At 44.0% G+C, this 281,070-nt stretch overlaps 1 protein-coding gene, 1 long non-coding RNA gene and 1 other non-coding gene across 7 annotated transcripts; 1 reads left to right on the top strand and 2 right to left on the bottom strand.

Moving 5' to 3' along the window:
• Positions 1 to 17,201: 17,201 nt before the first annotated feature.
• LOC124983369 (uncharacterized) lies at positions 17,202 to 20,179 on the bottom strand. Of its 2 annotated transcripts, none has more exons than XR_007108409.1 (4): positions 20,059 to 20,179; positions 19,420 to 19,566; positions 18,130 to 18,225; positions 17,202 to 17,603 (listed from the first exon to the last, which is right to left on the bottom strand). It is a non-coding gene; the product is annotated as an uncharacterized LOC124983369 (long non-coding RNA). The 2 variants fall into 2 exon arrangements; XR_007108408.1 differs by having other exon boundaries at positions 19,420 to 19,620; positions 20,059 to 20,174.
• A 60,257-nt stretch (positions 20,180 to 80,436) lies between these two features.
• On the bottom strand, positions 80,437 to 239,931 carry Kcnn3 (potassium calcium-activated channel subfamily N member 3). 4 transcript variants are annotated; one of them, XM_047558544.1, is made up of 9 exons: positions 238,723 to 239,931; positions 190,347 to 190,442; positions 138,122 to 138,540; positions 108,162 to 108,206; positions 103,923 to 104,064; positions 96,524 to 96,634; positions 86,742 to 86,869; positions 86,025 to 86,094; positions 80,437 to 81,612 (listed from the first exon to the last, which is right to left on the bottom strand). In XM_047558544.1, the coding sequence occupies exons 1-9, from the start codon at positions 239,623 to 239,625 to the stop codon at positions 81,316 to 81,318; spliced, it is 2,211 nt and encodes a 736-aa protein (XP_047414500.1). In that variant the 5' UTR covers positions 239,626 to 239,931; the 3' UTR covers positions 80,437 to 81,315. The 4 variants fall into 4 exon arrangements, with proteins under 4 accessions (XP_047414500.1, XP_047414484.1, XP_047414477.1 ...); XM_047558528.1 differs by lacking the exon at positions 108,162 to 108,206 and having other exon boundaries at positions 80,437 to 81,120; positions 81,367 to 81,612; XM_047558521.1 differs by lacking the exon at positions 108,162 to 108,206.
• On the top strand, positions 199,526 to 199,632 carry LOC124968949 (U6 spliceosomal RNA). The gene has a single exon (XR_007105896.1). It is a non-coding gene; the product is annotated as a U6 spliceosomal RNA (small nuclear RNA).
• Positions 239,932 to 281,070: the final 41,139 nt, after the last annotated feature.

Raw genomic sequence — 281,070 nt, 5'->3', positions numbered from 1 at the left:
GTGTTAAACTGAGGCTTAGCTATGGTCATGCTGCCGCTAAACTGGATCTGACTTCAAAAAAAAAGCTCACACTTTTTTTTTTTTTAACTCACTGAAGTTACACCATTACCTTTGTTGTCTAGAAGGAGAAAAACAATGGATTTCATGGTCCAACTTATCTAATTACTTGATTTTGTATCTAACTCCAAAGATCTCTAGATCCTTTCCAATGCTCAACAGCTCTCTTTCCCCCCCACCCCCACTCCGTGAGAAATTCCCGTTTTTCTTTCTCTTTTAAAAATTTATTGTTTTATTTTTTGGTACCAGGAATTGAACCCAGAGGTTCTTAATCGCTAAGCCATATCCCCAGCCCCCAAAATTCCCTTTTCTGTGTTTAATCTGTTTTATCCCCACTGCTTGAAATTCATGTCCCTTCCAGCTGATGCCCTGTCACCACTGTCCTCTAATTCATCCAACCTGTCAGTCACTCCAAATTTCATTCTCTTGTAAGGCAATGCTCTTTCTTCCTTCTTTGTCTTTGCACATTCTGTTCCTTGATCTAGAATGCACTTCTGTTGAAGCAGTTTTTCAAAATCTGCTCCAAATATTGCCTTCTAGGGAGGTCCTCCACTCCAGGAGGAGGATGGGCAATGAGGCAGCTGGTTCACTTCTTGGTTCCTGGTTCTGTGCTTGTCCATTATTTAGCACTTAGGCCTAAAAGAGCACTTTCACATTCCTCTGAAAATTCCTTAGTCATTTAACAAAACTTTACTACCTAATGTGTGCCAGTGTGTAAAGCACAAATAAGAGCCCCTTCCTGCAGTTGTCAGTCAGTGGGGAGGTGTGGGGAGGTGATGGGTGCCTCAACAATGGTCCCAATATTATGCACTACTTGTTAATATATCCGCCTTTACAGTGTCAGATCTTCCGGGTGCAGGGAACATATTTTATACATCCCTATATTGCATGGTGACCCCTAGAGGGCTGGTTAGTTGAAATGAATGACAGAGCACTCAGTAGGTAAAATAATGGGCAAGAACACTGGGAAACTTCGCAGGAGAAAATTAGAAGTATTAATAAATATATGAAAAGGTGCTCAATCTCATTACATCAGGGAAATGCTCAGTAAAGCCACAGTGAGTTACTGCCCATCTACCCAATAGGCATCATTAACCATTGGGTCAGACTAGGTAGGAATTAAGGACAAAGAGCGACTTGTCACTGCAGGAAGCCAGTTTGCTTTCATCTAGGAAAGAGGTGAATATACACACTCCACAATTGAGCCACTCCACTCCTAGAGGAGGACACACATATAAGAAATCCATAGTTGCATTATTTGTAATAGCCCCCAAACTGCTGGAAACAACTCAAATGTCCATCAAAAGTAAAATGGATAAATGGTGGTATATGCCTATGATGGAATATTGTATAGCAGCACAAGTGAAATAACCACAGCTACAAACAATAAGAGGGTAATTATCTAAATGCTATTGAGAGGAACCATAGACTCATTATATAAGATTCCATTTAAGTAAAGTCCCAAATCAAGCAAAACTAAACTGTGATATGCACTGCACAAAGACAGGATGGTTTACCTGTAGGGAGGAAAAAGGGAGTTTTGACTGGGAAGGAATATTCTGGGTGCTGGGTATGTTCTAGATTTTGAATTGGGTAGTAATTAGCTATGCTTGCTTTCCAGTAATTCATTGTTATATATTTATATTTTATTGATATTCGTGTGTGTGCATGTGTGTATTTCACAATTTTAAAAGGTAAAAAACAAACAAACAAAAAAAACCCCAAATCTTCCTGAAGCGATTCCAGCTCATTTCCCCATGTTCTTTTTTCCACTGAAATAACATGAGTTAGGTCTTACCTGCTTTCTTGTCTTCTGGTTAAATAATCTGAAAGTCTTTAACCCTTTTTCAGGAATGATCCAGAAGTGCTTCCATCCCAACTGTACTGCTGCTTCCCATACTTTTTAATCTAACATAGAATAGAGCACTGAAGCTGAAAGGAGAGATTTCTTTTCTAAAAGATGGTCAGTTTATGCCTTGAAAGAACTGCTATTGTCATTTAATCTGAGCAGCTCAGGTAACTGCCAAGAGTCTTATTCATAAACTTTTCATCTCCTCCTCCTTAGTAATTGTTTTAATTCCCCTAGGGCTGGGAGGTGGTGACTGAAATCTTTGTACTGTTCTATTGTAAGGAGATGGAACTGGAGGAGTTGGATGAAGCTCTTTTAAAAATTAACCAAAAGTAATATCTAATTTTTGCACAAGTTTTCAGAAAATATAGACAAGTAAACACAATGAAAATCACCTTTACTCCTCCATTTTTAATTCACTGGTGTCTACCCTTCCAGGGTTTTCCCTTTGTATGAAGACAACCAGGGACACACAGGTGAATGGTCCTCTCCCAAGGTAGGTATCTTCCTATGCAGGACGGCTAACCTCCCCTGGGGCCGTGAAGCGACCCCAAATACAACGCCTCTAGTACATACCACTTAGGTCTACTTATTAACGATGGCCTAAATGATCTAGAGTTATGTATCATAAAAAAGTGTTTCGGGAGGCCCCTCACTTAGCATCCTTGCAGCTGCAACTCCATATGCGTCTCCAGGGGGCTGGACTTGCCCCATCAGGGGGAAGGACACTTTATCATTGCTTGCTGTTTTAACTGTAAATAATGGTTAGTCTGGTTATGTAATTATTAATTTGATTTGTTGTGGATTTTTCTGTTTAACCTCACTGTGTGCAGGGACGCGTATTTACAACAACAGTTTTTGAGTCTGTAATTTCCTATAAACAGGCTCTAGTACACATACGGGCTACATCCAATTAGATCGTTCATCTCCTTACATAAAGTGAAATGTCTGCAAATTCCAGCAATAGATACGTACTGCCTGTGCTTGTTGTGCTCCTTAGACAACTCGTAACATATTATCAGAGAAAGTAATAAAGTGCTAAGTTATTTTTAAGTCCTAGTGCATTATTTTTGAAGAGGATATGTATATAAATAGATATGTTTTTATCCTGCCTCTTAGAAAACTAAGCAATTCATAGAGTCGGTAGGCATAAATTTACTGGCTGCTTGTGTGTGTGTGTGTGTGGAGGAGGTATTTTTCTTTCTTTCTTTTTTTTTGTAGTACAAGGGATTGAACCCAGGGACACACTACTACTGAGCTACATTAATTTTTGGAATTGAGGGGTCTTCCCATGTTATCCTACTTGCTTTGATAACCTATTAGGGTTTCAGGAGACAGAATAGTGGCGCTATCCAACTGGCTGAATGGTGTTCCGCAGCTATATTTATGCTGATATATATTCTATTGATGTTGGTGACCAGAACTGGCTTTTGAAGTTCCAAGAAAGTAAGAAATGCCTCAGGTGGCCCCAAAAGAAAGAGAGCTCCGAGAAAGTGGTTAAGTGCTCAGACCCAAAGTTATTCAGTAAATGAAAGAAAAGAAGTTGTATTTTTCAATTATCTGTATAGTCTGGGCACTGTGTTAGTAGATGCTATTATACATAAAACTACAATACCAGTAATAATGTAAAAACAATACCAACAACAATGGTTACCAGACCTGTGTAGAATATTCTACATGTATAACCAGTTCCTGTACATTTAATCTCATAATCACTCTGCAAGGTGACTCCTATACAACCTGTGATTTTGTGTATTAAATCCTGACCCTTAAGCTACCTGTACTCTGCTAGCTCAGTCTTGAGTGCAGCACCTGATTGTTGCTAGCGTGGCTCTGGTCAGCACAGTGGCTCAGCTACTAGCTTGCTTTGGGATTCCACTGAGTTGGGACCCAGAGAGGGGCCCTCAGGTTCACTCTCACTCTTTCTTCCTATATGAGTGGCTAGGCTTAGTTCCAGTTTCCTGTAAGAACTATGTCCCAGTCATTACAGCTTGTAGAAAACAGAGGGCACAAGTGCAGTCCCATCCTGGATAGGCTTGAAGGCAGCCTGGGTCTGAGTTCTGCAGTGTTTTCTGGAGAAGCAGGTTGAGGTTGATTTCCTAACAGCCAATTTGCAGAAAGCCAATTTGCCAAATGGCCAATTCACTGAACAACCAATTTACAAAACAACCAATAAGCCCAATTTACTTTTTTCCCCCTGGGTCTTAATTGACCAGTGTTTATTCTGTCTTCATAATAGAATTTGAAGGAAATGTACTTTGCTGTCTCTCTGCTGACCTGGAGCTAGAGACTGAGGAGAAACTAGAAGGGCAAAGGGCTGAGATCCAGCAGCTTTTGTAGAACTTTCTGCAAGGTGACTTTCTGGGAATTGACAGAGGGTCCTTTCTAAGTGCCTACAATCTTCTTTCCAAAGGAAATTAGTATAGCTTTGCCATTTAGTTTTTTTTCTTTCTTTCTTTTCTTTTTTGAACCCCAGGGCTCTGCCACTGAGCTACATCCTCAACCCTTTATAAGGTTAAGTCAGAGTCTTGCTAAATTGTCCAGGTTGGCCTTGAACTTGAGATCCTCCTGCCTCAGTCTCCTAAACTGCTGGGATTACAGGCATGTGCTACTACATCCAGCTAGTTTTGCCATTTCTAACTTGTCTACATACACGCAGGAGAAAGCCCTGTGCTGTCAGATGGGACAGATTTGGAGATGCTGGCCTTAAAGATTAGAGGGATGTGGTGTCAAGTCAAGCCGTGCCAGTGGCCACCAGGAGCTGGGAGGTTCAAGGAGCAGTTTCAACACCAGAACCTCTGGAGGGAAAGCAGCCCTGGCCACACCTTAATTTCAGTCCAGTGACACCGATTTCAGATTTCTGGCCTCCAAAGAGAGTAAACTTTTGCTGTTTTAAGCCACCAGTTGGGGTAATTTGTTATACCAGCTGTAGGAAAACCAATACAGATTTTTGCCAGCAGGGCAAACTAGGGAGCTAAGTTGGGGACAGCCGTAGGCCTTGCTGGGCCACAGCCAGCATATGGGGTATCGGAGGGAAAGGCAGAAACAGACTGTCAGACATCATGAGCACAAGCCACAGATTTACTTTTTAATTAAACTCAAATAATGTAGCCTTCTCATTCCTATCTAACAAAATTACTGTTTTCTGTTTTATCTGATTTTGTTTTTTTCCAAGAAGGTATCATTCATTATTTAACTATTTATTGTGGTTCTGGGGACTAAACCCAGGGTCTCATGCATGCTAGGCAATTACATCCCCAGCCCAATTTATATTTTTGAAATGAAGGCCCCGTGTGGTGGTAGTTCCAACTATTCTGGGATGTTAAGGCTGGAGGCTCACTTGAGCCCAGGAGTTCCAGGCCAGCCTGGGTAACATAGCATGACTCTGGGTCAAAGAGGAAAGATAAATTTTTTGTAAAGATGAAAATGAATCCCATGTGAAAGATAAAAATCCAAGACAATAATATAAAATGTAGGCAAACTTTTGATGTTATTGTGTGATTTTGTTTTTTGGTACTAGGAATTGAGCCCAGGGGCGCCCAACCACTGAGCCACATCCCCAGCCCTTTTTTGTATTTTATTTAGAGACAGGGTCTCACTGAGTTGCTTATGGCCTTTGCTGATGCCAGCTTTGAACTCGTGATCCTCCTGCCTCAGCCTCCCGAGCCACTGGGATTATAGGCATGTGCCATGGTGCCCGGCTGTGATTGTGTTTTATGCAAGTATAATCCCCTCCCTGCATGCACTCTGTCCAGTCTTGCCTACGAGCCAGAGTGATTTGTGATCTGATCATGTCATGAAATTCAAGAAAATTATAAACTATCAGTTAATGGAGAAGAGAGACAGGAAATAGGATCCAGGAAGAGGCAAAGGAGGCTTCAGTCATTCAGATAGGGCTCAGGTTAAGGAAGCATATTGGATTCATGAGTGCCACGGCTTAGATCTGGAATGTCGCCCAAAGTTTCATATTGAAAGCATGATTCCCAATGCAGCAAGTTTCAGAGGTGAGACTTTTAGGCAATGATTGTATCATGAGGGTTTGATCTCATCAGTGATTTATCCATCAGATGGTATCATCAAATCAATAGCATATTTGCAATTCCAGCGAGGCATGAAGACTTGAAGTTTGAGACCAGCTTCAGCAACCCAGCAATGCCCTAAACAACCTAGCAAGGCACTGTCTCAAAATAAAAATAAAAACTTTTAAAAAAGGGCTGGATGGAGCTCAATGGTAAAGCGCCCCCGGGTTCAATCCTTAGTACTAAAAAATAAAAATAAAAAACTAAAAAATAAATAAATTGATAGCTGAATGGACTATTGGGAGATAGGACCTCTCTCTCTGTCCCCAAGCTGCCATGATCTGAGCCACTTTCCTCCACCAAGCCCTTCCACGAAGATGCTTCTGCATTGGAAATAGCCAATCATGGACTGAAAACTCTGAAACCAGGAGCCAAAATAAACTTTTCCTCCTCCAAGTTGTCCATGTCAGGTATTTTGGTCACAGTGAGGAAAAGCTGACTAAAGCAATGAATATTTAGTTTATTGGTGTATTTCCATGACTTACACGTATGTTGCATACATATGCTTTTATACATATCAAATATTTACATTATCAACAACAAAACAACTTGATGGCTTCCCAGTGTTCTTAAGGTAAGGCAAAAATCTTTGTGTGATGGCTCAGCGGCCTAGCCTGGCTTGTACCTACTGTCTTCCTGTCTTCTCTCCTGTCGCCCCCAGTGTCCCACTCCCAGCCACCCGAGCCTCCACTTCCCCTCCTCCAGAATGCCAGGCTGCCTCCTGGCACTTGTTTTTGCCTCTCTGTTTCTCCTCTTTTCACCTGAGTTATGATCCACCCTTCAGACCATAGCTTAGGCAATACTTCTTCAGGAAGTACCAGACAACTGCTCCTGCCCACCCTAGGCTTGGCAACCCCTGAACCTCTCCTTTGGAGCAAGTTCACCCTTGTGATTTTACATTTCTTTGTGTGGTTTCTGGGTTAATGTCAATCTCTCTTACCAAAAGTTCCATGAGGCCAGAGCTACACTCATGTTTTGCTCAATAGAGTGTTACTGGCACTTCATAGAACGTGGTAGGTGATCAAAAGTATTTACTGAAAAACTAAACATGTACATTTTCCTTGAAAGACAGTCCATAGCTGTGTGACTCCCAGAGAGATCATAGTACCCCAAATGAAAGTTACAAGTCTGCTCTAAAGACGTTGTTCTTTCCCCTTGTGCACTTCAACTCTGATTTATGACTTCTTGACCCCTCCCACTGCCCTCTCTGCCTCTTCTCTCTGGAGTTCCAGTGGACAGTGGGGATCCTAGAAGAGGACTGAAGTTCCCAATATGGAGCACTCGAATGCATTAACCTACAAAGCAACAAATTCCAACACAGCGCCTAGGTTGCACTACCCAGACACTATGTCCTGACACACACAAAGCAAGAGCCTACTTATCAGAGGCCTCCATGAACTTCCTGTCCTGCTCACTGCTTAGACAATACCCAACTGGGTAACACCAGCCAGAAAGTGATATTTGGAGACAGAGGCTGTGTGTAGGTTTTTAAAAACTACCTCATCAAAACTTAGCTCCCACAGCCTAGATTCTACCCTGGACTGGTTTTGCCTTTGCTAGGCAGGAAAACTCCCACTGCAGCACTCAGTCTTTGATGGCAGAATCGGTATTTTCTCAACAAAGAAAGCTCAAGGAAGACAGGACTTCAGGCAGAGGTGAGAAATTGCAAGCAAGAGGCTGACCCTTTGAGTTTCCTTTCACCCCTGCTGGCCCAAGCAGACGAAGCCTTTTCTTATCAGGTACTGCACACCTGAATTAGTCTCATTGTTTGGGAAGTTCCAGGCTTGTGGGGCAGCTGTGGGGATGCTTGGAGGGAAAAGGATTCTTCTTTAACATAACAAAGACTAACTACCATCAATCAACAGTCAACATCACACTTTGAAATAGTTAGTCATTACCATTAAAATGAGAAATAAAGAGGGTCACAGTTACCATTTTTATCTTATTAAATCTAAGGGGCACTATTTCTCATATCCTAATGTTTCTGATATTGGAACATGAATTGCATTATAAGTGAAACTCAATATAGTGCCTCCATTTGTTATTAAATCAATAGCATGTTCTTATGCTTAATGATCTTAGAAAAAAATTCATATCCCTGCACATATGGATATTTTGGCATATTCTACAACACAAAAGAGAAATAAGCAATAAACTATTGTTTTTGTTTAGATATGAGGTGTTCCCCAAAAGTTCATGTGTGAGATAATGCAAGAATATTCAGGGGTGGAATGATCAGATTAAGAGAGCTATAATATTATCAGTGGGTTAACCCACTAATGTGAATTAACTGGGTGGGAACTGTAGGCAGGTAGTTTGTAGCTAAAGGAAGGACTAGGAGTGTGCCTTTGAGGGTTATATTTTGTCCTTGGTGAGCGGAGCTCTCTCTCTCTCTCTGCTTGTTGGTTGCCATGTCCTGAGCTGCCATACCTTTCCGTCATGAGGTTCATCACAGGCCTAGAGCAATGGAGTCAGCTGGCCATGAACTGAACCTCTGAAACCATGAGGCAAAATAGACTTTTCCTCTTCTAAGTCGTTCTTGTCAGGTCTTTTGGTCACAGCAACACAAAGCTAACTAAAATAACTATTGAAAAAGAAAGAACATGGATTATGTGCAGATGATATCACAACCCTAGCTGATCCAGGAGGTTCAACGGAAAAACTCTTAGAACAAACACCAGTAAAGGAATATGGCTAGATATAAGAAAAATATACAAAACACAACAATTTCTTTATACTTAGGGGAACTACTCTATTTTTAAATAGCAAACAAAGCATTTATAAAAAGAAATATCTAGGAATAATTTTAAGAAATATGAAAAACTTACATGCAGAAAATTATAAAAATTTGTATATGCCCCAAATAGAAAGATATACTAACTCCTATGAATGCTAATTCCCGCCAAATTTTAAAACAATTTACTACAAACTCTACGAGGTTGTAGAGTATGGAGTGGATACCACATTCCCCCAAACAAACCCTAGTGTGTGTAGGATTCCTACTGTGTGTAGGAATCCAACGTATGATAAAGATCCAAAAGCAGTACCACTGGGAAGAAGGATTATTCAATAGATAGAGCTGGGCCAACTGGTTGGCTATTCGAAAGAAAAAAAAAAAAGCCTAGAGTCTTGCTTTATATTAATAGATCCAATTTCAATTGTAACAAAGGATAAAATATAGAAAAAAAACCTCAAGTAAAAACAATTTAAAAAGGCAGTGTGTATTACTTGATTTATTTCACAAAGGAGAAGACTGATATTGGTTCACTGCAGATAAGTTTTTGTATTTTAAAAAAGCAACATAATGTTTGAAAATGTTCACAGTAAAAAAAGTTTAAAAATATATAAACCAATAAAGAAATGAAAACATAGGAATTACCATCCCCACACATTCGCAAGATAGTTAATATGCACACATGTAAGTGTGAAGCTCATGCACCTGGATAAGAAAGCACATGTCCAGCAGCACTTAAGATGGACCAGCACTATGGTTTATCTTTTGATTCTCACAGCCATCTTATGAGAGAGGCACACTGTCATTGCCCCCATTTTATAGAAGAGGAAAATGAAGTAGAACAAAGTCATAGAAGTTGTCCAAGATTGCCCAGCCAGTAACTGGCAGAGCCAGCTTTCAGACCAGGCATTTTGGCTCCAGAGTGGATGCTTTGGTCCAGAAGCTATGTTATCCCCACTAAAACAAAGGAAGCGCAAATGCTTGTCAAACACTCAGGAAAATATTCAGTCAAACTAACAATTACAGACATGAAAATGAATTAGCAATTAACAACTGAGGTTACTTAGTGCTGGTTGGGGAACCCATGGCTACCTTCACCATCTAATCTTGGATTCTACGAATTCATTTTGGCCTCTTTCAGAAGTTCTCAAATCTGGTTTAGGTCCCTGCTACCTCTCTCCAATAAGCTCTTCTATAAACCTATTCCTCTTAGGAAAAAGGCCCAAGTCTGAAATAAGGTCTGCACCATGTCCCCACCTGCTGGTCTAGCCCACTCTCAAAAGACTTCAAGAAAAGCATGTTCTATCCTATTTTCCCAATAGCCACATAACTCTCTTGCAGCCTTGAAAAAGCCAAATCACAAACTTTTCTCTTCTACTCCTGTTCTGATATCAGAGGGCATATAAAGTTTGTAGTATCCAGAGTCCTAGGTGGCTTTCTTTATAATCGTATCATCATTATAGTTCTACATTCATGTGATCATTTGATTAATCACATCTGTCTTTCCTGAGTAGTAAGTCTTGTGCTTCCATGATCCACCAGTGCTTTGTCTATAGATGGTGCTCAAAAATATTTCCCAAGTGAATATCCATTAGTGATCAAATGAAAGAAATAGAGGGTGAAAAGAAAAAAAATGAAGAAAGGGAGGAAATTCAGGTACTTTCCTATGCCGATAGTAAGGCTAACCTGATAGGTTCAACTTCTTTACCAAGCAATTGATCGCGATGTGTGTTCAAAGCCTTCAATGTTTATAACTTCTGTTAATAATGATTATGAGTGATGTAATCATATTAGTTCATCATTATTCATTAAACAATGTCATTAATTCATAATTGATTGAGTCCATCTCAAGGAATACAATTTGGAACTTCGTATGGACATCTATGTTAACATGAACAAACAGCATTGTGTAAAATAGCAAAAAACTGAAAGGAGCTTTAATGCTCGAAACTGGAGACCTGCTCAAGTGGAGGCTAGTATGGTCATAATAAAAGTGATATTTACAGTCAATGGGAGAGGTTAATTTCCTAGATAGAACACAAAATTATAAATCTAGAACAATTACAGCTTTGAAAAATAATATGCCCAAGCATGCAGCCTTCCTTTCTGAGATCCCTGATTCTGTCCACCTCCCTCTGAGAGGATCAGCTCCCTCCCAGACCCAGAGGGAGGATCTTGATGAGCCTTGGCATTCCACTCCTTTGGATGGGCAGTGATACATGTGATAACTGTAACCAGCAAACCACAGAAAGAAGGTTGTTGGGAGGGGGTTTCTGGGGCAAGGGTCCCTGTGAGTAGGTGACATCCTGAAGATGGTGGAGTGAAGGCCTGGAACACTGTTGAGTTACTGAATCAACCAGCACAGCAATGTGTGAAAGATCCCCAAATATTAATGATGATGTCTGAGACATGGGGCTTAATACAACTCATAAAAATCATAAACAATTGTCTTGCATCCATTACACTTAGGATGTGGTCTTATTTACATTTTAATAGCTTTCTATAATTTTCAAGTTTTGTCTTGTTTTTAATAAAATAAAAAACAAAATAAATAAAAAATAAAAAGTGTGTCTCACCCTCAAAATAAGGGGGAAAAGTTGAATTAGCATGTGTGGGGGCCTGAGTTCAATACCCAGCGCATTCACAAAAAAAGTTAAAAACAAAAAGATAACTATTGACAAAGCTCACAGCCTAGTAATGGGGATACCCATGTAAATAAATAAATGATTAAAATATGAGACAAAAGCAGAGTGAAATACCTTTCTGCAGCTACCAGAATGGTTAAAATAAAAAGACTCACAATACCTAATGTTGGGAAGCAACTAGAATCCTGTTGGTGGGAATGTAAAATGGTACAACCCTGGAAAAACTGGTAGGCAGTTTCTTTTTAAGCTAAACCCCAGTGATTGTACTCCTGGTACTTACTCCCCACAAAATGAAAGAAATGTCTACAAAAAGGCTTGTACAAGAATGCTCATGAACCAAGGGCTGGTGGAAAGGGAAAGGAGTTATGTTCAATGGGAACAGTTTTCAATTTGCAAGATGAAAGTGTTCTGGAATTGTGTTGCAAAACAATGTAAATATACTTAACATTACTGAACTATACCCTTAACAATGACTTAAGATGGTAAATTTTCACCTTGTTTTTTTTTCAACCCCAATAGAAAATGTGAAAAAATGTTTATAGAGTTTTATTCTTAGCTCCAAACTGGAACAACCCAAATGTCTATAAACAACTTGATGTATATTCATATAGTGGATAAAGACATATGCAACTTTGTTGCACCACACTGAAAGAAGCCACAGGCAAAAACACATATTGCATAATTCCATTCATATGAAATGTAAATGGCAAAACTAATCTATGGTCATAGATATCAGAATAGTAGTGGCCTTTGGGAGTAGTGGTGACTACAAAAGGGGTACAGGAGCTGGGTGTGGTGGTCCATGCCTGTAATCACAGAGACTCAGGAGGCTGAGGCAGGAGGATCACAAGTTCAAGGCCAGCCTGGGCAACTTAATGAGACTGTTTCAAAATAAAAAGTAAAAATGGCTATAGAGGTAGCTCAGTGGTACAACATCCCTGGGTTCAAACCACAGTACCACCCACCCCAAAAAGAAAGAGGTACAGGGGAGCTTTCTAGGGTAATGGAGATGTTTTAGTTCTTGATTTAGATGGAAATTAAATGGGCATCTATTTTTGTCAAAATATATGAAAAGTACACATAGGGTATACACAATTGCATCCCAATAAAAAGGTCTTTGGAAAAAGTGAGGAAGGGGAATTGGAAGAGGCTCCTCTTCCATCATCACCTCATTCATCATCACCTCCTCTGAGAAGCTGCTTGCTGAATGCAAGTGCCTCTTTAAACCCGATAGCTCCCAATAAGTACCATTTCCTACAGCAATTTATGGAAATGCTAAGCACACTAAAATTACGAGAAATAGTACCCCTTGACTTATGATGGGGCTACATCCCAGTAAACCATCACAAGTTGCAAACAGCGTAAGGAGAGAAAACACTCATACATCTAACCTACACTACTTACAACAGTAACTGGAGTGCGCTAGTTTCCCCTCCTCTTTGCGTGGCTGACCTGGAACTGCATCTGCTCCTGCCCAGCATCCTTACAGCACGGAGCTGCAAATTGCTAGCCCAGGAAAAGATCACAAGTCTAAATTTTTTTTGCAGTGTGGGGATTGAACCCAGGGCCTTGTGCTTGAAAGGCAAGCACTGTACCAACTGAGTTACATCCCCAGCCCCGAACAGGAGCACAAGTCTAAATTCAAAGTATGTTTCTACTGAATGTGTATGGCTTTAGAGCCATTATAAAATTGAAAAGTCATAAGTTGGATCATTCTAAGTTGGAAACCACCTGTATTTGAATCTGTTTGTTGGAACAAGCTTTGCTATTCTGATAAATTATTTTAAAAAGGAAAAATATAAGTATGGTAATGTAAACATCTTTAAAATAAAACATAGACCTTTATCTAATCAAAACTGCTTTTATTTAAAATGTCACACATTTTCATCAAGTATCTTCCTAAAATTGGAAATAAAACTGAATATTAGCTTTTGAAAGTCATATCAAAACTAGAATACAGAATGAACAAGAAACTTTTAAACTTACAAGCAAAGAAATCAAAAAGGATTATTAAAATCTGTCTACATAAGAATGAAAAAAATAGGTTTTATATGTTTAACAATAAAGCCAAAATTAAATGAGAAATGTTAAAGTGGGAAAATGTTCACAGTAAGTCAAGCTTTTTTCTATTGCAATGAGCAAATACTCACGTTTTTGGAGCATTTGTATAATTTATTTTAAAACCACTTGAGCACAATAAATGAATAGACAAAATATTAGCTGAGAATTTTGAAAATAGAAATAAAAGTAGTTAATAAGCAAAGAAGTTTCACTTAATTATAAGAAAAATGCAAATTAAAATGAAATAACATTTTCAATTGAGCTTAGATTTTCCTTTCCTCAGTTAAAATACCCAGTTCTGGTGAGGGCAGGTGAGAGAGGTGCACATCCAGTGCTCAGGCATTGCTGATGGCAGAGGGAACTGGTACAGGGTGAGCATCCTTCATCTGAACATCTGAAATCCAACATGCTCCAAAATATAAAAGGTTTAAGCTCCAACACGATGCCACAAATGGAAAATTCCGTACCATGAAATGCTGTTCCATGTACAAAATTATTTTTTTAAATTGTATATAAGTACATTTGGGCCATGTTATGGTTTGGATGTGAAGTGTCCCCCGAAAGCTTGCATGAGACAATGCAAGAGGATTCAGAGGGGAAATGATCCGGTGTGAGAACCTTAACCTAATCAGTGAATTAACCGCCCCCCCATGGGATTAACTGAGAGGTAATTGGAGGCAGGTAGGGTGTGGCTGGATGAGGTGGGTCATTGGGGGCATGGCTTTGGGTATATATTTGTATTTAACAAGTGGAGATCTCTCTCCCTCTGCTTCCTGATCATCACATGAGCTGCTTCCCTCCACCATACTCTTCCACCAGGATGTCCTGCCTCACCTTGAACCCTGAGGAATGGAGCCTGCTGTCTATGGACTGAGACCTCTGAAACTGTAAGCCCCCAAATAAATGTTTCCTCCTGTACAATTGTGCTGGTTAGGTCTGTTAGTCACAGTTGGGGGGCGGGAAGCTGATGAAAACAGAAGACAGGGCATGTGTATATAAGGCATATATGAAATGTAAATAAAATATTATGTTTAGTCTTGGGTTCTATTCCCAAGATATGTCATTACGTATATGCATATATTTCAAAATCTGATATCTGAAACACTTCTGCTCCCACACATTTTGGATTAGGGACACTTAATCTGTATTTGCTTTTTAGGAAGCAAATCAGGACTAAGTACTTTAATAGAACTGGAACTTGGAGATACAGGTTAAGTGTGGAGTTAAACAACAATCCTCTCACCTTAAAGTCTGTGTTTGTATGAGAATTACTTTTCTGTTAGTGTTAAAAGAAAGAAAAGGGTATTTTCCCTTTGTTGTGGTGGTCTTGGGAGGTGGGCATGGATTGGGTAGGATTCCTCCAAGTTAAAACATACACGAACCCAGGCAGATGGATGTGGAGAGGAGCCAGGGTGTAGATTTGGGTCTTCCCTAAGAGAGGGCTGAAGTTATATGCTTGAGCAGCCACTGTTTTGAAGAGTCACTGGTCCCTCAGCTCTGCCACGCATCCCGGGGTAAGGAGGCTCTGCCCTGGACAATGGCAGTGGGTGCCACTAATGTCACCCTGATGTCAGCTATGGAAAAGGTCAGGTGCAAGTCAGCATGCATGTCAATGATGCAGTAAGTTGTTATTTACTAGCTATGAGTGTAAAAACCTAAGGAAAGGGCAGGAGACACACTAGGCTGCTATTGGTAGCTCTACACTGGAGGATAGGATCAACCAGATGGAGAAATCTTGTTTCTTTTGTAATTTTAAAATGGGAACTTTTTACTTCCTTTTGTCCTGCTTTTCATATCTTAATATTTAAAAAGAAAACAAGATTTCAAGTTCATAACTGTTAATCCCAAAACTTCGGTCTAAGGATGCTATTTATAAAGTTGCTATTTATAAAGAACTTAGAACAGTGCCTGGCTCATTTAAGTGCCCAAGGAAATGTTTTAAAAATAAATACTTCTGATGGGTACAGTGACACAAGCCTGCAATCCCAGCTACTTGGGAGGCTGAGGCAGAAGGATCACAAGTTTGAGGCCAGCCTCAGCATTTAGAAAGACTCCTGGGGATGTAGTACCATGGTAGAGTGCCCTGGGCTCAATCCCTAGCACTGAAAAAATAAGTTAATACTCCAAGGAAAAAGCCTTATGATATGGAAAAACCCTTAATATGCAACTTATCAAAGTTCAGAAAGGCACTAGGTGTGGTGGCACATGTGTACAGTCTCAGCTACTTGGGAGGCTGCAACAGAAGGATCATCACTTGAGCCCAAAAGTTCAAGGCCAGCACAAGCAACACAGGGAGACCTCACCTCAAAAACAAAACAAAAACACCAAAAAAGGAGAGATTCAGAAGCATTTGAGCAGAGTGAAGCAGCACACAGGGCAGAATTCCCAGTGGACTTCTCCTTGGGCCTGATCTCTGCAGGTTCAAGCCACATGGGAGCAAGGTTCTACCTTCCTGGGATGACCTGCAGAACTCAAATGTCAGGCCTTTACAGGGAGACTCCATCTATCATGGTCTATCAGGCAGACTGGAATCCTCATTAATAGGATGCTGGCACTGTCTTCCTCTGGGCAAATTTTCATTCATTTGTTTATTAAACAGTAACTAAATACCTACTATGTGCTGGGCACCTTCCTAGGCGCTAGAGATAGCAAACAAGGCAGAATTCCTTTCCTCATGGTTCTCATGAAGTTGTTCCAAAGAAGAGAGAAAAACAATAAAAAAAAAAATATACAAAGCCAGGTGATTGTATGCACTATGAAGAAAAATAATGCTAGAAAGGGTGGGAGGTAAGGAATACAAAAAAGTGCACCTCTGTCCTTCAGGGGTTTTGCCTAGTGGAATGGTTTACAGAGCAGTAAACAATTTCCAAACAAATAAAAATCTATTATAGGGTGTGCTCAGGTGTTCATAGAACAGAGAGAAGGGGTGTCTACCTCAATGAAAGAGGTCTAGAAGGTTTCTGGAAGAAATAGGACTTGATCCAAAAAGATTAGCCAGAGGAAGTAGAGGGAACCAGCAACCCAAAGAGCAGATGCAAAGGCGTGGAGGGGATCTAGAGCACATGATGGGTGCTCTGCCACCACAGAAAAACAGTGTGTAATGGACAAACAAAACCAGGTGAATTCATTCCAGTTAGAAGGCTCTGGAAAGGCCTTGAAGAAGTGAGATATAAGCACACATGCAAGCACATGTGCCTGTGCCTATACACACCTGAAGTAGTCATCTGATACCTCTACCTGCCTAATACTCCTGACTTTCCCATCCCATGTGGTTAAGGAGGGGCTGGGGCTGTAGCTCAGTGGTAGAGTGCTTGCTGAGCATGCTCAAGGCATGAGTTTGATCCCTAGCAGTGTGTGTGTGGTGGGGAAGTTCATGTGTTTATGGAGGGACAGTTTACCTCTTCATCCCAGGAAGGGGCCTGAGACATAGACCTGATCAATTGTGAAATGCCTAGCCCTAATCCTTTGTCACAATGATTAGTTTATAATGTGAGAAGGTCACAGATTTGGCGCTGCCAAGAATCAGCTTTTTCAGCACTAGAAAAAGCAATAAACCAAAAAGGAGCAGAGAAAGACAGGGCCAAGAGAGCCTTCATGGCATAATTTTAGCCCCAGAACCTAGTCATGCCTGAAGCTCACCTTTGGACGTTCGAGTTAAATGATTGAAGGGGGAAAACCTTTTTTTTTTTTTTTTTTTTTTTAAAGTTGGTTTATATTGGGTTTCTTCCATTTGCAACTAGATCAATACACCTTTTTTTTTTTGGCGGGGACTGGGGAAGAACACTTTTTGTGTGTGGTAGGGGATGGTACAAAGGGGAAAAAAAAGAAAGATGTCAGAGGGTCTCACTCATTGAGTCTGATAAAAATGATGAAACAAGTGGCTTCAAGGTATCTGTCAGATTATAGAAACAGAATCAGAGCTTCTTGGGCAGAGGAACTACAAGGATGTGTGTGTAGAGCAGTTCATGTGGATGAGTTATATAAACCTTGCATGTTCCTAATAGTTCACTATATGGACTTAAGTCATCTTTAAAGAGAGAAATGACACAGAATAGAGAAATGACACAAAAACACCATGAATGCCATCTGTTTAAAACTAGTTTACTGGATTGAAGAAGTAGCTCAGTGGTAGAGCGCTTGCCGGGCATGCATGAGGCCCCTGGGTTCAATCCCCAGTACTGCAAAATAAGTAAATAAATAAATAAATGAACAAATGAATACAACTAGTTTACTATTCCCACATTAATCCACATCAGTCACAGATCTTTCTCAAAAACTTAAATTTGAGAAAAACTGAATATATGAACTCTTTATCCTGGATGCCAAACAATCATCTGGTGCTCTCCAGAAAACTTAACTCAAACAGCTGTACCCATTAAAGTCCAAGTTGAACAGATGTTAGAGCAAAACAAATTGGTATATCTCAAGAGATCACTACAAAAGCCCAAAAGCTCAGATTCCATTGTTCACATATTTAAAAACTCTATAATCAGTTAGTCACAGATAATAATACCAATCTTGGTCTGAAAGAATTTCAGATCTTTAAATCTATGAATCAGAAAGATGCTTATGTTACAATGTGTTGTAGTATAAAAATAGCTAGCTTAAGGAGCCTTGGTGGAATTAAGCATAGGGCCGCCTCCTGGCAAGAATGATAATGCCTCAAGATTTGTTCTTTCCAACAAGCATTTACCAAATACCTACTGTGTGCCCACGATCTCAGCACTGTGTGCCCATGCCCATGAGCCTTCCCTTTTCTCTTGGTGAAAAGGCCAAATCTTGGTTCACATCTGGACAATGCTGGGTAAAATGTAAAATAAAAGATAATGTATCATTGGAACAATATGAGATGCTATTTTTGCAGCAAATGCTGGCTCTCTAAACTCTGCTATGCCTCCCTTCCCCCACATACCACCTTCACATTGTAGGAACACTAGAAAGAATAAGACCCAAACCATACAGCCTGATGGCCTGGCTCAAGTTCCAGTTCTGCCATTAACTAGTGTTAGGAACCAGGCCAAGACTCACCTTCTGCATCAGTAAAATGGGGCTGATATTAACTTCTTGTTCTAAGTTGCTGGAGGGATTAAATAAATTAGTATATGTGACGTTTTTGACAAGGTGACAGGCATGAAATAAAGAGAAGCCATAATTAATAAAGTGAGATCTTAACCTCTTTCCACATCTAGCATTTTATGTGGTCTACAGTAGAGAGATTATGGGTTTTAAGAACCACCACCCACCCCCCCAACCAAACACACACACACACACACACACACACACACACACACACACCAGTCTGCTTTATATCTGGCAGAATAGCAAACATCCAAAAGAGCAAAAAGATACCCTGTCTCTCAAGCAGCTGTACCAGTAAGAAACCTTCAATTTTGGAAAGTTCAAGTGCCTGGGTACTAGGCCCTTACTAATAATAGCTAAACGCTTCAAATTCTGACAACCCTGCAAGGTAGGTACAATTATCTGCATTTTGTAGATAAGCCCTAGTAGGAGTAGAGGTTAAATAACTCACTCAATGTCACACTGCTGCTAAGTGGCAGGCCTGATTCCACAGTTTATGCCCCCTTTCCACTCCATTTCTCTGCCTCCCATACAGCAAGCACTCAACTCTTTGTAAATAATAAACAAGGTATTTCAGGATCTTTAAAACAACAGGAACGAGCCCTTTGGTAGAGAAAGAAGTTGGTATTATCACTCAGCACTTGGCGACATTTTGATGCTCCGTGTGTTCTCTGTCCCCAATGACCTGCTCTAGCATCTCTGCCTCCCACTCCAGCAACCGGCCACCAGCCACGGTGTAGGCCTCTATGTGTGTGTCCTCCCGCTGCAGCTTAGACTCTGCGCCCTGGGCTAACTGCGCGCTTACAGTGCCCCCGCCCTCCCTATGACACTCAAAATCCCATGACAGGTATCCCTTTTGGGCAGGCAAGTTTCCCAAACGCTGACACTAACACGGAACACCTCGGGCCGGCTTACCCTCTAGTGGGGCCCAGGAATCAAGCCAAACAGATGAAGGAAAGGGAGGTGACGCAACTAGGCCTCCTGCACCAGAGCCAGACGGAGGCTGAGCGCAGCGGCCGTGACCCCGCAGTGGGCTCTCCACGGTGGCGTCCTACGCAGTCACTGTGCAAGACACGCAAGGGCAGCGGATATTATTCCCAGGATGTGCTGCTGGTCCTATGCAGTTTGGGAGAGAAGGCGCTGAAAGGCGCGTATCAGGACCAGTCTCAGGCGCCGCGCTCTCCAGTCATTCTCCGAGGCGGGGGAATCAGCGAGAGAGAAACCAGGGCCTTTGGTACCCAGCTGTTCGGCTCCGGCTGGCACGAGCGTCAGAGCATCCGTGCGCAGCCTCTGCCGCCCACACCCGCGTGCATACGGGTGCACACACACGCACACAAGCACACCGGCCCGGGCGCCCGCCTCCCGGAAGGCTGCAGAGCCCAGCCGCGGCCCCCCACCAGCCGCATCGCCACCCGGCCCTGCGGCCACCTTCAGCGCCCCCCCCCCACGACATCCCCCGCGTTTCCCCTTCCATCAGCACCCGGGACTGGAGAGGTCACGCAAGCCGGGCTTGGGCACGGGAAGGTGACGGCGGAGAAGGGGAGAGCCACTTACCGCGTCTTGTAATTCCTCGGGACGCAGCCGCGCAGCGGAGGTCGCCACTGCCGCCGGGACCCTCCCCCCGCCCTCCCCCACCACGTAGTCCTCTCTACCTTCAGTCGGGAATCAATGGCCGGGTCGCGGATTGGTGACATCATTGGCGCGCCGGGCGTGGGAGGGAGTCCCACGTGATTTCTCCCTCTTTTGTTTGTGCCATAGGAAAGCTATTTTTTTGTTGTTCTGTCTTAGTTTTTATGATCTGTTAATGGTGGTGGTGTGGACACGGTGGGGAGTAGGTACTTGGGTTAAGGATACTGCGTTTTTGCTCTTGGCCTTGTTAAAATTCTCAGTCATCCATAACGTGGTTAGGCCAGAAGACTTGAGAAAATATATAGGTACAATCTTCTCTTAAAAAAAAAAAAAAATGGACCTTAACTCCACAGAATTAGTTTATAATGCACTTGAATCAGCAGTCCTTGGATGGGTATAGTGTAAATTAAACTAATTTTTAAAACAATACAATGAACACATTTTGTGACACCTTACACAAGAACTAAAGTATTACCAATGAGGGCTAGGATGCTAACTCAGTGATAAAGCGCTTGCCTAGCTTGCTCAAGGCCCTGGGTTTGATCCCCAGAACCTCAAAATGAATGAATGAATGAATAAATGAATGAATGAAATGTTACCAATGAACTTAATATCAGCTTTTAAGTGTCCCCAACTTCTGCTTTCCCTGCAGAAGTAAGCAGCATCCTAAACTTGCATTTACACAACTATTGCATTGCTTTAATTTCTTTTCACATTTATACGTATTATTAAGCAATGTATTTTGATTAGTGTTGTGTGTGTTTTCAAACTTTGTAAGGGAAATCCCAGGGAACCACGCAGGACACGGGAAATCACATAAGGGAGTTTATTAAGCAAATAGGAGTGTCTCACTGCAGGGTAAGAGAGAAAATGAGAGGAAAAGAGGAAAGAGAAAGGGCAGCTGGAGAGAGTGGAAAGCCAGGAGGATAGAGAAAAATGAGGAGGACTGACAGAAGGATGGGAAAAGATGTTGGGGAAGCTATAGTAAACAGTTGAATTCCACCAGGCTAACAGGGGACCAATAGGGGAGAAGGATACTTGCAAGCTGACTGATGAACCAATAGCTAGCGAGGATGTTCACAGATTGACAAGTGGTTGGGAGGCAGGGGAAAATGACTGCATGGAATGGTAGGGGGAGCAGCTTTATACATTACATTGATCTAGGGTTCTAGGACTTTTATTTTCACAGACATATTAAGATTCATTCTTGGGCCTGGGGTTGTGGCTCCATGGTAGAGCACTTGCCTAGCACCACATAAATATAAATAAGCAAAATGAAGATATTGTGTCCTTCTGCAACTAAATATATATATGTGTATATATAATATATATATATTCATCCTTGATGAGTAAAATTGCATTTTGCTCATTTCTACTGCTACTATTCATGAACCATCCAAAAGGGAAGGAGGGTAAGGATACATAATAATCCATTGTGCACCATTATTTATCCATTCTCCAGTTGCCAAACACTAACACAATTTCTAGTCTTTTGCTACTTCCAGTAGTGCTGTTATGAGCATTACCTTCTGATGCCCTTGTACAAAAATTTATGTTGGGTATATTTACCTAGGAATAGAAATGATAGGTTTTTAGAATGCCAGTATTTCATTTTATATGACGGTGCCAAATTTTTTATCCAAAGTGTTTGTACCTACTGCCTTGGAGGGGGTCCAAGGAAGTCCCACAGAGGAAGACCTCAACTCAGGACATCAGGATCTTTGACAACTTTATGGAGAGGAATTTCAAGATGTGTCAGAACACAAACAGATTTATTTAGGAAAGCAGTGAGTGGGCATTCAAAGGAGAATATGGGTTATTTCAAGAGTGAGACTTACTTTTGGGGTTCTCAAGCTCTCCTTTAAAAGGAAACTGGGTGGGGCTGGGGCTGTAGCTCAGTGGTACATCACTTGTCTTGCATGCATGAGGCACTGGGTTCAATCCTCAGCACCACAAAAATAAATAAAATGAAGGTATTGTGTCCATCTACAACTAAAAACAAAAAATTTTAGAAAGGAAACTTGGTAAGGGGTGGGCACAGGAAGGTATGTGGGGATGATATTAGTCTGATGATCATGAGATGGTTTAGTTTGGCAATTCTCAGGATCCTTAGGTGGTTGTCTTCTCCATTATCTGATCAATAGATAACTTTGGGAAATTACCCTATATTATAGATTTTCTATCTTCCTTTGCTCAATCTGTTCTAAAAATACATATATTAGTGGGCTAATTAACAGGGCATGGGCAATTTTTGTAACTGGATGAATTTCTAGTAACTTTCAAATTGTAAGTAAAGATTTGTGGATTTCCCAGAAATTTGAGAGTGACAGGCCTGAGAGAGAAAACTGGCTCTGAAGTGATGGTGGGTAGACAATAGGAGGAACTTCAGTACAAAATTTTGAGATTAAAGTTATAGTCTCCTTTTCCTTCCTCTTGTCTCCTTTTTTTTGCCTATCTTTTTAACATTTCTTCTATCCTACCTTACCACAAGCATTTATATCTTCTCGAACATCTAAAATTTCTTGATTTCTGTCAGGGAGATGAGAGTTTAGTGACATCTCATCCTGGCTTTATTTTCCTATCTCTTGGGTTAAGCATCTCTTTTACATACATTTTGACCATCTTAGTTCCTCTGCTGAGAAATGTCAGTCTAGGGGGCTTATGGAATTTCAGGGCTGAACAATGAAAAAAATAAGACTGGGAGATAAAAGTAGCCCACACAGGCTGTCCTCGGGCCAGCATTGACAGGTTGGCATGCAGGGAAATTCTTCACAACAAATGAAGATCTAGAGACTAAGGGAAAGGGAGGAACTCTCCAAGAGGGAAGGGAAGGAAACTTCGAAAGGAGAGGGAGCTTACTGTGCTGTTGTTCAGCCTGTGGAAAGTCTCTGGATCAGAAAGCTCCCAAGGGCAGCAGCCAGTCAGGGACTTAATAACTAGAGTGTTTATCTTATCTATGACTACCAGATGGTGGGCACAGTTTCATAAGCTTCAGGCAAGCATCTTCAAGTAGCTAAACGATCTTCTTTGATGATGTTTAAAACACTTGGATGTGTACTTGAGAGGTGGAGGTAAGAGGATTGCTTGAGCCCAGGAGTTCAGGGCCAGCCTGGGCAACACAGCAAGACCCCCTTCCCTAAGAAAATGACAACAAAACCCTCTTGGATGTGTAAATATTTGAGTTTGGTGCTACTGACAGGTTTTTGAGATAATACATCCCATCCTGCTGTGCAGAAATGAACAAGTTAGGGGTCAGTCTATCAAGGCTATCCTTGTCTCATTTATGGAATGGTCGTTTAGTGTCTTTTGCCCATTGATTTAGTGGATTATTTGCCAAATTCTTTATATACTTTGGACACTAGTCCTTTGTCAGTTACAGGCGTTGCAAATTTATTCCATTTGTGGCTTGTCTTTTGATTTTCTATTTTGATAAATAGATGTTCTTAACTTTGAATTTGTAAATATCTTGTTTTCCCCCAATATCAATTCATCTACTCTTCTTCTAAAAATATTTAGTTTTGCTTTTGATATTTACAACTGACTTTCCTCTCTTGGCTTTGTTTATTAACTAGCCCTACCTTTGCCAACTTTGTCATATACTAACTTTCCAGTTATAAATAGATATATTTTTCAGTTTTCTATTCTGCTGTACCAGACATTTTGTCTACCTTGATGTCAAATGCCACACTGTTTAATTATCATTGCTTTATAAAAAGTCTTAATATTTAGTAGTGCAAAATCTTCCTTATTTTTTCTTCTTCATCTTATATCATGGCTATTCTCAGTCTTTTGTTTTTCCATATTTTAAAACAAGCTTCTCAGGTTGGGCATGCACACACACACACACACACACACACACACACACACACAAACACCCAAACAACAACAACCTGTTAGCATTGCATGTAATATACAGGTAAATTTGGAGAGTATTGATTGATATTTCATAATTCTGAGTCTTCCAATAGAGAATAACTCTCTTTTTTAATTAGGTTTCTTTAATGTCTTTCAATAAAGTTTGTTATTCTCAGTGCTCAGATTTTGCACATCTTTTGTTGGGCTTATTCCTAGATACTTTGTCGTGTGTGTTGCTATTATAAATGACATCCTTTAAAATTATATTTTTTGGTCATTTGATGCTGATATAGAAATAAATTTGATTTTTGTATATTGATATTGCATACAGCCATTTTGTTAAACTTTTCTTTCTGATAATTTGTCTATTGATTCTTGTGGATTTGATAAGTATACAGTTATCTGAAAATGAGGCCAGTTTTCCCCCTCCTGCCCAGTACTATTGCTTTCTTTTTTTTTTTATTGTAAACAAATGGGATACATGTTGTTTCTCTGTTTGTACATGGAATAAAGGCATACCATTTGTGTAATCATACATTTACATAGGGTAATGTTGTTTGATTCATTCTGTTATTTTTTCCCTTCCCCCCACCCCTCCCACCCCTCTTTTCCCTCTATACAGTCCTTCCTTCCCCCATTCTTGCCCCCCTCCCTAACTCTTCTATTGCTTTTTATTTATCTTAAAGTATTACATTGGTTAGAACTAATACAGAGCTCATGGGAATGGTGATAATGGGCATCCTCCTAATAGGAAGACTTCAAAGTGCTGTTTTGATTCCTTTAATAGTTATGGTACTATCCAGATATTTTATTTCTCTTACGGTCAGTTTAATAAATAAATAATAAATTTCTTGTAATTCTCAATTTCACCTAAGGATTTAAGGTCATTGGTATAGACTTAATGATAGTATTCTCAATCTCTGCCATTTTCAGTCATTTCTCTTTTCTTCACTTGCAATATTACTTGTGGTAGATTGTGTTATTGTACCTCAAATATTTGCTTCCTTTCTCATAAGGGGACTATACATTCCCACCTACTGCCACGTGCCTCTTCTGGGTGAGAATGCATGCCCACCCAGTTGTCAATGCCAGATCACAATGACATCATATCTGACCAGATACTTTAAAAGATGTTGTATGAATTTCCAACAGCTTTCTTTTTATTTTCTCCTTCCATGAGAATGGCATATCCTTAATTGGGGATCCTACAATGAAGAAGACCCCAGAGGAAAGACCGGCAGAGTCACAGTGGCCATACACAACAAGCAAAAAGTAAACACTGAGATTGGGGTTTTTTTAGTTACCAAAGTATATTATAATGAAAATTGAGAAATTATTTATCTATGCCTTCTTCCCTGTCCCTCAGATAAATTTTTTTAGAGAATTGTCTATTTTGTTGGTCTTTTCAAAGAACCAAACTTTAGCCTTGTAGATTCTATAGTTTCTTTGTTTTTTTTTTTTTGTTGTTGTTTGTTTGTTTGGTATTGGGTGTTGAACCCAGGGGGCACTTAACCACTGAGCCACATCTCTAGCCCTTATTTAAAAAATATTTCGAGACAGGGCCTCACTGAGTTACTTATGGCCTCACTAATTTGCTGAGGTTGGCTTTGAACTTGTCATCCTCCTGCCTCAGTCTCCTGAACCACTGGGATTTCAGGCATGCACTATTGTGCCCAACCTGCTTTTATTTCTTAAGTTTTGTGCTTAGTTCATTCATTTTCAACCATTTTTTCTCTTTTATAAAAAGCATTAAGGCGATAATTGCCTTGAAGCACTGCTTTTTTGTAACCCACAAATTTTGATATATGCCATTTTTATTATCATTCATGTCTAAAATATTTAAATTTTTATTATGGTTTCTTTGTTAACTCACGAGTTGTTTTAAAAGCATGTTCAGTGCTGGGGTCGCAGCTCAGTGGTTAGTGCACTTGCCTAGTATGTACAAGGCCCTGAGTTTGATCTCCAGCACAGCAAAAAATAAAAATAATGATCACATCAATTATTCCCCAATCAATGGAGATTTTAAATTAACTTCTCATATATAGGCATTGTTATCATAGCATAATTTTAATATTATTTTTCTTTGAAATTTGTTGATATCTGCTTTATACCCTAATTCCTTATCTAGTCTTGTAAATGGAAATATATACTTGAGAGAAATTTGTATTCTCTCATTGTTGGATGCAAAATTGATGTATGTCCACAAATGCAAGCTTGTTAATTTTGTTGTTCAACTATCCTGTATCTTTGCTGATTTTGTCCTGTTTGAATCAGCAGTCACAGAGAAAGGCCTGTTGAAAATCTCCCAATGTGACAGTAGATAGTCAGCCTCTTCAGTTTTTATCAATTTATGCTTTATATAGCTTACATGTGTTTTATTAGGTACTTATATGTTTAGAATTATGTTATCATTTCTGGTGAATTAAATTAATTTTTTCACATTTTTTATCAGTACATTATAATTGTACATAATGATGAGGTTGTTACATATCCGTACATGCACACAATATAACAATATAATTTGGCCAATCCTTCCCGGCACTTCCCCCACTCTCTTCTTTATTCCCCCTGATCCCTTTTATCTACTGATCTTCTTTTGATTTTCATGAGATCTGCACCCCACCACACCTTTTTTTTCTTTTTCCTCTCTAGCTTCCACTTAATGAGAGAAAACATATGGCCCTTGACCTTCTGAGTTTGGCTTATTTCCCTTAACATAATGGTTTCAAGTTCCATCCATTTTCCTACATGACATAATTTCATTTTTCTCTATGGCTAAATGTAAAACTCCATTGTGTATATAATACCATATTTTCTTTATCCATTCATTCTCTGATAGACACCTGGACTGGTTCCAGTTTGTCTATCAAGAATTGTGCTGCTATAAACACATATATATGGTGAATTAAATTTAATATCACGACACATCTATCCCATTCTATCCCTGTAATTCTCCTTGTCTTAAAGTCTGTTTTGTCTAAAATTAACATAGTCAAGCCATCTTTATTTTAATGAGTATTTGCCTGTAGTATTTTCAGTCCTTTTACTTTCAACCTAAGTTTTTGGCTTTATATGTACTCCTGTGTTCAGTCAGATTTTTCAAAATCCTCACTGATAATCACTATCTTTTTGGGGGAATACTGGGAATTGAACTCAGGGGCACTCGACGACTGAGCCACATCCCCAGTCCTATTATTCGTATTTCATTTAGAGACAGGATCTCACTGAGTTTTTTAGCACCTCGCTTTTGCTGAGGCTGACTACAAACTCCAGATCCTCCTGCCTCAGCCCTCTGAGCAACTGGAATTACAGGCAGGCACCACTGTGCCCAGCATTCACTATCTTTTTTTTTTTTTTCATTTTCTTAGTCATAGATGAACACAACACCTTTATTTTATTTATTTATTTTTATGTGGCACTGAGGATCAAACTCAGTGCCTCACAAATGCTAGGCAAGTGCTCTATCACTGAGCCACAACCTCAATCCCGATAATCACTATCTTGCAACTATCAATTTTGGTTCATGTACATTATGACTTTAGACATTTTGGAATTTTGTTTCTTTTTTTACTTTTTGATTCATATTTGTCCTACATTTTCTATGTATCTGCCTTTTTTCTTTTCTTTCTTGCTTTCATTTTGTTTGTTTGTGTTGGAGGTGGGAGGAGAGAGAGAGAGGAACAGAGACAGATTAACAAGTTCATTTTTTCCTTTTTATAACTTCCATGTTTTTGTCTCTAAAGATTTGGAATTATACTTTTTTTTAAGTGCTTACCCCTGAAACACATCATGCATTTTAATTTGACAAGAGCTACAGTTTCTCTTCTAGATAGTACTAGACATTAGAGTATTTTAGCTCTTTTCTTATCCCATCTGACTTATATAGTACAATTGTCTGATTTTTTTACTGCCTTTTCTTTTTGACTCCACAATTTAGTCATGCCATTTTATTGTGCACAATGTGTGTTTCAATTTATATACAGGGAAGCAAGAAAAGCCAGTATGGGAATGCTTTTGCATCCTAGCTTCAACTAAGTGCAACTGGTACAGATTAATCTTATAAGGTTGTCCTTCAAAAAACTGTATGAAGTGTGTCTCAGGAAAGACAGAATATTTTAAAGATACCTTCAATCATTCAACAAAGTTCCTTGGGAAAAGGAGTGGAATTCCTCTACTGACTGTTCTCTTCCCTCTGTCATGAGGATTAACTCCCCTGACATTCTGTGTTATGTATGTCCCTTGGGATTTGATGACTCAGTATCAATAGAAGGAAAGGAAAGAGGTATGTGGTGTTGCTATGGAGTGAGACCTGGTGGTGTGTGCCTAGCAGATACAGTCCATGTAGAGTTTGTCCCATCAGTAGTTACTGGAGCTGGAACTAAATGTCCTCAAGACAGGTGAGGCCAAGGAAATCTGAAATGGAACATATGATAAGAGATAAATAAAGAGAATATTGTCAGAATAATGTTCAGCAATCTACAGGCACAGAAAACAATCTGGGAGACAGTAATATTCCTGGGGAAGTTATATGAATAGTGATTCATCTCCAGCTGGGGATTCCTGTTATATGAACTTTTATGAATGTATTTTTATTTCTATGAGCTTTTTCTGTAATCTCCAGAATTTAAAGTTGGATATACATAAATTTGAATTCCTACCATTGGGAATAATTAGAAATAGAATGAACAAAAACTACTAGGAAAAGATGAAGAGCATTGGTAGGTATGAATATTTACTTGATAACTTGAGAGAGATAAAGAAAGCTAAGGCAAAGAAAAGTTTTTAGAATAGTCTATCTCAGCCTTCCTGCCATAAGCGGTGCTGAATTATGTCAAGATGTCCAAGAGATTCAGACTCAAGTGTCCTGTTATGTTCTGATAGGTTCTCAAAGTTACTATTGGCAGAATTTTATCCTTAAGAGGAAGTTTGAGAAATACTTCTGGATGTTGTTAAAATCTTACCTTTTCAGTACACTGAGCTGGGTAGAATAAAATAAAGACACTGCAAACCAGATCCCATCATATGCAGCCTTTCATCAAGACAGTTAGACAGCTTGATAAATATTTTTAAATATCTATTTAAAAACATTAGAGAACTACCAAGACAATGAAATACTTGTGGGTCAAGATGCTGAAGAGGGAGTCCTACAGAGGGATTTGACACCAGCAAAGGTACTTGTTACTTCTAAAGTTGAAGTTGAGAGGATGAGAAACTGAGCAGAGCTTTTAGAAGTTTCATGGGGCAGTGGAGACAATAACTGGAGGTCAGAGCTAATCAATGAGAAGGGGTCCTGATAAACATTCTGGGCTCTCAGCTGGAATCCTTAAAGGACTCTTCCCTACGAGTAAGGATTAACCAAAATTGTCCAGTTCTCACAAAGACTGAAATTCAGCCTAAATCAAATCCATCTTAGATTTATTCAGGTATATGCCCCAACTCTAACCTCTCCCCAAAATAAGTCCTCTCTGAGTGAAGTCAATATCATCCAGCACCTCAAACTATCTTTTTAATTTTCCACACATGCCTAATTTAATAAAATATAGGCATGCAAAAAAGATAAGACTTTTATTCAGAGATAAGACAGACAATAGAAAGAGAGCTACAGGAGATTCAGATATTGGAGGAATCATACACATATTCTAAGAGAACTATGATTAATGTGTTTCAGAAATTAAATGACAACATGGAGAATTTCAAGGAAGAACTGAAGACTATATAAAAAGAATCAAATAAAAATACTAGAACTGAATAGTACAATAACTGAAATTAACTTAAAAGATGAGTTTAATAGCAGATTAGATGAGTTTAATAGTTAAAGAGAGAATAAAAGAAATGGAAGATTGGTCAGAAGAAAAGACCTAAAGTATGGTGAGACAACAGATGTAGCGTATGGAGGGGGAAAGCATACATTTTTGAAGTAACTTGCAAAGATATAACACATGTAATTAGAATCTCAGAATGAGAAGACAGAGAATAGAGCAGAAACTCAAAGAATGTTTAAATAGATAATAGCTGAGAATTTCCCCCAGTCCGTCAAAAGGCATAGATTCAAGAAGTGCTAGGTTTAGTATCAACAGGGACAAAAACAAAGGAATCCATATGCAGGCACATCATAGTAAAGCTGCTAAAAACCAAAGTGACAACACGACTGAGTTAAATTTTTTTAAAAGGAAAAAGAAAAAGAAATGAAAGAAGGAAGAAAAACAAACAAACAAAAAAACCATTGGAAACTAGAAGACAATTGAATCTCTTAAAAGTACATACAGAAAATAATTATCAACCAAGGATCCTACACCTAGTGATAAATCCTTCAACAATGAGAGAAGAATGACAGTTTCAGTAAAGGAAATACTGAATGGAGTTATTTAGAAGGAAAATGACTTTAGATGCAAGCATAGTAATTCAAGAAGGAAGAGGCAGCAATGGAAAGGATAAAAATCCAATATTTTATGTGTTAAAACCAAGAGAGAGAGGTGGGGGAATGAGAATTACATATATACATATATATGATAAGTAGACAAAAGAGGAGGAGTTTGATTGATGGATATAAAGTTCTAAAGTACTTGCATTCTCCAGAAAGTGGTAAAAATACTAATTTTAGTATACTTTTAAAAGTTAAGTATGAATGCAGTAATCTTTAGAATAACCACTGAAAGAATGATAAAAAGAATATATAACTGAAAAACTGATAGATGAAGAAAATAGAATAGTAAAAATAATTCAAAAGAAGGCAGGATGAAGAGAAAAAAAAACTATAGAATAGGAAGGTCAAAGAGAAAACAACAAGTAAGATAACAGATATTGAACCCAACTATGTCGGTAATTATATTAAATGTAGTTGGACTAAATAGTTCAATTAGAAATGAAGACTGAGCTGGGCACAGTGGCACTCACTTTTAATTCCAGTGACAAAAGAGGCAGAGGCATGAGGACTCTCAAGTTCAAGTCCAACCTGAGCTCAAAACTAAAACATGAAAAAGGCTGGGGATGTAGCTCAGTGTTAGAACACCACTGTGTTTGACTCCCAGTACTCTCCCCATAACACACACACACACAAAGAGAGGTGAAGATTCGATTGAAATTTAAAAAACATATAGAGGTATGTTGACTATAAAAAAACATAGCTTAAACATAAAGACACAGAAGGATTGAAATTAAGAGGATAAATATGTGTGTACCTTTCTATATATACACATATATATGAATGTATGTCACAAATGAAAAACAAAACAGATGTAACAAGACTAATATTACATAAAGAAGGCTTTAAATATAAGGAGCAAGATAAGAAGCAAATAAAGAATAGTTTCTAATAGTAATGAGGTCAGTCCACCAAGAAGATATAACAATATAAAATTTGTATGTACCTAATAACAAATGGTCAAAATATATATACAAAAAAAAATACATCACAAAATAAGAAAAAGAGAAATCCTCCATTATATAGTAGATTTCAATATACCTTTCTTATTAAGTAGAAAACCATGTAGACAAAAACCAGTAGGGATATAAAATATTTGAACAATGCAGTAAATGCATGCTATAATCTCTAGAATAAATCTCTAAATGTTACATTCAGAATGTGGAAACAATCTTTGAATATACATTCTTTTTCAAGTGCACATGGATCATTTACCAAAATTGACTATATATTTAAGCCATAAAGCAACTCCATATATTTCAAAAATTGAAATCAAACAAAGCACTCTCTGGTCACAGAATTAATCCAGAAATCAATAATAAAAAAGATAACTAGAATATCCCCAAATGTTGGGAAATTAGCAAGGGCTCCTAAATACCTGATTAAAGAAATGACAATGAAAATGAAAAGATAATTTGAACTAAATGTTGAGAATATCTAAATTTATAGTATGCAGCAAAAGCTGTATTTAGAGGAAAATATATAACCTTAAAATTGGTAATTTATCAATTGAACTATATAATATATGTAGAAATAATAATATAGAAGAAGCCTGAAAAATCAGTGATCTACGTATCCATCTCAAGGAGTTAGGAAAAGAGCAACAAATTAAACACAGAGAATGTAAGAAGAAAAGAAATACTAAATAAACACAAATGAAATAGCAAACAAATTTTCGGTAGAAGGACTTGATAAGAGCACAAGTTGGTTGGTTGAAAGACTGATAAAATGGAAAAATAAAAAGCCCTGGTAAGACTGATCAAGAATGAAAAAGAGGAGGCACAAATAAAGTCAGGAAAGAGGACATAGAGATATGTCCCATTGAAGAGTAGTAAAAATCATAGATGCCTGGGTCCTATTCCCAGGGTTGCACTGGGGCTTTTAAAAGATCCCTGGAAATCTTACATGCCTCTGAATGTGGGAATATTAACTGTGGGGCGATTTGGTGGGGCCATTGGTGTATTTGCTGTGTTGGTATATGTGTGTCCCATGACCCCCACCCTTTAAGTTGCTCAGACTCCTGGATGAGAAATCTCCCCGTTTCCTGCCTGAAGGGACTAAGACTAGTTAATAGCTTTCTGGGAATCAATCAGGCTAAGAGGGCTGCAGGATCTTAATATTCAGTAAATAAGTTTTCCTTTTATCCTTCTGTTTTCAGCTGGACCTGGTGACCCAAACTAGATGCCTAAAGTTTGGCTGTCTTTGAGGAATAGGTCTAAGTGTTTCCCTGGAGCAGACACAGGCCGCACAGGATTGAAAAGGTGGACTGTTTCTTAAGCAGAATTTCAATTGATTTTCCCATTTTTAACCCTGATTTTACCTTCTCTTCTAGAGTTACTTGGTGCCAAAAGTGACTGAACTTGGGGACTTCTGCGGTGCTTTTCAATTTCCTTCTCACATGTAAATATGTCTGTTGCTTACTTTTTTTGGGGGTGGTACTGGGGATTGAACTCAGGGGCACTCAACCACTGAGTCACATCTCCAACCCTATTTTGTATTTTATTTAGAGACAGGGTCTCACTGAGTTGCTTAGCGCCTCACTTTTGCTGAGGCTGGCTTTGGACTGGAGATCCTCCTGCCTCAGCCTCCTGAGCCGTGCCTGGCTCTGTCACTTACTTTTAACTTTGCCCGGGGTGTCATTCATTGTTCAGAAGTTTTTAGTTATAATGAGGTCAAACCTTCAATCTTTTCCTTTTCATTTGTTGTATTTGATCACAGTTTATTGAATGAGTCATCATTTCCTTACTAATTATAATGGTCACACTCATCTGCCATAAACTATTATCAACTGAATATCCATATGGACACAGTTCTCAGACTCCATTAAGTTCCATTGATTTTTGTAGATTCTTGAACCAACTCCCTACTGCTTAATTGCTGTAGATTTATGCTATTTTTTAATAAGCCCCTTTACTCCTTCTGCCATTGTCCTTTTTCAGAATGTTCCTGGCATCCTTGCAGTTTTTACTTAATATGAACATTAGAATTACTTTGTCAAAACCCATAATAAATGCTACTAAGATATAGTTAGGATTGCATTGATTTTGCATATTCAGGGAGAATCAATACATTTATGTAGACTCTTGTCATTTAAGAACATAAGGTGCTTAGTTCAGGCTGCCTGTGTTCAAATCCTGTCTCTTACTTTTGTTCATATATATATAAACTTTAGCAATCTTATTAATCTCCCACCCCAGTTTCTTTTTCTACAAAACTGGGGATAAACTGGGACTGTAGCTCAGTGGTAGAGTGTGTACTTAGCATGTGCAAGGCCTGGGTCCAATCCCCAGCACCAAACAAGCAAACAATGATAACGAAAGAGTAGGCAAAATGATAATAGTTCCTCTCTCAAAATAATTAAAATAATCCTCATAAAGCACCTCACAAGATACCTGGCACATGGTAGGGATTCATTAAATGTTTGCAATTATTATTATAACATACCTTTTAGTTTAGTCCTTTCTCCTCTTTCTTCTCCTTTACAGTGTTTATTTTTTTGGGCAGTTTTTGGTTTCTGGAAAAACTGAGCAAAATTCCCATATATCCTCTGCTCCTGCCCCATTATCAATGTCCCCCATCAAAGTGCTACATTTGTTACAATTGACATATCTTTATCACCTGAAGTCCACAGTTTACATTAAGATTCACTCATGGTATTGTATAGGCTATGGGTTTGGACAAATGGCGTGTATTCACCATTGTATCATCATGTAGAGTAGTTTCACTGCCCTAGAAATCCTTTATTTTCATACCTCCCTCTGCAGCAACTTCTGGAAACTATTGATCTTTTTCCTGTCTCCACAGTTTTGCCTTTTCCATGATGTCATATGATTTGCAATTGTAGGTATGTGAACATTTCTGATTGACTTTTTTCACTTAGTAATATGCATTTAAGTTTCCTTCATGTCTTTTCATTACTTGTTAGCTTACATTTATTTTTAGCATTGAATAATACTGTCTGAGTGCACCAAGTTTATTCATTCACATACCGAAGGACATATTGATTGAGTACAAGTTTGGGCAGTTATGAATAAAGCTGCTGTGAGTGTGTACTGGTTTTTGTGTGAACATAAGTTTGAGGTTTATTTGGTTAAATACCAAGGTGTATGATAACTAGATCATATGGTTGGGGTATGTTTAATTTTGTAAGAAATCACCAAACTTCTTTGCAAAATGGCTGCACCATTTTGCATTCCCATCAGCAGTGAATGACAATTCCCGTTGCTTTACATCCTTCACATTTGGTTGTGTCAATCTTCTGGATTTTGGTCATCTTAACAGGTGTGTAGTGGCATCCCATTATTCTAATTTGTATTTGCCTGTTTACATATGTTGAGGATGCTTATTTACATACATTCATATGCTTATTTGTCACTTTTATGTCTTCTTTGATGAGGTAGATCTGTTAAGGTCATTATCCGTTTTAAATTGGTGTTAGTATTCTTATTGTTTGGTTTTTTTGAGAATCTCTATCTCTTTGTTGAAATGATCTTTTGCTTCCTGCAGGTGCTCTTTCGGCTTATTGGTATTATCATTCATTGCCTGCATTTGCTCTCTTATCTCATCCTTTGCTTCGTGAATCATCTTAATCATGTATAATCTGAAGTCCTTTTCTGACATTTCTTCTAACATACTGTCATTGGATTCTATTAATATAGAATCTAGATTTGTTTGGATCATTTTCTTCCCTTGTTTTTTCATGTTGTTCATGTATCTTCCCCTCTAGCAGTGCAGATCTGGGGTATTGCAGATTTCCCCCTATAGGCTTATAGTGGCCCTATAGGTTTCTGAAACGCTTTCTTTAAGGGGAAATCAATATTAGCAGTGCCCAAATCAGACACTATGCAATCCTAGACCAAATAGCCCCTATGGGGACAATAACAAAATTGTCATAGTAAACAAAATGAGTTCAAATATTATCTTTGGTAAAACAAACAGGTTTGCAATAAGGTCTGCAGTTTCTAATGGAGGACAAAGAGGATGCAGAGGGATGTAGAATGTGGCTGTTAATGGGATAAGAAAAGAATATACAGAAGTTCTAGAAAATAGAAAGGGTGAGAGTGTAATCAAAAGAAATCGGATGTTAGCATGCAAAAAAGGGAGAAAGAGACTCTGAGGGAACAGGTAAACAAAAGGAAAAGAGAGCAAGAAAAGTAAAGAAATAAAAACTTAAATTTTTTAAAAAGGAGAAAAAATCTACTGTATAACAGTCATATACTAATGAAACCTCCCAGTATTCAGTAGCCTGATGCATGAGAGGTACCTGACAATGAGCTTCAAGCCTCCAGCAGGCGTCGCAGGAAGTATTCTTATTGTTAAGTTTCAAGATTTCTTTGTATATTTTGAATCATAGTCTCTTATCAGATATGACTTTTGCAAGTATTTTCTCCCAGTCTGTTGCTTTTCTTTTTATTCTCTTGACAGAGTCTTTCACACAGCAAAAAAGTTTAATTTTAACAAAGTCCATCTTATCAATTCTTCCTTTCATGGATTATACCTTTGGTGTCATATCTAAAGTGTCATCACTAGATCCAACATTACCAAACATTTCTCCTATATTATCTTCTAGAAATTTTATAGTTTTGCATATTACATTTAGGTCTGTGGTTCATTTTGAATTAATTTTGGGGATAGGTATAGAATGTGCTTTGTTTATGGATTTGTTTCTTTTTTGTATGTGGAAGTCCAGTTGTTTCAATATCATTTGTTAAAAAAAAAAAAAACTTTCTTCACTGTCTTTGTTCCTTTGTTAAAAATCAGTTGAAAAATACATACACACACACCCATATACATACATACTTGGGTCTATTTCTGGGCTTTCTTGTTTCATTAATCTGTTTGTTCTTTTCTGTTCTTTCTTTCTTTTTGCCAGTACCACACTGTCTTAATTATTGTAGTTTTGTAGTAAGTCTCAAAGTCTGGTAATGTCAGTCCTACAACTTTGTACTTCTCTTTCAATATTGTTTTGGCTATTCTGATTCTTTTGCCTCTATACATTTTAGAATTAATTTGTCAATATTCACAAACTAACTTGCTAAGATTTGGGCTGGCATTTCATTTAACCTATAAATCAAGGTTGCCTTTGTTTTTGATTCTTACTCAGCTACCTTATTTAATTTTCTTACCATTGTGGTTTTCAATGGATTCTCTTGGTGTTTCTGTGTAGACAGTATTGTATGGAAGTAGTGATTATTTTGTCTTTCCTATTTTCTCTTTACCTCTCATTCTTTCTTGGTTTCATAGTGTGGCCCACTTGTGGGGCACAACTTAAGAACAGACCCATCACCACTGAGAAGTCCAAATTTGAGAGTCTGTATTAGCCAACCAAACTGTCTCACACGACGCCCAAAATGGCTATTGGGAGAACAGCCCCGAGCGTGGGGTTGCAGGGAATTTTATACCATAAATCAGTACATCAATCATAAGTGTCTGTTGCTCTGATTCAAAACTATAAACTAACATCATGAGATCTAAAATCATAAGCAGAAGGGGAAGTGGGTCAAAACGACCTTAGTTGGGTACAAGTTAAAGAATGGTTACTAACCAATTGCTGTTGACATTGTCTAAGAAAAAAAGGAATCAAAAAGAGAACAATTTTACATTACATAAGAATTGCCATTTTGTGTTGCCAAACCTGCTATGCTAAGCACTTTTGATGGGTACAGAGGCGGGGTGTTCCCATAGGAGAAGCATTTCCTACATAACATTGAGTGGCAGGATAAAATGGAGTCTGTTTAGTCATTGCCCATAGAGCCTGGCCTATAACATTTCCATGGAGTCAAATATGTCAACCTGTCACAGCCCAGGATCAATAGTACAACTTAATAGTGACGTCCTTGCCTTCTTTACTCATTCATTTCAAAACACACTGATCTCCCATTATATCGTATGTACAACTCTATCTGCTGGGGATATAGATGTGAAAAAAATAGCCAAAGTACCTGCCCTGATGAAAATTACACTTTGGTTTGGGTGGAAAAATACAGAAAAGAAATAAATGAACATATAATGTTAGGTAGAGTAATGAAGAAACATGAAGCAGAAGAAGAAGGATGTAAAGTTCTTTTTTTTTTAAAGCAGCTTTATTGAGTATGGTTTATATCCCACAAAAATCACTAGTTTATAATATACAATTTAATAATTTTAAAGTATATACACAGTTATGCAACCATCACCCATAATCTAATTTCAGAACACTTATATCAACCCCAAAGGAAGCTCCCTACTTTTAGTGTCATTTCTATTCCCACCAAACCAACCCTTTCCTTGTCTTTGGTGGCCACTAATATATTTCTGTCCTTATGGATTTGTTGATTCTTAATATTTCAAATAAATGGAGTCATATAAGATGAAGTCTTTTATGATGGTTTCTTTGATATAATATGATATGTTTGTTTCAATCATGTTGTAGTATATGTCAGTATTTCATTTCTTTGTATTCCTTAACAGTATTCCATTGTGCAGATATGCCACGTTTTGTTTATCCATTCATCTGTTCATGGAAATTTTAGGTGTTTCCACTTTTTGGTAATTATGTATAATCCTTCTATGAACATTTGTGTACAAGTTTTTGCATGGAAATGTCTTCATTTATTTCCATGGAAAGGATTTCATAGCTCTGGGGGGGGGGCAGAAATCTAGGAATAGAATTTCTGAGATATATGATAATCCTGTGTTTAAAATTTTGAAGAACTGTCAAAGTATTTCCCAAAGTATTGCAACATTTTACATTCCTACCAGCAACATACAAGTGTACCAGTTTCTCCACATCCTTGGCAACACTTGGTATTGTCTTTTTTATTGTAACCATCTGTTCCTAGAAAATCTAGTGCTGGTGTACGAGAATTAGCTGCAAGGTGCCATGAGTTTGAAGAAAGAAGCAGACAGATCCAGCATTGCAAAAAGCACAATTTATTGGAGACTTACTGACAGAATGGACAAGGGTTATAGCAAGACCAGTGGATCCTTATGAATTGAGTCAGAGAAAGGGGACTTACGTAGTAGTCAGGACAAAAGCAACTTTCATCCAAGCCAGAATGTACAGCTATGACCAGGGTCTGGTCATGAAACTCCACATACTACACTAATCGTTTTGTTACATTTATAGTCTGCTGGAAACCATGTGGAGTGTGTGTGTATGTGGGGGGACAACCAGGGTTCCTCAGGGGCAGTCATGATGGTCACAACTCAAGATGGCTGCAGTCAGGTCAAGATGAATCTCTACACCATCCTAATGGATGTAAAGTGGTACCTTACTGTGTGATTTGCATTTTTCTAATGACTATTGGACATTTATAGTTCTTTGGAGAAATGTCTTCAAATCCTTTGCCCGATATTTTATAACAGTGCTATTTTTAAACTTTATTGTTAAACTTTAAGAGTTCTTTAATATTATAGATACAAATCCCTTATGAGATAAATGATTTGCTAATATTATCTCCTTATTTGTGAACTGTCTTTTCACTTTCTTGAGCTCAAAAGATTTAAATTTTGATGATGCCTAATTTATTAAAAGAAACTTTTCCTTTTGTCACTTTTATTTTGGCTGTCACAGCTAAGAAACCATTGCCTAAACAAAGACCTTGGGTTCTGTAATTTCTTTCAAAAGTTTTATAGGTTTAGCTCTTACATTAGGTCTCTGATTCAGTTTGAGTTAGCTTTTGTGTTTGATGTTGTGAGAAATAAAAAGTTTGGTGGTCCATTTTCCAAATACAGTATTTAGCCCTAAAAGTAAAATTACTTGGGATGCAAGAAAGGCAACTGGAGGGGACAGCAGAATGCAAAGTTAAAAGCAGTTACCATTGGAGTGTGACAAATTCACAGCCCCTTGATGAACAGAGGTGAAGAGGAAGAGGCTGGCCTAACCAACAAAGATAAACTGCAGTATGTGCTAAAGTGCACCCCCTACTCCACACACACAAGGCCTTCCCAACACAAGAGAACAAAGGGAGGTGGGGACAATTAAAGGTCCCTTTCTTTAAATAACCCAATAGGAGACAATAAAACCTAGGCAACCTGTGGGAAGACTGTGCACCCCATGATACTCAGTCAATGAGGAACCAGGGGAGGGACCTTGCACACTAGGGAATAAAATGCTGATTGTAACTGCTCTGGGTGTGCCTGTTCACCTAGACACCCAATCTTGCAAGACTGTCATTAAAAGTCTTGCTTTCTCAATCTTTGCCAAGCATACTTCAGATAGAGCACTAATCTCCAGAATCTATAAAGAACTCAAAAAACTCTACACCAAGGATGCAAATAATCCAATCGACAAGTGGGCTAAGGAAATGAATAGACACTTCACAGAAGAAGATCTACAAGCAATCAACAAACATATGGAAAAGTGTTCAACATCTCTAGTAATAAGAGAAATGCAAATCAAAACTACCTTAAGATTCCATCTCACTCCAATTAGAATGGCGATTATCAAGAATACAAGCAACAACAGGTGTTGGCGAGGATGTGGGGAGAAAGGTACACTCATACATTGCTAGTGGGGCTGCAAATTAGTGCAGACACTCTGGAAAGCAGTGTGGAGACTCCTTAGAAAACTTGGAATGGAACCACCATTTGACCCAGCTATCCCACTCCTTGGCCTATACCCAAAGGACTTAAAATCAGCATATTACAGAGATACAGCCACATCAATGTTCATAGCTGCTCAGTTCACAATAGCCAGATTGTGGAACCAACCTAGATGTCCTTCAATTGAGAAACTGTGGTATATATATATATATATATATATATATATATATATATATATACCACATATATATATATACACATATATATATATATACCACATATATATATATATATATATATATATATACACACACAATGGAATATTACTCAGCCATAAAGAATGATAAAATCATGACATTTGCAGGCAAATGGATGAAACTGGAGAATATCATGCTAAGTGAGATAAGCCAATCTCAAAAAACCAAAGGACGAATGATATCGCTAATAAGTGGATGATGACACATAATGGGGGGTGGGAGGGGTTAGTGTTAGGGTTAGAGTTAGGGTTAGGGAGGGGGGCAAGAATGGAGGAAGGAAGGACTGTATAGAGGGAAAAGAGGGGTGGGAGGGGTGGGGGGGAAGGGAAAAAATAACAGAATGAATCAAACCACATTACCCTATGTAAATTTATGATTACACAAATGGTATGTCTTTACACCATGTACAAACAGAGAAACAACATGTATCCCATTTGTTTACAATAAAAAAAAAAAAGAAAAAAAAAAGTCTTGCTTTCTCTGTAACTTTGTCTCTCAGGCCATTCTTTGGGTTTAGACAGTGGGAAGTAGGGAGTCCAGCTTTGTTCTTTTGCATGTTATTATCCATTCATCTCAGCACCAGTTGTTGAAAAGACTATTTTTCTTCACTGAATTGTCTCAGCACCTTTGTCAAAAACCAGCCAGCTCAGGGCTGGGGAGATAGCTGAGTTGATAGAGTGCTTGCCTTGCAAGCATAAGGCCCTTGGTTCAATCCCCTAACCCAGTCAGGAGAGGCTGATACAAAACAACTAAAAAAAGTTTACTTCTCTCTCATGCAACATGTCCATACCACATTTTCATCATCCTCACAGTGGGACTCAGGCTGAAAAGGAAATAACTAGACATTGCTGGTTGTGTGGCAGAGGAGAAAGATGACATGGGGACGCACGCACTGACTCATCTTAGCTTCTGGCTAGAAGTTTGTCACTTCTCATTTTTTACTGGCTAAAGCAAGTCACATGATCACCTCGTCTCTTTTTCTTTCTCTCAGAAAAGTTTTCCCAGAAGCCTATCAACTTTCAACTTTAGCTTTGCTGATCAGTTTTCAATCTCGTTCCTTGCTATATTCATGGTTATTATTTTCTTCCTACTATTTTCCTCATGGTTTTTCTGTTGTTATTTTTCTATTTCTTCAGTTGGAAATTTATCACACTATTTTTAACCCAACTATTTTTCTAACAAAAAGCATTTAAAGCTATTAATTTCCAGTCTTTTAGGTTTTTAAAATTTTAACTCCAGGGATTTTAGTTTTTATTTCTAGAACCTCTGTGAAGTACTTTTTCCAATCAAGATCATTTTTAGAGTCTTTTGTTCCTTTCTTATGTTTTTAAGCCTTTTAAAAAACATATCTATCATATATATTTTTTAATTTGGTCATTTCAATGCTGAAGTCTTTCTGAGTTTGATTTTGAAGTTATTTTTTCTAATGCCTTTTTTCTTGTGTATCCTGTGATTTTAATTGTGATCTCATGTTGTTGACACTGTACCTGTGAGTAAATAGTTGAACCTATAATAAAGGCATTTGCCTTTGAAAAGGATTTAGTTTTGTACATCAGAACACTCCAAACTTACATTGATTGTACAAATTAATGGATTTCACTGTGACATTTCCATATAAGCATGTATCATGTGTTGATCAGGTCCACCCTCCCTTCTACCTTCTCCTGCCCTCCTTGCCTCCTCCCTCTCTCCAGTCACTAAAAGTCCCTCTTCTACTTTCACGTCTTTTTTATTTTTATTATTTTGTTTTTTAGTTTCCTCATAGGAGAGAAAACACATGATATTTGTCTTTCTGTGTCTGCCTTATTTTACTTAACATGAAGGCCTCCTGTTCCATCCATTTTCATTTTCCTGCAAATGACAGAATTTCTTCTTTATGGCTGAATAAACATACTATTATGTATATACACTGCATTTTCTTTTTTAAAAAATATTTTTTAGTCATCAGTGGGCCTTTATTTTACTTATTTATATGTGGTGCTGAGGATCAAACCCAGTGCTTCACACATGCTAGGCAAGTGCTTTACCACTGAGCCACAACCCCAACCCACACTGTATTTTCTTTATTCATTCATTTGTTGATGGGCACCTCGGGCAATTCCATACCTGGCCTCTTGTGGACAGTGCTGCAATAAATGTGGGTATGCAGGTAGCTCTTTACTATGCAGACTTTATTTCCTTTGGGTATACACGTAGGAGAGGTATAGCTGGCTCATAAAGTAGTTCTATTTTCAGTTTTTTTGAGGCAGTTCCATACTGTTTTCCATTGGCTGTACTAATTTACACTCCTACTAACTGTGTTTAAGGATTCCTTTTTTCCACATCCTTGGCAGCATTTCTTGTTGTTGTTGTTGTTGTTATTTTATTTTTGTTAATAGCCATTCTAACTGAGTTGAGATGAACTCTCATTGTCATTTCAATTTGCATTTCCCTGACAGAGAAAGATAATGAGTTTTTTTTCTTATATTTATTAGCTATTGTACTAATTTTGAGAAGTGTCTATTGAAGTCATTTGCCCCATGATTTGGATTTTTGTCTTTTTGTTGTTAAGATTTTTCTTAGTTCTTTATGTATTGTGGATATGAATCCTCTGTCAAGTAGCTGGCAAAGATTTTTCTCTCATTCTGTAATGTCTCTTCACTTCATTGTGCAGAATGAAGTGTGCAGAAGCTTTTTAATTTGATGGGATCCCATTTTTGAATTCTTGCTTTTGTTTCCTGAGCTTTTGGAGTTCTAGCCAGGAAATATTTGCCTGTGCCAATATCATAAAGTGTTTCCCCTGTTTCCTTCTACTAGTTTGAGAGTTTCAGCCTTGCAGTATTTCAGTCTTTGATCTATTTTGGGTTGATTTTTGCACAGGATGAGAGCTAGGGGGTCTAGTTTCAGTCTTCTACCTGTGAATATCCAGTTTTACCAGCACCATTTCTTGAAGAAATATATATTGGTCTTGTCCAATGTACATTTTTGGCACCTTTGTTGAGCATCAGTTGGCTGAAGATTCATGAATTCTCTATTTTGTTCTATTGGTCTGTGTGTCTATTTTTATGCCAATACCAGGCTGTTTTTGTTAATATTGCTCTGTAGTATATTTTGAAATCAGGCCTTGTGATACCTCCAGCCTTGTTCTTTTTTGCTCAGGATTGCTTTCAATATTCAGGGCTTTTTTCAGAATTTTATAATTGCCTTTTCTAGTTCTGTGAAGAATATCATTGTCATTTTGATGGGATTGCACTGAATCAGTAGAGTGCACTGGGTAGTACAGCAATATTTTAATTCTCCCAATCCGTGAACATGGGAGGTCTTTCCACCTTTTAGTATCTTCTTTAATTTCTTTCTTCAGTGTTTTGTAATTTTCATTGTAGGGCTATTTCACATCCTTGGTTAGGTTTATTCCTAAGTATTTCATAATATTTTTGTGGCTATTGTGAATGGGATTATTTTCCTAATTTCTTTCTCAGTGAGTTCATTATTGGTGTAAAGAAAAGGTACTGATTTTCATTATGGCGGTACCTCAAAAGACTAGAAATGGAACCATCATGTAACCCAGCTATATAGCACTCCTTGATATTTATCCTAAAGAATTAAAGTCAGCCTATCATAGTGATACATGCATACCCATGTTTATAGGAGCACAATTCACAATAGCCAAATTATGGAATCAGCCTAGGTGTCCATCAATGGGTGAATGAATAAAGAAAATGTGATATATATATATATATATATATATATATATATATAAATGTGATATATGTATAAGTATAAATCACACACACACACACACACACACACACACCACGGAGCTTTACTTCAAAAAGAATGAAGTTATGTCATTTTCTGGTAAATGGATGGAACTAGAGAATACCTTGCTAAGTGAAATAAGCCAAACTCAGAGAGCCAAGGTTCATATATTTTATATGTAGGGGAGAGAGAGAAAGAGAGAGAGAGAGAGAGAGATGTGTGTAGTGGGGAATCTCATGGAAAAAAAAGGGAAACCAGTGTAGTGGAACGGGGGAAGGAGGAGGGGAGGGAAAGGGGAGTTACTGGGGAATGAAATTGATCAAATTATACTGTTACATTGTGTGCATGTATGAATATGTAACAAAGAATCTCACTTTTATGTATGATTATAATGCCCCTATAAAAATGAAAATTAAATTTAATTAAAAAAAGAAAAACTACTGGTTTTTGTATGTTGATTTTGTATCCTGCTACTTTACTGAATTTATTAGTTCTGAAAGTTTTTCAGTAGAGTCTTTAGGATTTTCTGTGTATAGAAGCATATTGTCAGCAAGCAGAGAGGATTTCACCTTCTCCTTTCCTGCTTGTATGCCTTTTATTTCTTTCTCTTGCCTAATTGCTCTGGATAAAATTTTTAGTACTACACTGAATACGAGTGGTGAGAGTAGACACTCGTGTCTTGTCCATGATCTTAGAGATGTTTTCAATATCCCCCCAACTCAGTATGATGTTGGTTGCAGGTATGCCATATATAGCCTTTATTATGTGAGTATCCTTCTATAATTAATTTACTCAGGGCTTTTATCAAGAAGTACTGTTGAATTTTATTAAAGGTATGTCTCCATCTATGGCAATGATTCATGGCATGGTTAATGAAACCAAAGTTGTAGCTTACTTCCTCTAGTAAGGTCCCCAGAGGAAAGCTCTGAACTAAATGCTCATTCACCCTCTGAACTTGTGCTTTTGATTTATTTTGGCTTCTGAGGAATTTGCTTACTTTCCTGCCATCTTAGCTATGCATATTAAGAGATTTTATTCAGTATTTTAAGGAAATATATTGACTAGGAAGATATTTTGTTGTATTTGTTTGATTATTATTTTGTGGATCTGGGGATTGAACCCAGAGGCACTTTGTCACTGAGATATATCACCAGCCCCTTAAATTTTTTTTTTTTTTTTAAATTTTGAGACAGAATCCTGCTAAGTTACTGAGACGAGCCCCCAACTTGTAATCCTTCTTCCTCAACCTCCTGAGTCTCTGGGATTACAGGTGTATACCACTTCGCCTGACTGGTTATGTTTTTAATGATAACTTATCTTCTTTTTGGCCAGAATGGAAGTCCCATTCATTCTGCAATGGAAGCTAGTTTCTATCTCTACTACTTCACCACAACTACTCTTGTTGAAGCCATCAATCACGTTCATGCTGCCATATCCAACCAACCTTTTGGTGTTCTTGTCTAACTTGTCCTAACAGCAGTATTCAGCATATTTTATCACATGCCCTTCCTTAAAACACTCAAAAAGTAGATTCAAATGATACTAAAATTCTCTTTGTGGCTTCTGAACTTATTATTTCTGCTACTACATCATGGTACCTCGATCCTGGAACCGAAATATATAATTTGATATCAAGCACTGGAATGAACATAATTCATGGTAAAAGCATTTTCAAAATCTTTGGGCTCCTTATGTGACAAATGATGTTTACTCAAAAAAAAATGAAATCAAGGCAATATGTTGAGATCAGAATAAACATATGACCAATTTTCAGTTTTATATGAGAATATTATTTGTGCATTATAAGGTAATACTTTTCCTTGCAGGCACAATCAACCCAGAGCCAACAGTAAATCACAATAAGGCAAGAATAAGTTTTTGGTGAGACTATCGAATAAATATGGCTAGCCATTGCAGAGAATAAACATAAAATTCCCCAGTTTGGCATTCAGTTCCTAACTTATCCCTACAGTTTCATTTCTCCCCAAGAAAAGCTTACCTTCCCCAACTATCCTACCCTGAATATGCTTATTTACTTTCTACCTATGTACCTTCTTTATTTCTGTGCTTCTCTTTGCATTTCCTTCTACTTTTCTCTCATTTTGCCAAATTTTTCATTCTTTCAAGTTGTACCTGTTAAGATCCTTCTTCTCCTCCAGGAAACTTTGTAGGCTATTCTAGGGTTCATAGGAAGCTTCTGACTTGGCTCCTAATGGTCCTCAGTTCTGGTATTAACGTCTTTGTACAATTCTGTGCCCCTGAGTGTGGGCTGGACCTAGTGATCTGCTTCTTAAAAAAATGCACCATGACTTCTGTCTTGCTGAGACTCTTTTGCCCCTTCAGTTGCTCACTCCAGATTACCATCTGCTTTACTAAGGGGCTGAAGGAGACCTTGGTATAACAACAGATGAGGAACTAAATCTTGCCCCCACCATGTGGATGAGTTTGAAAACAGATCCTTTCCAGTTGAATTTTCAGATGAGATTATAGCACCACACAATGCCCTACTTCACAGCATAGTGAACTACTCTGTAGCAGAGGCCCCAGTCAAGTCAAGCCTGAATTCCTGACGCGTAGAAACAGCAGGTAATAAGTATGCATTATTTTTAGTCAATAAGTTGTGGGGCAGGGAGGATTTCAAGATGGTGGAATAGAGAAGGATGTTTTCCTGGCTGCTACTTGGTGTGAAACCAAGAAAACAGATAGGTAGTTTCTCGCAAAATGGGTGAACAAAAAAGTCGTGGGTCAATTTGTTACACAGCAATAGATAACTAAAACACCAACCTATACTGATCCTCCCTTCCTTTGAATTCCATGTACTTAATATGCATACTGTTTGTTATTTAATATAAAAGATATACATATGCATGGTGAGAAATTCAAACGACATAAATGATCTAAAATGAAAAAATTCTACTCTCACCTTCTTTCTGCCCACCCTCTAGGGTAGACATTATCAATTATACCAAAAAGTGCTATAACACTTTTTGATAAAAGTAAAATTCATGGCTGTTTTTTCTATTGAAAAAAACAACAAAACCAGTATGTGTTCAGATTGGGCTTCCTCTCCAGGGTGGTCCCATGACCTTGCTCTAGCCAATCAGAACCTTCCTCCATTCTTCTGCCACCCAGATTGGTTCAGGGCATGTATCATGAACCAATCAGAGTCCTACCTAGCTTTTGACTGCCAAAGCTAATGGAAAAGACCGCTTCTGTCTCCTTTGTTCAATGAAGGTACATTATAGGCCGGCCAGAAGCCATCTCACCATTCTTTGAGGAGTGGATTTTCAGAGAATGAAACCAAGGAGGAGTAAATAAAACTACAAGAAGAGAGCAAGTCCTGAGGACATCACTGATCCACGCCTGATCTGCTGGGACCCATAGGCATCTTTGGCTTCTAAATTTGGGGAATCAGGATATTCTCTTTTACTCCTGAAGTGTACCTAAGGGAACCTTAGCTAATACAAGCATTATATTGAACTTTATTTAAATCTAATAGAAATAAAGTCAATTGAAATGAAAGTGAAAGAATGGTGTACGTGAGATAAAACTTCCTTTGAAACAATTTCTTGTTTCTGAAAGACCCCTTAAAGAAAACAATATGAAAAACCTTTAGAGGTTGAAGTAATTACGTTCCGTAGTTTGATTTGAAGTTTGTCAATGAACATAAGTTTTAAGTTTCTAGAGAAATTTAGTGGAAACAGTTTCTACTAGTCTCCAAAACTAAAAACCATCTCTGATGTGTACCTATTTGACCAACCAACCAAACACATCCCTTAACATTTTTTAAAAGGAAATAGACATCTTTTAACATGTAAACCCCAAGCCTACATTTAGATTCATTCTTTAAATTATTAGGGGAAGAATTAAGAGGGAAGATTGATCTGTAACCAAAGTATTCCTTTTGTGAAATAACCCCACAAAACACTTTTTAGAAAAAAATGAAATCTTCACCCAAAACAGGAAAAATAATGATAAATAAAAGAGTTGACATAAACTCACTTAGTCCAATGCATCATTCAAGTTATCCCTTGTTTGTATTTAGCCAGTGTAGAAGAAAATCAGTTACTACTGTGTTCTTAGTTTCCTCTTACTTTTGATGTTCCAAGTGGGGTGGGACAATTCTTCTCATAGAATCTTTAGAATTTTTGGAAAAAAAATAAACTAATTTGGTTGCTAGCACCAATTATTTTCCAGTACATTTTATTCCAGGAAGAATCATCAGTCTATATTCTATTAGAAGTAATGTACTTTTCACAGGGAAAGAAGTGATTTATCTAATGGCATATTTAATAAAAGTAAAACATGCTTTGTGTAACTGTCTTCCCATTCTAAAAAACAAAAAAGAAGGATGCTTTACTATAGTGATACATGCATAACCATGTTTATAGCAGCACAGTTCACAATAGCCAAACTATGGAACCAGCCTAGGTGTTCATTAGTGGATGAATGAAAAGAATGTGGTGCACATATGTGATGGAGTTTTACTCAGCCACAAGGAAGAATGAGATGATGTCATTTGCAGGAAAATGAATGGAACTTTAGAACATTATGTTAAGCAAAATAAACCAAACTCAGAAAGTCAAAGGGTCATGTTTTCTCTCACGTGTGGAAGCTAGAGACGAAAAAGAAAAAGAAAGGTGGATGTGTGGGGAGCTCATGAAAATCAAAGGGAGATCAGTAGAGTAGCAGAAAGGGGCCAAGGAGAGGGAAGGGAAAAGGGTAATACTGGAAAATGATATTAGTAAAATTATACTGTTGGGCTGTGGATATAGCTCATTTGGTTGAGTGCTTTCCTTGAAAGCACAAGGCCCTGGGTTCAATCCCCAGCACTGTGAAAAAAAAAATCATATTGTTATATGCATGTACAAATATGTACATAAAGAATCTCACCATTGTGCATCATTATAATACACTAGTAAAAATGCGGAAAAGAAAGAAAGATGCTTTAGTGGAAGTTTGACTTGTTTACAGTTCCATGAACTTAGAAAAGATCAACTCCAACATGGGTTTGGGGATGCCAGCCAAGTCCCTGCATTGCCAATGTCACTGGTAATCAAAAATTCCAGGAAAGCCAACAACAGGTCTGTAATTTCAGCTTCTTGGAAAGCTGAGACAGGAGAATCTCAAGGTTCAAGGCCAACTTGGGCAATTTAGCAAGATTCTGTCTCAAACTAAAAAATAAAAGGGCTGGGATGAAGCTCAGTGTTAGAGTGCCCCTGGTTCGATTTTCAGTACTGGGGGGAAAATGAAGGCCAGGAGAGGGAAACTTTGCTCATGTTTGCCCCGCTCCTGGCAGATTAACTATCCTGAGAATCATTTTCACCATAAAAGCTTCCATGACTTTGTAATAAATGGATAAAACATTTGATTATATTAGCATAAAAATTATAGTAAGTTTTTCAGTTTGTCTTTTAGTTTATTTCTTATCTTTGCCTACTCTACCCTGGCAAATATTTATATTCAATTTCTAAACTGGCAAGAGGACCCTGAATATCTGAGAATGTGTATCTAACTAGCAAGCAATTTAAAGGGGGACTGTGGAGCTGCCAAGGGCCTGGCGACCTCACATCAGGTCTTTGCATTCCCTCTCTCCTTTGTGGCAGCTCTATGATCCTTCTGGATCAAGTCCTGAAACCACCTGAGCCTCCATTTCCACATTTATAAACGGGGCCAGTAATAGCCTTCCTGCTTACTCTATAGAATCTTGAAGATCAAATGAAGTGGATAGAAAAGGGTTTTAGAAAGAAACGGGATGCAGCATTAAATGAAGTGGATAGAAAAGGGTTTTAGACAGAAACGGGATGCGGCAAAAAGGTTCCTTATTGTCCACATAGTATTCTGAATCACTTCTGAAAATTTCCTTCATTTCTTAGAAGGGATACACTTATTTACCAGCACACCATTTGTCCAAGCCTCAATCGCTTCTATGCAAATTTCATTGGACAGTTTCCTTATTTAGCTCCTAAGAAACCAACAGCAGCATTTAGTAGGGTGTAAAAAGGTGCAATTTTAGATATCTAAGGGTAATGAGTTTCCTACATGCATTTGAAACTTGGTTATAAGCCAAAGGCTCCCCAATTGTCTGCTAACAAGAAGTTGCATTTTAACAAACGGCAGTCCACATCCTGGACAGAAATCTCTCAGGGGTCTGCTCTTTGGCACTTTTTCTCTGTCCACCTGGAAGGTTGGTCGTGCTCAGGGTGCCCGCTTGCAGTCGATTACAGCTTTGGCGTTGGTGGGGGCTGGCGCCGTGGTCTCACTGTCTTTGAAGAAAGGAGACAGGGCTGCCACCCTAGATGGTGCGGTTTTTCTTTAAATGCTGGAGTCCCAAAGTGGCTGGGCATTTGGCCCAGGGATAAAATGGGGCATTTTGTTAATAGCTACCCATCAGTTTGAGAAGGAGGATCAAGGTTTTAAGATACATACCACTTATAATAGCAAACTAATATTAGTTATGTATAGGAATAAAGAAATCTCACTCCTGTACTAAGAAATTTATAGCACTTTATTGAATGACAATTTAAAAACAAGACCTTTTTCTTTTAAAGGTTGAAATATGTTCATGGACAGGATAACTCACTCTCAGGTCAGTTGCAATTCCAATAAAATTCCCTTCTCCTTCTCCTCTTGCCCCTCTACTTCCTACTCAAAATCCTAAGTTCTGTAGGTTCTGCTTCCTTCTCTTCCATATGCCCACTTGTGTTTTTACCGATTCTTACCTATTTCAAGTCAACCTTATTTCTCTCTGAATTCCCAGTTATTGCTCTATCCCAATCCATCTTCTCATAACTGCAGCTAAGTTTAATTTTCAAAAATGACCACCCTCCAGTGACTTGCTTTTACTCTTGATAAAGAGCCCAAACTTCATAGCTAAGTGTCATTAGCTCTTCCTTTTTTCTTTTGTTACCTGACGGGCTCCTACTAACTATTCAGAACTGAACTTGGCTCCTTTGGGAGGTTTTCCTTGATTTGTCAAAGCTCAATTAGGTATTTTTCCTAAATGCCACAAGCCTCAAAGATGGAGTTAATAATACCCATACTAATGACTTTAGCATCTTTAGCACCTGCCTAGTGGTAGGGAGGAGATAACCACACATACTGATTCATGCCTATTGTGCCTAACTTGCATCTGGTGAGTGTCTGCTGAAAATGGACTCTCTAAGGCCACAAACTATAGTAAGATTAAGAACCAAGACTGCATTAACATGACTTGCTTTCCCAGGAAGGTGAAGTTGCAAAAGGCTTTGTAGTTTCAGGAACTTCTAGAAACTCCGTTTGTCTGAAAATAGGAAGACTCAGCTAGCCCTCATCAGATGACTAGCCCCTTCTCAGAGCTGGAGACCATTTAACTAACTGGCATATCAAATGGTTGCTTACTCCCCAAGATTGGCTTCAAAACCTTCTCCTCCCTGTATCCACCAATCCTAAAGTAGATATTATTTCATGAAGTTTGCACAATCCTAATTATCCCTCTGCCAGGTCCCTGCATTGAAAGACCTTAAAGATCCAATTCAAACCATGCCCTCCCAGCTTTATGCTATGATCTCCACCTGTGACCTCCTCCTTCTGAGACACTACCAAGGTCATGGTCTTCCTTGCTACATTAAGCAATAGATTGAGTTTTGCTGATAAGCATCTTTTTTAGTTGTAGATGGACACAATACCTTTATCTTATTTATTTATTTTTATGTGGTGCTGAGGATCTAACCCAGTGCCTCACAGGTGCTAGGCAAGTGCTCCACCACTGAGCCGCAACCCCAGCCCCAGGCAGGTTGTTTTGAGAACTCCTTTGGGGAGTTAGCAATCAACTGACACCCTTTGAATTCTCAAACGTATCCCAGTTTGGATGATAAATTAAAGCATTCCTATTATTGTAAATTATAGTCACCCTGCTGATATGTAACATTTATTGTTCTTATTTAGTCCTCACAATAACCCTATGAAGCAGGTAGTCTACTAATGTTGGGGCTCAGAAAACAACACTCCAAAGACTGGCACTTGGACTTGCTGACACACTTACAAACCTCCCTTGAGGTCTTGTTTTCCCCCGTCAAGTGCAGGGAGAGGCTCTGGAATATCATGTCTGCATTAAGACCAGACCATATGCTGGCTTCTGTTCCCACCCATGTGGATGGACTTCCTTTAGAAGATATCTATCCCTTGGGTTTATTCAGATTCCAAAGAGAATCATTTTACAAGCTAAGTTCTGTCTTCAGGACCATTAATTCCCTTAATACTCATTTATGATCCCTTAAAGTTGGCTGAATTCCTGATTCCCCCATCTCCTACAGAAAAAGGATTTTATAATTTCTGAATCATATTGGGCTAGTGGGTAATCACAATCCTGTGATTTCCCCTCTTTGAATGTTATTAAATTTGTATGTTTTTTCTCCTATTTAGTCTGTCAAGCGTCAGTGCATCCTCTTCGGACGCTGGAGAGGAGGTTTCACATTGTCCCTACACAACCATTGTACAGATATAAAAATGAAGGTAGAAGTCAAGTAACTAGTCCAAGATCATACGGCTACCAAGGGGAAGAGACTGGATGGTAATACAAAGAAGCTGACTTTGGAGATGGTACTCTTTTTTGAACACTTAGTTTTATTATTACTTTTAAAATCACAAATTTATAGAAAAGTTACAAAGATCACCCCCATTCCATGGGAGAATAAGTTGTCACCTGAGGCCCCATCACCCCCCAATATTGTAATGTGTAATTCCTACAAAGAAGGACATTCTCCTACATATGAAATCATCCACGTCAGGACACTAATATTGAGGCGCAACTACCATATTGAAGCATCGCCAGCTGTCCCGCTCATGATCTTTAGATACAAGAATCCAGTTCATGCGTGGCCTGAGTTCTCAGGTTTTCTCTCCTTCAGGCTGGAACAAACAGTTCTTCAGGTTTTCCTTGACTTATGATTTTGGCACTTTTAAAGAAAACAGGTTATTTTACAAATTATCCCTCATTCCAAGTTCCTGCTGTTTCCTTGTGAGTAGATTCAACTCATGTGTCTTTGGGAGGAGCATCATGTTGTACCCCATTGCACCTTATCAGATGGAACTAGATTCGAACTTGTTCTCTTATTAGTAATGTTCACTTTGATCACTTGTTTTAGATGGTGTCTGCCAGGTCATTTCACTATAAAGTTACTTTCCTCCTTTGTAATTAGCATCTTGTGGAGCAGTATTTTAAAATTATGTAAAGATAACATTCCTTAAAGAAAATGTGGTATATATACACAATGGAATATTACTAAGCCATAAAGAAGAATGTAATTATGGCATTTGCTAGTAAATGGCTGGAACTGGGGACTATCATGCTAAGTGAAATAAGCCCATCTCAAAGAAACAAAAACCAAAATTTCTGTCTGATAAGCGGATGCTTACACACAATAAGGAGGAGGGGAGGGAAGAATAGAAGTTCATTGGATTAGACAAAGGGGAATTGAGGGAAGGAAGGGGAATGGGAACAGGAGAGATAGTGGAATGAATGAATGGGACTTAACTTTCCTATGTTCATGTATGAATTTACAATCAGTATAACTTGACATCATGTTCTACCACAAGAATGGAATCCTAATTAAAATAAGTTATAATCCATGTATGTATAAATGTCAAAATCCATTCCACTATCAGGTGTATCTAAAAAGAGCAAGTAAAAAAAATTTAAAGAATTATTTATTCATCAAACTTCCTATTTAGTCAAAGTGCATCCGGTTTAGACTCATGTTTCCTGTTTTATTCAAAGGCTTGTACTCTTCATTATTTATTCTTATTAATTTTTAATATTTTAAACTTTTTGATTAGTGCATCACAATCATATATATTAACAGGATTCATTGTGACATATTCATACATACACATAATTTGGTTAATTTCCTTCTTGGTATTTATGTTGATGCCCTAATTGTTCTAGATTTAGCTGTTGGGAGTGCCTTTATGCTGGCTTTCCTACCTTTTTCAAATGATCTTCATTGACTGTATTTCCAAGTCTACAATTGGACAATATTCATTCCATAGAATAGAAATATTCCCTGTAGCTTCTTGACATGCTCCATTATTTACCAACTTCTTGTTTTGGTAGATGGGTAAATAGTGTTTACTTTTCTGAAAGGTTGAATTAGGTGTAGAATGTAGTTAATTTCATTTGCTTGAAGGATGATATTTTCTGTTAAAATGAAGTTTCCTCCCAGAATATTAAATAACGGGCATGAACAGATATAGATGAGAACACCAATTTATCAATGGGAGCTCTCACAGAGCGTCTGTTACATCAAGAGAAATGAATCTGTTCCATGTTTTATCCATTAGGAGACTATAATTAGAAATTGAGCCTTTGCATAGCATTTTTTAGTCACTCTTAATTTTCAGTTTCTCATTAAAAATAATCTGTATTTTTGTTGTTCTGTGAGGTTTTATTACTAGTTCTGTAAATTCTCTGCTGTCCACCAGGAACAGATTGTATATTTAGATAGTCTTTGCAGCCCTGGAGCCTCAGAGCTCTCCACTTGGCACATACTGACCTGCGAACAAGGTCCTCTCCACTCTTGCCCCGCAGGGCACTCCTACAACATCTGCACAGCTGTAGCTGTCTGGCCCCATCTCAGGTTCCTGTGCTACAGAGGCCCAGGCAGCCTTGGTTGGAGGGCCCAGGTGGTCATGCGCTGTGTCTCGCTTCTGCCCACAGGATGGCAGCATTTAGTCAAGGCTCCGGCCCTACTAGGGACCCGGCTCTGTTTGGAAATTGGGAAGACTGGTTTCTTGCTAAAATGAAAACAATGCTTCAGGTCCCCTCCTCTGAGCACACAGTGTTATCTTCCCACCCTGTCTTGAATGTGTTGCATGGAAGATGACACCTTTGGGGGTGAACTAGGTGATGTGAATGGACTGCAGGTATCCATCCTGGGCTCTCTAGGTCCAGATTTGCAGTACTTTTAATTGAACAATCAGGCTGAACTCACCTGCTCATTTGATACCCGATTCATTAAATGCAAAGGGTAACTAGCATTATTTAAAGAGAAGAGAGCCGGGTGCAGTGGCACACACTGTATTTCCAGCAGCTAGGGAGGCCGAGGCAGGAGGATCATGAGTTCAAAGCCAGCCTCAGCAACTTAGTGAGGCCCTCAACAATTCAGTGAGACCCTGTCTCTAAATAAAATATGAAAAAGGACTGGGGATGTGGCTTAGTGGTTAAGTGCCCCTGGGTTCAATCCCTGGTACCAAAAAATAAAATAAAATAAAAATAAGTAAAGAGAACAGAGGAAGAAGGAACGATTGAGGACCTGGTGTTTGCTATGTGCTTTAGACAGAGGTATTCAAACTTGAGCATGCATCAGAATCGCCAGAAGGACTGTTTAAAATACAGATTGCTGGGCCCCAGTCCTAAAGTTTATGGGCCTGGGTTAGTGCCTGTTCATTTGTATAAGTTTTTAGATGTTGCTGATGCTGCTTGTCTAGGGACTCATTGCTTCAAACAATCACATTTAATCCTGAGCAGTGCTTTGACACAGGTATGATTGTCCCCTCTCTAGATGAGAAAGCTAAGTTCCAGAAACTTAAAATAACTTGGGGCTGGGGTGTATCACAGTAGTAAAGCAATTGCCTAGCACACATGAGGCCCTGAATTCAAGCCCCAGCATTGCAAAAACGAAACAGAACCAAAACAAATAAACAAAAAACCTAAATAACTCTGGTCATTCTGATTCCAAACCTTTCCTCCACCTAATGTGCCCTTCTGTAAGAAAAAGGGAACAAATTTGTACTTCGAAGGATTCTTTGAATCATGTGGTTTCAAAACACATGAAACAATTCCCAACACCAGTATGATGCTTTTAATTTTTAAGGGCTTAGTAATAATGATTCATCTTTAATTTCTTTGGTTTGAAAGTAATGAAAACTGCAGAACTGGAATAAACAGGTATGCTGTGTATGAGGGGACATGATGGTCTGTACTATTCGTTTAAAATTGAAATGTCTTTGGAAATGAAATATTGATGTTATAGGTATTTCAGTCACCAAACTCCAAATTTGAAACTGAAATACGATGTGAAAATAAAGTTGAAATAAGCAATTACAAAATCCATTAGCTTGCCCATGAAGAAAGGACACAGTTTGTCTGTGGAAATAAATAAGGAAATCAAAGCTGGTGGGCTTTCACTAGCAGTGAATCAGCAAATTAATGACTTGGCTGTAGTTTCCAGCAATTGCTGAGCCCCTGATACAGAAGCCTGGGATGCACTGAGAATCTGTTCTGAATTTACTATCTGGGCACAACTCTCCTCCAACACAACCTCCATGCTCATTTGATATTAAAAACCTGATCTCTTAGATGCATGGATAGATTTTATTCTAATTATTTGTGGAGATGGTGTGGTACCCGGAGGAGAATGAAAAGACGGAGACAACCTCAGCTAAAGCTCTGGCTTCCAGTCTGGCTGAACTAAATGGTCTCCTCCCTTTGGCCAGGCTCCAGCTTGCTCCTGTTTCTCCTTTCTATAACCATCTCACCTGGTTGGTCCCAGCGGAACAGGTTTATTCATACTGAGCTTTAAAATGTAGCCATTAAGGCCTTCTGAAGGGACAGAGGCAGGCAAGCTGGAAGGACTTTGCATTTAGAGAAGATCCCAGCTGTGCTGGCCAATTCCAGGCCCAGATGGTCTCATCTGCTATCTAGAGTGGTCATCTCCAAAGAAAAACTTGGTCACTACAACCTATTTGATCTGAACTTCCAGAGCCTGACCTAGAACTGAGGGTTCTTGAACATTACTTCTTACCTTTTTCCTCGAAAGTGATTATAATCAAGCACTTAGAAAAGAGAAGTACCAGTGTTTCTGGGGCAGGGTGGTTCCCTGAACAGTGGTCTTACTGGCAGGGCACTGGAAATAAGGAGTCACGCTGTGCACCAGAGAAGTTTAGGACCTGAGGAACATCACCTACCTGCCCAGCCTGTCTTCTGCTGTCCCAGCTCACTAGAAGCTCTGTAGAGCAAGGGCTGGGATTTAGCCTCTTCACTCTTAGAATGTGTACATTCCACTTCCCAGGGGGCAGGTGCTCACAGGGAAAAACAGAGGCTTTGCGGGAATAGAATACTATCAAAGACCTGAAACTGAAAAGTTTACAGCAGATGTGCTAGTCAGCTCTATATCACTGTGACAAAATACCTGAGATAAATCAACTTAAAAGGAGGAAAAGTTTATTTTGGCTCACAATTTCAGAGGTTTCAGACCATGGTCACTTGGCTCTGTTGCTTTTGGAGTTTCAGTACATCTGGGCAGGGACACATGGTGGAGGAGGCCTATTTACCTCAAGGCAGCCATGAAACAAAGAAACAAGAAGGAGACAGGGTCTCAATATCCCCTTCAAGGGTATACCCCCAATGACCTAATTTCCTCCCACTAAAGGTTCTACCATTTCCCAATAGCACCATGAACTGGAGACCATGCCTTCAACACACGAGTCTTTGGGGGATAGTCCTGATCCAAACTATAGCACTAGATAAAGCAAAAGTAAATTTTAAAAAATGTGATGTGATGGTATGTAAGTTGGAGGTTTGATAGTAGGTGACCTTGGCCTCTGGGCTTTCACCTTCACCAGCAGCTGAGTGATAACAGATTTATTCAGTACAGAGTATGCTGGGGCTAGTTAGGACAGGGGTCATGGGCTCTGTTTCTAGCCCAGGTGGAGGCCACTGCTGCTGTCCCAGACAGCTGGAGTGACATTCACCTGAATTCCACCCTCCAGAGAATCAGTCTTCATTAATTGAGTTTTTGTTGCCACTGCTACCTTGGTCAGCTACTCAGCCCCCTGGAAGGGAAAAGTGCCCATGACTCACCCATGTGCCTTCTCCTTTGGATACACGAGCTTTTAAACAAACAAACAAACAAACAAGCAACAAACAAGCATAGACTCCAAGGTATATATATTATAAATTTCTATTAAATAGAAAGCATCAGCAAATAAGAATTTCAGTGTTCTACCAAGAAGGTAAACTGGAATAAAAACAAGCCCAATAACAAACTTGGTTTAGTGATCTGTCTATTCTCTGCTATGAACTGAATAATTGTGTTCCCTCCCAACTCACATGTTGAAGCTATGATCCCAGTGGGACGGTAGTGGGACATGGGGTCTTTGGGAGGGAATTAGATCCAAGGGTGAACCCCTCATGAATGGGATTAGTACCCTTTTAAGAAGAGATATGGGGGCTGGGGAGATAGCAAGCACAAGGCCCTGAGTTCGATCCCCAGTACCGCAAAAAAAAAAAAAAAAAAAAGAAGAGATATGGGAGAGAGAATCTCCTTCTCTCTCGATTCTCCATCTTTTTCTCTACCATGTCAGGATAAAACAAAAATGAGGTTATCTGCAAACCAGGAAGAAGGCCTAATCTTGGACTTGTCAGCCTCCAAAATCATGAGAAATAAACTTCTGTTGTTTAAGCCATCCATTCTTTTTTCTTTAATTTTTAATTTGTTCTTTTCAGTTATTCATGACAGTAGAAAGTATTTTGACATATTATACGTACAAGGAGTATCACTTCCCATTCTTGTGGTTGTACATGATGTGGAGTTACACTGGTCGCGTATTCATATATGAACATATCAAATTGGTGCAATCAGTCTGGAAAGCAGTATGGAGGTTTCTCAGAAAACCTGAAATGGAACCACCATTTGATCCAGTTATCCCACTCCTCAGTATATACCCAAAGGACTTAAAATCAGCAACTATAATGACACGGCCACATCAATGTTTACAGAAGCTTAATTCACAATAGATAGACTATGGAACCAACCTAGGTGCCCTTCGACTGATGAATGGATAAAGAAAATGTGGTACATATACACAATGGAATATTACTCAGTCATAAATAAAAGTGAAAATATGGCATTTGCCAGTAAATGGATGGAACTGGAGTCTATCATGTTAAGTGGAATAAGCCAATCCCCAAAATCCAAAGGCTGAATGTTCTCTCTGATAAGTAGGTGCTAACATGTAATAAAGGGAGCAGGGAAGAATAGAAGTACTCTGGATCAGACAAAGCGGAATGAAGGGAAGGGAGGGGGATAGGAATAGGAAAGACAGTAGAATGAATGGGACTTTACTTTCCTATGTTCACTTATGGTATTCTTGTTATAGGAGCCTGAACTAAGACACTATCTATTTCCATAGATGATGGTTTTGAAGTGACTTATACACTAAAAGACACATAGAATGGATATATAGATATATATATAGAATATAAAATAAAAATAAGAAAGATCAAGCAATTAATGAACCATAACCATTCTCTGCTGTCATTTTCTTATCTTTACAATAGGGATAATAGTATCCTTTCACATGATTCTAGTGGAGTGTGAAGGAGGTACCATTTTTTTTTCCTTTGGTATTGGGATTGAATTTCAGGGCACTCTACTACTGAGCTATACCCCCAATCCTTATTTTATTTTATTTTTTAAATTTTGAGACAGGGTCTTGCTAAATTGTTCAGGCTAGCCTTGAACTTGTGATCCAAGTTCAGGCTTGGGCCATCATGCCTGACTAGGAGATAACATTTGTGAAGACTTCTCCAAAGATGGTGTATGGTACAGTTCCTGACCACAGGAGCAGTTCATGGACTCTTGAGGCACTGTTACTTAATTGATTCCTTCTCTTCTTCTCTTTATTTATGCATATTTCAGCATAAATACTAGAGCCTACTAGATGACATTTATTGTGCTACGTGTTCAGGATACAAACATGTCCAGGACATGGATCCTACCTATCATTGGGTGTCAAGTGACCCACCCAAAAGATAAAGTCATCTCAGTGTGTTTCACCACCATGAATATAAAGCACAACATGGTTTAGTGGAATGGACGTAGGCTCTCAGGTCAGGCAGACCTGGGGTGAATCCAAATTGCTTTATGGCTCTGAGTCTCAGTCTCCTCCTTGTAAAATCTGATGACTAATAGCTGTCTTTTGGCATTGTGGTGAAGATCATTGGACATGAGTGCTAGAAAGACAGAATAACAGCATTTATTGAGCACTTGGCCTGTGTCAGGCACTCTTCCTATTTCAATTTGTTTAAAACTTTGGAAATATCCCTTTGAGTAGATACTTTCATCCTCACCTCATCTTTACTTACAGAGAAGCACAGAGAGGTAGAGTGACTGGCTCAAAGTCAGGTGAACAGATGGTTGGTGGCAGAGCTGGGCTTCAAACCCAGAGTGTCTGGCTCCCAAGCCTGCCATCTCAGTTGCTACCCTAGCTGGCACAGCTTCTCAGCCATGGCCGTCCGTGAGAATCACCTGTGAGCCTTGGAACAAGATAAGTGCTTCATTCCCACCTTGCAAGATTCTGACTCAGTCCATGTGGGACGAGACCAGGAATATGGATTTTTAAAGGGTTCCCAGGCTATCCTGTTGTGCAGGTGGAGATCCAGTGGGTGTTGGAATAACTGGGAACTGTTACCATCAGAGTGGGGGTGCTGGGAAGGGTTTCGTGTACGTGGGTCTTGAAGGATGCAGTAGAATTTTCTAGGCCAAATGTAGCTAAGAGCCAACCAGGCAGGGGGAACAGCATGTGCAAAGCCACAAGCAGCAAAAATAAGCAAATGAAACAGGTTTATGAAATCCAGTTGTGAGCATGTGTGATACAGGTACCCAAAGAGGAAGAGAGGAATGAGGAAAGGAAGACAGCAGGGGGCGTGGGGGCGGGGGAGGAACAAGTTGGGGCCACTGTGGACAGGTTTAGAGAGGATGCTGAGAAATTTGAACTTTATCCTAAAGACAGGGAGAGCCCCTGAAGTATTTTCATGGCATATTAGAACATAATTTGAGTTCTCGATGGTCATCTTTTTTATTCCAAGAATTTTGACATATCAAAGATTTAAAAATGAACATAGCAGGGAAAGGAAGACCATGATTTAGAATTAGTTTAGCCAGAAGCATCGTAGTACTTTCAGTGAGAGAGGAGACTGTTGAAAGTCAGATGCACTCTGAAGTGGCTGTTGTTCCACCAACTTATCTTATTTGGGATGAAAAAGGAAGAAAGAATATTTTTCACAGCACTAGATATAAAGGCACAATTAGGGGAGAATAGGTCTCTGCTTTATGGCAGAAGGTAGCAAAGGAGCCTAATCAACTATGGGTTAGTGGAGGCAGCCAGGTGCCTGCCTGGGGTTATCAGTGTGTGGTGATCCACAGGGATGCACTGGGAATGAGAGGGAGCAGGGACAGGCTTCCCCGCATCCTCTGCAGGAACAAGGGGCTGCTGCCTTCCCGGGGGGCCCTATAGTTTTCTGGAGTGTTCTGTGTTTCCCCTTCGCGTGCTGTTCTTTAAGAAATGCAGATCTCTGTAAAATTAGATTGGGAGAAAATATTTGTCAATTCTAAGGAGTTCTTGGTGATTGAGAGGATTGTCAAGCTTGTACTTTGGAGGCAGTAAAGCCTCTTTTTAATCACAGTGCACGATGTGCTAGACTCCCAGGGTGTAATATAAGCCAGGCCAGATGCATTCTTGATGTGCAGCCCTTGGGACACTATGTTGGGATTTCCAGTCCTTTTCATTTTTTGCTGGTAGAGTCAGTTGAAGCTAAGTGTGGAACAGACCAGAGAGCATGATATCAGATGAGAAGAGGCAATGGTACGTGAGTTCCCTCTGGGTAAAACATGAAGCCCGACCATAAGCCGAGCTACACAAACAGCAGCAGGCTGGGCTAGCCATGTTCCGGGGGCAGGTGACCTCACATATCAGGTCCTATTTAATCTTCACAGCCAAAGAACTCTTATTATTTCACTTTTACAGATGGTGAAACTGAAGTTCAGAATTTAAGTGACTTTCTCATAGACGGTTACTAGCTAGTGGGTACCTAAGTCAGGATAAGAATCTGGATTTGGTGGACTAAAAATCCGGGAATTGAATACTTAGGCTGCTCTTCATTTAGTAAGATCTTAGCTGGGATTTTTTTCCTCCAGTGCTGGGGATCAAACCCACGGCCTTGTGCATGCTAGGCAAACACTCTCCATTGAGCTACATTCCCAGCCCCAGGGTTCGTTTCTCTGTGAAAATGTGTAAGGACCATGTTCTGTGTGTTTTCACCTCAGTTTTCAGAATGTTCTATCATATGCTCTAGGTCAAAGATTTTTGGAGATAAACTCTGCTCCCACCTGAAAATGTGTCATTTATGGGCACTGCTTTTGTATCTTAAAGTCCAAAAATGGTGTCAAAGTGGTGGCCTTTCAGTTCTGCCCTGCTTCCCCACATGTCATCTCTCCTACTTCCCTTAGATGATCCTGTTGTATGCTAGGCTAACCAGCTGCACTAGACCAAAGAGAAAACTTTGCATTTTGGGGGTGTTGCATTATTAAGAACTTTTTCAAACTATAAAGTACAGTAGGCATACAAAAGAGTGCATAAGCACATCTTTATACAGGTTGAAGAATAAAATGAACATTATCTACTTGAATTGAGACCTAGAACATTGTCAGGAGTTTAGAATTCTCCTGAAACTTCCTCCTTCCTGACATACCATTGTATGCATCTTTAAGAAATATGTTATTTAGTTTTGCCTGTTTTTGAATTTCATCTAACTGGAACATACAGCATGTATTCTTCTTTGGCTTATTTCTTTCCTCAACACTATGTGACTGAGAGTCATTCCTGCTAATGCACATGACTGTGGTCTATTCATTTCATTTTCAGTGCTACATAAGATTTAATTGTGGGACTGTCCATACCTTATCTATCTATCTATCTATCTATCTATCTATCTATCTATCTATCTATATTTTTTTGTACCAGGGATTGGACCAGGTATTTGCAACCACTGACCTACAGCCCCAGCCTTTTTTGTAAAAATTTTTTAAATTTTGTGACAGGGTCTTGCTAAGTTGCTCAGGGTCTCATGAAGTTGTTGAGGCTGGCTTTGAAGTTGTGATCCTCCTACTTCTGCCTCCCAAACTGATTACAGGTGTGTGCCACCATGCATGTCCTACCCATTCTATTTTTGAATTGGATTCATTCAGATGGTTTTTGTTTTTTATATAATAATACTGGAACTTTGGATATGCACATATGTAACACATCTAAATAATGCCAAATTGTTTTCCAAGGAACTTATACCAGTTGCACTTCCACTAATGGTTGGTCAGAGTTTCAGTTTCTCTCCATACAATGCTTGATATTATCTGATTTTCCACTGGTGGGTGCCAAATCCTCTAATGAAGCTGGCCACTGTGTTAATCAGCTCTACCTCACTGTAAAATACCTGGTAAGAACTACTTAGAGGAGGGAAGGCTTATTCTGGCTCACAGTTTCAGAGATTTAGCCTATGGTGGGTCCCCTTCATTGCTGTGAGCCCAAGGTGAGAAAGCACATCATGGCGGAAGAGCATGGTAGAGGAGTGCTGCTCGATTCATGGCTGGCCAGGAAGCAGAGAGAGAAAGGGGAAAGGGGTCACAAGGAAGATGAACTCTTCTCCCCCAGTGACCCACCTCCTCCAGCCATGCCCCATCTGCCTAAAGTCACATCCCATTAGTCCATTCAAATTGGATGGACTGATTGGGTCACGGGCCTCATAATCTAACCACCTCACCTCCAAACATTGCTGCATGAACAGAGGAGCTTCCAGGGACACCTCAAGTCCAAACTGTTAACAACCATCTTTTCACATTTATGGTGATTAGTAATTCCTTTTCTGTGAAGTTCCTTTTCCTTTCTTTTGCTTGTTTCCCCTCCATTAGATTGCTTGACTTTTAAGTTTTATGAATTGTAAACATCTCCTAATTTGTGGCTTGTCTTCTTACTGAAAAAAATGGAATAGAAGGTCTTAATCAAATATTCCCAAACTTGTCAATGAGACCCCCTCTGATTTGAGTTTTTGGAGTCTAGTTTAAGAAATAGTTCACGTTATCTTCTGAAAGTGTCACCATTTTTCTTTAGAGTTACATTTTTAATTCATCCAGAATAAATTTGGGGGTATGAACTTAAAGAACAACTGTTCCAATGCTATTCACTGAAAAAAATCAGTTGGGGGAAAAAAATCCCATTTTTTTTCCCAAATGATTTGCAAGGCCAGTTCATAATAAATCAAGTTTCCATCAATGTACAAGTTTGTTTGTTAGCTCTCTATTATGCTCCATTGTTCAATTTGTCTCCCTTTCCTTGCACAAAGACCACATTTTCTTAATTTTAGAGCTTTAGGACAAACAGTCTGGATATATAGAAAGGCAAGTCCCTCTGCCTTGTTTTTCATAAATGTCAAAGCCTCTTGTTTTGATGTGAGTTTTACAATTAGTTTGTCATGTTACATGTGAGTGTGCGCGCGTGTGCACACACACACGCACACACACTCCTGTTTGAATTCTGAATGACCTTGCATTATTTACAGATTTGTTTAGAAGAATAAACATTCTTACAATTCTAAATATGAGTGTTTTCCCCATTTATTTAGGTTTTCTTTATTCCCTTCCCTCTTTTTTTCTTTATTGGGTAGGGGAGCCTGGGCTGGGCTTAGCTGGGTCATTTACTGAGGATCAAATCCAGGGTCTCATACATGCTAGGCAATGTAGCATGTGGCTACCACTAATTTACAACCCCAGATCTCTTAAAAAAAAATCTTTTAATAACATTTCGTATTTTTCTCTGTAAAGTTGTAACAAATCTTTGGTTAGTTTAATGCTAGGTTTTTTAATGTTTTGCATTGCTATTATAAATTATTTCTTGTTTTCAAAAAGGTTCATTTTTTTGACTTTTTACAGATAGTGTATAGAAATGTAATTAATTTTTATATACTGAATTTGTATCCAGCAACTATAAGTCTAATATTTTTCTCTAGATACTTTTGGGTGGACAGATAGGTAATCGTATCAGCTGCAAATAAAAATAATTTCCACTTTTTGAGTTCTTTTTCTCTTACTTGATTCTCTGTCTGCATTGTACTGTTGGCAAGGACTGCGGAGGGCTGATGGCAGCCATCTTGATTTTACCTTTAATATGACGTGTGCTTTAGGAAGGTATTATTTTATAGATATCATTTATTGAATTAAGGATGCTCCCTTTTGTATTCGTTTTCTATTTAATGACTCGAAGTAACACACGTTTGCTACCTGTTTCCATGGGTGGGGAGTCTGGGTCAGGCTTAGCTAGGTCATTTACTCAGTCTCAAAGCATGAAATCAACATGTTGTCCTGGTTTCCCTCTGGAGGCTAACTGGGGAAGAATTGTGGGAAATTTTGAACCATTTACTTGTACTTTAAAAAATATATATATTTTATGAGTATTTTGTTTTTCTATTTCTTCTTGAGTCAGTTTTGCTAAGTAATCTTTTTCTAAGAATTTTCTATTTATTTATTTTGGTACTGGCTCTTGAATCCAGGGATGCTCTACCACTTAGCTACATCCCTCATGTGCTTTATTTTTTATTTTGAGGCAGGGTTTTACTAAATAACCCAGGCTGGCCTTGTGATCATCCTGTCTCAGTCTCCCAAGTCGCTGGCTTACCAGGTAAGCACCAGGGTGCCTGGCTTGTCCCGACTTTTTTTGTGTGTGTTCCCCCCTTCCTTTCTTTTGAACAGATTATTTTTTTCTTAATTTTTGCACCTCTAGTAGTTTGGAGGTTATAGACTCTATTTCAATTATATTTATTTCAATTATATTAATAACTCTTCAATTTACATGATCTGTCTCTGAAGTTTCAATATTTACCTTCCTTCCAAACAATGTGGGGCTGGGGAGATAGCTCACTTGGTAGAGCTAGCACAAGGCCCTGGGTTCAATCCCCAGCGTTGCAAAGAAAAGAAACACACACACACACACACACACACACACACACACACACACACACACACAGAGCAAGGGTTTGATTGTGTCCCATAGAAAGCCAGTGTTGGAAACGAGACCTCCACCCGGGGCAATGCCGTTGGGCAGCGGTTCATTCTTTGTTCCTGTTACCCTTTTGCCTCCTGTGAGAAACAGAAAGCCTGGTGGTTCGGTTTCAAAATCTACTATTCAGTTTTAGTTGGATCTCATTGTAGCACTTCCCTTTTGCCCGCCCTCATTCTAAAATTAGCCAATGGCGTAGACTATAACTCCAAACTCCTCCAATCAGAGTGAAGGGTAGCGCTGCTATAGGTTAGAGACATAATCCCGCGGACTGCCTGCCCGCCCAAGGGCACTTGCTGGCCACGGTGGGTTGCATATCTCTCTGCCAGAAGTAAGGGTTTGCTTTGCCCACCCACTTTCGAGCATGTGTTTGGTTTCTTGTAGCTCCTGTTATTTCTAACAATTTCACAAGGAGATGACACAGTAAGAAGGCCCTCACCAGGTGCCACCTTTGATCTTGGGCTTCCCAACCTCCGGAACTCTAGGCCAATAAAATTCTATTCATTGTAAATTACCCAGTTTCAGGTGTTCTGTTATACAAACAAAAATGGACTAAGACAAATACCGAGGTTCTAGATCACCTTTTTTCCCCACTCCTCACTCCCCCCTGACAGATTGTTTCCTGTTTTGGTCTCTCCCTCCCTCCCTCCCTCCCTCCCTCCCTCCCTCCCTCCCTTCCTTCCTTCCTTCCTTCCTTCCTACCTTGGTTTATTCAAAAGAACCTCATTCCCTGATTCTTTTCTTTCTTCATCTTCCTTCTACCCTGGGGGTCAAGGCGCTCTGTAGACTCAATTTTAACAGCCCCAACTTTCTCGTTATCCTTCTTATTTTTTGTGCTTTAAACTTTACAAATGTCAGGTGTATTTGCTTTTGTGGGCAGTTAGACGTGTGCCCAGAAGTTTGTTTCTCTCCACCAGGACTCTTTATGTTGGATGTGATAGAGAATTCACCTCCCAATGGCTTTGATATAAATCAAGGTTACTTTAGAAGAGTCAATGGTTCTAGGGATATTACCGAGTAGGGTGTTTTCCATCACCAACAATTAATTCTTTGATTCTCCAGACACCAATTAGGTATGCAACAATTTAACTCAGTTCTGATACTAACTACCTGGAGTTAGTAAAAGGTTATGGGCTCAGTCCCACAAGATGTTCCACTTCAAATGCTAGGCATGAGTCCCAGGCCTCCTATGCTTCTGATTGACGAGCTACCAATGACCCACAGCTTCCTTCTTAGATAATTCTTGATAATTTTCTTTCATTTCTTTTATTCATTTATTTTTGAGGCAGGGTTTGCTGCCTTGCCCAAGATGGTCTTAAACTTGGCGATCCTCCTGCCTCAGCCTTCCAAGTTGCTGGGATTGCAGGTACATGCTGAGAAAGGCTCACAGAACTCAGGAACAGGCTTACTTATGCTTACTGGTTTATTATAAAGGATACAAATGAACAAACAGTTGAAGAGGTACCTACAGAAATGTCCCGAAAGGTCCCAAGTGCAGGAGTTTCTGTCCCAGTGAAGCCGGGGTACACCACCCTCCTGGCAGGTGCAGGTGTTCACCAACAGGAATCTCTCTGAATCCCATTGTTTAGGGGTTTCATGGAAGTTTCATCATGTGGGCAAGATCAATTATTAACTCAATCTCTAGTCCCTCTTCCTCTTTCCAGAGGTTGGGGAATGAGTGAGACCCAATGTTCCAGGCCTCTATTCAATGCTGGATTTTTCTGGTGACCAGCCTCCATCCTGAAGCTATACAGGTGCCCAGCAAAATTTGCCTCATTAGAACAAAAGATACTCCAATCACCCAGAAAATTCCAAGGAATTTAACAGTTCCGTCAGGAACCAGAGACAAAGACTAAATATTCGAACAAAAGATGATACAATCACTCAGGGAAGTGGGAGGCGCTTAGGAACTCTGTGCTAGAAACCAGGGACAAGAACCAAATTTCTTCTTATACCACACAGAGTACTCATTTCCTTCCTCCTCTCCCCTCTACCTTCAGTGATCTCAGTTTCCTCCTCCTGTTTCACACAGTGACCCTCAGTCAACCCCCGCTCCCTCTACCCATGAAACAAGGTAAATGCAGCAGTTCTCTACTGAATTCTTACACCACATCTTCCTGGAGCAAAGGGTCTTTTGTGGGAGTTCTAGTTAAAGCCCAGGGCTCAGATTCATTTGCTTCCATTGGCCTGACTCAGGTGGTGTGTTTATCCCTTAGCTAGGTGATGGCATACTCTGATTGCCTTAAACTTGCTATGGCCCACCGTGGGTCTGTAAGCCACTTCTTGTAGGCATGGGGGAAGGGTGAATTCACGAAAAAAAAAAAAAAAATCTTTGTGCTGTTGGCCTGCAAATTGGGAGATGGATGCTGTGGAGGTAATGAATAAATATCCTCTGTAGTTTTCTTATCCTGTACTCCCAGAGAACTTAGGATCCCAGTTCCTTTATTCTATGTTCTATCAATGCCTGGTATGCACTTTCTCATTTGAACTAAAACCAAATTGGTTCTATGTTCCCAAACTTGTGAGTCAAGTAAATATTGCATTATTATTCTTTTAAAAATTCTTTAGGAAGTCCTAAGAGTAAATTTGCTGGGATTCTTAAATTCAGACTGAGCTATGTATCTACCTTCTCATTCCAAGTGGTGGGAGGTGAGGAGGGTGTTTGCAGAAAGGGCACTTGAATCACATTTTCAGGTGCATACAGAAGACCTGACATTTCCCTCGATGAGTGACTGGGGTGTGGGTGCCCCATTGCTCTATGTATTCTTTCTTGAGAAATTCTTGATTGCTTTTAAGTGATACCCCAGTGTTTGAAAGTAGGAGGCAGAACAGATTTGGAAAGCAGCTTTACCTAAGTAAAGAAGAAATTGCCCGTAGGCAGCGGTAACATATTACATGCATTTTCCCCCACATTTGGTTTTTCCAGGGGACAGGATTGCTTTTTAAGAGATGCTATTAAGTGTAACTTGTCCCCAGAAAAAATAAAGTATAAATTTCAAATTCAAGCTGCAAAAAGATTAAGTTAATTTTGGCTAATCTTCCCATACTATTTGCAGTGGTGACTGCAATGAAGATTAATAACCTTGACCACCATTAGCATAATCCACTGTAATGCTGGTTATAAAATTGCATCATTTTAATAATCTAATTTAATGTTTCCCAACCAGTAGGGTTCTCGTAGCTTTGCAAGTATTAGCTCTAAACTCTTTAAACTAAAGGCAGATAACTTTGAAAACGATCAACGCCTCTGGAATAGAAAATACATGATGAATTAATTTAGCCAGTCACAATGCATGCACTTTAGATTTCAGTGAGAAACTGAATCTGGTATGGGTATGTGTGCGTGTGCAAATGAGCAGGTGCTTTTTCTTCTTAATCTAACATTTGCAAAATCAATATCTGACTAGTGGCTGAGGATGAATCTAGGAAGAGCATGGACAGGTTTTGGGTGGGCTTGGTTTGCCAAACCAGGACAGAAAGGCTTTCTCAATGTGACACAGCAAGGTTCTAGTCTCGTGTCTGCATCTCTTCTTCATTTGATTCTGGACAAATCCTTTCTTTTGGACCTGTGTTTCCTGTGTGTAAGGCAAGGGCCAAGATGTAAGTGAATGCTTCCAACAGTTATATCCTGCCCTTCTCATCTGCATCCACACTGGGCATTAGCACTCCCACCCCCAGGTTGTGTTTATTAGACTATTATAATTATATGTAGTTTTGGGATTCATTTTGAAAAAATATACATACAAGGAATTCGATTTCAATCCCAGTCTTTACCATTTCCTTGGAAAGACATTCAGATAAGCCTTTCCCTGAATGCAGTGAGGTGGTTCCTTTTCTCTCGATTGCTCTATTTCTCTTAACCTGCAGGGGGCGCTCTTACCCAGCATCCCCTGTAAACTGAATTGGGCAGACTTGTCCATTTTGAAGTACTGGGCCCACCTTTGCGTTTTAATGCCTCCCCCCATCCCCCCGCGCGCCCCCCGCAGCGTTCAAAGTTATACATCACATAATAACGGGTTAAATTTTATTTAAGGTAGGAGACATAATTTTATTTAATGGTTGGATATAATTATAAAAAGACAAATGGGTGTAATGGCTGGTTATCCTATTTTTATGTTTGGTTTAGTGACACACCTGGGTAATGTGTTATTTTTAAGTGTAACTTTTTTTTGTCTAATGAAAACTGTCACTGTGGTCCTCCCCCAGTTCCCATTCAGAGCTAAGGCCAAGGGAAGACATTACTCCCATACTGCCAGGAAAAGCCGAAGACAGAAGCAGGCTGTAGCTGTGAGACAGAGGAATACTGAGTGGCTAGTAACCTGGCAGCATTGTTTGCCTGGGCATGTAGGGCCTGAATGCAAATTAGTGCAGGTTTACGGGCCTAGGATTGAAAATAAGAAGGCAAGATGAAAAGGAATCCAGCTGTGAGCACATCACCATTGTTATAAAATCTTGATATCAGGGAGCTCTGGGCCAACTTGAACACCCGCAGTTTCCCCTCTGCACGCTCCAGTTGTCCCTTAAAACCACTTGTGTTGCTTCAGGGAAATGCCCAGGTGGCACCACAGATCCTCCTCCTGGATCTCCAGGGGTTCGGGAGACTGGCTTGGGTGTTTTCACAAGCTTCCGAGGTGATTCTACCGTGAAGCGAAGCTTTGGAGCCTCTGCACAGATAAATGGATTCACTGCCTGATGCTTTATTTGAACACAGCTGTGGATTTGCCTTATCACACATCAGTGTGACTAGATATTCCCACTGATGAACTGCCGTTCAACTGAGGAACAGGGCTCCCTTTTTCTAGGTCATTAAAACTGGGTTAGGTATTAAACTCTTTCATGTGTCCTCATGTCGGTGTGGCCAATCTCCCAAGTCAACACTGCTATTAACTCCAGGTTAGACCTGGCCTGGCTTTAAAAAGCAACCTTTTCCAAGGAGCTAAGTTTTTGATCTAAATTAAGATTTTGTCCTTTAAAAAATTTCCTGTTTTCACAAACGGAGATGTAGGGAAGGAAGGAAATAAGATTAAAGCAAATCAGCTGCTGGTGTTTCTGATTTTTTTAATATTAATTTGGTTCCTTCTTATTTTTAATTATATGCCATTGTACAGCACCAGCATATGCCATAACGTGTGTAAATGCCCGTTTTCTCCAACTTCCATTCAAAAGGGAGTGGGGAAGGCCACTGAGCACCTTCACACAAAAAATATAGTCTTCCACACAGACCCTCAAACCCACACCTCGGCCCACCGCTCACATTCCCATTGCTCTGGTCAAATGCATGGTCAACTCCCATCTGATAGCGGCTTGCAGTAGACCACAAGCCTCTAACTTTTCATTCACTCTCAAAATGTACTCATCTTATATTTTCAATTAAACTTCTGACTCAGATCAGTCATTTTCTGCCCAAGTTTCTATGGCCCAAATTTCCCAAGAAATAATGGGAATATCTGTCATTCACCTTACAGAATGACTTTATTGACTTTTGAGGTCCTTAGATGAAAGGTGTTACTGTTTCTAAGTACAAATGATTATCATTTAGTAATCACTGAGTTGGTAAATATAGTCATTCATAAGGAATTTTTGGAAGACAGTTTTCTGGAATGAACAGTAGTAGAAATGCAGCTAGATATAGTTTTCAAAAATAGTTTTTAGATCTACCAACCTACAAAAAGTCCCAATTATTAGATTTTTTTTTTCTGAAAGCACCTAGGTCATTTATTTTTTGTTTGTTTGTTTTGTGGTACTAGGAATTGAACCCAGAGATGCTCTACCACAAGCTGCATCCTCAGCCCTTTTAATTTTCTTATTTTGAAACAGGGTCTTGCTAAGTTGCCCAGGAGACCTCAAACTCATGATCTTCCTGTCTGTTTCCATATCACCTGGATTATAGGTGTGCACCACCATGTGTGACTGGCATTATTATAATTACCATTAGTTTTTATCTAGAGCTCAGGAAAATTCATAGGGAAAAAAGTGAGGGTTCAGGGGCATCAACGTGGGAAAATTCATTTCCCATCCCTCTTCCTGGACTTTTTAGTTCTCACTCCACAGATGTACCTGCAGCCTGGAGACAGCTGGAAACTGTTGTCTTTCTGGTCCCCTCTAACATGTTGCAGTGTCTCTTCTGATTGACATTGTAACCAGGCCATTCCTCTTGGATTTGGTCCTGGGTATGGGGAGGCTCTTGACATAGGTATAGGAAGCTAGACCAATCTGATTTTTTGGTTTAAAGAAGTATACAATGCATCCTTGAATTCAGAGCAATAGAAATCTGGTGACTCCCCTTAGAACTTTGTGTACTTCTAATCAGAGGCAGTTGGTTCATTACAAGCTGTTGCACTATTGAAAGAGGAGAACTTTGGCTAAGGTAGAGATAGGGCAATTCATATAGGCAATTGCATTATTGTAAAAAGGCAGGGCCTGCAGAGCTCTGGAGAGTTCTCTGGGACCCTCTGTCAACCTTCTAAGACACAGGTTCCCACTAGAGACTTCTTACCAGTTCTCCTGTGTGTGTTAATGGAAGGAAGAGACATTTGGAGCTGATCGGAACCCCACCCCCTGCAATGCAGTGTGCTTAGCAAGGAACACAATAACCATACCAACAAAACCACGCCTCACAGGCAAAAACCGGGTCCTTTTGATGATGATGTCTGAAGGAAATCGGACATTCAACCCAACACAATTTTTTTTTTTCTGTTGCCTTATGGAGTCCACAGAAATGGATTCTACTGAAAGTTATGAGAGCTCTTTACCCACTCTTATTTATGCACTTCCGTCGAGGGAAAGCAAAGTTGCTAAAACAGAAAAATGTTCCCAAAAGGAAAAGTTAGTTTCTTCTTGGTGACCTGAGAAATTTTACCACAACTTCATTCAAAACCTTCAGGCACTTGACTCTTTTTTTTTTTTTTAATATCCTTTACCTTTTTAATAAAAAGTAAAAAACAAACAAAAAAATACATCGATGTCCTGAATAGAACCTCTCTATGTAAAGATCTCACTGAACAAATAAACATAGGACCAGACAAGAAATGGAGCTGTGAATAGCAATATGATATATTACGAAGCATTTATATATGTATGTATATATTATATATGAATGTGCAGGTATACGTGTGTGCACCTATGTATGTATAAATATGTAAATATTTGCCTACATACACATCACACACACACATACATATTTATACTGACCTCTTTAGATTGAAGTCCAAGGCACTTTTTACAATGAACAGGTTAAAGCCATTAATTTAGAACATTAACTGTTTCTGGGTACATATCAATTTATGGCGCCAATATCAGAATTCATGTCTTTCCCTACCCACCTTGGTTGGTGCAGTGAATAAGAGAATTGGCTTAAGAAGAGATTAGGACTGTTTCCAGATGGTTGAACTGATTTCTCTTGCTAGTTTCCTCTAGAGAAGAGTTCTCACTGGTGAGATGCCTCATGGAAGGAACACAGCGATCAGAAAACATAGCTCCTTCTGCACTATGCTAGCAGAGACCCAGGGAGCCTTCTGTTTCAGGGGACCTGCCCTGAGGCCCCACCTCATATCCTCCTGGCCTTGCTAGCACAGGCTAAAATTAAAAAAAAAAAAAAAAAGCTTAAAAGGGGCTTTGAAGTTGCTCAAGGCTATAAAGTGAGCACTCTTTAAATTAGACTAGAAGAAAGACTGCCTCTTATTGACTATACTGTTTCATGTACACCATCCAAGCTATATGACTTCAAATGGAATTGTAATATGCATTTGTCTTTATCCTGTGATCATAAAGAGGTTTCACATCATCAAGTAATTTGGTAAATGAAGTTCAAGAAAGAAATGGTTTAATTCTCTAATTATTAATGAGGTTGGTCTGTTACAGTGTGGTGAGGCCAGCCCTTCTCAATATTTACTGTGCATACAGATCACCTGGGGATCTTGTTAAAAGGCCAATTTAAGTAGGTTTGACATGAGGCCTGAGATTCTGCATTTCTAAAGAAATTTTAGATGATAATAGTGCTGCTGGTCCATGGACCACACTTTGAGTAGCAAGGATTAGCATATAGCCATGTACTTGAATTACAGTCTAGAGTTCAGTTTTCTCCAAATCTGGGATATGTATTGGTTTCCTTGAGTAACAACTTTGTTGGGAAAGGTCAGAATATATTTGCTATCTATAAATCAAAATGTCTTAGTCTGAGAGGTGCTAGAAAGAAAAGCCAAAAGAGACAGTTCTATTTAGTAGCAGAAAAGTATTAAGAAACAAATCGATGACCATCAGTGCATTTCATCAGTCAATGATAAAATTGAGAATTAGCTAATTTCCATTACCCAGTGAGTAAATAAGCTAAAGCAGGTGCCCGGGAGTTCTGATGGCTTTAATGGAGCTCAGCCTAGCATGTAACTGAGGAGTGATACCAATGCTGAGAGTATTTAGTTCCATACAGACACAACTAGTGTACAAGTTGGGACTTAACTACTCAAGCAGATTGAAATGGGCATTTAGAGTTTTCTCTTTCACACTCCATGAATAACTATCATGGAGATTCAAGCTGTGGTTGGTGAGATGAACAAGAGAATTAAAGCTCAAATACATTGAAATTTGAGAGGATTCTAGTGCCCCCGCCCAACCCCAGGAAGAAAACCTGTTGTTTGGTAATATCTGAATATCTCCATGAATTTTCCAAGTTTGTGACGAGACACGCAAGCTAAGTTAAACCTACGTTTATGCTACTTGGTTTGCACCTGTACAATACCAAACAGAAATGAAGACAGAGAGTGAGGGTCCTCACCTGGAGGAGGCTCACTGATTCTAGGAAACCTTTGTTCTGTAACTGAAGACATCCATTTTTATCTAGAAATAGGACCTTGGTCATTCAAAAGAGGGAACTGAGAAATTCTATATGTGTCTCAGCTGCTGGTGAGGGATGGCGGGGAATGGATTTCATGAGTTGCTTAATTTTGCCATAAAATAAAACATCTCGGCTGAAGAGGATTTCCTGTCAGCTGGGGTAAACGAGCAGAAAAGGAAGCCCAGTTCTTTGCTGGATCTTGCTATGGGTGTCCTACCTCTTCCTGCTGTCATTCCTGTAAGAGCTGGGCTCCACATTGGTGACAGACATGTGGAAAGCGCGCTCCCTTCAGGAAATTGCCAACTCAGAAAAGCACATCTGCATGGGCTCTCACTGGGCCCTGCCCTGGTGGAACTCCAACCTGGTTTTACTCTTACCTAGAAAAACTCATAATGCTTAGAATTTTGAGTCTCAAGGAAAACAGGATTCTTCCTATGCCCAATTTTGACACGGCCAAAGGAAAACTGGTTGGCTGCATTTGCGACCTAATTTATAGCATGGGGTCTTTGCATTTATGTGGAAAGAATCTGTACTTTATTAAACTGGCCCTGTGCTGTTACTTAAAGGAGTGATGGCTTTTAAAATCTCTTCTGAAATGGCTTGATAGAATTTAGGGTAGAATTAGTCTAAGTTGGTAATAGTGTTGTTTTTATCACTAATACTCAGGTCTTAGAAAAATGAGAATATGGCAGTTCACAGGTTGGGGATCAGGACCGTGGCCTGGGTGTCAGGCAATCTCTAACAATGATGTGTACTCAGAAACAGTGGTTGGGAGAGCAGGCTGACACTGGACCTGCTAAAGACTAGTTTGATACAAAATGTTAATTGAAAGTTACAATATATTTTATAATATAGCAATATATTTCATATTTAAAATAAACTGTTATGCTTTCTCCTATCATTAAAAAATAGCAAGCAGTACAGAGGCAAGATGCAAATTCATATTGAAGCTCGTCGTATTCAGGATATAAACACTTCAGTCTCTGAGTTTGCCATGAAAATATTTCCTCCATTAGCATCCTGTCGCGCTCTTTTGTTGTTGTTCTCTTGTGGCCAGCGCAGAATGGAGAGTCTGGGACCAAAATCGAGTTGTTGCGCCATTAAAAAACGTCTGATGAAGGTGGGTCAGTCCTGGTTGGGATTCAAAACGGACACAGCTAGAGAATGTTGTTTATTCCCTGTCCTTCTTCTGAGAATCCAGATGTTGGCTGTTCCAATGAGATTCATATTTGATTTTTGTCCCTGTTTTTTGTTTGTTTGTTTTGGGCCAGAAATGTCAGCATCTCTTTGGGATCCTAACTGTACAGGTTGGTATTGAATTTTGTGCTTTTCCTCCACCAGCTCGGTTGGTCACGATGTCTCTTTTATTTGTCCAGGCCCAAGATTACAGCTTCCAGAATACAATTCTCAGGTGTGTAAACACTATCACAGGGCACTTGGCACCTAGGTATGGAGGTCATACGTTGAAGATTTGACAATGGTTTTGTTCAGAGGGAACTCCAGTTCGTGTTTGGGTGTTTCCAGTAATGGTGTAAGACAAAAAAGATCACAGTTATATTTTTTCTCTATCTATATATATCTATATACCCTTGCACTGAATACATTTTAAATAAGCTGTGGTCTATCTCAATGTAATTCTACATATTACTTGCCTGACAGGAGTTTAATGTTAATATCTAGTCATGCAGCCTGGCACAAGCTTCCCACTACCACAGGCAGAAAGTTAATATTGCTATCCCTGTAATACTCCTTTCTTACTGGTATCAATGATCTCATTCCCAAAATGTTTACTCTGGCGGTGGTGGAGAAGGAAGGGATACTGTCCAGGGCGTCATCAAGCCCACAGACTGCAGGGGGAGGGAAGGGACTGTTCTGTGCCTGCCAGGAAGCCACAGATAGCTGTCTAAGGTACTGAAATCAAACAGCGCTGAATCAACAGGGACAGCCAGATGACCACTAATGGATCCTTCATCTGCTTCTAGCAACATTCAGGGAAGTAGAATGACTGTGTAAAACTGGGGACAAATTTTGGGATTTAAATTCAGTGATTTTAAAAAGAATAGCAACCTACTGGTAGTGCAATGACTTCATTAGTGTCTTGGCTGGGGTTTTATAATGGTAGCAAAATCATTTGTTCTGAGATGAAACACTGATTCTTATTTTGGGGTGCACTGTTTATCAAGTGACACTCTGGAAGAGGCGGGAGGTTCTGAAACTAGGCGCTATTTCTCCCTGCCAATTTTACTACCTTTTTGCTAGGCAATAATTACTTTTTGGTAACTATTGACTATATTCAAATACAACATCAAAGAGTGGACTAGCTAGAGTCAGGCTGGGTCATTGTTGATGACAATAGTGGTTTTATTGTTTTCCTCTATTGAATACTATTTACTTAGTGATATTAACTATTATCTTCATTTTAAGTACAGAGAAACTGAGGTATGAAGTGGTTATATTAGTTGGCCAAAGATGTGGATCCAGTATTAAGTTTTTATTTATTCTGATTTTTGTATCACTAGTTTTCTTCTTTTCCATGAATTCATTCACAAGGAAATTATGGAAAATTTAAGGGGGAAATCCCCAAATATATTAAAACCATTATTTCTTAAATGCTGCTCCTTCTTGGCCTTTAATAATAAAACTATTTGCACTTAGCACTTTAGAACTGGCCTGCATGTATATTTTCCACATCTCCTCATTTACGAGGTTACTATGCCACTGGTTCCCACTGATGTCAGACAGTCAATGGTGACTCAGGGCTGTACCTCTCTTGCTCTTTTGGACTATATTAAGCATTTCTAGAGATATTGTGACTTGAAGTTACATCCTATGAAGATGGCAAGAATGGTTCATAGACACCATATGACAGTTTATTCATGATGATCACAGATATGTGGCCTTTGATCCAAAGGTGCAGATTTGTATTTGGACTTCAATCTAAGGAGGAGTGAGCTTCTAGTCTGGTATAATTCACCAACTGATGCTATGTCCTGAAATTCCACTGAGATTAGTGGTCTTAAAGTATCACAGTACATCCCTGACTTTTCAGTACACGAAGCTATAATATGGCTTAAGCAATGAGGGGGTGGCTCTGTATTTCTAATTCAAGTGTCTAGATACTTTGGGGATTATTAGGGTGCTTTTACCTACCACTGCATTATTGGAAAGATCATACGAGGGACTCTGCCACTGGGTCACCCTTCCAGGAGTGGGCAGAATTTGATTGGCTGTACTGGAGTGAGGTTACCGTGAAGATTAGTTTTTACATGTAACCCATTCTTGAGTAGATAATTAAACCTCCTCCATGACCAAACTTGAGAATAAGGTAAAAGAAGGCATGACTTTTTCCCCTTTTCCTTTTTCCCCATCTGACTGTGTTGCTGAGATGCAGTGGAATCAGCAAAAAGATGTAGGAGGAAAATTCAGGTGAGCTACACCCAGGATAATGAACACCTAGGTCATCAAGGGTTGATTGTACTTGCAGGAGAATCGTAACTTCCCCACATAAAGCTGAAATACTAGTACAGAGAAGTAACATCCCATTTGCCATTAAGGGATCAACATGCAGATTCACTTTTTTTTTTTAAGAGGATCTTTTGCCAAAGATAAAATCAACACCTGGCTATTGCACTACCAATAGGTCAAGTCATGCTACAAATGCCCATGTGTCTCCATGATGCCAGTGACTACTGCTGCTGGAAATAACTACACCTATTTCCTCGACTAGCATTGCTCACTTCATCTTCGGGGCTGATCTAGCAAGAGCATCAATAATGGATTTTAAAAGAATTATCCACAGACTGTGATAATTCAGATAAATGACAGTCTGTGCACACTTTGGGACAGAAGGGGTGGCAGTGAATTCTGCATGTCATTTATGTGAAATGAAGACTAAATCTCTATGTGTGCACACACCCATGTGCACATGCACACACACATGTGTGTGCGTGCACACACACACACACACACACACACAGAACACAGGGTTATAGTGGGAAGGAAGGGCAAGTAGGAATCAATAGTGGATGGCTATAGGTTAAATGATTGGGACTGGCACACTCAGTTGAACCATCAGTGGTCTTCACTTTGTGAAGCGGAATTAAGGCCACAAAGAAACTGTGTGGCTATTTCATCTGTTTATACATTTGCTAACGTATTTGGTGGAACTGTCACTGAAAATAGGAGCACCATTCTTGGAACCAAAAAAAAAAAAAAGAAAAAGAAAAAGAAAAAAGGAGGTGGGAATCTTTCAGATAATCAATTAAAAGAATAAGTAAAAAAATAAATAAATAAAAAGCCAACAGCAGGCTGGGATTGTGGCTCAGTGGTAGAGCGCTTCCCTAGCATGTGTGAGGCACTGGGTTCGATTCTCAGCACCGCATATAAATAAATTAATAAAGTAAAGGTTCATCAACAACTAAAAAAAATTAAAAAAAAAAACAATAACAGGTGTGGCATCTCTGGTATGCTAAACAACCCACGAAAATTCTCAAGAGTTTTCAAGATAAACCATTCAGAAGATAGATCATTTAAACAGCAGCAGTGGGCTGAGGTTTAACTCAGTGGTGGGGCATTTGCTTAGAATGTGTGAGGTCCTGGGTTGCCACCCCAGCACTGCAAAAAAAAAGCAATAGCAATACACAAAAAAGGTGGTTAGTAAGAGACCAGTGACTTTCATTCTAGAGTTGTTTACCTTGGTACCTTGCTAATGTTTCCCTCATCCTTAGAAGATCCCCCAGTGCTATAGAAGAAAAATCTACAACCAGGAGCCATGGTGCATACCTGTAATTTCAGTGACTCTGAAGGCTACGATAGGAAGATCACAATTGCAAGAACAGCCTCAGCAACTTAGCAAGGCCTTGTCTCAAAAATAAAAAAAAAAAAAAGGGCTGGGATTGTAGATCAGTGGTAGAGTACCCCTGGGTTCAATCCCCAATCAAAAAAAAAAAAGAAAAAAAAGAAAAAAAGAAAAATTTGCACAACTGATTGGTCTTATGAATGGAAATGACTTGTTACAAAGCTCAACCCCAACTTATAACCATATCTGCAGGTAACACCCTTTTGTTTGACCCTAAACAGATGAAATATTCCATACAGTATCATTAATTTCCCACAAGTAGAAGTCAAGGACTTCAGAATGAGAAAAATGATGAATAACATGACACAAATGCTGTGTGTGGTCAGATTATGAAGAAATGAAAGAAAAACTTTCAATGCCTGTCACTACACTGGATCTTGATGTTTCTGAGTCTCTTGGAATTTGTGATGTATCGGAATTGTTTTTGCACCGAGATCAACATGGCACAGTAGGAATAGGCTTCTGACAAATCTCTTCTTCTTACCTTACCCACAAGATTCCCTAAAGGCTCCCTTTGTTCTCACAATATTTCCTTTGAGGTCCTTCAGGTCAGGTAGAAGGGACATGTGGGCCACTCTTCATCCTTCTCCTCCCAGCTCAGCAGCTTGAAGGTGAGGCGCTTGACCCTTTGCATTCCTAATGTCGAGGGACTGGAAACCTGTTGCTGGTTGAATACAGCTCAACAAATCCCCAGACAATACTTCTGTTCACCAAGATGTCATTGGGTTGCATCTGTCTGTGCATGTGTGCAGACACACACATAATCCTCTGGTCCCCCCGCCCCACCGCCCTTACATACATACACCTGGGTGTGTAGTCCATCAAAACAGCTTGGATGTAAGAAGGAAACTCTGCAAAAGCTGTTATTTTTAGAAGCCTGTTTACCCCTCCAGAATGCCAACAGTTTTGGCTTGGCATCCACTTCAAATCAAGCATGGTGCATATCCAGGGCAAAGCAACCTGCACTGTGTTGAAAGGGACCTGTGTCTTCAGAGAAGTTCAGAATGTGGCCAACACTAGCTAATTACCTGGGTTGAATACATCCCATGTTCAGATTCAAACCAACTCCACTCACATTAAGAGTGCCTACTATGCACAGGGGACATACCAGGTCCCTATGTATTTGGGTGAAGCTCAAACAAGAAAGGACTTGGACTGCATGTGGTGTGTGGGGGATGTGTGTGTGTGTGTGTGTGTGTGTGTACATGCACACGTGCAAACACACAGGCTTATATAGGTATTATTGGTGGATGGAAAATCTGGCTTTTTATTTGTCTCTGTGTGTGCAGTTATCATTATTAATTTTTTTTCAGTCTAAATTGGGTATGTCTGTTTTGGCAAGTTGTGGGCATCTTTTACTTTTGTCACCCAAGGCTTCCTTAGATGAAAGGAGAGAGGCATGCTCGAGGTCCCCACGGCTAGGAACCCATTCCCCAAACCTGACACCACCCGACTCCCAGGGGGCCCCTCTTCTGAACTGGCTCCACCGTTGCTGCTTCAGTGCATCTGCCCCTCCCCACCCCCCACGTGAAGACCTGAGATTGAGCGTGGATTCTGTTCTCCACCAACTCTGCAGCAAGGGCCCTGCCAGAGGCGTCGCTTCCTGTCATCTCCTCTTCCCGCTCCCAAGTAGAGGCACCTAAACAGAGATTAGATTTCTGGTTTCAAGGCATATCGAACCAAGCACGCCGAGTGAATGTGAGTTAGCTAATTAGCTCGGTCTCTCTTCTTTCCGTTCCCTGGTCTCAAAGTTCCATGATGGCAAAGCGACCAGGACAGAGTTGATTTGCATCTTAAGACCTATGGGTAACGCTTCTGGAGTGGGGAGTTTTATTTAGCAACTGCTTGAACTTGTGTACGGGGTTGGGAAGGAGGTGGAGCTGACCCCGATTGGGCTGTCGGAGAGTGGGGCGTGGGTGGTACCCACTGCCACGCTGACGCCCCGGGCCTCCAGGATGGCAGTCAGGAGCTGCTGCTGCTGCTGGCGCAGGGTATCTGCGATGAGCAGGGGCAGGGAATTGAAGCTGGCTGTGAGATGCTCCAGCTTAGACTCCAGGCTGCCAATCTGCTTCTCCAGGTCTTCGCTCCGATCATTGAGTTCCGTGATTAAGTCATACATAACATTCTGCATCTGTGTGGAGAGAGAACCAGAGACAGGGACTGACCAGTCATCATGGAGGAATGGGCCATGGGACAAAGGAAACCCCCTCCACCTTGCAGCAGGAGTGGCCTGCACCCCAGCTGTACCTAATCTGGCCTACCATGAAGAAATAGGTTATTTCCAGCAGATGGGGAGGCTGGGTGGGCACATTTTTTTTCTTATTACAAAAGTAATGAGTATTAATTGTGTGTGTGTGTGTGTGTATTTCCTGTACTGGGGTGCTGGGGATTGAACCCAGAGGCACTCTACCACGGAGCTATATCTCCAGCTCTTTTAATTTCTAATTTTGAGATAGGTCTCACTAAGTTGCCCAGGCTGGGCAGTGAACTTGTGATCTTTCTGCCTTAGCTTCCAGAGTTCCTGGGATTACAGATGTGTGCCTCTGTGCCTGACAGCTAATTACAAAATTTCCATAGAAAATGTGTGTGAAGGAAAAGAAACAGCACTTTTTTCCCCTTAAATGGAGTGCACCTCTAAACTGTCCCCATATTCTTACAGAGCCCCAAGCTCTCAGCTTATGTGGCTGCTGGCATTTAATGACTAAAGAGAAGACAAAGAAGTGGAAATGGTGATTGTCATAGTCTTACAATTAGCAGGCCAGTGTTCAAGTACAAGAAGGCAGCTCAGGAACACTGCAACCTTTGGCCACTGAACCTCTCTCAACCTTGGTTTCCTTATAAAAGGAGCTACCACCTGAGGTCTGGCCCTTCCCCAGCCTGGCCAAGCAGGCAGTACAAAGACCCAGTCCATTTTGCCTGTTTTGGAACATCCTTGAAGGGCATTTCCACCTGGGTAAGATCTTGGTTGACTATGCTGCAGTTCAAACTCTCCTCTGACTGATCTTGCTTCCTGCATTTGCGACAGATACTGTCTCTACTCCCCAATACCCTCCTGCATCCAAGACTGTCTCACAGTGTTCCAAGGGTCCCACCAGTTACCAGTATTCCTCCCCCAGACATCCCATGGCCCCATGTTAATCTAGTCTACGTGACAACCATATTTCTTCCTGCAAATTAACAAATGCTGTCCTGGCTCTGTACATCAGACTTGGGAGGAAGATTCCCAAGAGTCTTTACACTCCCAGGTGCTCAGGAATAAGGTTCCTGTGGCAGCAATGGCAGATAGCCAAGTTGTCAGGTGCTGTGTCACCCCTCCCACAATTCCCCCTCCCCCAGGGGTGATGGCTCTTTGGGATTCTGGTGATCTGCCAGGGATGTCCTGATCCTATTTTACCCAATGTGTCAAGTTACTGTGGAAGGATGTAGAAACCACTGGTGCCTCCAGGGGCCAAAGGAGTAGGAAATAAGGTGAGAGAGAAACAGGAGTTAAGGAAGGTGGCATAATATGATAAGCTAGAGGAGAGTGGGGAGGGGGGATTGAAAATGTAGTGAAACCTTGCCATTGGGAATTTACCAGGCTGCACAGGAAGGAGCTGCCCTAGGGGCATGAAGACAGCTCTTCTCTCAATTAGCCATGCCCCTGCCAGAGCAGGACACTGTATCCCTGACACTCTGGGAGGAAAGGGTGACTTTAGAAGTGAAAGTACTTCCCCCGTTAATTAACATTCACAGAACCTTCTCAGTGTGCATTTTCTTCCCGGAATATACAAGCCACTGATGCCTGTGACCGCTGGGCACCCTGATGAGCGCTGGACTCACAGTCCAAGCCCCTGGGTTTTAGTCCCAGCTCTGGCACCCTGCCTGACCTTGGGACAGTGGTTTTGTTCCTTGGATCCTGGTTTCCTCATCTATATTCAGAATCAGTACTACCATTTGCAAAACCTTTAGAGTTTACACAGCATTTTTACAGGTATTATCTTATTTGATCCCCTGAGCTTCAGATGGTGGGAATTATTTTTACATTTCAATTGAAGAAATTAAAGCAATCGGGTAGAGAGCCCAAGCCCTCCCAGCTCTGTCACTATATAAGTTAGCATTTCAATATAGAAAATAATATTTGGAGGCCATACAGCACATTTTTAATCTAGGGAGGACTGAAGGGCAGTGGTGGGAGGGTGGTGAGCCGGGGATGGGGGAGGGGTGAAGCACAGAGAAAGAAAGGGGAGCAAGCACAGCATTATATTGCCCGCCTCTTTCTGTTGCTTGGTGACAGGATGCCAGGGCAAAGACCCATCAATGTGAAATATGCTAAGCTGCTGCCAGGGCCTTGGGCAGATCTCCTGGGAGGAAAAGAAAAAGACTGGCTGGATGTCAGAGTTCACCTTCTCCCCAAGCCTTTGGGGCATGACCCCCACCATGGCTCTGCAGAATCTGTAACTCTTTCCTGTATGTTCTTTTTTCCAGGTAACTTGCTCTCCAGGCTATGAATGGCTTATTTCCCCCACCCCAATTCACAAGAGCATCTTTCTAACTCACTGAGGTTTGTGTTTCACATAGTCTGCTGAGACTGTGCCCCATCTCTCTGAGAGGCTGTAGGTGGCACTTCAGAAAGGCAGGCTTCAAAGTTGGTTTACCTAATATTCCTGGAGAAGCCTCAGTCACAGTGTGTCCTTCTAGGTAAGAGGCGAGTTGGGTAACATTGCTACTCTTGGAAGAAATGTCCTAGGGAATCTCACTGGACTATTCCTGAAGCTCACAGATGGGCTCCTAGTCATGCTGGCCTGACATGATCCTCTTCCTAACCACAGTTGATTGGTGCAAGGATGAACACATGACTCAAACTGGCCAATCACTATCTCTTCTGAGAATTTAGACTTAAGACAAATAGGAGGCTAATTAGTCTTTATCTGTGGTAGGTCTGGATTGGTGACCTACCACAATCTGCCATGTAGGTAGAAGGTGGAACAGGAGGGAGGGAGAGGAAGATAGAGAGAGAATTGAAACAGACACTTGAACAGACAGTCAAGAAATGGCATAAGGATTCCTCCTAAGGGCTTCCCGGATATGGCTCTAGTCAGTTCCTCTCTGACCACATGCCTGCTTTGAGGTTCTGCCTAGAATGAGGCTCTCATATCCTCAGAGTAAATTCTTCCATTTTTCAACCTAGTTTCAGTGGGTTTCTAATATTGGAACCCAAGAGCATTAATCGACACATCCCCCAGGGGTTCTCTCCTGCACATCACTGTTCGTTCTCTTCCTCCCCATATGCAGCCTCTCAGGAACACCCCGACTCCACCTGAACACCCCTCCTAGAGGTATCCAGCTCTGCAGGCTTCTCCCCAACTGTGCCAAATCACTCTCGGATTGAAAGTCCTCATAGGCTCAGGAGGTCCTTTCTTTGGTCTGATCCCTCTATTGAACAAAGTGCCTACACGAGGCCCAATAACCAGTCATTTCTGATTGCACTCCCCTTTTCAAAAGGTGTTTAATTTGCCCAAGGGAGTTTCTCTTGCTTTCCCAGGGAATGTATTCCATTATGATAATTGACATTTGCTGGAATGTTCTGCCAGCCTGGCCCTGGGCAGTACCCTTGATATACAATTTCTATCAGAAGGCAATGAGGTAGGGCTTAGAGGGGAACCCTGTCTGCAATGGTGTGTACTCTTAGCCCTGCCCACGGTGGAGCCTTTGCTTTCTCCACTTTGATGATTTGCAAGAGTGAATTTCTTTACAGTATTCACAGCAGTTCAGTGCTTGAAACATGGAATGACAATGCAATATCAAGCTTTAAGGCCTTGAGCTCTCAAGAGGGCTCTCTTTTTGGGGGGAGTTTTTATATTCACTGTTGATTGCCTCTTGGGAAGTAAAGAAATGCACCACCAATTTGCGGCCAGAAAAAATGGGTTGTAAAGATTGGAAGATGCAGGAAAATGAATCCCCAATTATAACAGAAAACTGGAAAAACCTTAGGTGTGACCCAGGTCATCGCACCTATTTAGTTCTTGTTAACATGCTTTGCCTCTGTGTGACCCGAGACTCTCTTAGGAGCCCCTCAATGGCAGATACTAAAACAACACATGGAAAAGATGTACTAGGTCAGCTAATTAACTGAGCCATTTGAGAAACAAATGCCAAACTTTAAAGACAAGAAGATGGCTGGGTGTCATGGTGCACGCCTGTAATACCCCCGGCTCAGGAGGCTGAGGCAGGAGGATTGCAAGTTCAGAGTTCAGCCTTAGCAATTTAGCAAGATCCCATCTCAAAATAAAGTATAAAAAGGGCTGGGGATATGACTCAGTGGTTAAGTGCCCCTGGGTTTAATCCCTGGTACAAAAACAAACAAACCAACAAAAAACCCTACAGGTAGATTGCAAACATCCAAAACTTAAATCTTGCTTATTTTGTAACCAAGGAGGAATTGTTTTTTGCTTTTCTGTCCTGCACTGTGAACTTTGGACATAATCAGGTCTTCACAGAAGCAGCTGAGAAGTCTAAATGCCAGCAACTGGGAACTCTAGGATGTCTTCGGATACTGCAACTCACCTTGGAAAGGTCCACCAGGGTGTTGGCTTGGTCACTCAGCTTTCTCTGCTCCATCTTGACACTCCTCAGTCTGTGGGGAAGAGTTGGACAGAAAAATATTTCAAGTTCATGTCAAGATTTAGCCCCACTGGCAGAGTCTACAACTCTTCCATGTCATCTGAGTTTGGAACTTAGCATGGGAACCTTGACCATGAGCAACAGTGGATAGAATTAAAGGGTTGTCAGGTCTTGTCTCCATGTGTGCTTGCCTTAAATCACTGTAGTTTTCTTGCTATTTTCAGATCATTCTTCTGCTTATAAACCCCTGCTTATGCTGTATTTTTCATTCTGAATTCCCTCTTCTCAATCAAGCATTGTGTGTGTGAAAGAGATAGAGAGAGAGAGAGAGAGAGAGAGAGAGAGAGAGAGAGAGAGAGATAGAGAGAGAGAGATAGAGAGAGAGAGAGAGATAGAGAGAGAGAGAGAGAGATAGAGAGATAGAGAGAGAGAGGAGCACCCTTAGGGTCTTTTGCTCTTCCACCCTCCCCAGTAGCTGGGCAGCTACAGTAAATGAATAGGCAGACTGGTTGGAGCCCAGGCCCCCACCCTGGTGCTTGTGGAATGGAACAGACCGGATTTCTTCTGTGCCTCCTAGGTGTATGAGAAGATGCTGACAAGCTGCAGAGTCCCCCCACTCTCAGTCTGAGCATCTGAGGCGGGGCCGCCCCCGGGACTCACTGGTGGATAGCTTGGAGGAATTTCCTCTGGTGTTTCCTGACTTTGGCGTGGTCAATCTTCTTTAGCAGCTTTGTGTGTTTATAGATTAGCCACGTTTCCCGAAGGACATTGGCTGCAGCATTCTTGATCTAAAGCAAAAGAAACAAAGCAGGCTGCTATCAGGTTAATTTTCCTAGGTTCACGTAATATGTTTTCATGTCTGTTGCTATCGTCTACCCCCTAAGAAAACATTTCTGCAGTGATCTATTTTCTTAATCAAGATCATGGAACTCTGAGAAAAAATGATTAAAATTCATCTCTTCTTAATCCTGTACTGGACACAATAGACTGGAGCTTGGAGTTGAGAGGCGTTTCTTTTTTCCTTCTTAATTATTTCAGTACTGCCTCTCGACTGCTGTTGCTGCTGCTATATTTAGACAGACCTGCCTTAGCAAGACCTTGAGGCCCAGGGTACCTTTGAATAGATAAATATATGCCATTGCATGCAGAGTGCCACATTCGACCTGAGATTTCCATTTAGTGTATGAGGTATCTTTCTTGTTTTCAGAGAGTAAACAGATTTCCTATCGGTTGGAGATTTTATAAGGCCTCTTTGAGGAAATGTCTTTCCCACCGATTGGAACTGTAGGTATCCCAAAGTCCATTGTTTCCTTTCCTAAATGGCCCAAACCATTTAAACGGCAATTTTACATGTAAATGTCATTGGCAGAAAACGGAAATAATTTTAAAGCAATATCTGAAAGTCAGTGAAGATATTTAGGTGTGAAACGGGAGCTGCCTCCTTCCAAGACTGGCTCCTTCACAGTGCTCTGCAGTCACACGTTTCCACATATGACGCTGTCATCGGTTGACATGGAAACCACTGATATCACCCGGCTCACGACTGAACTGAGACATATCAATGGCATCCAGATGGCAGGGGACAAAGTTTTAATCCAAACACAGACATCTTCAGCAATTAGTAACAAGAGAAAGAGAAAACACCCCTTATTAAGCACAAGCTAAACAGATTTTTGATTAACCATATCCATTTTTGTCAGCCATGCAAATGGGCGTAGGTCCATGGGCCTGGGGCCTGGATGTGAGTAGGCTGGCCTACAAGAAAGTAGGTTACTAGCCAGAAAAGATTTTAATAAAATTGGAGAATACAGACCCGCTTCTTCAGACTGCCATCAACAGATGGGACGTTGTTAAGATACTGAGACGTGTGGGAAGCCTAGAAGACATTGTTTTGCAGCCTGATAACTTTTCTGTGTGTATGCTTCAAAAATTTATTACTAAGGCTGGATTATATTTTTCATTGGCGCTGAAGCGATGTTTTTAAAAGAACAGCTAAGTCTTCTCAGAAATGTCTAAGTGACATAAATATTGCTTTTTTTCTCCGTTCAGTAAAAATCCACAGTGGAAATAGTTTTAAATGATTTAATTGCCCACCTCTGGTGCTTTCTTGCCTGAAAGAGAACAGGTGATGGTGAGCAGAGACTAGAGACAGTGGGTGTCCAGGGAATGAGGGGAAAGCAGGAGAGGGTGGTCTCTGGGGCTCTGTTTAGGCTGGGGTAGACTCCTGGAAAAAGAGGTGGTACTGGAGGGAGGTCTTTCCCCCAGTACAGCACACATTACTGCTGTCCTTTTGTGGGAACAGGGGGCAGGGTATGATCTGATATGTGACATTTTAGTTTCCATAGGTTCTTGGCCTCTAAGGAAAGTCTCAAAAATAATCAGGAAGAAAAACCCTGCAATAGGAATATTACTCAGTCATAAATAAGAATGAAATTATGGCATTTGCTGGCAAATGGATGGAACTGGAGACTATCATGCAATGTGAAATAAGCCAATTCCAAAAAATCCAAAGGCCGAATGTTCTCTCTGATATGTAGATACTGATCCACAATAGCCTTGCGGGGGGTTGCGGGGAAGGGGGGAGTGGAGGTTCACTGGATTGGACAGTGGGGAGAAGGGAGGGGAGATGGGACTGGGAAAGACAGTAGAATGAATGGGAAATAACTTTCCTATGTTCATATATGAATACAGGACTAGTGTAACTCCACATCATGTACAACCACAAGAATGGGAAGTTATACTCCATGTATGTAGAATACGTCAAAATACACTGTACTGTCATGTAAAACTAAAAAGAACAAAAAATAAAAACCTGCCATAGCCTTTACAAGAATCAGCAGACTCCAGGGACTCAAGTTGCCTCTTTGGAACACTAATAGAGCTACAGAATGCCAAAGTTGACAGGTCTGCAGTGTTGACAATGGTCTGCAGTGTTGGTGTGGAACAATTGAAATGGGAAAGCCTGCAGGTTCCACCAATTATTGAGCAGTTTAGGAGCAAATGCTTAATTGTCCAAAAGATGAGCTACACACAGGAATTACTCAGACCTGTGCTGGGCACCTGACAAACCTTACCTTAAGGGTTGCTAAGAGGCCCAAATGAGGCAATGCTGCTGTTGCTAATATTACCAAGGACAAAAGCTAGTGTTTGTCAGGTGCCCAGCACAGGTCTGAGTAATTCCGATGCATAAACTCACTGCATCCTCACAACCACCCTATCTGGCAGGGACTAGTATCATCCCCATTTTATAGATAAAGAAATTAATGCCATTGGGCAAAGTGGTGAATGCCTGTAATCCTAGCGGCTTGGAAGGCTGAGGCAGGAGGATGATAAGTTCAAAGCCAGCCTCAACAACTTAGTGAGTCCCTGTCTCAAAATAAAATAAATTGTTTAAAAAAGATGGGAATGTGGCTCAGAGGTTAAATGTCCCTGGGTTCAATTCCAGGTACAAAAACCAAAATAAAATCTGATGCCAGGTATGGTGGCACACATCTGTAATCCCAGTGACTTGAGAGGCTGAGGCAGGAGGATCACAAGTTTGAGGCCAGTCTCAGCAACTTAGCAAAGTCCTAAAGCCCTAAGCTACTTAGACCTTGTCTCAAATTTTTTAAAAAAGGGTTGGGGTTGGGGCTGTAGCTCAGTAGTAAAGCTCCCCTGGGTTCAATCCAATCCCCAGTACCAAAAAAAAAAAAAAAAGACTAAGACCATAAAGTTATCAATGGCAAATGAAGTCAATGTGGACTTGCGTGATATATAAAGTGCCAATAGATATTAGTTATGATTATCTAACTCAACTGCCGCACCCCACACACACTTAAAATAGAAGGAAACTGCTTCAGAGATGGGATGGGAGGCCAGATTCACCCATCTAGCTCGAGTCAAAGCAAGAACCAGGTCCAAGAGATGCATAAGGTTTTCATGTGGTCTGAGGGAAGACCTGACTGGATTGCATCATTACACAAAAGAAATTATTTCCTGTTTCCTGGGATCAAGGAATTGGAAAGGACGTTAGTTTGGTTTTTGTTTAATTTAATCATTGTGGCCCTCACTGAGCAACACAGCAGAATGTAGAGTCTGGGTCCTGCACTTAACTTCATCCCAAATTAAGGCACAGTAATCACAGAGCAGCCACGCGGCTAAGCGGTCACGTCATCTCTATGGGTTTGAACAGGAGGCCCCTGCGTATTCAGGAAAGTGATGTTAAATGCAAGCCCTTGTGCTGACTGAAATTAATTGCCAGCAAACAGCCTGGCACAGATCTAAGTAGATCAATATCTGTAAGAGAAAAAGAAATAGGCTTTTAACTGCAGTATGCTTTTCCAGGTAGACAGCAGATGCTAGTGTGAGCAGGTCTCTCTCCAATTCACCTGTCTGATTGCTCTGAGCATTATCTGGGTGGAGAGCAGGTAAGGGCTTGTGCCCCTCTTGGGACATGCTGAGCCTCCACAGGGCTCCAAACATCCTTCCCTGATGTCAGCTTGGGTACCCTGGGGGTTCTCACGGAGGACAGGGACTTCAGACCCAAAAGATGTTCCCAGGATGTAGGGAGCATGGTGGGAAGCCCAGGGCTCGAGAGGAAGTAGCAAATTAGCTAGGATTGTGTAAAGCTGGTCATGATCGGATGGGTTTGGATGGGTTCGGGGATGGCAGGGTGAGGAACTTCCATGCTTGGAAAGCCATCTATCTGGTTTTCAACCCCCTAAGCACATAGGCTGTTTTTCTTGAGCCCATATGTTCTCTAACCCCAAAATTGATGCTTTCATTCTGGTTGGGGATTGATCCATGAGTTCCACACTTCAGGAAGAATTTAAGATTAGTGGGACTGGGTAAAAAAAGTGGTCCAACTAAGATCTTGCAAATGACAGTGACAGCTAACATTTACTGAGCAATTACTATGTACCAGACTTTGTGCTAAACACTGGTATCTGCACTGTTTCACTGACCTCCCCAGAAAGACTCAACAAGTAGATGGGCTTATTAGCTCTACCTTGGATCCATTACTGAACTCTCTGATACTCTCTGAGACTTTCCTTATTCATTCCTTCAAGGAACATGGAATGAGCAGCTACAATGGGCCAGATAGGAAGTGAGAATACTGCTATGAACCAATCAGTAACATTCTAACCTTTGTGGAATTTATAATCCCATGGAGGAGACAGTATGCAATTTGTAACATAGTAGCAGATAATAAATGCTTCAAAGAAAAATAAAACAGTGTCCCCAGGAGCTGCAGTGTTGCCATTTCTATTGATCTGTGAAATGGGTTTATTGTGTTGATTTAATGAGAACAGACTTACAATATTAAGCACAGAGCCTGAGCCTGGTTACAATGCACCTCAACACATGGTTGCTTTATTAATATTCTCCCTCCAATAAATGTCAACTTCTTTCCCTTTCATCTCTGCAACCCCTAACAAAAGAAATACAACAGAATACATGTCTGTTTCCTGAGCTCTTGGCCACACCATTCCATGTCACAGGATTGCTTGGGCCACCTCTCTGCCAAGGTAATCTGCCACTTGTATCCCAGAGGGGCTGTGGGTTGTAGGAAAAACACACAGAGCAGAATTACCAGGGGGATCAAAGGAGCCCCCTTCTTGTGTACCCCCATGTCCCTAGAAGCCACAGAGAGCCCTGGGAGAATAATTCCAAGAGTCCCACTGGTGGACCTGCAGGAAGAAATCACTAGCATGTCCATCATGCAGCCAGGAACTTCCTAGGAAGAGTGTCTTATAGTCTCAAGGAGTTACAGAGGGTAACCCAAGCTAACTGATCAATGGTCAGTATCACTACGAGAAAGCCTGCCAGCCCTGCCTCCACACACTTGATTGGAGATGTCCATTACACACAGGACTGTAAAGGGGCCTCCCCCTCTTCCTCATCTGCTGAGCCCACTGTTCCCTCATTGTCACCCCCACAGATTTCCTGCTGGCTTCCGAGGCTGCCCTCTCTTTCATCACCCTGCCTCACCTCCTCCTTCCTCCCCGCTTCTATTCCACACCCCTTGCCTCACCGGGAGGGAGTAGGGCTCCACCTCCGTGACTGACAGGAAATTGGAGGGGTGGGGGAAGAGGTGGAGAGGAGATAAATTTCTGTGGTTCAAAGTTGGAGTTTGACACTCTCCCCATAGCAACCTGGTAATGAATGGTGGATCATTTCATAATACTGTTAATGTGGTACTTAGCTAGTTTGGAGTTAAACTGGTTTTCTCTCCAGCCTGTCTGGGACCCTAACACTATGTGACTGTCCTGGAAAACCTGTTGGGTTATGGATGGAGAGCAGTTGCCCTCCTGAGAATAAACTGGATCCGAGATAGGCTCCAGCTAGCTGCATATGGCTTAGGCATCCCCTGTCCCCTCTCCCCGGTCTGGAACTGAATGTTCTCATCTGGGTTGGACCCGATCATGCCCAAGGATCCTTCCAACTCCACCACACAATGTTTCTGCAACTGCTGTTAAAGATACACTGTGCCCCATCTGTCTGGGACAGAACCTTTGTGGGTGATACAATTTGCAATCCTCTTTTGAGAAGAATTAGCATCCCTGATAACTGTTTAATTGATTAACTAATGAATTTTAAAGTCATTAAGACTTATTCTGGGAATCTATGCATAGGCCCAAATAGCTGTGGGTTATCCATCTAGGGTCCTTTAGCCAGTCTTCCTATATTTGGTATAACAATGATGACCATTGTTTTTTCCTATTTAAAAAAAAAAAAAGAAAAAAAAAAAACCTTACTGAGTAAATCTTTGAATTAGCCTGCTGAAAAACTTTTTTCCTAGCAAGACTATGATACAAATTTGACTCAGATCTGTAATTAAAGTTTTCTTTCTTACTGTTGGGTGGATAGTTGGGGGCTACCAAAGGTGTTTGAGAGGGTGGTGGTGTGTTCAGAGCTCAAGCACAGTCTGAGATCCACGGGAAGCAAAGTGCAGGATAACTGTGGTAAAGGAGGCCCAACTGAGGAGAGATGGTAGCAAGCTCTTGTGATAGCACAAGACTGGAAAGGCAGCAGAGTTAAGGATGGGGTCAGGGGCCCTGGAGAGGACACTGTGCACAAACAGTTACAGCAAGGTCAAATCAGGCTTGGAAACTGTTTAGTCCTCTGGTGGGGTCCAGGGTACTGAGAAGTCAGCGCTGGCTCAAGGTCTTCAGGTCTGGACCCTGGAGGAATAGCTATGTCATTCACAGATCAGGGAGGTCAGTGGGAGAAACAGAGTTTAGGGAAGTCATGGGTTTGGTTTTACTCATGGATTTTGTAGGAGGTGAACTTGGATGAGGTCTTTGGGGCAAGGAACCCTTCAGCAAGGAGAAGGAGGGGTAATCCTGAACCAATCACACACACCATGAAGTAGGTCCATCCCCTGGTCTGAGTGAAGAGTCTCAGCAGATACACAGGAATCTCCCATCCATGGCACCTCTGAAGCCAAGAGTGTTCATGGCATCCCACCCTGCCATGTTCTCTGAGGGCAGTAGTCACTGGAAGTTAAGCATAAAGGGAAAGGACTCCCTCTTACCCATCTTGGTGTACCCAGAGACACCAAGAGAGCACACCAGGGAGTGACCTCTGTGATGTGTGTTCATTACATAAAACAAAGATGGTGACGAGGAGGAGCACTGAGGGGGAGAATGGATGGGGCTCTAGGACCACCACAGTCTCTCTGAGTGTCATTTACTTATATATTACCTAGTAGCCCAGAAGTTAGCATTAGTTGTAATTATAGAATAACTGACAGTGACACTGGTAAGTCAGTGTGGGAAGAGCTCATCGCATTAAATACAGAAATGACGCTGCCACCAGGCTTGATGAGTTAGTTACACAAGTGAAAGAAGAGAAAAGTCATGGGATACAGGAAAACCAGAAATGAGTTCTTCCCCTGTGCTCTAAGACCTCTTCACATCCCCAAAAATAAGCCAGTGAAAATAGTGCTGCTCTAATAGTAGACAGGGGGGATGAATTAACACCAGAGAAATTAGAGCATTTTTATGATTCATAGATAATTCCATCTTTTCTTATGCTTAGATGTTTGGAGAATTAAGGTCACATATACTTTTAAGGGATTTTGCTTTTATCTGTTAAATCTACTAATTGTCTACTCCTAAGAGGTTTGCAATATGTCACTATCAGCTCCTTCCACACTGGATCTTTCCCTAAGAATTCACTGAGATCTTACATATGGGCTGAATCTAGAATCTCTTTGACCCATGAACCACTCCAGCTGAATACAAAGGCCATTTGGAGAGGACCAAGGATAGGCCAGGATCCCCAGGGAAAGAAAGATGGGCTTGTTTAGTAGGCAGGTTGAAATGAGCTCAAACCAGAGTAGGCCAGGGATGCCTCCCGCTTCATTTCAGTTAAGGTTATGTGAAAGAACTTCTGGAAGTCCCAGTCCTGCCAGCTTTGAAAATCTCTCTGTACGAATCCTCCCTTTTGTGTTGTTTATTTCTCTAGGAAAAAGATATTAGCTATTAAAGGGACATTTCAACAGATTTAAGTGTTCTCAGAAAAGTAAAATGTTATTCGATTAAGAAGGTACCTTGCACTCATGAATGAGCAATAAATATTTGAGGATTTGATTTTCAGTCCTACTTTTCAAAAAGCAAGTGGACTTGAAGAGGGTTTTAGAGAATTATTTTTGAAAGATTGAAATTAGCAACCACAACCTCATCTCCTTCCACAATTATATTGCAGAAAAAAAATTTGTTTATTTTCCTGGCATATGAGAGAGCTGATTTTCCTTGGCTTTATTTTCCTCTAGTGTCTTATTTAGTGGGTGAAAAATGGAGAGGACAAAGGAATAACATGAAATACAAAGTATGTTCTCGGTTTGAGAAAGCAAATCAGAATATAACAGAGAGACTGTTAACATCTCTGCTCCTAGGTAAATAATTTCTGAGAAGGTTTTGGAGGTAAAAATCTCCCTCCCCTCACTCCTCTATGTGGTTTCAATACAGTGAAACGTCGGGATAATAGAAGCAAGTATTTTTGCATTTAGTTGTTCTAATGACATTAGAAATTTCCTCGGCATCAAGCATGTCTTTGGCATGTGTATCACAGGGGGGCTGAAGAAGAGGGACTTGCTCATAGGGGTCCATGTGAAACCCAGCAGGTCTTACAATGGTGACCGCATCAATGGCTGCCATCTTAATGCATCAAATAACGTTCTCTTTTGTACAGCTTGGTAGCTCAGGGCAGTGAGGTACTTCCAACGACCGTTTGTATGTCAACAATACAGAGATATTTGCTTGTCCCTGTTCCTTTTAACATCTGTGCTGGCTCTTTAAAGAATCCAATAAATGTAATCAAAGACCAAACAATCGAACGCCATAAATAATTCTGCTAAGAAACTGGAGAGGCCTTGGCAACCGCACATTCTCCCGGTGCCTTCTGGAAGAGCCCACTCTGCTCTGTCATTCTCCCGCTCTCTCTTTTTGTTCTCCCTTCCTGCCTTTGTCTCTATTTCTAACACATTTTTTTAATGCTTTGCAACATTAATCACTGAATATTTTCTCTAGCTTTCAAAAATCTCAAACTGATATGTGGGATTGCTCATGGATCCCTTACCCCACTGGAGTCCTAAATGAGACAGAGTTACTAGGGAGGCGGAGACCCCGGCACAGGATTTTGGTTCTCTCTGGTCTCAGGAAGAGGAGAGTCTTGCAGGAAATCATCTTCCTGACCTTGGTTCAGGCTGCAGTTCTAACGAATCTTCCATAAAAGCTGTCATTAAATAAACAGCTCCTGCCTAGCTCATTTGGCCCGCTGTTATCCTGGAAGGCTCATTTCTGTCTCTTCTAAATGAGCCTTCTCTTCTCTCACAATTCAGTGGGGTGTCAGATTTTAGCAGCTAAATGAGCTCCCCATTTCTGCATATTTTCAGTTTTTCATCCTCCTTAACCACATTCATAAGGGTGCAAGTGAGAAACATTATCTGGAAAACCCAAAAGGGGAAAATTGGATCATGACGTTTTGATGAACAATATTTAGGAACATGGGCTCTACTGGAATGATCATTTTAAGTGATTTTTTTATAAAAAGGATTTGATTTAGATACATTTTCAATATAGTTTCAAGATTCTCTACTTCCCTTCCTAATGAGAATCATGAAAATATTTGAGCACAAACAAAAACATCATGCTGGGTGATTTATTTGGCACCATTAGGCAAGGGGGCGGGTTATATCATTGTATGCTATTGATCTAATTATCAGGAAAATTATTTGGTTGCCTGAGCCATGCACAGTGGTTTAATGGAAGACAGGAGCCTGGTGTGTTCAGACATTGTGTCCACTGTGTGGAAGTTGTTTGTCTGTGCCTGGAGCTCCCTCAAGACTCCATTTAAAAGTGTGGCCCTAATCCATACCATGTGACTATCTTCTTTTGAATTGGCTTCCACTTTGGTTATTAAGTTCCCCATGAAGACATGGAGGAGTGACATCTTACCCGTTTGGTTAGCTGAGTATCCATCATGAAGTTGTGAACGTGTTTCTCTGCTTTGGTGAGTTCCAGCTTTCGAGCCACCACAGCCACCACGAGAGCAGTGCAGCCTGCACCCTGTGGGAGGACATCAAGAGGACCAGGGGGAGACAGCATATCATTCAGAGACAAGGTGCAAGACTCTGCCCACTCAAGTTCTCTGACTGGACAAGACCCAGTCACCCATACTGTCAAAACCTGTGGAGCCTTCAGGTCCCCACCCAAGAAGGAGTCTGTAGTGCCTCTTGGTTGGTGCTCTATATAGTTAACCCTTGGGAGATTGAGTTTTCCTAGAACTAGCCAGATCTTAATGGTGTATGGGGCTAAGGCTTTGGGGAATTAAACCAATGGATATTCACCAGGTCCCCTGCTAAGTTGTGCAGTGCAGCAGGAGACAGAAAGTTCAGTATACACAGGTGTTCTCTGCCTCCTGCATGTCCTAAGCCCACTACCATCTCTAATCCAGTGGGCCCAGAAGGAAAGAAGGCCACATGTAGACTGCAGTATGGAACAACACCATGGCTGAGAGTTTTCCTGAAGATAATCAAGTGCACAGTTAATACACTTTCCCAAAGATTGTCTCCCAGAGGGAACACTGGTTGGCACTCAATGATCATGTCTGCTCCACAGCTGAGTCTTTTTACCTGAAGGTGTAGGCTGTGACTCAGCACACAGATGGGTTCTTTCTTGCTTTCACCAAGAGGCTCATGAATTCACCATCGTGCCGAGGTTTAAAAGATGACAACACTTCTGCCTACAACCAGGATATAAGTGAACCTGCAGGAGACCCTTAGGATTTTCCAGAATAATGTTCCTAGTCTGCTCAGGTTGGAAGAGAGCATGGAAGAATGTGATCAGAAGAGCAGGGTTTTGCTGAGCCACAGAATGGCAGGGGCTCACTTCCTCTCTCCTAATCCTTTGGGTGCACACTTGACTGGGAAACAAGAGGAAAAAGGAAATGACCCATTCCAATGTACTCCAATGGGTTTTTTAATGTTCTTCCCTGTGCCTCTGAGTTGGCCTGCAAATACTGGGGGAGGGAGGGAGAAGATCATTAGCCCCCATTCTCTGGTTGGCCATGAAAGTCAACCCTGTCCTTGGCAAGAAAGGACTGTCCTCAAAGACAATCGCCTTCTCCCTGCACATTGGCATTGCCCTGACTGCCACTTATGTAAAGAGATGATGAATTTATCAAAGCCAAAATGTAATCCTCTAGATGCCAAATAGTAATCCCAGTTTCAACAGTAAAACACAGAGCCCAGTTTAGCAGATTGAGGTCCCTGGATTAAAGAAATCCATCAGTGACATTTTGCTTCATCAGGTCTAATCTAATGAAATGTGTGAGAAATGAACAAGAATATTTTTGGGGGGTGGGACTGGGGATTGAAACCAGGGATGCTCTATAAGCTACCTGTTTGGGGTTTTTTTGTTTGTTTGACACAGGGTCTCACTAAACTGACCAGGTTAGCCTTGAACTTAGGATCCTCTTGCCTCAGCCTCCTGAGTCACTGGGATTGTTGGTGTGTGCCACCGTGCCTAGCTAACAAGAATGCTGTTCAAAGGAATTGTAATCTGCCACAGAGTTGGGAGGGATGCCCACTGGCAGATCAGTTCCTGTTCTCTCCCTGGCTATCTCTCCTTTCCTATGGCTGACAGAGGCTGGCTCAAGTGGGGTGTCAGCATGGCTGGAGTTGATGATTTCTCCTACTTTCCTGCAAGGGTTTCCATTAAAGCAATCAAGTGTTTCTTGGTGCACTTGGTAGCTCACTTTTGAGCACAGCAAAGTGAAAAGAACTGAGTCTGTGTGAACTTCCCTTTTCTGACCTCCTTTTCCTCTTTTGTTCAGGGACAGCTGAGTTTTCTTGGCATCTGTGACTCGCAGGAGACTGTGCCCAATTTTCAGAGGCTATAGACAGTTGGGCAGCCTGGTCTGTAGCTGTAATCAATTTAGCCAGGCCTCCAAAAGCAAAAAATAGCTTAAAAGAAGATGTCCTGTAGGGAGGATATGTGTTCCCTTTCCCCTCAACCAGGCCCAGTATCATATCTTGCCTTTATGTGGAGTTCCAAAAGCACTTTGGGCCAAAAGCCCCAAAAGAGGGATATATCATAGTGTTAAAAATGGAACATCCGTTGGATAGGGTTCTCCCCGGGCTCTGTTCTCCTTCATCTCACTGGGTCCAGGCAAAATTATACTTAAATCATCCCTGAAAGCTGGGGGTACAACAGCCAAAGAAGAGTCTCCCTGCTTACCATGCCACTTTGGGAATTTCATCAAAACAATCTTCCACCATCTCAAATTCCCAGGGTCTCTTACAGAGTGCTCTGTGCTTCTTACCATGGTCCACAGCCTATCTGGTTGAATACAAGGACTTTCTAATAAGTCCTAGTGTTTTAACTAAAGAATTATCTGTCTTGAATGAGAAAGATGAATTTCTGCATAGAAGCAGGGAGGCAGACCAGATCACATTCCCCAATTTATTTCAACTAAAAAAGATGCCAAGAGGCTGGGAATGTAGCTCAGTTGGTAGAGTACTTGCCCAGCATGCATAAGACCCTGTGTTCAATCCCCAGCACCACCAAAACAACAGCAACCACAAAAAAAAAAAAAAAAAAAAAAAAAAAAAAAAAAGATGCCAAGACTCTCTTGAGGACATTTCTCTGAAGGGTGCTGCCTTCTTGAGCTCTAATCTCAACTTGAATAGATAGCAATGAATATTTGCAATTTTATTTTCTTTTAGATAATCCAATGTCTGGATGTAATTAAGGAGATCACCAATAATGATGCCGAACCTGATCATTTTCATTAAGAGGCAACCTTGTAAAGATGGAGTCAGATGCCAGCAGTCTTCAGAAAGTAAGTGATGGGCAGAGTAATGAGACCTAGGTTATTGGTCCACTCTGTGTGAATAGGGTAAAGGTGGGGGGATAGAAGAGCAAGAGAGGGGATGAGAAGAGAGGAGAAGGGAAGAGAAGGAGCAGAGGGAAGGGAGGAGGATGCAAGGAGAGATTGAGAATGAAACTGGAAACAAGTTGCGCCACATCCTAAACAGCAAGGGTCAGAAGATGAAAAGCGAGGAAGAGGAGGTCAGAAAATAAGAAAAAAAAGGATGGGCCGGTGGGAATGAGAGAGTCAGGAAGGAAGCAGGGAGCCTAAGACTTGAATCAGAACTGAATGGTCAGTTTTGACTTTTTAGAGGAAATAAAGGAAGTGCCATAGGACCCACCCCTCTCCCAGTCTAAGGATCACCTATCACCTTTGTTCCTTTTAGGATTATGGGCCTTTTGACTTCGATGAGCTTATCCATCTGTCAGGGCCATACTAGCCACCTGGGAGTATAATGAGACTGCAAGGCAGCTTGGCTTTATGAGATGAAAGGCCAAGGACCTGGTTAATTGTAGCATGTGAGAGCTCATGTGGTCCTACTGTGGAATGGTAATAGTGGCAGTAGACAGAGCTGGCATGTGAGGAGAGGACGGAGTAGGAAAGGACAGGTGAGAAGTTGCTGGCCTAACTTCCATGAGGTCAGACTGGGGGACAAATCCATGACTCAGTCTTTTACCTTCAGACGTGCCAAGACTTGAATCACAGTTGACATCAACTGGATTCCCTGAGTCTGTCCTGCTCAACTCCTGTTCCCACAGCAGGGGTGGGTAAGGCCCACTACCCACACAAGGTAGAACTTTCCAAGGTACATGGGTGAGCAGGGGGCAGAGTGAAGTGAAGAGAAAGGGTATCTGGCAGGGTAACATGCCTAAGTCATTGACAGATTCGGACCCAAATCTGGACCCTGACTCCTCCACACCAGTCCTCCTACTTCTTGTTTCCAAGAAACATTTCCAGCTGGAAAATCTTAGAAGCTGGAAAAACAAGTATCCCGAGGGGGAAAAGTATGAAGCGTTCTTAACTAAAGAAGCATAAAATAAAATAAAACATAAATGAAAGTGACAAATGGAGGAGGGAAGCCGGGAGGATCTACAGTTGGATTCTGTTGCTGCAACAGATTCCACGTAACAACTAAAATAACATCAACCAGTTTGAAACCAAGGTGTTTCGGCAGAGGCGCATCTAAAACTGACATTAAGCAGATGTCTCCCTGAGCCCTTTTGGTACTCCTCCCAAAATGACTCAATTTCTGCTACCTTCTATTTCATCATCCTTTCCTGTTGCAGTTCAAAGAGACATCTCTCATGAAGCCATCAGGGAAAAGCTCAGCATCCCTACAGACACACTGGGAGCTTTTGTCTATTTGTTCTTAACTCATGAAGGGTCCACAGAGGGCATCCAGCTTTAGGAAGTGGCTCTACTGAGACAAAGTTACCACCAAGCAGTTTTGGGGGTTCTATGGTCTCCCAAGATGACTGCAGAACCAAAAGCCCAAAGTTGCATTGTCATTTCCAATATTGGGTACTAAATATTGACAGCTTTCCCTCTCCTGCATTGTAGCTTATCCTGAAGATCTTGTATAGAAAGCTACTGGACTTTAATGTATCTGCATTTGTGGGTGAACAGTCTCAAACACATCAGGTCTGTGCCAGCAATGTCAAGTTGTCCAGACAATTATATACCCTGCCTAATGGTTGATAATTACACCGTTACTGGGTTTGCCAAGAGAAAACAATGATTAAGACCATTTACAGCCTGCACACACAAATCCTTCAATTTCCTTCCCGAGCAGGACTTGCCTTGGCCTTTGTGGTGTCCATGGCAACCAAACAGGAAGCCCTACCTCTAGTCAAGGCACTTGCAATAATAATCCAGAGATATACATCCTGTTGGGGGAAGGGGTCCTCAGCAATGCAAACCCCTCAAAGGAGTGACTCAGCTGGAAAGTCACATTGGATGGGAAAAAGCCACCAGGGTTCTATAGGCAGCAGGTGACGTTAATTTGGGTAAAAACGTTTGACAGAGCCAGGTGCAGTGGCACATGCTTGTAATTCCAGCTCCTAGGGAGGTTGAGGCAGGAGCATCACAAGTTTGAGGCTAGCCTTAGCATCTTAATGGAACCCTAACTCAAAATAAAAAATGAAAAGGCTGGAGGAATAGCTCAGTGGCAGAGCACCCCTGGGTTCAATTCCCAGTACCAAAGAAAACAAAAACCTGACAATGAATTAGGAAAACCTCCCTGTGTCTGTATTTTGAAAGGTACATATTCATGCAGTGGGGCTGTGAGAAAGAGAAGATGAAAGGCCTGTGCTGTATTTTAATTTGGGAGGGGAGTTTGGGTTTCTTCACCTGTTAGTTCTTTCCACTTTGACCTACCTCAATTCACAAGGAACACATACTTCCTTCCAGGGAGTGCAATGGACCCAGGCAGCAATAGAAGGTTTTGGAAGATAGAGCAGTCCACTGTAGACCACTCTCCAAGGAGAGGCAGGATTAGACCAGGGGTTCCTGAGTTTTCCTCTGCTCTTTGTCAGAAGAGAAGACAGGAGATTACAGAGTCAAGGAGCCAGGGAAACGGCATGGGTCAGCTTCTTGGATGCGGCACAGTTCCATGCTGAGAGGGAGAATGGCTGGTATTTAAAAATAATAGAGGCTCCCAGCAGGGTCCATCCACCTATTGGCGCCTGGCTCTGGCGGCTCTGCCAGAGAGCTGGGTCTGAGGCACAAAGCCCGTGCCCCAGGAGCAGCGCTCTGAAGGAAAGCTTCGGCCTTCAGGTGGCATTTCATTCCTTTCTGGTAGGAAGAATCTTTCCCTGGTTTCCTGGTGACAGTTGGAGCTGTGCCAGACAGACTCCTGCTAAACGATGGGAGGTGTTTGTTCCAAAGCCTTACACTTACCCATGATTTACCCCAGCCCCAGTGCTAAGCCTTTTGTCATTAATGGGTTTTTCAGGGCTGTCTGCTAATGTGGGCCTGCCCTGGATTAGAGTCAGGAAAGAGGAGAAAGCTGTGCCCACTGACCCAGGGCCTCCTCTGCTCCTAGTGACCTGAGGCTGGCTGCCCTGTCCATCACAATCAACCCCATGAGGCCACCAAGTTGAGCAGGCTAGGGAGCAGGGGCAGGCCCTGGTACAGGTGAGGAGTCAACTGGGACCCTGCAGGAAGAGCTGGGTTCTCCCTTCCTACTGCAGAAAGGAGTCACTGATCTCACAGGAAGAGGGTCTGTCATGTCTCCTAGGAGCAACCAGGGTGAGGAATGAGATTGGAGGGAGCTCTGACAGGAAGGATGTCACAGCAGCAGGAGCAGGTGCACAGCAAGGTGGCCCTGGGGAGAGCTGTAGTATCTAACTTGGAAGCCCTAAATGTCTAATCCATCCTTTTGCCCCCACAGCCACCCCAATGCCTCCTTGGCTTCCATGCGTACCTTCCTCTTCCAGTCCTGGTTTTCTCTTCTGAAAAGAGGGTCTCACCACTGACCTCTAGGATGGAGGTCAAAGGGCTGTGGCTGCCTGTCTTGCACCCAAAACACAGCAAAGCTATTGAGGGTTGGGACACGGAGGATGCTTCCAATGCTGACCAGGTGCATGGCTGCTCATTATTTACCAAGCACTTTCACATAAATTGTTTCATTTGGGCCTCACCACAAGCCAGTGAGGAGGACAGGCTGGCCCTCCATTTCCACCTTACACTGAAGAGTGCTGGGTTCAACAGGTGAGCCCCTGGTCCAGGGTCCACAGTGAGGGACCACAGTGCAAATTCAGATTCCCCCTTCTGACTTTCTCCCACACACCATGCTACAGTGGCCCCTGTGATGGGCCAGACCCATGTACCTCCAAGAGCACGTACGGGGGTGAGGCCAGCAAAGACTACTGGCCAGGAGAAATATGCCTTGTTCACCTGGGCATGGGGTGAGTCTTGCCAGGTGCCAGTGCTGGAAAGGATTTAGCATTCAGAGTCTAGTACCTCTATAATTTGCAAGCTGGCCCAGGGCCATGTGACCAAACCAGGGCCCAACCTGGTGGCCAACACAGTCTAGGACACAGGTCCCTTCAGACTAGTTCAGTGCATTCTGCCCAATCCCTGCTTCTGTGAATTCCAGCTAAAATTGATTTGAAATGGTGCCAAGGCCCGTGGGCCAGGAAGGAAGACAGTGAACTACAAGCTCTGATGCTCACTGGAGGCAAGTAGAAGGTCCAAGCAGTAGCCAGCTACCCACAGCCCATTCTGAGGTAGGCTATGAAGAGATCATGAACTGTCAGAAACCAGACTTCATTCCTACCTTAGCAAAGTAATTGGATAACTGAGAAACCACTGCAGATTGAACATCTGCCTTATTATGTGCAGGGGACATGCATGCAGGCCTGTTAACCAGCAGCTGCCCCCAACACACCCCAGTTTGAAAGGCCCCTCTGTGTTTTAGTAAAGGGTTTTGTTGTTTGGCACATTTTGAGGGTAGGGTCATGGGCAGAGGCAGGTACTCACCATGATGCCAGTAAGAAGACAGACACCTTTCCCACAGTAAGTGTGGGGCACCATGTCCCCATAACCAATGGAAAGGAATGTGATGGAGATGAGCCACATGGCACCCAGAAAGTTACTAGTTACGTCCTGCTGGTCATGGTACCTGCCAAAGGGAAGACAGGAGTTAGTCGATGTAACAGCCACGGCCAGGAGTAGAGGCTGTGCACGAACCTAGACAGGGGAAGGAAATGAGATATTTTGCTGAGGACACAGCAGTGAGGGCGACACACACAGAGCTCTTTGGGTGACCGAAGATGCTGCTGCTGAGACCACCTAGGTTCTGCCTGCAGCTACCCTGTCCTTCAGTTCCCCCCACACGCCACAAGCCGGGTCCCAGAGGCAAAATGTTTTGTCATGATTTGTACCACATCGTAGAAATCCTTTTAGTGTTGGTAGGATAGCTTTGGATGAAATCATGAAGTAATAAAATTTAAATTCTCCCCTCCAAACTGACAATCGAAATGTACGTGAATGTGATTAATCTGAAATCACAAGCTCTTGAACAGGCAAACTGTCAAAAAAAAAAAAAAATACTGAACACATAGTGATTTCCACTAAGAAAGCTGATGGATTCTAGGGCTGGCATCTCCCATATGTCTAGAGGGAGGCTGCAGTGGCCAGGGCTCCCCTCGACCTGCCTCTAGGAGGGGCTCCTGGGTACCTACAGAGGCACAGGCTCCCTGGCTGAGCTAGTCGGGTCTGGTGACTGCCCTGCTCTGGGAAGAACCAACTGGGAACATGCAACCACCATTTCCTCTGCTGGATGCCCATTCTACCTGCTGTTTTCCTCTACCTTCAGGGACTCTCAGCCCAGGAGAGGGTTTTGACGAGGATGCACACATTTACAGAAGGGCTCAATAAGTGGGTGGATGAGGCACCTTGGAGACAGAGGAGAGAGGTTAATGAACTTGACCCAAATACACAAGGGTTAATCAGAGAAAGTGCCCACTTTGGTTTGCATGTGTTGCCAAAAATTTAGGCGTTGCCACTATGACAGTATTAAGGGGTGGAGTCTTTAAGAGGTGATGAGGCCACGAGGGTTCCTCCTCTCCTGAATGGGATTAAGGCCCATAGGAAAGAGTTTTTGTGCAGTGGTCTGCTTCATGTGCCCTTCTGCCTTCTGCCATGTGATGACACTGCAGTGGTCCCCTCAGAGGATGCAGCAGCAAGGCACCATCTTGGAAGCAGAAGTGGCCCTCTCTAGACAACTGGCAACTGGTGAGGTAACTCACTGGTGCCTTGATTTCATACTTTTCATCCTCTAGAACTGTTAGAAATAAATTTCTGTTCTGTAGAGGTGACCCACTCAGTGGTATTGTATTATAACACTGCAGAGGAACAAGGCTTGAGTCCTCTAGGCAGGCCAGGGAAAGGGCACTCTGGCAGAGAGAAGACCCGGATGAAAGCCCTGTGCTCAACACAAAGGGCAGCATGGTGGTTCTTTTTCAAAATGCCCTCTGACAGGATCAGCTTGAATGGCACACAGCTGTCTGAGTTTTATCCTGTAGGGCCACTACTGCTCAGTAAAATCTCTCAGTCAACCATTTGGAGGCCACTGGATGGAGAAGTTGAGACAGGGCCAGGGAGACTAAACCAGCCCCTTGAATAGAGCAGAAAGCTATTTACGAACCTTAATCTACAGAATGTAGTTATCCAGGAGTCCAACATGAATTCACACCCATGAAGTTCTTGGGACAGGTCTGACATAAGCAGCATTAGCTACTGTCCCCAGAATTCTCTGTGCTCCACAGGGTCTGGCCCTGCTATTACAAGGGCTGATTTTCCTCTCCTGACAGCCGTAGGTCCAAGTTTATCTGGAAATGGGCCTGGATGGAGGTAGGAGTGCTACCAATCAGAAAGGAGGTGGAGGATGACCTCCACTGGGGAACATCAAGAGCACAATACAATGAATACCATTTTTGAGCACCTACTGTGTGCTTGACACTTCAAACACAAATGCTCTAATTCACACAACATCCTTTATTTTATAGGTAAGCAATCTGAAGCACAGAGATGCTGAGTGCCTTGTCCAAGGGCACACAGGAAGTAACTGAAACAAAACCCATGTTCCTTTTGCTGTTTCATTCAGCATCAGAGAGGCAAAAGTGTCTAGCATGTGTCTTGGGGAATGAGGAGGAAGTTTTAGTAAGAGGAAGGCACCTGAGATCCAGTAACAGGCAATAAAATGGCTTTGGAGACTGGTGTTCAGGTGTTGGGAGGCCTGGAAATCTAGGATCAGAAGTTTGAATTTGGTCTTAGAGGCCTTGGAAGCGATTCTAGGTTCCTTGGCAGAGGAATGACAAGATGACATGACTTGCTGGGAAGGATGGCCTGCAGGTGGCAAGCAGGACATTTGAAAAGCTGGAACATGGAGGAGAGATGGCCAAATGAGAAGCAGGTGTGCGAAGCTAGGAGGGAGATGGCAGACAGCAGCCTATCACCCACCCGAGCCTGCCCCTCCATTGCTAGTGAGCTGCCAGCCCCAACTTGAATCCTTGAACAGCAATGAGGGGGTGGCATTAGCCTTTACGTCACTGTCTGCACAAGGAGAGGGGTGTCTGATACTTCTGAAGACAGCTGAAGACCAGCCATCCCTATCCCCAAAGCACTGGGTGGCCTTACCCACCCCCTCCTCCCTGCCTCACTTGCTCCCCAGATTTGCTCTGTTCCTACCTTGAGGAACGCTGACTGACTGCTTTCAGTGGGTCTCGTTTCCCCAGGACTAGCCTGTGTCTGCTCCTCTAGCTATCCTTTAGAAGCATAGGCTGGGGGTGCCCAACCCTGACCACCAGGACTGAGCCTGCCCCTGTGTATCAGCCTGGTCCCAGTTATGACAGTCAGCTGCCTGCCCCATCCTGATCGCTTACCCTGCCAGGCACTCAGACCATGCAGTCCCCTAATCCCGCATGCTGGGAGGAGGGGGTGGCAGGCCCTGGCTTTCAAGCTGTGCTGGAAAATCAGGCTTTAGAATCTGTAATGCAGTAAGACTTTGGTGGTGGGGTGGAGGGTGTGGGGAGACACAGGAGGGAGAAGAGGCAGCCCATTCTACAAGCCAGCAACATATAAAGAATCACAGCCAGGGGCATCAGCTCATCAAAGGAATATGTTCTGGAAGAACAAGCTTTGGGTCAGGTCTGAGGATGCTGAGGCTCAGGTGGATTAGTAGTGAGGAGTGTCCACAGTCTTGGGTGTGGTTCTCCTGCAATCCAGTTCCAGCTCTGTGGCTGTCGGTAAGTAACTTAATCTCCCTGTGACTCACTTTCCTTATTTGCTGATGGGAAGATTAAGTAAAATAACCCATGAGCAATAGTAGCACAGAGCTTGGCCCAGAGGAAGGGCTCGTGGTGTGTCAGCTCTGAGTGCTGTGGTTGGGAGGGTTAGTTGTCAGTCTGAGAAATAATACACAGAAACAGGCAGGGGTCTGGATTAATAAGTGCTACAGGGAGAGGGCCCCCATGGGAGAATAGCAAAGTATTCATGGAGATGTCTTGAAGTTTAGACTGCAGAACTATTTGATCCAGGGACAAAAGAAATCTACTACAAGGTTATTGACAAAGAAGGGGCACGAGTCATTTGATATCTGAGAATGATTCTTCTAGCAGTGTCAGACCGATTAAAGAGGTCAGATAGGGGGAACTGCTAGAAGATTTGTAGATGCCCACAGAGAAGCAACAGAGAGCCTTGAATGCCCAGTCAGGAGAGCAGGATGGAATTCCTGGCCTATCTTCTGTGTATGTTATTGGTTTGCTGTGTGCATGGATCTCCACAGCCCTTTCTTTGTAAATCTTACAATTTAAATTAGTGTTCCCTGGCTGCTTGGGTGCCTTAGGGATCATGATCATCCTATTCATTCATACATGAGTGGACTCTGAGGCAAAGAGATTAGGTATTAAATATAAAGCAATAGATAATGTCTCTCTCTAAAGTGGATATATGATTTACTGCTCTTTTTTTTTTTGTAAATTTCCTTTAAGTTCTTATGGACTTCTTTTTTCTTCACCATATAAAATCCCATTGGTGCTAACTACGTGTGCTGGGGAGAGGAGAAGCAGATCTTGAGAATGTCATCCATCCATTGTCAAACTTCAATGATCTCTCCTCTGGTGGGGGCTGCAGAAGAGGTGAGATGAAGTGGACATGCCCCCTGCTGTCCCCTGGCTTGCAGCATCATTGTGGAGATAAGACATGCATGCAACTCACCAAGCAGGAAGTGATGAGCGAGAAAGCCGGGCTGGTGATTCAGGACTGTGGGAGTAGAGAGGAGGGAGAGAATGTTTCTAAACCTATTCACAATTTTAGAGTGGTTTACACATGTCACAAATTCACATACTAATCTCGTGCTATTTTTTGCAACAGAGAATTTTTTTTGGGGGGGGGGGAATGGTTCTACTTTTTTAAAGGGCTGAGGAGGAAAAGATGTAGTTTTTCTTTGAGCTTAAGAGTAATTGTTATAGTTATTCATTTATCTTTCAGGGAATGGACCATTTTTTCACTTTTTAATATTACAAAATAAAAAAGATACAAGCGACCATATGGCTGAGCAAAGATGGTGGATTAAACACATATGTATATTTCTGCTCCCTCAAATCCCTTGTAGATAAAGGCTTGGAGTCCCCTACTTTAAAAAATAAGCAAGAAACCAGGAATTCCCAGACATCCAAGGAAGTCTCTAACATTAAAGACACAGACCAAAGCAGTCAATTAACACAAACAAAGAAAAAGGACTCTGGATCAGATACAGTTCATTCACAGAGAGGGATTCTTAAGGGACAAAAATTCTATAATTAACATAAGAGAGATAAAATAAGACACTGGACCCATGAGACAAGAATGGAATGCTATACAAAGAAAAGTCTCCTTAGCAGGACTGGAAGATAAATTGAGTAAGTCTACCCAAAGGCAGAAAAAGATGGAGAGAGAATGAAAATGAGAACCAGGTATGAGAAAGTTACAGACACAGTCTACCCATTCAAATAATGGTAGTTCCAGAAAGAAAGATTTGACGGAAAAGGAAGGAGGTGGAGGAGAAAGAGGAAAGAAATAGTAATTAAAGAGATCATTCCAAAAATCCCCCAGAACTGAAAAGCATGAGTTTCTAAATCAAAAGCCCAAAGATCCTTTCAGACTTCCAGAAGAAGTGGGACGGGGAGAGAGATCAAACACAAAGAATCAGAAATTAGAATGACTCTGGACTCTTTCACTACAATACTGGAAGGTAGAGGGCTATGGAATAAAGTGTTCAAAATTCAGAAAGAAAATTATTTCCAAATCAGAATTTCAAACCAAGAAGACCAAAATTCTGAACTAGCCAAACCATTAGGTAAGTCAGAGGGCAGAATGAGAACATTTTTTGATATAGAAGGCTCTGGAAGATTTGCCTCCCACACATCCTTCCTCAGGAAGCCACAGCAGAGTAAGACTCACCCAGTCCAAGGAGTAAAGCAAGGAGGAAGAGGACATGGGATAAAGGAAGGATGTCCAGCAGCAGAGAGAAGGCTTAGGGCATTAGTGTGGGAGATCCTTGGGGGACAGCTATGCTCCAGGCGTGAAGGACAACCAGAGATGGAGCAGGCGAGAAGGCTATAATTCCAAGTAGACAAAACTAACAGAAAGCCTAATATCCCCAAACTTCCTGAGAAGAGATTTAAATAACTGCCAGAGTTTGGAGTCGAATTAGTGATAAATACACAGAAAACTAAGCAAATGAACAAACATGATAATTAACAACTCCAGAAAAAATAAAAAGTTGGGCAGAAAAGGAAAAGTTATCACATTTTACTACAAGGCTCAACTATGAATAGAGTCAAATTAGTGTTGACTGAGGGATGTAAACACTGATTACTGATTTAACCAAAATTAGGAAGTAATTATAAAAGGAGGATGGGGGAGTAGGGTGGGGAGAAGACAGGAAGAGTGGAAGGGGAGGAGAGGGAGCTAACTCTTTACCTTCCACCACGGGAAGCAACTGGCTAATGCCTAAAACCAATGTCTCAGAAGGCAGCAGTACTAGCACGGTATTTAGAGACATGGAGGTAAATACTAAAATTAATTAGCAAAAGGAGGTAAATTAGATGTCTCTGGAGAAGGATAAATGGGAAGAGCTGGTAGAAGACAGGAAATATTACAGAATGATTAACCATAAAGTCTATTCAGATATAGCCTTGAGAATATGAAACATAAAGCCAAACCAAAGAGGGGGGAATGGAAATACATGTAACATTTAGTTAAGTCATGAAACAGAAAAATAAAATAAGCATCCACAAACTCACCATGCCACCCCAACACCATGCCAGCATGTTCCCACAATTCCTGGTCCCCCACATCCCCCCAGATAATCATTTTTCTTGGATCTCATGGTTACCATTTGCTTTTCTTCATAATGCTTTCTCATAGGTATGATTGCCTAAATAATACATAATTTCATTTTCTATTTCTATTTCTGAACTTCATAAAAATGAAGTTATACTACGACAGTGTGGTAGGCAACTTCTAAATATTCCAATATCTCCCTCCCTTCTTGAGGTATTTACATTTTTTTTTGTGATCCCTTCCTTTTCAAAGTGGGCTGGACCTAGTAATTTGAACATGACAAAGTTAGGAACTTTCACTTCAGAAGGTTATATTAGGATGGTGGCTTCTGCCTCGGGTCATCTCTTACTGTTCTTTCTACAAGTCCCTGGGAGAAGCCACCAGCCATGTCTTCAGGCAAGCCGGAGGAGAGACCCACATAGCAAGGGACCACAGTCTGTCAACAAACACAAGTGAACTTGGAAGCAGATACTAAATCAAGCCTTGATGACCCTGGCTGACAGTCTGACTATAAACTCATAAGAGACCTTGAGCCATTCAATCATAACTCCTGACCCATAACAGTCAAGAGATAGCAAGTGTTTGTTTGCTTTAAGCTGCTAAGCTTTGGGGTGATTTGTTTTGCAGCAATAGATAACTATTACAATGAACTCTTGTGCTGGGGCTGTGGCTCAGTGGTAGAGCACTTGCCGAGCATGTGTGAGGCACTGGGTTTGATTCTCAGTACCGCATAAAAATAAATAAATAAAATGAAATCTTGTATTAATTTTTTCATTCCACATATATGTTGACATATGTGGCTATAGTGTATTTTCATTCCTGTACTATATTTCACCATATGAATATACCAAAACTTATTCATTCTTTCTTCTATTGAGGAATACTTGATTACTTTCTAGGTTTTTATTGAAATGGGCAGTATTGCTACAAACATTCCTAATCATGGTTCATTCATGGTATGAATTTCTCCAAGACAAATACCTACAAGTGAATTTGCTGATTTGTAGGGCATGTGCATATTTAACTTCATTTGGAAATGTCAAATTGTTTTGCAAGATGTCCATACCAATTACACATCCTCCAGCAGTGGATAAGAGTTCCTCTTTTTCCATATCCTTATTAGCATTTGCCATCATCTGGTTTTAATTTTTGATTACCTAGTAGATAAATTGATATCTCTCCATGCTTTTACTTAGCATTTCCACTTTGAAAGTTTAAGTATGCTTTCATGTTTATTTGTTATACATCTTTTCTTCAGAAAGTCATTCATGACTTTTGTCATTTTTATATTGGTTTGTTTTTGTCTTATTCCTATTGATTCTTGGAGTTCTTTATACATTCTAAATAACAAAAACTTTGTCAGGTTACGTGTTACAAATATCTAATTCTAGTGTGCACTGTCTTTTTATTTTATTTATAGTATTTTCAATGAATAGAAGTTTAAAATTTTACTGTGGTTGAATTTGTCATCCTTTTCATTTATAATTATTGCCATTTGTGTTTTTTAAAGAAATCCTTCCCTACCTGAGTGTATGAGACTTTCTTTTAAATATTTTGAAATGTTGTCTTTCTCATTGAAGTCTTTAATTCACATTGATTTTGTGTATGGTGTGAGGTAGGGGACAAACTTTTCTTTTTTTCATAAGGATAACCAACGATCCCAGGTCAACTTAATGTGCAGTCCATTGGTCCCCCTAACTGACTTTCAATGCTGACTCTGTTTTACAGATAATATGTGGAAGGGGTACTATTTCTGGGTTCTCCATTCTATTCTATTGGCCCATTCATCTAACCCTAAAGTTATGGACTAGTCCTGTTGGTACACATTTCTGGGTATCTTCTTGGGACCTAACACATAACAGATGCTCAGTCAATACTTGCGGAATGAATGTGCCTTCTCACTGCTTTCCCTGTCCCCCTGGGAAAGTGATGCTTGCTTCACTAACTCAGTGAAGCATGCTACAATGACTTCAGCTGTTCTCTTTAACAGTTCAACTTTTGTCAAAGTGGCTGCCAAATTCCTTGGGCTTGGAATCAGTTCTCACTATTAATAAGAACTCAGCTTCTTGACACTAGCTGTGACCTGTTACAGCAATAGGGTGATAGAAAATAAGCCCCAGTGAAGTGAAGTGACTGCCTTTTCTGAAGGAATCTAAATACTTCTGTAAACTAATTTTTTATAATAGACTCAAAGGATCTAAGCAATTTGATCGTATTAGCCATTTGTCCCGGGTCTGGTTGGTTTGTTGGAAAGGAGGAGAGATCAAGCCAGGCCTTTGGCAGAACTCCATCCAGATGGAGTGCTTGGTTTCCAACTTGCAGTTGATCTTCAGGTTCATGCAGTCAGACCCCTGCACACTGAGCTGGGGGTCCTGTACTTGCTAAGTTCTTCAAAAGAGAAACCAACAACATGAACCTGGCTTGATCCCTTGGTGGCCTTTGACCCACTGGTGCTTCTCTCCCAGAACACTGTCCTGTGCATCTTCAGTGCCTGCTGTCCCAGTTTTCTCCCAATTTGACCATGCCTTCTTGCTTTCTTCCTCGGACCTCCTCTTCAGTGTTGTGGTGCTCCAAGCTTGCTCTCTGCACAGACCTCTCTTGTTCCTGTCATGCCTGCCATTTCCTCAGTGGTCCTTCCAACTGATCCTCCAAGACCCAACTTGGAGGTAATCCCCATCACCACCTGCCCAACCAAAGAGAGGTCTCTGCCTCTAACTCCTACACCACTTGGTCTCTGCTCCTGTTGCCCTCACACTAAGACCACAGGCTACTTGGGGTCAAGGTTAAACACAGGCTCCAGGGCCAGACCACCTATGTTTGAATCCAGTTTTGCCCCTTATTATCTGCATGACCTTGTCCTCAGTTTCCCTACCTATAAAACAGGATAATCCTCGACTCACCTCACATTGAACTCCTACAGGGGTTACATGAGTCCATATACCTAAAACAATTAAAACAGAATCTGGCACAGAGTTGAACTAAAGAAATGTATGGCACATGCCTGTAATCCCAGCAACCTGGGAGACTGAGGCAGGAGGATGGTGAGTTCAAAGCAACTTAGCAAGGCCCTAAGCAACATAGCAAGACCTTGTCTCAAATTAAAACATAAAAAAGAGCTGGGGATGTGTCTCAGTGGTTGAGCACCCCTGGGTTCAATCCCTGGTTTTAAAAAAAAAAGAGAGAGAGAGAGAAAAAAAAGAAATGTTGGCTATTGTGCAATTACCATCTTGAGTGAATACGTTTAGTCTTGGCAGAGCTGAAAGAACACAGGATCTAGAGTCCACAGCCTGCCTTTCACACCCTAATGGCTTTGTGACCTTGAACAAGTCCTGTACTGTCTTCTCTTCAGGGAAGCAGGTGTAATCATGCCCGCTCTGCCTATCTCAGGAGGCTGTGGTGAGGAGCGAAAGTGAAAGGGCCTGTCAGCCTTCCATGCGTGACACTGATAGAGGCGTGTGACTGCCTCTCAGAGAGCCTCCCACCTGAGGCTCTGTCCTAGTAACAAGGACAGCCACATGGAGCATGAAGGCAGAGCAGGCCATGGACACTTTCACGTAGGAAAAGCTAACTCTTGAAAAGTTCTCCTTCTAATCTTCTTTGTTCCTGCAGTTCTTCCAGGTGGGCCTGAGCCCCTTACCTGTCTCTAGCAAATCCTGCCTGCTCCACCTTCAAAAGATTTCCAGATTCAGACCCTTCTCATCCCCTTGCCCACTCCAGCCCTGTCCTCTCACCAGGATCACGGCAGTGGTCACCTAAATGACCTCCCTGCTTTGGTGTACGTGACCCCCTGCACTGCCCTGTCTAGTCTCACTACAGCAACCAGAACAGATCTTTCAAAGAATAAGATGAACATTTCCGAATCTCACATTATAAGGCTAAGTCTTTATGGGGCTACGTAAGAATAAAGAGCACCCCTCAAGCCCCTGGGTTCTCTCAGAGCCCAAATCCCCTAAGCTCCCTTTCACCCATCTGAAGTGTTTACAGCTCCTCAAGAGCCCAGCTTCACTCCAGTCTCTGAGCTTCCATACCTGCTACTTCTTCTGCTTGGAAGGCTCTTTCCCAGGCTGCAAAAGGCCTTCACTCAAATGTCAACTTCTCAGTATGGCTTGCTGACCACCCTGCCTATAACTGTGCTATCCACCATGCCCAAACTTCCTGTCCTCCGCATGCATCACCATTTGACTTAAGACATATTGGGCTTATTTTTTTAGTTTACTGAGTGTCAACCCCCATTAGACTTCAAGTGGCAAGAAGGAGAGGACTGCTTGTTTTGTTTACTTCTGTATCCCTGCCGCCCAATAAATACCTATTAGGGGAAAGAATGAAAAAATGCTAGAATATTCCTATTTAGTCTTGACCAGAAGCTGTCAGATCAAGGGATGTTACCCTGATTTTACAGTGAATTGAGAAGCAATGGGAAGCTCTGGAGCTTCAGGATCTGCTAGCTCCTCACAGCAAGGCAGCAAATAGATTGGTGCTCAACTCCATATTTTTTTTCTGGTGCTAGAAATGGCAGCTGCAGTGAGCAGGGCATGGGGTGGGGAGTGGAGGTGGCATCTGTGCCCTGGCAGGGACCAGACAGGCTTGGCAGAACTCCTGCTCAGCCCTGGCCATCAGGCTGTGTGACCAGCTCTTAGCAGCCTGGATTAGGAGGGTACAACCTATTACTAAAGGGATGACACTTCTACAGAGTCTCAGACTTTACTCCCAACCCTGCCTCTGCCTTTGTCCAGGTCCCCAACATCATTAGCTCCTAATTATCAAATGTCCTGCATGTAGAACTATCCAATTCCAGCTTTGTGGAGAAAATGGGGTGAAATCACCATTTTAAAGGGCATTATGAACCTTAGCTTAGACGCATTTGGAGAAATGCTTTAGGTGTGTGAAAGAGCATTATTGAAATTCAGTTAACTGAGGAATAAATGGCTTAGGGTGATTTCAAGGCCATTACTGCTTATTCTAGCTACAGGGTGAATTCAAATCAAGGCAAAAAATAAATTCTTTTCTAAAAACAATTTCCATTATAAACATCTTAAAATGTGAAATAAAAGGCTTCGGAGACCCAGGGCTGACCACCAGTCTGCTAGGCCACATGCCTTGATGACATATGTGTGCTTAATGTCCCTCTGTCCATTTATCCTCCTGAGTTGGTACCCTAATTTTTAGAAGTTGACTTTGATTTTAGAGAAATAAGGACAGTTCCCCTAAACCAGGTAATTCAAGGTAACAGCCTTGGATTTTTCCAAGACAAATCTAAATCTAGTCCTTTATTTCCAGCCACAGGAGCTGACAGCCTGGGTGCAAGGCCTCCAGGTATTTTTGAAAGGCGAGAAAACCAGTACCAGCAGAACACCACAGCTCCAAACACAGCTGTGACATGTCAACCACCAAACCGACCCACTCTGTCCCTGTGAACTTGGGGCCTGGCTGGTGTGGCTTCCTTTGGCAGAAGAGGTGTCATCTCTGTCTCCTTTAGCAGTTCCCTGTGGAGACATGTGACCAGCTATGAAAGAGTCTGGACACCTGGCTGGTGTCACACGTCTGGATGCCACCTCTCTACAGGCTGTGTGTCTCTTCTCGCGGGCCTCTTCGTCTCGTTGTTTTACTCAAGTCCCACATTGCCAAGGAAGCAACATTTGAGGGAAACCAGCTGCCATTCCCTCCACAATCCATTTTCTTCTCGAAGGGGAGTGCTGTCGACCTTTTTGGATGGTTATTAAATTAAAGACCAGATGGCTTATCCGGCAAACCCTTCCAAGTCAGTTTCTCAATTCGTAATGTTTTCTTTCTTCTTATTAAAAAATATTTCCATGTTTCCTGATTTGGAAATGTTTAATAAAATGCATGAAAATGGAGAGAAAAACAATATGTTTGGAAGAAGCACCATTCCCAGGGGAAGCACGTCTTCCACTGTGTTTGGAGATGGCGTGGTGCAGCAGGTACGGGCAGAGAATCCAACATGGGGACTCAGGTCCCAGCCCTGCCACCTGTTGCCAGTGTGGCCTCGGTGAGGTGCCTACTTCTCCATGTCTCAAGCTTCCCTTCTACAAAGGGGAGCACACTGAAGCTCTCATGGGATCGTGTGATGATTGCATGGGACAGTGACCATGAACCCTGCCTGTGTAGTGCCTGGCATATATTGCTGGCTTAAACAAATGGGAATGAGCCCAGGCTGTGTACGGGGCTTGTCTGCTTCCTGGGACTTACTGTCCTGTGAAAATGGCTGATATCAGCCACATTGGAGTGAACAAGAGACAGTTGTGCCTCTTTCAGTCTCCTTCTCTTGTCCTCTCTGGTGAGGACCCACATAGGGAGCTCCACATTTAGGAGAAGATGGTGTCTGCCTCTGAGGGGTCATCCCCGTGGAGACACCAGTCTTTGTTTGCCTCAGGCTAGTTCTGTTTATACCTATGGGGTGGCCAGATACAGATGACAAAAAATTAACAAGGCTCCCTATTCCAGGGAGCCTCTGAAGAGTGGGAAGGCGGTGTCGGGAGGGGTGCAAAGATCTGCCAGTGTGGGGTGTCTGTGGAGGACAGGAGGTAAACTAAACTCAGTGGATCCCCAACCCTGCTTAGTACCTGCCCTCTTCCGGCTGCCCGGGTCACCTCCAAACCCACTCCTCCTCCTGCATCTTCCATTTGTGGGCAATACCACCAGCCACTCAACCAGCCCCTGGGCATTGTTCTTGAACTTTCCCCACTGTCACTCCACATCCATTGAGTCCATCATTATGTGGATCTGGAGGCTTCCAGCTCTCACAGAGCTACCCCTCACTCTGTTCTACACCCTTGTCCTGGGGGAAGTGGCTTTCTGTTATACATGTATCACTGCAGCTGTCTCCCCAACTGGTATCCTTGGGAAGATTCATGGCCAGGTCCCCCTCCACACTGCAGTCAGGGAACTCCTTCCAAAACACAAGACCCTCCCCTGCTCCAAATCCAACCATGGCTCCCACTGGCCTAGAATACAGGGAGGGAAGAGGGGATGATGCTGGCCTCAGTGTGGAGACACATTGGGGTATATAAACACTCTCTCTGGAACTAAAAGGAGTTGAAGGATTGACGTTTGTGAACAACTTGCTTTTTTGGGTTGTAGTAGTTCCAAGGCTAGCCCTTTGGTAACATTATGCTTGCTCTCTTCAGTAGTAAGGAGGGCTGGGGCTCCAGCTAACCTTATGGAAATGATTTATTTCCTGGGGCACAATGACAGCAGAAGCCAGTTGTCTGAATAACATCTCCCCTGCATCACCAGAATAAAAGAAACAAGTGACTGAGGTTGGGAACTGTTGGCGTGGACAGAGGAGCCTTAGCCTAAATCCTTAGACTGGTGTCAAGGCCCCTGCCTACTTCTCTAGCCTGGAGAGCAGTTGCAGCCTCTCACACACATCCTGGTAAGCAACTGTTTCCTCTCTCTCCCAACACTTGCTCCCCATATCTCCAGCTCTACTCATGGGGGTCCCTCTCCCTGAAGTCCCCTTCTACCCAGAAAATCACCTCCTCTAGAAAGCCTTCCTGTGAACTGCACCGGGGTCTTTAGCTCCAAGTTTCTCTGTCATCTCTCATCACTGCATCTAACTTTCTCCGGGGCCTGCACATCTCCATGGTCAGTGCCGTCCAGGTTGGCAGGCACGGGGAGGAGGTTCAGCAAATGTGCTGAAGGAACCAGTGAATGAACAGAGGGCCTTGGGGGAGGTGATGTGTAGACCAGGTCTCTTCCCCCCTCCCTCCTCTCCCTCTTTGGGCCTCTGCTTTCTGTTTAAAGTCATTCTGGGTCTCTGCTTTCTCTCACAACTGCCGCCTTTGGTTCTCATTCAGCTCCACCCACCCAGGGCCTCAGTCTGCTGCCTGTGATCTTTCTCCCTCTTGGTTGAGCCTTTCCTGACATCCGCCATCAGTCACAGAGCGTGACTCGGAAGCAAAGGGGCTTCACACTGCTTAGTTTTTATAGACAGAGACAAGAATAAAAGTAGTTGGGATTCTTGTGGAATATTTCCTCAGAGATCTTAGAAATGATCTATTTCTCAACTCATTTTATTTCTGGGACTCTGCGAGGTAGGCGGAACTGGATATCAACCTTATTATAAGAGATAACCATCATCATCATTTATCAAGTGCCAACCATGTGCCACATGGGTTCAACCTTTATGTGCATTATCTCACTTAATCCTCACGAAAACAAGATTCAGAATTGTCAGCCATTTTTCCTGAGTTGGAAACCCAGGCTCAGTGAGATTAGGGAATTTGCACAAAATAAAACAGCTACTGAGTGGTAGAGCTGAGTGTGAGCTTGGGTTTGTCTGAATTTGCATCCCTGGGTTTGACTACATGATGTCACTGACAAAGTGCAGGCCCAGTGAGGTTAAGTGGAGAGATTTCTGGGAATTTCTCTTTCTTGGGTGCCTGAGCCTGGATTTGTATTACAGTGAACTTGCTTCACAAGGGAGTAAGTCAGAGCTGGGGTTGCCCTGTTTGGCAGCGTAGGTTGTGCACTGTACAGTTCCAGACAATGCCATTCACAAAGACTTCAGTGTTAATGGCATCCCCTGGAGGGAAGTGCTGCGTGGGCAGTGGTCCTGGCTACAGCCCCAAAGAATCTTTTCTTTGGGTGTCTTTCACTTCAGTTATGCTCTCTGAAGAGGACTGAAAGCAGACAGCTTGCCAGGCAAGGTGATGTTGTGGAGGACACAGAGCCGCAGACTTACCTGGACAGGGTTCAAGTGGGATGGAGGTAGGGTTCGACCTGCGACTGAGAACAAAGAAAAACAGGAGGGAAAAATAACCTGCGAAGGAGTTCTCTTCTTTCTGTTTCCAGAGCAGTAGGGCTTCTAGGACAGGACATAGGAACTCTGGTTGGGAGCCTTCCCCTGCCACTAATAGAGGGGGTGCTGAGGAGGACCCCCAGACATCAGGGTGAATGGGAAGAATCCTAACTCTGCAAAGGCTGCAAAACAGCCCCTGAGAAATCATGAAGAAAGGACAGGTCAGAGTGGAGGACTCTGTGGGCCAGAGCACAGAGAGTGCTCTATATGGTGAAAGTCTGCCTGAAGACAGGGAAGTCCACAGCAAATGCCCTAATCAAAAGGACACAGCTGTGGGGCTCCAGGGACTGCAAGATGCTCCTGACCACAAGCAGCCCTCATAGGGAGTGCAGCTGCCTCTAACTTCTAACCTCTTTCCTCAGGCCTAGGGGGTCCAAAAAGGCATGCTACCCTGTTTTCTGACCAACCAAAGAGTGACCAAGGCTGGGTGTAGGGCAGAGGGAGGTCCTTAGGACCTGGCCCAGGCCTACCTGTCTCACACAGCCAAGTCACCTGGACCTTAGTTGGCATGATTAAATGGAACATTCTGGAACACATCAGAAATAATGTTATGCTGAAGTTCAATGCTATGTGGAGAAAGATGGAGTCAGCCAATCATACACTCAACTCCCACCACCACAGGGGCTTTCTTGTTGGAGGAACTGCTAAATTCTTGAAGGTGGTATGCCCCAACATCTCATGAGAGCAGCCATTCAAACAGAGGCTTGTGTACTGGGTCTCAGGACAACAGACTCCCACGCCCCTCCTTGCTCATCTCCTCAGTCCTAGGAGAAAGGGAACTGACTGGGGACAGGCTGCCCTCAGCATCAGAATTCCTTTTAACTGAGGAATTATTTGCTGGAGGAAAAGAAACAGCAAGACAAAGTGGAGCTGACCCATCTGGAGTTTCTTCTCATCAACAGGGTCTGAAGGGAAAAGGGTAAACACCCCTCAGTATTAAGCCACGTCACTCTGCCTCTGTGTCCTCATCTGAGAAATGAGGGTGCCTGAGCTGGTGGATACTAGGGATCCTTCCAGCTCAAAGCAACTGTGGTCCTTGGAGAACTTTCCTACCAGTGTAGGAAAGTTGCCCACACAGGATAGAGAGCTGATAGGCAGGGAAGCAGGCAGCCATAGCCCCTGTCCTCACAGTCATCTTTGAAAAGACACAGATTCACAGGGGACATGCCCTACATTAGCCTTGTGGGGACGAGTGTCATTGGAAGCACAACAGTGGCTGTGCTGAGGGTCTTTGCCCACACAGCGGATTCTCCTCAGGCTATCAGTCCAGAAGCTTGGGACTCTTCCATTTACAGGCTTTTCTAGGGGAGCAAGAGAAAAGTAATAGACACATTATCAAAGGCCCAGCAGCGGCTCCTGGTGGACCAGCTCTGTCTCTCAGAATCACTGTGTCTTGGGGTTACCTTAAGCCCCACAGACTACATGCTATTCAGATCAGGAAATGGAGGCCAGCCAAGGGACAACTGGTCTCAAGACCAGTGTGCTTCTCATGACTGTGCTGCCTCTTTCTGTCCCACAGGTCACCAGTCATGTGAGCTCTGTACCATCAGGGCCCAGGAGAAAGACCCTCTGCTGGGAGTTCAGACTCCCCCCAATTTGTTGTAGTCCTTGGAAAACTGAACAAGTTGCTTCTCTTCTCTGGGACTTGGTTTCCTCCTCTATAAAAATGTGAAGATGTGATTAAATGAACTCTAGAGAACCTTCCAGCTCTATTGTTAGGTGTTTCTTGAATCACACTCTGTCCCCTTTCCCTGTTCCCCTCCCAATCACAGGGGAACTTGTGACTACAGATGCAGAAGCCAGACATCTTCACAGACAAGAGGCCTATGGCATCCCATGGAACAAGATAAACCCAGAGTTCCCCTCAGGTATAAACCACCTAGCAGCCCTCATCCAGGACTGACCATGCCTTGGGCAGGTGACTCCCAAGTTACATAATTCTCCAGTGGTTCCTAACTTAAGACTTTTGACCACCGACCTCTAGGGACCCTGGAAACAGAACTGGAGAGGGCAAGTTGTCTGCCAGTACCGCTATGGGAAAGTGAGAACAACCACACTCAGAGTCACCATGGAAGCCAATCTGTCTGTCAGTCTGCACCCCCACTCCTCCTCCCCATGACCCCAGAAAGGCCCCTGGACTCCTTGGTCTCCGCATCCCCAGTCCTGGCTCTGTTTTAAAGGAAGCAGTCACTATAGGAGACGCTTGTTACATGTTGCCAGGCAACAAAAACTGCTGCCTGAAAACTACAACCCACCTCTGACAGTTCATAGGTCTGGAAACTGGCAGAAGAGAAGAGATGGCCAGGGAACAAAGGAGAAGGGTTGGGAGGGAAGACCCTGGAGTTGAGAAACCACAGAAAGCAAAACGAAAGAGCCCCAGCAGTTGTACCAAGTGCCAAAAAGCAAACAGATGGGGAGGAAAAACTGACTCACTGAGATCAAGGAGACAGACAGAGAGAGGAGACGTGGAAGAAACCGCCTGGGTGACAGGTCCTGGAAAGGCCTCCTGGGTTTTGTTTTCTGTCAAATCTGTCATGGTTGGAATGAGGTTGTGATCACGATGGTGGTGGCAGTGGCAATGCCTTGGGTAAACACCTATCTTCTACTGGCTTCTGCTTTTATCTGATTTTAGTTAAATGCCTCTAAAGCGATGGACTTTCCAGGAAACACAATCATCCTTTAAAACAAAGACCTCTGCTGCCATCAGAGTCCTCACCTGAGCGCCAGTCCATTTACACCCTGGGCTCCGGGATCTTCCGGTACTGAGGGGATCAGAGGCAAGGAGTCTCCACAGAACAGGACCCAGGACCAGGGGATGCTCAGCTTGAATGACTGCCTGGCTGCCCTGGGAACCACAGAGGCACTGGAGTCGGCTCAGAAGTGGGGCAGGTGGAAGCACCTCCAGGCCAGCGCTGAGATCCAGACTCACGTACTTCCCAAAGCCTCTGCTTCCCAATTTCTATAGTGGGAACATTGTTCCTACTCTGCTCACTTCTTTTGCTGTGCAAAAGAAAAGAAACTGGAGATTGGAAGGCTGCAAACTATCAGGTAGTGCCCCTTATTTAGCAAAAAATGATTACTAGCCACCTGTGGGGCTAGGCACCCTATAAACCTTATTACACAGAATTAGCAATGACACAATCACCTCATGCCAGGGTGGGGGTTCACCCCACTGCTCTGGGTCTCAATTATTCCATCCATTGAATGGATCTTATACTACAAAAAATTATTCTGAGCATTAGCTAGGATGGTGTCATTGGAAGCCACAACTTAGCAAATGACGACACTCCTCCCTCAGGCTGGAGGTCACCCTTCACAAGGCTTCTGAGACCCTGGCTCGGTCTCACCCTGCCTTCAGCTTGGCATTATTTGGCCACAGTGACAGGCTGGTAATCTCAGGAGACTATGGTCTTATTTCTAAAACAATGAAAAGCCTCAAGACAGATTCATTCCCCAAATAAAATCCATAATTTAAATTATAAACAAGAACAAACCAAATTAAGAATGCTGGTAACTAAGAAGAAACAATTTTGTGTGTTAAATTTGACAAAATAATTATAAAGTTGCTACCCAGTTAACTACATTCACACTTACTTCACTCTGCCAAGTTTGAAAACATAGGTGTTTCCTGTGTTAATTTTGATATTTATTTTCTCAGAAAAAGTCCAGCCAGTCACCAAACCTCACCAATCCCCCAAAAACTAACATTGTGGCATCCAATGGGCTATTTCCAACTGTACCCAATAATAGGAAATTATTTCCCACTTAAAAAAAAAAAAATCACTGTTTTTCTATCCAACAATCATTTTTCCCCCTACAGACCAGGGAGCATGCCCTCAAAAAAACAAAAACAAAACGAAAACAAAAATATTTAAAAAGACCACACAGTCCCAGTGGCTCAGGAGGCTAAAGCAGGAGGATCACAAGTTCAAAGCCAGTCTCAGCAAAAGTGAGGCACTAAGCAACTCAGTGAAATCCTGTCTCTAAATAAAATACAAAATAGGACTAGGGATGTGGCTAAGTAGTCAAGTGCCCCTGAGTTCAATACCTGGTACCCGCCCCAAAATAAAATAAAATAAAATAACCACACAGCCCAAACTGAAAGAAAAATCTAACCTAAATCACCGCACAGCACATGGTGTTCTTTCTTCTTTTCCCCCAATACACAGTCTCCCTCCATAACCATAACAACTCTTTAATTTAACAAATACCCCCAGAGCCCTGCCAGGGACCATCAGGATCCTGGGGTTCTAGGCCCTTACTTCCTGAATGCCAGAGGCCAGGGAAAAATCCCTGAGCCTCATGGACTCACCAGGTCCTTATCTGTGAGGTGGGAGCTCTGGCTTCCCTACCCTGCCTGCTCATATTGTGGGGCTGTCGAGCAGAGAGTGTGCCTCTGTGTTTTGTGATTCCTCAGCCTGTCATGGCTTCTCTGGTTTGAAACTTCAAAACCCACCTAGGAAATAGGTAGGGCAGGCATCTCCAATCTTCAAAACACAAAAATAGGGCCCGGAAAAGGAAAGGACCCATGGTCTGTCAAGAACCAGCTACCTGGTTCAGAGGTGGTGGCCTGAGTCCATGATGCCTTACCTGCTTTGGACTAGCCCTTTTCCAGTCTTCTTTTGCATGAGAAAGATTTCTGTTTTGTTTAAGCTATTATTATTTTGGGTTCCCTGTCTCTTATAGCCAAAAAACTAATACTAACTGATAAAAAGAAGACCAGAGAAAAAAAGACCAAAAAGGGAAGCAGAGAGAGAATTTAGGTGCAAGATGATAAGTTCAATCATGAACTTGATGCACAAAATGTCAGCACATGAGAACATGCATATAAAAACCCAAGCCTGGAACAGGATGCATCAAGAACCCTATACTGCCACCATCACCCTTCTCAGTCACTTTCTTCTCTTGCTTGGCCTGGCACAATGCCACCTTTGTCCTTTGAGTAGTTTTCTTGCATACTTCCAATTTATTCACAAGGGTGACCAAGCAATAGTCTTAGAATGAACTGGGTTGTATCATCCTCCTATTTAAAACCCTTCCAGGGTTTCCCAGAGTCCCCAGGGTTTTCCATCATTGGCCTCCCATCCCTGCTGCAGCTCAGTTCCTGGCACACTCAGCCTTTCTGCTGTCCTTCCAGTGACTCCATGCACCAAGCTCTTTGTCAGTGTGGGACATTTGCACATCGATCCTTCCTCTTGGAAAACTCACCCCCTTTGTCTACAAATGGCTTGTTTCTTCTCCTTCAGCTCTTCCCTAAAACAGCAGGTCCTGGCTAAGTATGATCCCTGTCCAACTCCATTGCTTTAAAAAAAATAAAGAATAAAAAATTTGCAATCTGTACTTTTTCCTATCACAGTATATACATCATAGATTTGAAATTACATATGTATTTGTTTCCTTACTTGTTTATTATCTATCTTCCCTTACAGATTATAAGCTCCATGAGTGGAAAAATCATGTGTGCTTTATTTGCTAAGATATATTTAATTCCTAACACAGTGCCTGGTGGAGCAGGACTCGGTGACCATTAGTACTGTTATTATTATTGAACAAGCTAATCATGACAGAGCATGATGGCTCCTATGGAGACTGGCTCGCCATTCCGACATGGGAAGTACGGGTGCATTTTGTGAGACTGGCTGCGTTCTGTGGGGCCAAGCAGGATGAGGGAAGTGGCAGAGGAGGGAAATGTCCAATTAAAGCAAGCAGAGCTGGGGGAGGAAAAAAGGGGATGGGGACAATCATGATGGGAGGGGTCCAGAGATCTCCACACTCGTTGCAGGCAATCTCCACCTAAAGATCCACAAGAGACTCATAAACCATCACAGGAAAACAAAGGTAGAGAGAAATGGGCCCCAGGCCAGTCCCCAACCCCATCGATAACACTGGGAACAGGACAGGAGCCTCCTGACACTTGGTGTCCTGCCTGGTGCCCACATGGCTGAATCACCCTTCTGGCCTTAACTCAAGCATGACTCCTGTTTAGTGGTGGTCACATGGGCTAGGAGTGCAGGCTGCTTTCTGCAGGGCTCAGGCTAAATGAGACCTTTGCCTTGGGGTTACAGAATAGAGCTATTGAGAGTGTCAACTCTCAACAGAGATGTGCCCTGGGTCTCACTCCCCAAGTCCCAGGGCAGCCTGTCTTGGAGACCTTGCCTTTCCTATGGGCAATTCTCAGGCTGCATTAAAGGGAGAATAATGCTGAGAAGATGGGAGATTGTCTAACATTTGGGCATCTGGTGAAGTCCAGGGCCTCCAACTGTGTGAGGACACTGATGATCAAGGAGGAGGCTGGTAGAAGGGTAGAGTCTGATCAGTTGACAAGTCCCATGAGAGATCCAAATGGAGAAGAGAAGATAAAAACTTGCATTTAGGACTGAAGAAGCTTGCAGTGGTAGAGGAAATGCCTAGGTGTTTGCATCATGCTAACTGCTATGCCCAGGCAAAGGGCTCTTGGTGAATTACCCCATTTCCTGGTCATGGTCATTGGCTAGTAAGAGCACGAGCAAGATCCAAGCCCACCAGGCTGTGTTGTTGGAACTTCTTTTGTGTAGACACAGATGTCAGTGTTAGGACCCAGGACAGAAACTACACAGAGTTAAATCAAAACCAATATTAGCAAGATATTCCTAAGTCACAGGTGTCTGCAAATGGATTAAGTAGTCTTTTAAAGTAATGGGAGCCCTGTGCTGGACGGTATTTGGTAGGGGGTCACATGACTCTGATCAGGTTAAGTATATGTACAAAGGTAAACAGAAGAACCAGGGTTCTCGCCTGTTTCCTTAGTCCTAAATCCAGGCTCACCCGTCATGGGGCGAGTCCTCTAATGTACTAATACAGTTGGGCTCATGTGCTAGGTAGGTGTCTTCCCTGTGGCTCAGTTGAAACATGTTTAAATTTTTCAAAAGGAGTTTTACTAACTAGGCTCTGCGTCCCTTCTTTTGAGGGGTGTCAGAGTCCATGGGACCTGTGTCAACATTCCTAGTAGAAGCCTCTGGGGAGATCTCGGATGTCAGGGACAGTGGGCTCCTTAGGGTTAGCACTACCAAGAGACCAGGCAACTGTGGTTACCCCTAAACTTCTAGGCAGTGCACAGAGAGGGCAAGTGGATATCCAGGCACAGCAGAGTTGGGGGGTACTCAAAGAGGACAGCATGTTCTCCCCCATATTCCCTCCTGGCTCAACCTCTGGGAGACTGGGCCAAGTCTCAAGGGGTGCAGGAGCCTGGATTAAATGGAAGGAGGAAACTTCTCCTAGCAGCAGGCTGGAAATGGCTGGGAATGCAGGGCACCGGCCACAGCCTACAGCTGAAGGTAAGGGAGGGGATAGCAGGGGTTCCGAAGAGATAGTCATTCATGGGACACTGTCAAGCCTGTGGGCCTGAGGTGCCAGCCTTTGCTGCTGGGGAGTGTCTGCACTAGAAGCTCAGGGCACAATGGGATCAGGAGGGGCGAACAAAACAACCCAAAAGTCAAAAAATGGAAAAGTTGACAGAATATGGATTTCCTGTCTTGACTAACGTTGGCCCACAAATAGCTGTGGCTCACATGCCTACAGGAACCGCTCCCTTTTCCTTATCTTGCCCCTCCACGGACTCCCACCCTTGTAGGATTTTTGGCACTGTCTTCTCCTGGGGGGTGCACCCTTTTCAACTGATACCAGAGGCTGTGCACCAGGCCCTGGTGATCTTAGGCATCCGTTGCAAGGAATGAATTAACTTCTAGCTACACACCCAGAAGTCTGTCATTTCAGGGAGAGAAGTTGGAGGACCCTCCCCAGGAGGGTCTCCCTAAGGCAAACATCATGGAGGCAAAAAGATGGTCACTTCCCAGCAGAAGAGGGCTGAGGAAAACCCAGGTTTACTGTAATACAGGCTGAAGTCATTTGGGAATTGACTCCACCAGACAAAAACCAAACAGTTTGTCAATGCAATATGGGGTTCACTCTGCACCCACATGGTGCAAACCTAGGGCTTCAGAATGTGATTTTATGGAAAATTTCCTGTTTCCCCCATTTCCTGATTCTCCCAAGAGCTGTCATTCCTTAATTATAATGCAATTTATAATTAATTTATAAGTCAATAAAAGTATGAAGAAACTAGACACAAATTGTTTCCATGTTTAAGGGTCAAAGAACTCATACTGGGAATGAGAAACAAGAAAGAATTGTTGAACCAGAAATAACAAAGAAAGAGACACTGGGTGGTGAAGGAGCAGGGATGAGGGCACATGGAAAGCATGCACATGAAAACAGAATGCAAGTCCCACTAGGACAGGAAGAAGCAACCCTGGATTGATGGCCCAACTCTGCAGTCACAGGGGGCTGCCCACCCGGGCGGGGTTGAACCTGCACTTGAGCGCGGTTCTGCTTCTCCCAGGGCTCCCTGCCCACCGGTCTCCACCGGTTCGCGCTGCCGGGAGGCCCCGCGCCCCCTAGAGGAGGAAGCCTCTGTCCCCATCGCGCTCTGGGCCGCCTTGCGACTACCTTGGTGGCGGTGCGGGAGCCAACTGGGGACCGGTGGTGGTCAGGGAGGACAGCATGTTCTCGCCCCCAGCTCAGCTTCTGGGGACTGGGGCCAAGTCTCGGGGAACGGAGGAGTGTGGACTGCTGGGTCCCAGAGCCCCGCAGATGTCCCCAAGGACACCTGAAGGGACAAGGAAACTGCAATCAGGTCACACCTCACCTCAGAACCCCGCGTCTCCTGTCAATGGCTCTAGGTGCTCATGTAAACGTCCTGCGGTCAGAGGGGCTCTAAGTGAGACACCGTCAGGGGCAACGAGGACCTGGCTCGGGTCTTCCAACTGCCTGGTCCACTAAAGCCACTGACAGCTAGGTGGGAAGAGGAGCCCTTCAGGAAGGAACTTTGATTGGGCTCTTAGGGAAAATTAAGTGTGAAAACTAAACCGTTCAGTTTTACTTTCTAAGCCCTGTTCCTACAAAATGTGAATTCTGATGGTAAAGGAAAAGGGGCTTTTGTCAAGGGTGTAGAAACATTTTTTTAAAAAATTATGTATGTATACATACATAAAAAAAGAGAAAACAACTTGATATTTTTAGGTATTTCCCTAGCATTTCTATGCATATTATATATCTATATATTTTTACATGTGGTGACATTTTATATAACACTATTTTGTGTGCTCCTTTTTCAAATATTACATTGTGACTGTTTCCCCACTTTACAGTCTTGGAAAGTTTGACTCTTCAGTGGGAGTACTAGGGATTGAACCCAGGGTACTCTACCACTGAACTACATTGAACTACATCCCCAGTCCCCCATCTTTTTTCTTTTTTGTATCAGGGATTGAACCCAGGGGCACTTAACCACTGAGCCACATCCCAAGCCCTTTTTATTTTCTATTTCTGAGACAGGCTGTCCTCAACTTGCTGAGGCTGGCCTCGAACTTATTATTCTCCTGTCTCAGCCTCCCCAGTCACTGAGATTACAGGTATGTGCTCCACCGTATGGAAAAGGTGATGAAAGGGTGATTTTAAAAACATTGTATGGATGCAGAATAACATTTAATGACCTAAATCCTAGACATTTACTTAGTTTCTGATTCACTGCTGTTGTAAAGACTCCATGGTGAAGAATTGTGATGTAAATTGATTATTTCATTAAAGCAGTTTCCTAGAAGAAGAATTACTGGATTAAAGTTATGACCTTGCAAAGGCTCCTGTGACAAACTGGTTTTCTGGAAAGATGGTGATAATTTCCTTCTTGCTCTCAATGTGAGAGACACCCATCTATTCCAACTATCAACAGTAAGAATTTTCCCCAGCACTGAATTGTATCTATTTAAATTTTTGTCATTTCCAGAAAAGAAAAATTAATTCTTGCAGTGGGGCTCAATATATGTTGTATATTTCACCTTATTGGCTTTTGTATTTTTTTGTGGTTGTCCTTTTTTTTTTTTTTTTAAGTGGGGAGTTGAATTCTGATTGGCTTCCAAGGTTGCTAGATGCTATTTACCTCTTGTCACATTTGCTGCAAATAGTTTTCCTAGGTAACATTTGCTTTTTAAATAAGTTTTTCTTGAAGGACAGAAATCTAAAATTGTATGTATGATGTAATCAAACACAGTGGGTTGTTTTTTTTTTTTTTCTTTCATCTTTCTTCTCTTCCGAGATTTTATGCCTAACGGTTCTTTCTCATTCCAGGATTGATTAAACATTCACTTTGATTTCTGGATCCTGTTCATGATTTCTTCTTTTACATACGACTCTAATCCACCTGGAATTTATTTTGGTGACTAGTGAAAGGTGGGACTCTGATTTTTCATCCAAGCTTCTAATTTCCCTATTAACAGTTATTAAATAACCTATTACTTCCTAATTGGTTTTCTTTCTCTAATATGGGGTTCCTACACACTAGGTTTATTTCAGAGTCTTCCATTAGATTTCATCAATTTGTCATTACTGAGTTTCCAGTATGCCAGAGGGACAAAATTATTCTTAGTTTTATATTATAGTTTAATATCCACTTAGAGAAAGGTCCTCAATTTTCTCCTCTTTTCAAAGAGTTAAGCTATTCTCATTTATTAAAACATTCTCTGAAGCAGCATTCTCCTTTTAAAATTTCTAATTTTGTTTGTGTTTTCTAACACAACACATTTGATTAAATTTATTAAAAATCTGCTATATTTTGGATTTACACATTTGGTCTGAATGGATTTTTTTTTTTTTTTCAGTCCTGGGATCAAACTCAGGGCCTTGCCTGTACTAGGCAAGTGCTCTGTCTCTGAGCTACATCCCCAGCCTATATGTTCTTTCTGTTTTTAGAATTCATTATTTCCTGTTTTTGTCTTTGTTATAAATTTAATCTGCTCTCCTGAGGGGTTTTTTGGTTATTCTTTTTTTTTTTTTATTGTAAACAAATGGGATACATGTTGTTTCTCTGTACATGGAGTAAAGGCATACCATTTGTGTAATCATAAATTTACATAGGGTAATGTTGTTTGATTCATTCTGTTATTTTTTCCCTTCCCCTCCACCCCTCCCATGCTCTATACAGTCCTTCCTTCCTCCATTCTTGGCCTCCTCCCTAACCCTAACCCTAAACCTAACCCTAACCCTAACCCTAACCCTAACCCCTCCTACCCCCCATTATGTGTCATCATCTGCTTATCAGTAAGATCATTCATCCTTTGGTTTTTTGAGATTGGCTTATCTCACTTAGCATGATATTCTCCAATTTCATCCATTTGCTGCAAATGCCATAATTTTATCATTCTTTATGGCTGAGTAATATTCCATTGTATATATATACCACAGTTTCTTTATCCATTCATCAATTGAAGGACATCTAGGTTGGTTCCACAATCTGGCTATTGTGAATTGAGCAGCTATGAACATTGATGTGGCTGTATCTGTGTAGTATGCTGATTTTAAGTCCTTTGGGTATAGGCCAAGGATGGGATAGCTGGGTCAAATGGTGCCTTTTGGTTATTCTAATGAATATAACTTATTTTCCTTCTTCATTTTTTTAAATAAAAACTTTTTCAAAATCTGAGTAAAACTTTGGTCACATCCTAAGTTTTAGTACATAAGATGGTCATTGTGGTAATTTTCTAAATAGTCTTTACTGATAGTTTTGAATGATCTGCTGATGAGATTGTAATTGAGGAGACTGCTTTAAAAATCTCTCCCATGTTTCCTTTTAATTAAAGTTTATGGTGTGTAATCAGACAATATGGCTTGAACAATTTTTCTAATGTTTTGAAATGTGTAGCCAAGAAGTTAATTTTTATAAATGTTTCATGGATGCTTAAAAAGAGACATTATTTGTGGATAGGCTTCAAAGTTCAAGATTTCTAATTAATTAAGACATTTAGTAATTCAGATTTTCCATATATTCTTTTGTATAAAAGTTCAATTTTATTGTACATAATACTTTCATCCCTATTAAATGTTTCTTTTCAATTCGCTAATGGTTTTTGCTTTGAATTACACTTGGTTTTAAATTTTTACTTGATTGCCCTGTGATTTGCATTTATGTAATAAATCTTTGCTCTTTGTCTTTTTTGGGTGCCCCTGTTTTAGATATCTCTTTTGTAAATAGCATAAAAATAAATTTTGCTTTTAAATCCCATCTAAGTAAGAGACATTGTTTTTCTGTTGTTGTTGTTGTTGTTGTATTAGAGATTGAACCCAGGGATGCTTAACCACTAAGACATATTCCCCAGCCCTTTCTATGTTTTTTGGAGACAGAGTCTAAGTTCTGTAGGACCTCAGTAAATTGTTGAGGTTGACTTTGAACTCTCCATCCTCCTGCCTCAAACTCTCGAGCTGCTAGGATTACAGGCGTGTGCCACGCACCCATGAAGACGTTGTCTTTTAATTGAGGAAGTAAAGTCAGTTATGTTGATTGTTTATTTATTTGTTTGTTTGTTTCTATACTGGGGATTGAACCCAGGGGTGCTCTTCCATGGAGCTACATTTTTCCCCCACTAAGCTACATTTCCAGTCCTTTTTATTTTTTGCAATTTTGAGACTGGATTTTGCTAAGTGGTCCAGGCTGATTTCCCCTCTGCTTCCTTATTTTTTTCTGTCTTAGTTTTTTGGGTTCAAATGTTTGGAAGGGGCATGTTCAGGAGATAGGAAAAAGCTTTGCTGCTCCCTGGCTCTGTGACCTGCTGTAGATTGTGTAACTGCTCTGGGTCTCAATTTCCTCACATGTAGAATGGAGACAGAATAGCCCTGTTACCTCACAAAGCTGTGTCACAGGTCTGGTGAAATAATACATGGCTGAGGCTATTGAGATCTTCTTTGTTACACCTTTAAAATTCTACCTTTAGGTTTAAACAATGATTCCAACTGTATTTCTCTAATTATTAAATTTGAGTGATAGGGATTTAAAACATTTTCCTCCACTACATAAGACGATGAATTTAGCATGCTTGTACTAATCCTTTCTAGCCCTCTCTTCTCCAAATTTTAATCTGAGGATTTCTAACCATCTAATTATTATCGAGTGATTGTTTTTATTTCATACATCCACTCTTTCCAGAATCTTTTTCTTTGACATTAGAATCTGGTTTGGCAACCATGCATAAATACAGTCTTCATTTCATTTTCACCTGGTTTCAGTGCTGTTTACCTGTCTCTTTCACATCAGTCCATTAAGATCTTCATTGTGGTCCTCCCTTGGTCACCTAGTATTCAAGTTCCCCTCTAACGTGTAAAATGTTTCCTTCTGAGCCCACAAAACTCTCAGGATGACTTTTGCCCCTCTTCTGTTGCTTAACTCCAATGACAGGGTATGTCACCATCTTAACATCTTGTGGAGGATACATAATATTCTTGGAATTTAGAGTTCCTAAGGAAAAGTCAGTTCTGTGCTGCCTGTGTGCCTTTAGAACTGTCAACCTTATGATTTAATAACTTTTCCAGAAAAAGAATTTATTAGGATATGTGTCCTTCCAACTGGAAAGCAGGAAACCTTTTCGAACTGTCTGTTTTCTTCTACCAGTTCTTAACCATCCCTCTCCTGGGCCAATCCTGGAAGTTTTCTTTGTGTATATCTTTGATTATACTTTTATTCAAATTATTCTGGTTTTTTTTCCTGCTGAAATAACTCTAATTGTTGTATTTAACCTGGATGCTATAACCGCCAACCCTGTTGTATTCATTCTTTCATCTCTTTTGCTTTCTGAGAGAACTTTTACATCTGTCCTCTTCATTCCACATTTTTAAAAAATCTCAGTGCCACTGAAGTGGATTTTCTTTTTTTTTTTCCAAAACAACTTAGGTTTGCTTATGTAAACTAGACACACTTTCATTTCATATCACTACACTCTTCTTCATCATCACAGAGATTGAATTTTCTTGTACTGTTAGGGAAGCCCCCAAATCTTCTAATGTTACTTTTGGTTTATCATAATTAAACATTCTCCCACATCTTCAAGATTATTTTCCTCCTTAAAATGCTGCAGAAGTTTCATGTAGGATCCTGTCATCTCCCCCGTGTCTGGGAGTGACCTCTCCAGACCTTGTACTGGTGGCAGATGCCCTTGCCTGTCCCACTGCCCTATCAGAGATTCACTTTTCATTTCTCCCGCTAGAGGGCGGGGTTCCCGGGTCTAGCTGGCTTCATTCAATGTAGTGAATACATTCTCATCTCCACTAATTGGACCTCTGATGCCCTAAAGCAGTGGTTTACAAACTTTTAAAATCAAGGACTCCTACCAGCAAAAAAATTTTGAGCCTGCATCATCCCCCACTATACATATATTATAAATGGCACACATGCGACTCTCTACTAACCAAGCTTAAATTTTTTTTTAGATAAAATAAATATGACTAGTGTTCTGATCATTTCTTCCCATGGATACTTGCACGAGCTCCACATTGGAGGTTCATCCTCACCAAAGGGGCCCATGAGAACCACAGTCCTCAGTCCCGCTTTGCTGAGGCTCTTCTCAACCCTGCTCAGTTTACAGGCACAGCTTGGGGGTTTCCATCAACCCCATGCAACGTGCTCCATCCTGCAGACTCTTTCTTTACTGTTTTCTTGGAGTTGAAGTCCCCTGCCAGAAGTGGTAGGAGGTTGTGGGAGGACAGGGGCAGGCGGAACCCCAGTGTTCCTGCTCTCTACTGCTGGTTGGTACAGAACTGGATGTCTGAGCAGGGGCAGAGAGGGCTGGAGGGAGAAAGCCCCTTCTTTATCTTCCTTATAATGGGAGAGGTGGCTCCATTCGCATGAGACAAAGAATGGGCTGTTCTTCTCCAGCTCTATTCCTTGTTCAAATGCCAGTGTGCAGGAAAAAAATGAAAATTCCCAACATCACAACCCCAAACCTGCTGACCACCCAAAGGCCCGAGATACTGAGTAAGCCTGTGGGTGGATTCTGGAGTCTCAAGAGGGAGGAGTCCAAAGGGATCCCTTTGAGAGGCTGGGGAGGTCATTTACAAGGCAAGACTCGGCCCACTTTATCAGTGCTCCTCCAAAGAGAGAAACACACAAATGTGAGTTGGCAGGTCATTGTTCAGGGCATGCAGGGAAAGCCGGCTTCCCTGACCTGCTGCATTGCACTGGGACCTGGGGCCTCCGTTGGTCTCTACCCTTGAAAGGCTGCTTGGCATTTGACAATGTTTAATGAGGAGGTTCCTCCGGCAGCCCTGGGAGGCCTGTGGGAGGCGGGCACGCAGCCAGGAGAATCCCAGAGAATGCCGGGTGTGCAATTGTCAGACCTCAGAACCAGTGATGTAATGCCTCACTGGGGTCCCAGCAAAACAAGCCTGATGTTGTCACTGCCCCCTTGGCAACCGGGCACTGCCCTCCCAACAGTGAGGCTGTTCTGCGCAAAGCTATCTCCCCTCCCTCCCTGCCAGGAGGAGATGGGAAAACCTTTATTGTCACATAAAAGCCAACCTAAGATATGAAAAATGTCTTTTAAAAATGTGTCTTGCTGAAGAGGGATTTCCATAGCAACTTCAGAAGTGTGTGTACACAACTAGAGATAAGTCCAGGCTGATGAGAGCCACCTGGAATGTGAACAAGCCCTGCGCTGGGCATCAGCAGCCATGGGTTTTTCTAGAAGCTGTCATCCTGCTGTGTGACCCTGAGCAAGTCACACACCCTCTTTGATGTCAAAAGTGACAGATTCATAATCTGATCAGATCAAGAGAGATCAAGGTTATCTTATCCATACCACCCTCCCACCCCAGTTTGATGCTTCAGTTCCTCAAAGCATCCCACACTTCCAGTTTCTGTCCAGTCTTTGGTGGAATAACTTCTGTCCCAAGGTCTCTGCCAGTCTTACTTATTATTTGACATTGGGAAGGACAAGGATCATTTCAACTTGATTCTAAAAGAAATAGGTTGGTCTTTGTAAGAGAAGTGCTTTGCCTGATTAGGAAACATATATACTTACTCATTTATATTTTCCCCATAGATCAGGTTCCTGGGAAAGCCTTTGAGATGCTGAGATCTGGGGATGGAAAGTTTATTGGGACTGCTCACAGAGGACTGAAGGAAGCAGGATGAGCAGGAGGAATCTAAGTGGTGACAGAGTCCTCAAGTAACCTCTTAGGGGATCCAGACTTGTCCTGCTGAAGGCACAGCTGCTGGATCTGGCCTGACAAGCTCAGAGACACCTGTTAGTCCTGGACAAGGATCTGACCTTGAGCCAAACAGTAACCTTCAGCTAGGGCAATTCTAGGAGGACCAACACAACTCAGGTGAGGAGTGAACCTGCGTCCTACAGGGAGCAGCTAGGTGAGGCACCACAGCATCCACTACACACAGGTGTGTTTGAATTGCACATGAAGTCAGCCAGCCCTGGAGACAGAGGGACACTGTGCAGACATCAGGCAAGGCAGTAAGACTAGGGTTTAAGTGACAGTTTCAATGGCCCTGAGACTCATACGTTAAGAAAATTGGTAGGAGAGTCTAAGCCACGGTTTCCTTGTTAAGTGTAGGATCCAGTCTGGGTTGATGAGACGTGAGTTCAGAGTCAGAATCAAGTTCACATTCAGGCTTCACACTTTCTAGCTCTGTGGCCTTGGCCAGTTAATTTACATAGTGAACTCTAAAACGGGGACCTCAAGGTCCTTCTGCCATCGGTGTGTTGTGAGGGCAAGCAGAAATGGCATATGAAGCATTTGACATAGAGGTAGCCCAAGGTAAGCAGGAGCTTACAGAGTGCTGTAATAGACCCTGTGTATACAGCCAACCAGAAGACTTTCTGCCAAATGGCATTTCCACAAAAGAAGGGAAGACTTTAGAATTTCTGACTTATTCTTTGTGGGTTTTTTTTTTTTTTTCCCTCCTGTACTGGAGAATGAACTTAGGGGTGCTCTACCACTAAGCTATATTCCTGACCCTTTTTATTTTGAGAAAGGATCTTACTAAGTTGCCGAGGCTGGCCTCAAACTTGTGATCCTCCTGCCTTGGCCTCCCAAGTTGCTGGGATCACAGGCCTGTGCCACTGCACCTGGATTTTGTTCTTGACTTCTCTGCGCCTTTGCTTTGGTCCTGGGGTGGGGCTTGTAAGTCATGTTTGCAGAGAGAGGCCTGGCATGTTATGGGGGTCCAGGCTTAACTAAGCCTGAATTTGGAAGCTATTCCATTCACTATCAAGTAAAATGGAACAAAGTATTTTGCAAACTACATGCTTTGAAACATGTTTACTTTCCAGTAGAAAAAAAAAATTGTGACAGTTTCAATAGTGAAACTCACTCGTAGGTACTTTTTGCATGTTCAGCCTCTTTGCTCATCTGAAATACATGCCAAGGGAGATACAGAAGACACTTCAAATACCTTAAAGAGTTATACAAATTCAGTTATCACTGTTTTAAAAAACTTGACTTCCATCACCTAGAAAGGAAAATAGGAAGGGTATAGGCGATGTATGGCAGGAATCGGTTTGTTCTAATTATAAGAAGACAGGCACAAAACTCCCAAGAGTTATGCAGGAACCTACGCAATTACTATTAATAATTTTTACTACCATTGTATTACAATATACAGCTCATATACATTACCTAGTTTGACTCTAATAATAAGTCCTGCAAAGTGGGTATTATTATATCTACCTTACAGATGAGAAAATTGAAGCCCAGAGAGGTAAAGGTTTCTCCATTGCAGGAGGACGTCTACACAAAGTACAGTGTGATCCGACTTGGAGCAGATATTGAGGTATCAGTTACTAAGCAAGGGCAGGAGTCTGACTGTCTGGGTATGGTGTGGCTCTGGGCTCTATATGTGAGAAAATTCTCTCGACACTTCATTGGTTTTCAGAGACTAACCCTGCTGCCCTCAAGGACCCTGGTTCTGCTACAGCAGAATATCCTCTCAATTTGACCATGTCTTGCTGGCCAAAAAATTTGAAAGAAGTCTACAAACCGAATATCTCAAATAGGTGAGAAATGTGGTTCAAAGAGATACGTTTAGGCTAACTCATCTCCAGACTTCTTTGTCTTGTTTTATCTCTGCTAGGAGCCCAGTGCATAGATGATTTGACAATAAAATTATAAACATTGATGAATTGAGGAAGACTACTAGGATTTATGTAAATTACAGAGGATGCTTTCTGACATGACATTCTCTCTCTCCTGTGAACATATCTTTATTCTGTTTCAATTTATCCTCACTTTAAAATAAGGAAACTGAAGCTCAGAGAGTTTAAGTAACTTGCCCTTGGTCCCTCAGCTACCTAGGGGCAGAATCCAGGTTTCTAATCTAGGTTTGAACTCCATATGTGAAATCAGATTAAAAAGACTATCCAGAGCCAGCTTGAAAGGGAGAGGAGTCACAAATGGCAAAGGGAGGGAGCAACAGTCCTAACCTTGAGCCCTGATGGTGGCTGTTCTGGGGAACTGGCATGATGTCGCAGAGCCTGGGATCTCTGTTAGGCCACATCCCCCTTCTCTCCCATCTGCCACTTCTCTGAATCACTGCCCAGCTATCAGCCTCCTAAAATACTTCCCAGAGTCTATCCCATCAGTAAAGTGCTTCTCAACATTTAAGGTGCGTGCAAATCATGCTGTGAACTTGTCACAAAGCTAGCTCTAATTCAGTAGCACTGGGGTAAGGCTTAGGATTCTGTATTCTAATAAATAACCAGTGATGCTGATACTGCTGATCTATGGACCAAACCTTGGGTAGCAAGACATTAGCCGTGCTGGACAATGAAAAGGGTTTTAAGCAAATACTCTTGAGAAAATTCAGATTAAACAAAAGTTAACAGGCTTCATTACTACAGTAAACATAAAGACAATACAAAAATTGCCAAGCGTGAGACACAGTAAGGGTTAACAATGTAACCAGAAGGTTTTGATACACTGGTTTACAAAAAGGGAATAGAAAATCAGGAATATTATTTGTGTGTTTTCCCCAGCTTCCCTTGGTTCCAGTGTTTATATTCCAGCACATTGAGCCCCAACTCCGCCCTCCTCTTTCCCATTTTCTCCCTTGAGGTACTTGGGTACTTCCTGTCTCCTCCATCTGACCATGCGTCTTGGGCCTCCCTGCCCCTCCACCCTTACTCGTCCCAGCATGGATGTGGAGAACGAGAGTGCGGAATACCTTTCGCAGACGCGAACGGTCCAAGCCGCGATGATCCACAGGGAGATACTGAACACCAGCAGCACAGTGCCGGGGCAGATGGTCATGAGGGTCTTCATGACAAAGCGGGTGTTAAAGTTGATCTTGTTGAGGGCCCCGATGCTGCGGGAAGAGGCATCGGTGAAGAGCTTGCTGTGCAGCAGCATGACACGGGCGATCAGGTACAGGCGCAGGAACATGGGGATGGACAGGATAATGTCCACGTCGGCCTCCGCCCGCGAAGGTGTGTAGGAGAAGGCCAGGCGCGCGGTCCAGAAGAATTTGTATTCGCCGGGGATGGGGTGGATGGCGCACACCAACATCTCCAGGCTGATGTAGAGGATGCGCTCGTAGGTCATGGCTATCCGCCAGTCATCCGCGCCATTGTCGATCACGAAGAGCTGGGGAGAGCAGAGAGCCCGTTAGTGTGACCAGGACTGGGATGCGTACAGCAGTGCTCAGGCCCCAAGGCTGGGGCCGCTGGGGCAGCTGCGGGGCCGGGTCATCCTGACCACCTCAGGGTCCTCCAAAGGGGCCTCACTTTCCATCTCTGGAAATTATTTCCTGGGATATTACGATTTTTTAGAAATCATACAAACGACTAGGGATGTAGTTTAGTGGTAAAGTACTTTCCTAAAGTGTGAGGTCCATCTCAGCATCACAAAAAAAAAAAAAAAAAAAAAAAAAAAAAAAAGGACACAATGACTAAAACCCCAGAAGGGCTAGGGTAATAGCTCCTGCTTAGCATTCCTGAGGCCCAGGGCTTGATCACTGGCACCAAGAAGGGGGGTATTTCCAAAGTATTAAGTGTCTTTTGAATGCAGATGCGATAACTACTGGCTTCAGTGCCTGGGTAGCCTCCACAGGGAGCTGGATGCCAGAGGAACCACTTTCCAGCGCCCCCCCCCCCACCTCCTGGGAAGGAAGAGGGGCTGGAGGTTGATTTACTCATCAGTGGCCAATGATTTCTTCCATTGTGCCTGTGTAATGAAGCCTCCATAACGACCCAAAGGACAGGGTTGGGAGGGCCTCCATATTGCCAAACTCATGGAAGTACCTTGAAAGTGGCACTCCCAGAAAGGCTTGGAAGTTCTGTGCCTTTCCCACATGCAGTAGCCTATGTATCTCTTCCATCTGGCTGTTCATCTGTATCCTCTGCTATGTACTCTATAATAAACCAGTAGATATGTTTTCTCTGAGCTGTGTAAACTGCTCTAGCAAATTAATAAAATCTAAGGAGGAGCTCATGGGAGCCTCTGACTTTGAGCTGATTGATCAGAACCACAAGGGGGACTTCGGAAGTGGGGGTGGTATGGCAAGCCTGGTCCCTTAGCCTGTGCTATGCAATGCTAACTTCAGGTAGATAGCATTCTGATCCCCACAAATTGGAGGATCAGAAGTGTTCTGTATTGAGGGAGGGTATTGGGCGGAGGAAACAGTTGGGTAAGTTTCTGCTATGTACCTCCAAGGTCCCTTCCAGTCTGAAGGTGCCAGACTTCCAAACTGGCTACTTCATGCTGAGGAGGAAGAACAGCTCTTTCGTTTTAAAAACACATCCCACCATGCCCTGAGCTACTCCCTGGAGGAGGATGCAGAGATGAAAAGTGAAGTTTCCAGCATGAGTGAACTCACAAGGGCTGGCACAGAGTCCTGCTCCCTGCTCAGAGCAGGGAGCAGCAAGTGTTTGCTGGCAGTGCTGTGCTCAGTGTGTGCAGTAGAGTGTTCGCGGTGTGGACTTTGGAGCGGGTCTGCCTCATCCTACCACTAACTAGCTCTGAGATCTTGTGCAAGTTACTGAACCTCTCTGTGCCTCAGTTCTCTTATCTGGGGATGGTATTATCTGCCACACACACAGGTCACTCTGAGGCGGTAATGAATTAGTATGTACAATGTGCATAGAATCCTGCCTGGCACCTACTATTCCTAGTGCAGCTATAAGCTATTGGTATTAGCTATATTATTTTGGAGGTTGTCTTATTCTTTCTACAAAGTGAGAGTTGGGTTCAGTATATCTAAGTTCCCTTCCAAGGCCTAAACTTCCACAAAGTTGGAGATTCTTGCTGACACATCACAAGGACTCATGTGCAAGTAAGTATTCACTATGCACCTGCTGTGCATGGTGCTGGGATTCACACAAGCAAAAGGCCCAGCTTTTGTCCTCAAGGAAGCCAGTGTTGGGCCCTACCATGTTTGATGACTGCAAAAGGGACTTCACACCCTTCCTCTCTGTGGCCTCCCCCTCCACATCCCTGAAATGAAAAGCCTTGAAGGGCCTGTGCAGCTCAGACATGCCGAAGGGCCTGATTCTTGGAGGATGTGGCTGAGACTATGTGTTGGGTACGAGGCCTCCAGGGCAACTGTGCACCCCATTTCTGAGAGGCACCGTCGCTGTTCATCACTTCATTCTCTCTCTGTTCTGGAACCTCAGCACGCCAGCAGCTCTGGCTGTTGCCTGTCCCAGCTCATCCACCCACACACCCACTCAGGACTCCAGCCCCACACGCTGCCTGCTCCAGGGCCACCGAGAGCTGTGCTCTCCAGGACTGCTACCCTTGGCCTCTAAGGAGGCGGTGAAGGCAAGGTCCTGTGGCCTCATGAGAACTGGTGCTCTGGGGCAGTGAGCCCAGGAAAAAAATGCACTATATAGGCACTTCCTGGCTAAAGGAACAGCCTGGGAATCCTAGGACAGCCCGGGCTGCAAGGCCCGAGTGAATTAGGCTGGCATAGAAAGAAATTAACCAAATTATGTTAGCTGCATATGTGAGCATGTCACAGTAAATCCCACTATTATGTAGAACTATAATGCATCAATAAAATTATTTTTAAAAATTAATATTGGGTCAGGAGCTGGTGAAAAAAGTATTATTTGGTCTGGAAATACAATCTCCTCACAGAGGGAGTCACAGAGAGGCTGGGATAGATGGATTGGCCAAAGGCTGAGCTAAGCTTCCCTCTCTTTCCCCTTCACCCTGCCCAGGGGCATCAGGGACAAGAGGTTCTTCACTCTGTCCATCCCATTGCTTCTTCAAGGGTCTGGGCCCAAGGAAGCTTCTGCTTTGTTTGTTTGCTTGCTTGCTTTTGTTGTTGTTTGTCTGCTTTGTAACTGGGGATTGAACCCAGGGGCACTTAACCACTGAGTCATATCCCCAGCCCTTTTTATTTTGTTTATTTTGAGACAGTGTCTCACTAAGTTACCTAGAGCCTCCCTAAATTGCTGAGGCTGGCTTTGAACTTGCAATCCTCCTGCCTTAGCCTCCCAAATTGCTGGGATTACAGGTGTTACCACCATGCCTGGCCTTCTGCTCTGTTTGAAGTTAGTCATCAAGTACCCCTTCTTCCCCCTCACCCTCTGCCCTCTGCACAGATCACCACCCCTCTATCCAGCAGAGGGACCCAGTAGAGAGCCCGTGCTGTTTGAACCTGAGACCTCTAAGGAACAAGCAGGATCCCTCAAGGAATCTCTGTCAAATCTGAATGAATTCAAGGCAAACCTATCCAGTCCCGTAATGTGGACAATAGGGGGTCTCCTTGGTTTTGTTGTCTGCCTGTGGCACTTGTTCCAGGCAACTCAGCAGGCTGATGACAGCCAAGAGCAACTGGTAGAAATGCTGAAGGAGGGAGGCCACACTTGATGGCAGGTCTGTAACCTTTCTGAGCCTGTTTCCTTTCTCCCTGCCCCAGGACTCTACAGAGCCATAATCAGTGTGAAAGTGCTTCATAAACCACAAAAGATCACTTACTCATTCACTCAACAACCATGTGTTGAAGGCCCTCTATCTCCTGTGGGGAGGTGGGATACAGGGTGGAGCAAGACCTGTGTGAGTTGGGCCACCCAGATATTCCTGGTGAAGATCATGAAGGGGAGATAAAATCCACAATGGGAGCCACTGGCTGAGGGGTGGAGGGCTCTAAACAGGAAGCTTTATCTCAGAACCGGAGATGCAGCACTAGCAGGAGCTGCCCCTCCTTCTTCCCCAGGGCTGGGGAGCCCGGATTTCCCCAGACACAGGATTCCCCCATCAATTAGAAAGACCTAATGGCCACTCCAGGGGTTCCCTCTGCTCCTAACTGCCGCCCAACAGCCAAGCCATGGCAACGTGACTGTCTGGCCAAACTCTTCAAATATAAAATTAAAACCATCCACCCTGTAATAAAGAATCACATCCGGTTACTATAGTAACTGGGTTCACTCTGGGCAGGAATTGAAGCAATGAGTAACAGATTTCCTTGATTGCTTGATGGGGAACGGGATTGTATGCCTGATTGAAGGCTAGGGGGTAGCGGCTCTGCCCAACTTGGCGGGAGAGTACATGTCCCAGGGCCTGTCTTCACCTGCCTCTCAGGTGTCCTGCTTTTGTTACAGTTTCCTAGGGCAGGCAGGTGGAGGCAAGAGGGGGTAGTGGATTTGGAGGCTGGTGAGCTCCTGCACCTATCTTTTTTTTTAGCCATGCTATCTTAGGCCAGTCACTGGACTTATCAGAGTCCATCTCTATCATAGGGATAGTGACCTTGACCTTGCCTTAACTTCAGCAACTTAGCAAGGCCCTAAGCAACTTAGTGAGACCCTGTCTCAAAATAAAAAGTAAAAAGGACTGGGGGTGTGGGTCAGTGGGTGAGCACCCCTGGGTCCAGTCTGTCCCTGCCTCCAAAAAAGAAAAGAAATCAGGATTTTGAGTAGCACTAGACCAGATGGTCAGGGAGAGTGTTCAAGGACTGTCCTCTCCCAGGGTTTGGTCTCAGTCACCCATCCCTGGTTCTAGAACAACTTAACTGTTCACCTCAGATGAATTTTGGAAAAGTACCAAGGTGATGTGGACAGATTGTAGCACAGCATAGGGAGCACCTGGGATCCCCAGAGAGGAGAAAGCTCAGAGACCCAAGGCTAAGAATGAGTGTCCTCCTGACCTGGCCTGAGTTTGCCCCTTACACTAAATCCTTCTGCTACTTTACTGGGGATTCTGAGAGCTTGTAGGATTTTCAATGCGTTAGTATAATCCCCAGAGCTTTGGCAGGGAGGTTTTACACAACAGAGTGATTCCAAACTTGCTTTTAAGGAGTTTGTAATTAGGGCAAAAAGAGAACCAACTCAATTCCACTCAACTCAATTTGCTATATCAGTAAGAACCAACGAGGATAAGACACCATGGAGACATAAACATGAGTCAAACACATGTCTCACAAATCAGCTCACAATCTCAAGTGGCTCTTGAGCATCAGGAAAGCCAGATGAGGACCCATGTTGGAAAGCTTCTTGGGAAAGACAGGGTTTTGGCAGCACCTTGAGGCAGACACACCTGACATGTAGCTTACAAAATGGCCAGATTCCTCCCATTGTTAGCTTGCTTATGTACATGAGACTTTGCCTCTCCACCCAGCAAGAGGCACAGTCTATTTCTCAACCACTTGAGTCTGAAATTGGCCATGTGCCTCACTTGGCCAACAGGAAATTAGTAAATGTAATGCAGCAGAGGTTTGGAAAATGTCAGTGCTATGGGGCTTGCTGTAGACACGTGATCTCATTATTCCTGTCACCTCAGCCTGCAGAGAGCATCAGGTGCCAGACATTGAGGTGAGGCCATCCTAGACCACCTGAGTGACAGAGCTCCCCCAAATGAGATCCGCAGAACAACTACCAAGCCGAGCCCAGCCCACGTTGCTGATCCAAAGAATCCTGAACTAAATGATTATTGTTTTAACCCATGAAGTTTTGGGGTGCTTTGTTATGCAGTAATACTGACTCAGACTCATACTCTTAGCATGTGTATAGAAGTGGATGATTTGCCTCGCATGCCCGACATTTCCCTTTTAGATTCTCCTAGCACAGCCAAGTAGTCGTCAGCTGGCCAGGCTTTCTACAGTGATCGGGTAATCGGATAGAAAGGGGATCCTGGTCAGGGACCATTCCAGCTTCCCCCACTTCACCCCCACCCTATAGTCACACCATTTCAGAGATTAAGGAATAATTCAAAACATTAAAAAAGTTATTCTGCAAACTGTTTAGTTATTTTCCATACAAAGTTTTCCTGGAAGTGAAGAAGCTTGCTGGTAGATGCTGGTGACGGAATTGAGGAACAAAGGCAAAATTGAATTTATGGGGGAGTGGGGACAGTGAACCTTGTTGGGAAATTTGGGGAGTAAATGGACTAGCTGGAAGCTAGCAAAGAGGTCAGTGGGGGCATTTCATCTCTGAATGATAATAAGGGTATCAAAGAAAATTATTTCAGTTACTTAGGGATTAGTTTTGGCTGTGGAACATGGTGCCTAGCAGTTTGGGTTTTTTGTTTTTTGTTTTTTTGTTTTTTTTTTTGTACTGGGGATTGAACTCAGGAGCACTAAACTACTGAGTCATATCCCCAGCCCTTTTTTATATTTTATTTAGAGACAGGGTCTCACTGAGTTGCTTAGGGCCTAAGCTAAGTTGCTGAAGCTGGCTTTGAACTTGTGATCCTCCTGCCTCAGCCTCCTGAGCTGCTGGGATTACAAGCATGCACCACTGCACCTGAACTAGCAGGCTTTTTATATCAGGCTGGCCTGAGCCCTTCCGTCAGCACCTCTTGCTGAGACAAGCTGTTTGTTTCCTCTTCAGAGCTTCTCACAGAGCATTCATGCCACTCGCTAGCTTGCCACAGAGGCCAGCTCTGAAGGAAAATCTGGTCACCTCAAGACAGGCCAGTTCAACTGGAATCTCGGGAGTTCACTACATAGTAGCTGTAGGTTCTGGGACAGGTTGTCCTGATATAACAGGGACTTAGAGAAGCTGCTTTGCTTTTGCTAAAAGCAGAGACTCTTCATTTAGGCCTGCAGATGCCCTTAGGGTAACTCGAAGCAGGATAAAACCTATCATCTCTACCTTCACTTTGTATCTGTCTCCTCAATGATCTTAAACTCTGCGACCTGCTCAGCTCTGCACACAGGTTCATCAGTTAAGGAGTGTTCATCTAAAAACTGGTACTACAAGGTTTATTAACCCCAGACTTACCTAACCCATGTCCTCCCCTTTCAAGACTGAGGCAAGGTTTGCATGCTCCTGTGTTAGAGCTCTGCAGTGGGCGCCTAGAAGTCTTCAGTTGTTGTTCTAAACTTTCCAGAAAAGTAGGGGCAGGCACATTACCTCACAACCAGACTGCCCCCTGAGGAGGGGCAACAGCTTCATGGAAATTAAATTGCCCCCTTCCAGGATCACAGGTTTGATAAATGTCCTGAGCAACAAGTAGAAATTGACCCCTCCCATGATGATAAAGACTTCACCTTGAAGAACCAGAACTGAGAGAATGGTCCCCCAGACCACACTCTGACCAAGACTGCCTAATTATGCATATCTCAGCCCCATCTACCAATCCTGGGAGCACTCTGAAGACAGGGCTGAGATGCTGGACCACTTTGCCCTTCCAAAATGGCCATATTGATTTCTTTTCCTGCTTTTCATATTACCTTTTCTGTTTGGTTTTTAGGATGAAAGGACAGTTTTGGTTTGTTGGGACCCCCAGAGTTGGGCCTCTGGCCTAGGACTTTGGTAACATGTACCAGGAGACAAGGACACTATGCAGCCTCCAGTGTCTATGACAGAGCTGTGCTTCATGTCCTGGCAAGTGTCCCTGAGAGGGGAGGTCACACAGCTGGACTTGCTGTGTTTTGTTTTCAAGGCATATAAATTTGGTGTTGTTTCATGGGATTCACTAGTACCTGCCCTCGCCCCCTGCCCATTCTATTTTGGAAGGCTTGAGTACTTTTATATTCTTTTTTTTAAAAATATTTTTAGTTGTAGATGGACATAATACCTTTATTTTATTTTTTTATTTATTTATTTTTATGTGGTGCTCAGGATCAAACCCAGTGACTCACGTGTAGTAGGCAAGTACTCTACCACTGAGCCACAACCCTAGACCCTTATGTTCTTTTTTAAAATGAAATCTTTTAATAAAATGTTCTCAGCTATTGGAGAAGACCTTTCTTAGACATTTTCTGACCAACCTGAAAAACTTCCATTCTTGCATAACTATGAATTTTTACAAATTAAAGAAGAGAAAATGGAAAAAGCTTTTGTGTTCTCAACTATTACTTCTCTGTGGGAGAAAAACTTCAGGGAAATTTTCCATCATTAAAAAAAAAAAAAAAAAAATATATATATATATATATATATATATATATATATATAGCAAAAGGAAAAACATTACAGATTAAAAAACAGATTTCTTAAAATATGTTATTAATGTATGCTATATAGATAATAAATTTAAACTCCCTGGAGCATATATTCTGCATATATACCATTACTATGGGGGTTACCATGGAAACAACATCAAAAGTCCTATAATACCTAATTAGGTTTCCCTGAGGACAAGAGCTGATTGCCAGTGATGAAATGAACTTCAGGTTTGCAGTAATGCTGAACATAATATTTCTAGTAAGCAAATGCTCCACAGAACTAGATGAAGAAAGGGAGGAAAGAACAGAACAGAAAATAAGAGAAAAGAAAAAGCAAAGGTCGAAAAAACGTGAATCTAAAAGAAGTCAACAAGGTAGTGAGCTCATGCTGTCCAGTTCTTTTCTGATCTAAGTAGAAATCCTCCCCATCCGAAACTTAACTTACTGAGGCAGGTGGCACTGGACCGTGTGGAATGTCCCACTGTGGCTCTTTGGTTCTCCCAAGTGTCCCTGGCGGAGTTTACCTATGGTCTCTTGCCATGTGCACCAGACCCCTTGGGAACTTTTGAGTCTGTAATTTGTTTGGGACTAACAGAGAGTAGAAGTGACCACAAATCATTTCTCCTATTCCCAGTTCTTAGAGAATAAAAGTATGGTTATGTCATTGGGGGAAGCAAAGATTTTTCACTCACATAGGAAGAATTCCTCTATTCTTATGGTGGCACCATTGGGGATAGAACATTCTGTTATTGCCCATTTTATGTGGCAAGTCTCTCTCCCTCTCTGGACCTCAGATTCCTCATCTGTCACATGAAGTGTTGGATCCAATTTGTAGTTTTCTACCTTTTCCTAGCTGTGGAGCCATTTCTTCTAATGAGGATTTTCATATAAGCTCAATAGGGGAAGCAAACTCAGTTTTTCAGTTGAAAGGATAGAGAACAACATCCAATGGCCAACTCATTCACCTCCTCCCCCACTTCAGAGAGATCTCTGTGGTGACCTTAATACCCCTGCACAGAGCCCTTTAGTTGGAAAACCATTGGATGGACCAGTTTTCCTCTGGTTGTAATGGGGGGTAAGGCATAATTCTGGTGTTATGGTTTAGAAGTGAGGTGTCCCCCAAAAGCTCATGTGTGAGATAATGCAAGAAGGTTTAGAAGTGAAATGAGAGTCTTCACCCAATAAATTAATTAATCCCCAATTAATCGGGGATTAAGTGAGTGGTAACTAAAGGCAGGTAGGGTGTGACTGGAGGAGGTGGGTCATTGGGGTGTGCCTTTGGAATTTATATTTTGTCCTTGCTGAGCAGAGTGCGCTCGCTCTCTCTCTCTCTCTCTCTCTCTCTCTCTCTCTCTCTCTACTTCCTGGTATCACGTCCTGAGTTGCTTTCCACCACACTCTTTCCACCATGATGTTCTACCTCACCTTGGGCCCCAAAGAATGGAGTTGGCCATCTATGGACCAAGCCCTCTGAAACCATGAGCCTCCCCAAGTAAATTTTTTCTCCTTTAATTGTTCTCCTCAGGTATTTCGGTCATAGCAGTGGAAAAGCTGACTAAAACAGCTGGAAATCAAGGGGCTTGAGTTCTAGGTCAAGAGCAGCTGGATGCACAGTCACGAGCTTTACCCTGATTAGTTCATTCATTCATCATTCATCCATTCAGTATGAATTGAGTTCTGATTATGTGACAGTCCTGTGCTAAGTTCTAGGGACACCAAAAGAACAAGTAGGTAAGGCCTCTATTCCCATAGAACTCACATTCTTGTGGAGGAAAACAGATACTGAAAAGGTAAACCACTTCATTTCAGCAAGTGACACCCACTGGGAAAAGAATAAGACAAGGCAAGGAAAATGAAAGAAACCTGGGTGGAGACAGAGCTGTCCTGCATAGGTAGCCCAAACTGAACTATCTAAAGACGGGATCATGGAGTGAAAGGTGAGCCTTGCAAAGGTATGCCTTATAGGTAGGGGGCGCACATGGAAAATCCCCAAGGCAGGATGGTACTTGGAGAGTCTGAGAGAAGAAAGAAGGCCAAGGTGGGAAATAAGTGGGGGACGGTACCAGTTGAGGCCAAGAAGGGGGAGGAGCCGGGTTGTGGGGACCCTGGAGGTGGTGGGGGAAATAGTATTGAAAGGCCGGGAGATCACAGGCCCACCCCACCAACGCCATGCACACTACATCACAACTGTCTGAAGAGAGACTGCCCTGTCTTATTCTCTTCCAAGTGGGTGTCACTTACTGAAATTAAATGGCTTACCTTTTTATTATCTGTTTTCCTCCACTAGAATGTGAGCTCTATTGGAATAGAGGCCTTATCTACTTGTTCTTGCTGTAGCCCTAGATATAGCAAGACTTGTCCACAGATAAGATACGTTTGTATTAGTCTGCTCTGGCTGCCATAACAAAAATATCAAGACTGGGTGACTAAAATAACAGAAATGTATTTTCTCACAATTCTGGAGCTGGAAACCTGAGATCAGTGTCAGCACAGTAGGGTATTGGTGTGAGAGCGACAGAGACCTTCCTCTTGTAAGGCCACAGTACCATTGGATTAGTGCCCAACCCTTATGACCTTATTTAAGCTTAATAACCTCCTAAAGCTCCTGTCCCCAGATGCAGGCACACTGACACAGGAATTTGAGGAGTACACAATCAGTCCATAGCAGTACACTTATGCTTCAAAATTATCCAAAAGTCAGATTATGGGCTAGGCCAAGTGATATTGCACCTGCAAGTCTCATTGCAAACTCACAGAGGAAATAATATTATGTCCATTTTGCAGATGAAAAACTAAACCACAAGGAGGTTCAGTCAATTGTCCAGGGCCTTCTGCATGCCATGGGACTCTAAATCTTGCACCCTTTCACCTGCCAGCCTGGCAAGCTAGAACCCACTCCACTGGGGACTGACCAGTTTGGTCTTTATTTTCTTTTATTCTAAAGAAAAATCAAGCCCACACTTCATACACTCATTCTTAGAAGAATCTTCACTGACCACAGAATCAATTGTTAAAATGGGCTGGGGTTCCATTCCTAGTGTCTATACCACTCTGGGAAATCTACTTTGAAATTAGCCATCTAGATGGGTCTCTGTTTGTGGAAGTAAGACAATTGCTTTCATTTCCACAGATAGAATATCTGTGTATCATCCTTCTCTGCCTCCTCATCCCCCGCACCCCCAATGAATAGATCTCTATGGAGATCTGGTGGTGGAGTCCCTATCAGGGAGGAGTCCATCTTCGTTGAGGAGCCCACCTACATACCTAAGCATGTTTGCTAAATGAAGAAGGTTCCATTTGGGCAAAGTTGGGGTATGGTCAGAGGAGAGCAACATGAATCTTATCTGACCTAGAAATGAACAGGAACATTGAAAGTTGGGACTATGAGTTATAGGATCAGAAGGGAAGTGGCTAAGTGGCACCTTGGGTCAGTCCACCACAGGAGGGAGGCTGGAGCCCACATAGAATTAGCTGATGCAGACCACCCCCGTGAGACAGGAATGGTTTCATGACTTTAAAAAACAAAACTATGCAAAATTCAGTGCTATCTTGTTTGTTGTGCCACCAAAGTATCACCCCTTCCCCTTGTTCCTGACCCCAGAAAAGCAGGCATAAGTCCTTTGGGGATCAAAGACAACAGGAAGTGACCCAGTATCAAAAGAGGTCACTTAGAGGTGGAAAATCCAGCAGAAACAGGGGTTTGGCATCACAAGAGTTGCCAAAAGAGAAATGGAAATTTCCAAGAATCTGCAAGGGCCCCTAGAGAGACACTGGGTCCCCTCCTTGTGTAGGGTGGGAGTTTGCGCTCACTTCTATTTGAAGCAGCAAGGCCAGAGTATAACCCAAGCACACCCTCATCCCCTAATGTGCCTCACCCTGCCCATCCTCTGGCTGCAAGAGTGCCTGTGCTAAAACACAAACCAAACCATCTCACTTCCCTCCCTAGAACCACTCAATGGCTCCCCAGAGTGTTCAGGATCAAGTCCAACCTCCTAGTTGCACAGGACAAAAAGGGTCCCCCCTACACCTGATCCCTGCTGCCCTTCCAGCTTCATCACCTGCCATAGCACACCTTGCATCTCATTCCAGCCAAACCAAGTTATTCCCTGAGTTTCTGTCCTTTGCACAAACTGCTGCTCTTTTCCACGTCTTCCCCTGAGAGCCTTTTCCCATTCCTGAGAGTCCAGATTGAACATCCCTCCTTTCCAGTCTCTCTTGGCCTTTTTCCATCCATGGGTACTGGGTGCTTTCCTCAGGGACTTCCTAGGTCATGTGTCCCCCACTGTCACAGAGGCAATCCCCAGCGGGGGAAGGATGGCCAGAAGGTTCCACACCCCAAGCTCCAGTTTCAGGGGTGGTGGCAGATCCTTCAACCCTGGCTCAGAAGGTGTTTTCAAGCAACTAAAAATAAAGAGGTTGTTGAAAGTTCCATCAACCTAGGGAGCTGAAGAGCCAAGATCAAGACCAGGTGGTGGTGGGTGGAGTGTTTGTCCCCCACCGCCCTAAATGACCAAAATGCCCTTGAACTCATCCTCTAGTACCAGCTGCACTGTCACCCCCTCAGGGGAGCTTTTCCTGTTGTCCTCTGTGAAGGAGCGGCCACTTGGTGCTTCCAACTTGCTGGCACAGTCCTAAGCACTTTACTTTTTCTTTTAATTAACACATAATAACGATACACACCTATGGGGTACAACGTGACATTTTTAATACATGCCTAAAATGCATACTGATCAAATCAGGGTATTAGCATTTCCATCTCCTCATTCTTCATGTTTGGAGCCTTTGAGCTCCTCTCTTCTAGATCCTCATAGCATTTCTAATATTGCCAACTATGGGCACCCCACTGGGCTGGAGCACACCAGAGCTTCTCCCTCCTATCCAACTGCATTTTTGTTCTATTATTTGGATCTATTACTTGGGGCTGATTTAGTGTTCACCACAGTCACATGAGAAAAGTACTGTCATTGTTGCTAGTCTACAAAGAAGCCAGCTTCCCCAAGGGCCTCATGGTAAGTGGTGGAGACAGGATTTGAACCCCGAGTCCACAGTCACATCTATTAATCATCTATCCCTGGCCAAAAATTCCTTCTTGAGCTCCCATTTGAGCTGCTCCCATATGAACCACTTCACCAAAGGGTGCTGTCCACTGGCTTGTCCACACCCTTGCTGACACAGAGCAAAGAAAAAGTGTCCCCTCCATCATCATAGGGTCACAGTGCCAGGCCCAGCACTCAGGAAACACAGGTTGCCCAAAGGGATACAGAAGTGGTTCAAAGCATCAAAACTTTATCGTGTGACTGTTAAGAAAAATATCTCAGTCTTAAGGCAAAAGAGTGTTTTGCAACGTATGCACAACATAGAGAAAGAAATCAAAGAACATCTTTAAAATAAATTGCTTATTTATAATTTAAAAAAATCCCAAATCCTGGAAACAACCTGAATACAGATCAATAGGAACACAGTTGAATAAATTATGGTACTTGTACTGTAGAACATTATGTAGTTGTTTTTAAAAATGAAACAGATCTATATATATTGACTTAGAAAACGCTCATGCTATATTTTTAAGTAAAAAGAGAAAATTGTGGTGTAATAGGTATAGTGTGATTCCTCCTTTTTAAAAAAAAGTGAAACATAGTACATAATAACAAAATCCCTCTGTGTGTATACTTGTTGGTATATTTTTGTATAAGCACATACACAAAGGTGTGTTAATTACCTCTGGCTAACCCTCAAACTGGGTAACACTGGTTCCTTTGGGGAGGTGGGGGCGGGAATCAGGGGAACTATTGATTTTTTCCTTTAATAATTAGAACACACCTCTGTGTTAAAATAAGCCTATATTGCTTTTGTAATTTTAAAAACCTAATAAGGTATCTTTCAAAAGAACTATCCTGGGGAAAGCTACTCGTTGAACCTAATGGAGATGTTTAAAGCATGGCCATTCTTGGAGGGAAAATGATCTCCTGAGTCCTGTTCTACCTTGTAATTTTCCATGTAGAGCTTCCAACTCTCCAGGGACCCCCCAGGATTTTGTGAATAAAGCCCTGCTAGAAAGTGTAACTAGCTGGGCTCCTCTGGAAAAGTTCCCCACTCTGAGGCCATTTCATTACCAGCTCCATAGCCCCTTCTGACTAAGCCACCCCGTGAAAAATAGTTCCCATGCACAGAAAATGAAACAAAGACACTTATTTCCAGGCCCACCTCTCCATGCTCATTTCCATGGCAGGCTCTGAAAGTCACATTAGTCAGCAGCCTGCCTGGTTTGCCCAGCGCAGGCAGAGGCCAGCTCTGCGTGGGAAGAGGTGGCCCTCCTCACAGTTGATAACATCAGTCACACTCCACTCCCTCCACTCACTGAAGGAGGGCTGCAATCACCAAGGTGACTGCCGCTGTCCAAGGCTCACTGTGCATTCGCTCTCCATGCCAGGTACAGTGCAGAATCCATAGGGTACAGCAGAGGTCAAGATGCATGTTCCTGCCAAGCAAAGAGCCTAGAGCCCTGTGTCCTCCAGAGATGCACGGATGTAAACAAAGCTACTACCGTGGAGGCAACCGGTTTGATTAGAGGCAGAGGAAGGATGAGCACTATTTGCAATTTGGGGTCCTGTGTCACTGCCTTGTCTGTGTCCACACATGCTTCCTACCTCCTTGGACCCAGATACCCCTGCTCTGGGCCCCTCTCAGGTCTCACCCACCTCATGAAGCCAGAAGCCCACAGGGCAACCCCCACCTGGTAAACCACTCTTTAGATGTCTAGGATCCTAGAATTCCCTATCCAAAAGAACCAGACCATGCTTCCAGGACCAGCACTACCCCTCTCCTCATCTGTCCTCTAAAGACAGACTATGGCTGCCTATAGGGATGTCCCTATGCCTGAGAACTGGAGAAGGGGTAGCTAGGGAGGGTTGGATGGAGCTTGAACCCAAAGGCTGAAGCACCCACAAGTGTCCGTGATGTTCTGGATGGACCAAGGGAGAGAGGAAAGAGAGGCATGCTACATTGGCCCCAGGGCCTTGATGATATCAAGGTGGATCTATCCACAATTGCTTCTGCCTGTCTGGGGTATGTATTACAGCAGCAGTTCTATTTTCTAGATCATTCTGAAGTCAGGCACAAAGCATTATGATACTCCCTCTCCTCTTGTTCTACCTTCATACATCCTTAACAGCAGCCTCAGGCTTGCAGACTAGATCTGAAGGGGGTGCTGCAGAACACTAGTCTTCAAGAAGCACCATAAAAAGAGGGTTAGTGGTCCAATGTTTAGGAAATGCTTCACAGAGATTCACTAGGCTCATTAGCATATTAAAGGTTCTGAGATTTCCAAAGGAAACGAAAACTGGTCCTTGCTAGGAAATGCAGTTTCTTTCAAATTTCCAGGACTGCGACTCTAGTCCTGGAGTAACAGCTGTTAATGTTCCAAGGAGCACTGAGACAGGCAGTTGTGGAGCACTGGTGTAACAGGTCATTGAGGGTTCATCCCTCTGAGCATCTGTGCTTGAAAGGCACCACATCCTCCCCTGCCTTCTTCAGCTGACTGCTGAGCAGACCCAAGCTGCCCTCCACTCCAGTAACTAGAATCTTTCCACAGTTTCTGTGAGCCAAGCACAATCCTGGCCTTTTTAGTTACATTTTAAACAAGTACATTGCTTTCTAGGTTCCAGAGACTGTTCTCATGATTTACAAATATTAACTCCTTACTCCTCCTAACAACCCTAATTGGTGGGCCCTGCTGTTTAAAGTTAGGAAACCAAGGCACAAAGAAGTCAGGTGACTGGCAGGTCACATAGCTAGTAAGTGGCTTCATTGGGATCAAACACAGGCAGTCTGACTCCAAAGTCCATGTGTATTAGCTTCCAGTTGCTGCTGTAACAAATTATGACAACATTAATGACTTAACACAAATTCGTTGTCTTGCCCTTCTGGAGGCCAGTTGTCTCACTCAGTTTCACTGGACTGAAGTCAAGGTTAGCAGGGGTGGCTCCTTCTGGAGGATTTAGGGAGAAATCTGTTCCCTTGCCTTTTTCATCTTCTAGAAGGTGCCTGCCTTCCTTGTCTCCTAGCCTTTTTCCCATCACTATAAACTCTGGCTTCACTTATCACATCTACTTCCTCCTCATAGTCAAATCTCCCCCTGCCTCCCTTTTTGATAAGGATGCTGTGATCACATTTAGAACCCACTCAGATGATCTAGGATAATCTCTCCAATCAAAATCCTTAACCACATCTTACAAAGTCTCTTTAGTCGGATAGCCAGGGATTAGCGCTTAGATATGCTGGGGGTGGGAGCACTGTTCCATCTACAACACCATGCTTTGAAGTTGTGCTGTGTCACTTCAGTCTTCCCAACGATCTTGAGATGTTACTATTATCCATATTTTACATATTAGAAGTCTAAGTCTCTAAGAAGTGAACTGAACTGCCCAGTCACCCGGGGAGCAGATGGCACAACAAGGATTGGAACTAAACTCTGGATGACTTGCTTCTCTACACCTGTATCTGCTACGGGAGAGCACTTGGAACAGTGGGGTCTCCAGGCATCCTGATCCCACTGAAAATCTGATGAGAGCTATGAATTTGTCTGCCCCCCACTCCCTGCCAAGATGCATTTATCTGAACACACCACATCTGCAAAAAGTTTCTGGGAGCTCAAAGAGAAGTTTGTACACCGTGTTCATAGAAGCATTATTCGCAGTAGCAAAAAGTGCAAGCAACCCAAGTGTTCATTGATGAACAAATGAACTATTAAAATATGGCATGTAGGGACTGGGATGTAGCTCAGTGGTAGTACACTTGCCTAGCATGTGTGAGGCCCTGAGTTCCATCCCCAGCACTGAAAAAAAAAAAAAAAAGTGGCATATGCATACAAATGATGGAATATTATTTGACCATAAAAGAAAGAAAATGCAGACATTTGCAGCAACCTTGAGGACATTATGTAAAGTGAAATAAGGTGGACACAAAATGACCAGTACTATCTGATTCTATATGAGGTAACTAGAGAAGTCAAATTCAGAGACACGAAGTCGAATTGGTGGTTCCCAGGGACTGGGAGGGTAAATGAGGAGTTTTTAATGAGTGTAGAGTTTCAGTTTTGCAAGATGTAAAGAAATCTGGAGACCCACTGCACAGCAATGTTCATGTATTTAACACTCTGAACTGTGCACTCAAATGGAGATGATGATAAAATTTATATTATGTGTATTTTGTTGTAATAAAAAGGAAAGATCACTTGCTCTACACTGAGAGTTCTTGCAGATCAGAGATCACATCTGGTCCATTCTTGGGGCTGGTATATAGTGGGGACTTGAAAGATGTCTGCCCAGGACCCTGAACAGACCAAGTTGGTGATTCTGCTGCCTCACCCTGGCTGTGGGTTCACACTTCCAGTAGGTTGTTTGGGTTTTGCTCGGTTTTTTGTTTGTTTGTTTGTTTGTTTGTTTTGCATTACCAGATATTGAACCCAGGGGCACTTTATCACTGAGTTACCTCCCCTGTCCTTTTTCTTTTTTATTTCAAGACAGGGCCTTGCATAAGTTACTGAGACTGGCCTTGAACTTGTAAGCCTCCTGCTTCAGCCTCAAATCACTGGGATTACAGGTGTGCACCACTGCGCCTGGCCTCTAGAAGGTTTGATGCCTATGGACTGATGATTAAACAACTATCCCAAGTTTGGTTAAGAACAACACTGAGAACTGAGAATGGGGAGGAGACCAGCAGGATGAGAATAAGTCCAGTCACCACTATGGTAAAGAATAGGTGGCTCTTAAACATTCTTGAAAGGAATCCCAAAAGGAAGCAAGGAGTCCTGGTGTTGATTTTACAAATAACTTGGGGCTCCCTCCAATTTGAAAGTGACTCGGTGTTCTCTCATGGCCTAAGGGGCATTGACTGTCTGACAGCTGTGTCACTCTAGTACCAAACGAATGGGGTCACTGTCTTCCTAAGGGTTCTTTAAACTTCTCTGCTGTTGGCATGAATTTGGGAGGAAAAACTAAACCTACTCCAAGAGCTGACTCATGTCATGGTGTCAGCCCCTCAGAAATCACCTCCTTGGCTAACCTGTCTATTATATCCTGTCCATAAAAGCACCATTCCACTGGGCCAGGAAAAATAGCAAAAGAAACCATGTAATTGCAAGAAAATCCAAGCCAGAGTGGCAGGTGATACCTGTTTCATGATCAATGGAAGGCCAAGCCCTTGAGGGCTCAGAATTGAGAGTGGGTGGAGGCCTGAATCCTGTCCCCATTGTGGTAAAAATGGGTGGCGCTCATTAGGAATCTTGAAAGGGAACAAAGGGCCATGATGCTGCTAATGGGTGTCTTTTTGCAGAGGGTCAGGTGACTCAGAGCACCTCAGGGTGGTTTATTCCCTTCCATCCCTCTCTTCACCATGCTCCAACCACGCCAGATCCTCTTCCCTTTCACTGGGATTGCATTATACAGCCTTTCAACCAGCCACAGAAGGAAGTGGGCCCTTATGGAACCCAGGCTATAAATACAATACGGTAACAATAGGCACCAGAATGTTCTATAGGAAACCTGCAGGATTTGTCCTCCCCATCCAGAAGATGGAGAATTTTTTGCAGAATTTCTGCAATCACCCTCACCAAGTATAATCCCAGGATGGTGATAACAAGCTGATGAGTTTATATGGGTGATATCCAGGGGACATGTTTCTCTGTAAAAGGAAAGAGAATTTGCATGTTTTGTTGTAACCATCCCTTATTCCAGTTTAACTGGTCCCTGAGAGGCTCTAACTATAGCAAGAAGAATTTGGTTAGAGAGATTGTCAAATCCCAAGGAAGGGGGGTGGGGAGAAAGAGAGAAAGAGAGAAGCTGGGGGAGTTTCCCTAGGGAAGTATTTTCAAAATGGAAACTGGACCTGTCTGTGAGGGAGACAAAGCTCACCCAGAAGGCATGGAACGACCTGTATTGATTCCAAAACCCTTTCCAGGCTGATTGGATGGAAGAGCCCTCCCTTACCTGGGGTCCAGACAAAAGTTTTGATAGCCAAAGCTCTCAGAAAAACAAAACAAAGGGTTCTCTGCACCCAGGCCACCCTTCACCCATGTCCAAGCCCATGCCCAGTGTGCACTCCCTTATCTCTTGCCCTTCCCAGCCAGATAAAAGGGAGTTGTCTGGGTTGTGGGCTTTAATTCTGCACCAAGAGCAGGAATCACCTAACCACCAACCATTGCACTCAGAAACATTTTCACCACAAACACCTAGAAGCCAATCTTCCCACTCCAAATGGATTCGGACAGTTCAATCCAGAAAGAAAAGACTATTTAAAAGCTGTAATAAATCATGTGCCAAGGGAGGTGTCAGACATGCAAACCGGGGAATGCTAAGTTGGAGAACTGCAAAGGAGTGGCCTAGCTCTCTCTGCCCAGGGTGAAGGCCCAGGACTGGGTTACTATTGCCTCTACCTCTTGGCCAGGCAGGGTCCCAAATGTCTGTATGAAGCTGACACTGAAAAGTTTACCCCTGGATTTGCACCTTAAAGCAAACAGGAGTTATGGGGAGGGTTGTAAAGGGTGGGATGGAAGAAGGGTCCCAACCAGTAAGGGTGGCAGACCCCAATGCAGGGTAGAGACAAAGTCAACAGGCTTGAGGACTGGCAGACCCTGGTTGAAAGTTAGAAACCACATAAAAAGCTTACAATTCATACGAGTGATTAATGTAAACTTTGTTATCAACAAATCATTAGTGCCAAGCGTGGTGGTGCACCCCTGAAATCCCAGAGGCTCAGGAGGCTGAGGCAGGAGGATGTCAAGTTCAAAGTCAGCCTCAGCAACTTAGCAAGGCCCTGTCTCAAAATAAAACATTAAAAAAAGGACTGGGGATGTGGCTCAGTGGTTAAGTACCCCTGGATTCAATTCCCAGTACCAATAAATAAATAAATAAATAGTAATACTCTTAATAAAGAGAAAACCAACAAATCAATATTAAATCAAAATGCTTGAAACTAAAACTCAACTGCTGAGAAAGAAAAACCAAAAAAAAAAAAAAAAAAAAAAAAAAAAAAGAGGCAGAAATACAACACAAAATGCTTACAGTGAAATTCCTCTAGGAATGGCCAGAGCAGGGTTATTCCCCAGCACCATGCATGCGTGTGTGCATGTGTGTGGGCGTGGATAGCGTAAAGAATGCCCAACTGACTTAGTCGAGGAACACCAAGTTAAAATCCTGACCTGCCCCAGATCCCTAAAAGCAGGATCAGAGGCAGATTCATTATTCATTCCAGGTTTGCAAATACTCCAAAGAGGAATGTCCATCACTCCACCACAAGCGATCCTTCCCTGTGTGGGTTCCTTCATTCCTCAATAATACCTCCAGTCCTCAAATGTGCACGCCCTGTCCCCAGGCTGGATGCACAGAAGCAGTGGTTCACCCAGGGGTTTCCCTTTGCACATGGAATAAAGACAAATCGTCTTCCTGGGTCCCCCTCACCCTGCACAGCAGCCCCTGACCCTCCTTGGGCTGTCATGCTCACCTCCTTCCTGACACACAGTCTCTGTGCATCCTGTTCCCTCTGCCTAGAATGTTCTTCCCTTCGCTCTGTGCCAAGTCAGCACCTCTTCACCCCCTGACTGGCTCAGTCCTAGGCGCCTTGTATTACTCATCAGAGTGATTTGGGCCATTGCCTGGTTCCTGGCCTATTATGAGACTGTCAGCAACTTGAGGGCAGAGGCCAAGTCTGTTTCTGTCTCCACTGCCTTCACAGAGGCTGCCCTCAATAACAGGTGCTTAGTAAACACTTGAATGAAAAGAATGAGGCAGATCTTAAAGGAACCTAGGGCTCAGGTGGGAGAGACCCTCTTTGGCCTTCCATGTAAATGACTCCATCAGGCCTTTTCTGCCAGACCAGATTTGTTAGTGAAGACCCTGGTGGGGTTCAGGGACCCTCTGAGAGGAGACAAGACTTGGACTGAAGGGTAGACTACTGATATTCTCCTTGTCTCTGTTGCCTTTTTGCTCTTCCTTTGAATTAGATTATTCAGCTATGTTGAGTCCCACAAGGAACATGAATGTGGGTTCATGGTTGAGCACGTGGTCCAGAAAGTCACAGAAGCAGAGTGTGCCTAAGGCTCTGGACATTTGGCATTAAGGTGGCACAGGAGGGATAAAACTGAGCATATCTCTGAAGAAAATTGGGATTAACTGGTGGTGTCTTCTGTGGGTGTAGCACTGCCTGTCACACATTGGTCAGCCCTGCTCTGAGGAAGCAAGGGATCTCCTTGTTCATTGGACAAGTTCTTTCTCACCCAATCCCTGAGGACATTTTCTCTGTGAATAAGGAAGGCTTCTTCATGGTTAGTGTTTGCAGTTGGATTGCCTACAGCTGAATGTGTCCAGAAGTAGCCTCTACTTAAATTACCAAGGCAGGCAAGTTTCATTTGAAGCCTTTCAATATTTTCAGAATGTTCTCTGAAATGCTACTAAGGGAACTCTGTGAGAGAATAACATCTTAACTTGCTTAGGGAAACAGAAGGACTACAGTGCCCAAGTCCCAATCTCTATTGTCCTGTGACTTTGTGCAGTTATTGACCAAACTAAAACTGAAGCTCTGGGATGAGGTTGTGTAGCCTGGGAAGCCTAGTGCCTTCTTTGACTAGCTTCTGAGGAAAGAATCCTGTCACTTATTGGTAGGCTGACTGCCTGAAAGAAAGCACTTTGTAAACATACAAGGACACCTGGGGATCACACAACAAAGCCACCTCTGCAATGACAGCGTCAAGTCCCTGGCCTGTGGACCACAGGTGAAAAGGTTTCTTTGAAGGTGGAGGCCCACTTCCAGGACCTCCCAAGTTAATGTCTGAAAGGACAGTTGAGGCTGTACACAATCCACTCATGTGCCAAATGTTCCATTGTCAAATGTTGCATAAAGCTGGGGGTGGGTTCTCTGAGGGACATGGGCCTGGGCTGCTCTCAAAGGACTCACTGAAGGAAAACAAACATGCCACTGGGTCCCAGTGCTGCACCCACCACAGACAATTCTAGTGGATCCCAGCACTCTTCCTAGATGTGCTCAGAGTGTTTGTTCCCCCTTAGGCCACCTCAGTGCCAGATGTCCAGCCTCAGAGGAATGTATTGCACACAAGGGGTACAACAGAAATATCTGTGTGCATGAGGCTCAGTGGGGGCACCAACGGGGATGCTTTCCAGCAAAGGGACAGCACTCAAGAGGAAGGACAGGTGGCATATGCAAAGGTCAGAGCTGTGGTGCTGTGGGCCACAGGGAACCATAGGGTGATTGGGACAGTGCTCATGGAGGAAATGGCACAGGTGTAGCTGCAGAGCATGTTAGGGGCAGCTCCAGGAGGCCCCCACACGCCACGTGGGGAGTCAAAACCATATTCTAAGGATAAAGAGGAACTGCAAAAGATTTTCAGGCAAGGATGTCAGATATGTGAATCTACAGCTACAAAGATGGGGTGAGGTGACTCAAGGAAATGAAGGCGCAGGAGCACTAGGTAGAGGCTGCCTTAACAGTCCACAGGAGACCCAGTGAGGGGAGATGAGAGAGGGTAGAGAAGTTTACAATCCAGAGGTATTTTATGGGCTTTGGAAAGTACCTTGGAAGATTTATACTCAGCAAGGACCTAAATTCTTATTTCAGGATCCACATTTGTTGGACAGCTTGGCCTCCCAAGGACCCTTATCCTGGTCTCAGCTCCATATCTGAATTCTTGCCCTTCCCCTGGTCTCTGCAGCTCTTTGATATTAGTCTGCCTGCTTTGAATAACAGTCCATGGAGTGTCACTTCCTGTCCCCAGCCAGGAACAGGTGGAGGGCAGAGCTGGCATTCCACGCGTCTCTATATTGCCCATCAGTGCCTGATGCATGGGTGACACCACAGCCCTACACACATGAATACAGAGATGTGCTTTTATGCATACACCAATGTTTAGATATAATTTTAAATCGGATGGAAAATATAGGTGCAGAGACTGCCCAAGTGACTGATCATGTGACTGCAAGGGCGCACAGTGAACTGGTTACAAATTTGTGGTTAAGGAGACCAGGCATGATTCAAGAACTGATTGTACCCATAAAGGAGCCAGGGTCAGAAGTGCCTGTGGTCAGGATCCTGGCAGGGAACAAAGTTCCTGCAGCTGTGAGCATGACAGCCCACTGATAAGCACAACACATGCTCCCTTAGGTAGGCAAGGTGCTGCAGCGGCACTTGTCAATCATAGGCAGGAAATGAGGCAGTGCGCAGAGGCAGGATATATCTTTTGGATTGCGTGGATTGCTTTTATGATGAGTGAAACAGGTTTTCAAATGAAGCTGGTGGATTCAAAACAATCCTGATACCGGAAATGAGAAAGGTGTCAGGGAGCTGGGACTCCAGTGTCTCAGTGTGCCTATGGAAATGGGGTGCTCTGCCCTCCTTCATAAGGAGTCTGGGATAAATTGTAACCTAAAATAGCTGGTACCTAGGGACAGTGTCACCTCATTCCTAATGAGGACAATCACAGAAGAAGAGGTCAGGAGGCCATGTGGATTTTTCATCCCATCCCTTCCCCCAGAACAGGTGGCAGCAAGAGGCAAGAGCACAGAGGCTGGACTCACAGCCTTGGCTTTGGTGTCCTTTGACACTCACATTAACGGTCACCATATTACCATGAACATTTAGAATAGGGTTATGCTGATTCCTAGAAAGGACCTGGGCTTTGAAGTCAGACAGAGTAGAGTTCAAATCCTGGCTCTTCCACTGGCCATTTGTGTGATCTTTGACAAGTGAATTAATCTCTCTGGGTCTCAATTTCCTAAGGAGGTAATATTGTAGTCCACAGGGAAAGGAAATAATATTAACAGAAATAAATCTCTCAATACCCAAATCACCATCTAAAAGAGGTCTCCCTTGAAACCCCAATGTTAATGAATCTCTCCTTTCATCATACTGTCCATTACTCCCCTGGTCATTTACTGTCCCCATCTGAATTTACACTGACTTATTTGATTCCTCCTTTGTTATTGCCTGTCTCCGTCCCTCCACTAGACCAGAAGTCTAAGAAGGCTGAGATCATATCTGTCCTGTTCATTATTGTGACCTGTCATGGTTTGGATGTGAGGTGTGCCCCAAAAGCTCATGTATGAGACAATGCAAGAAGGTTCAGAGGAGAAATGATGCGGGAGTCTTAACCAAATCAGTGAATTAATTCACTGATAGGGATTAAAAAAACTGGTAGGGTGTGGCTAGAGGAGGTGGGAATTGGGGGCATGGCTATGGGGTATATATTTTGTATCTGGAGAACGGAGTCTCTCTGCTTTCTGATCATCCTGTGAGCTGTTTCCCTCTACCACACTCTTCTGCCATGATGTTCTTTCTCATCTCGTACCCTGAGGAATGGAGCCCTCCCCTTATGGATTGAGACTTCTGAAACCATGAGCCCTCAAATAAACTTTTTCTCCCCTATAATTGTGCTAGTTGGGTCTTTCAGTCACAGCAGCAAAACAGCTGACTAAAGCAAAAATTTGTACTGAGAAGTGGGAGCGTTGCTGTCACTAAACTGACCATGGGGTTCAGAAACCTTTTGAGCTTTTTGGAGTGGTAAGAGGAATTTTGAGATGTTTAGCAGTACAAGGTGGAAATTCTTTAGATTGTTGTAAGCAGAGCTTAATGGCTGATTCTGGTGGGAGCTCAGAAGACCAGAATGCCAATAGGACCATGGACAGTGAAGACAGGGATCAAGAGGTTTCAGAAAAGGAGGACTCTTGGGATTTGGAGTCAAGGTCATTCATGTTATGTTCTAACTGAGAAGTTGTCTACATTTTGCACGTGTCCTGAGACTTTCATTTTAAAAGTGATGAACTTCTTAATCTGGTGGAAGAAATTTCTAGGCAGCAGAGAATTCAGGAAGTGGCATGGATATTGTTGATGGTTTTTAGCCAAGTTTATTGTGATATTCAGGAGCAGAAAGCAGAGCAAAAAGATTTGAAAAACTTGAACTTTAAAGGCAGGAGTAAAATTGAGACTAAGGAAGTTGCAGTTGTTAAAGACATTACTACCACTAGAGAAATGCTAAAACCTGCCTGGAGACAATGAGAAAGATGACCTGAAGGCATCTCAGGAGCTGGCAAGACCACCGCCATCTCAGGCTCAAGGGAGTAAAAGTGAAAATTCTCTTGAGAAGAGACCAGTGGGGAATCCTTCTTGCACAAGGGGCCTAGGAAGTTTTTTCAACATGCTCAGCCACCCAGGCACTCAGAGTCTGCTGCACTCAGGATCCCTGGAGGCTTGACTACTGCTCAAGATGGCAGCAGACGCTGGCATCAACCACGTGGTGCTGATTCTCCGAATGCAGGATGCTGGAGTTAGTGGGTCATGGAGGCTTTCACCAAGATTTGAAAGGAGGCCTTGGAACCCAGGCCAACAGGGTCAGAGTCCCTGTGAGCACTCCCTGAGAAGGTAAGGTGTGGAGATTTGAGGAAGAAGCCAAAGCTGCAGTGGAAACCCCCGAGATTAAGAAATACCAGTAACATGGGACATTGTCCTAGGACAGCTGCAGGAAAGGAGCAGAGACAAGCAAACAGAAAGGCCATTTGGGCTGCAACCAACAAGGCCACAAGGGTGGAGCTACACAAGCCCTTTGGAGAGGACATCATTCCATGTACTCCAGATGCTAAACACAGACTACGGGACTTGTTTGCCTAGCTGGATTTTGGTCTTGCTTTGGTTCCATCCCTTCTTTCTATGCCCCTATTTTTGGGAAAGGAAATGTTTACTCTGTCCCTTTATATATTGAATACTTGTAAATTGCTTTTAATTTTATGGGAGATCACAATGCAAGATTGCCTTAAGCCTCAGAGAAGACTGTGGACTTGAACTTTGAGTAAACTCAGAACTGGTGAGATTATGGGGACTCTTGGAAATGGACAAAATGTATTTTGCATTGTGAGATTGTTGTGAGTTTTTTGGGGCCAGGGGTTGAATGTTATGGTTTGGATATGAGGTATCCCCCAAAAGCTCACGTATGAGATGATGCAAGAAGATTCAGAAGAGGAATGATTGTGTTGTGAGAGTCTTAACCCAATCAGTGAATTAATTCCCTGATGGGGATTAACTGAGTGGTAACTGAAGTGGTAGAGTGTGACTGAAGGAAGTGGGCATTGGGGGCGTGGTTATGGTGTATATATTTTGTATCTGGAGAATAGAGTCTTTCTCTCTCCCTGCTTCCTAATCATCATGTGAGCTACTTCCCTCTGCCACACTATTCTGCCGTGATGTCCTGCCTCACCTTGAGTCCTGAGGAATGGAGCTCTCCTTTTATGGACTGAGACCTCTGAAACTGTGAGCCCTCAAATAAACTTTTCCTCCTCTGTAATTGTGCTGGTTGGGTCTTTTAGTCACAGCAGTGAAAAAGCTGACTAAAACATGTCCACAGTGCCTGGAATAGTTTAAGTACCTTTAAAGTCTTGGTCTTGGTGAAAGAGCTGAATGTGAAACACAGAGGTTCACACATGATACATGCTGAAGAAATGGGGGTCACTCCGACCCCAAAGGCCTAGAAGCAGAGGTGCTGCTATGGGGACCCAGCTCTGCCTGGAGAAGTCTTTGGGGTTTTTGTTTGTTTTGTTTGGTTTGGGGATTTTTGGTACTGGGGACTGAACCCAAGGGCACTTAACCACTGAGCCACAGTCCTAGCCCTTTTTTGTATTTTATTTAGAGATAATGTCTCATTAAGTAGCTTAGGGCCTTGTTAAGTTTGCTGAGGCTGGCTTTGAACTTGCAATCCTCCTGCCTCAACTTCCTGAGATGCTGAGATTACAGGTGTGCACCACGGTGCCCAGCTGGAGCAAGACTTTGTGACTTGCTCTATGGAGTTGGGTGAGTCTCTGCACATCCCAGGCCTCAGTTTTCTCATCTATTCAATCAGGAGGGTGGTGGAAATGATGACTGAGACCTTCAACTTTCTCTGGCTCTAACTGATTTTCACATGGGCTATGAACTAAAAAGGACCACAGGAAAACCCAGATCCATCACTGCTGCACTAAATCAACCCAAGAGGCCTGGTTGCCATTCCTGGGAAGAAATAGCCAACATCCACTGGTAGCCATACTTCTCCATTCTCTCTGCCCTTACTGCTCAGCATCAAGCATTCTTGGAGTCTCCATGACTCCTGTATTAACCTCAGACCTGGTTTGAAAATAGGAAAGAAGGAAGGAAGAGGGAGAAAAGGAGGCGGGGAGGAGAGAACAGGTGGACACTGACATGTAACAAGCCCCAGGCCTGGTGCTCTGACATGCACCAGCTTATCTGGTCCTCCTTCCAGTCTGGACAATGTCATTATCCCCATTCATAGATGAGGACAGTGTGTGCAAGTGATATCCACAAAAAGCAGCAATGGCAAAGCAGGAAACAAAGTCAAGGCTGCTGTCTCAAAGTCGCCCTTACTGGGAACTGGTGGAGTTTAGACCTCAGGGATCTTATCTATGACTGTTTATCAGGTTATCCCTAAGTGGAATTTATGGCAAAAATGCATTACAATTGCAGAAACAGCCTCTATAGGAAGCATTGCGTGATCTAGTGCAAAAATAAGAGCAATGTGAAGAGCTGACATTATGGAGCATTTCCTAGGGGCAATGTAGGCCACAGTGTCAAGCACTTTTGAAGTATTCTCTAGGTTCATCCTTACGAAAACTCCATGAGTAGGTACAGAAACTGTCCCCACTTTGCAGTTGAGGAGGCGGAGGCTTAGTGTCTGAGGTCACACGACTAAGTGGTGCTGCCAAAACTCAAATCCTGGTCTAACTCTAGACCTCCACTTTTACCACCTTGCATATGGGTGAAACCATTGGCATGAATTGACATGAAATTACCCAGCACACATTTATTGTATGTGTGTTATACCAGTGAAAGTTTTACCATGCATACATACACAGAACATGCTCTACATAACGATCTGTATTTATGCAGGACTAATAATTTGAACAAGGTGGAAGGAAATAAGCCTCAGTCAACACAGATGCTCAGTGGATTTGGTCACGCTGTGGCATTAGATCAAGGGCTCAAGATCATGGTCACTCAGTGGGTCAATGCACTGTGGTATCAGGCGTCTCCATGTTCCAGTTGGGACACCTCTATACATCGTCCCTATAAACCATCCAAAGAGTGTAGCCAGAATCTCCAGGGATTGGAGACAAATTGACCTGTTTTTGGAGCCCACAAAAATCTCCAAGCCCACAAATGAAGCTTCCAGGGATTTTCGTCTTCTCCTACATAGGGACATGTAGGAATTTAGCTAAAAATGCCCTGAGAGTTGCATGTGAAAGGCCTTAGCTTCTACTGAGTGAAAGGAGAGACTTCACTGCTCCCTTCTGAATATGCAAATGCACTGGGGTAGAAAGAATTGTGTCCTGTGCCTGAAAGCAAGCCAGTCATGGTCTGAAGCTACCTCATTAGCATGGTGACCTTACCCCACAGGACCTAGGAAATGTCACTGAGATTAGTTCTGCAGCTGACCATGAAACCTTGAATTCTGAAGCAACTTGGTCTCTGCACCTCATATTGAAAGTCTCCCTGCCTTTTCCTGTCTGCACAGTCCTGGACATGTCCCCTGAACTGGCAGCCCCTCACTTGCCTCACCTGTAAGAGGTTACATACCAGTCTACTCATGTGTGGATAAAGGATGAATGACCTGTGCAAGGGAAACTGTTTTGGGACAGCAGAGTCCCCAATTCAGGGACTCTGCTATGGTATAACTGTCAACCAGAAGTTCACCTATTGGAAACTTAATCTGGAATTCATAAGTTTATGATATTTGGAGGCGGAGTCTTTGGGAGGTAATTAGGATTAGATGAGGTCATGAGGGTGGGGCCCTACAATGGCACTGGTGGCTTTATAGGAAGAGACACTGAATATAGCACACTTGCTCTCTCTCACCATACGATGTTGCTATGTTATGATGCAGCAAGAAGGTCCCCACTAGATGCCAAGCAGAAACCAGTGCCATGCTCTTGGGCTTCCAGGCCACAAGATCTCTGTGTTAAACAAACCTCTCTTCTTTATAAGTTACCCTGTCTATGGTATTTGCTTATAGCAATAAAAAACAGATTAAGACAACCTTGTGCTGTCTATGACAGTTTTGTTGGCCATGTTCTTACAGAATGGGGCACATAAGTAGCCCACTCTGAGACAAAGGAGGTCTTATTCCATGTCCCCCAACCCAGTCACAGCAGATCTAAGCCACAGCCTAGATCCATAAGAACTCATTTCACCACCCCCAGTCCCCGACTAGAGATTTTCTCTTTAATCCACCCATTCAAATGAGGGCAAGAATTTGTTGATTTTCCACCAGGGTCAGAATGCTGATGTTGGTATACCATGGCAGCTCGCCAGCCCTGATTAAAAGGCCTGTCATTGCAGAGCTGTTTCTGTACCACAGAACATGGATGAGGAAACCAGCATTGGCTCAGGGAATTGTTCTGACTCAAACCCTCACCAGGGAGATAAGGGCTTAAGGGTAGTACTTGTCAAGGAATCCCAGTACTGAGCTCCAGAGCTGCCCTGGTTATAACCCAGCCAGGATGTGCTACCCATGGGGAAAGCAAACATCATCCTAAGAAGACCAACATTGGTGCCTCCTTCCTAGGCACCAGTTATGATGCCCAGGGAAGGTCTCTTTGCCCAGGCCTCTTAAGCAAGCCCCTTCCCTAGACTCCAGCATCACCAGGAGATGCCTGTTAGGAGGAAACTAATAAAGGCTCTATCTGCCAAGCTAGCTGTGGTGGGCACACGCTTATAATCCCAGCTACTCAAGGGGGCTGAAGCGGGAAGATTGCAAGTTCAAGGCCAACCTGGGCAACTTAGTAAGACCCTGTCTCAAAATAAAATAGAAAGAGTTGGGGATGTAGATCAGTGGCAGAGTACTGGCCTAGCATGTGTGAGGCCCTGAGTTCAATCCCCAGCACAGCACTAAGAAGACTATCTAACAAGCTGTCCTGGGCTCTGTCTGGCCAGGGGACTCCAGCCTCCTTTCTTTGGAATTCTGGGGGAGAAAAGGAGAGGGAAGACCCTTGCCCCACGCAAAGGAGGCCCTTCAGTATTACATGGAAATCTGTCTCTTTTCTCAGAAGGTCTTTTGCATTCTGAAATGACAATTTAAGTCCCAAGATACCCCTAAATCACTTCTTATTCTTTTCTATCCACAATCATTAGGGGAAAATCTCTCTGCAGCTTCTGTAAAACCCATTCACTAGAGGGAAGGAGATCAATGAGAAAGCCACCGCCCCGAGCGCCTGTGCTGGTGGCTCTGAGGTGAGCACATTCATTCTTCCCCAGAGCCCACGCCGAAAGGACAAAGGATGCTCGCTCCCACGCCCTGAGAAAAGAGCTAGCCAAAAAAAGTCCTTTAACTAGACATATATTTCTTATCTATTATCCAGTAAGAACAAAATCTCTTTCTGAGAGTGACATATCTTATACTTCAAATAAAGCAACTCTTGCCATTTATTTTTAAGTGTACTTTGCTTGCTGAAGTGATGGCAGAAATCCGGGGGGTGGAGGGGAGGAAAGATGGTAGAGTCACGGATGCTTCCACAGCTGGCATCTCTAGCCGACAGCAGCAGGACCTGGAAAAGGTTCCTGAGAGGAGTAGAAACGGTTGATACTCCAGGAGGATGTGCAAATCAAGTGTGACCAACTCGCCTTCCATGGTGTTTGCTAACGTCAGGGCTTGGGCGCCCCAAGAACACACCAGCAGCCTGGTGGATGATGGGTTCTGGGAACTAGAAGAGGAGGGACCGCACCCAGGAAGGCAGTAGAATCAAAGCACAGCTCCACCTTTAGTCACTTGTTTCTTGAGAGTTTGTCTGGAGGTTCTAGCAGGGGAGCTCAGCTACCTGTGTAAAGAATGGTCCTTCTCTATCAGGGAAGTTTGTCCTCTTGGACCAAGTGTACAGCTTTGGGAGGGACGCACATGGAGTTGTGAGGAAGGAGGGGACAGCCACCTAGCCAGCCAGATCAGCTGAATCAACCCTGGCAATCAATAGGGTGACTGATGTCACCCTCACATCTTTGTTTTTTTCTTTTTTTTTTTTTTTTTTTTTTCCTCTTTTGGTACTGGGGATTGAACCCAGGGGGACTTTACCACTGAACTACATCCCCAGTTCTTTTAAAATTTTGTTTGTTTTGAGACAGGATCTCAAAGTTGCCCAGGTTGACCTCGAACTTGTGATCCTCCTGCCTCAGGTTCCTGAGTCACTGGGATTACAGGTGTGCACCACTATGCCCAGCACATCCTTGTTTCTTGCTTGGCACTTCCAGTGAGAGTGAAAGGAAATAATAATGGCAACTGCCATATTACATCCCTACCCTGTACCATGCTTTCTGAGCATTGTTTCATTTAATGGTCATGGAAACCCCTTAAGAGAGGTAATAACATTAATACCTTATGGATGAGAAAACTGAAGTTAAACAACTAGCCCATATAGCTAGTAAAGGCAGAGATGGGATTTATATCCAAATCCATTTGACTCTCAGTTGGAAGAGACAAATGTCAATGTGTACTTACTGAGTTTATCAGCATGAACAGGCACTGTATTTCCACCAACCTGCATAGAGAAGCATGAGCCACTGTCTTACTGTTCAGGAGTTCACTCTAGAGCTAGGAAGGAGGGAAACCTGCATAAATTCAGGGAGAGAACAGATAAGATCTATTTTATATTCGATGGCCATAGTGCAGGTGGACAAAGGCAGGACCCAGAGACATTGTAGAATCCAACCATGTCTAGAACCTTGAACTCCAAACTCAGGGGTCCAATGGATGGTCAAAAAGTGAATGACCCACTCAATGTTCTGTTTTAGGACAACTAACAGCTACAAATGGATATATGTATATGTGTATGTATGTGTTTGTTATATATATATATTTTTCACAAATATGAGGCAAAATGTAATAGCTAAAATATTACAGATAAAAAACAAATACATTCATTAAAATCCTCATCCAGGGCTAGACATCAGACACCACCCTAGGAAACCTGAATTTCTCTGCACAGCCCCACCTGCTAACACAGGCATGTGGGGAGCCCCCTACATGGAGGCAGGTCTATGCCAGCCAGCAATTCCCACCTGGGCTTCCTCCAGTCACCACTCTGAGACCTCCTCCCTGGCCTTATTCCCCAGCAGGGTCAGCCTTTTTGCTTATTCTGACCAGTTGGAAGGGAAAGCCTGCCTGTCCTTGTGAGGATCTTTGTCATGCTGTGCATGACAAGTTATGGCTCTGGCCTCTCCCACGGTTCACTGAGGACTGTGCCAAGAGCCTTTTTGGGGGGATGTAGCTCTTTACCATCATGTCATTTTTGCTCCAGCTTCAAGCTTTGGGCTTTGGTTTCTAGCCAGGCCTTGTGAAGTGAATCAGAAATCCCCTGGGGACCTACCCACTAAGCATCCCTAGTCTCTCCTTCCCTATGGAGAATCCTAGAGATTCCAGCAGCCCAGGAACAAGAAGGGACATTTCTGACCAGCAGCTAGGCACAGAGATGGATCAGTAGGGCATTTGGGCAAGCCCCAGGCCACTACAAACAGTTTGTCGGATTGCAGCTGAAAAGCTCAGCAGTACTGAGGAAGCTTTTTCTACAGAGGTGGGTCTAAATGATTTTTCTGGCAACAAAACCCACTGAGCTGCAGGTCAGGGTTGACACCTGCCATTTTAGTGATGATCTGGTGTCATTATTAACTCACAGAACACCCTGTATAAACAAACTCAGCAACATCTGTCTGCCTTGAGACCGTTGGCTTACTTCATAACGAGAAAACATACAAGCCTATCGAACATTCTCCTCGCTGTCTTCCCCGGGCAGACACGAGCTTTTGTCCTCTGAGCAGCATATTTTACAGTTAGAACAAGGAGTGAGAAATCCTGTTTTTAAGTGTGTTCAACCAAGCAAAGATGGGAAACAAGCCAGGGTATAACGCGGCCCAGGGGTGACGCACAGCTGTTCCCACAGCTGGCAGAGACGCCCACAGCTGCTGGGCAACCTCGGCCAACATTGAGCAAGCTGGTGATCCTAGTGAGAGATGTGTGAATGGAGCCCCTGGCCATTTGGCTGGAGGGGACAGGAAGGACACATTCTACGGACACATCCTAAGGACACAGGGAGCAACTCTCTTCTCTGAAGAGCCCCTCTCCTTTGCCACTTTCCCATTTGTCACCATGAGCTATTGAGGACAAGGAAGAAGACTTGCTCTTTCCTAGCTTGGTGTGGAGTAGGGAATCAGCATGTGTTGAAATTAATTGAATCCCACAGGGCTAGGCAAAGCTACTTGTAGTAGCCGTAGGAGTCAGAGTAGTAATTCTAGCAAATACTTAGCTAGTTCTAATCCCTTTACATATATATATATATATATATATATATATATATATATATATATATATATATATATATATATATATATAACTATTACTCTTAATATCTATCCTAAATTAGCACTATTCATATACTTATTTTATACATGAGGAAATTGAGGCCCAGAGATGTAGAACTTGCCCCAAGTTCAGTCAGGGCTGGGATTTGAACCCAGGCAGTGTTCTCCAGAAATCCACCTGTGATCCTCTACATGCATTGACTCAGGAGGTGAACTGATATAAACTCCCTGAAATAGAGTTCATTATGTTTTCTAGGAAAGACCTTCAGAAGATACATAACACACACAAAGGATAAATTAATATGTTTCAGTTCTGCAGGCAGCCATGCAAGAGGGGCACAAGAGACCCAGAGAATATGCCCCCTTATCAAATGGAAGGGTCCCATTGCATGTGGGAGGCCATGTGGCATGAAAGAGGAAATGGGGACATGGCCATGTAGGCCAAGGGCCCAAGAGTAAAGTCCCAGAGTGGTGGTAGTAGAGTGTTCTAAACATGGCCTAATGAGACTGTGAACATAATGGTTGACTTTCAGAGCGTGGGTTGGGGCCATGGATTAGTTCAAAGCAATGATTCTCACACTCTGCTGCACTTTAGAATCAGCTAGGGAGCTTGGGGAAATCTCCATACTCAGTACCTCCCCAGAGCAATGAAAGCATCTCCAGGGATGGGACTCAGGCACCGGTACTATTTTAAAGTTCCCAGGGTGGTTTCACTGTACAGCCAAACTTAAGAACCACTGGTTCAGTGTATACAGTATTATTCACCAGGGCAGTCTGCTGTTTCCATTCTGGACTAAGATGGAGAGTGGGGATTCAAATGGGGTGTGCTCTTTGCACCTCTTCTTCCCCCACCTAGGAGGGCTGTTGGGGCCATTCTGGGGGAGTGTACTTTCTTAAATCCTCCAACTCCAGTTTCTGTTCCAACCTTGTCACTTACTAGTCAAATGACCTTAGGCAGGTGATCCAATATGCAAGCCTCAGTTCCCTCATCTGCAAATAGGGGATTGTGGTAGGTAGAACAAGGGCCTCCAAAATGTTCACAGCCTAATCCCCAGAACCTGTAAACGTGTTACATAGCAGAGAGGAGTTAAGGATGCAGACAGAATTAAGGATGCTAATCAGTTGACTGTAATACAGCCAACTGCGTTTATTATCTGAGATTATCTAGGAGGGCAGTATTATTACTGAATGTAATCACAGGGGTCCTTAAATATGGAGAAGCAGAGTAGTAAAGGCCATATCAGAGTGGTGTGATATGAGCAAGACTTAGCTGACTGCTGATGGCTTTGAAGGTAGAAGAGCAAGCCACTTCTGGAAACTGGAAAGGAGAAGGAAATGGATTCTCCCTGAAAGACCCCAGGAAAGAACACAGCCCTGGAAATACCATGATTTTAGTTGAGTAAGATCCATTTTGAACTTCTGACCCCTGCAAAATGTAAGATAATAAATGTGGGTTATTTAGTTTAGCTGCTAAATTTGTGATCACTTGTTATAGCAACAACAGGAAATGAACACAGGATAGATGGAAATAAATTGGGGATAATGTGAGGATTCAATATTATGGTTTGGCTAAAAGGTGTTTCCCAAAAGCTAATGTGTGAGATAATGCAAGAATGTTCAGAGGTGAAATGATTAGATTATGAGAGGTGCAGCTTAATGGGTGGGTTAACCCATTGATATGGATCAACTAACTGAGCAGTAACTGTAGGTTGGTAGAGTGTGACTGGAGGAAGTAGGTCACTGGGGATATGCCTTTGGGTTTATATTTTGTCCCTGGTGAGGGGAGCTCTCTCTCTTTCTGCTTTCTGGTTGCCATGTCCTGAGCTGCTTCTCTCTGCCATGCCCTTCTGCCATGATGTTAGGCCTCACCTCAGGCCCAGAGCTGTGGATTTGGCTGACGTAGACTGAACCTCTGAAACCAAGAGCCAAAATAAACTTTTCCTCCTCTAAGTTGTTCTTAGTAGGTCCTTGGTCACAGCAATGAAAAAAGCTGACTAAAACATTTAATAAGATAAAATTTGTACAATATGTAGCACTGTGTTTAGTACTTTGTGATTATTAGTTGCTTTATTTTACTGTCACCCTCCTATGGGGAACTGCCACCTTCTGTGACCACAGAGCTACAGGGAGGCTGTCCACTCTCTTTCCTCTACTCTGCTCCCTGGCTCTGGAGGTGATTGAGTGATTCCTTGCCCCATGTGTCAGGAATAAGCTTGATTCCATGACCTGGGTCTGGCTGGTGTGAATTAGCCAGTTTTTCTTTCCTGGACAGAGCAAGAGGCTCCTTAGAGCCCTAGGATGCCCACCAACACACAGAGATCAGTGCTCCTGCTTCCTGAGTCTATTCAGGAGAAACCAGAAGAATCAGGCCATGGGGGTTGGATGGGGGATCCCGTGGAGGTTCCCAAGGGAGTGTTCTGACCACCAGCTAAGAAGTGCCCATGGAAATGGTCAGCAAGGGCTTCTAAGTCTTTATCCAAAGGGGCCGACATGGTTGAGAACCTCTGTAGTTACCAGCAGCAGGTAAGAGCTAGACACCATGCCATAAGCAGAAGGCTTGGCTTTGCAGTATTGAGCTCCTCAGCAAGAAGGACCCCAAACTGAGCATTCCCTAGGACCCCTCATCTATGCCAGGCCCTGTTGATGTGTTCACCCAGCTCTGTAAGCTGATTCTCACAACACAGATGTGATCAGCTTCATGACCTGTGACACAGAGGAGAAAACAGATTTGGAGAAATTCAGTGATTCTCTTAAGGTCAAATCTCAGCAGCAGATTTGAGATTCAAGCTCATAATTCCAAATCTAGAACTTGCCATGCCATGCCATATTTCATTTTCTTTTCATAAAGTCCCAATTAATATTTCAGATGTTATTGATTTATTCCTGGGAGCGTAAGGACATAGCTAGTACAGACTATTAATCTGCATTTCTTCCTTGAGATCTGCCAGCCATAAAATATAGAAAATACAGAAATTTCAAAAACTACAAACAACTAGACCAGGGGCCTGGAGGAAATCTTGTGCCAGATGCATAAATCTTGTGTCAGCTCAGGGTTACTACTGTAATTGCAGCTCTGCATAATGTTCATAAACCTTGGGCTTCCTCTGGTCTCTGAAGTCAAGCAGGCAGGTGAGGGATGATGCGGCCACTCCCCTCCATGAGAGCCCAAGGACTCCCACCAAATTAGAATGTTGTTCTATCCCTGGGAACTAAATTCATCCCCAAAGGACACCCAGATCAGAACAGAATGTTCTCTACTTCAGAGATTCTGTCCTTCATTGTCTTCCTCTCTCTCTCTCTCTTCCTACTTTTCCAAAACCAAGCAGTATCAGCTGTAAAATTCAGTCCTGTCAATTTAGCTTGAAAACCACACGTACACGCATACCACATCAACCCACAGTGACAGACACCACATGTTTAAATATGAAAGATGGGAAGGATTGAAGCAAGCAAGAGAGGAGAGCCAGAGAATACATAAAGAAGGTGGGAGGAAGCAGGTTGAGGTGATGCTGATCAGAGGGTCCAGGAGAAATCAAGAAGAGGAAAGAACATCTTAGGCTGACTGCTGGCAAGCTGTGGCTCTGAGACCCAATGGCAGCCTGTGCCAGTCAGTTCCTCTACAGCATGACATACAAGTTACAGGCAGCAAACTTCCTCCTACGTGGCTCCTGCACACGCTCCTTTTGAGCCCACTACAAACCCAGAGGCCCCATGTGGGTTTTGGGTGACATCGCTGCTGCTACAGTGACAGTCAGGCCTTGGGAACAGGAGTGCATCCTCTGATGCTCTGGGGTGGTGACAGTTCCCAGCCACCTGGCCAAAGCTGCAAGGTTGAATTCTGCAGGCAAAGGAAGGATGTAAACCCCCTGCCTGGGGGAGAAGTTAAATCCCCAAGGCTGCTGGGAAACAGTATATTTTTAGGTGCAGGCTTGGTTTGGGAACAATAAGAGAAGAACAAAATTGTAAAAGCCTCAGGTTCTTGTAAAGTCTGATCGGTGCAGCTCCTGCTAACCATCTGAAAAGATCTGACAGAGCAAGACAAACCAGGGCACCCCCTAGGCTCTGGCTCCTGGGTGGGGGATGTGTTCCCTCAATGAGATCAGGAACCTCAGGACTTGGGCTGGGAAGGTTTTTATCATTATCCAGCTCTCAAACAAGTATACCAGGTAGCCAATGTCTTGAATCCTAAAGATCCCTAGGGAAGGCTATTTTTCAACTTTTCCTCCAGCCCAATCTTGCACTTGGAAGTTAGAGTATGTGCCATGATTAGGGGGACCAGCCTTCACCAATGTTTGCACCCATCTCCCTGCCCCTCCCTGGACTTTGATACTGATTCTCACATATTACCTCAAATGTTTTGCCAATGCAGCCTTGAAGACAAATTCCGTACCTCCCTATTCCCCTATCAGATTATCATCCCTGAGCCCCTTCTCATAGACAGTTTGGGGTGCTATCACTTTAAACATGGATGCCTAATCTCTATTGGGCCAACTCACTAGGATGGCTCCAGCCCCCACTTATTCTTACTTCTTACTGCTCCCTTTATGGCCATCTGCAACCCTCCCATTCCCTGGAAACCCTGGGCTTACCCATGCTTCACAGCTACTTGGGCAGACCCCTCCCCAGAAAGAACCCTCACCCCACGTACACCTGGCCTTCAGGGCCAGTCTCAGATGCCCAGCAGCAGTGTCCTCATCCCCACCCTAATAGAAATGCTTGCTGTGCTGTTCTGCAGCTCAGACAGCAGAAACACTTGCAGCCAAGGCCTTTGAGTATTTGCCTGCTTATCTCACCATTAGATCACAAGCCCGTTTAGGGCAGGAACCGTGTTGTCCCCGTGGTGCCTGGCTTTGAACAGACTTTCAATAGCTCTGTGCTGAAGGAATTAATCACCTTTTGTCCGGTCTCCAGAGGAGGTGGAGAACAGTTGCTATTTCTAACAGCAGCAGGAAGATAAATATCGCCCTGCCCACCCCTCCCACCTTCATCCTACACACACACCCAATAGTGGTAATTCCTCTTTGCTCTCAAATCAATAAGTTTTCTAGCACATTCTAGCAAGAGCCATCATAGAGAACTGGGAGGACCTTGGAGAGCACTTAGTTCCCTGCCTTGGTTGCACCAATGAGGGAATTGGGAGAGTGAGGGGCAGTGTCGGGCAGGGGGTGTGGGCAGTGACACAGCATGTCAGGGCTGCACTTGACCCTCCGGTGTTCCTGCAGAACTACCTCATGGTACTGAGTTCAGAGACAGTGGCCCTTCTGTACCTGGCAGATGACTCCACCGTGGCAGGCTACTGGTCCCTGTTTTGTGGCTGTGGTTAATGTAGTCACAGGTCAGCAGTCATGGTCAAGCCCAGCTGCTGCCATGGAGCAATTGGGAACACTGGAGCCACCGTGGCATGTGGCTGTGTATCAGCATTCTCCTCTGACGCAGGCTGTTGTGGCAACATTGCTACAATCCCATCTCGCCTGGTGGCCAAGCATGCCACTTGCCTTTTAATTTCACAGACCATGAGCAGGGTCCAGTCTGTGATCCCCGGCTGTATCCCAGCACCAAGCACTGTGACTCTCACCGAGCATGGCACCACAAACACTTGTTAGATGTGGGCATAGTAGGCATATTGGCGGGGAGGTGGAGGGACATGATACCACAGCTTAAGGGGAAGCCACAAAATTTTAGAAGATTTGCAAATCCTTGAGGATTTTTTTTTCTCAAATCCTGTCTTTAATCCAACAAAAGAAAGTTTACTGCCCCAGATTCAATTTCTGGTTCTGCATTTCTATCAATGGTTTAGAGGAGGCTCTCACAGGCTCATGAAGTGTGGGAGGACAGGAAGCTGGGAGGGCCCCAAATACTCGCTGCAGAGTGAGATGCTGAAAGACCTGGACAGACTAGAACAAAGGACTGAAGAAAAGGAGTGGTGGTGGTGGGGGGTGGGGGAGATGGGGGCAGAGGTGAGTGGAAGGTGCAGCTCTCCTCCCAAAAAGTCCTCTGTACAGGCAAGGATGCGGGGAGCAGGGCACAGGTGGGGAGCCACACAGCTTGGAGAAGGAGAGGGGCTGCAGTAAATCTGCCACGCAATATGAAGTAACAAGCTACTGCGGAAGTCAAAAGCACTGACCATCTTTGGCTGCAGTAATGGAATGAGAAAGCGGACAGGTGGCCCTCTGTACTGACAAGGTCACAGCAGTGTGTGCGGGTCAGAGTGGCACTACTTCCTTGTGCAGCTATAGACCTAGCAGATCCTTTTCAGAGTAGCAGGGTCAAGGCAAATCAGGACCCCTAACTGTGCCAGAGAAGCTGGAGGCGTCTCATCTGGCAAAGGGAAGACCCAGGGAAGTCCTAGGTCCAACTCAGTGGGGCTTGAGTATGAGGGCACCTGCTGGTTCCTTACCATAAGAACAGTCAGGAGGAGGCAATATGGTTGGGGAAACTGAGGAGGCTGCTGAAGCCTGACCTGCTGGGGCCACTGGCAGCCCCAAGCACAGTATCTATAGGAGAGTCAGACTCAGTGCAGGCAGGGGTTGGCTTGGGACAGAAGCAGCTCTGAGACTGAGGGACAGGAGACTAGAAGGGACAGTGTGACTCCAGGTAAGTAGAGACTGGGCATGAGAAGTAAGAGCCATATCCTGGGGGTAGGTGGTGGCACACACCTATAATCCCAGCTACTTGGGAGGCTGAGGCAAGAGGATCACAAGTTTAAGGCTCATATGGGTGACTTAGCAAGACCCTGGCTCAAAATAAAATAATATAAAGGGCTGGGGATGTAGCTCACTGGTAGAGCACCTCTGGGTGCAATCCTAGGAGCCAGCCCCTGGGAGGACAGGGAAGCAAGAAAGAATAATCCTGGTATGTGGCTCAGTCAGGCAGCCAGGCTTCAAGGAAAACTGTAGCCTCGCAGTGATGACTGTGAGGAGGGAAGACAGGGAGGCTCTGCCTCTCACCAGTCACATGATTTTGGACACATTATGTATCTTCTCTCAGCCTCAGTTGCCTTACCCATAAAATGGGGATAATAACAGAAGCACCCCAAAGGACTGTCATCAAGAATAATGGAAGCAATAGAGTCAAGGTGCCCTCCTGGCACACAAGAGATGTACAACTGGAGACTGACAGTGTTATTCATGAGGATACAAACCACTCTCCAAATCTAAGCTTGAAATCAGAATGTTGCCTGTGATGTTAGGGCGCTGGGGCAGAGTGGGGGTGAGCATAGAGGCTGATGTAGAGGGGCATGATCAGGGGGATGAGTACATGAAGCAAGCCCATCCCATGCCTTGGTGGGTCACATAGTTCACACAGAAAATAACAAAATCAATTCTGGAGATGGCTGGTGGTGATGATTTCACAGTAACATGGAGGGACTTAATGCCATTAAACTGTACACTTTTAAATGGTACATTTGTATGTATATTTTACCATGCCTTTTTTTTTTCCATACTATGGATTGAACCCAGAAGTGCTCTACCACTGAGCTACATCTCTAGCCCTTTATTTTTTTACAGGGTCTCGCTAAGTTGCTTAAGGCCTTGCTAAGTTGCCTCAAACTTGCAATCCTCATGCCTCGGCCTCCTAAGTTTGCTGGGGTTACAGGTGTGCAGCACCATTCCTGGCTTATCACAATTTTTTCAAAAAACTTTTAAAGGACAAAAATCACAACCTGGACCCAGGTCTACTGCCCACAAGCCTAATACCGCCCCCCAACTCTCTACTCGACAGGCTTTTGTGGGGTGATAGGGTCAGAGGAGACAGAGCTCTCCTCTATTAAATTGCATTGAATCCTTTAAACCAAGGACAAGATAAACCGAGGACAGTTCAGATCTTTTCCCTAATCCAGTTTCAGGGATTTGGGGAATTTGAGCAATGGTGACTTTGCCATCCTTTCTCTTAAAAACAGAAAAATGTCACTTTACTACATTCCTGTCCAACAAGAAACTAGAATTATCAGAATCTCCTCAGTAGTACAATGCAATATCGATCATGTAGAAGTCTCTAAACTCTAAAAATTCTTTCTACAATACCTTCCTATTCTCCAAACCTTTGGAGAGTCAATTACCTTTAGTTCAGTTTTAGAATCACTGAGCTCCCACCATGTGCCTATGTGCAACCCCCTTCACTTAGCACGTCAGGGGCAGTGACAGAGATGACTAAGAGAAGACACTGCCCTCACTGAGCTTAAAACTGAGCACTGTTTCTCATTCTGGAGTGTCCATGGAACCCAGGTGGTGCTGTCAAAAGACAGGTTGTCAGGCAGTGGAGTTCAGTAACATGTGACGGGCCAGACACAGCCCAGGGAGACAGATGAACAGCTCTGATTAAGAATTGCCACCACTTGCCAGGCACTGTGGCACATGCCTGTAATCCAGTGGCTGGGGAGGCTGAGGCAGGAGGATTCCAAGTTCAAAACCAGCCTCAGCAACTTAGCAAGACCCAAAGCAACTTAGTGAGACCTTGTCTCTAAATAAAATACAAAAAAGGTTTGGGGTTGAGGATCAGGGGGTAAGCGACACTGGGTTCAATCCCTGGTACCAAACAACAACAACAAAAAAGACTTGTCACATTTGGGAAAAACTCATCATTAAAAAATAGTAACAATAATACAAAATAGGTTGAATTAATTCTGAAAAAGTCGTGGACACACACGGCACACTCAAAGAAATAGAAATTTCTGTTAAGTAAACTTACATGCAAATGACTTTGGAGAACTGGAATCTGCATTCAAGGAAGAAGCTGGAATCAACCAACCACTGTGGCATTTGGTCACTTACTTTAATTATCCTAAGAGTCTTAGGATGACTGACCAGTTTGTTTGTAAGAGACTTGAAAGGAGTTACCCCAAAAGCTATCTTTTTGATTGTCTACTATTTCAAGTTTGAGGTTATACTGGGGTGGGGGCACAGTTCCATTCCTGAGCAGAAAGGCAAAGCTGTTAAGAGGAGGGACAAAGTTGCTGGGACAGTCCCCACTAAGGGCCTCCTGAATGCACATGATGTCAGTCACTGGGATCCAAAGTCTCAGCTACTTTCCTTGTCACTGAGCATCTCTCAAACATGGAGTCCCCGGTACAATCAGAAAGCCCAGAGATCACCTGGTCCAATCATGCCACTTCACAGACAACAAAACTGAAGTTGAACTGGAGAAACAGCTTGCCTGAGCTTACACAGCCATCAGGATCCCAGACAGCCTGGGATGTAAGCCTCTTGTCGCCTCCTGTAGGGGAGGCCCTGAGGTAGGGTAGGTTCCCTGGCCCCTTCCATTCTCTCAGCTTCCCTTGTCAGGAAGGTGACATCTTGCATCACTGAAGTCACTGGAAACTTTTGAACAACGTGACCACAGCCCACTCACTTTGCATAGCCCAAGGCAAGGACAAGTGCATGGTTTCCAAGGTAACACACAGCCAGGTGGATTCGGCCTCCCAGGGCCTCATCTTCAGCCTTCAGGGGAGGAAAAGTAGCCAGTGAGAGACACCTTCCCATTCACAAACACTTGAATGTCTCCTCTGTGCCCCTGCCAGGCTCTAGGGCAGAGGACACCTTCTCCATCCTGGACTCCAAGAGCCAAGGAAACTCTGGAAAGAGGCAAGAGGCATTTGCCTGGAAGTCAGTGAAGCCCCAGTGGGCTGACTTAGATCTGGGACCGTCTCTCCTGGCTGGGGCAAGTCTCAACACGCCCAGGGCAGGGATTCTCACACCTGTTAACACACACCGCACACACCCTGTCAGTAAGCAGAATGATACAGGATGACATTTCCAAGTGACAAAACTGAAAATCAATACAGGCAGCCAAGAAACCAGTCTTGCTTCCCCACCCACACGACAGCCAGCATCTAGGCAGAGCAGCCGGGCCTTCAAGGGCGGCCAGGCAGGAAGTCCTCTTGGAGACAGAAAGGGTTAAACCTGAGTATTTAAATATTTAGCAAGTAAAACCACAGTGTCACACAGAGACTGCCAGGCTGGTATGGTAACCATGGCAATCCATGGCCAGCAGCAGATCTGAGTGAACAGGTGCTGGGCCTCAGGCGGACTGACCAGGGGGTGGCAGGAAGGACCACAGTGGACAAGGCCAGCTCACAGGGCAGCCTGCGGAGACCTTTACCCCTTAGGGTGAATAAACATGGGCCAGAAGCCAGCATTGTGGACTTGAAGTCATTGTCTCAACCTTTTGCAGATTAGTTTTCTCTGCCAAAGGAAAGGAAAATAAATCTGCCACACCTATCACCAGGTGTTTTGTGCATTCATTTATTGGTTCTACCTACTCCCATTGAGGACTCACTATGTGCCAGACAGTCTCTCAGCTCTGGGATGAATCCAATGCAGTCAGATGAGAGAGGTCTGCAAGAAATAGCATTTCCAATCCACCATCAGACATGCAATGACAGGGTAAGAGCAGATGCTAAGTCAACTGCTAGAAGGGCGCCTTTCTCGGGCGTGGGGGTGGCCACAAAGAATTCCTGGAGGAGGAATTATCTATGCCGAAACCTAAAAGTCAAGGAGGTGAAGTCAGCAGGCAAAAGGTCTGAGAATCTATGTGAAAAAGCTCCCAAAATCACAAAGCACTTGACAAGATGTGTCAATGCCATCAGCACCCGGGTGGTTGCCAAAATGTCAGCCTCTGAACCTCCTGTCTGCAAAGGATAGTCTGTCCAGGTCTCACGGTGCTCCGACTGCTTGGGCCAAGTCGGGGCACAGCTTCTGTTCACCTCCTCTCTCTGTCTTCCTTCTTCCCAGCCCCAGCAGGCACAGGCAGGCCAGGTACGAAGGCTGAGGCCAGGAATCCCCTAGAACACACTCCCACTTTCAATATCCTGTATGTACTGCGATCAATCAAGGGAATGTTAATGAATGTGGAGCAGGGGACAGGTGAAAACTTGGCAGAGGAAGCCACCATCTGGAATTTCCTTGTCGAGCTCGACACCCCTTCAGTATCAGAATCACCCTGGCTCCCTCTTTCTCTCTCTTCTTATCACATCTAGGCTCTCTGACCAAGCTAGGCTGAAAGGTCTGCCTGGGGTCTCAGGATCTCAAGAGCTCCATGAAGGTCATTCGAATCCATCAACCAGTAGCCAGAAACACCTTAGGACATGTCCACCAAGTGTCTGCAAGGACAGAGAGGCAGGGTTGGGTGGCCTTCATCTCCCCTTGGAGGACAAATACAACTTCCTCCTTTTCTCCCCCAACTCTCTGCTCCTGGTGAGTACAGAGCACAGCATCATCTCCCCAGGAAACCAGCCCCAGCCCCTCTAGGAAAAATACATCACTTCCTCCTCACGGCTACAAGGAATCCTACACATGCCTCCTATTAAGGTGCTTATGACTCTGGGTCAGCTTGGATTTGAATCTAAGACAAGTAGCCTCCAAAGGCAGGAAGGAGTTGGTGCTGAATTATACCTGGATTCTGAATACCTAGAACAAAGTAGCCCTGCTATAAATGATTGTTGAGTAAATAAATGAATGCACAGGCTCATCATTTTTATAAATTATATTAGGATCAACCTGCTAATTTAGAGAAGTCAGTACTTAGCTCTGCTGTTCCAGTGCCAGGTCATGTTTCAGGTAAGTTCAGGATGTAACTTGTGCCCACTTTTTTATAGGGAGAAGGAAGTAGGAAACAGAACAAGATTCAGCCTGAGCTGAATCAAATCATTTAGCAATAGGACCTCAAAGTACCTGGACCAGTGATACCTCCTGCACTGTAGACACCCATATCTCAGTGACAGAACATTACATCCACCCAGGAGGATGCTCGGCTCTCCCAAACAATCATGCCACAGCAGGTGAGCACTTTCATAATGTGATCTGTCTCTTGAATATAATTTATGTCCCATAATTTGAAGTAATTTCCCTGTCCACTGAGAACTCTATTGGTATTTAATAAAAATATCTACTTTTATATACCTAGTAAATGAAAAGTCTTCCCGACTCCCAATACCTTTTTTTTTTTTAATCCCTTGTGTTTCAAAGGCTCATTTCTTGTCACTATCATGATTCTGCCAAGTTTGAAGAAGACTGAAGAAGCTTCTGCAGACTTATGTTGGATCTTGAGGGGGTCAACACACCCAAACAAGAGTAGATATACCCTGCTGATCTCATCAATGTATTTTACTTTTATTTTATTTCATTTTATTTTATTTTATTTATATTGGTACCAGTGATTGAACTCAGGGGCATTTAACCACTGCGTCACATTACCAGCCCTTTTTTTATTTTGAGACAGGGTCTTGCTGAGTTGCTTAGGGCCTCACTAAGTTGCTGAGGCTGGCTTTGAACTTGTGATCTCCCTGCCTCAGCCTTCTGAGCCACTAGAATTACAGGCATGCACCACAGTGCCTGACGTATTTTACTTTTAATATGGCAAATAATCACAAGTTGATATTAATGACCTACAAAATTTCTACCAAGGCACTAGATAGTGTGAACTCTGTCACAGTCCATATCCTCCAGGTCCCTGAGCCAGGCACCTTTTCCCTGGGGCATTTCATCCCTCCCCTCCTAGATGTTCCTGGACCAGAAACTAGGGCCCTTGATATTTCCTTTGCCCCTCAGCTGGTTCTTGCTGACATTCTCTCCAGTCTCTGAAAACAAACCAGCCACGCCTCCCTCTACACAGTGACCTGGCCAAATGCTCCTCTGGTTCTTCACCATTCACAGCCAAACTTCTTAGAAGAGTGACCCATATTCAACACCTCTACTGTCTCTCCTCTTACTCGGTTCCCCTTCCCTTACTCAGTCACTCCCAGTGACTGCCCTAATAGGTACAATGACCTCTCCAGGGTCTAAAACAGAGGAAAAATGTGTTCCCCATTGCCTTGCTCTCCCCGTGCATAAATGCTGGCTCCCTCTTCTCACACCTGATCTCTTTTGGCCTTCCTGACTATTCCTTCACAGTTTCCTTGAGGCCTCCTCTTTCTCCACCAGCTTCTGACCTGTTGATGTTCCTCCAGGGATCAGTCTTGTGCCCTCCTCTCACATCATTTCCCCTGCTCATCCAACCATGGCCTCTGCCTACTTAGCCCCTAGCACCATCCTAGAGGTAGCTGGATTCCACCACCCACAACCTCTAACTCCACATGCCCAAAACTGAACTCATCACCATTTGCCACCTTGATCTGTTTCTATGGTTTCAATCTTAAAGAATGGTATTCTCAGGCACTGAGTCACCTGGGAGACTCCACTCTCTCCCAGCAGACAGCACCTCCATCCTAAGTCTTGTCAATTCCACTTGCTCAACACCTTCCGCAGTTCCTCTTCCTGTTTCTGCTCTTGCACTTACCCTGATTCTTGGCATCAACATCCCCTACTTGAATCGTGGAAAATGTCCTAACTATCTTTTTGCCTCTAAAATTGGCCTTTCCAACATCTGCATGCTGCTGGACATGTCTAAAATGCACATCTGATCATCTCTCTCCCCAGCTTGAAACCCTTTCATAGTTCTCACTGCTGCCTATAGGACATTACAAAATCCTTAAGGCAAATAAGTGCCTACTGGGCCTGCCCACCCTCCATGGTGATCTGCCCTACTGCTTTTGAGGTATTGCAAATGCACTCTGCAGTTACCCATCCTAGGACCTTTGTCGGAGACCTCTGTCGGTGCCCCATCTGCTGGGCACACACATCCTCATCTAACTGGGCATTTTGCATGTATTGTCTAGTTTGATCTGCCCAGTCACACTTTGTAGTAGGTAGGACTATTATTAGTCCCATTTTACAGAAAGGAAATAGACTATGGTGTCACACCAAAATGTGACAGAGCATGATTTGAATCCAAGATGGGTTGCTCTGTTCATATTGTCAGCCACCTGCTAGCCCTCCAGGATGGCACCAGACATCAATCAGAGCGACAGAATCATTCAAGGTTGCAACCCGTTGGGGAAGGAACAGTGATTTCAGAGTTTCTGGTATGGAGAGTTGGGCTCCTGTCCCAGGCTCTGCACAAAGTAGACCTTCATTAAATACATGCTGAATGAATGATCGAACTCTATGTGTAATCAAGAGCAGGAGCAGGGAGGAGATCAAGGGAGCAGTAAAGCCTTCAGTGCTTTATGTATTGACCCAGAGATGTGCCAATGGCATCTAAAATATGAGACTGTAGCCTGCTCTGCTGAACTGGAAGCTGTTGGTTATAGCAGGAGTGAATGGACTCTCCAAGGGACAACATAGTCTTTAGTCAAAGTTTTGGTAAATAAACAAAATGCATTGTTTTTGTGTTTTCATTTCTTTCTAGGACACAAAGTCCTGAGAATAAGAGATGCCTGAGTTTTTGAAAGCTCTGCTCCAGAACTCCATGAGAGAAAGAGACTAAAGAAGGAGAAGTGGCCATCTTCAAATGACAGAGGCTCCACGTAGGAAACATAGGTGTCTTCTTTCCCTGCTCTTAACACAGTGGCAGTCCTAAGGCTGAAGGTGAGTTCCAGGGAGGCCAGATCCCCTCAGTGAAAGGGTAGACTTTCAGCCTGGTATGGTGGTACACACCTGTAATCTCAGCTACTTAGGAGGCTGAGAAATCAGGGTCACAAGTTCAAGTCCAGCCTGCGCAACTTTGCAAGAACTTATCTCAAAAAATGTTAAAAAGGACTTGGAATGTAGTTCAGTGGTGGAATACTTGTCTAGCATGTGCAGGGCCCTGGGCTCAATCCCCAGTGTTGCAAAAAAAGGGGGGGTGATGTATTTTCTGAAGACACGTTCTGCCAATTAATGGGAGAACCTCCCCCAAGAGGTAGTCAGCTCCCTCCCACAGCAACACATGCAGAGCCTAGTAGGGTCCTGCACTGGGTACTATGATTAGAATGTGCTCCTTGCAAGATTCAGGTTTGCCTGTGTGATAGGATGAAGAGGTGGGGCCCTTAAGAAGTGATTGGACCAGGTGCAGTGGCACACACCTATAATCCCAGCAGCTCAGGAGGCTGAGGTAGGAGGATTCCAAGTTCAAAGCCAGCTTCAGCAACTTAGCGAGGCCCTAAGCAACTGAGCAAGACCCTGTCTCTAAATAAAAATACAAGAAGCTGGGAATGTGGCTCAGTGGTTAAGTACACCTGGGTTCAATTCCCTGGGCCATGAGGGTTCCTCCCTTGTGAATGGCATTGAGATTCTTATAAAAGAGGCCTCATGCAGCATTCAGCCTCTTGACCTTCCTCCTTCCATCATGTGAAGGCACAGCATCTGTTCCCTTTGGAGGATGCAGCAGCAAGGCACCATCTTGGAAGCAGAAGCAGCCCTCCCTAGACAATTGAGACCACTAGTGCCTTAATCTTCAACTTCCCAGCCTCGGGATCCATAGGAAATAAATTTCTATTCTTTACAAATTACTCAGGTATTTTGTTATAGGAATACGAACAGATTCAGAGAGTAGGGGAACAGACTAGTCACCTCTGAGAATTTTCTGACCCTTCAGTTTTATGACTTTGATCATTGTGTAGTTGAGAGTTAAACAACAGTGTTCCAAAAACATAAGCCATCTAAACTAACATATAAGAACACTGTTCTAGAAGGTGCTCTCCCTCCCCTACGCTCAAGTATGTGCTGGACCAGGGTCTAAGGCCCATCTAGAGCTGGGATTGGGGAGGAGAAGCCATGGTCATCTAGTCCCTACTAAAATTGAGCCAAATAACCAGCAATTGTTGTGGATGGGGAAAATAATGAGTATATTTTTAACACAAGCCCCTGACATCCACTGCAGGACATACAATAGCCACTTGCTGCCCTCTGCCCTGCCTCACAGAAGCAGCAGCTGGTCTGTTCTGGGGGAAGGTATATCCAAGCACTCCACTCTGGAGACACTCTGTCACTCACACTTAGGACAGCTCTTGCCTCCACTCTCAGGAAGCAGGCCCCGCAACAGCTGAGCAGTCAGACCTAAACCAGAGAATTACAAAATGGGTAGGGCTTAGAACCCCTAATTAACAGATGAGGAAAATAAGACCCAACACCAAAAAGCAAAGTAATGACAAAACCAGCTTTGGAAACAATGTTTGTTACTTTGTTTTGGTTCTGGGGATAGAACCCAGGGCCTCCTGCATGCTAGGCAAGTGCTCTGCCACTAAGATACACTCCCAACCCAAACCAGATGTCTTGCATCTGACACCCTGTCATTAAAAAATGTGCTGTAAACATCTGCTCCTTATCAGACACTTGGGTCCCTGGAAAGGTAAAGATTATTGAAGTGGAAGGAGAAAGACCCAAAACAAAACTACACTATGGCCAGGTGAGGTGCATAAAAGGAGCAAGATCTCCCTCCCATTGGCCACCTGGGCCCAAGTCTTCCCATCAGCCTCCAACAGGAAAGCGTGCAGCCAGGTGCAGAGAAGGTGACCACAAAGGTAGGGGTATGGGAGCCAGGTGACTTTCCTCACTTGGGGGTGGGTGCAGGTGGGGTAAGGAGCTGGGTCCTGGAAGCTGAGAATGCAGGCATGGAGGAGACCCACCACCTGTCAGTACTAGACAATTGTCACAGTGATCACTTAGCTGGGCTGACTGGCCCATGGTAAGGCCTTACTAAAAGCAATGGGGCAGAGGTGATAGGACAGGAACAAAAATTTCCATTTGGTGAAACTCCACTATACTCTACATAACTCCAGTCCCCTTGGGAGTTCAACACAGCAGGTAAGGTGACTGCCATACTCCAGGTGGGGAAACTGAGACCCAGAGAAGTTGTCACCAGTCCAAGATCATTGAGGTTGAATTGTCTGAGTTAGGATTCAAAGTCACTTTGTTTCTCCAAATTATGAATATTGGGCCAAGAAAAGTGACCCGGGAAGAATAATCTCCTGCCCATGGTTAGAGCTGAAACAGATCACCATGAGCTAAGGATGGGACGAAGGCACCCAGCTAGCTGCAGAACTGGGGGTCACACAGCAGCTGGACTGGATCAGGTCTGAGGGCTAGGGCTGTAGGCCCAGGAATAGGAACAAGGATTCCAAGGGACTCAGAGGAAGGACACCTGGCTCTTTCCTGCCTACAGCCTGGAGCAGAAAGAGGACGTAGTCAGGCCTAACAGGACCACAGTGTGGAGTTAATGCCAGAAACTGCTCCTCTTCTCCCTCTCCCTGGAGCCAAGGTTGAACTGGGTCTGATGATTTCGCCTTTCTCTGTCCTCTATGGCATCGTCCCACACAGAGCAGGGTGATAAATAACAATATAGGCTCCCATAGATGACGTCTCCCAGAGGTTAAGGGACCACCTGGATTCCGCAGCTGGTTCTGAATGGGGGAACCTGGCCTGGATCCCACAGTGACAACTCCTATCCTACGTTGGTTCCTTAGCCTATTTCTCCCTGCCCATCCTCTGGCTCCTTTCTCGGGTCTACTGGACAATGGTCTGGGTTAAGTCTACCAACTTTGTTCAGTTTGGACTCCAGAAAGGAAGCTGTCTGGTGGGATCTGGATTTCCACCCTCAGAGCATAGACTCAGCAGAGGCTAAAGAGTTCAGCAAGTGTCCTCTGGTCATCAACATATTGGAGCCTTGCCAAGGTGGCACCGAGTCAAAACTTCTGCAGCCCATCTGGCCAGAGCAACCCTGACACTCAGCCAGAAGCAGATCAAATCTTTAGGACCAGGAGGCACCTACTCTGCATCTGTGCCACCGCTCCACCCCAAAGACACTGAGAACAAAAGGACCTAGATTTGCACAGAATAATGATACAGAGCATTCTCCCACACTCTCCTCATTCCACCCTCAGAATGACCCAGAGAAACTGGAATAAAAACCCCCATGCTCCTGATGAGGAGACCAAAACCCACCAGGTCATAGAGTTGGCAAGCAGCATGCGGAGAGAAGAGGTCATGGCCAAGAGTCAACCCCAGTTTTTCTGAGTTCTGGTCTTCATCAATCTCTCCCCTGTTGTCCAGATGTGAATCTATGCTCCTCTGGCCAAAGGACCGGGAGGGTTTCCAGATTCACATTCACATGAGAAAAAACGTCTGGATATTTCAGCCTACCCAGGTCCAAACCAGAGTAGATCAGCTTGCAGGCTGGGTGGTGGGGACTCATTGTCATAAGAGGTTGCCTCAGGTCTGTTCCCTCCTCTGACTCTCCCAACCCAGGTAGAGTTCCTGTGTCAGTCAAACTGGAAATACACCTCAGAGGACTGGCCAATATTTCCCCGGGTGCCAAGTCACTCCTAAGCAGCAAGAAACAGAGACTTCCTTGACCACATTGGACTTCTAATCTATCTTAAAAAATGGCACCTCCCAGCCTGGTGCCCACAGGGGAAGTGTCCATACATTTAGAAATGCAGGCTCCCACTAGTGTCGAGTGCAGTGTATGTGCGTGCACATGCATGCGTAAGGCACACACGAGACGAGTCTGCCTTGCTGAGGGTTTTCATTTAGTGGCTCAAGCTCAGAAAGGATCCGGCAAGGAACTGGAAGGACAAAGCAAGTCACCAGGGCCTCTCACAGTCCATGGTTCTCAGAGAGCGTCCAAAGCAGGATGACCCCCAATTATGAAGCCATGTGTCTGCCCTAGAGGCCCCCAGATGAAGATAATGTCTGCATTGTCCTAAAACCACAGGGCTTCCTCACAATGCCCTCCCCCATTGGGGTCCAAACCAGAAAAGAAGAGCTAAGATCCTGGACATTATCTTATAAAATCACCCAAGTAGTTATGTAGTGGGGAGGACTGGCTCAGCCCCGACCAAGGCAAAAGGATGGGCCCCTGCATGCAGTGGGGAAGGTGGGGCACCTACCTGGACTTCCCGTGTGTGATAGGCGATGATCAACCCCAGCAGGATGATGGTGGATAGACTGATAAGGCATTTCAGGGCCAACGAAAACATGGAATCCTGCAGGAGAGATGGAAAGATAATTACGGAGGGCCAGGAAAGGCATCTCACTTTATTCTGAAGTGGTGCATAGAGGAGGAGGGACCATCACCAGTTCCTCCTGGGAGCAGGGTGGACCACAAAGTTAGCCTGAGCCACAAAAGAGCCTTGGACACTGCCTGGACCTGCGGTCTCAGCAGCTGCCCCATCTGAGCCTCCACTTCTGAGGGTGAGATCATATTTGCCTTCCCAGGTGGACTCTACTTGGCCATGATATATGATGTTTGTTATACATGGTTAGATTCAGTTTGCTGATGTGTTATTTAGAATCTTTGGCCTCCATGCTTGTAAGTCATAGGAACATAATTCTTTTTTGTGCTGCCATCACATGGTTTGGGCATCGATATCATGCCAGTTCAGGTCTCTGTTTTCTCTTAACGAACCTGAACTATAGGATTTCTGAAGTCTTTTCCATCTCTGATAATGCAGAGTTCTTTCAGGAATTAATTAGAATGTCCTGGCAGTGGCTCCCGTCTCCTGGCTTAGGCCAAGGGCAGGGAGGGAGGTAAGAGAAGTAGATGGATAAGTGGGGTGAGCACAGGAGCAGAGAGGGGTCCAAGGCAGGGGAGGGCCCTGGGGGTCCCTCCTGCTAGGGATGGGGAGGGGGTGGTCACATGGCCTTCACTGCAGTTTTCAGCCCCAGGGTGGCCTAGACAACCTGTAGTCTTGGCTCAGGAGTGTGATTTCTTGGGCCAATCTGCCGGTCCAAACCCTGACACAGCCACTTAAAACTGCATGACCTCAGGCCACTTTCTCTACCTCTCTGCACTCAGCTGCATACAATGGACTGATTTCATTTTCTACCTCACAGGGCCATGATGAAAAAGAAAGGAGCAAGTACACGGAAATTACCCACAACAGTGCCTGACTGGGTAAGCACTGGCCACCATTTTGTTCGCTTTGCGTCCACAAACCAGCATCTGGGTTAGGATTTGGTGCACTCCTGAGCATTAGGAATCTGGAAGTACAGTTGGCTCCCAGTCCCAAAGGAAGACAGGAACACAGCCCTGAGCAAAAGTGGTGATTGATCCTGGCAACATTTCCAAGTGCTTGTAGTCCTGAGAGGTGCATGCCACCTAGGAAACAGCTTCTGTCCTCAAGGAGTTAGTGATTGGACCAGGTGCAATCTGCACAGCAGTTTACAAAGTGGTTTCACATAAACATCCTCACAATAACCTTTATTATAGGTGGAGGCCCAGAAGGGTGAGCCATATATGCCAAGAGTTCAAAGTCAGAACCTCTGACCTCCAGCCCAGAGCCCTGCTCACAGGCACTATGCCCACTCTCCAACAGGAAACAGGAGAAAATGTGAAACATTCTTTAAGCAGGCCTAAATGACTGCTTAAGCCAACAAAGGACCAAAACATGGTCAGATAAGTGTCATCTGTTCTGGTTTTCTATAGCACAGCAGGACAACTATGATTATAACCATCTATGATGTATTTCAAATTTAGTAGAAGAGTATAAAAGTCAACACATAGAAATGCATAATGTTTGAGGAGAAAAAAATGCTTATTACCCTGATTTGATCATGACACATTGAGTATATGTGTTGATATCATACTATACTCTGTAGACATGTATAAATATTATGTCTCAATGGAAGGTATTTTGAAGATTGATATGATTCATTGCCAAGGGAGATCTATAGAAGAGCTAGGAGAGTTCAAGGGAGAGCAACACCACTGTGGACAGATCAGAGAAATCATTCAAAGGTGGATGTGAGAGTTGGACATGGTAGCATATGCCGTAATCCCAGTGACCAGGGAGTCTGAGGTAGGAGGATTGCAAGTTCAAGTCCAGCCTGGGCAACTTGATGAGACCCTGTCTTTAAAAAAAAGATGAAAAGGGTTGGGGATGCAGCTCAGTAGTGGAGCACCCTGGGGTCAATCCTCAGACCACACACATACACACACACACACACACACACACACACACACACAGATGAATGCGAGTGTGACTGAGATCTGCAGGATTAGGAAGTGTTGTCTCAGATTGCAGCCACTGGTGTAAGAGGAGGGCTTGGGACTTGAACCCAGGATTTTCAGATGCCCAGGTCTGCGCTCTTAACCATCCTCTGTGAACTGAGACAGATTGAAAGCAGCTCCTCCTGGTCCCTCTCCATCTCACCATTCATTTCTTAGATTCAGTTATCAAGGCTCACTTGATAGCTAGCCCTTGGGGTAAAAGGAAGAACTGATGAAGTGACTCATTTGCTCATCCACTCACTCTTACAACAATTTCAACCACTTTTCATTTGTTGAGCACCTTCTACATACCCAACAGTGTACTAGATGCTGTAGGATGTACCAGAAGCTTCTGATCTTGCTTATATACAAACTCCAACTTTCTACACTGTGTGGGGTGGTTCAGCTATGGAGAAAGGTCCCCAGTCTGCACTGTGCAAAAGATGGTCTAGGGCTGGGGTGCAGCACAGAGGCAGAGCACTCTGGAGTTGGATCCCCAGCACCGCTAAATAAATGAATAAATATAAACAAACCAAGAGATTGTCTAAACATAAGCCAGTTTTCCTTTAGTCTCGTCCATGCTCTACAGTTTAATGAACAGCAGCCTGCTATTACTTCCACATTTGTCTCAAGGGGCACAGGTGTTTTGCTGGCACAATGAGAACACAAAAATATAGAACCCAGCTCTGGCCTTCGAGAAGGTTCTGATCTTTAGAAGCCCTACTTGATGCTGGAAGTAACCCCTTCAACCCCAAGACAGAGCTGGGGTTGAAGAGAGCAGGAAATGAGTTCAGAGACACTCGGACTGTTTGAAAATACAATGAACCTCCCTGCAGGAAGGGATGGGGACAGCTCATGATGTTTTCCAGCCAGAAGTGACCACATTCTTCTCAAAGGGGTCTGAAAGCATCTGGGGCACATCACACCTACCCCAGGAAAGGGTTGGGATCAGCTGCACATCTCAACCTCTAATGCATTTCTTTTGGCACAAATGAACTAAAATCAGAATCCAAATCTGTTTCCAACATTTTTAGAGGAAGAGGTGAAGGGAAAAGGGCCAGATACTGTCTCCTCTCCTTTAAGCCTCTCCCATTTGTCCGAAAACTTGAAGGCCTTTCATTAAAAGGCAACTCCCATCTGCTTCTTGGTTTTAGCCAGTGCAACCTCCTCACCCAGCTTCATCCTTTGCGGGGACCGAGCTGTGAAATGGATCAATGGAGATACTTGATACTTTACAGATTTCCTTGCATTCCCCATCACATGTCAATAAAAAAATAAATCACCCTTTTTTTTATATCAGGAAAACATGTCAAAGTAGTCTGGCTGGATCAGAAATATTTTTCATTTGTTAAGATGTTCAATTATCATCTTTGCTGCCTGAACTTCAGTGAAGCTTAAAATTGATAGGGTTCTTTGGGTGATAGTAGTGACACAGGCTTTGCTAATTAGCCACCACACACCACATGGTAGGGCACCTACCACACCTGCTGTGCCCCAACTCACTCCTTTAAGAACTAAAAAAAAAAAAGGCTCATGAATCTGGGAGGGAGTCCTGTAGCCAACGGGTCAACCTGTATCCCCTATGACTCAGCTCTTTTCAATGACAATAATAATCCTTCATACTCAAGGATGCATAGGAACTATTCCCATTTGATGAAAGTCATAATTTAAAGCCATTTATTCCTAACGGTTCAAGAATATTCAAGTGGTTCATTCAATCTCAGCCCAGACAGTGATGAAACACTACACAGTCACTAAAAGACACTTTTACAGAAAATATTTGAGCCCTGTGTGGTGGCACACACTGTAATGCCAGAGGCTCAGAAGGCTGAGGCAGGAGGATCACAAGTTCAAAGCTAACCTCAACAATTTAGTGAGGCCCTAAGCAACTTAGTGAGGCCCTATCTATAAATAAAAAAATTTTAAAGGGGTTGGGATGTGGCTCAGGGGTTAATGCCCCTGGGTACAATCCCTAATACCAAAAAGAAGAAGGAGAAGGAGAAGAAGAAGAAAGTATTTGAAAATAGGGGAAAGTGTTGGTGATATAATATTAAGTGAAAAACCCTGACCCCCTAACAGTATATGTAGTATATTTCCAATCATTTACATTTTTTAATTTTATTAATGCAGAAAAAGACTGAAAATATATAAACTACCCTGTATGGTGGGGATGTTTTTCTTATTGTTTTTTAAATTCTGTCCTCAAATGTTCCACAATGAGAATATACTATTTTTATAACCAAAAAAGTTTGTTTGTTTTTCCAACTCTGAGCCCTAGAGTGCTAGGAAGAGGTTTCCATGCAGATGGGGTGATTAATCTTTATTTGTCATATGGCAAATGCCCTGCCTTGAGTGACTATGGGAATGCATGTGAGGCTCCTGTCCATCCTTGGAATAGGGATAAAAGGTCTGAGACTCCAGGTTCTTAAATACCATTTCATTTATTTGATGCCCATTTCATGCTATAACAGTCACTGTTCTCAACTCACAGCAGGAGAATATACGATCATGCCAAGTGGAGACAGGGGCCTCTTGTAGCCCCTGGGGCTGAGCCGAGGGTTTCACACCCACCTCAGATGACATTACGACTTCACAGTATAATAATATTATACTGCATGACCTCCATAACCTCTTTGATGCTCTGAATACAAGAGGTGCTTAAAAAGTGCTTCTTGAAAGTACTTAGTAATAGTACTTTTATTTTTACCTAACACTTATTGAGCACTCCCAGAATAGGCCCTCTACACACTTACGTTAGATCTTCCCTCTGTATATTGAGTTATAATACCTCCATTTTACTGATGAGAAAACAGAGAATTGAAATGACTTTTCCAAGGTCACACAACTAACCCAGATTTTAGCTATAGACCAGATTTTTCTATATACCATGCTTACTCCCTGTCTTTAAGATGTCCCAGGCTGCTGGGCACAGTGGCACCTCCTATAATCCCAATGGCTCAGAAGACTGAGGCAGAAGGATGACAAGTTCAAGGCCAGCCTCAGCAACTTAGCAAGACAGTGTTTCTAAATAAAAAAAATATTTTAAAAAGAGCTGGGTTAAGTGTCCCTGGGTTCAAACCCTAATACCAAAAAAGAAAGAAAGAAAGAAAGATATCCTAGCTTCTTTGTAAGACAATGTGTTCCTGTCATCCCAGAGAAATCTGGCTACACCCCTGGGGTGCTTCAGAGGAAGTTCCTAGCAGGATAGAAAATTGAGCCTCATTCCTGGAAGAAGCTCCCATCCATATGGTCCTTGTTCTGATCCAGGCCATGAGCCAGGGCTCCACAGATTTCTCAATGATGACAATAATCTATAATAAAGTACTATGATAGGGGCCTACCATGCAAAGTGGGCATCATCAACCCATTTAACAGAGGAAGAAACTGAGACTCCGAGAAGTTAAGCAAGTTATCCAAGGGCATGATCAACAAATGGCAAAGTCGGGATTTGAAGAAGTCAGATTTTACACCTGGATCTATCTGCCTCCAGACTCCATGACTTACCAGAGCACCAATACCCCCAGCTGGCCCTCCTGCAGGCCTGCTGGCCCTCCAATTCCTGCAGTGAAGCTTCTCAGAGCTGCTCCAGTCCTTCTTCCCCTGGAGGCTGTACAGAGTGTGATGGAGTATGTTCCCCTGCTGCCGAGCCAGCCATATAAATTGCTCTCTTGGCCTGTCTTGTAGCTTCCAAAGACAGGCCAAAATTGTAATGATTACAGTAGATCTTCCCAGAGACTCTGAAGTTCTAAATATGTTTTATCTTTTGCAGCCTTGGAACCAACATAAAACTCTACTTGGGGACTTAACTGAGAAAAGAGTGTGTAGGCTTCATCCTTGACCAAGCTGATGACCTCTGAATGTGTGTGTGTGTGTGTGTGTGTGTGTGTTTAAGCACACATATGTGGTCCATTCACTGGCTGGAACCCCCAAAGGGAAACAGGCGACAACATCTAGAGTCTGTATTTACTGAATTAAGGTCTGATGTGCCTTTCTGACATCACTGTTTTGTGAATTCAGTTCAGGAAATAATTGATTTAGAAATCTTTTCTGTTTAATAAGGTCAACTTTTCCTTCAGTTTCATGGAGAGCTTCCAAAATTGATTGATATTCAGCACCAGCTTAATACTGTGGTTCTGTAATGGTTGTCCTAATTAGACACTCTTGCTAATTAATGCTACGCGGATTAAGCCAGTCCCTCCTCCACAGGCAGGGAAGGGACATTCCTGGTTGCTGTTCTCCAGGGAGACCTGGATCAGGGGCTTTCACGCCAGTGCCCAGTCAGGGCCGTATTCCTCCCTGTGCTCTCATCCAGCCCCTTCCTGGGATCTCAACTTCGGATCATTCCCCCTCGTGTCCATACCTTAGCTCAGGCTTCTCCTCCCAGGTCCAGTTGCCTGGTTTCATTATAGTCATAGACCCTACCAGCATCCTCAGAGCCACTTCCCTAACTGGCTCCTACCAGAATCCTATTTGGAGCACTCAGGGCCTGGATTGGAGTGGCTCAGGCCCCTTGTGTCCTGTCTTTCTGAGAATGGAGCAAGCAGGCCCGTTGTGCCATGGGACAGGGGTGGGCTCTGACTCTTGACAGGCCTGAGAAGGGAACTCTAAGCACCCCCTGCTTCAAAACAAGAGACCTCTAGAGGAGGGCCCCTTCAGAGGGTGCAGGTGGCCACAGCCTCCTCTGGTCAATGCTTGACCTCAGACAAGTCACTTCATTCTTCCATACCTCAGTTCTCCAGGGGAAAAAAAAAAAGACTGGGACTAAATAGTCCCTGAATTCGGCTGAGTCTCACAGCCTATGGCACCAGGTGCAAATGGGCCATGACACATAAAGGTCAAAGGGACATTCCAAACACTTCTCTTTTAAATTAATCCCCCTCCCTGCATTTCTATTCATAATAAAATTGTGGATATGAAGATCAGCCACAAAACCCACTGATGCCATCTTCTCAACAGACCATGGTGAGGCTCCTATTTTCAGCCATGAAGACCAAGGAGGGTTTTTGTCATCTCTTTCTAACATGGAATTTGAAACCAGAAGACCAGAATTCAAATCATGTCTTTGCCACTTATTATCTATTGGACACTGGGTCAGTCACTCAACCTCTCTGAGTTACTGATTCCTTCTCTGCAAACCAGAAATCCTCACTTTACCCACAGATGTTGGGGGCTGCATATAAAATAAAGCATATAAAAATAAAACATTCTTTTTCCATGTCAAGAAATGCCCCTATTCTTCAGAGGTCAAATCCCCTTTCTCTTGCCACACAGATGTCAGAGGTGGGAACTAGCTGCTCCTCAGTCCAGAGCTGCTAAGTACACCTCTTGTGTCAGCATTCGATGGTTTCAACAATTTACAAAGATACCTCCAAGCATTTTAAAAGACACCTTTGACAGTCTGCAGTGGACTCATTTGCTCATTCATACCACATATATTTACCTAGCACTTGTGTGCCCAGGTACTGTGCTGGGAACTTGCAAAATGCCAAGGACTCCCCACTCACTCCACCCCAACGTGCTGAGCCTGAATCTTGCCCAAGAGCTCCCAGAAGCTCACCTCAAGGGCTGCTCTCTGTACCACCATCACCCCATCCCATTATATTCCACACCTCTCCCTGAGGGCTCAGTCCTATACACGGCACAAGGCAGTGAACAGGCAGGAGGAGACCCTGAGGACAAATCAGGGCTGTAACAGTTGAAAATGGATGAGAAGCTCAGACTGCATGAGAAGACCTGCAAGCAGTTCCTCTGTGCTTCTGGCTGGTGTGTGGCAAGGACAAAAGGAGGTGACCCTGGAGAGGCAGCTGAATCTCTCACCCTGATCCCTCTATCCCAAGAGTGAAAAGTGATCACCAACCTAACGCGAGGGCAAAGGGGCACTGGAGCACTGCTTCTTTCAAAGATGCTATGTTCTGAGGACACAGCTTGTGTCGTGGGCTATGCAGAGAAGCTGGGAGAGCTTTTCATTTCCAGCCCCTGCCAGAGTGGGACCAGCAGACTGGATACTCAGGATCCAGGCTCCAGGCACATTTTCCACCTCCCTGAGCCCCTCATGTGGGATATGATGTCTTTACTATAGGTCCCAGCAGTTGCAGAAGGGACTCGAACTCATAGCCACCTTTTCTGCATCTGACTTGCTTCTGTTCTGGGCCCATTCCACCCAACTACTGGGGACTACTCGAGGCCTATTCCAGGTGGAATTCATCCACTCTGCTCTCAGTCCCAGGCCCAGCAGGGTCATTAAGCACCAGTTAACAAGTGTTAGGTGGGGGGTCTGATCTATCCCCAGGAGCAGATGGCTTCTTGGGGCCCCATTTGAAGTACTCCTCAATCACCATTCTTACCTGAGGTCCCTATATCCATCATCTCAGCTATGAGCTGTCATTTACCTAAATCATTATACCAAATAGAACTCCAGTGCCAAGCACCCCACTGGCCTGTGCTGGGCTCTATGCCCTTCCTGATGCTGACCACCCCTGGAGTCAGTGTCCCTGTCAGCCCTGTCCCTGCTGGGGTGACCAGAGCACTTACCACCATCTAACCCCACTATCACACGGATGTCATTCATTGTCACTCCCATCAGAAAGCAAACCCTAGAAGGCAGGTGTTTCAAATTTCATTTGCTCTATCCTATATCCTCATTCTGAGATTATTGTCCATAGTAGGTCCATAAATATTAAATGTTGATATTTGAAAGAAGGGAGCAAAATTTAGAGATATGTCAAGCAGGTAAACACTTCTAGCCTGAATATCCAAATTCATGAACACTAAAGGGAGATGACTCAAAGAACCACTAACGGTCTGGGAATATAACTCAAAGGAAGAGCGCTTGCCTGGCATGAGCAAGGCCCTGGGCTCATTCCCCAGTAACAGACGACTAACATGGACCACGCACTTGCCACGAATCAGGCACTACATTCACCGCGTTATTTCCTGAAAACAGCTCCGTGGACCTGTGGTACAGATGAGGACTCTGAGACACAGTGAGGGTTGATCAGTGGCCCACGGTGCCTGGGCGAGGAAGGCGGAGAGTCTGGAGTCGGGCCTGCACAAGACTGACTCAAAGATCTGTATTCTGTGCTCACTTCGGCAGCACATATACTAAAATTGGAACGATACAGAGAAGATTAGCATGGCCCCTGCGCAAGGATGACACGCAAATTTGTGAAGCGTTCCATATTTTTTCTAAATGGTGAAAAACTGAAAGCATTCCCCCTAAAAACTGGAACACGGCAGGGATGCCCTCTTTCACTACTTCTATTCAATATCGTCCTTAAAACTCTAGCCAGAGCAATTAGACAGACCAAAGAAATTAAAGGGATACGAATAGGAAAAGAAGAACTCAAACTATCCCTATTTGCTGATGATATGATTATATACTTAGAGGAAATTCCACCAGAAAACTTTTAGAACTCATAAGTGAATTCAGTAAAGTAGCAGGGTATAAGATCAATGCACATAAATCTAAGGCATTTTTATACATAAGTGATGAATCTTTGGAAAGAATAATTAGGAAAACTACCCCATTCACAATAGCCTCAAAAAAAATAAAATACTTGGGAATCAATCTCACAAAAGAGGTGAAAGACCTCTACAATGAGAACTACAGAACAGTAAAGAAAAAAATTAAAGAAAACCTTAGAAGATGGAAAGATCTCCCATGTTCTTGGATAGGAAGAATTAATATTGTCAAAATGGCCATACTACCAAAAGTGCTATACAGATTCAATGCAATTCCAATTAAAATCCCAATGGCATACCTTACAGAAATAGAGCAAGCAATTATGAAATTCATCTGGAATAATAAGAAACCCAGAATAGTTAAAGCAATCCTTAGCAGAAAGAGTGAAGCAGGGGGTATTGCAATACCAGATCTTCAACTCTACTACAAAGCAATAGTAACAAAAACGGCATGATATTGGTACCAAAATAGAAAGGTGGATCAATGGTACAAAATAGAGGACACGGACATAAACCCAAATAAATACAATTTTCTCATACTAGACAAAGGGGCCAAAAATATGCAATGGAGAAAAGACAGCCTCTTCAACAAATGGTGCTGGGAGAATTGGAAATCCATATGCAACAGAATGAAACTAAACCCATATCTCTCACCATGCACGAAACTAAACTCAAAATGGATTAAGGACCTCGGAATCAGACCAGAGACCTTGCATCTTATAGAAGAAAAAGTAGGTCCAGAGCTTCAACATGTCGGCTTAGGACCAGACTTCCTTAACAGGACTCCCATAGCACAAGAAATAAAAGCAAGAATCAATAACTGGGATAGATTCAAACTAAAAAGTTTTCTCTCAGCAAAGGAAACTATCAGCAATGTGAAGAAAGAGCCTACAGAGTGGGAGAAAATCTTTGCCAATCATACTTCAGATAGAGCACTAATCTCTAGAATATATAAAGAACTCAAAAAACTCTACACCAAGAATGCAAATAATCCAATCGACAAATGGGCTAAGGAAATGAATAGACACTTCACAGAAGAAGATCTACAAGCAATCAACAAACATATGGAAAAATGTTCAACATCTCTAGTAATAAGAGAAATGCAAATCAAAACCACCCTAAGATTCCATCTCACCCCAATTAGAATGGCAATTATCAAGAATACAAGCAACAACAGGTGTTGGCGAGGATGTGGGGAGAAAGGTACACTCATACATTGCTGGTGGAGCTGCAAATTAGTGCAGTCACTCTGGAAAGCAGTGTGGAGATTCCTTAGAAAACTTGGAGTGGAACCACCATTTGACCAAGCTATCCCACTTCTTGGCCTATACCCAAAGGACTTAAAATCAGCATACTACAGAGATATAGCCACATCAATGTTCATAGCTGCTCAATTCACAATAGCCAGATTGTGGAACCAACTGAGACGTCCTTCAATTGATGAATGGATAATGAAACTGTGGTATATATATATATATATATATATATATATATATATATATACAATGGAATATTATTCAGCCATAAAGAATGATAAAATTATGGCATTTGCAGGCAAATGGATGAAATTGGAGAATATCATGCTAAGTGAGATAAGCCAATCTCAAAAAACTAAAGGACGAATGATCTCACTGATAAGCGGATGAGGACATATAATAGGGGGTGGGAGGTGTTAGTGTTAGGGTTAGGTTTAGGGTTAGGGATAAGGAGGGTGGTAAGAATGGAGGAAGGAAGGACTGTATAGAGGGAAAAGAGGGGTGGGAGGGGTGGGGGGAAGGGAAAAAATAACAGAATGAATCAAACAACATTACCCTATGTAAATTTATGATTACACAAATGGTATGCCTTGACTCCATGTACAAACAGAGAAACAATACATATCCCATTTGTTTACAATAAAAAAGAAAGAAAAGAAAAAAAAAAGATCTGTATTCTTGCAGCCAAGGTTTGGGGGCAATCTTGTGACAACTTGGGAAGCACCAGCCTTCCTGGAAACTGGAGGGCTTGTGTCTCCTCCCTCCTGGGAGTACACAGGCAGGATAGAAGACCACCAGGTACCAACTGTCCAGGTCCTCGATCTGAGGGATCTTCACCCTGACCCAGAACAATTAACTCATATCTCCGAAGGTGAGGCCCAGACACTAAGCTTTAAATAAAGATTTCTGGTTCTATTAGTGCAGACTGGGAATGACAACTGCTGCTCTCAGGCACGAGAAAGAAGACCAGAAGGCACCAGGCCCCAATTGTGCCACCATGAAACCTCAGTGGCTTAGTGGCATGGGGAACAGTGGACATCCTGAGGTCAGGGCTGGAGATTTGTGTCACCACGGGAAGTGTGGCCAGGCCTAGTGAGGCATGGGAGGCAGACAGAAACTGCTTGCTGAGTGAGGGAAGCCAATGGTCTCAGAATAAAAGTCATAAAGTGACTTTGGCCTGGGGCACTTCTCTGTGGCCCTCATCTTTGTCACTTCCAGAAGGAGATAGGAGCTGATGTCTGAGGGACATCATGCAGTTAATAACAAGGACATTCAGGTCTCAGCAGAGGGTGGCCTGGTTATGTTTAGTGAAGCCAGCGTGACGACCAGGACACCAATTAGGAGGAAATGATCCTCCCCAGGCCCTGCATCTCCCACTGTGCCATTGATGCCCTGAGGAAAGCAAGAAAAGGTCACTTGGGAGACCACACTCCCAAAATATCAAGTTGCACGGGTCCACCCCTTCAGGCCACAAACGTAATTGCAATTAAGGAGATGGTTTCCTTTACAAGGTCTGTGCAGAGGGGGGCTGGCATGTCATGAATTCCCTACTGCATGCTTGCTTGTAATTTATTTTCCTGCCCCACTTACAATATTGGCAAAGATTCCATGCTATTCAATCAATTCCATGGGCCAGGTACTGTGTTTAGGATGGGAGGTGGATATACACACGATCAGATCTTTTGAAAGGCTGTTCAGGGCTTGCTGCTCCTAAGGTGGTCAAAAACTGGCCCCCTAAGACTCTTCCAGACACGAAGCAAGCACCTGTCAGATGTTCATGCATGGGAAATGGTAACTCCAGCCTCAAACTTTTGAGCTCCGTATGAAACTGGAGGGCTTGTGTCTCCTCCCTCCTGGGAGTACACAGGCAGGATAGAAGACCACCAGGTACCAACTGTCCAGGTCCTCGATCTGAGGGATCTTCACCCTGACCCAGAACAATTAACTCATATCTCCGAAGGTGAGGCCCAGACACTAAGCTTTAAATAAAGATTTCTGGTTCTATTAGTGCAGACTGGGAATGACAACTGCTGCTCTCAGGCACGAGAAAGAAGACCAGAAGGTGGGGGCTGCCATCGAAGCCCTGAGACACCATCAAACAGATGGTCATACACATAAACAATGAGTCCCTGAATCTTGGACTTGGAGGAAAATTAAAAGCCGGATAGTTGAATGGCCATACTCCCCTATGTAAGATTCCTGCCATGTGATCATCCAGCCTCTGCTGATTGCCTGCAGAGAGAATGGGAACTCACTTTCTTTCAAGGCAATCCTTAAGAGGTTCTACCATGGGTGGCTTTGACTATTTTTGGTACTGAGGATTCGACCCAGGAGCACTTTATCACTGAGATATATCCCCAGATTTGTTTGTTTGTTTATAGATAGGGTCTCACTAAATTGTTGAGGCTGGCCTCAAACTTGCAATCTTCCTGCCTCAGTCTCCCAAGTTGCTGGGATCACAGTGCACACCACCTTGCCCAGCTGGTTCTGACTTTTCCACAAATGTGCCTTCAGCGTCTCAGGTGCTTGGCCAAACAAATTCCTCTGTGAAGTCCTGATCTATGGCATCACAGGTGTCTCTGCAAATTTTCTCACCAAGTGAGCAACGCCCCTCCATCCCCACCCCCACCCCACCCCCACTCCAAGACACACACTCATTAAATTGTTCAAAGCCAGGCCTGGAGGTGCCCTTAGAGCTCAGCTAGTCCCCCACCCCTTATTCTATAAGAGGACACTGAGCCCAGGGAGGCTGGCTTTCCCCCTGTCAGATAGCAGCCTGTCTTAGAGCAAACCTTAGAACCCAGGCTTGGGGCTTCCAGGCCAATGCTCACAGGGGCAGGCAGCCCTGCCCACTTGGTTATCCTACAGTAGACACTAAACTCATCTGTTCTCCCAAAGTCTGAATCCCCATCCTGGAGTCACCTTCAGATCTGTCACCTGGTCACTCTGTTTCCTTCTCCAACAAACAATCTGCTGCTGATTATCTTTTATCTTCCTCCACTTCTGAAAGTGAGTGCTCTTGGCCAATCACCAATTACATTGCTGCAGTGATGTCAGAAAACCCCTACAGCCGTAATCCCAGCCCTACACCTATAATCCCAGAGGCTGAGGCAGGAGGATCACGAGTTCAAAACCAGCCTCAGCAACTTAGTGAGGCCCTAAGCAACTCAGCAACACCCTGTGTCTAAACAAAATATAAAAAAGGGCTGGAGATGTGGCTCAGTGGTTAAGTACTCCCTGGGTTCAATCCTTAGTACAAAAGAAAGAAAGGAGTGGGAGGGAGGGAGGGAGGAAGAGAGGAAGGGAGGAAGGAAGGAAGGAAGGAAGTCCCTACAGCCTTCTCCAGCTTTGATGACTGCATTCCTAATACCATACATCGTTTCTGAAAATCCACACACCACACCTTCATCTCGGAGGTGCATACAGAAGGTCTCTTGTCCCAGCCCCAATATCCCTCCTGCCAGCCTGGAGGTACAGCTAGAGAACAACTGAACCTTCATGCACCCTCCAGATGTGGCCCAGCCCTGCTGAAAGATTGCAACAATTCACTGCTCCCCTTGCCAGGGTTATCATCCCCATATTTCATCCAGATTGCAAAACCCCCCATTCTCTCAAGTGTTCTAGGCTATTTAAAACAAATACATGTGCTTTCTGGATGACTTGCTCTGAAGTAGTTGATGCTTTCTTATTAAAACCTATCTGGCCCCCAAACCAATAAAGCAGCAGGAAATCGATTGGCTCTGCAGGAATCAGTGTGTTCCCAGCTAGAAGAGGTTCCTGACTAGCAGCCAGCCAGCCCAACCGGACTGGTCCCAGGCCTGGCTCTACTGCACTCCAGTCATCTGCCCACCACACAAACACACACACACACACACACACACACACACACACACACACAGGATTCCCAGGTTTCCTGCAGGAGCTGTGGTCAACTAATTACAAGGAGCTGGCTAAATTCATCTTCCAACAGTTATGACTTGAAATAAGACTGTTGATTTGTACCCCCTGATGGCCACAGAGAAACACAGAGCAAGGCCTGCAGAATACCCCACTCCAATTCACAACACCCTCTTTCCTCCCCGCAACCCCTGCTTCCACCGGTCTGCACCAGAAGCTGCTGAGATACCAGAAGCAACACCAGCGCCCCATCTGTACCTTCCAACCTCATCAGAGAATTCCAAGGTGTCTCCCAACCTGGGAGACAAACCCATTTCCATCCCCACTCTGGGCAGAATCATCCCCCAAGTCTGGCAATGTTTGGGCCAAATGAAAATTTTTAAGATACCCAGAAATCACATATGGTGAGAAAAACAACTGCCTGGCAGGCTCCACCAATGTCTCTGAAGGCTGTTCTGGAGTTTCCCAGATAAAGACCAGCCCCGTCTGTTTCTAGGCTTCTGGGAGTTTCTTGTGTTCTGGGGGCAGCAGCATCTTCGTTTCTCTTCTATACCCACGGTCTTGCCAACAAACGTGAGGCAGCAAGTCCTCCCCACCATGCTTAGACTTAGCTGGAAGGCCAACTCATTCAATGTCCCCATTTTACAGACAAGGAAACTGAGGCCCACAAAAGGGCTCTGTCCTACCCAAGGACACATTCAGGGGTACCATTGCCCTAAGTCTCCCAAGGGTCAGACTGGTCTTTTTCCCAAAGACCCATTGTTCCTACCACCAGGCCCAACAGTCCTGAGAAGGGCAAGACCCCTGTCTCCAGCTTCTGCAAGATCTTGCTTCAGGTTTGGAAAAGGAACATTTCTCCTATGGCTCATTCAAGGGCAAATCGGGAGAAATAACAATCACCTACTCCAGGTTCTCCATCTTCCTTTCGCTTAAAAACACAAAAGCTTAAACATAAATAAAGGGAAATGGTCTGGAAAAATAACCAGTTGGCATGAAACAATTGGCATTTCAGTGCTGCATAAGAAGTAGAAATTCTGTTTTTCAGAAACTCAGCACAGCCGTGAGTTGTTAACTCCTAACCATTTGGCACGGGCTTTTCAATTGTTTGGATGTGATGGATGATGTTGATAGAAGTGGCAGAGACCAAACACAAGCTAATAATAGGCTGGACGTGGTTACTTTTATAACCTCCCTCTCACACATCCAAGTTTCTGGCACCAAAATGTTGCCAACCTGCCTACCTTTTGTGTTGAGCACCATCGATGCCAGCAATGGAACACCACACAAGCCATGTCACCTGGCCATATCCGAGAAAGCTCTTTGGAGGGCCCAGGAGGACTGGGCCACAGGCCACGAAGGCCGCTGGCCTGAGCAGAGCTTTAAGGGGATGCAAGGCATGAAGTTTCTTGGGTGCTGACCCTGCCTCATGTACAGATTATCCACAGCCTGGGAGGGTCAAGGAATCTCTCAATTCTTCCATGCATTTATTTTATCCACTTCCTTCCTCCCAGAACTTGAGGCATGCGCATCTCAAGGCAGTGGCTCAGTGCACCTTGATTGGTTCCAGTTAAAACTATTTCAAGAAAGAAGGACGCCCATGGTTCCCCCAGAGGGCATTGCTTCTGGGAACTCTCCAGACTCAGACTCTACAAGGGTTTGCTGAGGACCTGCTACATGACAGGCACTGAGTTCATTCACCCATTTCCTTATAGGATCTCAAGTAATCCTCATAAAAAAGAATTAGTGTCCCCGCTTGACAAGTGGGGAAACTGAGGCACGTGGTGGTTTATACATTTTGCTAAGATCACATAGCTTGGAAGTGGAGAAGTTAAATTTAAAACTCAAGACTTCTGATTGCCCAAGACTGGACAAGTCCTGGGCAAAGTCCCTGCTGAGACCTGCGTCCCATTCTCTCCATGGATGTGAATACTTGCTCCCCTTCCACAGAAGCCAGCTTTGCTGGTCCTTCCCCTCTGAGCTCCATTTGTTTCCACAGCTACAGAGCTCCCGATCCCAGTCATCTGTCCTCTACCTGCACGGGGTCAGCCACCGAGAAAGCCAGGCCAAAGGCTACAGCTGGCCCACTTGGCTCCATCACCATTGTTAACATCTATTAAATGAGAGCAAAAATCCTTGCTTCCCAGGGTTGATGTGAGGAAGAAAAGACAATGAATGTGAGAACAGTCTACACATAGGGTGACAGGACATCCCATTAGCCCAAGAGAGTCGTTAGTGCATGTTATCTGGCAAGATTACTAATATGACACTCTCAGAAGAAGACACTCTTCTTCTGAGAATGATCCTCCTATACATTCAGCATTTGCTGACTTAGTGTCCACGAGAATCAGGGGCCCCTCCCTGCCCTTCTGCTCCATGTCTCCCAGAGTCCATACCCCATTTGGGTGGACTGCAGTGTCACCATTAGCAGACCTTTGCCCATCCTGTCCCAACCAGGCCCATGGACAGGCATCATTTTGCTAGATCAAAGCAATTATTAGTAGACACTATTTTTAGCAAGTCAGTGTCACAGTGCCTAGATTAATTGCAATTATATGTCACTCCTTTAAAGTTTATTCCATCAATTACAGACAATCACAGTCATGTGCCCAGCCTGCTTTAACCCTTTGCGGCTTGAATTTCTCAGCACAGAAGAGGTTGTACCCACAGAGAGGGCTCATTATCATAATACACTTGCTACTGAATCATCATGTCCTGGACGTCAGTTTAGGGCTTTCCTGTTTACAAAGCTTTTTTATGCACAGTTTCCTATTTGATCCCTGGGAGATAGGGGAGAGCCACTCCCATCTCACCGACATAAAAACTGAGGCTTAGCATATTTAAGCAATTACCCAAGGTCACACAGGGAAAGTCCCAGTTCTTCTAACACTGTGTTGCCAGAATATTTCCAAGTCTTCTTTACAGATCTGTGAATGTGACCTGCATGAGAGTTCTAAGATGTGACCCTCTGGTTTCTGTGGTCTAGCATGACCCCATGGCCAGGTATATGGGACAGCACCCAAAGGTACCTGGAGGCAGGCCTTCTAGGGAGCCAGCCGAATACATCATATGATTGTGTTTGCAAGACAGAACAGTCCTTTATTTACCTTGAATGTTTCAAGTTGGTTTTCTAACAGAAATGGGGGGAGAAAATTCCAGAGGAGTGTGTCCAGATCAAAAAAATATACAAACATGGAAACTCAGAACCTTCAATCTGCCAGCTGCATGTTGGAACAGCTGGAATTTTCCCCCTTCAAGTGAGGCGACAATAGGGCTCCCCAGAGGCCCATCAGGTTGTCTCTCGGTGTTGAGATAGAAACTGCAGGAACACCAGGTCTTATGCTTGTATACTCTTTATTTGGGATCCTGCCTAAGATCCACAGGCCCTGCACCACTCATAGGTTAGTTCTAAACAGATCTCTGAGATCTCTAGTCCAAAGCTTCAATTTACAGATGGGGAAACTAAGGCACCAAGCAGAGGGTGACCAGGGCAGAGCTCAGAGAATGCAAGCCTTTCTCTCCTTTGATTCTTGCTCTGAGTCTCCGCTGGGAACTGGGGCGTTGCCTGGAGAGTCTCTCCCGTGGGAAAGTTTGCTGCTCCTTTTCTTCCATCTCTCTTTTTCTCCCTCCGCCCTCGTCTCACTGTCCTCACCCACATTTCTTCCCTCTTGCACTATTTCTGTTTTCTAGGAACAGGCTTTCAGATGGCCAGCTGAAGAACAGAGGCATGGCTGGGCACAGTGGTCCTCCCCTGCAACTTAGTGACTCAGGAGGCTGAGACAGGAGGATCACAAGTTCGAGGCCAGCCTGGGAAACTTAGTGAGACCCTGTCTCAAAATAAAAAGTAGAAAAGGCTGGAGATGTAGCTCTGTAGTACAGCACCTCTGGGTTAAATCCCCAATACCAAAAAAATTAAAAAAGACTAGAGCTCTGAATGACACTGCTAGAGCCCCAGAGTTCCTGCAGCCCCTGAACTCCCACTGAGTGGTCACCCCAGATTCTGCCATGCAGGGACTGGGTCTTCTCTGTTTCTCTGTCCTCATCACTTACATAGAACTTAGCACACACTCAATAAATGCTGAATGAAGAATGAATGAATGAATGAATGAATGAACCAAAGAAATACCAACCCATATTCTCAAGGAAAGGAGAACCAAGCAAAATTACTCCACTGCAGATCTGATCCTTCAGGTAGTATTACTTAGAATTAGGAACTTACAATCTGAGTCACCTTTAATTTCCACATCCCATTGACTAAACAGATACTTATTTGTTTAGAACCCATTGTTTAAGCCTTTAACTATAACAGCTGTGATCAAAGACCTAGGAAAACAGAGAGCCCAGCCAGCCCCTCCCGGGGTTCCTCGCCCTGGAGAAGCACAGGATCCAGAGCACAGAAGCTAGCTAGGGAAGCGGGAAGGGAAGGATGCTTGTGGGAGGACCCACTTCACCCCTGGCTGTTTTTTTTTTTTTAATCAATCTATTTTTATTGATACTTTGAATTAACCGTAGCTGTTTTAAGGCCTCCCGCAGAAGTGGCTGCAGGGGTCTCTGGGCAGGAAGAACCAGTGCAGGCGACCACTCCAGAGGATGACAGATGACACTCAAAACCCCAGGACAGTGCAAAGGGACAGATGCACTGTCATCTCTCCACACAGATGTTTCTGACTACCAGGTGGCAACCCCGCATCGGCTGCTTCTTGTCACTTGGGGGCCTGGTGGAAGGCGGGGTACAAGTCCAGGGGAGTGGATTGCTTCATTGAAAAGACCCAGCTGGGCTCAGGGCTGTGAGCTGCCGAGAGGCCCATGGACTGAGGACGGGAGGAAGGAAGGTGTTCCTGCTGGAATGGAAAAGGAAAGGCCAGGCAGTGGATGGACTACAGGGGTCAGGAGTGCACATTCTTCCTGGAGGACTCACCTCTCCCTCCAGCTGCCACCAGCTGCTGACTATTGCAGGGACAGCCAGGAGATAGAGAGCAGGTGGCCAGAGGTGGATGGACAAGTACAGAACAAAGGGCGTGGGGGCCAAAGAGGAAGGTGGTCATAGGTGTGGAAAATGTCAAGGCTGGGACAGATTTCATGTCAGGACACTGATGCCAAGGCTTGGCCAGTCACCTAGCTGTGAGATTCAGACCTAGAATAGAGCTCCTGGACCGCATCTCCTCCTTCTGCTACCTGTAGCTTCCATAGCAAGGAACATAAAAAACAAACCACACCGCCCACTCCTTAAAACCCTTTTGCAGCTCCCCACAGCTCCTGGGACACAGGAGTATCCCTAAGTGAGATACTGGTCTGAGCTCTGCCCACCTATCCAGTCCCACAGCTCACTCACAGCATGAATTCTAGCCAGAGGGAGTGACCAGTCCTACTCCTTCAAAAATGCACTATATTTTTGCTGCACGGGCCTTTGCACGTGCTTGCTAGATCACTCCTAGTCTGTCACACCCTCTTGTCTATCACACTCCTAGTCAACTTTCAATACCCGGCTCCCTCTTATGACTCCCACTGCCCCACCCTCCCAGAGCTGCCTCCCCCACCTGATGCAGTCATGGGGAGAGAAACAATCTAAGTGCATTCAGCATCTGTTTACCAGTCTGAGAGGGAGGGAGGCAGGTCTCTGCCATCTTGCAGTCTCTCCCCAATCCCCAGCACCTAGCAGAGTGCCTGGTATGTGAGAAAAACTCCATTAATGTTTGTGAAATCAATTATCAAATTAAGGAGTGAATGAACCCAGGACACTCTGACAGTGCCCTGTGCTTTGTGAAGCAATTTAACTACAGAGGGACCAACCGTGCAGGATATTCTGTAACCTCTGTTTTTCTTTCTGCTCTCCCTCCATCCCTCCCTATGCTGGAGGGTGCTGGGGCCTCTGACCACAACAGAGGTTGTGTGAGGTTGTAACTTCAAGAGGAAAACAGCAACCAAGATCTAGGGTACCCGAGTAACACCTCTTGTTGATGCTGATACAGGTCACGGAACAGTGATAGCTAAGCAGCCAAGCTGGTGACTGAGTTCACTTATCCATGAAATGAGCCCATAAACACGTGACTGTGGCCATAGAGTAAACAGCAATTAGCAGCCCTCAGGAAGCACAGTGCAGCCGTGCCCCCACCCCACCCCACTGCCCCATCACGGTTCCAGGGCTCTGGCAATTGCCCAGAGGAAGACAGTGAGTGGATCCCATAACTCAAAGGAGCACCAAGTCTCCAGAAAATGCTTCGAGGGCTCTAAGTGATGGTGATTTAACAGACCATTTGTCTTCCAAATTGTTTTCCCTACACAAGATACGAGGTATATGGTGTTCATCCCTTGAGCACCACCAAATGGTAGGGTAGGGAGGTGCCCAGGCAGCAAGACCACAGCAAGACGGGACCTGGGGTTGCCTAAGACACCTCAGGCAATCACAAAAATGGATCATCACACCCAGGGGACCAAGGGCTGGCATGGACACAGAGAATGAAGATCACAGGGCTCAGACCCCAGTTCAGCGCTCAATTGGCAAGGCCAAGACCTGTCTGTCACTTGCCCAGGATGGCAGCCTTAGCCACCCCCAAGAGCATATCTAGAAGCTCTGGTTAGTGGTGGAAGTGTTTTGAATGATGGAGCCCAGAGACAAACACAGACGGGACAAGGTGCCGGGAGCCACATACCAAAGCTGCCTCCTCTTTCCCAGAAGCGGGTGGGGAGACAGGCCTGTGGGGCAGGGGGTGGGTCACAGAGCTGGGTTTGGAGATGCAGGGAATCAGGGATTTCCAAGACCTGCTTGAGAATCTGCCGGGAAAGTCACTGGAAATTGTCCTTACTCTATTTGGTTTGTCTATTTATCTCTTGCAATTTATCTAGTATTTCCTGAAAGGTCACTGGGTGGTGATTTCAATATTGTAAAATTTGTAGAGATGCTCTAAAAGAAATGTACAAATTTCACAGGTTTATGCTGGCTTAAAGGTGATATATTTTATTAAAAACGTCCATTCTGAGGGTGATTTTGATAGGATTTGGCAAGTGATTGGTTAGAGATCCAAAAGACCTTGTGCTATTAAAAGATTCACTGTTTTTCAGGGCGGTAAAAAGAAATAGAAATCAAAGGCATTTGCAAAAGGTATGGTTGGTGATAGAGGAAAAAGTGGCGTGTGAGATCACAAAATGCTTTGTCACCTTCCAGTTGCCTGAAGCAGGCGAGGGAAAGATGCTGATTAAAAGCAAGGACTCCGTACCCTCCAAGCTCCCACCTCTCAAATCTCACAGGCCCCTTCTTGCTTTCCTCTCACAGCTCCTCATTAGTAAAACCTAATCTTTGTCATTCAGAGGAAAATAAACCCAGAAATCGGAAATCGCCTGAGGGGAAAGAGTCCTCACTGGTGGACCAAACAGCTTCCACAAGCAAACCCCTTTTCCCTCAGCCCCAGTCAGAACTCTCTCTCTCTCTCCCAGCAGCAGAGCTATTTCCTTCCTGTCAGCCCCAGTGATGCACAACTTCCTGTCAGGACAGCTGAGGAATCGGGAAATGTGTCTTCCTTCACAGCCTTCCCTCAAGTTTGCAGAGCCACACACAGTGCCAAGGAGCAGACAGGGAGGGTTTCAAAGGAACCTCCTCTGCCTCTGCCCCCCAGATCTCTCCCCCAAGCTCCCGGTCAGGTCAACCAGTCCAGACTGGGTACCTGTACCACACACCAGGATCTTCTCTCTTTGTTTCCCAGAAGCCTTCAGGAAGGCCATTTCCATCCCCACAACTGCTAGGAGGAGATTCAGGAGAGGCCCGACCAGGTGTTCCAGGTGCCCTCTTAGAACCCCAGCTTCATCAGAACCTTGGTACCTATCTGGAAGACTGAGGGCGGCCCTACAGAGATGGTGACAGAAGTATAGGAGGGAATTTTCTGGGTAAAGACCAACCACTGGTAGCTACTTAAGGGTCAGCACTCAGGACAAAACCATCACAGCATAAAAACAAAAACCCGCCCTCCCTTCCCAACCAGACCCCACATTAAATGGAGTGAGAGGCAGCAAGATGAATAATAATCATCTCCATGTATTAAAGTTCTCCCCAGGCACCTGCACAATCTTCCTTAATCCCCAACAAGCCCTCGGACAGTGGTTCCCAAACTTTACTACCCATGAGAATCACCAGGGGGAGTTTTTAAAAAACCCAATAGCCAGGATGCACCCAGAACTGATGAAAACAGAAGACCAAAAGCTGGAAGTTAAGCAACAGCCCTTTTGTTTTTTAAAGATCCCAGGGTGATTCCAAAAGGAAGCAAAGTTTGGGAATCCCTGAGCAATAAGGCTATTATCATTTATTTTATTATTGAGGAAATTGACGGGCAGGTTAAATCACTTGCCTGAAGTCACACAGATGATCAGCAATAGAATTAGGGTTCTGGTTCACATCTATGGGATTCCAGCAAGGAGCACCCTCACTTCTAACTTTCTGCAGTCTTTCAGATTTATCTCCTCTGAGTTCACCCCACACTCCAACCCACCCCAGAGTCAGGGCCCCTCCAGGCACATTGGATCCTGAGCAGGGGCACAGATGTGATGGCAGGAGGAAGGGTGTGCACAAGGCTGGGCTGTGGGGAGCCTGTGAAGGGCCTTCCTGAAGTAATGGGATCAGCAGTTTCTGCTTCTTCCTCACCAGACAATGCCATTTAAGATCTCTCCAGAACAAAGCTCAGGCCTGTCCCAAGACCATCCTCTTAGGATGGTACAAGGGAAGCCCACACAAGATTGTAGATATAAGACGGAGAATGATCAGAAAGGCAAGCGGCCTGGAGAGGGCAGAAACCTGGGGACGAGCAAGGGAGGGGACACTGCCAGAACACTCGGAACCGGAAGCTCTGAGATCCATTTCTTCACTGACTGTGTGACCAGAGGCAGGCCACTAACTCACTCTGGGTCTCAGAGTCCTCCTCTGTGTGATGGTGGGGTGGGACTACATAATCTAGGAGGGTCCTCCCAGTCCTTTCCTCCACAGTGCTTATGATGGTCCTGTTCTGGGGTCGGACAGGCTGTGGAGCTATGGCCTCACCCCAAACAGAAAAGATCCACACGCAGTTCAGGTGCCCACAGTCCCTGGCTCTCAGGGCTGTCTGGTCAGACTGGTAGGTCAGTAACCCTGCTGAACATAGGGGAGTACACCTCCCCACGTAGGAGAGGGGCCCCTGGGGCCACACCTCTCACCAACCACTCTCATCTCTCCTGGGACAGTCCTGAGCAGGACTGGAGTGGAAGTCTGTCCATTCCTCCTCACCTGGTAGCCCCAGGGAGTGAGGCAGGAGCGGGCTGTGAGCATTCTTCACCCAGGCCCTGACCTGCTGCTTCTAATTCCCAAGGGCCAGGCAGAATCCTGTTTCCTGCTGTGGCTTATTCAGGACCCTCCTCTGTGAGCCTTCCTGGCCCTCCTGACATAGGTAATGCTCTGTGCTGCTTGTATTACTGGTCCCCTCCCCTCCCCTTGCATCTGTCACACTGCATCATACTCACCATCTGCTCACACCCCTGTTACCCGAAGGCCCCTAGGGAATGGTCCAGTCTGACTCACAGAGGTACCATGGCATTGTTGCCAGGAAAATGGGCTTTGGAGAACATATTAGAGTCCTGTTTGCCACTTCTTGGCCATATGAGCAAGCCTTAACTTACTCATCTACAAAACAGAGCAATAACAGCCGTGACTTTGCAAAGTTCTTATAAACATTAATGGGATGACACATGTAAATACTTGGCTTAGCAGTATGGAGATTCCTCAGAAAACGTGGAACAGAACCACCATTTGATCCAATTATCCCACTCCTCAGAATATACCCGAAGGACTTAAAATCAGCATACTATAGTGACACAGCCACTCAAAGTTTACAGCAGCTCAATTCACAATAGCTAAACTATGGAACCAACCTAGGTGTCCTTCAACAGATGAATGGATAAAGAAAATGTGGTACATATACCCAAAGGAATATTACTCAGCCATAAAGAATGAAATTATGGCATTTGCCAGTAAATGGATGGAACTGGAGAATATTATGCTAAGCGAAATAAGCCAGACCCAAAAAAACAAAGATTGAATGTTCTCTCTGATATGCGGATGCTAACACAAAATAAGGGGAGGGGAAGGAAGAATCGAAGTTCATTGGATTAGACAAAGGGGAATGAAGGGAAGGGAGGGGGATAGGATTAGGAAAGACAGTAGAATGAATCAGACATAACTTTTCGATGTTCATATAGGAACACACGACCTGTGTAACTCCACATCGTGTATAACCACAAGAATGGGAAGTTATACTCCATGTATGTATGATGTGTCAAAATACATTCTACTGTCACGTATATCTAAAAAAACAAATTTAAAAATTAAAAAAAAAAAAATATGTGGCTTAGCACGGAGCCAGGTACTTTCAGTAGGAGCTCAATAATGACAGTGCCTTTATATTTCCATGGTCCTGGGGCCTTAAATGATCCCGGGGCCACAAGCTAGATGCTTCATGAGTATGTTGGTTGGAGCTGAGCCCCAGCCTATTTGCAGCCTCGACACTGTGCTCAGCTGCTCCAGGAACAACACATGGTCCCCAGACCTGCCCACTCCTCTACCAGGGCTGGCTCCTGGCATCACTCCACCATGCAAAATGCAGAATGATCCCCTTCCTCGAGCAAGAAGCTATCCCATCCAGAAAGTAGCAGTACTTCTTGGAAAAGCCAGCTGCCCAACCCCTCCCAGCCTGAGTGACCTCCACAGCTGGTTCCCAGCACCCCAGCCAGAGCTCCCACATCCCTAGGATCTCAGGCAGTGCCTATGTGCTCAGGTCTCAGGTGCCCTCAGTCCCCACCCCAGCCCTCATCAAATCTTAAGGTTAGCAAAGGTTCGGGAGGCTGGAAGGAAAAAGCAGAAGGTGGAGACCTCTTCTAGCCAAGGACTGAACCCTTCAAAGCAAGGGTCGGAAACACCCAGAGAGAATCCAGGCAGCTCCAGTGGGGAGTCCTCTCCTCCAGACACCTCAGTCTCACTTCCCAGAGAGCCTGAGAAAAAGGCACTTGGCCACAGTTACAATTCCAGACGGCACTTAACAAAGTCCAACGCCTCAGCAAGACAGACGTTGGAGAAATAATGACCCATGGGACTTCTCAGAGAAAGCTGACTGTACACGGAGGGGCGGCTGTGAGATTTAATGAAGCCAGTTCTTCAGGAAAAACAGGGCCTGCCTCAGTGACTGCCCTGCAAGCAGGAGGGGTGTCTATGGAGAGACAGAGAACAGGCCTGGTGGGGAAAGGCTGAGGATGGGCACCCTCAGGACCAGCACAGATGTGGGGAGGAAGCTCAACCCAAGGGGTGATGGCGTTCCCCAGTAGATACAGATCTGGGCCAGAGCCCCACCCTCACTCCTTTCCCCTCCCCAACCTTCCTCCAGCCCCTCCATTATGCAAATCAAGTGACTACACACAGATTTGCATAATTCATGCGTTATTAGTACGTGCTCTTGTCAAGCTTTTAGACTTTATAAAGCAATTTTGCTACCTTTAATGGAGAGCCCGACATAAGGTTCTAGAGAAAGAGATTCTGTCCTTTCTTCATTAAAAAAACACAGTCTTTAAATCTTAAGTTGGGGAGAGAGTCCATGACAGAAATGAAGTGACTTCCAGTTAGAAACATGACCAAACACTTAGTTGACACTTTAGCCAAGAATCTGTCAAGGGCCCAGGCACAGGTCATGGCAGACAAGTTTCTTACATGCTCAGACCATGCAGTGGTCCCCAGGGAGGAAGAGGAAGTAGAGACGTAGATATTATTATTAGGAAGTCTCTTTGGGTTCCTAGGCAATTCAATAACATCAAATCCCCACTTTGCATTTTCCTCACTTTTTAATCTTTCACAAAGTGCTTCCAACTGTTATCATATTTGATGCCCACAACAAGCCTCTCGGGTTGGAAAGGCAACATTTTTACCCCCATTTTGGAGATGAGGAAATGTGAGTGCAGAGAAGTTAAAATTATTCCCCTAAAATCAAATCTAGGCTCTCTGTATTCTTCCCACTACACCAGGGACAGCAAATACCTTGCCACTCTTCTTCACTCCTTGCCAGGATAGATATCACCAATCAATCTTCCCAGCACTCTTCCCACTGAGCTCAGATAGCACCTCAGAACCCTTCTCATCACAGCCCTTCTGGCAACTGGTACCAATTGTTCGGAGTTGACACCCAGATAAAATCCGTTTGCGATTCCTGCTTTATATCCTGCCAACTCCTCAGCATCTAGCCAACATGGTGACAGTGCCACAAGTTTCTGGGAAGTGCCTGTGGGCTGAGCTTAGACTGGCTGCTCAGCCTCAGGAACCCCAGGCAGCCACCCATCGGCCTGCTTCCCCATTTCAATTAGGCCTCAAATGGCACCAGATGGGAAGAGATCCAGAAGAAGGACCCCCAAGCCCCAGAACCTAAGAGGTCTCTGCTTTTTTCACCCTATCACACAGGTCCACCCTGACTGATGCAACAGGGCCACAGCAGACCCCAGCCTTGCTGCTCTGACATGAGGCCCCCCAGTGGGTTGAGTCAGAAAAGGAGTCAACCTCTGCCAGACCCCACACACACCTGCTGCCCTGGACCCAGTGCTCAGCCAGCCCCAGTGACACACCTCCTCCCGTGGACATCCATTGAGCCTCTTCCAGTCCAGAGAGGGATGTTCCCACAATCCTCGTGCAGAGGCCCTACCACACCCTGCAGGGAAATCTGTTTGAATTATAGCAATACAATCCTAAAAGTGTTCATTGTGGTCCTCATGCAAATCCCTGCTCTCCAGGGTGGGGAAATATAAATCTTCCCTTCGCAAATCCACCTCCTCTGGTCCCCCCACCCCACAGGGAAGCCCCAGCTCATTTCCTCCCCTGATGGAGAGACCAGTCCCTTCTTGCAAGACAGGAAGCAGCCTACTGTTCTTAGAGTCGGGTGGCACTGTACCCACACCTGCCAACACTAGCCAGCACCAGTGCCCTGGCAGGGGGGTCTTCTTCTGGAACCCATTAGCACGGGCTTCCAGCCACACTGCAGGGAAATGGAATAAACTCTCTTTTCCCAAATCAAGAACCTAGACAGCGTCTCTCCCAGTCGGAGCCCACAGCTGTAACCTCCATTCTGCACTGCCTCGGCTGCTCCTCTTCATTTGAAGGCCCTCCACGCTCTCTGGTCTCCTGGCCCCGAAATCTGAGCTGCCACACCAATCATGAATGGGTTCATTCTCCAAATCATCTGGGGCTTCCTCTGCCAGGGCTAGACTAGTAGTTCCCTTCCTGATATTTACAGCCACCTCGGCTCTTTTCAGGAGGATCATTAGGCAGCCGCATTTCAAGGTGGAGGGGGAGCATCTGCCCCGAGAGGAGAGTGTTTTATCACCAATCTTGTTCAGAAGTGGCAGTACATGATGATAATAAAGAACAGACCGACTTTCAGTCGGTTTTATTTATTTTTTTTACATTCTCTACAGAAAACATACCCCCTCATTGTCTGCATCCCAAGCAGACAGTCCCCCCTGCACCCGCCCCTTGGTACACCATTGTCCTTAGGTGGCTGCAGCCAGTTGCCACTGGGCTGGGTCACATTCAGGAGATGAAAGAGCAAAGGAATATAGAAGAGAGAAGCTCAGCTGAGCCGAGAGGAAGCTTGGCCTTGAGAAGCTCCTCTTCTCTGTGCTACCACAGTTGGGGGTAATCAAGGCGATTGGGGACTGCCCTTTGGGGACTTACTGTACTTACTGAAGGAGGAATGAACACTGATTTAAGTACTCTGCATGTTGCTGGTGCTGTTGATCTAAACAGACCCATCACTATTCTGTGACATAGGCATTAGAGCAGCCCCCAAGCCCAACCCTCCATCACTGCCACCCCCACACACATACAGACAAGCCACAAAGACTAACAGTCCCCCTGTTAACAAGTGGCAGAGCTGACAGTTTAATCACCGCCCATCCCCGTGTCCTGGGCCTCCTCTCAGGTCGCCCTCACCTACCCACCCTGCTACCCCTCCTGCCCAGACTGCCCTCATCCATTCCCTAAACATTCACAGAGGGTCCCTGTGTGCTAAACACTGTTGGCACCATCACATCCTTTGTCTCCTGAAATCCTCCTGACAACCCCAGAAGCATCACCGTCCCTACTCTATGTAAGAGGATACCACCCCTCAGAGAGCCCACACATCTATCCAGGTCACACTGAGGGAAAAGGAACAGAGCCAAGGTGAATATCAGGTCACTGGTGCCAAATCCAGAGCTCTCCTCTCTGGAGCCGGAGCTGGGCCAGGACCCAGATGGAGCCCTGGGCAGAGGTCCAACCAGAGTCTGGGAAATGCCATCGTGGAGGGAGGCACTGAGGACCAAAGGGAATTGCCAACACTGCAAGCAAGGCCAGAGGCTGGGATGGCCATACTGACCCTGCTGACCTGCTCTCCAAACACTGTACCTGAGTGGGCTGCAGGGACACTCTTGTTTTCAAAAGTTGATTCTGAGGTAGATAGCAAAGGTCCTTCTTGTGAACCACACGATTATAACACCCCAGGATCTGCAGGATGTCCTCCTGGAATTTCTCCCAGCCCTTCAAAACCAACATATCCAACATGGAACCCACCATCAAAGCTGCTTCCCAAGTCTTCATTTTAAAGGAAGATGAACTATTTGTCTGTCCCAACTCATCACATCCAGTCCACAACTGTTTCTTGTCAATTCAAAATAGTAGCCAGTATTGAGCCCAGAACTTTATGCCTGTGTTCTCGTTTAACCCACTATCCACTCTCACAACCACCCTATGGACTGAGCATCCACACCCCCACTTCACACATACAGAAGCCAAGGATAATGGAGACACCAGGCGACTTGCCCAACTGCACAGACACTACCCAAACTACAGCCTGAACCCGAGTGGCTGGTTCCAGCATGCTGTTGCTATTCCTCTTGTATCCTCTCCTCCCATATCTTTGAAAACAGGCAGGAAGAGGGTGTACACCATCTCCCTCTGGCCTGGCTAGAAACCAGCACTGATGGGTTCCAGAAGGAGACCCCCCCCCCAGCCAGGGCGCTAGTGCCGGCTAGTGCCGGCTGGCATGGGCACCATGCCACCCCACTCTCTGGGACCAGCAGGCTGCCTGACAGCTCACTGCTTCCCACCCTCCAAGAAAGGGCTAGATTTTGAGCAGAGCAGTGAGGTGATCAAGGCACACACTCATGTCAACACTCATACCCAAACCAGTTATCCAGAGGAGGGAAAAGTCTTCATCTATTCCCAGGTGGTCTTTTCCCATTGTCCCCAGTTGGGTCCACATCTTCATTTCTCCTCTAGATTAAGGCAGTAACACTGCCTCCAGTTTCCTCCTTCTGTACTCCATCCTCCATGTTGTATCTTGGTCATGCCACTTGACCCTACTTAAATACCTTCCACTGATCCCTGTGCCTTTTGACAAGGGCAGCTCCTCAGCCTGGTGTGCAATGGAGAATGGAGAGCCCCTGTCCCTTTCTAGTCTGTTCTTCCCAGCACTTCGGAAAACCTGCCTCCTTTTTCCCTCCCTAAAAGCACCAGGTGTTTTCCACCTTGAGCCTCTGCCTCTACTGTTCCTTCAGCTCAGAATACTCTTGCCTCATGAAGCCCTAAATACCCAGTTCCACCTCCTCAAAGAAGAATCCAGACACTAATATTCACAGACATACCCTAAACATGATATTGTTCCTCCGTAGTGCACATGTCTCAGTTATGGCAGCATGCACGCCCCTCAACTACACCCTTTCTATTGGTGTCCCCAGTGTCTCCAGGGTCAGCATCTGGCACAGAATGGGCATCAGTAAAAATGTGCCCAGTAGAATATCTTAAAATCTTCAATGCATTGGTACAGACCTTTCCCCAACAGCAACTCTGTCTTTCCGGTGGGGAGGAGGGGTGCTGGTTGTCAGCTCAGCACGAGGGCTTGCTTCTCAAGGTGGCCACTGGGGAATCCTGGCCCACTCACCTCAAAAGGATTCTAGCAATGCCTGGGCTGGCACACTCTGCTATTTCTCCCCCTACCGAGAAATCTGCCACTCAACCAGTTCTGTCTCCCACTCACACGCACAGAAATAATAGCCCTGCATTTTCCTGCAAATTCCATCTTCCCCAAATGGAGACTTTAGCTCCACCTGTTCAAGGAAACACAAAACAAGAAGCAAGATGGAGCAGGCCCAGAAGAACAGCCTCATGGCCTCACAGGGGCTAAGTGGGATTCCAGGACTACCCTCTTCCTAAAGGGCTAGAAAGTTCATTGCCCCACTGCCTCCCATTTGCTGGCACATCACGTATTTTCCCCACACAGGCTCCCATGTGGTCCACACCTCAGCTCCATTGATAGGTGAGTCCTACCAGGACAAAAAGACATGGGGCCTGCAGCAGTGATGCACACTTGTAATCCCAGTGACTCGAGAGGCTGAGGCAGGGGGAGTGCAAGTTTGAGGCTTGGAAAACTTAGCAAGACCCTGTCTCAAAAATAAAAATAAAAAGGGCTGGGGATATAGCTTAGTGGTAAAGCACCCCTGGGTTGCATTCCCAGTAACGGGGGGAGAAGACATGGAGAATAGTAATAAAGAAAGAATTCCATCAAGGGACAGACCTTCTGACTCCTGATCCAGAGTTCCCAACAACACAGAGCTGTCCTTTGGGAAAGCAGACAGAAGGAGGAGAACTGAATGGCAAGTTACAGTTAATAAAGAGACCACGTTCATCTCTTTTGTCTTCAGAGCAAGTCCATGAGAATGAGTCACCTAAGGCAGGTTTCCTTGATGTCACACCATTAACATGGAGCCAGGTAATTCTGTTTCAACGAGCTCGACTTTGTTCAATGTCTCCCTGGGGAGTAAAAGTGCCCCAGTTGAGAAAAGGTCAGTTAGATCCCAGGTCTTGGCCTCCCCCTAATCTCAGTTCTCTTCTGTGCATGCTCCTCCTCAGCATTTCCAACACCAAACCAGCTCAGGCGTTCCCTCCACTCCAGGGGTGAAACATGGGCATTTCTTAGGTTTCATGTGCAAGGAGGAAAGGAAATCAACATTAACTAAGTGTCAAGTCACTGAATTCATTAACATCACAAAACCCCTACAAGGCAGGACCCATTAGACCCATGCAACACATGAACAAATGGACTCAAAAATGAATCATTAAAGTCATATGGCCAATAAGGGTGAGGGACCAGATCTGAACCCAGGTCAAAAGGTCGATGTCTAGCAAGCCTGGGCTGCCCATGTGGGGTGACCCAGGTCCCAGCATCAGACATTAGGAGGGTTGGGAGAAGACCTGAAAGGCCATTCCTGCTCCCTCCGGTACCTATACCCCAGGTGTGGTGGCTTTCCTGACCAGTTTCTGAGAGCCCTGGGGACTCTGTGGGCTTTGGACACTGGGCAACTTGGTTGGCCATGAAGCTGGTGATTCCCAGCATCGACAACACACTTCTCTTCAGCTGTGAGACCCTGAGGAGGTCATTCCACCTCATTCATTCCTGCCCCCTGCAACACACACACACACACACACACACACACACACACACCGCCCTGGGAGTTGGAGGTGTGAACATTTGGATTATTTCAGTAACTTTCCATAATATCAGGATTTCCAGCCATGCTTGGGGAGCCTCAGATCATTTATGAGTCTATATTGATCAAACTGCCCTGGGGTCAGCAGGGAGGAGGGAGATTTGACCTTAAAATGTGGACTGACCCAGTAACTTGCAGTGACTTCCAGGGAGGGAACACCCATTATACATTATACACAGATAATTTATCGGAAATGTTTTAAAGGTTGCTATGAACTGTGCTCTGGAATGCAAGGGGAGCCACCTGTCATGGGCAGAAGCCTTCCATGGCCCCAAGTGCCTGTCTTCTCAACTCTCACAACTTCTAGGGTACAGTCTACCACATTCTGTTGAAATTGACACACCTTAAATCTAACAAGTCCAACCACAAACTCCCTGGTTTCCCCCAAAACTGCTTCTCCCAAAGTCTTTTCCATTCAATTAGCAAAAACTGCATCCTTCCAGTTGCTTGAGCCAAAAGTCTTGGCCTCAACTTAATCTCCCCTTCCTCTCACCACCTCCCCCTCCCCAATTCATCCAATTCACCAAAAAAGACTTCTTTCCAAATATTTGAAAGAATCAAGCATATTTTACCATCTCACTTCCACCACCCATGTCCATCACCAACCTCCGCAGGACTGCCACCACAAACTCTCGCAGGGCTGCCTCGCCCTTTCTTCCCTATCTGTTCCCAACTCTTCGCCAGAGCAATCTTGTCACCTCTCTGCTCACAACCCTCCATTTGTTACCGTGTCACCCAGAGTAAAAGCAAAACTCTTCATAATGTCCACAGAGCCCTGCAGTTTGTGGCTTCCTCTCCTTCATCACCCCATCACTCACGAAGTCAGTATCATGGGCCTCCATTGCTGCCCTGAGAACCAACTGTCTGGTAACCAGACACTGGCCACATGGTCTGCCAAGCCCCTGCAGTGTGGGCAGTGTGACTGATTTTTACATTTCTTTTCTTTCTTTTTTATTTTATTTATTTATTTTTAATTTTTTTTTTTCATTCCAGGGACACTTAACCACTGAGCCACATCCTCAGCCCTTTTTTATATTTTATTTAGAGACAGGGTCTTGCAAAGTTGCTTAGGGACTCTCTAAGTCACTGAGACTGGCTTTGAACTTGCAATCCTCCTGCCTCAGCCTCCTGAGTTCCTGGAATTACAGGCATAGGCCACTGCTCCTGGCCTTTGCATGCATTTCATTGTCAAATTGTAATTTAAAAACAGATGCAACATTCATTTACTGAAAAACTCTTGAGTATGTCTTTAACAACTTGGGTGTTTATTTCACTATAAACTTAATAGAATTCTAAACACAGATCAGGTATTTCCAATGAACATTTGGTGTCTGATTGACACTGGCTGCAAGCATGATACCCACCCAACTTTAAAGACTTAGTAGGAAAAACAGAATGTAAAATATTTCATTAATAATATTTTACATTGACTACACATTGAAATTATAATATTTTGGTTATATCAGATTAAATGAAAAACATTAACATTAATGTCACATGTCTCTTTACTTTTTACAGTATGGTTACTAGGAAACTTAAATGACAGATGCAGGGTTGTCCTGACCACGGCAGGCTCAGTCCTGACCCAGGACCTTCATATTGCTATTTCCTCTTCCCCCGAAGAGGATATCACCCTTCAATCTTTCCCCAATGTCACATTCTCAGTAAGGCCTTCCTTGAGCACCCTCAGGGCACCGTGGCAAAAATCTATAATCCCGATGACTTGGGAGGGTGAGGCAGGAAGATCACAAGTTCGAGGCCAGTCTCAGCAATTTAGCAAGTCCTTGTCTCAAAATAAAAAATACAAAGGGCTGAGGATGTACCTCATTTGTAGAGCACTCCTGGGTACAATCCCCAGTACCACAAAAACAAAATAATAATCATTAAATAAAATGACCAGGCCAGGTGTGGTGGCACATGCCTATAATCCCAGTGGCTCAGGAGGCCGAGGCAGGAGAATTGCAAGTTCAAACCCAGTCTCAGCAACTTAGTGAGGCCCTAAGCAACTTAGAAAGACCCTGCTTCAAAATAAAATACAAAAAGGGCTAGAGATGTGGCTCAGTGGTTAAGCACCCCTGGATTCAATCTCCAGTACCAAAAATTAAATAAATAAATAAAATAACCATTCTCCCCTCAAAATTCCATGCCTCCCATTCCTGCTTTATTTTTCATCATCGCATTTCTAACAGCATATGCAATTAACTGATGTCATTTACTGTGAGGTTAGCTACTAAAATGTAAGCTCCCTGAGGTCAAGGGTTTTTGTCTTTGTGTTTTTTTCCTACTATCTATAGCACCTAGAATAAAATGCCTGCACATAATAGGTATTCAATAACTATTTGTTGCATGGATAAAATTATCTGTTTTTCTGCCTGGACTTGCCACTCAGCTGAAAGTTTTTCAAGGGCAGTGCCTAGCACATAGTAGGTGCTTAACCTATGGCTATTGATCTGTTGCCGGGATCATTGGGGAAACAGAGGCAGCTCAGTTGAGTTATCTATGGAAGGTCAATGTAAGCGTCAAGGGTCCCTGAGTGAACACTGTGTCCCCTGCTGCCCTGCTCCTCTCACCCCACCCCAGAAAAGTCCCCTGTTAGCCCAACAGCCTTGGGAACCTTGGGGGAAGGTACATTTCCTTTCCTTTCCATCGATTTTTATTCTCTCAGTGAGAAGACAAATCTGCTTCCCCTCTGCCAGAAGGCCTCGAGCCACGGCTCCTTACATTATAGTAATTAAATCCCTGCTGCTAGGAGGGTTCAGGAGACAAACGGGCCTCATGCCAAGGGCTGGCCTGCAGGGAGGAGGCAGCAGGGAGGGCGGCTGGCCAGAAGGGCCTGTCTCTCAGCTGTCTCCTGATAGTGAGGAAATCCACTTAGCCACACAGTGCCTTCACAGGTTTTCACTGTGGGACAGGAAGATAAACCTCCCCAGCCCACCCAGCCCACAGACCCCAGCTGATGGGCCATCCCCACAGCCAGGAATGACACAGCTTCCCTCCTCTTCACTCTCTAATTTCATGGGATCCTCACTATCCTCCCAAAGATGGCCAGCGGAAGCATCTTCCTGCTCCTCCAGTTCATTGCTCCCATTCTCCAGATGACAAAACAGAGGTCCAGAAACCAAGTTTGCCCTAGCAGTTCTCTGCTGACCTTTACTAAGTGCTCAGGAAGATCACAAGTTCGAGGCCAGCCTCAGCAATTTAGCAAGTCCTTGTCTCAAAATAAAAAATACAAAGGGCTGGGGATGTACCTCATTTGTAGAGCACTCCTGGGTACAATCCCCAGTACCACAAAAACAAAATAATAATCATTAAATAAAATGACCAGGCCCACATCACACATTTTCCAACAGTAGCATCTCATTGATTCCTCACTCCAGCACCCAGGATATGATGACTGCCCCCCACCACCGTCCCCGCAAGGACACTGAGGACCAAAGTGTTGAAGCAATTTCCCAAAGGCACACAGCCAGGAAGTGACAGAGCCAGGAATGAGACTCAGATCCATCCAGCATTAAAGCTATTGAGTGCAGTGGTGCATGCCTGTAATTCCAACAACACAGGAGACTGAGGCAGGAGAATCACAAGTTCAAGGCCAGCCTGGGCAACTTAATAAGACCTTGTCTCAAAATAAAAAATAAAAAGAGCTGAGGTATAACTCAGTAGAGTATTCCTGGATTCAATCCACAGTACCAAAAAATAAATTTTTTTAAACTATTTTCCTAATACCAGGCTATTCGATCCATGAGTAAAAAGCAGAGGTGGCCGGGGAGACAGATGGAGGGAAGATGGAAGAATTAAAGGCAAAATGGACCTTCAGGAAACAGAGTGCAAAGGAACAGATGAAGGGAGACTCAGTCACAGTTTGTGAGACTAATAAGAGCCACGTAGGTGGGGTTTCGTCTCCTATACATGCCAGGTGCCTGGGCTCACTCCTGTAATCCCAGTTATTGGGAAGTTAAAACAGGAAGATGGCAAGTTCAAAGCCAGCCTGGTTAACTTAATAAGACACTGTCTCAAAAATAAGAAGAGCTGGGGCTGTAGCACAGTGGCAGAGCACCCCTGGGTTCAATCTTTAGTACTGGAGGAAAAAAATAAAACTCAGTTCATACCTGGCATTCCTTGGTCAGGTCTTCCTCCTCCACCCGCTGGTGAGCCCTGTTTCTGTTCAGTGTTGAAGCTCAGAGCTGATCAGAGCAGCTGGCACAGAGCAGGTTACTAACTTAAGATTCAGGCTTGGGAAGCAGAGGTGACAGGAGTGGAGGGGGTAGGGTGTACCTGGTGAGGGACCCATGGAGAAAGGGAACAGAAGGCCTGATCATTTGTATGAACTGGGCTGGGGGCCAGAGGCACAGAGTTTGAGGGGCAGATGATCCTGCTGGAGGAGGTAGGGGACAAGGAGGAGGGTTCATTCCAGTCCTCTAGGTTTGGGGGAAGAAATCTGCATTTGGAGTTTTCAAAGTTAAATGATAAGAAATTAACAATACTAACAGTGGGCATTTATCAAGCCCTGACCAGGTATCCTCCCTGCATCTTGTCTCCATCACTCTTCAGGACACATGATCTCTGGAGGGAAAAAACATCATCATCCCCATTTAGTTAGACCTGGAGACTGAGACTCATAGAGGTCAACTTCCTCCATAAGGCTGTGCAGCCAGAAACCACAGAGCGGGCATGAGAACCTAAAATGCGTGCTTCTGCGGCTTAGCTGACCCCTTCCAGCCCATGGAGATCTTCCTGGGTCCCAATCCCAGTCTGCCCTGTCACTAGCCCCTGGAGATTCAACACACCTCTGTCAAATGAGGGGTAATTATATTCACCTCATAGGGTTGTCATGAGGATTTGATGAGATGAGCTATATAAAAGCATATAATAAATATTTGTTTTCTTTTCCTCCCCATCTCTTCCCTTGTTTCACTCCTTAATAAGACCCCATGTCACCGGGCATGGTGGCACACACCTGAATCCCAGCAGCTCAGGAGACTGAGGCAAGAGAATCACGAGTTCAGAACCAGCCTCAACAACTTAGCAAGATCCTGTCTCAAAATAAAATATAAAGGTCGAATGTTCTCTCTGATATGTGAATGCTAACCCATAACAAGAGGAGGGTAGAGAGGAGGGGATGTATAGAAGTACATTGGATTAGACAAAAGCAAATGAAGGGAAGGAAGAGGGAATGGGAATAGGAAAGACAGCAGACTTGGACATAACTTTTCTATGTTCATATTTGAATACATGACCAGTATAACAACATCATGCTCAACCATAAGAATGGGATCAAAAGTGTAATGGGTTGCACCCCATATATGTATAATATGTCAAAATATACCCTCTGTCACATATATCTAAAAACTAAAAACATGCATATATATATATGGAGCTAGGAAGGGGCTAGGGATGTGGCTCAGTGGTTAAGTGTTCCTGGGTTCAATCCCTGGTACAAAAAAAGAGACCCCCATGTCACTTTGGAGTCATTTTTCTGGAAGAGGAAAAAAATTTCCATTTTATGAGAGTGGAGTGTTCTCCCAAGCTGCCAGGGACAGAAGCATTATATATGATCCCATCTGCCTGCGAGGAAACCCCTTATGACTCAACCTCCATCAGAGACTCGCTCTCAGCTTGCATCAATTCCATTTCACTCTTGAGGGATCTCAAGATCCCTGGCAGACAGCATGGACCCAGCCTGGCGCCTTGTGCCAAAATGCCCTCCCACCCGGCCTAGCACCATTACTTCCCCGGGAGCAGGAAAAAGCATTTGGCAGAAACAAACGCCGGGTCCAGCCTGGAGCAGGAGTGGCCTGGAACCCATGAGCCTGGCTGTGAAGGACCTCAAATGATCCCCAAGGCCACTGAACTCTCCAAGAGACAGTCGAGGCAAGAGCCACCATTAACCAGCAGGGACAAGAATAAGGCCCCCTGAGGGCCAGTTTTGTCCTCAGTTTTTTTTGTTTTGTTTCTTCCGCAGTGCTAGGGACAAAACCCCAGGACCTTGAGCATGCTAGGCAAGCACTGTACCACTGAACCACCTTCCCACTTCTACCCTCCATAAGAGGAATTAAAAGCCCACTTTCTAGACACAGAGGTTACCCAAGCCCACCCAGCTAAATTCCCAGGCTCTGCCTCAGGGTGCAGTGAAGTTTGAATTCTATTAGGAACAGAGAGCAGCCCACTTGATTGAGGAGAGATCCCCAGAGCTGACTCGAGTAGTTAGGGACACAGACCTTTGGCACTCCTGGACCTTAGGATGTGTAGGGAAGGGGTATGGAAGAAAGAAAACAAGAAGGACTAAAAACCAGAATTCTTGAATTCCTGCTCTACCTTTGCTACTTATAATGCTGAGTGACCTTGGACAAATCATGGAGCTTCTCTGGGCCTCAGAGCCCTATAAGGACAGTCCAAGCCCTGCCTTACCACGGGGACCATGCCTACCCAGGCTGCCACACTCAGCTGGCTTATGGAGCTTGTCCATTCGGGGCAGGCATGATGCCACACTGAGCAGATATGTCCCCAGAGTTAGCCTCCCCTGGGTCATGCCACCCAATGCCATATAGCTCCAGGCCCCTTCAAAGACAGTGGTCCCACCCAGAGCAACATGCTTACCCTGAGCCCTCCTCTCTGGGGAAGGTGTGACCACCTGGTCAGGGTCTCCAGGCATTCTCACGTGCAGGAGCTATTTAGAGAGCCAACATCTTACCCGCTGGAAGTTGGAAAAGAAAGAAAATGGCTAAGCCCCAATTTGTTAAAATCAGAAATCTCAAAAAGAAGAAAAGGCTCAGCTAAAATTCCTGCTGGTGGAACCTGAGGATGCAGGCAGGTGCCAACTCAGGCGAAGGTGATAGGAGGAACTGCCAGTTGTTGGCAGCCTGGAATGTGCCAGCCATTGCGCTGGCCACTTACCCAGTCATTATCAAGTGTGATTCTCATCATTTATAAATGGGGAAACTGAGGCTCAGAGAGTTTGAGTCACAGGCCTTTGGGAAACCCAGCAATAAAGAGTGGGCCAGAATTAGCGCCTAGTACAGTTTCTTCCTGCCTCCCTAAAGGGCCTCCTTCTGTTCAGAGCCACCTACAGGTCAGCAAGATCTGGTGAACAGGTCTACCTCTGTTTGTTGCGCAGCTCGGGGCAAGACACCTACCCTTCTGGACTTTGCCACCTATAACCCAAAACTAAACACTGAACAATGTCACACATGCTGGCAGGCAGGCCCACTACCTAAGCTCTACAAAGTAGGAGCCAGTCTGTGCAGTCTTTGAAAGAAGGGTCCTTTAAGCCCACTTTCCTCTTCATTTGACACTAAGCACCATTCTTGTCCTTTAAGAAAAATGCCCAAGAAGCTGACTCAAAAATAACAGATGCCAATTTGCATATTATTTCACACATCATTTGCATGTTGTTCATTTAGTATCACCAAGGCTCTGCTCAGAAGACAACTCTGGTTACCTTGCGACCAGGCCTTGTGGGGAAAAAAAAAATGGCTTCCACCCAGGCAAGTCAGGGTCATCCCTCCCCTACACAGCTGCTCTTGGTGCCCCTTGGCACCTGGCTGGGAAAGTTACCAACTGCCACAGCCCTGGTGCTCTAAGTAGGGTGTAAAAGGCAGAAAGAACCTTTCGAATTCTACAAAACACCTCTATCTTGAGTCTTGAAGGGGAAATTGTGTTCTCTTAATGCATCAAGACAAGTCGTAGCACTCTTTTCTCTCCTGGTTCTGTCCCAAGTCAGCACTCTCCCTGGAGCCCTGTGCTCTAGGCCTCTTTCTGCCTGGTCATCATGTGTCCCCCTGACCTTCCTCTAGGCCTCTCAGCCTCTGGCCTGGCCCCATGGGTTTATTTTTGTTCTATCTCCACCTGTCCAATTTGAATGTCCACACCCAACTAGCTATGCCCAGACCACAGATTGCCAAATCTGAGTGTAGAGTAACTGGCCCCATGGGATAAGAAGGTTTCAGAGGTCCAGCCCCACCTTCCAGAGAACTATCCACTTCACTCCCGCTGAGACCCATCCAGAAACATGACTGGGCAACCTGTCACCAGAAGTGAGGACATTATGAGAAATGGGGCATGTTCCTCCACTTCCAGGGCCCCTTCCTCCTAGCAAGGACACGTCTCCTTGACAGCAACCTGTAGAATATGCACAGGTGACACATACACTCATGTCTCTCCAGTCTTGATCCTCCAGGTGGCACCTTCTAGTGACTAACAAAAGCAACAGCTAGCAGATATTGAGCTCACTGTGTGCCAAGCTCCGTGCTGGCTATTATCTTAGGGTTCCCTCTTACCATCTGAAGAAACAAGTTCCGGGGTCAGTAAACTCCCCAAGAACCCACCACTTGCACACACCAAGTCACGATCTGAACCCAGATCCCAAGCCCTTAACAACCATGTTAGGCCACCTGTGCCAGGTAAGATCACCTCTGAGAAAGGAACATCAGGCTTCAGGATGTGAATGCAAAAGACTGAGTTCCTAACAATTTACTAAACATTAAATCATCATTGCTCATGCCCCTACCATGAGCATTTCACTTCCCACTCAGAACCTCTCAGAAATAGGCATAGTCCCAAGACTTGCTTTGTCTTCTCTTCCCTCTCTGCCTGCCCTGTGTACACCACACAGTAGGAACTTCAAGCTGCCCCCCATGCAGCCAGTTGTGTTCCCTACATGCTCTGCCTCCTCTACCCAGGTTCCTAATGTTCCCCACTCAGAAATGAGCCCCTGCCCATGACCCTCCCATTCCGACTGTCTGATCCTTCAGGAACCACTCCACCTCCTACAGGGAGCCCAATGTCCCCAGTCTCAGTTCCTGTCTTTTTCCTTGTAAGCACCAACAACATAAACCAGTCCAGCCTGGATAGATAGCCTCTGGTTACCCTTGGGACACCCCTCATGAACATGAGTTGGAGGACAATGGTTGGTTCATCTCAGAGATGGAACATGATCTGGAATCAGAACACAAAGTCCGGGAGAAGGGAAAGGAGTTCTGCTCTTATTTTTTAACTGAAGAAATGGAGGCCCAGACAGGTGAAGGGACTTGACAAAGGCCATGCGGCAGGCTGGAAGTGGGAAACAGAAGCACCTCCCCCAGGGTTCTTTCGAAGTAGAGGCAGGCCTTTCTTCAGCACGAATTTGGCTGACATAAGGAACAGGCAGGAAATAGGGAAAGGGGACCAAGAATTAAGAAGAAAAGTCTAGAACCAGGAACGGAGAAGCCCTAGAGGTCTCCTCACTCCAATTCCCAGCAGAGGCTTTGATGGGCAACTAGCAGTACACTAGAGACCTGAACTACATTCTAGAATCATCTATCCTGCACCTGGAGTTAAGTCACTCAGCCTTATGACTGCCTGGACTAAGTCACAGAAATCTGCAGCTGTTTTCTCATCTATGAAATTTGGTTGGTTGTGATGACTCCTGAGTCTATCGTGGGGATCATGAGGGACAACAGGCATGAAAATACCTGGTAGGAGGTAAGATGCTGAGCCCATGTGGATCGCCCCTGATAAGTGACCATGCAGCCAGCACTGGAAAAGGAGAAAGAGGACTCAGTAAGGAACCTGACAGAGGTGAGAGAGTGGTGTATGGAAGTGTACAATGAGGCTTGGGGTCCTGCTGGCTCTCCAAGGGTGGGTGGGAATGGGGCCACGGCAGGAGCCTAGACCAGTTCTTTGCAGGACAGGCTCTCATTTTCTCTATAATAACCACTCCTACCCCCCATAGCTTATCCAGTATCACCATGAGGGCAGTATCACCAAACCCCAAGTAGTGAAACATCTCAGGGACCCACCTTGGACCTGTCCACAGTCTTTACCCCCAGCCCAGGCTACCCTTCAGGTACTCCTTGCCCTAGCTGCCCCAAAGACCCCTGCCTTCTCTTGGTGGCTACATAGACATCTTCCTCCCGCATCAAGTCCTTTCTGCACATTTCTTAGTCAGGATCCTTCTGCCTCAACATTTTGCATCATTGACCTCAGGTCCATAGATCTTGATTTGAATATAAGCAATTTGGGCTGAGGGTGTCGCCCAAGGATAGAGCACTTGCCTGGCATAGACAAGGCCCTGGGTTCCCCAGAGCTGCCAAAAAAAAAAAAAAAAAAATAGTAAAAATATAAAAATAAGCACTTTCTCCAATAGCAGCAACAGGCAAGGGAAAGGACATGAACTTCACAGTCGAAAGATCAGGGGTCTCAGCCAGTGACTTCATCTGCAAAGGAAGCCTTGAGCATCACCTCCTTCTAGGGCTTTCTGATGTAAAATCATCCACTGCTCAACAAAAGGTCCTTGCCTTCTCTCTCCTGTCACTCAGCAACATTCCAGCACTATTCGAGGCTGGTCATCAAGGTAAAGCAGTATTGTCCCTGCCCCCAACCCCTCCCCGGCTCCTGCCTCTTGGATCCCATTTGAGCTCCTGAGGTTGGAATGACAGCAGGAAAAGAGCCCCTGAAAATCCATTAGCCTCCTCTGGATTTCCTCACCAGAAGAAAAGGCACTAGAATTTTCCTCCACACAACTCCTGAGAACAGCACAGTCTTAGAATCCCCCACCCTTATTATTTAAAGAGGAATAGGTGACTTTCTTCTTTCTCTCTCCCTTTGGGATTTTGAAAGCAAGAGAAAGAAAACAGATCCCAATGAACACCCTGGTCTTCCTGTCACTGAGCTGAGTAAAAGTGGTATTTCATCTATATCCAGTCACCCCTCACCCCTACACACACTTTCTCATTTTCTTCCCCAAATGTGCTTCACAAATAACGGCAGCAGAACCACAGCTCTCTGTTTTGATTTTACATTTCCAGCCAGGTCTCAGATTTGCTACACGGGTTACTTGCAGTTTTTGTTTGTTTGTTTGTTTTTCTTTGCCTTACATTTTTAAAAGCAAATCTTTTGGCAATGGTCTCACAAATCTCCCTTCCTGGAAGCTAAATAAAGGAACTACAAGGCATCAAATAGCTTTCTAATTAGCCTGTACAGGAGACAAATGCCCCAACCATTATGCTGGTACCCATGCACCCAGATAACGCTGCCTATGGGGAAGGGAAGTCCGGATGTATCATGAAGTCTTCCCCAGGACAGTTATAAATAGTGTGATGACATGCAAAGGAAAGCATATATAAAAAGTTACTGTCCCCCTGTGGGTTACAAACGTTTGACTCATTTGCTGACTGTCCACAAAGATTATAAATAAATTGGTCACCATCCTGGGGGGGTGAAGGGCCTATTTTCACACTGTCAGAAGTCACTGGCCCTCTCCTGGGCCAACACACCCAGTGTGACCTGTGACAATAAAATGTGGCCCTGAGGTCCCTTGGCAGCTAGCTCTCAGACTGCTGCCTGTGGCTAAAGTCTTTATAGTCTTCTACCTTCTGGAATTCTCCAGGTCATCCCACAGGGAGGGTCTGTGGAAAGTAGTCTATCCTATTCCTATTTTCCCAGCATGCCCGGAACCATAGACACCAGTGCCCCAAGGGATCTACTCAAAAATACTAAGACTTGCTCTGTCAGCCACCTGCCTACCCACAAGGGGCACCTGGGTCTGCAGAAGGCACAGAGCCACTCCCCCAACCACACCTGGCTGCTGTACTGCCTTTCTAGAGAGAGAATCTCCCTGCCCAGGGAGGACAGAGATCAGGACTGGGACACCAATAGGGCTAAGGGTGTGGCTTAATGGTAGAGTGTTTGTCTAGCATGCACAAGGCCTTGGGTTCCATCCTGAGCACCAAAAAATAAAAGCACAGGGATACTATTGATCATTCCAGCTGGAGGCTAGGGTGGATTCCCTGACCTCTGTGCATTCAGCAAAAAGACAGGCAGCAAGCTGGCCCTGGCCCAAGGGATCCATTCTCTTTGAAGAGTGAATGGCTAGGAGTTGGACTCCTCTGGGCATGTAGAGAAGCTTGCCCCTTCCCAGTAGCCTCCCACGAGGTGGTCTGAAGAAGAAAAATAGAGGTGAGAAAAGAAGCCACTCCTCAGAATAGGCAGGGTACCAGCAAGTGCCTTCACATGGACTCCTCTGTGTGCAGCCTGGGTTACCTGGGCAACGAACCCAGCAAAGGTAGCAGGGAGGAGCCAAAGGCAGCAGGGAGGAGCGAGGGGCAGGAAGTTAGTGGCATGGGCAGGAGGGGCACGGAGGTGGGCAGAGGATCAGCTCTGCCTGAGATGTGAAACTCAGATGAATTTTGAAGTCAAGGGTGGGGAAGTGGTTTGAGGCTGTACAGAATTAGTGAACAGAGCCCCCTGCTGCACCAGCATGGCCCAGCCTCCTATGAGACCACCCCATAGCCCAAGGCCCACTGGTGACTGGCCCACTGGACAGAGGCACCAGCTCCATCACCAACAAGATGGGGAAGGGGTTCACCACCCAAGGAGGAGGGGGAAAGGCAGATCAGCCCATCCCTAACTCTGGACCCAGTAGAGAGAAAACAGAAGACAGTTTATGGCAATGGGATTGTGCACCCCAAACCAGTTCTAAAAGAAGATAAAGAACAACCAGAAGGACCCCAAATTCTCATTGCTCTGACCCTGATAGAGGAATAGTGATGGGTAGAGACAGTATCACCAAGATTTCTCCAAAGGATCTGTGCTCTGGCCCTGTGAGGATGTTCAAGAAGCCTCCAGAGAGTAAATCTACCTATTGGGAAAAAAAAAAAATACTCCCATTCAGATCAGGGGAAGCTCAAGCTCAGTATCTTAGGACCTATTAGGACCATCTCCGCATCTCTCACATAAAAAACAGCTCGCCTCTTACCTGAGCCCTGCCTCCCTGCTCCAGGCTGAAACCTCCCAGCTCTCAGCAGAGCTGCCTGCCAGTGTCATCGCCTACGGCCTGTGAGGGTGGGAGCCGGAGATCATTCTGTCCTGATTTCTCAACCTCCTCACTCACGCTGGCTCCCCTTTTGCATCAACTTTGAACATGCTCTGGGTACATGCCATGTTCCTTTTCAAGAGACCAGGGCCTGGGTGGTGAATTACTTCCCCAGCAACAGATATCAGCCAAAGATAGGTGAAAAGAAAAGCCACAAACCAGGGAAATAAAAACAGAGAACTTCAGAACACAGCTTGGGTACAAGGCACAAGCACATCTTCAATCACTTGGGGGAAATAAAAGTGTCCCCTTCTAAAGGCCTTTGAGAGGGAACTGCCACTATAGATGCAAAATTACCCAACCGACTGGGGTACCTATGATTACCCTGTCCATCCAGACTGATCAGCAAAGCCAAGTATCACACAAGCTCTAAAGCAAAATGGAGTGTCACTGTCCCCAAGGTTACTTGAGTGTCTCTAAGCTCGCCTATGGCCAGTCTTCATTTTAACCCAAAACTCCTGTCACAGAGCTCATTCCTCCAATGAAGTTGAGGGACAGATGCTCACCTCCCCCTAAAACAGACCCACATTTAAAAGTGGTCTCTAGCCACACCCAGCCCCTTCCTATAACTTCTCTCCTCCATTAACAAGTCTTAGTTCCCAACTAATTCTAGAGCCAGAATTAGATTAATTTTTAAAATCTGTCTTTCTTCTTATCATCATCAGTAATAATCACAAGAGATTCCATTCATTGAACAGGCACTAGATGGAGGGCATTATGCTCATCTGATTTGATCTCTCCACTTGACAACTGGGCACTGGGTTCAGAGCTGCATGACTTATCCAAGATCACACAGCTGGAAGTGGCAGACCTAGGACTCCAACTTTGATCTGACTCTTTAACACAGTGCCACCTGCCTCCAGGAAAGACAGGGATATCCTCCTTCTCTCCACACTCTGGGTCCACAGGACATGGCACAAAGGAGATACCCAGAAAATATTTGTCCCATAGATGACTCAAAACATGGAGATCTAGACAGAAGGACAGGTTAAAGAGAGCCCTGCTTGCCCCAATTCCACTCCCAAAGTGCACAGGAAGTAGCCATCTCACCAGCTAAGGCAAGCAGTACCTTCTCTACTGTTGTCCCCTCTATGCCACCACCAGTCAGAGAGTCAATGATATAGGAACAGAAGAAGCCAAGCACCTCAGGTCACTTCACCCTTCAGTCACCCACAGCCTGCCTCCTCAGCTCTGGGAAAACCCCTTTCCCTGAGTATTCCATCGGGGTGGCACCTGCCCCAGACAAAGAAGATGGTTCAGCCTGCCCTGCAGTGACCCTCCCATAGTATTCAGAAGAATGAGCACAGATCCCACACCGGGAATTATGCATAGCCACTGTAGCCACAGGGGTCACTGAACGAGGAAGTGCTGGGGTGGCCCCTTCCCCCTCAGTCCCTACCACTTGGGCCTTCATAGGTCTTCCCCCAGCAAGAACTGCTGACCCCCAGAGAATAACTGGAGGGACACAGGGCTTTGCCCAAGGCGACTGCCAGCCCCATCTCCACAAGCAGAGCGCCCAGCAGGAGAGGTAGCTCTGAGAAAGCAGTGAGCAGAGGGACCCGCAGACTCAGAGGCTCATTTCAAGGAATGACTAAGTGAGCTGCGTTTCCAGGGGAAACCCCACTTGCTTCTCTGCTCACTGAGGGGCATGTGCAGCTTCCAAGGGCTGCCCTCAGCTGGGGCAGCCCCCACAGAGCAGCCGGGTCCCTAGAGGACCCTCTGCCTGAAAGTCTAGATTCTGACTATTCAGGTTGCCTGACAGGTCTGCCCCACCGGATTCCAGAGTGGGCTAGCCTGCCCATCCCTGGTTAAAGTGAGATGCTGGGAATGGGGGAAATCCGATCAGCACCTCCTAGGTTTTTGCGGCTGGATTTCAACAAGGAATGTGACAGTCTCGCAGCAGCTGTGCCCGGCCTGAAACAAGCTCTATTTGAAACCTCCAACAGCTGAGCCCCTCCCAGCTACCCGCCAGCCAGCCCAGCCACCCCCTGCCCAAAATGACAAATAGAGAAATCCAAGCAACAAGCAGGCGCAAGCACGAGTACATACACACACGCGCGCGCACACACACAGAGAGTCCAACAAATGGGGGCTGAGGGGTATAGTGGGAAAAAAGACACTTGTCCAACAATTCCCCAGGTCTCCGAGCCTTCCAGTCCACAGCAAGAGGGCTCTCTGGCAAGGACAGCATCAACAGAAACCCACCTTCCTCCATCTCCATTCCCCCTGCAAGGGAAGCCCCCTCCTCCGTCTTGGGGCTGGACTGAGAGGTTGAAGCAGTGGGGCCAGCACCCCCCTAAAGCCAGTGCCTGCCGTTCTCCATCCGGGCGCGCACTCACACATGCACTCATCTTTATTTATCCCGAGGAGAAGGAGTTGGGGTGGGAGGGGAGAACCGGGGCCGAGCTGGGGGCGCGGGCTCGCGGGGACCGCTGGGGAAGCCCTGTCATCCCATCCCAAGGAGAGGCGGTCTCCCCAGGCTGATGCCAAGGCGGTGCCCATCTGCTCTGCCTGGGTAACACCTGTAGCCATTTTTATCAAGGGATGTTTATGAGGCAGCAGCAGGTTTATTCTGAGTCCTCTTTCCTAAGGGAAGAGACTGCTGATTTCCTCCGCCTATATTTTTACCCCAATGCCCTCAGGAGACAGGTCACCGGTGCTTTTCTATTTTGCCCCAAGTCTCTTCGGGAACAAGAGGGAAATAGAAACTTGGGAAGAGAGGGAGAATAGAAGGGACTTGGGCAGTGGGAATGGAATCCCCCACCCCCACCCAGACGTTTATTTCTTTTTTATCCTGGGGAAAATGGAGTGGAGCAGGGAGGGGAGGAGAAAAGGGGAAGTCGCAGGAACTGGCAAACACATCAAGGCAGAGTGTAATTAATTGGTGCGTTAAGCTGCTGGGTTATGCTTTAGTACAAGTGAGCCAGGAGGAAAAACGATTTCTCAGAAGGGATTCTTTAATCCTCCCTAACACAGAGTCTGCAAATTAGACACAGTGTGTGGGGATGTCCCCCCCAAAAGGAAGTGAGGAATGAATTCTCCCGGGATCAAGAAGGAAAACCATGGGAAGTTAGAGTGTTCCATATAACTGAGCTAATGCCTCTCCCACCAACACCTTTCTCTCTCATTCTCTCTCTCTCTCTCTCTCTCTCTCTCTCTCTCTCTCTCTCTCTCTCTCTCTCTCTCTCTCTCTCTCCCTACATATTTCTTTTGTTCAAGGTATAAAGAGAAACCACAGCCCCTACCTTTGAGTACAAACCCCAAGACAGCTCGGTCTCTATCACCATAACAACAATTCCAAACATCCCAAAAATCAGAGCATAGTCACTCAGTCGCTTTCTCTTTTCAAACAGGGCCCTCCTGTGTCCCAGCTTATAGCCAATGTTTTGGTTTTTCCTCTTGTTGGCTTTGGGGAAGGTGGTGCCGCTGGCAGTGGTGCCGGCATGCTGGTGGTTGTGGGTAGCGTTGGGGTGATGGAGCAGGGTCTGGTGGGCATGATTGTCCTCCCGGGAGGAGATGACGATCTCCGGGGGGTTGCTGGGGCTGAAGAGCTGGAGGGGTTGGCCCTCAGGCTCGGCCTCAATGAGGTTCCTCCGGGAGGCGCTGAGGCGGCTGAGGGGCTTCATGACCCCACCGCTGTACTTGCAGGAGCTCATGGCGATCTCCGTGAAGGGGTTGCTGTCCCGCCGGTGCACCAGGGGGCTGGCCTGCCGGTGCCGGCTACCTCCTCCAGGCCCACTTGTGGCTGTGGAACTTGGAGAGTGGCCAAGCAAGTGGTCATTGAGATTGAGCTGGCTGCCTTGCCTGGAGGAAGGGTGGAGGATGGCGGTGGAGTTGGACGAAGTGGGGGCCCTGAAAGCAGTGGGAGGGGAGTGCAGCAGGCCGGGGTGGACAAGCTGGCTCTGGAGTTGGGCGAGCTGAGACAGGGGATGCGGTGGCTGCTGCTGCTGCTGCTGAATCTGCGGAGGCTGAGGCTGAGGCTGCAACGAGGGTCCTGGGGGCTGCTGGGGGGCTGCTGGTGGCGCTGGCGGCGGTGGCTGTTGCTGTTGCTGCTGCTGCTGCTCATCCCCAGAGGATGGACAGGGGCACTTGGGGTCTTCATCCAGGTCCCCCACCCCCGAATCATGGAAGTGCCCAGAAGTGTCCATCTTGGGGCCTGGCTGGATTCCCTGCAGCACAACCCCCCACCCCAAAGCCACCCTCGCTCCAAAGATGTCCTCAAAGAAAGCCAGGCATCCAAGCTCCCCCACCAGAGTGTCTTGGCTCCAGTCCTCTCTCTTTGGCTTGCTTCGGTTCTCTGGGGCTGCCTGGAGTCCAGATGCTGCCTCTCAAGAATGCATTGTATTGGGCAGTGAGGAAGGGCAGGAGGGGAGCTTGGAGAAGGAAGAAGCGGGGAAAAGAACTCTAGCTCAGGAGATGGTCCTCTAGGAGCGTGTGAGGCCAGGCTCAGCTTCACTCCTCGCTGGCTCAATAGCTTCGCTTTTCTCCTCCTGCCACTGTTATATTGTAAGCCAAGCCCACTTATTAGCAGCTGGTCTCATTGGCTCAGCTTAACTCTCCAACCGCCTCCTAACTCCGCCCCTCTCCCAGACTCCTCCCCGAAGGAGGGGCCTGCAGTTCTCGGCTCCCAGCCGGGTGGCAGCGCAGCGAGGGCTGGGAACTGTAGTTTTTGCTCCACGACCCCCAGAGCAGAGCAGTAGCTGTCCTCTTTACTATGACACGTATGGCCGAAACCAGCAAACCCACGGCGATCAGGGCTGTAAGCTTACGCGGGGCAGTGGGAAGGAGGGAGAGAGGGACTCCTAAGGAGGGGCGCTGTCACCATGATGAGGGGCAGGAAGCTCAGATAGACAAACATTTATTAAGGCACAGGTTGTTTCGCACATATTATTCCAGGTACATCCTTCCCAAGGAGGTGGGCGTTATGTTCCCATTTTACCAAGGAGAAAACTGATGCTCAGAGATGTTGAGTAACAACCTCAAGGTCACAGAAGCAAAGGGAATCCACTCCTCCTTACCGTGGATAAACTTACCTACCACTGATGGAGCTCCAGCAATGTATGTGCACCCCCTCTCTGTCATTTCCAACCCCTACATCAACCCTATAAAAATGATGTCATCATTCTCCCTTTACAAATGAAAACTGTTGGAAGAAAGAAAGGGTGGAAGACACTCAAACACAGACAAGTTAAGAAACTTGCCAGATGTCACCTAGCTTGTAATTAAAGTTGTTAGGATTCTGAACTTAGGCCAGTCTGACACCCCAGCTCCTATACTGTCTCACTCAGCACACAGTGGTGGTTCAATAAATATCATTCACATGATGAATGATAAGGAGCTGAAGAGAATCTGTCCAGGAAGAACCAGCTTCTCCAATGCAAGACGTGTGAAGTGGACCACAACTCCAGCCTCTTCCCTAACAGCTGGGCGTAGAGTCACTGGAGGATTTGGCAGAAAGACTGAAGACCCCCCATAGTCACTCCCTGCCTGGCTTTCCCCATGGTGCTCTGAGAGTTGGAGCTGGGAACAGCTGCTGGCTTCCCAAGTTCAGAATCATCATCATCAAGTATTTATTAAGCTCCCACTGTGTGCACAGGAGGTTCGAAAGGGATGAGACCAGAACTGAATTTATTTCCATTTTAAACTGCAACAGCCTTAGGGATTAGAGAGAAAGACACTGTAATGGAATTCCCCCAACACACGTGGGGTCTTAAGAGGCATCTGGACTGGAAGTGTAGCTGAGTGGCAAAGTGTTTGTCTAGTATGTACCCACCCTGGGTTTGATCCCCAACACCAAAAAGGAAAAAAAAAAAAAAAAGGAGGGGAGGCATCTTCCTTTCTGGTTCCTGATTCCCCATCACCCTTTGACCTTTGTCCAGCTCTTCCCCTAGAGGAGAAGAGGGAGACTAAGAGCTGCAGGCACGCACACACAAAAGTACACGTGCAGATGCTCAAATGCTTGCACACACTGCCCTGTGCACACACAGATGTAAACTTATGTACACACATAGTGAGCTTTGAAAGCTACTCTCTTGAATAGTGAGCAGCAAGTAACCAGATCAGGGAGGGGCAGAGTTTCCACCAAATGAACCCAGAGTCCCCTCCCCAAATATCTGTTCTCACCTCTCCAATCCCTTAACAACCCTGATGACCAAACTGCATATTACTTGTACTATAAGCCACAACCCCAGACAACTGAATAATTAAAATTACTCTTGCACAATAATCTTGATTATTATTATTATTATCAATGTTGTAGTCATACACACACACATACACAGAGAGAGAGAGAGAGTGTCATAGCACCAGGGCACAGATGCAAGCCTGGGGTCTCATGTGTTCCTCCATAACCAGGCGGGCCCCCTAGTATCTTCCATCATCACACCCCCTGCAGTATGCCCTGCCTGCCCTCCCCTTCTTGTCTGTCTTCTTGATTTATGTCCCTCTCCTCCAGCCCCAAGCAGGGCCACCTGTTTGGTTCAAGGCTCCAGATTACCTATTTAGGTTTAATGATTTCCTAATAAATTACCATTAATAAGGTGTTAGTAACTGAAATGTGCTGTTAGTATTGGTTTTTAGTGCCAGATACAACTTATGGACTGTGAAAAAATCAATTAAGGGGCACAGATTCCTGAGCATTTCTGTGCCCACTCCACCTTCATGGGCTGTCTTCTACCTCAGTTCACCTTTCTGGGCCAGCCTCCTGACTCTAGTTCTCCTATGCCAGCAGGATCCACATAGTTCCTGCTAGAGCATGTCCCACCATCATGGACAGGGATGAGAAACAGCCCTGGTGAATCCAAACTATCCCAGAGCCAAAGACAGAGTTTCTGGGAAAGGGCTTGAACTTGACAGCTGATGCTACCGAGGCAGCTCCTACCCCTAGTTACAGCTACACCATCCTAAACAGGAGATAGACAGGTTCATAGTTAGAACTTGAGCTCTAGAATCAGACTTTCCAGACTGGAACCTGTCTCTGCCATGGATGTCATTACAGCTACAGGCAAGATGACCTTCTGGTCCTCAGCTTCCTCTCTGTAAAACAGAAATAATAAGGGTCCTTACTCATGGGGTTTAGGAGAAGATTAGATGTGAGTCACTAGTAGGGGGGCTATCCCAAGTCACCATATGTGGCAGCCCTGAACCCCTCAGTGGTGTCCTGCAGGTGGCCAGTACTGGCTCTTAAAAACCAATAGTGCACATATCCTCCCAGCTCCACATTCAGCGGTGTCACATCTCTATCTTGAAATCAGTTGTGATGGGAGTTGTTTATACCACAGAAATCAGCAAACATGTAAATCAGGGCTTGCTTTTTCCTGTAGTTAAGCTTTACTGGCTGTTAAACTGATCTAGCAGCATCCAATTGCTTCCCAGTCCCATCCTTTTATCCAGACCGTGCACCCCACCCTCTTCCAGAGACTCTCCAGGCTTTGCTCTCCTCCTGCCCTCTCTCCAGCATCAGCTGTGCAACTGATTCACTGTGTGACCTTGAGCCAATAACTTAAACTCTCAGGCCTTCCATTTCCTCAGCTCCAGTGAGGTATCACAGGTCAATACCTGAAGGTTAGCGCCTTCATGTTAGTGACTCAACAGGGAGCTGCCCAAGCACAGGGCCTGATCATGTCTACCTTTCTGTTCTGCCCTACCAATGCATGGCACTCAAGTGTCTTCCCACCATTGCTGCATGTCCGAATCCCCAAGGTCAGGAAGTCCCCAGGTCTTGCCTTGATCCCTAACTACAACTGTGTCTTCACAACAACCCACGAGTTCAGGCCATTTCTCATTTTATAGATGAGAAAATAGAGGTTTTGAGAGTTTTTAAAACTTGTCCACTCTTTCTAATGACTTGTGGCATTGCTGGGATCAAACCCAGGCCTGTTGAACCCCAAAATCCAAGCACTTGACATGTATTTTGAAATCCAAATTTATAGGATTCAGTCTTATTGATATTTATTAAATATTACCTCACACAGGCAACCCTCAGGAGCTTAATGGCCTCACTGAAGAAACAAGTTACATTCCTCTGGGAGTGAGAAAGAACAACAATACAGACCCCAAAGTATGGTTGTGACACTAGAGGTCATTGAGGGCAGAGGATAGTCAAAGGAGGCCTGATGGAGGTGGTGGCCATGCCTTGAGGGATGAGCAGCAGCTCTTCACACTGCCCTAAAATGAAAGGTTGACACAAGAGGCCTCTCCAGTCTGCAGGTGTGGAGGTCAGGGGGTGTGGCAGAATTTCTTACCTCAGAGAGCTCCTGGAGAGTAAGCAAGGACGTGTCCGCCAAACCCAGGAAGATAGGGGTGAACTTTGGTCATATCAGCTCCACCTCAGGTATCTGTCACTCAGTCCCTGCCCTCCTTTCCAACCGCCTTCCTCACCACCTCCCCTTCAGGCCCCAGCATCACCAATCTCTGCAGTTTCCCCCAGGCCATGCTCTTTCACACCTCCATGCCTCACTCGCTCTGTTCCCTCTGTCTGACATGCTCTTCCCTACATCGTCATCTAACACCTCTCTCTTTGCCCTTGAAGACATGGCTCAAAGGTCTTCTTCCCGAGATGGCTCCCCTGAGCTACCAAATCCAAATCAGGAAATCTCGCTCTCCTTGTATTTTCAGGGTCCCACGCTCACACTGTCTCTATGAAGCAGTACATCTCCTGTCACTTTGTGTGTCCTTTCCCCAGACTGTGACCTCCTTGAGGGCAACAATGATGCCTTCTTCGTCCCTGTATCTGCAGCACTTCCTTAGAACCAGGTATACAATGGAAGCTTATAGAGATTAACTATACTGACTGAACTTGAAACTGGGGAGAGGTCATTTGGAGGTAAATAAGAGGAAGTCACAGCACTTTTCACAACAACTGACAAGCACAATTTCCCTGTCAGTACAATAAGTGAGATAGAAGAGATGATTTCTAAGATCATTCAGCCTTAAAATTCCATAATCTGTGGTCTATAGAACTTTTTATCTCTAAAAAGTAGAACTAACTGAAAATAGGTTAAGAAAAGTGATGATTCGTGGTTTATATGGCTGTCTTTCCCACAAGTCTGTACCTCTTGAGAGCAGAAGGAGTCTAATTTGTTCTATATCCCCGGCACTGAGCAGGATACATGAACATACTCATTAAAGGTTTATTAGATGAATGAATGGATGGATGATAGAGGGTGGATGAATGAATGGACAGTTCATGAATGAATGGATGGGTAAATGGATAGATGAATGATGAATGGATGGATGGATGGATGGATGGATGATGGAAGGATGGATGGACAACTGAATGATGGGTAAATGAATGGATGTTAGATACAAGGATAGATAATAGTGAGGTTTCCAGAAAAGCCAGTGGTTTAAGAGATATCCTTGGTCTTCAAGAGATAGTGTCATAAAGTTCAACCATACTTTCCCCAGATCCTGTACACTTAAGTCAGAGACATCCCTGGACTGAACAGATTCAATCAGTGTTTTGATCTTATGTAGGAGCTTTGTTACTCTGCTCTAACAATACAAACAACTTCATAGTTTTCCAACTACTTTCACATAAATTACTTCCTTTGCACCTTCTGGCAGGCCTGGAAGGCAGGGGGCTCTGCTGCTCTCACCCCCATCAACTGAAGTTTAGAAAGGTTTAAGTCATTCCCTCAAAGTCACCTGTTAGCCATGAACTTGAACCTGGGTCTCATCCCTTTTGCCTGGAATGCCTTCCCAATGGCCATCACTCTGTTAGGATGTAAGGAACAGCCCGAGAGCCACCACTTTCCAGATGCCCTCAGACCTCCTTCTTTTGTTCTCTCTCCCAGTTCTACATCACTCCTTTTCTTAATTTCTTAGTACTTTATATCTCTCTGGGGACACTTTTCACTTCTTTCCTTGTACTGGTGTTTGTTTTCTCCCCTGCTTTTGATTTGCACCATAAGCTCCTTTGTTATAGTAAAACACACACACACACACACACACACACACACACACACACACACATGCACACACACACAACACACTACAGCTCTCCCGGTGCCCAAATTGTGCATTGAATAAATAAATGAGTGAGTTATGCATGAATGAGAGTTTGGGTCATTTTTCTCCTGGAGTATTGCCCTTGGTCCGCTCTACTAGCTACCAGGGATGCCAGGGATATGAGTGCAGGTCTCCCATTCAGGTTCCTTTTCTCTGAATCCCTGGATATCCAGACCCTAGAAAGAGGCCTTTTATAGATAAAGCCAACCTGACCCTCTCTAAGAGTGAGATGGGACTACACTGATCCCACCTGCCACCAAGCCATGCACCAACAACTCTTAGTCACCTATGCATACCAAAGATTCCTCAGCTTCACATGGTCTCCTCACAGTTCCCCATTTTGCTAGAGAAAAACTGAAACTCTTTTGCTTGGTCTGGGTGTCACCAAACGAGGACATACTGACTAGCACCCACCCTATGCTGAGATATCTAATCTGTGCATATGTGGTTTCCACAATCTAAAGGGTGATATTTACATCCCCATTGTACAGATGAAGAAACAGTATCAAATTTCAGAGAAGGTGACAGGTTTGCTTTTTGGGGGGAGGGTGGGTAACGAGGGATTGAACTCAGGGGCACTCAATCACTGAGCCACATCCCCAGCCCTTTTTTATATTTTATTAGAGATGGGGTCTCACTGAGTTGCTTAGGGCCTCACTCTTGCTGAGGCTGGCTTTGAACTCCGGATCCTCCTGTTCTTAATCACAGAGGAGGCAAGAGGCCAAACTAGCAGCCAAACAGGCCTTACCCTGTCCATGCAGTCAATGCCATGGGGCTTATTCCCCTCCAGAGAAAGAATTCCTCCTGCCCCAGATCCTCCAGGAAGGTCCCTCTGATGATAGTTGGAACTGATGAAGTTTTCAAAAGAGCAACTCCATGGAGAACAGCTCTGGAAGAATGTCGATTCTTCTGCTCCTGAGACTATGGAAGGCCAAGCTGCTCCTTACATGGTGATCAGATGGGGTGGGGCACCAGGCAGGGCACTGGGAGCAGCTCAGGGCTGTGACCCCTCTATCTTACAGCTGCCATTTTCCTGCCAGTAACCACAACAAGAAAGTCAAATGACTCTGAGCCTAAATCCTGTGCATCCACCTCCCTCCACAGCTGGTTTGTGAAAACTGAAATATATTTTTAAATGCTTCTCCTGCCCACTTTTCCATGGTTTTTGGTGTGGGAACTTGCTGTTCTGGCCAGATGAGTCAGTCCGGATGGGAACATTTACTTATTTGAGGAGTTAAGGGTCAAAGGAAAGGTGCTGATACCATGTCTGGAAAGAAGCGTATCTGGGAAGAAGGCATGGGAAATGGGCACAGGATGCCAACATTCTGTCCCCACAATGCCTTGCTAGGCTCACAGGGAACTGGTGGATTCACACACAAACTTGCAAACTGTAAAGGGTTGATCCTGTGAACTGAGCAAAGGCAAGAACCAGTGACTGAGGGAGGGAACTTGGAGACCCTGACTGGTGAGGGCTTAGCATCTGAGCCTCACTCTTGGAGTCTGGGTTCACCCAAAAGTGTCTGCTTGAGGCCAATCAGTGGAGAGAGCCTGTCACCTGCCACACAGGGTCAGTGGTTGAAACCTCTCCCAGTTCATGCTGGAGTAGAGATGATGGAATCCCCCATTCCCTAAAGACTTAACTTCACCAGAGCAAGATTTATTATGTCTATTTTGTTCACTGCTGTATCCTCAGTGCCTAAAACAGTGTCTGTCACAGAACGTGCTCTCAATTAAGACTCACTGAATAAATCAACTTCTTGGCCCCAGTCTCCAAAGGGTCATAGAAAAAAAAAAAATTGTAAAAGTTTTCCAAACCAGAAGCAGGCCCCTGAGCTGCCCAAGGGAAGACCCAGAACCAGGGCAGCTATTGCCCTGGCCCAGAGAGGCAGTAACGTTCCTAGAGTCAGGTAGACAGCAACAACAGGACCTTGCTGGAAGTTTGAGCCAGAGCCCTCTGAGCCAGCCACTAGACAGCAACTCAGCAGCGAAGGCCCCAAAGGCCCCAAGTCCTGCTGCTGCCCTGAAATGTCTGGCTACTGGCTGATGCTCACCCTGGGTTCACCCACCTGGGGCAGAGCAACCTATGGAGGATTTGTGAGGAGTTTGGCGGCCTCTGCTGGTAGCATATGCACATAGCTTCTCGCTCCAGGCACCTTGGGAGAGGTAGACCCCCAACAAAACCAAAACCTCAACCTCAATGTTCAACCTCCTTCCTTGGAGACCCAGGAACTGACTTCATGTCTTTATAAATATTTTTCAAAAGCATTTTCTATTTGTCAGTATTCTTTGGTTCTTGCTACCAAAGAAGGGAAACTAGTTGTCCGTCCTAGGTGAAGGCATCAATATAAAGCCTCTGAATGAGAGGACTGGACAGGACCACAGAGATGCTTCATGGCCCACCTTTATTTGCAAGAAAAGAAGACCTCCAAACTGAGAAGCGACTTGTGTAAACTCACAAGAGTTAAGAACAAAGCTGGGTCCCAAACCAGGTCGCCTTGATGTGTGCTCTTCCACTGGCCCATGGTCTCTCAGTTGCAGTTGAATATCCAACAGCACATCCCACCTCAGCCTCCCCATCCCTTCCATCTCACCCACATGCAACCCCAACCCAGCTCCCAGCTTCGGCTGCACTCCAAGTCACTGTGATCAAATGCAGAAAGAAGTCCCTTCTCTTCACCATCCACAGGGCATACTCGGGAGCCAAAGCACCGATGATGGACACTTGGCTGTGGATAGTAGAGAAAGGCAGGCATCACTTGCCTCCCCTCCTTCCTATGTCTTCCTTCTCTCCTGGTAAAGGTGAAAGCCAGAGGGTTGCTATGGACACTGCCACCGGGCTCTCCCTCCTCAGTAATAATCCAAAGCTGCCCTCCCTGCTGGATCCCAGTCTCTAATTGCCAAGCCTCTGAGGCAGCCAGGATGCTTCACAGGAGGTACTGGGCAGCCCAAGAGCCCGAGGATTAGATGGGCTGAGGAAGGAAGGAGAGAGTGACAAGATGAAAATCACCCAAAATTGGAAGCAACAAGCCCGACCTATGTAGGTAGATTGACAAAACCAATGTCGATTTAGCCAGAATTAGAAAAGCAATAGTGTCTTAACAGGCTCCCCATCAACTCGGACACTCAATCACTGTGGCCAGCATCTCTCAGCAGGATTCTGGGAGGAAAAGAGGAGCTAAGAGGCTCTGCAACTGTGTGCAGAGCGGGGTCTGCCGGAAAGCCCTTCAGAACCATTTTTTTCTTGTATAAGAACCGGGGGTCCAGAAGCCTTTAGAGCTGGATAGTCAACCACTCCACTGCCCTGGGAACAGAAGCATCCAGTTTCTGACCACCACATAGACCCCCTGGTTTATTCCCACCAAGAAATCAGATCGTTTTTACCACTGCTAGTTTCCCTGCCACTAATTCAGAGAATGTTCCCTCCCAGCAGGATCATGCCATGTGACCAGAGAGCTATCACCTCTAATCTTGTTCCTACCATGAGGCCAGAGCATATGGCTTTTATGAACATCTTCTCCAAGACATCAGGACAATGTCACTGCTGTTCTTTTCCCCACCATGAGACGCCACCATTGGACTCTGCCCCATAAAATCATAGTTCTTTCATTCATGTGAGCCCAACTACCTATACCTGCTCCTCAGTCAAGGGGTCACCAAGAGCACAAAGCTCCTCACAGCCACAGACTTAAATCCAACTGAACAGGAAGGTCCAATGTGAAGCATCTCAACCAGAGACCACACACTACTGGACCCAGTACAGTGAGCTTCATCCTCCAGAGCTGCCAATGGTCATATGAAGACTTTAAAGAAAGAAAATCATGTTGGCCCTACAAGTCACTGAGCACAAATATGGTGGCTAGGTGGCCCTCTGGAAGCTGTGCTTGTCTTTCTAAGGCTATGCCCAGTGATGTCATCATGACCGTGAGGACAAAGTTATATTTGTAGCACATCAATCCTGGAGGAAGAATGTGAATGGACTAAGGAAGTCCATCTCCTTCCCAAGACCCTTGAGAGACAGGAATAGGAATAGGGATAGGGACACACACACACACTTATTAGGGGATATATATGGAAGAAGGGACAAAGACTTCTTTTTGTTTGTTTGTTTAAATATTTTTTTAGTTGTTGATGAACCTATATTTATTTGTATGTGGTACTGAGAGTCGAACCTAGTGCCTCAGGTTTGCTAGGCAAGCGCTCTATCACTGAGCTACAACCCCAGCCCCGGGATCAAAAATTTCTAAATCTCCCCACCATTTACCAATTTCTTTCTCTGTGAGGTAGTTTTTGTTGTCCCCATTTTACAGAGAAACTAGAACACTGTAGGCCTAAGAACTTGCCCCAAGATTTAAAAACAGTTTCAGATACTGAGGCCCAGCACCCTTATCTTGGCTTCTTCCCATCTGGCATTTGAAAGTCACACCTCAGAATGGGAATGAATGATGCTGTACATCTCAAAAAGAGTGTGTGCCAAATATAAGCCATTATTCTAACCGGGGAATTTTTTTCCTACCATTTAGGAAACTTTGCCTCCTCTGATTATTTCCGAAATGTGTTCCCAGGGCCGATTTTATGACAAATTGCTGCTCCAACAATCCCTGTGGCCCATCATGGGAGCTCCTGGGAGGCTTGGTGTGCACTAATCCTCTTTTCTTAGCACAGTACTTTTTTCCTCCTGCAAAGCCAGTGATTAAGCCTCCTGGTGGCCCCAGGAACTGGAAAATGTGAGCTCCAGAGGGTTAGAAAGGCCAGTGGCTTCTCACTTCTTGTCACTTCCATTTTAGTAAACCTTCTGAGCCGGCCAGGAGGGCTGGAGAGGGGCAAGAAAAGAAAAAGGGTGAAAGCCTGACCTGGTGGCCCCTGACATCTCTCTATGGCTGTTTCCAGCAGTATAAGCCTTGACTCTGACCATTGGGGCACTTCTGCACCTCCCAGCAAAGGCCAAAAAAGGCTATCAAGTCCCCCTTGCCCAGAGAAGAAGTTTCAGTGCTCTCTGATCCAGAAATCTCAGCTGATCAAACTTCTACTGTAGAGAGAAAGGACAATATCCTGAAAGACATAAACCCAGGTTTGGACTTAGGAAATTCTTTGGTGTGATTGGCACCAGAGATAGCAAGAAACCAGAGTCAGTTATAAATGGAAAAATCTGAGTTCAGGAGACTGAGGCAGGAGGATCACAAGTTCAAAGCCAGCCCCAGCAACTTAGTGAGGCCCTAAGCAACTCAGTGAGACCCTGTCTCTAAATAAAATAAAAGAAAGGGCTGGGGAGGTGGCTCAGTGGTTAAGTGCCCCTGGATTCAATCCCCAGTACTAAAAAAAAAAAATTTTTTTTTAAATCTGGTCTCCCCAAGAAGTAATAGATGTGAAGTGGTTGGCACAGCACACTCACCATAGTGGGTACACAATGGAAGTTCACTGTCTTCTTACCTCGTTTTTCATCCCTTGTGTATGAAATGTTTCACTGACTCCAAAGCAGGGCTTGGATCAAGACCCCAAAAGTTCCAGATCTTCATTCATGCCACTCCTCAAGAGAATGGGGGAGGGGAACACTGTTTCCAAGGCAGGTGTGGCATGTGGGAAGGTGCTCCAAGCACATGTGAAGTTAATTGTGCCCCATCTGAGGAGAGGAGCCCAGTATCTTGGTGCTCACATGCACCTGGAGGATCCCTAAGCCTTCTTGTCTTAGACCTCCTAAAGAGCTTGAAGAAATCAAGATCAAACTGGTCCCAGGGGTAAATTGTCCAAAGCCAGGCAAAGTTATGTAGCTTCCAGACTCGTTTTGGCTACTGTATGTGTGGCATGTTGAGCCCCCTTGCTTCTCCCCTGTCACCCCTACCTTAGCCACTTTGAAGTGATTGCCAAGTGAGGCTTTGCCAAGTGATTGCACCAAAAGAGAGATGCAGAGAAACGTGCATCCGTGTGGCAGTTTGTCAGCTGCACCACAAAAGTGATGCTGGGGGAGGTGGTAGAAGTCAGTGACTCAAAGTAGGTTCGGGGATTATCTGCTGTTTTCAATTATCCACATCCCTCATCACCATGGAGAATTGAGAATTGGGTGTATCTGCCTCCCCCTCAACGCTGTTGCTGGCATTAGAGACGTGATTTGTACTTGGAGCAACTGTGGGTAAAGGACTCAAAACGGTCTCTGTGTAAAATTTCCCCAGCACTGAAATGTCATTAAATAGCTCTCTGCACCTGGCACCTCTTGGTCCCTTTAAAAATAGCTAGAAGATAAACATGTCTAAGAAGAAGAGAACTGACAATTATTGAACATCTTTGTGGTACTCAATACTCATTCTGAGCCAAGGAAACTTCAACTCAGAGAGATTAAGTGAATGGCCCAGGACTTGTCACAGTGTGGGACAACAAAGCGGGTGCTCCAACATGGAGCCATCTGACTCCAAGACTCATTTCCCCACCCTACCCCTCTCAGAGAACCTGGACCTCCCTTAATGGTGGACCATCTTGGAGCTCCCTGTCTGTATCTGCTAAGAAGGTTTTGATTGCCAGGAAAGAAAACCCAACTCAAAAGAACTGAAAAACAAGGACATTTATTATCCCCCCACTCTAAGAACTCAAGAGGGAGAGCAGTTCCAAGGCTCATTAAGCTGGTGGCAGGTGTCACCATGAACATCGGTTTTTTCTGATTTTCTGCTATGCCTCCTTAGCATATTGATCACAAGGTGGCCACAGCACATCCAGGCATCCCATTGTTGCCCTTCCAAGTCCAGAGACAAGGAGAAGCAGCCCTGTTGAGGATCTCTTTTTAATAAAAGAGAAAACTGTCCCAGAAGTCACTTTTCTTCACATCTCACTGCTCAAAAAATGAGTCCCATACTCAGACCTAACCCAAAAGGTAGTAGGGACGCCATGTTGCTTAGGTCGGGGCCTGACATTCGCTGAAGCAGATGCTGGCCAGAGGAATGTGGACACGGGTTGTGGGGATAGGAACTCAAAGAAAATATGGAGAGTGTCACTGGCTCCTGGACAAGCACCGCATCCATCACATCTGCCCAGCCAGCCAGAGGTCTGGATGCTCCATCTTGCAAGGGCTCTTGCCCCCGAGACAGCTCCCCAGTGTGGACCCTGAGGATATGTGCCAGCTCAGTGTCCTCAGAGCTCAGATAAGAAGGGGTAAGGCAGCAGCTTGCACCCAAATGGGAACCTGCTGGCCCTATTGTGAGCTTATCTAGAGGACACACACGACTGACTTCATTAGAGAGATTTGGAAAAGAAATCTCATTAAAGATTTGTTCTATCACATACCAAGGAAGCAAAGCCTTTGGTGAAACTTAGCGAGCAGGGCAAGTGATGTGAACAACTGTGCAGTGCCAAGGTCTTTAATTTCCTGTAGGAAGCCTGATGATTATCTGTCTGGAAATGTTTCAGCTCAAGTAGGGATGTGTGAGAGCCAGGAGGAAGGAGCCTTTTGTGTTTTCATGTTATAAGTCCAGACTCCTTAAAAAGAGATCCTTGTCAAGGGAGGGCAGTTCAGTTCACAGCATCCCACCAACCCGGCCCTCTCCAAATGCCCTTAAAGACAAGCTGGGGGTCCCTCAAGTGGAAGGACCCAAAAGGGTGATTCTGGGGTAGGCATGAAATATGGAAAGGAGAAAGAGGGAGAGAGAACAGAGAAGCTCTCCAAGAGACAGGAGGAGACACAAGTGAAACCAAGAGGGGAAAAAAGAAAAAAAAAAAAAAAAAAATGAAGTGGTGGCACATGCCTGTAATCCCAGTGACTCAGGAGGCTGAGGCAGGAGGACTGCAAATTCAAGGCCAGCTTCCGCAACTTAGCAAGGCCCTGTCTCAAAGTGAAAAATAAAAAGGGCTGGTATGTGGTTCAGTGGTTCAGCATCCCTGGTTCAATCCCCAATAGCAAAAAGAGAAGAAAGGGGCTGGGGAGATAGCTCAGTCGGTAGGGTGCTTGCCTTGCAAGCACAAGGCCCTGGGTTCGATCCCCAGCACCACAAAAAAAAAAAAAGGGAGAGAGAAGAAAAAGAAAGAATGACAAGAAGAGAAGGAAGGAGACAGAAAGCTGCAGGGTAGAAAGAGAGAAAGAAGAAACAGGAAAGAGGGGAAGATTGAACAAAGGAGAGAGGCAGTGCCTCAAAACCCTTTTCAAGGTTTTTCATTAACACTAATATTTACCAGTTGGAATCCACCCCCACACCCTGGGTCACCTTCTGGAAGCTGTCCTTGCTTTCTGCAAGAGGATAGAAATCCAGAGTTCCCACATGTTTTTGTAGCCCAGCAGGATCCAGATGTTTCCCGTTCCTGCATCTGGTGGCACTGATGGGTCAAGGGGCATTATTCAAAGAGGTCTTGATCATACACGACTCTTAGTTAAACGTGGGGTAAGAAGACAACCAGAACGCAAAGGAGTTATTCTTACTTCATGAGTTCAGACTTCTGAACTCAACTCCTCATCCTGATTTTCTGGCTGGAATGAGGACAACAGTCTATAAATAATCCACATATTCCATTTTCCCATACGTTACACACAAGCATCTCCAAAAAGAATTTCCAAAGTAGCAAGGGCTCCATTTCCCTCTACTTGCTGCCTACAGGTCTCTTATTCATCCCTCAAGGCCCTGTTCAAATGACCCTCCTCTAGGAGGTCCCCCCTGACCCCCACAGCCCCAAACTGGTCAGCTACTCCCTCTGCCATGTGCCCTAAAGCTTTGTAGGGGCCTCTACTGAGGCACTTTTACAGCACATTACAATTAAATGTTTACATGCCCCAGCATCTGGAACAAAGCCAGGAACACGGGAGAAACACCATAAGTATTTATTGAGTGAATACATGAGTAAATAAGTATGTCTACCTTCCTGACTAGACTGGGAACTGCTTGACTTGTGTGGACAATTGACTTAGAACTTCAGAGCAAAAAAGGTATTCCATGCCCAGTAGTCCAACTCTCAAATATCATCAGAGTGTGGTTCATTACAAATGTGACCAACAGAATCTAGTGGTTACCAAATTCTCTCTTTTTTTTTTTTTTTTTTTTTTTTTTTGGTACTGGGCATTGAACCCGGTTCAACAATTAACCATTTTTGGTACTGGGCATTGAACCCGGTTCAACACTTAACCATTGAGCCACATGAGCCACATCCCCAGCCTTTTTTATATTTTATTTAGAAACAGGGTCTCACTGAGTTGCTTAGGGCCTGGCTAATTTGCTGAGGCTGGCTTTGAACTTGTGATCCTCCTGCTTCAGCCTCCCAAGAGACTGGGATTACAGGCACACGTGTGCCACTGCACCTGGCCCAAGTTCTTCTTATTTCCCTGGAAATACTTCTCTGACCTATACCAACATAGGATGGTTTTCATTTATTTGCCTTTCTGAATGTTCACAGTAAACACTTGTTCATTATTAAAAGTTTGAAAAAATAGTAAACAATAAGAAAGGACAGAGATCATGTATATAATCCTTCTACCTAAAGTAGGTGTTGTTAATATTTAGTATATTTCAATCTTGCACTATACATTGAATTTTCCTTGCACACCTGAGGCCACCATATGTATATGTAGGTTTTAGGGCAGTTTATTCAGTGTACCCGATATTTTATGTTCTTATTTCATAAAGGTAATCATAGATTCGATAAGTCCCATCTTATTAACACATCAACAGACTTCCACATTTTTGTTTTGTTTTTTCTTTTCTTTCTTTTTTTTCGGGGGAGGGGGCGGAGATTTACTGGGGATGGGTAGGGGTACTCTACCACTGAGCCACATTTCCAATCCTTTTTATTTTTTATTTTGAGACAGGGTCTCACTAAATTGCTCAGGGCCTCACTAAGTTGCTGAGGCTGGCTTTGAATTTATAATCCTCCTGCCTCAGCCTCCCTGGGATTAAGGCTTGCGCCATGGCTCCTGGCCCCCATTTTTATTAGACAATGCCATCACAATCCCTAGTGTGCTTCACCTTTCATTCTTCTTGGGTAGAAGAAGAATAAACACCACTGTTCTGAATTTCCAGCAAGTAGATAGGTGTGGTTAGAGATTAAACTCTCAGTGACAGCATCATCCACAGACTCTAGAAGTGTAGAGCGTGGTTAGCTTAGATGAAAAGGAGAATATATGCTCTGGGTCCTGCCAGTGGACTGTAAATGTGGCTCTGGTGACAGTGGCACCACTGCATCCACATGCGTATGAAACATATGAGCCCAAGAAGTCTGGGGCCTGGCCTGTCTTGTTGCCCTTCACTACCCAGCACAGGACCTGGCACATGACAGATGAGTGACAGTTGCTTGGATGGATAGTGAACTATGCTCAGATGTCTCAGCAGTGTGATTGGAGCCTCAGCCTTCCATGTGTTAAACTCCCTGGCTGCAAAATGGAAGCTCAAACCTCTGAGGAAATCTAAGAATGCTGTGTGTTAATGGCAGGAAATTGTTCCAAGACCTTGGGTTAAGAATGCCACCTTGCAGCCAGCCACACCATGCCCCCAGCCAAGCAGAAAATGAATTGTGATGAGCTGCTAAGTACAAGCTCCTCCCAACTCCTGCGGTCCCTCTTTCCTTCTCACATCCCCACACATACCACTAAGTATCCATGTGTGCGTCTCTCTGCTTTCATCTGGGACAACCCATCAGAGATTCTACTGGGGCTAAGTTAGAAACAACAGGATCTTTCCCTTGTCATCCAAGGAGCAGCCCTGGGTACTGGTTGTTCAACCAACAGAACACATCAGCAAGCCCCAGAGTGGTTTCCCATCATTTGTTCTGCAAACATTTCTTGGGCCTTTGCTGTTCTGACCCAGAGAATTGGAGATGAATAATACGTATGTCCACCCTTGAGGAGTTCACCTTCATGTCCCAATAGACTTGGTTAGTCTCCCCACGATCATTCCCTTGTTCAGGATCCTCCACCTCAGGCAAAGCCCCCTCACCCTCCAGATGATGGGAGACATCCTAGGCACCTACTCCTCCCCAATCCTATTGACCCAGCCCTGGAAACAACTCTCAGCCTTGCCCTTCTTTTCCATCCACCTCTCTAATTGGTATCACTACCCTGATACCTCCTAAGTGGTCTCCAGCTTCAAATCCATCCTCCACATGGCAGCAGAGAATCTTTTGAAAATGCAAGTCTGGTTCCACTGCTCCTCTACTGAAAACCAGTCTTGGCCTCTCAGAGCTCAGTGTCAAACCCAAAGTCCTTCATGCAGCTCTGTGATCACCCATGCCATCCCTCCCCACTCCCCATCTGCTTCCACTTGCCAGCCACACCAGCTCCCTCAGGACTCAAGACCCTCCCACAAACATGGAAGACCCCCCACCCCTCCTCTCCACCATCTTCTTTGCTGGGCCACCAGCTCATCCTCATCCCTAGAGACTCTACATAAACATCACTTCCTAAAGAAAGGCACCCTGAGAGGTCCAGCGAGGTGGTGCATGCTTGTAATCCCAGCAGCTTCAGAGGCTGAGGCAGGAGGATCACAAGTTCAAAGCCAGCCTCATCAACTTAGAAAGGCCCTAAGCAATTTAATGAGACCCTATCCCTAAATAAAAAAAGTACTGGAAATGTGACTCGGTGGTTAAGCACTCCTGGGTTAAACTTTGGTACCATTAAAAAAAAAAAAAGTCATCCCAAATCCTCAGCTCAGACAAGCCCCCTGGTATTTCTCACATTAATACTGTTCTCTCCAGCACTGTCTCAGTTCTAATGAAACCATGTGTTTCATGTCAGAGCCTCCCCCAACCCCAACCCATACTACACAGAAACACCAAATGGCATCTTATCCCAGGGCCTGGAGCAAGAAGGCACCCCAAATCATTAAGTGACCACCAGAGTACAGAGTTTGGAGCTGTGAGAGTGGAGATCACCCAGATCAACCCAGGAAAGCAGGTAGGGACGGGGGAGTGTCCCAGGGGCAGCACTGCTCCAGCTGAGCCCTAAAGGATGCGGATTCCTGAGCCAATGGTGGAAAGAAGTGAGGAGATTCACACTCAAGGCAGAGAAATGCTTTGGGGAATTACTTTGGAGGAATTGGAAATAATCCCATGGGGTTCGAGTTTACTTGGGTATGTGCAAGCCTAAGAGATATGGCTAAAGAATGAAATAGGAACCAGACTGGAAGGATCTTACAAGAAAAGCAGTTGGAGGGCTGCAGATGTAGCTCAATGGTAAAGTGCTGGCCTTGCATCCATGAGGTCTTAGATTCAATCCCCACAGCACCACAAAAAGAAGAAGTTTGATAAGGGAATAAAGAACCAAAGGATGGAAGCAGGAAAGTGGCCTTCTTTCATTGTTGTTGTTGTTGTTCTTTTTTAGATATACATGACAGTAGAGTGTATTTTGACATTATATATATGTGGCGTATAACTTCCCACTCTTGTGGTTGTACATGATGTGGAGTTACACTGGTCGTGTGTTCACACATGAACATAGGAAAGTTAGTCCCATTCATTCTACTGTCTTTCCTATCCCCATCCCCCCTCCCATCTCTTCATTCCCCTTTGTCTAATCCAATGAACTTCTATTCTTCCCTACCTGCCTTATTGTATGTTAGCATCTGCATACCAGAGAGAATATTCAGGCTTTGGTTTTGGGGGATTGGCTCATTTCACTTAGCATGATAGTCTCCAGTGACCTTCCTCTAAAGCACACTCTGGCTACAGTGTGGAGAAAGGATGGTATGAGGCTAAGGTTGGAGATAAGAAGATCAATTTGGAGTCTGCTGCAGCAATCCAGGGAGATGATTAGGACTCAAACAAGGCAGTGAGGAGAGAAAGGAGGGAAGAAGGAAATTAGGGCAGCATTTAAAGATAAAATTGACAGGCCTTTGTGAGAAAATGGAGTTAAGAGAGAAAATAGGTCGTTCCCAAATTCTTGCCTTGAGCAGCTTGGTGGAGGTACCTTCTGCAAGATAAGGAACACAGGAGGAAGAAAGGATCAGGGTGAGATGATAACACACACCACTCACTGGACAGGTTGAGGTTCAGGGGTCTGTGGGTCAGAGTGCACAGGTTGAGGAGGCCCAGAGCTCCAGGAGAGAGGTTGGCAGGGGTGCAGTTTAGTTCAGAAAAGAGTTAGCAAACACTTGGTGCTCAAAAATGTCATTACAGAGGACTAAGAGAGAGGGTGTGTGAAGACGATGAGGATTTAGAAAGGGGTACTTGGATTACCTGTGAGCTCCAGGAAGCTTCCTAAAGGGCTGGCATGATGAGTGTGGGAAACACAGAGTTTGGGGTTGACATATGAAGGGGCAAAATGGGGTGCAGTGGGAGAAAAGACTGGAGAGGCAGTTAAAGCCCAGGTCACAGAAGCCTATAGTGTTATACTAGCAACTTGGAATTTAATCAGAAGTTACTGTGTAGCATAGCTAAAATATGGAACCAACCTAGGTGCCCTTCAACAAATGAATGGATAAAGAAAATGTACCCAATGGAATATTACTCAGTCATAAAGAAGAATGAAATTATGGTGTTTGCCGGGAAATGGATGGAACTGGAGACTATTATGCTAAGTGAAATAAGCCAATCTCAAAAAACCAAAGGTTGAATGTTTTCTCTGATATGCAGATGCTAACTCACAATTGGAGGGGTGGTAAGGAAGAATAGAAGTACTTTGAATTAGACAAAAGGGAATGAAGGGAAGGGAGGGGGAATGGGACTAGGAAATATAGTAGAATAAATCAGACATTATTATCCTGTGTGCATATATGATTACATGACCAATGTAATTCTACACAATGTATAACCAGAAGAATGAGTTATACTCCACATCTGTATGTGTCAAAATACATTCTACTATCACGTATAACTAATAAGAACAAATTTTAAAATGTAAAAAAGAAGTTATCGTGCAGCTATTGGAGGGTTTAATCGAAGCATTGACGTGGTCCAATGACTGACAATATTGTCAGACAGAGGGAAACAGACACATTTCTCTCTCCATCAGCCATTGTCCCTCTTCCTCCTTGTAATAGAACCCAAAGTTAGTTCAGGTACTTCATTCCCCAAGTGGCCATGTGTCTTGGAGAAGGATCACATCACCAGTCCTGGGAACTAAACTGTAATTGGTCTAACGCTACCATGATAGTCCTATCTCCTTAACAGTGACTAGATCAGTATACACAAGTGATAGCTAGTGAAATGGAAAGGGAAATCTTTAAGAGGTTTCTGAGAAAATTCTCTTTGATGCTGGTTATTGCTGGGTCTATATGCGATATCTGAATCTATGGGAGCTACCTCAGGACCATGAAGGGAGTTTAGCTTGTAAAGAACTCAATGAAGATAGCAGAGCAAAATGATGAAAGAAAGTGAAGTGCTGGATAACATCACTGAGTTGTAGAATCAACCAACTCTGAACATGTTTCCTCCCAATCTTCTGATTATATAATCTTCTTACTATACAATCTTTTATGTTGAAGCCAACTTGAGTTGCATTTTCTATTACTTGCAGCCAAAATCATTATCATTGACACACAGGACAAGAATGGAAGTCATGGCAGGCACCATGACACACACCTGAAATCCCAGCTACTTGAGAGGTCTAGGCAAGAGGATTGCAAGTTCCAGGTCATTCTGGGCAACTTAGGTTCTGTCTCAAAATGAAAAATAAAAATGACTGGGTTTGGAACTCAGTGGTAGAGTGCTTGCCTAGCACGCTCAAGGCCTTGGGTTCTAGCATCAGTACTGAAAAAAATAAAAAAGAATGGACGTCATGATGCTTAGGGCAGGAGAGCCATAAGCATGTGAAGTATGTAGAGTGAGAGGTTGGGGAAGACAGGACAAGATGCTTGAGGAAACAGCAATTAAATAGTAAATTAAGGAAGCCTAGGAAGAATTCTAAAAACAAGATAGTGTTAGGTATAAAGCAACCTTCCTTTCCCGTTACAGGCCCACCTCTCCCGTTACAGGAATTTCTGGCTTATGTCGCTGTAACCTTCCTGCCTCCCACAATACGTTCCAATATGTCATTGGTCCATCAGTCAGTCTGTAATAATTCTCCTCTGTGATTGGTTCCTCCCAGCCCGCGAAATTCCAATACAAAGAACCATGCGCCATCTTCTCTCTTTCCCTTTCCCCTTTCCCCCGAGCGGACACGTTTTGTCCGCTTGAATAAAAGTTCCTTGTGTGAGACCTGGATCTGCGGAGCGTCTTTTCTGGGAGTTATCGACGAACCAAAACTGCTCCCCTTTACATCTAACTAACATTTGGTGCCGAAACCCGGGATGGGTGTTTTTTTCCGCTGACTAAGCAAGCGGAACCCCATCAGATTTCTCCTGCGCCCGCAGATTCAGGCTCACCTTCCATTTACCTGGATGCCCAGTTTTCTGCATACAACACCGGACTCCAAAATTGGTGAGTTCCCCTTAGGCAGGCCCCTGACCATTTAAAACACATCTCGGCTACCCTCACCTCCACCTGCAGTCCGCTGCAGGCCCCCTCCTTATTATAAAGCGGCCAGTCCCCAGCCCTCTCCGCCGGCTTGCAGCCTTTCGCTGTTCAACCCGCGGCTTCATCTCTCGCCGCCCTGCGGCTTCACCCCTCGTGGCTCCTGCCACTCAACTGCCGAGGTGTGGGGGTACCTCCTTGGTCCTCATAATTGGTCTTAGTTGTTGGGTGGATGTCTGAATTTTATGGTGCTGAGATTCTTTCTCAGGGTTTGAAGTTCACTCACTTCTGCCGCACCCCCACTGCAGTCCGCTGCAGTCTCCCTCCTTATTATAAAGCGGCCAGTCCCCAGCCCTCTCCGCCGGCTTGCAGCCTTTCGCTGTTCAACCTGCGGCTTCTTCCCCCCCTCGCGGCTCTTTCTTGAAATCCTGGCCAGGTCTTCAAACCCTCTCGGCTTTTGCCCGGTTAAACAGTGATTTTGGGTGACGACCTAATCATTGTTTTTAACCTCTCGTTGCCTGGCACCGTGGATTCTGGGACGCCAAATCCACTACCCAGGTGGGTCTCAGATTACCATGAAGTTCAAAACATCCAACCCAGCAAACTCGCCCCTGAGATGTTTATTAAATCATCTCAAACCCCTTTACCTATTCCCTGAATCAGAGTTAAATTGTCCTTTAAATGGTAAATCAGAATGGTCTATTTATGCCACCCTAAATTCTAGCTCTATACTAAGTAAAATTGTATGCCTAATTATGCTAGTTATAATTAAGTACATATATGGGCAACCTGGTGAATGGAAAGGAACTTTTCCCCTTCTTTTTTCCCTTTCTTTCTTGCTAAACCTCTCTTGGCTTCTCCCCCACCTTTTAACCTTTCTTTCCCTTCCGAGTTCACCTCATTCTGTTTCTCCTTCCACTCCTCCATTCAGCCCTCCAAGTTCCCCAACCATGCGGTCTCTTACACACATTCTAACTCCTTTACTGGAGGAGGCTGACATGGAGGGAGTAAAACCTGAACACATTCTCTTGGCTAATTCCTTATTTTCAAATCTTTTCTTTCTTATCTTAGCTCTCCCTACAGATTCAAGAAATTAAAATGTCCTAAGCATCAAGTTTCTGCTAGAACATATTAGCCCCTTTCAGATTCAGATCTCAGTCAAGGGTTACATTGAAATGTAAATGTAGAAAGGCTCAGTAGGAGACCAGTTTCAAGCCCAAGGAAAAAAAGTGTCCATTTTAAATTTCTCCTGGGCTACAACTCAGAGTTCTTTTCTCCCTTTCACCTTTACTTTTCTTCTCATTTTCTCATGCTTTAATTAATAACCATTATCATTTTTCTTCCAGGACTTTATTTTTCTTAAATGCTGTATTTTTGAGCTCACAATTTTGATCCTACAGACCTAGGTTAATGATTTTTGATCAGTCCTTTTTATCCAACTCGAGTTATTTTTTGAACATCTTTTACATTGCAATGGAGATAAATATTACAAGGCCTTTACTTTTGTGTTAAATATAAGCGCGCATAAAAATTAAATTTTAAAAAATGGATCCAAATATTTTTAAGTCACGTGATTTAATGAGGTTCAATTTAAATTGGGTATACTAATAAAAGTAAAATGTCCTTAAAATTAACTCACAAGTCTCTAAGTGATCAAACTAATAAAATATTAATATTTATAAAATGTCTAACATCAACTTTTCTAGGAATTTTCTTCAACAGAAAAGAGACATCAAATACTATTGGTACACTTGTCTAATATCTTGGTTTTTCTACAATAAGATGAGTGAATTGGACTCAACATGTATGGGATTACTCAAATGTGTTTGTTAGAGACATCTGATTAATTTATAAGGTTACTCCATGGAGTAACATACTTAAAAACATTATTCTTTGTATATTAAATGTGTTCATATTTTCCAGGTATGCAAGCCTTTAAAGCAGAAAATTTATCAAGCTGCTGTTCTCCAAATTAAACTTGTCTGTAATGGTAACCCTATCATTTAATACTCTGTTATAGGACCTGTCATCAATAGGGTATATGTAAAATGACATTTAAGAAAGAGTGTAATATGCAATAGCAAAAATGGGACTCAGCCAAAATTCAAGATAGCTATTGCACAAACTGAAAGTTTTACTGTTGGTAATTCTATTTTGTACTCTAATTGTTGCCTGATCAATATTTTTCAGAAGTACTGCTTCAAGAGCGAACACCGTAAATTAACTTGGAATAGTAAGCCATCACCTATAGAACAGATAATGTAAACCCCAATTAGATAAAAGGGGGTAAATAACTGTAAAGTTATAGACATTAAAGCTAAAGCCCAGTACTCTTACTCTATGACTGGTGAGACTGACTTGCTTGATGGTTAAGATCAAACTTAAAGATAGAAATTAAATACAGAGGCCAAGAAAAAACTCCATATTTGGGTCTTGCCCTCAAAGTCAGCCTGAACCCAGGAAACAAGAGGACTTCTCCAAAGACCTTTGCAACTCTGGGTCACACAACCTCCTGAGCAAGGAGATTGATGAGACTGCTAGAGAAAAAAGCGACTCAGTGCATCTGCTGCAGAGGAGGGTCACAGAAAAAGGGAGACATCCCTGGTGCTTTCAAGGAAAGTCACGTCATCGAAAAGACCCTGCCTAACCATTGCACTAATAGAGCTAAGAAACTGCTCTTAAGTTCTCTATGAGTGACCCCTGTGGAAACTTGGCTGACTCTTTAACAGACAGGAACAGGTCACTTTGACCAGTTTGATCTTAAACACCTAGCAAATCAGTTAAAACCAAAGTATAGCCATTCTTGGGCATTTAAAAATAATAGTAACTATCAAGAGAAACTGCTAGAGTCAGAATTTCTGTTTTTAGTCAGTTTAAGGCCTACGGGCAGAAATAGGCTTAATCTATGTTTGCTAGTACTAAAAGTTGTGTTCACATTCCTGATGGCCTAGACAATGTTAAAACTCCCAAATGGAGGCCTGTCCTCTCCAGCCTTTGCTAAGCCTTGTTATGGGAACAACTTCTCAGTTCTTCCACCCCCTGTCTTTACTTCCATGTCAATTAATCAACTTGTATTGCAGAAATATCAGGATTTCACAAAAATTGGAGCCTGGCTGCAGGTGTGCCTCCAGGATTGGAGCCTAGCTGCAGATGTGCCTCCAGAGAAACTATCAAGTCTCCAGTTCTCCCTGTCACAATGATACCAGCTCTACGTCCACACCCCAGCAGGAAGTAATTACAGAAGACTGACCTTCATCCATGTACCCAAAAAATTTTATTTTTTTATAAAAAAGGAAATGGGGGAATGTTAGGTATAAAGCAACCTTCCTTTCCCGTTACAGGCCCACCTCTCCCGTTACAGGAATTTCTGGCTTATGTCGCTGTAACCTTCCTGCCTCCCACAATACGTTCCAATATGTCATTGGTCCATCAGTCAGTCTGTAATAATTCTCCTCTGTGATTGGTTCCTCCCAGCCCGCGAAATTCCAATACAAAGAACCATGCGCCATCTTCTCTCTTTCCCTTTCCCCTTTCCCCCGAGCGGACACGTTTTGTCCGCTTGAATAAAAGTTCCTTGTGTGAGACCTGGATCTGCGGAGCGTCTTTTCTGGGAGTTATCGACGAACCAAAACTGCTCCCCTTTACATCTAACTAACAGATAGAACAGGAAAATAGTAGAGAATCAAAAACCAGAAGAAGAAGTGATCAAAAGCATCCTAGAGAGCAAAGAGGTCAGGTCAGGTGAGAACTGTAAAATGGCCACAAGGAGTTCATAAAGGACACTTGCCAAAGCTGAATCAGTGCAGTTTGGTGAGAAAGAGAGAGAGAGAAACTTGACTGCAATGAGACAGAGACACATGGAAGTTAAGAAAGTGAAGCTAATAGTGTATTCATGGCTCTCATTTTAGAACTTAGTCACTAAAAAGAAAAGACATATATGGAGAAGTTAGAGGGAAATGCAAACAGGGTGAATTAGCTATCACTGCATTACAAATTACCCTAAACCTTGAGGGTTTAAAGAAAAAGCATTAGTATCAAACCTTTTTTGGGTCAGGAATGGAGTATAGCAAGGTTCAGTGGCTCTATTTCATGATCTCTCAAGAGCTTACAGGTTCAAGCAAGGTACAGTGGCCCATTCCTGTAATCCCAGCAGCTCAAGAGACTAAGACAAGAGGATAGCAAGTTCAAAGCCAGCCTCAGCAACTTAATGAGACCCTAAGCAACTTAGCAAGACCCTGTCTCTAAATAAAATATAAAAAGGGCTGGGGATGTGGCTCATTGGTTAAGTGCCCCTGGGTTCAATCTCCAGTACCAAAAAAAAAAAAAAAGAAGAGTTTACAGGTCCATTTTCTAAGTCTTTTTTTTTTCCTTCTGTCTTTCATTTGGATGTTTTTATTTGTGTCTCTTCAACTTAACTGAGTTACTATTAACCCATTTTAATATATTTTTTCTCAGAACATCAGTGAGCTTCAAGGGTCTAACATATGTGTGGTTGAAGTCCCAGAAGAAATAGGGGAGGAGGGAAGAGAAAAAAATTTAACAAAATAATAGCCAAAATTATTCAGAATTTTATATTATAAATTCACAGAACCAAGAATCTCAATAAACCCCAGGCACAAGAAACATGAAGAAAATTACTAAGGCATGTATGTTATAATCAAATAGCTCAAAACGAGTGATAATGTCTTCAAAGTAAGGAGACATTACATACAGAGGAACAAAGAAAAACATGACAACAGACTTCCTGTCATAAATAATGCAAGCCAGGGAACAATAGAACAGTATCTTTAAAGTACTGGGTGGGGCGGACTCTCAACTTTGAATTATAGATTTAAAAAAATCTTTCCAAAATGAAGGTAAAATAAAAACTTTGCAGATGTTCAAAAGCTAAAATAAATCAAACACCAGGAGATTTGAACTGCTTGTGTTCCTCAAGTCTAAGGAAAATGACAATAACCAGATATGTAAACCTATACAAAAGAATTATAAACATCAAAGTTGGTAAGTATGTGGGGCTGGGGTTGTGGCTCAGTGGTAGAGCACTTGCCTAGCACTGGGTGTGAGCCACTGGGTTTGATTCTAGCACCACATATAAATAAATAAAATAAAAGTCCATTGACAACTAAAAAAAAAGAGTTGGTATGTATATGGATAAGCAGAGAAGGGAGAGTAAATAGAATTATTAAAAATATCCAAAATAATTATTAAATTATTAAAAATAATCCCAAAGTATCCAAAAAGTGAGGGAGAGAAGTAACAAAGAATAGAAGCAACAAACAAAAAAAAAATCCCCAAGGGTACAGAAACCTTAAGACAATCAACCAAGTTGATCTAATTGACACTTATAGAATCCGTCACCCAACAACAGTAGGATACACATTATTTTCAAGGGCACATAGAAACTCCACCAAGACAGATCATATTCAGGGTCATAAAACAAGTCTTGAAGAATTTAAAAGGATTCAAGTCACAAAAGGATTTGACCATAGCAGAATTAAATTAAAAATCAATAACAAAAAGATGTCTGCAAAATCCTCAAACATTTAGAAACTAAATAACATACTTTCAAATAATCTGTAAGCCAAAAAAAGAAAATAGACAAAAGGGAAAATAGAAAGTGTTTTTAATTGAATGAAAATTAAAACACAGCAAGTTTATGAGATGCCACAAAAGCAATGCTTGGAGGCACATCTGGCACCAAATGCCTACACTGGAAAAATCTCAAATAATGACTTCATCTTCTACCATAGGAAATTAGGGAAAAGGAGAGAGAATTAAGCCTTAAGTAAATTAAAGAGAGGTTTGTTAGTAAGCTTTCTGTTGCTGTGACAAAATACCTGAGAATAACAACTTAAAGAAGGAAAGATTTATTTTGACTGATGGTTTCAAAGACTTCAATCCATGGTTGGCTGGCTCCATTGCCTTGCTCCTGAGGTAAGGCAGAACATGGGTGGAAGGGTGTGGCAGAGGAAAGCTTCTAAGCTCATGGCAGCCAGGAAGCAGAGAGAGAGCAAGGCAGGGGCCAGGATCAAAATATACCCTTCCAGGGCATGCACCCATTGACCCAATTTCTCCAGTTGAGTCCCACCTCTATTGTCTTCAACACCTCCTGATTATGCCACCAAATTATGAATCCATTGATGAATTAATCCCCTAATGAGATTATAGCTCATGATCCAGTTGCTTCCCAAAAGCCCCACCTCTGAACATTGCTATATTGGGTGCTAAAGTCTTCAACACAGGTGCCTTAGAGGGACTTTACAGATTCAAACAATAACAAAAGGAAATAACAAAGATCATGGTGCAAATCAATAAGAGAGAAAAGAGAATAACAAAAAAGATATCTAATCAAAAGCAGCATCTTTAAGAAGATAAATAAAATTGATAAATTGCTAGCCTGGCTGCTCAGAAAAAGAGATAAAATTCATTAATATCAGGAATGAAGTAACATCCCTATAGATTCTTAGATAATAAAAGAATAATAAAGAATATTATAAACAACTCTCTGCCAATAAATTTTATAACTTAGATGAAATGGATAAATTCCTTGAACGACCAGGCTGAGGCAGGAGGATCCTTTGAGGCCAGAAGCCTGAGGCCAGCCTAAGCAACATAGTGAGACCCCCATCTCAAAATAAAAAATAAATAAACAAATAAAACAAAAAATACCCTATCAAATTTTAAGAAGAAATAGATAAAACAATAGATATTGACAAAATTGAATTGTAGTTTTAAAACTTCTCACAAAAACCCAGCCCCAGATGACTTCACTAGTCGATTCTCTGAAGCATTTAAGAAAGACATACCAGTTCTATACAATCCTTTCCAGAAAGTAAAAAAGGAAGAAGTATTCCAAAATCATTCAATGAGCGCAACATCATTCTGATACCAAACAAGATAAAGATGTTATAAGAGGGGCTGGGGTTATGGCTCAGTGGTAGAATGCTTGCCTAGCATGTGTGAGGCACTGGGTTTGATCCTCAGCACCACATAAAAAATAAACAAATAAAATAAAGATATTGTGTCCATCTACAACTAAAAAAAAATTTTTTTAAGATGTTATAAGAAAAAAATCAGACCAAAATCAGTAATAAACATAGATACAAAAATTCCAAAACAAATTTTAGCAAATATAATTTAACAATATGTAAAAAGGATAAAATGACAAAATTGAGGGGGATTTGGTTTCATATTTGAACATCAATCAATGTGATTCACCATATTAACAAACAAAAAGAAAACATAATTTCATTAACAAAAAGAAAAAATATGCTATCATATCTATAGATATAGCAAGGTATTCAACAAAATTTAACACTTATTCACAATTTTAAACCCTCAGCAAAAGGAATAAAACAAACTGCCTGATGGAGGACATCTATGTTTTAAAAACCCATAGTTAATGACATACTTAATGGTGAAATTACTAAGTGCCTTCCCCCTAAAACTGGGAACAAATCATATCCTCTCTTATCACCTATTTAACATACCGAAGATTCTAGCCAATGCAATGAAACAAAAAAAAAAAAAAAATAGAAACAAACTAAAAATCTCTAAAATTCATAGATTATATGATGACATAGAAAAATGTGATGGAATCACGGAAAAAATACTAGAACAGATATGTCAGTTCAGCAAGGTTGCAGGATACCAGATCAACATACTAAAATCAATTGTATTTGTTTCTTAGCATTAAACAATCAAAAATTAAAATAAACAATGCCACTTATAAGAGCTTCAGAAATCTAGAATGGGGTGAGCTTGATAAAACACATGCTAGACTATGAAAGCTGCAAAACATTGCTGAGAGAAATTAATGACCTAAGTAAATGAAGAAATATGTACCATTTTCATGGATTGGAGACTCAATATTGTTAAGTTGCCAATTTTCTCCAAACTAATCTTTAAATCCAATGCAATTCAAATCAAAACCACAGCAGGCTTTTCTGTAGACATTTACAAAGTGATTTTAAAAGTTATGTGGAAATTCAAGGGATGTTGAAGAGTTAAATTAACTTTTGAGTGACTGAGGTTGTAGCTCAGTGGTAAAGTTCTTGCCTAGCACAGGTGAGGCACTGGGTTCAATACTTAGCACAACATAAAAATAAATAAATAAATAAATAAATAAATAAATGTATTGTGTTCATCTACAACTAAAAAAAATTAAATTAACTTTAGAAAGGAAAGGCAGAGAACTACCTAATTTCAAAACTCATCAAACTACAATAATTAAGACAGTGTAGTATTGACATAAAAAAGACAAATAGATCCATGGAGCAGAATAAATTGTCCAGAAATAGACCCACACATGTGAACAACTGATGTTTAACAAAACTAAAAAGCAATTCAGTGGAGTAGAAATAGTCTTTTCAACAAATAATATGCATATGCAAAAAATTTAACCCATACCTTACACTATATACAGAAACTAACTCAAAATGTCTCAGAGACTTAAAACCTAAGTCTATAAAACTTCTAGAAGAGAACATCTGTGAAAATCTTTGTAACTTTGGGTTAGGCAAAAATGTTGTAGATATTATATTTAAAGCACAATCCATAAAAAAAAAATGTGATAAATTGGACCTGACCAAAGTTTAGAATTAGAAAGTCAAACATATGTGCCCATAACTTTAGTATAACCAGTACCATGGAAGTAGAGTGGGCAGCTGGTGGTTTCATGCCCAACACTAATTGCCCGCTTCTTCTCCATAAAACATTTCCCTTTGGGAACCTACTTGTGCATAATAGCAACCACATATTTGAGAACCCATCTCATTTCCAAGGTGGAATTAAGCCTGGCATAATTTGTCTTTTGTACCATACATTGACTGATTCAAGAAGAGGAAATAATGCTGATCTAAGTCACTCAGTACATGGATTTTCTTAGCCAGTTGTAGTAGGTACAGTAAGTAGTTGTACCTACTACTAGGGTTTTTGCTCTATGGCTGGGGAAGACATTCTCTCCTTTTGCCTGCGAACATCCAAGGATGCATGTAGTTTCTCTTCCTGGTGGCTACCATCTTATCTCCATGGGAGAAGCCAGCCCAAGGATAAAGCCAACATACCAGAGGAGGGTGGAGTTGAAAGAACTACAAGAAACAGAGCCAGAGTCCTGATCAGACCATGCCCAAAGCTAACATTACTTTGGAGATTTTCAGTTATCTAATAATAAATTCTCTTTATCATTTAAACCCATTTGGACTGATTTTTCTCTGTTCCTTAAAACCAACATTGTCCTTATAAATATAGGAAAACAAAGGAGAACCAATTAATTTTTCCTAGTGACATTCAAAAAGGCTTCAGAGGGGAAATCATTTGAGCTTTATTTATAAGATAAGTAGGAGCTCACGAGGAAACAGGAGAGGTAGGAATGATCAGGGCTGAAGCTGTTAGGCCCTCTGAAGCTCCTATGTGACCTGAAGGGCAGCCTGACTCCCCTCCAGAGCCGACTGTCACTGAGACTCTTACTCTGGTCCTCCCTCTCCCACATATCTGTGCATTCTCAACTCCCTTCACCTGGCAGCAGCTTATTGATAGTGAAGGGAGATGTTGAAGAAGATTCCTTCTGCCCAGGAAATGGAAAGAACCCAGGAGAATTAGCTGGAGAAAACCTATTAAGCAACAAAGAATGTACCCAGCTGTCGAGTCATCTTTGGAATGTTAAATCATACAAGTTGCCTTCAGAGTGGCTTTCCCAGCCTGAAAGGGCACTTCACTTCACCAGGGCCTTGGAGATCAGCTGCATTGGAATTTTACCGGCTAGGCTGCCTCCCCAGTATGCTTGCTCCAGCCGGCCACAAGACTTTCAAGACAAAATCCATACAGTCCTGAAAACTCCAAGTGAGTACAATGACTTCTCTTTCTTTGGAAAAGCAATTCCTTCCCTCCTGTGCTGAGATGAAATCCAGCCTTTGATAAGGCCTATTAGCTGCTCATCACTCTCTTCTCTTTTCTGCAGCTCTTCCTTACACAACATCTCTGGGAGCATCAGGGCAGCACCGAGAACCAGGCAGGCATGGCTGGTCTCAGGAGCAGAGGAGGACCCTGAAGCTCCAAAAGTTTGCTCAAGGTCACAAGGCTAACACCTAGAGAGATCAAGATCAAATACAGGGCTTTGGGGCCCATTTCCATACCCCGGCACTGCCTCTGTTTTTATACAAAAATTCTAAGAAGGTCAGGTGTGGTAGCAGGGACTTGGGAGTCTGAGGCAGGAGGATCCCAAGTTCAAGGCCAGCATGGACAACTTAGTGAGACCCTGTCTTAAAATAAAATAATATAAACAGCTGGGGATATAGATCAGTGGTAGGGCACTTGCCTAGCATATATGGGACCCTGTGTTCAATCCCTAGTACCAGGAAGAAAACCTCTAAGAAAACCATCTTCACTGCGCCTACCTATCCTGTCATGCTGATGGCAACAAGCATCAGCAGAACACCAAGTTTCTGTCCTTCTGGAAATCTAAAACTGCCCCCTTGGACCATGAGAAAGCTGGGGTGCAAAATCAAGGACTGAGCAAGTCAATCAATGTTATGGGCCTCTAATCCCTGCAAGTGAAATGGCCTCACTGGCCATTAGTTCAAAGAATCCAACAGGGTCACTGCGTTCCTCTGACAGGCTGGCATTTGCCCTTTGATCAGCTAAGAGCCAGAGGAGGAAATACACACACACACATACACACACACACACACACACACACACACACACACACACACCCTGGCCGGAGCAATGCTGAAGCAATCGTGAGAGCTGATGGGTCTAGCCAACCCCACGCTCAGCTGGGACATGAAAAAGCTACTCATGGAAGAAAGAGGTCAGGGGAAGGGCGACTTCCTACCTGTTCCGTGAGAACCAGAGCAGAACCTCCCAGGGCGAAACCTGCTCGCGAAGCTCACAGTTTCCATCCTTCTCACACTGCAGCGGCAAGAGCAGCCACATTTCCTTTCCCACACTGGTATCACGACCTGAAACTCCCTCTCCTACCACCCAGCCTCACCCAGAACAATAGAACTAGGAGGCCTCCTAAAATTAGCCCGCTCTGCCTTCAGTCCTGCCAGGGGAGGCCCAGAGAGGTCTCCTGCAGATGCCCAGGGCTACGCTGAGACTCCCTGACCTAGCTGGGTTTTATTCCACTGTGCACGATCTCTTCACCTGCCTTCTTCTGCCATCCCTCTAGTGCAGGTCCCACCTGGTGCACCCAGTGAAGAAATGAACAAACAAGAGTACGGGGGTGGGAAGGCTGGGCCTTCCAGAAGAGCAGACGGCTTCCCTGAGTAAAGACCTGGGGATAAGTCATCCTGAGATGTGCACCCTGTAATGTCACACTGGGTACAGACGTTTCTCCATTTCCAGCGTCACATATATTCCTTCTCTCCACCACCATGGTGAGAGCACCATCATGCCAATGGACTTTGCTTCCTAATGCCTGTGGGTGGGTGGGGACATGGGGTAACCCAATGAGATCAAGCAGGAATCCCCTCATCTCTCTGCCACCAAACCTACAGTGAGCCCATATCAAGACCACTTCCTCACTGGGTGCAGTGGAGCGTGCCTGTAATCCTAGTGACTGAGGCAGAAGGATCGCAAATTCAAAGCCAGTCTCAGCAACTTAGCAAAGCCCTAAGCAACTTAGGAAGATGCTGTCTCAAAATAAAAGACTGAGGATGTGGCTCAGTGTTTGAGCACCCCTGGGTTCAATCCCCAGTAGAAAGAAAGAAAGAAAGAAAGAAAGAAAGAAAGAAAGAAAGAAAGAAAGAAAGAAAGGAAGGAAGGAAGGAAGGAAGGGAGGGAGGGAGGGAGGGAGGGAGGGAGGGAGGGAGGAAGGAAGAAAGAAAGAAAGAAAGAAAGGAAAAGAAAAGAAAAGAAAAGAAAAGAAAAGAAAGAAAGAAAGAAAGAAAGAAAGAAAGAAAGAAAGAAAGAAAGAAAGAAAGAAAGAAAGAAAAGAAAGAAGGGAGGGAGGGAGGGAGGGAAGGAAGGAAGGAAGGAAGGAAGGAAGGAAGGAAGGAAGGAAGGAAAAGAAAGAAGACCACTTCCTCTGTTCCCTCCTGTGAGGAGGGACAGTGCCTCTGCATCAATTCACGAGCGGGTTCTTACCTCCCCCTTCCCAGAGACATAACTCCTGCCCATGTCCTCTCTCCTTTTCTACCAAATTCGCCATCGGTATGCAAACATGCTTGAATAAGCCTCCACAGATCCTCCCTCCATCTTGTATCCCTTCCAGTACTCCCCATGACTTTCCTCCAGGTCATCAGAAAGTGACAGCAGTCCAGATCTCCACCTTCTCATCAGCTCTCATTCTGTCCACAAAGCACTCCAGTGAGACTGCTCAGTCAACCTTGGGACCCCCACGTTGCAAGTCCAAAAGTCACCCTTCCTCTGGACTTCACACATTTGACTGGTCCCTTCTTCAGCCCTGTTATTCTCTGAGTTTCTCTGATTCCACACCCTCCAGGTTTGAGTTTCCTCTGACCTCTGGGCTGTGCCCTCTCAGTCCCCTCCACTGTAAGTTCTTTCTCCTTCATTCAGTCTTTAAAGATTGGAAGAACTCCAAGCTCAGTCCCTTGACCCCTACTCATCTCGGTCACTGCACTCCCCTAAGGTGGTCATGCACCATCCCAGGGTTTTCAGCACCACGTATGTGCTGATGGCTCCAACTCTACACTAGCAACACTGAATTCTAGGTTTCCCGGTTCAGCTCTCTAGCAGCCCACATAACATCTCTGCTTGGCTGTTTAATAGCATTTTGAACTTTACCTTGAATGTCACAGAGCTCTGGATTTCCCCTAAATCCATACCTCCCTCAGTCTTCCTCATCTCAGTAATACCTTCATTGACCTAGTAGCTCCTTCCAAAATATGTTCATGTCTCTCTGTCTGCCCTGCCTTCACTCTGGCCCTAGCCACTATGGACTCTCCTAGTGGGTCTCCCTGCTTCCTCTCTTGCCTGGTTCCAATCAATATTGCACACCCAGTGGGAGTGATCATCTCAAAAGGTAACCCAGAGACAGGCCTGGCGGCTCTCACCTGTACTCCCAGCCATTTGAGAGGCTGAGGGAGGAGAATTATAAGTTCAAGGCCAGCCTGGGCAACTTAGTGAGACCCTGCCTCCAAATAAAAAAATAAAAAGGGCTCCTGAGTTCAAATCCCCAAAAATAAAAGATGGCAAGTTAACCCAAGTGAGGCCATATCCATGATTCAAATGCTCCACTGACTTCTTTTCACACTTAAAATTCAAACCCATGCCTAAAATTTCAGCTACTTGGGAGGCTGAGGCAGGAGGATTGTGAATTTGAGGCCAACCTGAGCAACATAGTAAGACTCTGCCTCAAAAGAAAAGAAAAAAAAATATTCAAACCCCAGACCCTGGCCAGGCGTCTTCTCTCATGGAATCTCCTCCTGCCGACACCCTCTGCTCACCAGCCCTCCCACCTGCCTCCAGCTCCTCATCACTCCAGTCTCCTTTCTGGCCTTTGCACATGGCCTTTGCTCCTTGCCTCACCTTCTCTTCTGTGGACACTTGTTCTTACCACTCAGAGCTAAGTTTAAGTATTTTCTTCTCAGGATCTTTTTTAAAAAATTGTTTATTGGTGCATTATAATTGTACGTAATAGTGGGATTCATTATGCCATGTTCATACATGCATATAACACAATTTGATCAGTCTCAGTGCCCAGTACCTTTCCTATCCCTCCCCTTCACCCTCCCCCGATTTGCTTGCTCTACTGATCGCCCTCCTATTATTATTATTATTATTATTATTATTATTATTATTATTTCAATGAGTGCATTATAATTATACATACAAGCAGGATTCATTGTGGTATATTCATACATGGACATAGCATAATTTGTACTCACCCACATCCTCTCAATCCTTTTCCTCTATTTTGACTCTATTGGTCTCCCTTTAATATTCACAAAATCCCTCCTTTTAAAAATCTCTCTCTCTCTCTCTCTCTCTCTCTCTCTCTCTCTCTCTTGCTCTCTCTCTCTCTCTGCATATGAGAGAAAATGTTCACCTCTTGACTTTCTAAGTCTGGCTTATTTTACTCAGCATGATATCCAGCAAATGACATCATTTCATCCTTCTTTACAACTGAATAAATCTCCATTGTGTATATGGACCACATTTTCTTCATTCATTTGTCTATTAACAGGTACCTTAATAGGCTGGTTCTATGACTTGGCTCTCATGAACTGCATTTCTATAAATATTGCAATGCGTGTATTATTATAGTATGCTTATTTTAGTTCTTGTGGATAAATATCAAGGAATGGACTAGCTGGGTCATATGATGGTTCCATTCCTAGTCTTTTGAGGAATCTCCATACTATTTTCCAAAGTGGTTGTACTAATTTGCAGCCGTATTAACAATGTACAAGTGTACCTTTTTCCCCACATCCTTACCCAGGATTTTTTTTCTTGATCACCCATCCATTGCAGTGAGTGGGAAGTACTTATAACAGTCTGATAATTTTTAACTTCTTCATTTCTTTATGGTTTATGGCTCACTATAAGAATGAAACCCCACAACAGCAGAGGTCTTATCATTCTTGTTCAATGTGATGTTCCCCGGTGCTTAGGAAAGTGCTTGTCACAGGTGATAGTCAATAACTATTTGTTGATTGAATGAATAAGTGTCCTGGACAGGTCTTTACAATTTCTCAAAAGGATTTTGTTGTTTTGTTTCTTGTAGTACTGGAAATTGAACCCAGTGGCTCTCTACCACTGAGCTACAATCCCCAAGCCTTTTTAATTTATTTTTATTTTTTGTTTTTTGGTACTGAGGACTGAACCCAGGGTTGTTTTACCACTGAGCTACATCCCTACCTCTTTTTACTTCTATTTTGAGATAGAGTCTCACTAAGTTGCTCAGGCTGGCCTCCAACTTGTGATCCTCCTGCCTTAGCCTCCCAAGTCGCTGTGATTACAGGTATGCTTCACCAAACTCATCAAAAGGGATTTTTAACTTGGCAAGGTCAAAATTAGAACTCTGTATTAGACAAATTCATGTGTAAAATGAAAGAATGAGAATGAGGAACTTTTAGGAGGCTGAGGCAATGAAGGAGGCAAGAGGACATGCTGCTGAGATTGGTAAAGGTGACAAAAACCAACAACATCCAGCATCAGAAAGGCAGAGAAACCCAAATTCTCATGAACCGCTGATGACAGCATAAGCTGCATTAGACTTTTGGAGGAACGTTTGGTATACGTTAAGTTTCCCTTATCTGAAATTTTTGGAAGCAGAATGTTTCAGATTTGGAGTTTTAAAAATTTTTGAATATTTGCAAATACATATCTTGGAGACTGGACTCAAGTCTAAACTTATATTTCACATATATCTTATGTACCTGGCCTGAAGATAATCCTATATAATATTATCAGTGTGGCTGGATTTCAACTGCACTTTGTCATATGAGGTCAGGTATGGAATTTTCCACTCGTGGCATCCTGTTGGCTCTCATAAAATCTTGGATTTTGGAGCACATTCAAATTTAGGGTTTTCAGATTAAGTATGCTCAACCTGTAGTATCTAATGTATTCAATGTTTGTATCCTCTGACCCAACATTTTCATTTTCCTACAGAAAAACTCCCAAGAATGCATAAAGAGATAAGTATACAAAAACACTCATTGCAGCTTTGTTTATTATGGCGGAAACTTGGAAACAACCCAAATGTCCATAAATAGGGAACTGGTTATATAACCCATTGTGTAGCCGCACAATAGACTACATATAGCTATTTAAAAGAATGATGCAAATCCATGTATATTTTCATGGAAAGATGTCTAATATATTTTGATAGGGGAAAGAAAACAAACTGGAGAATGAGCAGCATAAACAGGACTATCTTATCTTTGTTTAAAAACACAAATAATGTTAATGCGTATATAAAAATTTTAGAAGAGAATGCACCAAACCGTTGATGATGATTGTTTCCCGGGGATTTGGTGTGGGGGGACTCGACTTTCTTCCTGCTGTATTTCTGCAGTGTTTTGGGGTTTGTGTATCTGTGCATTACTTCTGAATCAGAAAACATAAAGAGGAAACTAAAAAGTCATGAATCACGTGAGGTCAAGTGAGGACAGTGGCAGAGGGAGTGGAGAGAAGGAGACAGATGTGAGCACTATGGAGGATGAGACAGAATTCACAAAATGGGGTGGGGAATGAAATTTCAACCTGGGTAATCAGGAGGGTGGTGGCCTTATCACCAGTTTGTTAGCACCTTGACACAAAATGTCCCATTTCATTTCAATGCCCAAATTATGATTGGTCATCTTCCACAGTGACAGTCCCTCCCCTTTCTGGCCACTCAGCTCCAGTTGTAACAAAAGCTCTGTTTTTCATTCCCACTGCACAGAAGAGACCAGACCAGTACCATCCTTAAACCAGGGCCAAAGAACCCTGACATGTACTCACACATGTGCACGCGCACACACACACACAAAGAATAAGGTGACCCAGCAATTCCACTCCTAGATACCCAAGAGAACTGAAAACATACAAAAACTTGTATATAAATAATTATAGCAGCATTATTCATAATTGCTCAAAACTGGAAACAACCTGATGTTCATCAATCAATTAATGGATAAACAAAATGTGTTATATCTATTCTCTGGCATATTATTCAGCCCCAAAAAGGAATGAGGCCAAGCACAGTGGCTCACACCCATAATTCCAGCTGAGGCAGGAGAACTGCAAGTTCAAGGCCAACCTCAGCAACTTAGCAAGACCCTTTCTCAAAATAAAATTTTAAAATCTGGAGATGTAGCTCAGTGGTAAAACACCCCTGGGTTCAATCCCTAGTACCCACAAGAAGGAAAGAAAAAGAATGAAATACTGAAGCCTGCCACACATGGATAAGCCTTGAAAACACTATAAATTGAAAGAAGGAAATCACAAAAGACCACAAATTATATGATTCCATTTGTATAAAATGTCCAGAATAGGCAAATTCACAGACAGAAGGGAGATTAATGGTTGCCAGGGGATTAGGGGAGGAGAGAATAGGAAGTGACTGTTAATGGGTACAGGGTTTTGGCAGAGGTGATGAAAATGTTCTGGAAGTAGTGGTGATGGTTGAACAACTCTGAACTATTTGTGTGTGGGTGTGTGGGTGTGTGTATGTGTGTGAGAGAGAGAGAGAGAGAGAGAGAGAGAGAGAGAGAGAGAGAGAGACAGAGACTAGGGATTGAATCCAGAGGTACTCTACCACTGAGCTACATCCCAGCCCTTTCTATTTTTCATTTTGAGACAGGGTCTTGCTAAGTTGTCCCAGAAGGCATTGATCTTGGGATTCTCCTGCCTCAGCCTCTCTAGTAGCTGGGATTGCAACCACTGCTTCTGGTTAAACAATTCACTTTAAATGGGTGAATTGTATGGCTTATGACTACTGTTATAATAAAGCTATTATAAAACACGCATGCACATGTGCACACCCACACACACATGCACAGGTGCTTCAGTCTCTCAGGAGCTCAACTCCATGCTGGCACAGTGCGCCACGTAACCCCAGTCCTCTTTTGTGACTTGCACTTCTCCACTTCTCACCCTGCATCTTCCAAACAAAGGTCACAAAACACAAATGCTCTGCAGGTGTGTGGGTTGAGGCACAGCCAGCACTGGAGATGAAACATGCTTTCGAATGCAGGCAAGATCTCAGGGGAGACGGGTTTAGGTAAAAGAAAAGACAAATTAATTAATTTGTCAGATCCTTTTGATAGCACAACAACATACTCTCTACTGAGTGTTCTGTTTTCTTCTCTTCCTGTTTGAATCATGACTCTGCAGGTATTCATGAATTAACAGAGCATTCTCAACTGGTACCACGGTGGTTGAAGAATATTTTCAATATTAAATCTTTTGTAATACTCTTAAAATTGTAAATATGTAGGTCCAGATATAACTGCATAAGGCTCCATTCTTAGTTTTTTTTTTTTTTTTTTTTTTTTTTTTTTTTTTGTAGGGGGGAGGATATTAAAGGGGAGTTGGTTTTATTTTTCTTTTTAGTGCTGGGGATGGGACCCAGGGCTCACACATGTTAGGCAAGAGCTCTACCACTGAGCTATACCCCCAGCCCTCGATTCTGACTCTTCACATTGGCTACCTAATTAATACTAAGTTGAAGTCAGACCTAGTGAGGATACACCTGTAATACCAGCTACTTGAAAGACTGAGGCAGGAGGATCACAAGTTCAAGGCCAACCTGTGCAGCTTAGTGAGATTCTGTCTCAAAACAAATTTTTTAAAGGGCTGGGGATGTAGCTCAAAGGTAGAGCACCCCTGGGTTTGATTCCCCAGTACTGTGAGAGAGGAGAGAGAGACGGAGAGAGAGCGGAGGGCATGGGGGAGGGAATGTCTTAGGGTATTCAGGTTGCTATAACAAAATACCTGAGACTGGGAAATTTATCAATAACAGAAATTTATTGCTATTTATTCTAGAGTCCAAGATTAAGGTGCCCACAGATTCCATGTCTGCTGAGGGCCTGTTCCTCATAGAAGGGCAAAAAAGCCCCTCAGACCTCCTTCCTAAGGTCACTAATCCCTTCCAGGAGCCCAGAGCTCTCATGACCTCATCACCTCCCAAAGCTCCATCTCTAATAACTATCACCTTAGGTTTCAGCTTATGAAGTTTGGAGGGACACAAACATTTAGACCATGGCAGTTGACTCTTTAAGAGTAGGAACTTTTTTAAAAATATGGAAGTGGTTTTTCTGTTTTATTTTGTTTTTATTTGGTTTTAGTACTGGGGACTCAAACCAGGGGTGTTCCACCACTGAGCCATAGTCCCAGTCTTTCTTTTATTTGTTTGTTTTATTTTGAGACAGGGTCTAAGTTACTGAGACTGTCATTGAACTTGTGATCCTCCTGCCTCAACCCCCCCCCCAATCTCCTGGGAATGTGTGGAAATTAACTTTTCAATATTTACATTTATTTCAAATTACATTTTAATGAGAGAATATTCATATGCTATACTTTTGGAAACTACCTTTTATACTTTTACCTTTTACCACTACTACCAGCATGCAAATTAAATTAGGTGAAAATTTTGACCAAAACAAATCATTTGTGATTCTGCTAATATAAAGGCAAGAAAAATAAACTTTATGGAAATCTATATAATGATTTAATAATGGTATTTGTCTTTATTACTCATCCAGTCATCTCTGGCCCATTAGCAAATACCCAGATATGTATAATAATTAAATCCAATCAATATTGATATGTTAGCAACTTTGTGTTACATAGTTTCTAATTATGTTATTATAAAGGTATATTTACCAAAGTAAGAGGTCAGAATAGTTTTATCACCTTTATTCGTGTCTTTCAAATGTTTAGAAATCTAGCACGTAGGCCTCTTGCCACCGCCGCAAAGTGTGCAGGGCAGGTGTGCTGGCAGAGCTTCGCACGCTCCCTTAGGGTTATGGAAGGAAAGCACAACCCAGGAGAGAGAAGACACCACCGCCTTGAGGTGGGGGCTCCCGCATCCCTGACCAACTCCCAGCCCACCTCTGAGGAGCTGAAGAGTGTCTCCAGGAGAGAACTTGCCTTCCTGGCCCAGGAGCTTACTTTTCCCATGACAAAAGACCCTTCCAGAGAAACCCCAGCCCTGCCAACAGGGGGTGCTCTTGCTCCATGGCCCCAAGGACAGCAGCCCACGTTATGCTTTCATCTATTTGTTCATCTGGCAGACACTGCCAGGCACTGTGAACTAGACACTGGACATGCATGGTTCCTGCCATCTTGCTGCCCACAGTTCCATGGGAAACAGACAACGTGACTACACGGATAGGCCACCTACAGTCCATCCTGTATCCCCTCCTCCATGAGCTGCACCATGTCCCGGTGGCTCCAGTGTCCTCCAGGATGAGGTGAGGACATGCTGGTGGGACCTACTAGTGGCCCTCTTTACCTCTGCTCTGAACATTCCCTAAACTATTGGTCCAATAGGAACACTCTGTTCCATAAGAACCAAGAGCAATCTGCAGCTCACGGTCCTCTAAATTCATACAGATTTGAGAAATGTTTCTCCTCCCCAGCACCCGCAAGTAAGAAAGTCTCAGAGGCATAGCTGTGGTTCATCTGCACACAAGAGCTGAAGTCACCAGAGCGACTGGATCAAATGAGTGCACTCAGGTAACCCGGGACTGCATTCTCCCCAACACAGTGGCAGAGGTTTACTTCAAACCTGTGTCATGGAAAGACCCCTTTGGGCAATTTTCCTGAAGCAAAGGAATTTC

Source organism: Sciurus carolinensis, chromosome 1 (genome assembly GCF_902686445.1).
Source record: "Sciurus carolinensis chromosome 1, mSciCar1.2, whole genome shotgun sequence".
In the NCBI taxonomy this organism is placed as follows: Eukaryota; Metazoa; Chordata; class Mammalia; order Rodentia; family Sciuridae; genus Sciurus; species Sciurus carolinensis.
Note: the sequence above shows the minus strand (reverse complement) of the source record. Positions and strands in the feature narration are given on the sequence as shown.

Bases quoted from the DNA above. Each gene is read 5' to 3' on its own strand.
- Kcnn3 (XM_047558544.1), bottom strand. From the start codon at position 239,625: ATGGACACTTCTGGGCACTTCCATGATTCGGGGGTGGGGGACCTGGAT. The intron at 138,541-190,346 runs GTAGGTGCCCCA...TGCTCTCCCCAG, and splicing joins ATCACACACGGGAAGTCCAG to CTCTTCGTGATCGACAATGG. The intron at 96,635-103,922 runs GTGAGTACCTGC...GTCCTCCCACAG, and splicing joins GTCTTCTTACTGGCATCATG to GGTGCAGGCTGCACTGCTCT.